Raw genomic sequence first — 247,905 nt, 5'->3', positions numbered from 1 at the left:
AGCACATGCACTCTTATTCACATAACCTCATGCATGCACTGCAACATGACACAAATATAGCTTTCATTATTCACTCACACATGCCTGCAGGGCTGAGGCTTTGTTTGTAATGTAGGAAAGATAGCAAATATTGTCGCTGGAAAAAAAAAAGGGCTTGAAGGTCAATATTTGGCATGGCCACCTTTTTTCTTGAACACTGCCTAAAGTCTCTTAGGCAAGCTTACTTGTAATTTATTTAAGTATTCTTCAGGAATACCTCTCCGGGTTTCTTGAAGGACGTTCCAAAGCCTTATTGGAAGCCCTTTATTCGATTCTCCGTCAAGATGATCCTACACTGCTCCGGTAACGTTAATGTCCGAGCTCCAGGCAGAGCATCTGCTGTGTGCTGTTCTGTCCAGGTATGCATTTACTGCATTGGCAATTGCTATGCTGAAAGCTTTTTCCAATCCAAAGCTCAGATGATGTTGGACACTCGGTGTACATGCTAACAATGATTAGAACTAAAAGCACCTTGTGCCACTGATTTTCAGTCTAGTTCTTAGGCGGGCAGGCTTCATGTCGGGCGCTCCTTTGTTTATGTGTCGTTTTCTGTTTCCTGTGTACGTCTTTTGTTGTGTCTGTGCCTCGTTCCTCTTATCTGTTTCCATGTTCCTCTGCTTGTGCATCGTTCCGTCTCCTCAGTCTGTTTATGTGTTTCCTGTCTGCGTTTTCCATGTCATGTGTTCTCACAGTCTTCATCTCATTATGTTTCCTGTTTTATTTTGACAGTCTCGTGTTTGCATGTTCAGTGGTGTTTAGTTTTGCTTCCCCCGTGGCGTCATGTTCATTTGTGTCATCTGTGTTTCCACTTCCCTTATTACCCCTGCTGTGTCTTCCTTTGTTCAGTGTCAGGTTGTCTGTTGTCTTTTGCGCCATGTCTCCATGCTCCAGGTATCTGTGTGGCCACGTTTATATTTAGCTTTCCCAGTTAAGGTTATTGTTTGTGCATCGCTTTGTATTTCTCCTTCAGCCATAATAAACAGCTGGCTTTCACTTAACATTAAGTTTGTTTCCACGCTTTGTTTTGTCTGCATTTGTCTCCTGTTCTCCACTTTAGGAATCTCTGGAATCACCTTGTTTCTCCAAAAAGTATTGGGTCTTTTTTTTTGATATATTAGCCTTCTTCAGTTTGTCACACAGGTTCTGTATGAGTGATTTCCTTATTTAGCAGTAACAAAGCCTTGGTGTGGTGCAATTACAGTCATCTTAACCCTTTAAGACCTACCATAGAACCAAGTCCGCAGAGCTTATATTAATTTTACATGCTGTGGTGCCATTTTCGGGAGCATTTCAAGTTGCTATACATCAATACAACCATTATAACCCAGATTTTAATAATATGTCTGCATTAAGTGCATAGTAATTACATAAATTGCAAAAAAGTGCAATAAACGACCAAAAAGTTGAAAATCGTTTTTGTTTTTTTAACATATATTTCTAGTTAGAGAAATTTAAGAGGCTTATCTCTCAAAAACTGTAAATACAAAAAAGTTGCACAAACTAGGTTTCCCACCACAGGAATTTATTTTGAGTGTCTTCATAGTTTTATTTTTGAAATACACCAATTTTTATATACTGCAGGAAAAACGAAAATAAATATTATAATGCAAATTTGCAAAAAAAAAAAACAGCATGTGCATCAAAATAAACTATTTCCAGCAGTGCAATATGAGTCCTAAGCATCCCAGAAACGACACAGAAAGTCATAAAGTCAAACATAACTTTTAAAAACACCAGTATAGGCTCATGAGGCCCTGATGGTAAAAAAAAACTACATTTCTGCGAAAATGACGTCACTTCCGGTTTCGGGCAGTTCATGGTGGACATGCGATAGTTCATGCTGATGGACGTAGGAAGTGTTACGAACAGCTGATCGGATCGGCAAAGCGTGTTTCTGGAATATTATGTTTGTGTTGCTGCAAGTGCTTTTTATGCAGTTTTTTCAAAGCTATATGTGGAAGGAAACTGTGACCGAGGACAAGCTGATGGCATAAGATGTAAGTACAACTCCTCCGGTTTCATATGCAAAAATTTTTAGCTTAAGTGGTTGCAGAGCTACCGGGATTTAAAAATAGTTACGCAAAACAGAGCGTGCAGAACACCAGCTACGACCGGCTTTAAAGGGTTAAAAAAACTTGTGATTAATCACAGTCAATCCATAATTTAACACGAGGGCCTTTTTGGCTTTTTCCCTTTTATAAATGAAATCACTTAAAGTTTGCTTGAGCTTATGTCCAGTAACTTCACTGTTGGATATAATGCTCACTATTCTCACGGCATTTTCTTCTTTGTCCAATAAGAAAAAAAAAAACAGCCACAGAAAAGACATTTTATTGGTGGCCCGCTGCCCCCTTTTATGGTGCTCCACCACTTTTCAACTAAAATGACAAGAAAGAAAGAAAAAGCTAGAGAGAAGCGTGTGCACCTTAGTGCACTTAAAGCAGTGCAATAATCATTAACAAATATTTTTTGTGTTTGCTTCAATCCTCTCACAATCTGCAGTTAATGACCACCAGACGTATAAAAGGATCAACCGGCTGAATGCATGAACTGAATGACTGATTCATCGTAAACACATCAATAAGGCTGAGCTGACATGTTGAATAAGTAGACTGTTCAGTCGACAGATTTGCAGGCATATGTTAAAAAAACGTACAGTCTTCAGAACCGCATCCTTCATCTTATCGCTGAGCTCAATTAAGTCTGGCATCCATGGCAACTACAGCACAAAGGAGCTGTCAGATCACACCACACTGGAAATAAAATCAGTTTATCTACTTTGGTTTATTCAGACAGGCACTTTTTTTTTAAAGAATACACAATAATTTAATTGCATTTTAAATTTGATCAAGCGGAGCTGCATGATGGTTTCTAACAGATGATGTCAGAGCTGACCCAGTATGCATTTTTAAATGATATTTCCTGGCACGGAAATAGAAAAGTCAAAGTAAACCTGTCTGCTTAACCAACTCATCTCTAAAAGCTAGTACGATGTGATGGTTCCAGGGTTATATGAGCTCTTGCACCCAATGGGGTAAACCAATTAAGATTTTCCTGCCTGTCATATTTCCTATTTAATTCCCATAGGCTACTGGTGCTGCTACTGGTGCTGCTACTGGTGCTGCTACTGGCTCAGACATATACAGTCCAGTACAGGGTGTATCAACAAGAGCCCATTTTCAAAAGTCTGTATTTTTTCAAGTACTGGACATTTCTGGTGAATTTTAAAATACGTAGCAGGATATTACCTGCAAAGGTTCACAAGTGCTCTGGACACATGAGATATGTCCGTACAATAATCAAACTCTGCCTATATGTTATGAGCAGGTCTGAAGTCACTACAGCCACTGGTGTTGTTATGCTACCAATACCGGCAACCACGTGAACCTCACGAATCCTCTTTCTAGCTACCTGTTTGAGTTATTGGTGATGAATAGCTGTGAATTACAGCACTCTGGAATATGATTATTGTGTTTGATGCACCCTGGGTTTGTACAGAGTGGGCAGAGAAACATACAGTGACATGTAAACACCTCACACAGACACATGCATCACTGTAATTACTGAAAAAAGCCACAAGCAACAGACGCAGCTTCGAGACATTCTCAGCCTTAGAAACCACATCGTGAAAATGTAGCAAAATAAGAGACCAAAACAAACAAAGGCATCCAATTATTTGGTATTTTCTTGACATCAGAGCTCAACAGTGAGACTTTTGACATGATTTCTGACATCAAATGCGCTTTGTTTTGACTGTATTATTCTAACAGGATTTAACTGTGCAGTTTGTCGGGCCTATTATCTCGTTCTGTACAGCCAGTAATGACATGCTGTTGCTTACCAAATGTATACCATTGCATAAGCAACGTCTGTATTAGCAATTCATAACACAAAGTCAACATGAAGTTGTCAACAGCTCAAAACGTCTCTGTGGGAAGCCGTGTGGTGTGGTGTGTGTGTGTGGTGTGTGTGTGTGTGTGTGTGTGTGTGTGTGTGTGTGTGTGTGTGTGTGTGTGTGTCTCCTGTGCCTGGTGACTCATCCATCTTATCCGGGAAGCTCTGTTGGTGATTAAGGTGTTTAGGAGTTTGCTTTTTGTGTTCACAACGTCAGAACAAACACAGTGAGAAGCATCGTGTATTTATTTTACCATTTGTTCTTCTAATCATATAACTTTATATTTTACATTGACTGCATTTCTCCCAGAGGGTCTGTAGGTGTATACCTGCCCAACAGGGACGCACGAGCATCATCAGCACCATGGACAGCGCAACTATGACAGCTGAAAACACATTATGACTCGGAAGAAAACACTTTGCTCGTATGCACTGACACAAGTAAAAGAAACAATAGTCGCTGCTGTTTGTCTTCAGAAAGCAGTGCATCCATTTGTGAAAGTTTGAAACAGCTTAAGTAACCCACTTTTATGTGACATAAATTGAAATGTGTTCACTACAATAAACCATTTAACGCCCAAACAAAACTTGGCAGAACGCACCAAAAGACATTTTGTGCAAAATGTTACCACCTCCGCAAATTATTGCCTATGAATCATGTTCTATATAACCCGTGAAGAAAAAGCAACAATTTTTTAAATCTGAAGTTTCAGCTTTATGCATAGACATCCTGCATTTCTATGCAGGTGGCAGAAGGTGAGCAAAATAGGACTTTTTGAAATCATGTACGTTTGAGCTGCATTTATTTATATTCTGGGCTCGAAGTGCGAAGCTGTCACATTAAAAAAACAACAGTTATAGCAGTGACAGCAGCTCAGAGAACGGGAAAGGAAGCGATGGTGACAAAGTGACAAATACATCTAAGAGAATATCAACATTTACACCAGAAGTCAAAGGTGAAGAGTTTTCATAAAGGCTCTGCCAGCCATGCCTCAAAATGATTTATTTTGAAACACTTGACCGTGAGATGTTCGCAGCAGAGATGGGAAGAGAATTTACTGCAACAGCTGCAAAGTCTATAACAGATGGGACAAGATCACATTTCAAGTAACTACATTTAAAAATATAACAAAAATAATTTACCAAATGACCTGAATAATTATCTTAATTTGCTAGAAACTCTTGTTTGGCTTATGTAGACACATAATGAAAATTCTGATAAAGTAGAGACTAGAGATGGACCGATCCGATATTACGTATCGGTATCGGTCCGATACTGACCTAAATTACTGGATCGGATATCGGAGAAAAATAAAAAATGTAATCCATTAAATATCACGAAAGCACCTCACAAAACTTGCAACACGCCGTAACTCACCTCAGAACGTTAGCACGTCGGAGCAGTATGCATCACGTGATAGAGCGGCTGTGGCATGCGGGACCTGTCGGTGGTCTGGATAGCATTTGGAGCTTCGCTAGCAACCCGGCATTTCATCTCCGACAAAGTTATCCCGAGAGAAGTAAAGCAAGTGTGTAAGTCCATCTCTGAATGTTTGTAAAGCATTCCTGCTTAAGCTTAACGAGCGACTGCCTCTCGCTCTCCGGCTGCTACTTCAATCATGAAACTGCTTAACGATCAGCTGATCGGCTTTTCTGTCGCGAGTCTGTGTCTCTAGTTTGCTTTTGGCCCACTTTGCACCAGAAAGAGGAAACCAGCGGCTGAACAACAGCAGCACGTTTAAGCTTGATCAGCTGTTGTTAGAATTTATTTAATATTACTTTCTACTCGAGGATCTTTTTCTACGCAGCTGACGGCTGTAACTGTGCAGGGGCGGATCTAGCAAAGTTTAGCCAGGGGGCCGATAGGGCATGAACAGGGAAAAGGGGGCACAAAGACATACTTTTCTTTCTTATTCTCATTTAAAATGTCTAGCTTTTAATTATTTAATATTTATCTGAATCTTACACCCAAAGTTTTAATCTGATGTAAAATGTATAGAAGTCCATTACTGCATATAGTAACTGTTAAGTCTAATATATATACCCTAGTAAGCTATAGTACTTTTTCCTTTGGGAAGGTACCATCTGTGCAGTCTGCAATTTTGTTGAAGAAAGATGTTGAATCTATTTAATATTTCTTGAAAAAGAATTGATTTCTGTGCATTTTTTTTCACACTGCATCAAATTAAGGTTGATTACGTCGATTAAGCATCATGAGGTGGAGCGTGAGGGGTGGTTCCCTATTTTTTATTTATTTATTTTTGTTGTTGCTGGGAGTGGGAACCCTATTAGTTAGGTTGCTTAATATTTATGCTAAGTACTCTTTAAAATACCAGAATAGGGAGGATGGTGTAGGTTTAAGTTTATTAGATTGATCAGTATTGCTGAACTATGAAATATTTTTTTTTGCATACAGGTATAACAGAATAGCTTTAGTGTAGTTGTTGTTTTAAACTTGAGTATGAACTTATACAAAATGCAGCAAGATATTTAAAAAACAGTTTTGTTGATTAAAAAACACTATATCGGATTCATATCGGTATCGGCAGATATCCAAATTTATGATATCGGTATCGGTATCGGACATAAAAAAGTGGTATCGTGCCATCTCTAGTAGAGACTAAAGTCACAATATTTGAATTTGCTGTTTAACACTCTCAATACCAGTAATAACACACTACAGAGAGCCTATGCAACCAACAAGATTTCTTTTACTTCAATGTCCTTTATTTGTCTGTCTCTGTTTCCAAGGATACCATTACCCAAAACGTGCCAAACGATGTAAATGTTGTAAAAACAAAACAAAACTCATATCTGTATTGTGATGTGTATAAATATGAACACAACAATACTTGAATTCATACAAACAGTAGCACAGAAGAAGTTCACTGCTTTCACTAATGATATTGGACTTTATGTGATTTTATGATTAAGGTTAGCAATGTGATACTGACTCTGCCACAAACCACACAGCTCAGGACAGAAGTATAAATGTCACCAACACAACCTTTTCTTGCTGCAGATCATAGAACATCTCAAGTGTAACAGCCACACTAGAGTCCCTCAACAGTCACCTACCTGTAGGGGATCCCTCCAGCACCTCTCCTGTGTACCGTGGTTCTTTGAAGATGGGACGGTTGTCATTTTGGTCAATGACATTAATCCTGAATACTTGTGGTCCCTCGATAAGGTTTCCACTGTAGTCTGTGGTCGATACCTCCAGCTGTGTGAAAGAACACAAAGACGAGTTAAAGACATTTTGTTTTCCAGTTGTCGACTAACTTTTATTTAGAGCGTTCTTCATAAAACTGCAGGTAAGCTCAAATGATGTGCTGTTGTCTCACCGCTCTTTAAATACAAAGCCATTTGTCAGTAAAAATGTGTTTTATATTCGTCTATACGTAACAATGATGCTTGGTAGCTGAAAATGACCATAAAATAACTGACACCATAACAGACACAGATAGAACATCCACTAGAAATTTAAAAAAAATATCTAGATAAATAAACAAAAACAAAACATTATCCACTGATTTCCATCTGAGTAAAATAAGCATCTGATCGCCTACAACCCAGAGGAAACCACAGTTTCCCCCAGGAAGAGAAATGCTGATTAGGACACAAATACCATCATCCCCACAATCAATCACAGAGGTGGAAACATTACTTTGGGGCTGTTTACCTACTGAGGGGCCAACGGATTCAGCCATGGACCGTAACATTGAGGATGAGAACCTCCTTCTTTCAGCCAGAACACTTGATTTAGGATTTAGAGAGTTTCTGTCAGGAGCAGTGAGACACGTTTCCTCCTTAGATGAGTGCAAACCTGGTGACCAACTTCAAGACACATCCTGCCCAGTAAATCCATTGGGTATCCTTGTTGGTCTTCAGACAACAATTCTGATGGCTAAAGAACCAAATGGGACAGGCGGAAAAAAAAAAAAAAAAAAAAAAAGACACATCCTGCCCCGTGACAAAGGCTTCTCCATGAATACCAAGTGTTGCTTTATTTGGGGATCAAATACTTATTTCACGTAATGGCTTGCAGTCCACTGTGGCCTCTTTTTTATGACTATATATGTTGTATTCTTTGTGAGCACTCACAAAAATACCTATATAAGACACTGATAACATATAAGACTTATCTTGTACTTATTTAGTTTACCTCCTTTACCTCACTGAGGGATCTTGTATTGGCCTACATTAAATATTAATGTTTGCAGTTTTCCTTATGCTGCAGTACTTCTTGTGATTCAAGTGTAGCACGACATCCCAGTGTACTTCAGACCCAGCAACACACTCAGACAGAAACTGGTTCACCCAAAAGACAAAACTCCTAAAAACAAACTTAACAATGTGGTGTTTGCTGTACAGTGCAGCGAGGAATCCTCAGACCTCTGCATCGGAGAGACCAAACAGCCACTTCACAAGCGCATGGCACAACACAGAAGAGCCACCTCCACAGGACAAGACTCAGCAGTCCATCTGCATCTTAAGGATAAAGGTCACTCTTTCGAGGATGCCAATGTTCACATTTTGGACAGAGAGGACAGATGGTTTGAAAGAGGAGTGAAAGAAGCCATCTATGTCCACTGTGAGCGACCATCTTTGAACAGAGGCGGGGTTTACAACACCAACTGTCTGCCATCTATAATCCAGTTTTGAGATCCTTCCCAGACGACTGAACGCCCACTCACATCCTGGGCCATCTGACCTCAGGAAATCACATGATAGGGTTGGGCCAGGTTTCACAATGAGCTCAACTGAAACTCTGGCTGATTGTGACCCACACCCAGTTTCACACCTTGGCTCAGGCGATTAGAGGATCATCAGGGGGTCCTTTGTCCCTCTTTGGGGGGAAACTCCCACTGGGTTTAAATCTGGGACTCTCCACCATTTGACCTTAGAACTGAAGAAGCTTCTCGGATGAGAGGTGAAACGTCTTCAAGCAACTCAAAGAAGTCCAGACGCTTTTCTTTGCAAGCTCCTTAGACTACGATGACCTGGATGACTGAGAACCTTCACAGACATATGCTAAGAAACATAATTACAATGCTAGCACGTCAGTTTTTAGCAGGTGATAGCATGCTAACATTAATTAGCACTAAATCCAAATGCAGGTGAGGCTTCAGGGCATTTCGTTGACTTTGGCGGTATTTTATCAAAGGTGGATGCCAAACACACGTTGGTGGCTTTTAAGGAAGAGAATAATTACAATCATCAGCTCTGGGGAGCTTGAGTCTTTCCACAAATCCCAAAGTGATCCATCAGAGATTACAGTGTTAGGATCAACAGTACCATGCAAGACAAGTTACTGAAATCATCAATTTATAAAGGTTTGTTTTTTTCATTTAAGTCTTTAGATGAAATGTACTCTGCTAAAACATATACTGAGGTGAAACATGACCATCTATGTTCACTTTACAGAAGTTACATCCTTGTTTGGTTATTTTCAGTTTCATGTACGGAGAAAGTCAACTCAGTTTCACACAAGTCTTTCTTGCACTTAATTGTTATTACTGACTAGAAGTATTTGACTTGGATGAGTAGCTGCACTGATGCCAAAACACATTATGTACAGACTACACTGGAATCTTTCCACTTAATCGGCTACATGTAAAAACACTAAAAGTACCAGCGTCAAATTAATTTGGATGGCTTAGTGTGACGACCATGAAAAAAACCCATAATTAATAAATTATTAATAAAAATGTAGAGGACTCAGTTTTATGCTTTGTTCTTTGTGCTTTTATTTTCCCCTCCCGTCTTACGTGGCACAGGCGCTCGCCGATGTGGAGCATCGGGTATTCGTCCAACTGTGACCCCTCGTTCACCTTTCGGTAGGCGACACATCTTTCTTTACCACAAGAACTACTACGCTGGCCCCAACTCATCTCGTTCTTTAACCAGGCTCAGCTCCACAGTTTTATCATACTTAATCCGCACCAACAACTGGGTGGGTTTTTCGTGCTTGTGAGTGTCGCGACTCCCTCTGTACAAACTGTCCCTAATCAATTCAAAATGTGGGAATGTCTGTGCAGCTACAGGGCACGCAGTTTGACCATCTATTTCAATCACTTAGTCAAAGATTGAGTGTAGCGTGTCATCACGAGTCTGTTCTAGTGGAAAATCTGTGGAGTGGGTTACTGGGACTGACAGCACCTCCAGTAAAGGCCCCACCATCCCCTCCTCCACAGTCATATTCAGACAACCCTGCATCAACGCTGAATGCAGCACCAACTCTGGATGTCCCTACCAATCGTGAACACGCCTCTACACACTGGGTTCATTAATCTACTGAACCCTGGCCAATTCATTCCCAAAATTAAGGGGTGTGTCCACCCCAGGCTAACCCTGGCCTTCAGTTTATGCGTTTTCTCTGATGCTTAATTTCCACTGGCACTAGAGGATACAGTAGAACCCCGACTTACGAATGCCCCATTTAATGAAAAATTCAAGTTACGAAGGCACTTAACGGCAATATTTCTGCCCGTGTTACGGCAAAATGCCCACGTAACGAAATCTGCTGGCTCTGATTGGCTGAGCCCAGAATGCCTACAATGCCCACAATGCCTTCCGAATCATGTGACAACCCCCTTGGCTTTCGTACTTGCGCTTCGCTGTTCCACTTGAACAACGTATTGTTGTTGCAGTTAGCAATTAGCCTATAGCCTATCGTTCACTCAAAAGGCGCGATGGATGCTTCGACCCTCGGGAACGAATTAATTTCGTAAGTCGGGGTTCCGCTGTATTTGTGAAAATCCCCATATAGGCACCTAACCTCCAACCACTCTGCCTAGAAATATGCACCTGGATGAACAAGGGTTTGGTGGACCAGGGTCTGAATGTAGCCCGAGTCCACCAGCCGGTGAGCCCTCCACAAACTGTTCCAGGGCCCCGTTGTTTAGCAGCTGAATCTGCAACCGCCTGGCTGCAGCCGCCCTGCAGAGGTGAAGGGCCGGTCCTACTGCAACATCCGCCCCTTGCCCCCCTTGCTAATGACAACCCCATAGGAGGTCTTCGCCCTGGCATTGTAGGTCTCTCCCAACAGCAATGTCAACAAACAGAGGACCCACTCCTCCTCCAGCCACCGGAAAGGCTCTGCCCTGGCTTCAAAGACCTCTAACAAACCCTGGGGGTCAAGAATCATCTACAGGCGGCGCAACAGTGGTCCCTCGGAGGAACCAGACCAAGCGATGAGGTTTTCCAACACCTCCGTCTGCCACTCAGCTTGGTCCTGCAGCACTTCCAGTTGTTTACGGATGCACTGCCTCCTTCTCCTGTTGCATCACCAGAATCTCAGCCAGTGCCTGAGTCGGCTGCCTGGGTTGGGGCTTCGACATGCAGCCAGACTTCAGGACTACTGTTGAAGGTCTAGCACAACTCTGTTTTATGCTCGTGTTGTTTGTGCTTTTATTTTCCACTCCTGCACAGTCATGATTGCTTTCCAGCAACTTTCTTGCACCCAGTGATTGACAGTCTGCTTTCATTTCTGCTCCTGTTGTTATTCTGTCAGCTGATCCGACTTGTCCTCTTTCTGGCCCCGACGACTACTGAAATAGGGAAGGCGTGATTAGATGATGTTCATAAGCTGTGGTGTTCACGTGGTGTCAACCTTCCCCTAAAACCAGACCCCGAACCCACTGCTCTACTCCTCCTCTGCAGCCGACCCACCAACCACACCCTGCCAGAAAAACCTGAGTAGGCAACTGCTGTCTCTCTTTTTCCTCTTATGAAAGGTTTTCTCAGCAATGTTCTCTTTTGTTTACTGCAGTTAGACAAATTAATGGCTGGGAAACAATGTGGGCCTTTTTTTATCCACTAACTGCATATGTGGCACATTTGAATACAATGAATTGACTAGTAAAACTAATATGTCTACAGCCTGCATCCCAAACTGCACTTCGGGGAGCCTGCGACTCAACATATAATGATATTTCCTTTTAGGATTAGTTGTGATATAATCTAAGCATGCAGTCTTTTTAAATCATGTCGGCAGATGAGCCTGTACCCATGAGGTCTGCAGTTTTTATTCTTTAAAGGTACTATGTATAATTATCTCATTTCAATCTAAATCTCTAAAGAGGCTAAAGAGATCTGTTCACTTCCTGTATTACTGATGCTGGGCTGGAGAGAAAGTGAGTCAAAGACTTTCTCCTCTATCTCTAGCATCACATTATCAGCCTTTCTTCTTCCTATCAGCAATGCATGGCATCACACAACCTCCCTATCAAGGGTCATCCCACTACTCTCTCGCTATCTTATTCCACCGACTTCCTCCTCCTCTGTCCTTCTATCTCTCTATCACCATAATGCCAAGAGCATATATTTTAATGGGCATAAATGCAGCTGAACTAAGTGTTTTAGGTGTAAGGGGCCTAATAGCTTCATATCTTCCTTCTGCTGTGAGAATGTACCATGGGAGGCTTTCCTTGAGAGGGACCATTTCCACCTCTAGCTTCATCATTAGATGAGATTCAGCGCTTTTGCATGATGATCTCCACACATGTGACTTCATCCTATCCATAGAGCGGCTCGCAGAGAGGTTCACACGTACTTAGAGCCAAACTATTTGGCCAAGTTAAGAACTTCGGGACGTACACGGAAAATGAGTTACCTCCGGATGCCAACGAGCAAACTGTATCTCCACGACTTCAGTTACTCACGCAGACACTTAGATACACACATTAATACATGTGCACAGTGTAGGATTTCATCTCAGCGTGTCTGAGCTCTAATGAGAACATAAGCTGTGAGGTGTCTATGCAGAGTTAGATCATTTGAATGTATTATCACACCAACAGCACAGCAATAACCTGTTTAACAGAAGGAGGGAAACGATAATCAAACACATACTGCCACATAAAAAAGGATGTCTTTCAAACAAAGCCAGCCTACAACTGCTGATTTACACAACTTTATTTGATCCACGCAGAAGCTACTGCTTATGCAATGTGCAAATATCTTAACTCTGCTCTGCCACAGCAAACTGTACTTTTTTATGACCAGAGACTAGAAAACTGTATAATGACAGACGCAATGAGGAGATACAGCTTCACAGGAAATTAAAGAAAATATTGAAAAACGTATTTTTTTAAGATTAGTAAAATTGAAATGGAGGAAAAGGCAAATCCAGCTGTACTGTAATTTCTTAAATGATATTAAATGTTCCTCAAAACATTTAACATAAAAGAGAAACATTAGTGAGTGTATATGCAGACAGACAGTAAGTCATTTATATATAAATATTCCCGCTCGCCCCTGCGGGTGGTCCCTCCTTCAAGCTCGGTCCTCTACCAGAGGCCTGGGAGCTTGAGGGTCCTGCGCAGTATCTTATCTGCTCCTAGACAGAGATCTCGGATGTTGTTCCTGGGATCTGCTGGAGCCACTCGATCAGCTCGGGAGTCACTGGGATCACCGTTACCTTCACCCTCCGCGTCTTATCGAGCACTTCTCCGAGTCCTTGGTACTTCTCCAGTTTCTCGTGTTCCTTCTTCCCGATGTTGCTGTCATTCAGTATCGCTACGTCGATCACTACGGCCGTCTTCTTCTGTTTGTCCACCACCATTATGTCCGGTTGGTTAACCATCACTATTTCACCATTTTGTCCGTCTGTATCTGGAAGTCCCACAGGATCTTAGCTCAGTCATTCTCCACCACCCTAGGGGCGTCTCCCATTTTGACCCCGGGACTTCCAGGCCATTCAGCACAGATGTTCCTGTACACTATGCCGGCCACTTGGTTATGGCGTTCCATGTATACCCTGCCTGCTAGCATCTTGCACCCTGCTGTTATGTGCTGGATTGTCTCATCTTTACACAGCCTGCACCTGGGGTCTGCCTGGTGTGATAGACCCCAGCCTCTACGGATCTTGTACTTAGTTCCTGTGCTGCCATGATTAGTGGCTCTGCGCCATCCATCCATCCATCCATCCATCCATCCATCCATCCATCCGTCTAGAATATATATATGTCAACCTTAAAAAATATATTTAAAAATGACTTAACTGAATTACTGTCCATCTGCATATATTTTGACTAACTTCTCTGTTAGCATAAACCAAAAAGGTTAATAAACTGTAGAAACTGTAAACAATGAATATGATGCAGTGCAGGTTGTATATGCTATGGAACTGGGTCAGAGAGAAAAAATAACAGCAGCTCTGTGTTTTGATGCATTGAACCAAAAACACAAAAACAAACCTTTCCTATCTTGCAGGATTGAGTAACAGTAGCATGTGTAGCATTTTCTTTCCACTCATTTTGGCAGTGCTAATACTACTGCTGGGTCACCTCTAAAAGCTATTTCCTTACAATCGCATTAAAAAATCCTCAGTGCTCAAAGTCCTTAATGTCTGGAAGCTTGCGGATCCACTCCTGTGCTGCCTTCCTCTTCCTCTTCACGACTGTGTTTAGAAAGACTGCAGAGAAAATGTGTTTATCATTTTGCTTGACATGTGGGAATCTTTGAAATACTGTAATACTTTTGAGACCCAACCGGCTTCCAGCAAATTGCACATACGAGATATACTGTACACACCGCCATCATCAGTCACTCCTCCCTCCAGGGAACTGGGAATTCCAAACAATAACAGTAAAAAAAGAAATGAAGGTGGTGGTTAAAACTGAACAGGAGACTGCACAATATATACTTATTAAGTACTTGGATGCTTCATTCAGCAACAACAGACTTGTCAGAGTCATTACATCCCTCACACAGATCAACTCTGCCTTCTGCTCAAAAAGCAGATGCTTCTTTGTCCTCTTTCAGCCCAGTATTGAAAATTAACACGTGTGCAAGATGAGATACGTAATTTCATTTACTGCTCAGGGCGAATTAGCAGAGATGGCTCCTGATGCCAGTCAGTAAGGGTACTGATAATAACTTTGTGATGATTGCCTCTGCGCTCGTGACTCTATCAAGTTTGAGATTGTGTCAGAACAAGTCGAACATGACGCAGAGCTGAGATGATTAGCACACAGAAACAACGGCATTTGTCCCCTTGGAGTGGTCTCGATTTGTATGGAGATCAACTAAATGTCTAAATAAAGGTTGCATTTATTTGTTACTCGAGTGTTCGTCATCAAACTATTCACCACAAATATACAGAGGTTTGTTTATCCTAAATTAAAGGGATATTAAAGGAATTTTCTAATCCATGTAAGGGTTTGAAATGTAGCGCCATCCTTTTGAGCGTGGAAAGGACTTTATCGGATGCCATTATTCAACACAGATGAGCGTGATACTGAGTAACCAGAACTCAGCTTGTTTGAAACCAGTGGGATTGATGTGTTAGATTGGACTCTTGCATCAAATCAGTGAATATCTTTTGGATGGAGAGTGTTCACTCCCTCCTGTAGACTTATAGAGGCTTTAAATATGTTCAATATGTCCTTTAGCTTTTACAGAACTGTTAAATCACTTTTGTTGCTTTGCTTTGTTGGTGTTTTGTTGATACGACGGTATCCCCCGCACACATCTGTAACTGGAATATTTAAATGTGCATTTAATTCTGGAATTCTCCGGTTTGTGTGCATGCAAATATCAAATATTCCTTTTCTTTTTACTAAATACTGAGGAGGTCTTTGTGACGTAGTCGTATAGGCTGAGGTGTGAACTAAAGCCCCAGCCAATTTGACACACGGTTTATTGTGGAGGAAGCACAGGAGAAGGTAGATGAGCTGAGGTAGTTTCATCACAACCTTAAACACAGACAAGAATAGGAAGAGTGAAAAGGAAAGTGCTGAAAGGCACCGAGTCATGCATATGGAAGTGCCTCTGCTGACTTCCACTGCCATTGCCTCATTTCACATTCATCTCCTCCTGAGCCATTCAAGTAGCCCTCCCTTTGCTGAGGAGGTGAATTCAAAGGGTCTCTGCCTCGCCTGCCATTTTCTTAAGATCCCAGTGAAACTGCTCTGCGGTAGCTGGAAGATGAATAGCACCCTGCGCCTCCCAAACAGTCCTGTGGCTCAGCCTTCATCAGTGGGCTTCACTCCACCCCGGTCGTGGCCTAACACAGACAGACCGCAGGTGGGAGAACTTTCCCACCCCCACACTTTCCCCATGTTCAGCTTTCAACAAAGCAAACAGGCGTGTTCTGATCACTGAATCTTGCAGAATTTATTAGTGAATGAAATCGAGCACTGCAATGACACACGCCTGGCCTACGAGGGGAAAACACAGCTGGGGCTCGATGGTTGGTGGGTGCTGTCGTCCAGGTGTGCAAACTAAGAGAAGAGATTAAACCTGAGATTTAGTGTGCAGGGTGATAAAAATACGCTGTTTAGTTTAAGGTGTTTATTTCATATTGCTGTTTATTTCTAACTGAACGTCCACATTAAAGTTCTCAAGCTTTAAACTTGATAAACATTAAAGTGGTTTTAGTAACGTGTGACAACAGGTTGCATGAAGAAAAGCAGAAAACTGCAACATAGTTTGCTGCCCCGTTAAACCTGTTTCACAACACAGCCAGGTTTTGTATTTTCTCTTCTTCTCACAAGTTAAAGCTAACCTGTCGCTCCAGTAGCAACGCTACACTTTCAGTTAAGAGAAAAATACGTCGCAATAGATCGCAGTAACAATAAAGTTCATACATGCTTCAGCAAATTGGCCCACTCTCCTCACACACTGGCATTTTTCAAATGGCTCACAAAACAATTTCCTGCGTGTTGAACTTCTGAATCTTCTGGTGAATTTCAAAGACGTTAGATTGTAAAAGAGTCATTATCTATAGGCAGCATTGCTTTGAATGGTGCATCAGGGCAGCTGCTCCAAAGTGCACCAATGTCAGCAGCATTTCTAGAAGGGCAGTACTTGAAGCCTTGCATACTATTGCTTTGCAGAGCTGCTGACAAAGATATGGAATATTTTATTATCTAAATATCAACTGGTACACAATAAATGTTTGATATTTAAAAAAATACATCTCTCTTTGACTGTCATAACAGGATTACCGTAATTGTCGGGCTATAAGCCGCTACTTTTTGCACAAGCTTTGAACCCTGCGGCTTTTAGTCAGGTGCGCTTTGTAGTCCTGGAAATACGGTACATATTTATACAGTTCCTAATAGCCTTAAGGTCATCACGATCTAGTGAGATGAGATGCAGTGTCACACTCGAATAGAAAAATACTTTAAAAATCTTGATGTGACTGATATACGACAGCATTCTCATACCGACGATGTGTCACACATAGTGACGCGAAAGGTACCCCTCCACGTCCTTATGAAACGCTCTGGAACTCTAACCTTAACTATAACCTTAGATTTATAGATTCATTCCAACCCGCTCTCATGCCTCGGAGCGCGTAACATAGCGGCGTTTTGGGACGAGAACATTTTGGATACACGTATCTTTATCACCAAAAAACAAATCAAACGTATAGATGTGGCAGAGACCAGGCAACAACTACATCCAGGTTAGGAGTCCATTAAATCACGCGGACGAGAATGAGCAGAAACATCAGTGATGCAGCAGCTCGTCTGGCTCACGCTGCAAACCAGTTCACATGTGAAACAACAAATGTGACCTTGACTTTGACCTTGAGCACAACGTGGATAAAGACTCACTGAATGATCACTGTGTTTAAATAAATTCTGTCCAATACTGTAGAAGATGGAATGATTCTTGTGATTCTTGAACGGACAACAGACGCCTCAATAAGCCGATCGGCTCGTCTGCTGAGTGACCTAAAAATGTTAAAGTGGTCTCTAGCACTCACATATTCTTTTGGAATATTGGATTGTGTTAGGTGGATTTCTTTTTGCGCTCTCTAATCCCAAAGTCACTGATATGAAATGTTCATCATTACATCAAAAGAACAGAGGCCCTTGGAATGGAAAAGAAGATATAAATAGATGGTCTTTGGAGGGAGGAAAATTGAATGAAAGATGGAAGGTGAAAAAGAGTAGGGGAGTTAAAAGTATAGAGAAGATACAAAATGATAGAAATGATCTTTCATTCAGCTTGCCGTCTGGCAAGATAAAAAATAATCCTGCTTCTGAAAGGCACTGAAAGAGTCACAAAGGCTCTCCCTGGTGTATAGTGGTACAAAACACCCCCCTCGTATAAGGTATAATTCAATCTCCTTTTGTCTGGCACTCAAGGTACTGTTTGAAGAGCCAGTGGAAAACTAGGCTTACCTGTCTTCTACTATGACTATCAGTGTTTTTATAAGGTTTTATAAAATCCTAATAGAAGAGATTTGGGTCACGTGCAGTCAGATCTGATATGAACTACACACAGATGTGTGCAATTAATCAAGAAATTAAAAGTTCAAGAAATTACTTCTTTTTCTTCTTGTATAAATATTTATATGGCCAAATCTTTCTGCCCTAGAAGAAGAACAGCTCAGATGAACACTGTCAGGTTGATATTGCCACCTCATTTATGTCAAACTTGCAACAATTTTATACAAGCAACTCCCTGCATATGAAAAATATGCAAAATATGCTTCTTTAGTACACAGTAAAGAATGTAAAAGAGTGAGATTCTCACATTTTTTCACCTAAAAGTGAGCAAAGAACCAGTGAAAATATGCGACTTGCAGTGCCACCTGACCTCCTAACACAGAGTGTATTCACAATGTAAAGACCAGGAGGAAATCATGTGTTTCAGTATTGCAGGTTTATCACTGTGTGAGATCATATCACTGACATGTGTTTAGTAATTAGCATCACACAAGTTTTAATTCATTTCCCCCAATTTCATGATGCACTGCAAAGCATCATCACTTAGAGTGAGTGAAGAAGAACCTCTGAGTGCAGCATCCTTGGCCTGCTGCAGTATGGAGGGTTCAGGGTCACCCAGCTGATTCTAACTAATATTAATGATGGGATTTAATAACATTTGGCTGTCATGAAGTGAGCAAAGTATTTTAATTTTAGATGCCCTATAATTCTTAGCACTGACTTCTGTATTTACTTTTCTCTCTCCCTCAGGACAGATTTAAATAGCTTTGTGACCCTAATAAGTCGATTTGCATTAAAAAATGGAATATATAGTGTCAGCAATTCGAGTCAATAATACAGAGTGTTTCTGTCTAAAGTATCTACAGATGAAAGCGAAGCTGCCCTGTTACTAAAGTAGAGTGCATTAGGGGTTGTGTCATGTGGCTCAGCAGGCGACAGACAGGCTGAATTAGCCGAGGTAATGCCTGAGGCTCAGCAACAGGCCACTCGATGTTTAATCAGGTTATCTGGGAGAAGGGGCACAGCAGCATGTCTGCAGGGGTTTACGGGGATTTCTGGGTGGACAGCAGGATAGTGACAGAATCCTCAGTGTTGAATGATCCCGACCCGGGGGAATGCTTGGAAACAAGAAAAAATATTGGAAACTTTGAAGAGCGTCTTTCTCGAGCGGTCTGTAAAGAAAAAAGTGCATCAAAGAAGGTTCTTTTTTTTCCATCTTTCTTCTTTTTTTCAGCTTATTTAAAGTTTGCTTCCATTTGAAGCTACATCTTGAAAACTAATTATTAAAAACAACCTTCAAAATGGACCGTTTCCTCTGTTATTTGTGAAATGGGAGGAACATCTTGGAAACGAAGCTAACGAGACAAACATGCATGTGTAAGAACAACTTACAGACCACGGGCATTATCAGCAAAGTGCAACGGTGTGTGAGCCTGTTGCTTGAAAGCTCCGGGGTTATATTTCTTAAAGGTAAGCGCTATTATGGCAGCTAGAGGTTTGTTTGCTCTGAGATGGTTAGAGTGGTGTTAGCAGTGTGTATGTGTGTCCTTTATCGCTTGCCCACATACAGGGACTAAGTGCACATCAGGCCTGTTTTCCTGTGTGCAGGGCAGCGTATCCTGCTCTCCAAAGCCCAGGAAATTACAGTCCAGCCAAGCAGAAAACAGAAGTGGGATTTGGACAACAAGCTTCACCTGTCTCAAACCACAGGCTCATAAACTTACCCTTACTGTAAATGAGAAAGGCATTAGATTTGTATGAAACAGCAGTGTATAGGTCTGTATGTATGTGCATTTTATAGAGTAGAACATGAAGGACTCAGTATGTATTTCTTTATGAACTGAGAAATAGCTGCAGAGACACAGTCAGAGGACAAGCTATGTGAAGGGGCATAAATATATATATTAGGGGTGCAACGATACTCGTATCGATATTGAACCGTTCGATACAGTGCTTTCAGTTCGGTACGCATATGTATCGAACAATACAACATTTTTAAATTTATTTGATCAACTTTTCTTCTGACGATGCTGTCTGTGTTGAGCGCTCAGTGGATCTGCGTTCGACTACTCCGCCTAGGCTGCACTGTCGAGCGCAGATCCACTGAGCGCAGTGCAAGCTAGCAAGACAGAAGCTAAGCTCGTGGCAACATGGCAAATTGAACCTCCCCCACCCTCATTCAGATCTGGCCTTTGGTTTTCATGTGAAGTATGACCCTGAAGGTAAGCGCGTCATGGACAAAAGTAAAACAGTATGTGGGATGTGCCACGCAATGCTCAATTGGTGGGAACTAGTGCGTTAGCGTTAGCGAAGCAGACAAAAACAACAAGCACGCATGCTACAAACTTTACCCGAGTCATTTAGACAGCCGTTAGCACAGGATTCTCCTTATGGGGACCTGATATGTTTAATATGCTGCTGAGAATATAGCCCAGAAGAAGCGTATAGTATAGCTTTTATTTTGGAAAGAGCAATTTCTCTGTAATAAACTCTCTTTTCCAAAGATGAGTGATTTCTCGATCAGATATATTTATTTTTTTATTACTTTGTTGTTTCAGCAACATTAAATTTAAAAAACTGTACTTTTGAGTTAAAATATATATTTATAATTTTAATAAATGACAAATTAAAAAAGCATGAACATTTTTTTGTATCGAAAAAATATCGAACTGTGACACCAAAGTATCGAATCGAACCGTGAATTTTGTGTATCGTTGCACCCCTACTATATATATATACATCTATATCTATCTATCTATAGATAGATAGATAGATATAGATGTATATTCACACACATCCTTTCTACATCCTAACTACATAAAATCTGCAGAGAGGTCCAACATGTATGACCTAATTAAGCATGTCTGTCTTTCATAGCACATCGTGAGCCTTTTTCATTCTAAATCTTTTCATCTTGCTCTTTTTATGGTGGCGTGGTTTACTACATTATTGTGCCTTATTAACAATAATGGATTGGATTTATATAGCGCTTTTCAAGGCACCCAAAGCACTTTACAATTCCACTATTCATTCACTCTCACATTCACACACTGGTGGAGGCAGCTACGGTTGTAGCCACAGCTGCCCTGGGGCAGACTGACAGAAGCGAGGCTGCCATATCGCGCCATCGGCCCCTCTGGCCAACACCAGTAGGCGGTAGGGTAAAGTGTCTTGCCCAAGGACACAACGACCAGGACAGAGAGCCCGGGGATCGAACCGCCGACCTTCCGGTTACAGATACGCTTCCCAACCCCCTGAGCCACGGTCGCCTCATTGACATTTGACAGTGGATCTCGACAGTGCAGCCTAGGCGGATAAGTCGAACGCAGATCCACTGAGCGCTCAACACAAAGTTTTGTATTGTTCGATACATATGCGTACTGCATTTATTGACAAATCACAATTAACATTTGTAGATTCATAGCTGAGCACATTTTTTCTCCACCTTGGAAAATGTTACACAAAAGGAGGCACGTTTCTGTTTGGGTGATTCAGGCATGGCAACCAAGAATTCCTGGTGATTCTTACACAACATGCAAACTGATGACCCCGTTTAATTAGTATGTACAACGAGAGGTATAATCAGTATTTCAAAAATCAATCGAAATAGACAGAAGTGAAAGATTTTATTTAAAGGCATAAGCCAGTCACATAGTAAATAGTAATATAGTAATAGCGGACTGCTCCTTTAAACACACTTCATCTTTTTATGTAAAATTTTAAAAGGTCACAACATTCACTCGACGGTCGGCTTCATTCCTGTCCTATGAACTCTTAAAACACTGACTTGTTTGATTGTAGCTTAGGCTCTGTGTGGTGTCTAATATGTATGAAAGACCATGATGATCGTTGAAGACATACATAAAAAAAGAGAAAAAATATCCAAAATGCATATAACACAGAAAGAAATGTCCACAGAGAGCAGCATTCATATGTAGGAGTACAGAAAAACACGCACCAACACACACAAGGTCAAATGTTTGAGCTTTCACCTAGTCATAGATCGCTCACCTCAGCAACATGCTGAATTAATCAAAGTTTCTCGCTCTCATTCTCACACCTTAGCAGAAGAAAACAGCCCCAGTGAGCAAGTATCAGCCAAAAGAACAGATAGAGAGGGAACCAGTGACTGTAAAATTTGATTAAACAACAAAACCATGTAGACATTCATGTGATCAGCACTTTGTGGTGAGAGGTATGGGGATCAAATCTTGCAAAGTCACTAAATTAGCAAATTGCGGGAATTATGAATGTCTGCAAAAAATGAAAAGCCTTAAGCAATTTACTGCTCACAATGAATTTTAATATCTATCAATGAAAAATGCTTTAACTAGCATCTTTGTGCTGCATGTGTTTCATGTCTGAAGACGGGATTACTGAATGTGTGGAAAACCGGAGGAACGGTGGAACAAGCAGTGGGAAAAGACATGTGAGGAACTTTACGGACTGAGGAGAAAACGGCAAGGTGCCAAGAGACCTTTTATCCCCCCGCCTCGCCACACGCATGTACGGCAATGCTAAGTTCCATGCTAGCGGTGAAATATTCGGCTTCCTGGCACGAGTCATGTGACTGAGTAACTGTTCAGGCCAAAGCGCAAAAACAGTATCAATGAATTTATTTTTGGAGACGCTGTGGCGGTTTTACAATGCCCATGTCATACCCGCTCACCGCCGCCACAGAATCGCCTTCTGGACAAATGTTCTTTCAACTTTGGGAACAGGTGGTAGTCACTGGGTGTGAAGTCCGGACAGTAGGGTGAGTGGGTGATGAAGTTTCCTTGCAGGAAAGCGAAAGTTTGACAGGCGACAGGCGACGTGTGGACCAAAGGGGGTATAGTTGGTTGACTTTCTGCCTGTTGGGACCACAATAAATGCTGACAGTACTGTGAAACACTGGAACAACTCAGAAGGGTATTTCAGAACAGGAGAAGAGGAATACTGAGAAAGGGAGTAAGCATTCTTCACGACACCGCGCGTCCACACGTTGCCCATCAAACTGTCGCAAACAACATTTGTGCAGAAGGCGATTCTGCGGCGGCGGCGAGCAGGTATAACATGGGCATTGTAAAACTGCCAGCGTCTACAAAAATGCACCGACCAAAATGGCAATTATGTAAAAAATAAATAAGTCGCCAAGCTTTAAAATGATGTAAATATTATTGAAAATTTGCTTGTATTTCTAAAGAGAAAAAAGAGACAGTGAGAGTACAGGCACAGGCCACGTACACAGAGCGACGGCGAGGCAGGGAGCTGTAATAAAAAGTGAAGAAATGGGCAAAAACAGAAAAAACCCACAGCATCTGGCTGTTTCCAATTATACTGGTAACTGTAAAGCTGAATGCAGAATTTGTAAAATGAAAATATGAACCTGCAGAGACATCTAAGAACCGCTCATCCATCCGTGCAGCTGGAGGAGAGCGTGCCCTCTCTGCTCCAGCTGCCATCCACTGACCCTGGACAAGTGTCCTGTTTTGAGCAAAGTACTTCTGCTGCAGCATCAACTGACTTGCCAAAAACTGCAGGTATACTGCAGCCTTCTGTAACTCAAACCAAAATAAACACATTACAGAACAAATGACTGCAGCCAAACACAAAGGTGGTGATGATGAAGATGAGAGCCAATGGAGAGCCATTTTCTACTGTGGAGGACAAAACATTTGAAACTTTTGTGCTGGCCTTAAAATCTGTACATGTTCTCCCCTGTAGATGTAGTAAGGGCTTTTATGGAAACACTAGTTGCTTACCGACACACAAACCCTTCATATTTGCCTAATTAGGTGAAAACTGAAAGTAGTGAGTGATACTAAATTAAAAGCAATAAGAGATGTCTTTTCTAAGGAAGCTGAGCCAAAAGAGCAGAGTCTTTGAAGAGAGCCGGACCTCCCATCGCTAGTAGATATTGTTTGAAACGTCTTTGGCTTGAAATTCAAGTACACTGTCTGTAATTTCAATACAATGAAACTTGGCTTTAAACTTTATTTTGTGGTGTGAATGTAATCCAACCTCAATCCAAACCAGGTACCAGATGTGTGTTCCAAGTTTGAGCTAAAACATGTCCCACGGACACGAATGCTTTGGATTCTTGATGTGAGAAGGTACCATGGATGTGCAAAGTTCTGCACGGACCAGCAACCAGCTGTGAAATGGATGGAAATTATCTTTGTTCTCCAATAGTCCAGATCACAGCACCTTCTTCCTGTATTTCCTTATTTGGGCATGCCCCAGACATTTCTGACCAATCAGCAGACTGAACATTGACGCATTCTGGTTTGTTTGGAATTCACTTGGACTTTTTTTTGTGTGAAAGCAAACCAGAGAACAGGAAAAAGCTACAAGTCTGCGACTAATCGTCGGGCTTGGACCAGAGCAAACAGACTATAGGTGCGAAAATGCCCTGAGACTCAGCGAGGGTGTGTTTTGCTGCTACAATACATCATCTTAAACTGGTCATGCGATTTGGACAGGCCAGCATGTCTGTCATGAGAGTTAAGTCACTTCCTTTTTTGGTAGCTTTCTGTCTGCTGTGTGTTGTATTTAGTTTTACTTCCTTTGTCTCGTTGTCTGATTTGTTTCAGCTGTTCTTCATTCCCCACGTTTCCTCTTTCCCTGGTAGCTCTTTTGCATATTTAGCCTTGCTCTTGTGTTCTTTCTCTGACTGTGTATAATCTTCCCATCTGTGTTATCTGCCTGTTTCTGAGAGATTTGGGGTTTGGTTCCCTTTGGTTTCTGGAGCCATTTAATATCTTTCAATATGTTTATTTTGCTTAGGAAGGTTCATAACTTAGTGACGTGTCCTGGAAGTATCCACGTCAGGCCATAATAAGAGCTGTATGAATTCTCCTGATGCTTAGGAGAGGAGATAAAATGCTTCTTGTATTTTATAGGCTAGGATACTCTGGAGCATCCTTCATCACAGGAGAGGAGAAAATGCTGTCGCATTATTCATAGCAATGGTCTGTCTGGTCATTCATGAAAACCAAACTTACAAAGTGCTGCGTATTATGTAAATGTTAATTAGAACTCAATTTTCATGCCATAGCCTGCTAAAATGTTTTGAATTTTCAACAACAGGATGTTAAACATTGCTGAACTTTGAACATCACACAGCTGTAAAAAGCAACAATCTGCTTGTTGCTGAGTTATTGTCTTGAATAAACAACATAGATTTATATAACATTTCTATTTCATTTCTAACATTTTATTTTCTGTATAATTGAGCTGAGGTTATTAATCCAATCCAATTTTATTTATAAAGCACTTTAAAATACCCAGCACAGGAACAAAGTGCTGTACAGAAAATAAGTTAAAACAATAGAATAACAGAAAGCAGCAAAATAAATAAATAAAACACATAAAACGTAAAATTAAAACAGCCCTATATTAAAACAAAAACAAGATAAAACGGCATCGAATCACCTAAAAACAACTGAAATAAAAATAAAAACCAACATCTCACGTGGTGTCAAAGGTCAGGGTAAAGAGGCGGGTTTTCAAGAGTGACTTAAAAACAGATAAGAACTGGCCTGTCTGATCTCTAAAGGAAGCTCGTTCCACAGTTTTCGGATTATGATGAAGTGTGTAGGATAAGTTTTGACCTTGAGTCAGCTTCGGTCACAGAAACATAAATGAGGAATAGTTAAATATAACAGTTAATTGCTGGAAGTTAAATATAAGAAAGTCAAATGTATTGAATTTTATAGATTCTGGGATAGATTTACCGAACAGGGTAAACACTGAACACCTTGTATTATTTATCATCTATGAACTATGACCTTTGAACTATGTTCTTTTAGATGTTTTCTGTCAAAATCGATTCGTTACAGTTACCCATGAGAAAACACCAGCAAATAATAAAACGATGCAAAAGGACACAAAATGTAATGTAAGTTGAAAAAGTGTTTAGTACTCCCGGTGTTTAGTTCTTCGTTGTGCTTTGTGTCTCGTCGGCTCAGTTATGTTTACACGTCTGTTCTTTCCCCGTCTCATCTGTGCCCGTCTGCGTCTCAGCGTATGTTCCCGTTACTTCCTGTTTTACTTTGGTAGTTTCCTGTCGGTGTGTGTTCTGTTTTGCTTCTCCCCTGTGTCGGCTGTGCGATTAGTTTCCCTCCTGAGCTTCATCCCCTCGTCTTGCATTTACTGTCTGTTCGCTGTGTTCTCCCTCATCCCTCGCTGCGTTTCGCCTGTTTTTCTATCTTGTTTACTTTAATGTATATTTCCAGTTTAGTTTTGTATTTCCTAGCTTCCAGCAATAAGGTCGAGAGTTTTGAGTCCATCTTTGCCTCTGCGAGTCTGCATTTGGGCTCCTTGCTACCAGCCACACACAGCAAACCTGACAGTGAGACACACTTAAAAGAAGCAGATGATTCTCTGGTGTTGTGAGGGAGAAACACTGTGTGTTTTACTTCATCTGATACTGTAGATACATGTTTGGTATTAGCCGTTTACTTTGCAGCTTGATGTAATCCTCTGTACTTCAACTGATGAAGGTTTCTCGTTCCTAGACTATGACGCTGATGTGTCTTCTCCACTTGCATGGACACGGCTCTCATACTGACAGTTTAAAGGGGAAAACATACTAAAAGCAATTTCAACACTTGGACTCAGCCTCAGATATGCTGTCTGCTTAATTTATTGTGGAATTACAAGGAAATGTAACTGCTTGGCAGTCAATTATCCAATTATATTGGAGCATCTGAAACTATTAAATGTAGGTATAGACTAAATATAAACATTAAAAAAACGTAAATATTTAATGCAGTAATCTCAGTAAAATCTTTAATAAAAATTGTGTGTCCTTGAAACTTGTTTGATTTGGAGGCAAAATTACAAACATTTGCTCAAATATTAATGATGCTTACGCGTAAGTTCAATGAGGAAGCTCTGTAGTCACATATCTGTCTGCTTCCACATGTTTGGTGGCTAATCTAAGCTTTGCATCACTTCCACTTTCCCACGGTGCCAAACCCACTGGGACATCACTGGTTTAGTCTTCTTCAGGCCAATCAGCCTCCACTCTGTGTACTAGAAATCTCGCTGTTCACCTGTCCTTCTCCTTTGCAAATTCCTTCATGCAACCCACCTCCTCCACATCTCTGCGTCTCCCGTGTTACTCAGGCTTCATCCAAGCCTCCATCTTTATCTCCACTACCAGCGTCTAGACGCCGGGGTCCTTCCCTAGTTCCCATGGCCGCAGTGATTCTGTTCTGCTGTGAAGGGCCACTGGATTTATTAAATTCTGCATATCAGTAAATCATGTTTGGTTCCTTCTAATGAGCTCTCCTTATTGAAATGGACCTACTGTAAAATCTGAAAAGTTTATCAACACTGTACACACAGTTTAGAATAGTTTGCAAAGCGAACTAACACTAAACGAAGAAAATGTGTGGACCCAAAAGCAGACACGGGAGAGAGAAAACTAAGCGAGCTGTTTATTAGGCTGATGGCAAACTGGAGAACAACTAACAACTAACCTGAAACCTAAACTGGGAAAAACTAAAACATGAAAACTGACATGACATAAACAGAACCTGAAGCTTAAGAGTGAAATCTGAGTCGAGACTCATAGAAACTTGTAGCCAGACAAACAGAGGAAGATAGAGGACGTAAATACAAAGAAGAGTAGACGAGGAAAAACCTGGGGAACACAGCTGCCATGAATGAACATGACGCCACAGGGGAAGCAAAACTTAACACACCGAACATGGAAACAAGACTATCAAAAGAAAACAGGAAACGTAATGGAGCGTAGGCTTGACCATTCGAACATGGAGCACGCAGACATTAAATCTCTGAGCGGACATGGAACACAGGAGCTGTGTCCCAAAACGTCGGCTGCATCCTTCGGAGGACCCGGCCCACGTAGACCGCGAAGGCCGGGTCCTCCGAAGACCGAGAAGGCCGGAAGTGCGAGGCTGTGAAATGGGACGGTCTAGCCTTCAGATTTGCGTCACCGCTGTCTCAGTGGAGTTTAATAAACTCGGCCGTCTGCTCCTTGCTATTTAAAATATAACAGGACACTGGCGTAAATTCTCGACCGTCTCACACTTCTGTTTAATCAGTTTTCTGTTTGACGTTTATTCAGCTGTGTGAAAATCCCAGAGGAAACCACCTGATGGATTAATAAAGTTTTATTTAATCTAATAATCTAATAACTTTGATCTCAGCCAAACCGATTTACTCCGGAACAAATAAAACACAGAAAAAGCCAAACAATAACATTTTTAAGTTATTCGAGTGACTTATATCATGTTTAACCTGAGTAGCGAAAAAGCGGGGGTCTGAAAACAACGAAGCCGGGAGTCCGCTGCTCTCGCCGGCTGGAGTGACCATTGAACCCCCTGGCTTGCTATCGAGCTGGTGGGTAACAGACGTCTCCAAAAACGTCAGCGCACTTTTGCAAATATGCGATGTCTTGATAAACCGAGCAGATATTTGAAGTTTACACAGCTACTTTCTCACCTGAAAATATGTTAAAAGTTTATTTTGTGGCCCAGAAAGAATAATAAGAGTAATTTTAAAACTTAGTAGCAGCCGCCATTGTTGGCAGCTGAAATTTGGCTGGGCCGCGCTATGAATTCTGGGATATGGTGTGCCACGAAGGACACACCCGACCCATCCTTCAAATTCGGGGAAATGAAGGACGCATTTGTCGGCCGCATTTGAAGGAGTCGACGAATTGGGACAGCCTTCGTCGCCTGGCTGTGACGTAATCGGCCTTCAAATGCAGCCTCCAAAGGATGCAGCCGACGTTTTGGGACACAGCTACGGAGAGACTAAAGCACTGGCGTGACTGAAAGTAGAACATGGAGGACAGGAAAAGACTCAGGAGACAGAAGAAACATAAACTAGACTAAAACTCAACCAAGACAAACTAATAATAATAGCAGAACTTCACATATTTCAATATAACATAAGAAATCAAAAATACAAAATACACTGAAAATGCTGGGTTGCAGACCCATCCTGACAGAAAAGCAAGACAAAAAGTTAAAAGTGATTTACAGTAAAGTGAGTCACAGCGTAAGGCGACTATCAGCCATTTGCATAAAACTGATCTGCCAAAGAATTTTATGATTCACAGACGTCTTATCTGTGAAATTATGAGTAAATATGGGGGGAAACACTTAGCTTGATTTATACCTGTTGACAATTCCACAAAACTGCTTTGAGACAGCTTTGTAGAGCTTTTGAAAGCTGAGATATTTCTAAATCTAAATTTCAAATTAGCTGTCACCTCAAATCTCAGCCATTCTAGAGTTGAGATGGATCCATACAGCTTCTTCTCAGTAAGCCCCCCTTTGTCACTGTGTTCGCTGCCTTGACAGACACAATATAAGGAGCAAAATGTGGTGGCATTATATGTGCTGTCAGGAGCATACCCCTTTCTACATCACGACACAGGTTGGAGTTCTGAGGCAAACATCCACCCAACAAGTTATTAGCATTTTTTTTATTTGTGTACTTTTTTAAACAATTAGAACCGGCCTTGTGCAGCGAACGCCACTAAACTTTTACATAAATAAATGTGTGCAGCACTACTTTATTTTCGTACTTTAAATTTCAGCTTCTCCAAGGTAAGCACGAAGAAAAGACTCGGCACACTTATTGTTGCAATGACCTGTATTACTGTGGGTCATCCTTCCACCGGTGTAAACAAGACTGTTATTTATCTCTTCACGTTCTCTCCTTCCTCTGTTCTAAGCCAATTAGAGTTCTTACTCGCCGCTATCAACCCGACCCAAGCTTGTCATAATTGCAGCGATAAGCCTCGCACTCCTCCCTCTCTCCCATCCGCTCTGTTTTCCATCTCATTAACATTCATTTTCACCCTAATTGAGCTTAATAAGAAAATAATGTTTGACATTAAATCCTTGTGAACATGTGCCCCAGCTGATCACTGCGTCTGTTTGTTCTTTCACAGCAAATATTTTACTTTGTCAGGGGTTTGTTTGCTTGCCTTGCTCGGCTGTGCGCCTGCTGTAACAGCCTACTTAGAATTCCCACTTTCCATTTGCTTTGCGCTGACCTCTTGCCGTCGTTATGCTGAAGTTAGACTCTACTTTCCTTAAACGTCTTCATCAAGTTTTGCTTAGTTTGGACTTTTGCTTGCAACAGTGGCTGCATCCATAAATTCCCAAGATAAAGCATCCAAAACACTGACCACTGCATTTAGACACTGTGCCAGTCAACTTCATCGATTTTATTTTTCTCAAAGCCTGTGGCAATACTTTTTTGATATACTGTGACCTTGTGGGTGGGTACAGCATTTTTTCCCAAAGTAATCAATGATCATTATACAGCCAAATAGAAAGGAGACTGGGAGAAGGAAGCTGAAGCATGAGGTGTGTTCAATACAACCTTGGTTGTCTGTACAACAAAACATTGATTGTATTCCTTATATCACTAACAATGATGGTTAAATAACAGTTCACACCTCATATATACTGGATAGTTTACCAGAGGGCATGTATTGAACAGCAATAAGCTGCAGAGACATGAGATTGAGATAAAAAGTCATGTATATGAGGAGATTTACTCTGAGGAGAGAAAATCAACCACTTTCCAGACGTAGCTGAATGGAGCTTCATCATGTCTATTGATGGAGAACAGCTTTAGCCTAAATATCACTTCAAAAACTAACAAACAAACAATCAAAACGGCTGATTTACCTTTGAAATTATAGATTTTTTTTGCCACTTGGTGGAAGCAGAACATATACAGTACTGTGCAAAAGTTTTAGGTAGGTGTGGAAAAAATGCTGTAAACAAAGAGAGCTTTCAGAAATATAAACGATTGGTTATTGGCCCCAGATGTATTCTGCAGCAGGACAACGACCCAAACACACAGCCAACGTCATTAAGTGCTATCCTCAGCATAAAGAAGAACAAGAAGTCCTGGAAGTGACGGTACGACCCCCACAGAGCTCTGATCTCAACATCATCGTGTGTCTGGGATCAGAGACAGAAGGATGTGAGCAAGCCGACATCCACAGAAGATCTGTGCTTAGTTCTCCAAGATGTTTGGAACGACCTACCAGCCGAGCTCCTTCAAAAACTGTCTAGAAGAAGGCAAAGAGTGGTCGCACCAAACATTGATGTGATTTCGATTCTCTTTTGATCCTCCTCTGCATTGTTGATTGATGATAATAAACGATTAACACTTCCATTCATGAAAGCTTTCTGTGTTTACAGCATTTTCCCCTCACCTGCCTAAACCTTTGCACAGGGCTATATATGTGTATAGTTTGCAAAGGTTATTTGGGATTTCTAAATTAAAAGTAACTTATATTTGACACTTTCAGTTCAGATCTAGTTCAGGTGTTTAACATGGCCATCATATTACTCCCCGTCGTTCTGTTTGGGTACACATATTAAGAAATATGCTTGTATACTAATCCAAAGCACTGAAAGGTAAAGTGTTAGTCCTGTAGTTGTAACTCCAGGCTAGCAACCCCTTTCAAATAAAATTAATCACGTGAATCATGTGAAGCAACATTAATTCCAACATATTAAAAACAGCAGATATAATATATAGATTCATTTTACATATGAAATGGTTTCCATTTGTTCGCTTTACTTTGCCTATAAAATGTATTTGGAGAAATCGTGATTTTAATCTACCGCTGAATATTTCATGTTTCATTCCCATGAAGCCATTAGCTACAGTGGGAAAGGCGACACCCTTAATGAATGTGACTAGGAGAGACTGTGACAGCCAGCGGGGACTACAAAAGTCTTCAGCACTGGACAAGTGATAATAACACCAGACTGAATTTAATAGCAGACTCTTGTACCGTTTTTTTTTAAAACAAATGTACTTGTTTTAAAATCTCCTCATTACAACAAAATAAATGAAAGCAAGTTATGATGTAGGCTTGGCTGGAAAAACAACAGGAAGAGGAAATGTGTGTGCTCAGGCGCGTGTGCTGATGCCCAGCCTGACTCAGTCTTGGCTTCAGCTATAACAATTATCAAGCTGGAAATAACAATCATTAGTGATGACCCAGATGCAATGAAAGGCAGAATTTATATTAGAGGCTTTTTCACTTCTAGAATTTGAAATAATGACATATTAGACTGGATCAGGTTTTTATTGTCACTAAGATATTAAACCACTGACGGAAGTTTCCAATTAGATTTTTGACCATATTATGACACTACGAATGCAAAGGTAGCGTTTGGTAGGTTGGAAAATATTCATTTGGGTCAGCAGTCAGGTACATACTGTTAGGACGGCTTTAACCACACCTAATGTATTTGGTGTGGTTAAAGCCGTCCTTAATCTGCACTGTGGGTAAGAGCTCTCTGACTCTAAGGGTCTGCAAATTAACCAAGCAGAAACCTCTGAACCGAATGAAGCGCCAAGAACTGCAGTTCTAGAAAGAAAACTTAAAACGATCTGTAAAAATAGTTAAAACAAAAACAAAGTCTCTTTGTTTCCTCCTTTTAATGAACTGCACAGGAATGGGATTTTTGAATATCTGCTTTTTATCATTTTGTTTTATTTTGCTTTGCCGATAACTAAAGATAGGTGTGCACACTCCAGCACTTCAACTTCGTTCCCAAATGTAACAATTTCTGACCAAAAACAAAAGTAAATAAATAAAAAATAACACAACACAACAAAATACTACTGTTGGGACTTCTTCTAGGTGTGGACGCCTGAAACCAGCGGTGACTACAGAGGTCTATAAACCAAAGCCATGACTTGATGATGGTACACCTCCCAATTCAATTGCATAAACAACTAAACAAGACACTCAACTCTGTCGCCTTTAGTGCTGCAGCCTGCAGTTTACTTCAGCTTTGTGCAAGGAGCTTGATGGAGTCGATGGAGTCGGTGGAGTGATAATGAGGTGAGCTGAGGGAATCCTGCTCCTTTCCATCTGTGAGCGCTGTTGTTCGCTGGTGTCGGTGAAACTTTCTTTGAAGCAGATCTAACTTTGTTGGACTTGGACACTTTGCAATGAAATTTATACGATGTGAGAATGTAATCAAACTGCTCGTCAGAGGGAAAGTTTGATTTTTAAGACGTTTAATCATTAACTGGTGTAATGTTAGCTTAGAGAGCAGTGCAGAGGAGGAGGACAGGATGAGAAAGATGATGAGGAAAATGTGCGTGGGCAAATCACGTATGTCATTTGAAAGAGCTATTAGTGATCTTTAAATTAAAAGTAACTTGTAAGTGTTACTATAGCCAAATACATAAACACAGATATGCAGAGCAACGATGTCCATCTCAGCCACTGGTTTCAAGATGGCAGGGTAACAACAACCAGTGTATTTTTAATTTTACGTTTAGAAGAATGAATCAATTTTTTAGAAGAAATCATCACACACTAATCAATAATACGTACAGTATCATTTTTTCTATTAAATAACCTCAAAGATTTACCTTTAAAGCTGCTTTATAAAGTCATGAAGAAGCAGCATCTACGTGAGGCAAGAAAACCACTCAAGGATCAATCAGCTGCTTTTGGAAAAACACTTTCTTAATAACACTAAGATCACAGTTTCCTGCTTAATAAATCAGATTTTCTAATAGCGTGTGAATACTGTCCACAGATAACTTCAGCTCCTCTATTAAAAAGCGACACTAATTATTAAACAGCGTTTGAATGTGGTGCTGACTCCACATCTTCATACTTTAAAAAAATATATCATTATTATTCATGAAAATGTAAGGCCTTCCCATTTCCATACTTTCTGTTACCGTCTCTTCTGAGTCCTTCACATTAGTCACCGTGCCATCACGTGTCTCTGCTGAACGTCTCCATACTGAATACAATACCATTTTCTTTTAATGGAAAATGTCCCTGGATATTTATTCGCTGCTCTGTTTCTTCTTTTCAACACAGTTTCTGTCGTCTTCCACAGAGTTTAACGTACAAACTTTTGTTGGACCCAAAAACTTTATTTCACTGAGCTATTAAATCAAAAACTGTAAGTTAAGAGAGGTTGTTTTAAAGCTGCTGCTTTGTGGGTTTTTGTACAGTGGCACATATTTGGTCATTTTGCCTCTGTACACCACCACTACTATTTAAAAAAAAAAAAAAGTATTGCATTCACTGACTCATATATTTATTCACAGCGCTCAATTACAGTGGAAACCATGTGGAGTGGTAAAGCTAACAATCTGGTATGTTCCTAAATGCATAAATAGAGCAGATACCTCAGCAACACCAGAACACCTGAAAGGCTTGATGGTCGAACGATTTCCCTGAAAACAACTTCATAACATCGAGTCTCAAACATTCCCAAGGAGGAAGCTGCATCGTCGTCACAGTCCACAACAACAAGGCATCAGCATGACTGTCAATAACAGATGCATGCAGGCACAAACCACAGGTTACACTCAAGAACATCTGAAAGACACGAAACCAAGACTTAAATAATGAAAAGTATAGAGAAGGAGAAAAACAGCTCATGATGTGAAACATATCATTACCTGTCAAACATGGTGGAGGAAATGTTGTGGAATAGGCATGGACTCTAAGTCTGTCAGTGGAACCGGGCCACTAGTGTTTAATGATGATGTGACTGCTGAGTGTAAAGGGCTACACGCTCAGATTCAGCCAAACGCTACGAAACTGATCAGACTGGGTGTCACAATGAAAAGAGATAAGGACTCAAAGCTCAGTGCAAAAGAAACTCCAGAGTTTCTCAGTGGCTGGATCAGGCACCTGAAGAAAAACCCGAAGACGCACAAACAAAGAAAGGTGGCACAATGTTTCCAGAGAGAAAACACAGCATTTGGTGATGTCCATGGATTCTGGACTGCAATGGATTTTCATTCAAGCACAAAAAACAACACTAATGTTTAAAATGATGTCAGTTTGTCTAAGCTGGTGAAAGTGGGCTTAAAATCCCCGTTCAAAGACAGATGTTGTGCTGCTTTTCCTCTTTTAAACATCCAGACACATTTGGTCGCATCAGAATAATGCAAATAAAAATAAAACATGCAGGGTCGTCCACTTGACAGTTGCACCCAGACAAAGAGCTTTTTAACCATAAAACCCTTGCAGTGAAGGTAACTGGAGGTCCCTGTGGGATGTGCGCAGGGACAGACAGGGGTAACAAAGGCCCAGGCAGCAGCAGATTTGTGTGTCTTTAGAGACCTGCAAGGAAGCCACAGGGAGCAGTGCAGCGCCAAAGCTGGCAGCTGACTGACACCCCTGTCACACCGCAGTGCCAAAAGCAGACTGGGTGAGAGTCCCTCGGAAATTCTGGAAACAGAGACGGCTACGTGCAAACTTCTCCTTCCACACGGTCGCCTACGGAAACCGTGTTACAACTTGTTGACTTTGTTGGCCAAGGCTCAAGTAAAGTGTGAATATAATATGGGAAAACATGAAAGACGGGGTTGTGGAGGATTTATACGAAAAAAGAAGAGTTCTCAGGGACGGGCTGGAGGCTATCCTCGCTGTCATAGGGTGAGGGATGCCATACACCCTGGGCAGATCCCAGTCTATTCCAGGGCACAAGCAAGAGTTCGATAATGACAACAAATGAGACAGAAAAGTAATCTCATATAAATATAAAAACTGATATCATCATCTTTATCAGCACTAATGTCACCACTAACAAGCAGAGTCAATAACATTGATTATTTTGACACAGCAGCACTTGCCAAAGCGGTAAAATATAGAAAGTAACAAGCAAGCAGCCAGTTCTTGAAATGAACGTGTTGAAAGCAGAAACAATGGACAGAAAACGGCTCAAATCTGGACGGCTAGCAAACGCCAAAAACACAAGTCTCATAAAGTCTTACGGCGATTTAAATCAAACTCTGGTCCATTTTCCCTCCTTGGTGTGATTCGCTTGTGCAGATGTGAACACAGGAGTCGCACTTAGGTGGCTCAGGAGAAAACGTTGGTGGTTTGATTCCTGGCTGCTAATCTGCATGCTAAATATCCCACGTTGCTTGTGGTGCATCAAACCAGTGCAGAACCAACTAGCAGTTGTATCTTACAAGGTTGAGCTAAAAACCTTCCTGTAGCCACGGATACTTTGGATTCTGGGATGCAGCAAGGTGCTATAGATGTGAAGCAGTCTGTACAAGCCAGCAGCTAGCCATGCTCTGCTAAAGTCAGGATGACAGCATCTTCTTCCTGTACTGTTGATCGACCATTTATCATTTATTTGGAATAATTTATACACGAAATACAGAAACTGATATTTTATATACATGTTTTTAAGGAGACTGTTGTAGGGAAGCTAAATCACTGGATGCTCTTGTCAGTAAGCAGATTGCAGCCACTGTGTTTTACTGACCACTACACGCGTAACTGAGCAGTGCAAAAGAAAAAAAATGGTGCATGTCAGCTTGCATGTGATTTTTCATCAGGGTTTCTAATTGTCCTGCTCGCGCCCCCCCCCACATCTGTTGGTATTTACAGAGTGAATTATTTCTGGCTTTTCAAAAAATCCAGTTAGCTTATCAACAGCTTGCACCCAGTTGAACACCCTCACTTATGCCTGATTTCAGAAAACAGGATAAGATCAATTGACTTAAAACGCAGAGCTTCTCTGCCAGTGTCTTCTTTTCCTTTCTAAGGGAGATAGCTTTCGTTAGGCTGAAACCCCCCAGGGCAGAAACACTAGTGGACACCTCAAACAGACTCTAACGTTCTTTTAACATAAAAGAAACCTCAAGCTTCTGACTGATGGCACGAACTGCCTGAATACAAAGACCATCCAAATACCACCAACACTAATAATAATTATTCTGATATTTTTTTATTTTTGTATGTTTCCAGGTGTCAGTGTGACACTAAAGAAACCTTTATTTGAACTATTGAAACGTATTAATAACTTGAGAACAAAAGAGAAATAAAGAAAGTGACAGTTAATGTGTGGAGGAGTCTGTGAATCAGTGAAACAATGAAAAAGTGAAAACCACCAGATCTGAACACGGCTCAAACACATGCTGACCTGGTAGGAGTCTGTGGCCTCACGGTCCACTGAGCGGCTGACTGACACGGCTCCTGAATTCATGTCAATGGTGAAGAGACCTTTGGGATCCTGGTCAGCACCGGGGCCTGTCATTCGGAATATTTGTTCCCTTGGCTCCCCCGTTGAAATCAGCTGCAGACATATGGACACACACACACACACATATTCATTCCAGTAAAAGAAGCTTGCAGAGGCTTCAATGGTGATGCAAATCCCTGATAACTACCAATTAAAATTTTATAACAGACTTTGATTTAATTTCATCAGTTGGTAAATTCATCTCATCTGAAACAAGAAATTTCACATCATTTCCCTGAGCACCGGAGGCCTGCTGCGACCGCTTGCACATGCATCATCAGATTCCAGTGATATAAGTGGAACAGTTCAATAATTCATATAAAAAACAGTTTTTCTTAATAATTAAGTGAAAATGTTATGTTTTGTTGCTTTTATTATTGTTGTTATTTAGGTCACAGGAAAAAGGTTTTGAACTAAACGCTAAATTAAACACTGTGAACAAAGCAGCGATGCTTTTCAGGAATTCTGCCAATCTAGTTGGCTCACGGTTCTTTTTTCTGAGGCGGGAATGATCTGACCCCGGTGCTTTTTGGATAGAGGCACTCACATGAGTCTGTCATAGCCAGCAGCATGAGTGGGTACCCCAGGAACAGGAACAGGCCGGTGCAGAAAAAGAAAAACAGACAGAACAAAGCATTTTAGTAACAAATTTAGCAACAGTTACTAAAGCTCCTGAAAGGGCAAAAAGTGAGAGATTATCTGGATTATACACTATTATAACTAAACACCACCTTCATCGTCAATATATCAAATGAGGAATAAATACAATAAAATATATAATAAAATAAAAAGGAATAAATTAGCATATTTTTCAGACCATAAGGCTTTTATCGAGTGGAAAAAAGTTAGCGTTCATCCTCCAGCTTCACTGTGTTTATGCTAACATAGCTGTCTAGCTAGCGATCACATAGCACATCATTATATAGCAGCTAGCCAAACTTCAGTAACCCTACAAACGTCACTGCTGTTTAGTTTTCTGTCTTCATTTATGTTGGAAGTGATAACAGAGCTGTACGTTTGCATGTTTTCAGAAATCTCTCAGTCAGAACATGCTATATCATCTTTAGGTGGAAGCTAGCGAGCTAACTTCCTGCTAACTTCTAACTCTATTAAACTTCATAAATTCTGTTTTGCTGGATGCCTGGATGTTACACTGTATACTGTTATACTGTACTGTTTTGTTTGTTTGTTAATTAGTTAAGCTTAAATTTCAAAACTTACATTAACTACTGATTTTATCTACTGTTCTGATTTTATCTGTTTTGATTTTATATACTGTTTTGTTTGTTTGTTTGTTTGTTTGTTTGTTAAGTGGGTTTAGAGCTCTGGGTAGCTCCCCAGCTGGGTCTAGACTGGGTCTAGAGAGTATTTTAAATTCAGGGAATTTAAAATAGAAAGTAGCTCGTCCACAGAAGGACTGGTAGCTCCCCTTACGATAAGGGTTCAGATCGCGCGAACAGGTGTGAAATGTGTGTGTTTTAGTTAGTTTTGTTTGCTGTTTTAATCAATTTTAAATCATGCTTTTTATTTGTTTTTGTTTCTAATGTCTCTGTAAAGCACTTTGAATCACCTTGTTGTTGAATTGTGCTATACAAATAAATTTGCCTTGCCTTGCCTTGCCTTACACCTGGTAGAGCAGCCACACTGATCATTTTATTAAAGATGAAAGAATTTAGACAGTTTGTAACTCTCAGTGATGCTGCAGTGTTCGTTTGACTTTGGGACCTGGAATGGACGGAGTTTAGGACCCAGAACATCTTACTATTCATCACTGATTGAAGAAAATAAGAACAACCCCAGGTTTCTCTTCAGCACTGTAGCCAGGCTGACAAACAGTCAGAGTTCTGTTGAGCCAACCATCCCTTTAACACTAACTAGTAATGAATTCATGAACTTCTTCACAAATAAAATGTTAATCATTAGAGAAAAGATTACCAATAATCATCCCATAGATGTAATATTATCTACAGCTACTCTTAGTACCATTGATGTTAAGTTAGACTCTTTTTCTCCAATTGATCTTTCTGAGTTAACTTCAATAATTACTTTCTCCAAACCATCAACATGTCTTTTAGACCCCATTCCTACAAAACTGCTCAAGGAAGTCCTGCCATTAATTAATTCTTCGATCTTAAATATGATCAACCTATCTCTAATGATCAGCTATGTACCACAGGCCTTCAAGCTGGCTGTAGTTAAACCTTTACTCAAAGCATCTCTAGACGCAGCTGTCTTAGCTAATTATAGGCCAATCTCCAACCTTCCTTTCATATCAAACATACTTGAAAGAGTAGTTGTCAAACAGCTAACAGATCATCTGCAGAGGAATGGCTTATTTGAAGAGTTTCATCCTATTAGAGCGATTAGAACATGCTGTAGGTATTACAGGTACTGCACTGCGGTGGTTTGTATCATATCTATCTAATAGACTCCAGTTTGTGCATGTAAATGGAGAGTCCTCTTCACACACTGAGGTTAATTATGGAGTTCCACAGGGTTCAGTGCTAGGACCAATTCTGTTTACATTATACATGCTTCCCTTAGGCAGCATCATCAGAAGACATAGCATACATTTACACTGCTATGCAGATGACACTCAGCTCTATCTGTCCATGAAGCCAGATAACACACACCAATTAGTTAAACTGCAGGAATGTCATAAAGACCTGGATGGCCGCTAACTTTCTGCTTCTTAATTCAGATCAAACTGAGGTTATTGTACTCGGCCTTGAAAAGCTTAGAAATATGGTATCTAAGCAGATTCTTACTCTGGATGGCATTACCTTGGCCTCCAGTAACGCTGTGAGGAACCTTGGAGTCATTTTTGACCAGGACATGTCCTTCAACGCACATATTAAACAAATATGTAAGACTGCTTTCTTCCTGTGTGCAACATCTCTAAAGTTAGAAATATCCTGTCTCACAGTGACGCTGAAAAACTAGTTCATGCATTTATTACTTCCAGGCTGGACGACTGTAATTCATTATTATCAGGATGTCCTAAAAACTCCCTGAAAAGCCTTCAACTAATCCAAAATGCTGCAGCAAGAGTCCTGACAGGGACTAGAAAGAGAGAGCAGGTTCTCCTGTTTGGCTCCCTTCATTGGCTTCCTGTTAAATCCAGAATTCAAAATCCTGCTCCTCACATACAAGGTCTTAAATAATCAGGCCCCATCTGATCTTAATGACCTTGTAGTACCATATCACCCTATTAGAGCACTTCGCTCTCGCTCTGCAGGCCTACTTGTTGTTCCTAGAGTATTTAAAAGTAGAATGGGAGGCAGAGCCTTCAGTTTTCAGGCCCCTCTTCTGTGGAACCAGCTTCCAGTTTGGATTCAGGAGACAGACACTATCTCTACTTTTAAGATTAGGCTTAAAACTTTCCTTTTTGCTAAAGCATATAGTTAGGGCTGGACCAGGTGACCCTGAATCCTCCCTAAGTTATGCTGCAATAGACGTAGGCTGCTGGGGGATTCCCATGATGCATTCAGTTTTTCCTTTCCAGTCACCTTTCTCACTCACTATGTGTTAACAGACCTCTCTGCATTGAATCATATCTGTTATTAACCTCTGTCTCTCTTCCACAGCATGTCTTTATCCTGTCTTCCTTCTCTCACCCCAACCAATCACAGCAGATGGCCCCGCCCCTCCCTGAGCCTGGTTCTACTGGAGGTTTCTTCCTGTTAAAAGGGAGTTTTTCCTTCCCACTGTCGCCAAAGTGCTTGCTCATAGGGGGTCATATGATTGTTGGGTTTTCTCTGTATCTATTATTGTACGATCTACTGTACAATATAAGGCGCCTTGAGGCGACTGTTGTTGTGATTTGGCGCTGTATAAATAAAATTGAATTGAATTGAAATGAATAGATTACCTCCATGAGGCTCCTGAGTACGGCAGCCGTAATGCTCCAACAATCCATCAAGCGGTGCGGCTTCATAGCTTACTAAAGTCGTACTAAAACATTTTTGACAGATTTTTGAGCGCCGTGTAGCACATAATATTGGTTCGAGGTCAGTAAGCACAACCAGAATTCATACGTAAGGCCCACCGGATTATAAGGCGTACTGTCGATTTTTGAGAAAGTTAAAGGATTTTAAGTGCGCCTTATAGTGTGGAAAATACGGTATGTTACATCTTCATATTTCTTATGAATTATGGGGTTACACTGCATATTCACAAATGTCCTGTTCAAAACATTGTGACCCCACACGTACCAGAACCAGGCTGTCAAAACCATGACAACTTTAAAAGCTCTAGAAATCATTACCCCCAAAAGGTAAGGATATAGAATTAGATACTTCTGACCTCATTGGCCAAAATTAATGGGTGATTAGAGATTTGTAGGAATTGAGAATATTTGGCAAGTTTGTATACAGCGACTAAAAAACAGTAAAGATAAGGTGTGTGTGTGTCTGTGTGATTTCATTTGAATCATTCATTTCCTGTCTCGTCTTATGGATCAGTGTAGCTCACGCCTCACGTTGTGTATTTTTTTTAAACTTATCAAAACCACACAAAGTAAACCACACAAAAATGTTCAGAAAACAAAGGAAACCAAAACATCTTGAAATCCATCACTTCTATAAATCTGTTCTTTCTACATGCCACAGAAGCACGCCGAGGGTCATCACCAGTGTCAGCACTCTGGGCCTCAACACTGTCGCTGTGTCAAGGACCTAAATGGTCACCCTGTATGGTGCCTGTGATAAGAGAAATGCCACGAGGCTGCCTTTAATGAGAATACACTTCAATGGGACAGCAGCTAAAATGAAGGCCTTTCTACTCCCACTTGAAAGAGCATGGGACATGAAACTACAGCGTTACAAGCCTGCACCAGATGAAGCTGAAATGCTTATAGCCTCTCCAGAGCTCTCTGCCATTTATCTCTATGTCCTGCTTCATCTTTTCCCTCTGCTCCCTCTCGCTCTAAGGCTCCTTGGTCCCCCGGTTCTTACTCTCTCTAATATGTCCATCCTAGCTCTTCTGTTAAGCATCAATATTTCTTTATATAGTCATCCTTTTCCATTTCCTCTTGTGCTTCTTCTTTTTAAAACATAAAGAAACATCCACATTTTTAAAAAAGCTTAGCAGTAGGCAGCTTTTTATGAATAAGCACCGCATGCTGAGAATATCTCCTCTTTTTCTTTAAAAAAAATGTCAATATTAAAAATTAGAACGGCGTAAAATGTCGTCTTCGTAGGACAGAACGCGAAAACAAAACCCAGCGCTGCACACACTCAAACAGGTGGCACTGCTGTCATTAAAGACAGAGATATTTCTGGTCTGTAATCACAGTGACAGCCAGCACCTGCAGAGAGTGACAAACTGGGTCAGATGAAGAGAAGTGAAAAAGAATGAGGTGCAACATTAGTTGGATTCACAGATGGCTTGGCATCAAACTTTGATAGGCGTGGGGGGGAGTGGAGGGAAAAACAAGAACAGTTGTAGAGGGAGGCAGGATGAGGAGAGAGTAAGTGAGAGAGGCGGATGTAGGGACTGTGGGAGAGGGAGAGATCACTGATAAAGGCACAATAACTTCAGCTGGAGAGTAGCTGAAGTGTCAGGAGAAGTTTAGACTGATTAGACGATGTCTCTGTGGGGCCCCAGCGTGATAATTTACTGTGCACACGACACATACTCTCTGTGATGTACACGCATGCTGGCGAAGAAATGTGCTCCCAGTGGCTTTGTCTCCACTGAGTCTGTCTCCCTGTGTGTGTGTGTGTGTGTGTGTGTGTGTGTGTGTGTGTGTGTGTGTGTGTGTGTGTGTGTGTGTGTGTGTGTGTGTGTGGGAGGACTGATGGGAGAATCTCACCTCTTTCTATCAGATCTCATTACCACCCAAGCATACATGAAAGACTGCGGGGCTTGTGATACTGCAGGAAGATGACAAGAGGTGTGCTGCTGCTCTGCAACACCAAACAGCAGCTTGTTGAAAAAATGAGCGGCAAAACAATAAGACCAACAGCAGAGTGTGTATGTTTATGATTGGTTTTGGTGTGTTAAAACCAGCGTATGCAAAATGTCGGGTGGACGAGGAATAAAACCTTGTATAGGTGTGTGTAGCTGTATACCTGTGATTAGTGATGCGAAACAGGAGTTGAAATACCGAGTACAGCCTTACTGCTTCCGTGGGAATTATACGTAGCAGTAAGCTGCTGCTAATCAAATGCACTTTATTAATGAATCATGAGCAGGTGTGAGCAGCTCTGTAAAAACAGAACTTTGGAAAGTTTGCAGCTCTGGAGCATTCAACTGTGCGTTAACATAATGCCACAATCTACCCAGAAGCGGATGCTGCGACAAATTTACCCCAAAGTCCCCAACGCTCAGATAAACTGCAAATAAAAAATAATAATAATAATAAATTATAAGCCTGGATCAGCATGTTAGATGTCAATCTTTACTACAGAACACGACTAGAAAAAAAGCTGAACAACAACAACAACAAACTTTATTTATACAGCACATTTAAAAACCAGTGGTGTACCAAAGTGCTTAACATGCAAGAGGGTAAGATGAAGTAACAGGGAAGGATGAGGGCTATGGCAAGGTACCAAAACGTGCTAGCAGCTTGAATGGCATTAAAACACACAAAGGCAAAAGAACTGCATATAAAAGCATAAAAGAAGGCTAAGTGTAGAGGATAAAACAGTCAAAACAAATTAAAAATGAAGATAAGAATAAGCGTTAAGCTAACTATCAAGCAAGCGTTAACTGGTAGAAAAGGCGAGGCTAAATAAGCGGGTTTTTAACCGCGATTTGAAGGAATGGATGGAATCAGACTCGCGGACAGCGATGGGGAGGTTATTCCATAAATCGGGTGCAGCCAAGGCAAACGCGCGGTCACCTCTAGTCTTCAGCCGAGATCTCGGCAGTACCAGGAGTGACCGGGAAGATGATCTTAATGCTCTAATAGGGGTGTATGATCTAAGTAGCTCAATGAGGTAGTTTGGCGCTATATTGTTAATAATTCAGAAGGTAAGCAGCAGGATTTTGAATTGAATGCCGCCCACTACCAGTAAGGAGACGAGCAGCTATGGAGGAGAGTAGAGTTAAGACTGAAGTAAAGTGAGTTGCTGGTTTCAAAAGCTGTTTACCAGGAGAAAGCCTCTTGTTTCCTAGAGGAACACTGCAGCACAGCTACAGTTTGCAAAGTTGCATTTGAGCAAACTTATAAGACTTTGGAAACAACGGGTTTTTTTGGTTAAAAAAGGAGATGTCTGGCCATAATGCACCGCACCCTGCTTGGTAAGAAAAACACAGCATGTCAGTACAAACACCCCATTGTGACTGCCCAGTACATTCTGATGGTTTGGGCTTGTTTTGCAGTCATAGGGGAACGCTGCACTCATGGATTTGACTATGAACTCCTTTGTTCATCATCTGATTAGAGTGAGACGTCAGGCTAAAGCTCGGCCGAAACTGGGTCGTACAACAAGACGATGATCGAAAGCACAGCAGCAAAAATCAAGGTGCTGCGTTGGCCCTGCCACGGTCCAGACCTCAGTCTGACTGAAATGCTGTGGCGGGACCTTAAGAGAGCTGTGCACAAACAAATGCCAGCAAACCTCAGAGTGGGCCAAAAATTCTCCCCATCGATGTGAGACACTCGTTAAAGTCAAACAGAAAATAATTTAAACTTCTGCAGGACGCTGAATCATAGGCTATGCACAGGACACGACTGAATGTACAAAGATATCTTCATGAGAAACACATATTTAATATAAAGTTAGTCTAAAGAAAACATGATCAGTCTGAGTCATTAACATGCAAAAGCCTTCCACACACACTACGCATGTCCTTGTACTTTTTAAGGGAGAACGAGGGAGTATTCTGACTCCTGTGTGTGTGTGTGTGTGTGTGTGTGTGTGTGTGTGTGTGTGTGTGTGTGTGTGTGAGAAAGAGAGAGAGAGAGGAAGAGTATCCAGTAGCATCCCTCAGTGATGCTTCTGTTATCCCTGTCAAGGTCACACAGCCAGCTGCGAATGACAATCACCAGCCATAAAAGGACTCCTGGGACCGCGCCAGTGTGTGTGTGCATGTGTACAAGCATGCAAAGCTCGGAACAGCGCTTTGCCTGATTGTCCTGCCACTCCAGCCTGCTAATGAGGGGGACGAGACAGAAAGGCCTAGTGAAGACGCGGACAAACAGAGCAGGGCCAGTCCTCCACGCTGGACGATGGGAAACACAGTTGGGCTAATTAACAGGCTGGTTAGTGAGGGCTCTGCTAATCATTACCCATCAGCCAATACAATCTGAACCAATCACAATGAGCTGAGAGGAGCAACGATCAAGAGGAACCCATGTGGGGAAAAAAGAAGCATGAACACAAGAGTGTTATTAAGCATCAAGACTGTGCTAAGAGGGTCAGCTGGAACTGCTGTAATGGGAAATTCTGCTCTTGAAAACAAACTCTCGTTCACACAGTTTAGCGTGCCCTTGTTACCTTTATAAGTGATTTTTTTCCCCCCATGGCAACAGGTTTGTGACATTCAAGTTCACACACCAACAAATGGAGAGCACAGAAAAAAAAATAGGATTTTTATTTTAAAAAACAGAAATAAATGTAACTGCTAGCGTTCTCGATGGGCTTTGGTTGCCTGCATCGGTTTTTCTCAGGCAGATGGATGACCAATCTTTCCATCTTGCTTAGGCTCACACCTGGACAGCATCTCTCACGTAGTTCACAGCTGACAAATCTGGTTTTTATTGCATCCCCTCATTTTTCTAAGTCCCTCTCATCAAAATGGATTTCACATGGGCTCTGTGTGTCTGGAAGTCCGCGTCAGATAGTTTTAACTCGCTGTCGGCGAACACCAAAACGAGCATGATTGTCATGCTGAACGACAGACGGTGAGATAGAGTCAAGAACTTTGTGGTTTTCATTAGACAATTAAGCAAATCAGATCTGATGAGAGGGCTGAAGGAGGCCTAGTTTTCTGATATTGTAGCTTCTTTATGTAAGAACAGGAAGACAAAGACGGAGACAGTGGTTGGAGAAAAGATGCAAAAGTTTAAAGGAAGAAACACTACAGCTGACAGACACCAGATAGAGGGTGAAAAGACAACAGACGCATACAGACTGACAGGCAGAGCAAATCAGGCTGCGCTCCTCACAGAAACAATGAAACAAAGGTGTCAGAAACATCTACTCGCTGTACTATGTTTGAGGCTGAGGCTACAACCAAACCGGGGCCTCATTCCTCTCACCAGCAGAACTTTATTGGTGCTGTCATGTCGAGTCAGACACGTTGAGTTGATTTGCGAGCTGGACCCAAAGGTAAAGAAGGATAAACACAGGCTGAATAACTGGCAGCTTCAGTACAAAAAGTTAAGATTGCTCTGCTGATTGAAAGGTTTGAGACTCGGTGTTGACACGTCGGAGACTTTGGTGGGTATTTAATGAAGCTTCCTCCTTTTTTTTTCTAGACTATAAATTTGTATTTATTTTACGATTAACCACTCACTCTGATATAAAGGCTTTTTTGAAAATTTAAAGATTTCTATTAGGACTAGAGATGGCACGATACCACTTTTTTATGTCCGATACCGATATCATAAATTTGGATATCGGCCGATACCGATATGAATCCGATATAGTGTGTTTTCAATCAATAAAACAGTTTTTTAAATATCTTGCTGTATTTTGTATACGTTTATACTCAAGTTTAAAAAACATAACAAAAACACTAAAGCTATTCTGTTATACCTGTATGCAAAAAATACACTGCACCCAAAATATTTCATAGTTCAGCAAAACTGATCAATCTAATAAAGTTAAACCTGCTCCATCCTCCCTATTCTGGTATTTTAAAGAGTACTTAGCAGAAACATTAAGCAACCTAACTAATAGGGTTGCAAACTCCCAGCAAAAAAAAAAAAAAAAAAAAAGAAGGGAACCACCCACCCTCCACCTCATGATGCTTAATCGACGTAATCAACCTTAATCTGATCCAGTGTGGAAAAAAAAATGCACAGAAATCAATTATTTTTCAAGAATAATTAAATAGATTCAACATCTTTCTTCAACAGAACTGCACAGATGGTACCTTCCCAAAGGAAAAAGTAGTATAGCTTACTAGGGTATATTAGACTTAATAGTTACTATATACAGTAATGGATTTCTATACATTTTACATCAGATTAAAACTTTGGGTGTAAGAGTCAGATAATTATTTATTAAAAGCTCGACATTTTAAATGAGAATAAGAAAGAAAAGTATGTCTTTGTGCCCCCTTCTCCCTGTTAATGCCCTGTCGGCCCCCCTGGCTAAACTTTGCTAGATCCGCCCCTGCACAGTTACAGCCGTCAGCTGCGTAGAAAAAGATCCTGGTGTAGAAAGTAATATTAAATAAATTCTAACAACAGCTTATCAAGCTTAAACGTGCTGCTGTTGTTCAGCAGCTGGTTTCCTCTTTCTGGTGCAAAGTGGGCCAAAAACAAACAAGAGAGACGGACTCGCAACAGAAAAGCCGATCAGCTGATCATTGATCAGTTTCACGATTGAAGTAGCAGCAGGAGAGAGAGAGAGAGGCAGTCGCTCCATATATCGGTTGTTAAGCTTAACGAGGGAATGCTTTACAAACATTCAGAGATGAACTTACACACTTGCTTTACTTCTCTCTGGGATCACTTCCTCGGAGATGAAATGCTGGTTTGGTAGCGAAGCTCCAAATGCTCAACCAGACCGCCGACAGGTCTGGCACGCCACAGCCGCTCTATCACGTGATGCATACTGCTCGGTTATGAGCCGAGTTACGCCATGTTGCAAGTTTTGTGAGTTACTTGTTTGATATTTAATGGATCGAATTACATTTTTTATTTCTCTCCGATATCCGATCCAGTAATTTAGGTCAGTATCGGACCGATACCGATACGTAATATCGGATCGGTCCATCTCTAATTAGGACCACAAAACTTGCCCAGACTGCTTTCTCGGAGCCTGTCCAAGCAGCTGGGATGCAGACCTGGAGCCAATTAGAAACATATTTTCTGCTTAATTCGCTGTAAGTTTTATCTCTTTTAAAGTGGATGTGAAATACTACATGTATAAAGATGATGGAGCGCTGTTCTCAAAAACAACCATGGATTTAACGCCGTCTGCGAAGCTGGATTTAAGAAATAAGCGTTCCGTTTTAGAGCATCTTAGGTCAGTACAGAACATCACGTCACTGGGTTGGTTGGTTATATATCTGTGGACAGGGCTGGACTGGGACATAACATCAGCAATGATGTACACTGTCTGAACTATCTACAACACATGGTGGAAACCTGAAATTAAGACAGAGAAGACTAGAGGTGAGACATGACCATTAGTGAATATTAACATTGATAAATGACAGATTTAGTGATATTTTCATAAACTATTTATTTGCCACATCAATAAACAGCACGGCAGGGCAAAATATTTTTTCTAACATGGCAACCTTTAAAAAGTGAAAGGAGACAGAAAGACAGGTGAGAAAGAATAAAACTTGATTGACTTTTTGATGGCATTTTACACACAGTACTGGTGCAGAATCTAGAAACTGTGGGAAAATACTGGCATCATATACAGTACTTAGTTACTTCTGAAGAAATTATGATGGGACCCTCAAAAAAATTACTATGTACAATAATGGATTTCTATACATTTTACATCAGATGACAACTTTGGTTGTAAGATTCAGATAATTATTTATTCAAAGTGAGACATTTTAAATGAGAATAAGAAAGAAAAGTATTTCTTTGTGCCCCCCTCTCCCTGTTAATGCCCTGCCTGCTCCCCTGCCATAACTTTGCTAGAGCCGCCCCTGCACAGTTACCAGCTGTCAGCTACTTAGAAAAGGATCCTGGTGTTATTAGTCTCCCAGAAACAGTTCATAACTTCCCTTCAACTCATCCATGTCACCTAAAAGGTAAACCTGTTTCTCCATCACAGCTCTGATGATCCAGTAAGGACATCTCCTGGTTTCATCTTCATGTTTCCCTCTCACCACATAACCAAACCATATCATGACCAGCAGCTTTACAGCTGTGGCTCCAGCAAACATCAGCTGATACTAGAAATTAATATTAAATAAATTCTAACAACAGCTGATCAAGCTTAAACGTGCTGCTGTTGTTTAGCGCGACATCCGCTGGTTTCGTCTTTCTGGCGCAAAGTGAGCGATAAAAAAACGAGAGAGACGATCAGCTGATCATTGATCAGTTTCATGATTGAAGTAGCAACAGGAGAGGGAGGGGAGAGGATGAGAGAAGAAGAAACAGCTGTGCAGCAAAGACACAGAAAAACTCCAGCTTTGTGTCTTTTTTTAATTCTAGCTGAAGTCCGGGACAAACTGTTCCTTTTCACCTCAATACAAAACGCGTAATATTTTCTCTGAATACGGGACGATTCAGCTTTTTACGGGACGGTTGGCAACTCTACTAACTAAAGTTCAATAACATCATAGCACCCACCCAGCTGTATAGAAACTCCGTCATGCTAGCTAGTACCCAGTACGAGTTATTGTAACTGACTGCAAAAAGTCAGCACAACAACAATAAATTATATCTAAACTTGGTTTATATCTGGGTCAGTTCACCTGACACTGGGACCAGCGGCCGCCTCGGGTCTCTCCTCCTCCTGCCTTCCCTTTCCCTCATCCACATGCTGGCCTCCACCACTTGCTAATGTTACTGACTCTGTGGAAGCTCCGCCATAGCCACCACAAAACAACTGAGTTATTTTTACACATCTGCCAGCATCTGGCCAATCCACCACCTCTCATTGTTTTTTCCGTAACGGAAAAGCAACAGATTCCAGTGACAGAAAAAGACAGATGAACTTGAAACGCTGGGTCCAATACAGCTTTGTTGCTTGGTTCTCAATTACATTCTATCCTGTGTTTCCCAGGGTTCAAATTTCAGTTTGTTTTCCTTTGGTCATCACTTGTGATTGGCTCCCAACCAGATTTAATGGGGTCTTATGGCTTTAGGAGAATTGCAATTTGAAACATCCCTTAGATAAAGGGAAAACAGCTCAAAACTGGAGCAGGCTGTTGGCTGGACGATCAAACGAGAGCCAAAAAAAGAGACAGAAACCCAGTAAAAATCCCAACTTTCCAAAAACACAACAATACTTTTTCTGTTTGTTAGTTTTTGTGCAATAAAAAACTGTATTTTCAGTCTTTTACAGGAGGACTTACCAAACTGCCAAAAACTAATACTGCAGCAATCACAATGGCTGAAAAATAAGGAGTTTATGAAAAATAAATAAATAAATCCTTCTGTCTGAAAGAAACAATTTACCTGTTAGGTTTGGAGATGGGGGCACTGAGAAACAGACAGAAGGCAGAGCTGGAGGTGTCAGAGTTGATGAGGCTGGACAAGATTGGATTAGATTAGAGGGACAGGTCGGGTTGAGCAGTTTGGAGACAAAGTTGAAGAGCTAAGGTTGAGTCTGGGCATGTGCAGAGGAGAAATATTAGCTCCCAGGCCCATATACAGTGGCTTGCAAAAGTATTTGGCCCCCATGTGTTAGAATGGCTCAGTCAAAGTCCAGATCGAGAATCTGTGGCAAGATCTGAAAACTGCTGTTCACAAACGCTGTCCATCTAACCTGACTGAGCTGGAGCTGTTTTGCAAAGAAGAATGGGCAAAGATTTCAGTCTGTAGATGTGCAAAGCTGGTAGAGACAGACCCTAAAAGACTGGCAGCTGTAACTGCAGCAAAAGCTGGTTCTACAAAGTATTGACTCAGGGGGCTGAATAATTACGCACACCCCACTTTTCACTTATTTATTTGTAAAAAATGTTTGGAATCATGTATGATTTTCGTTCCACTTCTCATTCATGTTTGTGGCTGTAATGTGACAAAATGTGGGAAAGTTCAAGGGGGCAGAATACTTTTGCAAGCCACTGTATATATATATAGTAGGGGTGCAACGATACACAAAATTTTCGGTTCGATACTTTGGTGTCACGGTTCGATATTTTTTCGATACAAAAAACTGTTCATGCCTTTTTAATTTGTCATTTATTAAAATTATAAATATATATTTTAACTCAAAAGTACAGTTTTTAAATTTAATGTTGCTGAAACAACAAAGTAATAAAATAAATAAATATATCTGATTGAGGAATCACTCATCTTTGGAAAAGAGAGTTTATTACAGAGAAATGGCTCTTTCAAAATAAAAGCTATACTATACGCTTCTTCTGGGCTATATTCTCAGCAGCATATTAAACATATCAGGTCCCCATAAGGAGAATCCTGTGCTAACGGCTGTCTAAATGACTCGGGTAAAGTTTGTAGCATGCGTGCTTGTTGTTTTTGTCTGCTTCCACTTGTCTTTGCACTAGGATGATGTCGGAGTAAATGTGCAGTCATATTCGTTGTGTTCCCACTAGTGCTGTCAGCGTTAATCTGAAATGACGTTAACGCCACAACACGGCAAATCTCCGTTAACGAGCTACTGTGGATCGCCCCGTGCGTGGGGCTGGACGGCGTCAACAAATTAACAAGCTAACTGCGCTAATGCACTAGTTCCCACCAATTGAGCATTGAGTGGCACATCCAACATACTGTTTTACTTTTGTCCATGACGCGCTTACCTTCAGGGTCACACGTCACATGAAAACCAAAATAGTTCCAAAGGCCAGATCTGAATGAGGGTGGGGGAGGTTCAATTTGCCATGTTGCAAGGAGAGCTTAACTTCTGTCTCGCTCAGTGTTGCTAACTCCTCAGTAAGGAAAATCGCTATTGGCTGTCCTAAAAGTCGCTAGAAGTCGCTAAATGATGTCATCGCCTAATTTGCATAATTGATCATGCTAATGTAATTGTAACCTACGTTGTTGGAGAGAGAAATAACATCGTGGAAGAGACATAAAGTGAGTAAAAAAACGTCCTAAATGCATTTAGAATTTATTTAGAACTACAAATTAAATTTCTTTTAGCAATTATTGTTTTTTAATGTCACAATTCCAGCCCTGCTCCTTTACCCGGGCTTGGACCGGCAAAAGTGACCCGAAATAGGCACTCTGGGAGAGTTACTTTGTGTGTGTGTGTGTGTTTATAAGTAGTTTTAAAACTTGTGATCCACAAAACAGCATAACAGTAAAATAAGATCTGACTCCGTTACAGTCAGTGCGGAAGCAGCGGCTTCACTCATGCGTGTTTGGACGCGTTTGGACACCTATGCGTTTGGACACCTATGCGTTTGGACGCACAGGTGTGAACATCTGCTGCCCTGATAGCAGCTGCGGGAGGACTATCCTCCGCCCGTGAGCGCTTTGGCACGGGTGAGGTGCACCGTGCCAAAGCACCGCTGCTTGTTGAGAGTAAGAGCGATATGCGCTTTCACGTCAAAAAGTTGACATAAATAAGTCTCCAATAATACCAGAAAAAGTCGCCAGATTTGTCGCTTTTTAGAAAAAAAGTCGCTAAGAGGGTCTGAAAACTCGCTAAATATAGCGACAAAGTCGCTAAGTTGGCAACACTGGTCTCGCTAGCTTGCGCTGCGCTCAGTGGATCTGCGCTCGACAGTGCAGCCTAGGCGGAGTAGTCGAACGCAGATCCACTGAGCTCTCAACACAGACAGCATCGTCAGAAGAAAAGTTGATGAAATAAATTAAAAATTTTGTATTGTTCGATACATATGCGTACCGAACCGAAAGCACTGTATCGAACGGTTCAGTATTGTTGCGCCCCTAATATTTATAGGTCGAGGAAAACATTTCGCCCTGAAGCTTGAAGTTATTTTATCAGCCTTCTATCCCCACATGACAGGATGACTCACACTTAATCCCAAACAAGAAGGCAACAAATGAAAATAAAAAATTTAAAAGATGAAGCATTTAGACCACATGGGCTTATTTGACTTCCTAAATACAACAGTCTAAAAATGGTCCTATTAGCAGAGACTGAAGTGGCATCTACAAAGAGAAACGTTTAAGCATATCTGTTTCAATGCATGTTCCAGCTGCTGTGTGAGCTGTTTAAGGGCTCCGGAGGGAGGGCAGGGGGGAGACCTCTGTATCAAAACACTTCCACAGCTAGCAGGAGGTGTGACATAAACAACAAGGTTCTTAGCCTTCCCCTGTGAGCCCTGCTGACAGCTGACCCCCCCAAAGTACACACACACATTGCACATGTGCACATATGCACACACTACACATTCAAATTGTATTCCTCTCAGTGCTTCTCGCTGCTTATCTCTCAGAGGGAAGAAGGAAGGATGAAAAATGAATGGCTGCCACATGGAAGTAGTACGGTTGTATAAGAAGAAGAAAAGCTATTGGTGTGGAAAATCAATTCCGCCAAGTCACCAACACATAGCTTCTATTAGGTAAAATAGCCAACATTAGCCTGTCTTCTCATGCAGAGCTGAGGGATGAAGGGGTACCGGCATGAATGTATGGAATGCACAAACAGTGATGAGAAGCAGGAATTGGGAAACTAGAAGGACGGTTAAGGCATCCCAGTGGAAGAAGAGAGTGAGAAAATAATGAATGTCATGTAGGCACAATGCTCCTGTTGCTCGTTTGAATGCGTAAGTACTGCGCAGGGTAAACTGCTCCTCCTGTATCACTGGTTAACGCTCTGCCCAGTCAGGTCCAGAGCATACTGCAGAAATAATGTGTCCCATACAGATTACTCTATTCTGCTGACTCTTATCTTCCTGCTGTTGGCAAGGCAAGAAATTTGCACGACCCCACGGCCAACAGTTGTCCCGCAAAAGTATCACCTGGTGGTCTGGCACACTTGGTCCAGTCCAACCTTGTATCTCCAGGCTTTACAGGGACCATACTGAGCACAGCATTAGTATGAGGGGTAGAGCCGGGCTTTGTGCCGTGGTCATGCTCTCCAGGGCACAATTATCTGTTATGTGCAAGGCTCAGAGAGGGATATCTTTTTTATTTTAGTCTGAGTGAGCATTGAGAGCTGTGGATGATCTCTCAGTGCCCAGCCTTAGAGCAAAGCTCATAAATCAAAGCTTTGTAATACAGATCAATATAAATACCTTACACAGGTGTCCAAGTGTTTGACTTTTGGTTGATCGTTTGTTCTGCGGGGTTCAGGTGACGTGATTTACATGTTGCATGTGAAAAAGTGAAATAAAACACGTCTGAGAGAGAAACTGGAGAGTGTCGAGCAAGTTATTAATGTTTTTAATCTCCCACACAAGTAATCAGCTGCGTCACCTTTGCTTTGTCACCAGGACACACATTTGGTTTCTTTTCTGTGATGAAAGAATCAGACAACATGCTGCGGAGAGAATTTACCAAAAGTCCAAATGTAAGCTTTTTTCTGTAACACACGTTTCACATTTGTGTTTTAATAAATGTGCACATGAAGGTTTAAATTCAGGGATGTTTGCAAATGTTTGCACACTCGACCCATAACTGCAGATTATGTATGTATCAGAGTTTTCTTTGCAAAAAGGGTCCAAAGCTGATCGTTTTGGCTTAAACTGATAAAAGGATGTAAAATAATAAAATTACAGATAAGAAAAACGACTGATCACCAAGAACAGATTATATGAAAATGTGTTGTTATTTTTCTATTCATTAGTTCTATTTATTTGATAGAGATGTGCCGAGTTTGAAAGGTCTTTTATCATACATCAACTTTAACTTTAAAATTGCCATGTTACATTTTTTAAGGTCATAAAACATTATTACACATACTAACACTGTAATATATATAGTTTATAGATACATGTTACGCTGCAACACTTGTACATATATCAAAATAGTTTAGCGCTTTAATCTGAAAAACAAAAAATCTTTAATTTTTTATTATTTTGTCAAGAATTTTGATCTGGCCCAAAACACATGAAAGTCACTCCATGTCAGGATGTTATTGTTAGTTCTTTAATAAACTGAAAATCAGCATTTAAACCGAAATCCGAGAGCGACAAACTATAGATGAAAATGAACATCTGGTTTACCTTCCTCTCCACGTGGCGGCACGTGTCATACTTGATCTCAGAATAAAACGCTCCACCTGCGTCGATCATTTAAAGAACTAACTCGACTTCTTTGACTACGAAGTCATTTCTCAAACAACAACAGCTTTTAAATATAAAACTGTGTCATCCAGTAAACATCTGTTATGAAAGGATATTTTCAAAAGCAGCAAAAACAGCTTTTTGGTGGGTAAACGTTTCCACTTTATGTGGTTACAAGTAACCATATTTATTAAAAAACCATCCATGTCAGTGCAGAATAAACACAAGCGTGTGGCATTGGTGCTCCAAATGTTAACAACAGGCCCCGACATTTAATGCAATTAATATTTTATAAACAGTAATTAAAGAAAGTATTTACACAATTTAATTAATTTTCACACATCAAATCTCCCTCAAAAATGTAACAATAATAATCTGATTAGCATTTTTTAAATCATCATAGCTTGTCAAAATAAAGCAGAAAAGTGGGCAATTAAAAACAGCTCAGTCTGGTAATTACTCTGCTTTTGACTGTGTGCAGGATAAATGACTCCTACATGCGTTGAATATTGGCAAGAACTGTAAAATATGAATATATTGTCTAAAAAAACAACATTATAAAGGTCAATTTATTCCATACATGAAAGTAAATTAATAAGAAAATCTGCCTTAGTGTGTTTTTTTTTTAATGAAAAATACGCTTTTAAAATTGCTATTTGCACTTTAAACAATGGCTGTATCTGGGATGATAGGAGCATGTGTTCCTTACCTGGCCAATGAACTTGGGAAAGGGACCTCGCTCATTCTCACTTATAGATATATTAGGAACCAGCAGGGATCTCTTAGATCTGTACGGCAGCTTTTGACCCACGATATCCTACAAAACACAGAAGAGAAACCATATCATTGAAACTGGCAATAACTGAAATAGCTACATAATGTCTATCAACATTTTTAATTACCCGAAAACCCCACAACAACATCTAAACACACACACATACATAGCGAGTTGTTAAGTGTGCACTGAATGCAATAAAACTGTTAATACAGCTACTCTTAGAGAAATTTCTTTCTTTTCCTTTTTTAAAGGCGAGTTGTATATATATAACATATGATGCAAACAAGCTGAACATCTGCATCTGGCAGTCAGCACCATATGCCTTACACATTTGGAGATAAGGACATAGTCTCTGGGAAAACTCTGCTGCTCTCACTAAATCTTAAATTCTTTATTTATATGTGTTCAGCCCGTATGTTAAATAAGGATGGGAGAGAAAAGTAGAAAGCAAATTCAAAACAAAGCTGACAAGAAATGGTAAAAATGAAGAAATGAGCAAAGGCAAGGTTTTGGTAAAGTAATTGAACTGTTCGAGCAGAAGGAGCCCATCTGAAATGTTGCTTTTGCTCTTGAGAACACAATAGCATAATCTAATTTTATCTTCCACCCTCCTGCTGCTGTAAACAAAGACATGCTTTTTGCTGTGTAATATAGGGAAAAATTCTCCCTTTCCTTTTGAAATCTCGGATGCAGTTCTTTCTGCTCTGATGAAAATAATGCCTAGAAATGACCCCAGGAAGCTGTAACCTAGGCTGCTAGCACACAGTGATGAAATATCACGGCAGGGCAGTTCACCGATTGCCTGAACACCTGGACTTCAGCCGAGGAGCTCACACGTTTGTTTGACGCATTACTTTGATGCAAAACGATGCAGGAAAATGTTCTGTTCTGATGATGTTGGATCTCACATCGGCCTTTGACACCGTTGACCATCACATCCTACGTGAAAGGCTGAAATACTGGGTCGGTGTATCTGGATCTGCCTTAGAGTGGTTCTCTTCATATCTGTATGAACGTTACTTTTTTGTGGCAGTCTCTAAGTACAGGTCATCTTCCACGTCCGTCCTGTCCCGTGGTGTGCCACATGGCTCTGTGCTGGGGCCTTTATTGTTCTTAATATATCTACTTCCCCACCAGCACAGCATTTTGAGCCCCTTTAAAGACATCTGCTACCACTGCTATGCCAACGATATCCAGTTATACATTTCTTTCAAGCCCCAAGATGTTTCTAAGCTGCAGATTTTGAACGAGTGCTAAGAATCCGTTAAAGTTTGGATGGCTGACAACTTCCTCCAACTCAACGAAGGAAAGACTGAAATCCTTGTATGTCCTCCTGACAGACGTGTACCTAAGATGATGAATGCTATTGGTCCTCTTGCAACATTTGTGAAATCGTCTATCAGGAACCTCGGGGTAATCTTCGACCCGGCTCTCACTTTGGATGTTCACGTCAAATCTTTGGTTCGGTTTTATCACTTAAGAAACATTTCCAAAGTAAGCGCGATTGTATCTCGCACTGAACTGGAGATTGTCATTCATGCTTTCATTTCAGCAAGACTGGACTACTGTAATTCACTGTTTACATGTTTAAACTGAAACTCCCTGGAGCGTCTGCAGATTGTTCAAAACGCTGCAGCAAGACTTCTGACCAAAACATCGAAGTACTCACACCGTTGCTAATACAGCTGCACTGGCTCCCCTGTCGAATTCAGAGTCCGCTTCAAGATTCTGGTTCAAGCTCCTGCCTACACCATTGAGCTTCTACAGCCTTATGTTCATAGCAGGCCTCTTAGGTCATGTGACCAGGGTCTACTTTCATTCATCAGACAAAGTTGAGAACTAAGGGAGACAGAGCTTTTGCCACTGTGGCTCCCAGACTGTGGAACTCTGTCCCACTGGGCATAAGATCTCTGGACTCAGTAGCTTCTTTCATAAAACAACTAAAAACACATCTTTTTAGAATTGCATTTTGTTGACTGTTGTCTGTTTTGTTTTACGCTTTGTCATCCTTGTGTGAAGCACTTTGTGATCTTTTATGTGGAAAGGTGCTATATACATAAAGTTTTACTTACTTACAACACACAAAGTGTTGGGAAAGCGAACACGGTTTAGTAAATCTGATTAGTATTAGTAATAAAATATGATGTGATACAGCCAAAATCTCTTAATAGAACGGATATCAGCAAAATGTTGGTTATGTTTGTTTATAAGTTAATAGCTCAACGAACACTTTTGGCTTCGTTTGGTCCTCAGTATGTCATGATCCAACTAAGGGATGTGCATATTTCACTGGTAATGACCCGTTAATCGTGATCTGCATGATGTGGACTTACTTCATGCTCAAAGAATCAACATGCTGCTGTGGCTGTCAGGCGTCAGCTCACATACTACATACCTCCTATAATAATATTTTGGACTTTTTTCTCTTTGAGTCTTTGGCATTGTAACCAAAGTCACTTGAAAAAACTCTCATATAGATTATACGTCTGCTTTGTCAGAGCTTCCCTTCAACCTCTATATTAATCCCTCATAAACCCGTTGGCTCTGTTTCCAGTTCACCTCAGAGCAGTCTAGTACAAAACACACGACCATCTCTTATAACCTAACTAAAATTATTGATATTGTTGTTGCAGTTGCTCACTAAAATACTGAGAAGTTAAACATCCGGGAGAAAAAAGCATTTCCAAACTCCAGCTGGCAGACTAGTAAACTGATTAGCTTGACTAGCTAACTTGTTGATTTAGCTAATTAAACAGCGGCAAAATGAAAAAGTACAACACTGAATTTTAGTCTTTTATCCAGATGGTAATAAGGTTCCTACTATTCAGTATCGCTTTGAACAAAACTTACTATTCCAATGCCAACATCCCACAACAACCAACACCCCCACCTCAGGATTTCATTTTGACTTCGACATTGAACTTTGTTTATAAAAATGACAGAACGATAACAGTCAAAGCAAAGCGCACATACATAAAAACTTCAACTGAGCAAGTGTTAAAATGGTAACACTTTTTCAATATAAAAGTACAAAAACCATACTTGTATTTTTTGTGAGTTCATTTATAATATAAATATCCTATTTATTTATTTGCTTTTGTTCTTTTTTAACCTAGCGTGCACAACTATAATGAGTTCACAAAGATATGGCAGCATATACGCAAATCAGGCATGACATTATGACCACCTGCCAAAAAACAACATATTGCTCATCACCCATTTGCTGCCAGAACAGCCCTGACCCATCGAGGCTTTCACTCTGTTTGAGCCCTGATGTCGTGCTGTGGCACCATGATGTTAGCCAGTGGTGGTCCTAGGCTGTTTGGTGCCCTGGGCGAACACCCCCTAACTAACAAACAACCATCATAATTCATCATACAATGACAATAGGACAAATCGACAACTGACAATGACTAATTAATATTGTGCTGAACACAGTCCAAAAGATTCAGTCAGCTACATCAGTGTCTACTGTTTACTCTCATAGCCAAGTGGCTAACAAACGTAAACAGACGTTTTCACTATCACTACTAATTAATGTTTTCTTGTTGTATCCCTGTTGTGGTCAGTGCTATCCACTATGCTGTTGCATGCTGGGGCAGCAGGTTGAGGGTCACAGATGCCAACAGATTCCATAAATTGATCCACAAGGCCAAGAATGTTGTGAGGATGGAGCTAGACTCCATTAGGGTGGTGTCTGAGAGGCAGATGTTGTCCAAGATAAGGACAATCATGGATTATACCTCCCATCCACTCCATGATGTACTGGTGAGTCACAGGAGCACGTTCAGTGAGAGACTGAGATTACCCACAATGCACCACTGAACGACACAGGAAATCATTCCTGTCTGTGGCCATTTCTCTGTACAACTCCTCCATCTAACACACTGCGAACACTGTAATAGTTTCACCCTTTTTACACACACTCTTTTCTACTCTGGAATAATCATCAATTTTCTTGATATTTATTTATAATCACCCATCCCCCCACCACAACATAACCTAACAGACCTACACTTTAGTTCACAGATTCACTTTGTCGAGGGTTTATTTCTGGGATTTCACACAACCCAGGATTCAGATCATGAATACATGATGGGCTTGGATTTACAACATTATGAATGAAATGTGCTCTATTTGGAAGCAGCCGGCCCCCTTCCTCTTTCGACGGGTTGTGTGTGAGACTTCAAATCATCAAATTGTAAATTATAAATTTGAAACTGTTATTGATCCCTTTATCCCGAGTTCTAAAGTGTATATTTATTTTCTTAATCTTCTTATATATATTGTTTGTTTACTTGCACTGCTGTAACTGGAGCCTCGTCATCTCGATACTGTACTGTATATAGAGGAGATGACAATAAATAGAAAACAGATTGGTGCCTATGCAATGCAGCATGGGTGCGAGCAAAAAAAAAAAAAAAAAGACCACGATGCCGCCCCATGCAACTGCCCGTGTCGCCTGTATCAAAAACCACTACTGATGTTAGCAAAGGATCCTTTAAAGCCAAATCAACACCTCAAACTTCGTGTTGTGCTCTTAAACCATTCCCGTTTTTGCTTTGTGGCTCGGTACATTATCCTGTTGAAAGGAACCACAGCCAATAGTGAATACCATTTCCATGAAAGGTTGTAGATGGTCTGCAACAATGCTTAAGTAGGCGGTACATGTCAAAGTGACATCTACGTGGATAGCAGCACTCGAGGCTTTAGAGCAGAATATTGCCCAAAGCATAACACTGCCTTCGCTGGCTTGCATCCTTTGTCGTGTTCCCTGGAAGCGATGCACATGCACCTGGCCATCCACATGATGTCAAAGAAAATGCGATTCAGCAGTCTTCCATTGGTCCATGCTTTCGGCATTGGACAGGAGTCAACATGGGCACCCTGACTGGTCTTTGGCTATGCAGCCCCCTTAGTAGGGATGGGTACCGGTATCCGGTGCCATCATGGCACCGGTTCTGACATAAACGGTAGTAACCAGACCGAAAAGCAGCGCACATTTCGGTGCTTTATTTTCCTGAGATGTGATACACTTTAGATTCTAGCCTGTCAAAGGAGGTAACACCTCGAATCTGATGAAACACCTGGAGACGCATAGCGTTTTTTTTAAAAGCCGAAAAATGCACCGTATTTGATAGCTTGCTGCGAGACCTCACACCGAGCACATCTACTGCGGGTGTGGTGCCTGTTATCGGACCCGGAGTTAGCAACATCCCCCAAGAACCCGAAGAGGAGAGTCCTGGCCCCTAGCCCTGCCAGTGTAGCAGAAATGATGAGGATGATGATGCAGCAGCAGCCGTTCTTCTCTGCGTGAGTAGCTTAATGTTGTTTGTGTGTAATTTACGTTGAGTAGGCTAACCACGTTATTACATTAATGCATGTAAGGTGAACTAGCAAACATCATCATAGCTACATGCGGCTGTCTTCTTGTTTGATGGCAGATGCTCCCTTCACCCTGGCCAAAAAGGCTAAAATGACCAAAGAAAAAGTGGAAAACAGCTAAACATGAGAGGTTTTTGGACAAAGTTTGTGTTTTTTCCATTGTTTAAGCACTGCTTCCAGCCAAGAGTGATACCATATATGCCCCATAGCTGCAGAAAAGGCTAACATTGTTATCTTTTTACAAAAAAACCAGCTGAATATGAGAGGTTTTTGGACCAATTTTGTGTTCTCCATTCTTTAAGCACCGGTTTGAGCACCGTTTAAGCACCGGCACCGTTTCAAAAGTACCGGTTTGGCACCGGTATCGGATAAAACCTAAACGATCCCCATCCCTACCCCTTAGGCAACAAACTGTGATGGACTGTGTATTCTGTGACCTTTCTATCAGAACTTTTCACATTTTTGGGGGGAAGATTTGAGCTACAGTAGCTCATCTGTCAGATCAGCCCACACAGGACAGCCTTCGATTCCCATGTGCATCCGTCTGCCTTGACTACCTACGACTCTGCCACTGTTTCCCATTGTTCCTTCTTCGGACCGCCACAAACCAGATAAACTCCACTAGATCTGAAGTTGTGTAGCTTCTTTTCTCTTCACTTGCCCCCTAATGTTTCCCACCCATAACAGGTCCCACGATGACGAGAAAATAAATCAGTGTTATTCACATCACCTGTCGCAGTCATAATCCTGTGCCTGATCGCTGAGGTGAGGTCTCTGCACGTTTACACTGCTTCTCAGCTGACAGTAACGATGCTGTTGCTTTCACCTCTGTCAGCATGATGGAAACAGAAGAGGTAAAACTGAGCCACTCGGAGACAATGATTTGGCTTCATCTGCCAAACACTCACATCACTAACCACAACGCCGCTCCACCACCCCAGCTACAAAGTGCAGAAAGCACACAGTGAAACAGTAATCACAAACACAACCCAACCAGAACAAACCAAAGACACAGCGAGTGGTCTCTGAAATGGCCACTCTTATCAAATCCACTGGGGGATGACCTTTGAAATGTCAAAGAGAGAAATCAAAAACCTGACCTAAAACTGTTAAACAGAACATTGCACAAAAGTATGAAGGATTACAGTCAGTCCCTGGTGTGTGTGTGTATATTTATGTGAGCGGTGCACAAGCAAGTTTACGGACTTTTAAGCACTGCGTGTAGAAATCTGGCCGGAGTTCGAAGGCTCGGGATGAACGCATCAATCCCATCGTGCACAGCTGTGTGATATTTGTGAAGATGGGTAAGAGGAGCTGCGAGGCAAAGAGACACCACGAGGTATTTTTAGTGGCAGGTTAGAAGAGTAAAGGCTAAGATAAATCATGCTGTCAAATCCACGCCTTCGCTGAGCTGAGATACAGTGGCTATGAAGAAGGAGCGATGGTGCTTTAAAATGTATCAATGCTCTGCAGGTGGAACGCGAGCAGGATGAGCGGCACATTCACCGAGTTGGGAATGGCTCACCACGGGGTATTCTGGGAAAGAAAACTCGCAGCTCTGCTCTCTTCGCTCGCACCTTTAGACCTGCCACTATGCCCATCTCACTCATTCTTTCCTCTCACTTCACTATAGCTTTTCTTCTCACTTTCTCCTTTTGCTTTCCTGATACATGTGTGATAAATTGTGCTCTTAGAGCGTGGTGATGTGTTCGTAAATTACTGCTCCACCATCAACGCTGATGCAGCCTTAACGCATTTGCATCCCTATCTGCCTTTCACATGATCATTAGGGCATTTCAGCGTGCTGATCTGAAAGAGTCACGACAAGGAAAAATATGCTTGATTAGTCCTCGGCAACAAAGTGTGAGTTTGTGTTCACGTGTACACATATGCTGCACCGTAGTAAGTGTGTGTGTGTGTGTGTGTGTGTGTGTGTGTGAGGGAGAGAAAGACAGAACCTTTGTCATTGTCATCCGAGCCCAGAGTTACTGTGGCAGGAAAGTCGTGTCCTTGTCCATTCTGCCATTTTCACTCTCAGTGCTATATTGAGACGTGTCATTACTCATTGCTGACAATGTGTTGGAGACCTGGTGAGAAATGGATAATATCAAGGCCACCATCAGCCACTGGTGACAGGCAAGAGCTACACTTTTCAGTGTGGAATAAACTCTTGCATACTTTATGCAGGAAAGCCAGACAATTAGTCCGTTCGCCTAATACGCAGATCAGCTAACTTATGTTGGTGTCGGCGGTACGCGTGCATATGCAGAAAATAATAAATCGGCATGCAGGCCCAATTACGCGTCCCTTAAAACACAATGTGTATGACTAATAAACCATAAACACTTTTCCTCTTGCTTAATCAAAATACAGCAAGACACTAACGACTATTGCCTATTTCAGTATTTAATTAGCAGAATTAATTAATGGTGCGAAAGAGAGATGAGTGTGTGTACGAGCTCATCTCCAGATACTTGTATGGAGTGTGTACTATTAAAAATCCACATGTAACTTCATAAATACATTCCAAACTTGGTTCCTTTTACAGAGAAATTAAAGCTAAAGGCAGAAATGTGTGAAACCTAGAGCTGGGCGATAGAACGATAACGATATGTGTTGCGAAATAACTTTTTCTTGATAGAAAAATTAAATTATTGCGATAGACCTTACCTCTCTCTCTTATAAAAAAAATGAATAGCCAATACAAATTAAGCAGCACAGAGCCGAACCAATCACAGCCGCAGCGTCACGTCACGTGACTTGTTGCGTACAGCTCAAGTGCCAAGCCGCACATGTGTATTTGTTTGGGAAGCAGCCAGCCGAAGTGCGGCCGGGTAATGGAGGAAATGAGTGCGCCGACTAGAGAAAAATCAACCGAGAGCTTGGGTGACCGGGTTACCGAAGAGAACACAGATGACGGTTCCAACGCCGGAGAGATTGTCGAAAGGAAAGGCCAGAGAAGTTCCGTAGTGTGGAGGTATTTCGGCTATTTCAAGTCTGACAAAAACAGAGTAACGCGCACTGTAAATTGTGCCGAAAGCATGTTCCCACAAAGTCTGGAAATACAACAAACCTTTTTTATCACCTGAAGCGGTGCCACCCACTAGAGCACGCTCACTCTGACTGAAAGCGCTAATTTGTCGTCGAAAACAACCAGGGGAATCCCTGCGAAGCAGCAACAGTCAATTGAGTCGGCTTTCTCCAGCGTCTTACCATGTGACAAAAAAGCTAAGAGACATAGCAACATAACGAATGCCATAGCTTACTGTCTTGCTAAAGACATGCTACCAATAAACACGGTTGACAATGAAGGATTCAAGCAGCTAATTAAGGTAATGGATCCTCGTTACCAACTCCCTGGACATAAACATTTCTCTCAGACAGCACTTCCAAAGCAATATTAAATAAGTTAGTCAATTTTGTCTCTTCTTCTGTAAAATAAACTAAGATTTATTTTTAAAATTAATATTTTGTTTCTAAGTGGAATTGACAGTTTAGTCTGTTTCGTTTGTTCTATTTTGAAACTTAAACGCTTTAGCGGCTGCCTTTTGTGTAGTTTGTAATATTTGCCTTTATTTTGCCTAAACTGAAGCCTCATTTTAACTACATCTGCCCTGTTGAACTTATTATGGGAAATAAATATTTAAATCAAAACAAGCTGCTGATTATTTCACATTTTACTTGTGAGCAACGGCACATTTAAATCTTACAAATATAGTTATTTGGCTTATATCGTGATATATATCGTTATCGCCTGAAATGAAAAAAGCATATCGTGATATGAAAAAATCTTATATCGCCCAGCTCTAGTGAATCCTATTCAAGATTCGGGCATTTGTGATCCAAATATGAGACCCAATGCAATACTTCCCTCAGTAAAAGCATCAAAGTCCCTGCCACAGCTTAACTTTGGCAGTTTACATGTGTGAAGAATCCTTCTGCTTCCACCGCTGCACGAAGAAAAGTGTCCCGACGTGGAGACAGTTATTTTTATTTTAAATCTAGAAGGGTCAACGACGCTGCCGGCGCTACGACTCTGTATATATTTAGATACATCTTAGAAGAATCCCTGTTCTCACCCTGTATCCTGGATGAAGGTGTACATAGCTACAGATCTCTACTTCTTCTTTTTTGTTTTTTAATCTGGACACATCATCACTGCTGCAGTTTGGCAACAATGTCGCTTAAGGACAACAAAAAGCAACAAAGACGATATTTAGTACAAAAAGCAGTTATTACTCTGATTTACCAAACATAGCTTTTAAGGTTTTATGAATTTTTCCTTCATTATTTTGTTCTTTGCCTACCTCATCTGTGCGTGTGTGGCTTTTATTTAAATGGTGACTCATCTACTGCAAACCACAGCTACATTAGAGTGCAAACAAAGTACTGTTAACCTGAACCTGCATTGCTTTGCTTAGGCTAACTACACTAATGCACACAGGGGCAAAATACGGCCCAGGGGCTAGGAGCATCACATGAACCACTCCATTCTGGACCCCAACGGCCTGAAGGATAAACAAAGCAAAGCCCCAAATCAATAACGCAGCATTATGCTAAAGAATCTCGAGGTTAATGCCTGCAGTGAGTCTGTACAACTATGTAATTTGATGTGCAGCGTTTCATCGGTGAGCTGTGCAAATCAGACAATTAGAAAGTTGTATTTTACACCACTTATACACCACTTTATTAGGCACACGTGTTACTAGTACTGGACTGGACGCCATACTGACTTCAGCTTCAACAAGCTGCTGGAAACATTCGTGATTTTGCTCCATGCTGAAAGGCCAGACAAGGGCTCATATTATTGCAGGTTCCAGTCGTTGCTGATTCATCGACAGCACATCTATGATGAATGAATCTCCTGCTCAGCCACATCACAAAGCTGCTCTATTTGACTGAGATAACTGGTAACTGTGGATGCCATTTGAATGCAGTGAACTGATTGCAATGTTCAATAAACCAGTTTGAGAAGCTCTGAGCTTTCATGCAGAAAGCAGCAGTCACATAACAGGTACAGTGTGGTCATCAATGGACGGTTAACAACCATACCGAGAGAGGCAATGATGCTTCGTACTAAGCAGCTCAAAGCGTGCAAAGAAACCATGATTAAGTTCAGGTAATAAACTCTTTTTAAGAACTAATTAGTTTTGTTATCTGATATCTTGTATACACTATTTTATAACCAACAGCTTTTTATGGGTTTTTAAGGTTTTGGGATTTTTTGTGGTTAAAAAATAAAAATCATAAGTTGAATGTTTAGTAACTCAGTTCTGCATATTCGCCCTTCAATCAGTCCTACATATAAAATAGTTTCAATGTGCAGAAACCAAAATGTTAATCAAAGTGGTGAGATCAGGTAAGAGATGCATGCAAATCAAAACTGGGGAGGATTTTCTGGACACTGCAGAATATAACATGAAAAAAAGAGGATCGAAAAAGAAAACAGATGCCTAATCAGTCATGTGATGATGTTTATGTGATGATGTTTGTAATATCTGATATCTGTGGGATGTCTAGTTTTGGTGCATCAACATTCAATATCTCAAAGATAAACTTAATATTATATTAAAATAGAGATATTCAGCAGATTAAATATTAGGATATCAGATGTATATTTAATTGATGGGAAAATGGATCAATCAGAGATCTGATGCACATTCTTCAGGATGTTGTCCATTTCCGTGGCAACTAGAAAAGTGTTACTACCTCAGATATGACCATATTTACCGTATTTTAGTGATTTTGCTTCTGGTGATATTCCCCGCAGCCTTAGCACCACCCCAGCCTGAAGTGTTGACACCAGGCACGATGAATCCGTGAATGTTGGAGCAGAAGCCAAGACTCATCTGGTCAGGAAACATTTTCTAGTGCTCTGTTCTGAATTTTTAATGAGTCTGTGCAAATTGTAGCCCTAATCTTCCTGTTCTGACAGGATTAGCACCTGGTGTCGTTTCCTGCTGCTGAGTGTTCATAGATTCACTTTGACTAGCTCACTTTAGCTTCCCTTGATGGCCCGAACATGTCAGATCAAGTTACTAATCAGCATGCTTGGACTTTATAAACTCGTCTCAATGTAGAAAAATGTCTAATTTTCTATATTTTTCTTTATACAGCAAGAAAAAATAATAGCTGTTGATTACAGTTTTATACTAGTGTCCTTTCTTTAAACTTTTTGCTAAAAAAAATGTCTTTGTTAATCTTTTCTGAGCTGAAGAAGTCGTCAGTGTGATGATCCATGTTTTGCTGGACTTTATCAAAGGCAGACGTTTCTCTCATCGCAGCCAATCACGAGAGAAAAACACCGTTTACGTTTTTCTAAGAGACCTATGGACATTTTCTTGATCCAATTTTAGCTACTCTGCTTCAGCTGTCACCTAACTTTAGAATTTATTCCACATTTTGTACAATCACCTGCTTATATCCCTGACCTTTATAACTGCTGTATCTCTAATTGGAGACGGGCCATCCAAAGGCAGCTCCAGGCACAAGATTGTTTTAAATATACACCTAATTAGTCTTACTCCTGTGAGAGACATTACAAATTAATTCAAACAAAACATTCTCAGGTGTTTTCAAAACCTTTGATAGCTTGAGACGAAAGCAATGCAACATATCTGTGTTATTTTCTTTCATTTCCAGTCTTTCTTGCTTTCCTTTAATGAATAGTGAATTACTACCGTCGTGATGGAAGAGGAGCTGGACTAAATTGGAAGATAAACCTCACGGGTGGCCTTGAAAATGATTCAATGGTTTGTTTATCTGAAAAATGATCACCAGTTGAAAAATTGTGTGCTTCATAGTTAGCTTGCTTAATTATGATAATCAAAACACCATTAGGCAGCAGGTTTTCAAAAATGTGAACACGAGAGACCGTCTTGCTGTTTTTGTAAATGAATGCTACGTTAGGTTTTCCTCTTCAGCATTCACTCCTACGTATGCAAGCTAACAAAACAAAAAATCTGTAAGTTAGCAGACATATTAAAGCACTTCAGCGGAGATGGAGGGTGAAGAGGAACTAATGCAAAAAGAGACAGAAAACAGACAAAGGCAGTAAACAGAATTAACAAATGACAGCTACTGAACGAGCTGGAGAGAGAGCGTGAGTGGGACGGAAACAGAGAGAGAAGATTATTCGTGTTGTATAATGTGAGCCGTTGTGCTGCGGTTGCAGGATGTCACATCACAGTCGTTCCCAGAAAGCCTAACTGAACACTGGAAGCTTGCTTAGAGAAAATCTATTTGCCATTGCCTGATGAGGATTTTGCACAGGATGCAGTATTACATTTCATTCGGTGCACGAAAAATGGATGAAACATAACAAAGGCAAAATAAATAGGCTTTTGGACTCGGATTATTTTGCCTGTTATCAGTTGTTACATTTGAATGGTGCCTGTTTATGCCCCCTGAAGGCAAGAAAATGGTCCACATAACTGTTGTTCTGCTCAGCATTATGAAAACACCCAGGAATAATACACATAAAAAATAGTCCATATCTCGGAGCGTGCATTTGTTAAATTGAAATGCATTCTTCCATTAATTCACATATTGATCGGCTGCAAAAAAGAGCGGAATAAATTAGTCATTGAATTCAGAAGTTTCGCTCATAATAGGAATCATTCATCAGTTATTTCTTCCCCTCTGGGTCTGCGCTACACCGAGCCAGCGGCCACACTGAGGAATTAAAAAACGATTCTCTACACCTTCGCTCCTAGCACTTATCAATTATCACCAGCCAATATTTTCTGCCACTACGGCGTTTGTTATGCCAATAAATTCACCTAAGAATGCTTCCGCTCTGCTTTAGACAGGAAACAAAGGGAGGTTTGGGCAAATACAGAATCCAACTTCAACGGGAGCATATTTAAGAGATTTCAGAACGGAAATGGACAAAAAGACACCTTCTTTGGTGCAGTAATTGAAAACCGGGAAAGAGGCATCAAGGCAGCTCGACTACCACGAGGATGATTTAAGAACGGCTCGGCATCCAAGTGCACAATGTCGTCAACAGTCGTTTCACAATTCAAACCGCCGGCTCATTGAAACAAGCTTTTAAATTTGCCACGACTTAGTTACAGATTCTTTAGAAGCTGCTACCGCTCAGAACATGTGTTTGATGGGCCACTTGAGACAGGGTGGAAGCACCGGGTGGGGAGTGTGGGGGGACTACAGGATATGGACAGAGAAAGGAACAATAGATTTTCTGATGATACCAGTCCCAGAGCTTGAGGAGCTTCAGCAGATTAATTGATACTGAAATAATGAGAGCTTTTAACCACTCTATCTCACCAGAGACGCCTTCCTCTGCCACGTTTTTTAATCTTTGTTCCTCTCTACCCACTGCTTAATCCATGAACTTTGTAACTATGCCTGCAATTAATAGTTAACTTTAATTTCTGTGTTTATTTTAAGTAAAGTAAAGTATCTATTTCCAGGAAAAGATAAAGGACTTAACTGAAGACACCAAACTTCCTTATTACTATTTAATAGAATTTTACAGCAAACATGAAAGAAAAGTGAACAAAAGCATAAAACTGTTATAATGCACTATATCATTTGTTTAAATTCCTCTTAGATGAAATGTGTTGTTTGGTGAAATTACACTTTTGCAGTCTTTACAAAGATCTTTTCATTGAGACCACCGTGACCCCAGACAAATTACACTTTCTTTACTCTCAGAGTTTGTATTTAGCTAAAGACGTCCTGTGAGACAAACGCTAATGCTAGCATGCTAAATGCTAGCATTAGCTAGCATTTAGCCTGAGGCTAAATGCCTCAGGATGACAGCGCTAACAGGTGTGACATCTGTCACAGTTTACTGTGAGATTTTGTCACAGTCGAGTCCTAAACAAACATATCTGCTGTTCAGATTTGATCTTCATCCTGATCAAACATGTAAAGTTTTAGAAATCTAGCTTGAACAGTTGCGAAACTAGCGTGTTAGCAGTATCCGGTACTATTGATGTCTAAAAACACATTTTGCCACCTACACCTGCCTACAGTGGTGATAGGAGGCCACACATCATGGGCATGAATATCATACATTTTGCCTTGTAATGTTTTTGTTGTGCGTTTCCTTTTTCATGGGGGAAAGATTGTACATCATGCATCTTTAATTACTTTAAAATATAAGAATTGTGTGCACAAGTGTGAAATCATTTTAGATTTGCTCTGAAAATCTGAGAACTATGCTTAAAGCAGGGTATATGCCAGGAAAGAAATATAAATGAACTCTACTAATTCTGCCAAGAAGAGGAAACAAATATTCAGCCAGAAGCTTGTTGATGGCTACCAAAGCGTCTGGTCGAGGTTCAGTTTGCTATGGGACATTTAACCAAGTATTAGTGGGAGTGTAAGTACACTTTTGACTCTATGTGGATTAGAGGAAATCCAAATTCATTTTAAACTTGTGCATCAAGTTCTTGTATTTGTAAAGTCACTAAAATATACGCTGTACAATCAATCCACCCTGCAAAAAGTACAGTTCAAAGAAATAATGGAAAGCCCCAAATTACCATGACATCCCTGTGATGACTGCACGGTGTAGATGCAAACGGTGAAATGCTGTTCCTGCGAGTTTCATTGGAGTGCCTCTCGTGTGGAACATTTTTCAGCCTTTCACGGACGTTTACTGACGACTCCTGAAGGCTTGAATCTTAGAGTGAGGGATATGTTGGCTCTGGTAAAATTTGTACCAGCTGGAGCTTCCTTGCAGTGGTTTTACAGCCATCTTTGACAGGGTACACTGGGAATCTATGTGGAAAGCTGATGGCTCCCCACCGAAGAACATTCTGCAAAGCCACGACAACATGCAAAATGCCATGTCCACATGTGAGATCCAGACTGTCAGTCGAGGCTGTCTTGTCTCCTAATGTCTTTCATATAACAGAAAACTAGATGATTAGCTCAGTCATTGCATCACTGCAGTCCACTTCTGACTCTGCTTATAGGAGGTCTAAATGCAGAATAGCTTCACTTACAGAGCCTTATCAATCAAGTAGACATAGCCTCAGAATATCTTGGCTTATAGATCAGCCCATGTCATTACTCTTGCTGGAGAGGCTCTTGAAGTGGGTGATGTGTTCACTTGCTTTGGGTCTCGGGTACAAAGATTGCCGCTTCTAATTAAGTTGTCCTTGTATCAGAAAGGCAGGTTAAGCTCTTTTAAACCTTCATCAGTGTATGTGGTCTAAACATCTCCCTGTGACCACATATGCAAGTCTGCAGCTCAGTCGCTTAATAAAGTGTATTTCTGTACAGTTCTGAATGTTGAATCCTGATGAAAAAAGACACCGACAAGCTCAAAGTAACGTCACTCTGCTTGACCAGCTTGCAAACACTCGTGATCATCAGTACTGTGCAAGAAACTGTGTTAACTCCTATTCAGCCAAACAGCTGCGATGGTGTTGGTGTGTGAGATGAATAAAGCCTGAGGACTTTGCAAATTGTTATTTGATCCCATTCCAGCCAAACTGAAGTGTCTATACAACGCACCTTAGAAGCAGCGAAAAGATCGAGATTTTAGCCGACCTGCAATCCATCTCGCAACTCTACAAGCATGCAGACGTTCCTTATGACCTGTGCCATCATGCACAGTCGCAGATAAACTACACCACGACCAATAACGTGTAAACTGGCATGTGGCTGCAGCATATTGAGATGCTACATCAAGGATGTTATCACAATCATGGATAATAGAGTAATGAATAATAGTTATAGTTTTAAAAAAATCCACATTATTTGATGTATTTGGACGAAGAACGCAACTATTGTTGTCTGAAACAATAATTTAAAAGAGATCCTGAAACTGAAGAGCACATTCACTCACACAGAACCACACAGTCATACTGTATTAGTCACCAGGAACTTCACTTTCCACAAATAACTTGCCAAGGATTAATTAACTTACTCCCACAATGACTTGCCAAAGTAACACCCGTGGACTACCTAACCAAATAAACGACGGCAGCAGACACAAACAAATGAGAGCCACATCATTCCAAACGGGATGGGGATATTCATTAAGCCCAGTGCTGGAGAAATGGTAACAGCAGGACTCTGAGCACTGCAGGAGAAAGACAGATGATCTCTGGAAAGGCTGCGAAACACCAACTATACCTGCAGTCTGTGGAAAGTTTCCCTAATCAACTTTGCATATTTGGACAAAGGTGGGGGGAGAATTGGGGTCTATGCAGAAATATGAATGAGGGACAATAGTGTGTATTCAGGTGCAGAGAGTTTTGTAAGGCAGTCAATTTGCTCTCAGCAAAAACAAATTTCTCTAGATTACACAAACAAAGGGACACATTTGCAGAGAAACCAAGCTCGGCGTAGGGGTGCAGGCTTACAGGCCAAATTCCAATATAACGGAAACTGGCCAGTGGAATTCTTTGCACTGAAAGTCGGTGCAAAACCGCAGCTGTTTGCTTTGCCTTGCAGAGTGTTTTCATTCCACTCTATTTTGATGTGACCTTGTGCACAAATAATGATTGAAGAACATGAACAGAGATGTATGCACGCATGCATATTCATGAAAGCTTAAACAAACTGACTCAGAACACGTGTGGAGCATGTGTAAAAACTAAAAATATCACTTCTAGTCCTTTTCAGAGCGGATTTATGTTACATATTTTTTATATTCTGGTTGCACAGGGCAGCACAGTGTTCAATTCCACCCTCAGGCCGGGGTCTTTCTGTGTGGAGTTTGCATGTTCTCCCTGTGTTTGTGTGGGTTCTTGCCTCCCACAGTCCAAAGACATGCAGTTAGTGGGGTTAGGTTAATTGGAAACTCTAAATTGCTCACAGGTGTGAATGGTTGTCTGTGTCTATGTGTCAGAACTGCAACCGACTGGCGACCTGTCCAGGGTGTACTCTGCCTCTCACCCTAAGACAGCTGGGATAGACTCCACTTTGTACTTACTAAAAGTAGCATGCATTCGCTTTAAACAGAATAAGGATGTGGGTGTTTTCCTCAACGTTAATGCGTGATGCCTTTGGTGTGGTTTAGGGCCGCCACAAACGATTATTTTGATAGTCGACTAGTCGCCGATTATTTTTGCGATTAGTCGACTAATCAGATCATCATCCATTGGACGTAAAACGTACAGCTTATTGCACCAGCAGCATCTGCTCTTATATAACTATCATTAGCTTACAGCTTTAAGTGTTTAAGGTATGTGCTAACTAAAAATAAAGACAAGATGGTAGTTTATTAAATTTTAATTAAATGTGCAGATTGTTTCGGTGGAGTTTAATAAACTCGGCCGATTTACTCAGGAACAAATAAAATACTAAAAAAAAGCCAAACAATAACATGTTTAAGTTATCTAAGTGACTTATATATCATTTTTAACCTGAGTAGCGAAAGACGGCGGTGGGTTTGAAAACGATTTGCCGGGAGTCCGGTGCTCTCACGGCTCTAGTGACCCTAGCCCCCGGCTCGCTATCGAGCTAGTGGGTAACAGACGTCTCTGAAAACGTCGGAGCGCTTTTGAAAATATGTGGTGTCTTGATAAACTGAGCAGATATTTTAGGTTTACACAGCTACATTCTCGCCTGAAAATATGTTAAACGTTTATTTTGTGACCCAGAAAGAATAATAAGAGTAATATTAAAACTAACTAGCTGCTGCCATTGTTGGAAACTGAGCTGGGCTGCGCTATGAATTCTGGGACACAGCTTCTTCTTCTTCGGGGTTTAACGGCAGCTGGCATCCTTGTACATGCAGTGCTGCCATCTTCTGTTTCAGTCCGTTATTACACTCTTAAATCCCACTAATTATTCCTGCATCTTTTGGGATCTTACAAAGCTTCAAACGAGGCGTCGACTATTAAATCAGTCGTCAACGATTTTGATAGTCGACGTAATCGTGACTAGTCGACTAATCGTAGCAGCCCTAGCGTGGTTGCAATTATGCTAGTTGTTGATAATTAAAGTCGCATGAGGAGGCCTCACATTTACAACTGATTCAAATTCATGATGAATGAAGGATGAATTTAGTTTTTAATGTTTTTACATTTGCAGTTAAGGTCACTAATGTGTGAATGCCTGGGTTTAGATCCCTGTCATGTCTCTGAATAACAGTGTGACACCTCAAAGTGGAACATCAGCAGCTCGAGCTGACTTTGACCTCAGCACAAAGTATTTCAAAATAAAAACAAGACAGTCTCAGTCTTGTTTTGTCATTGTCGTTTTGTTTTTCCTAGAATGTGTTCATAGTGACAAACTGAGGTTTTTCATTGTAACACAAAGAACGTCTGCTGCTTTCCCAGGTTGATTCTGTTATGGTCATTAACTGTCTCATTAATAAAAGTATTGCACGAGCATAATTTATTGCAAGAGCCAGAAGCTACTTACCTTGACTCACAGCAAAAACCTTGCAAAAGGTAAAAGAGCTTGCATAGATTTGCCCAAGGTTAACAAAATCCACCCACTAGTAATTCCAAAGGGTCACCGGTCAACCATTTGTTTATTCCATAGAGCCCGACATGATTATATTACACAAGCTCATCCAACACCACAATGCAGTTCCTGCTAATAATCGAGTTTCCACACAAAATATAGTCAGACTGAGTCGACATCCAGTAACTGCTTTGTTTGTCACACCGCAAACTATTTACCTTCATATTTGTATTTACATGGCATTTGGAGGCTGCTAACATGTCAGTCATTTCAGTATTCAGCACTTGGGACAAAGCATAAAGGCTCATGACAAGTACGCGGCACTGACAACAATACTAGCAGAGGTTTTATGTTACCCAGGGCTGGATTATCTGGACCAAGGGAAAAAATATTGACATTAATAAGAAACAGATGAATTTACTGCATGACAGTTTTTCAAACACTGGTTTGACGCGTCTGAGTGCGTCGTGAAATCAGCCAGACCATAGGAAGCTTTTCATAGAAATGTCACATCATCAACACCCACTTAAACATATCAGTTGTTGAGATATCGCAGTTGTGTACTTAACAACTCAACTGCTAAAGAACCAGATATATTTATGATGTGATAATTACGAGCTTTACTGGTGCTGAAAGATAATTGTTTCTTTCTGTTCCCAGTATCTATGTGGAAAATAAGCCAACCAGCTCCTGGCTGCTATAAATACATGGAAGTGAATCAGTCACCTTTAATGGTTGACAAGAAAGAGAATAGACATGTTCAGGCTCAAATTAAACTTTTCGTTGCTAATGCACACCGAAGTCCTGCAGTGGTACTTCTGAGTAAAAAAACTCATAAAATATGTATGTGGGGTAATCAGGTTGTTAGTGTTTAACTGTTGCAAATCGGCGACGCCTGCCTCGAGAGGGTTAAGGAACACCTTGTTAATCTCCTTATTTTCCCAGGAGCTTTGATATTTGATCACAGTGCCTGCTTTCACTACTTTTCAGTAACATTTTCCAAGTTTAATCAAAAATAACCTTTTCAGATATGATAGCGGATATAGAACATACAAACACACCAGTTCTACTCACCCCGAGTGTCTCTGCTGACCGACCACGTGTTCCTATGATGTCCACCTGCGCTAGGTCGTCTGCACGTGCGCTGAGGCCGCGGATGAAGAGGACCGGCTCGCTGTGCGGAAGATCTCGCAGAGGAACCAGATTCAGATCCCCGTCCACGTGGAAGCCGGGATCCGACACACCAAACGTCACGTCCTCATTCCCCGCACAGTCATCAAACTCAACTGGAAGGAGCACACAGAGAGCCGTATGTATTTTTGCATCAATCCAAACAAATTGCAAACATCATTAATAAGAAGAAAAATCCCCATGAAACTCCGAGTCACTGAGGTATTCCCTCATTGTGCAGAGCTCGAGGAGCCGTCAAACAATGCACAAAAAACAATTGCATTTCTCAGATATAAACATATGCCCTGAAGATAAACAGTTACCCCGAAGAAAGAGTGGGATGTTCTGCAAGGCTCTGTCAGCTAGGCTACAATAAACTCACTGATCTCTTTTCATACGAGCCAGCTGCAATATTTATGACTCACCGCATGCTACGCGTTGCCGACTTATTAATGTTTCTGACTTGCTTTCGTGGTACGCTTTGTTTTATTAAAGAGAATACGGTGGCACGTAGTTGCAGGGCTGAGAAACAAAAGACACGAGACAGAAGAGAAGTGTCACCTCTGCACATGTGGGCTTGCCTTCTCTGACTGAGGGAGTTACTGCCGAGGACTCGGCCGAGCTTTATCCCCTCTGATCATGTTCATCCTCGCTTTATCTCTCTCACACACTCCCCTAGGTGTTGCAACATGATCCCCATGTACTCCCCCACCATCACCCCTGACAATCCTCACCTCCCTCATCCTTCACCTTCTCTTTACCTCAGCCTCCTGTAATGAATCCGACTGTTAGGGAGGATAAGTGAGGGAAGAGGGGCAGGAAGTCTGCATGTGTGGATGCTGTTGTTTGTTAGGAAAGCATTTGGCACATGACTGAACAGAGGACGATGGACGCAAACATGGTAGCTTATTTAAGTCTCATCATCTCTTTTTAAAAAATTCTGTTTGATATCAGGACTGGAGTTGAACTGGAATCATGCGATTCCGAATATTCCGTACGGTTAGCATTATTAATCAAGTCACGTGGTTCTGGACTCACACGTTGTCTGCAAAAACCAGTTAATTCATAATTAAAACAAAGATAAATGTACATGAAAAAGACTTAAAAAGACTTCTCTGGGATGCCGACAGGCAGCGTCCTACGTGATTCAATCCACTGCTTATCTTAACTCATATAAGGAACTCTGTAGTTATTCATGAAGGAAATCTTTCACAAAACACCCAAAAGCCTCACTGCTGTGCGTTCCCCTCACAATGGGGACTCAGAGGCCATCGCTCTGAGGAAGAAACGGCTTCAGATGAGACCGTATTCATCGTGTTTCTCAAAGCAACTTTGAAGATAAAGCTCAGCTTTAGTGCAGAGGCTACAAGCTTTCTCTGTAAAGTTAAACCTAATATTCAACTTTCTCTGTCTGTATGTTAAATGCTGTCTAAATCAGTTTATGTGCAACAACAGTGATTAAATATGTCAGACTGCCAGTCTCTTGTTTATTCCATAGAGACCATGAATAAGTCAACGAAGCAAACTTTTGTTTTACAGCGCTACTTTTCTTTGCGCTGCGTGTTGACCCCGTCTGTTCCTCTGTGCTGCCTCGAAGGTTTCTGGTTGGTGGAACTGATCAATTCAACTGGGAGCACCTGGCCAGTCTCCCTGAAGCATTGAATTGAATGCTTTTTCAAGCTGGAATCTATGCAGACCCTTTGACATAACCTATGCGTGTTGCCGGCATACCTGTGCGGGCTGCGACTGTCGCAGAGAGGTGCGTGTTAGGTTTCGGTGCAGGCAAAGCTACTGTGCAGTGTGGTATAATTCGTCTGCCAGCCTCTGTTCTCGCTCTTCATCCACCCAGCACCAGACTGTTCGTTCGATTGGCTTCAACCACATTGATTTACAATTCAAACCATTTAACAGCTTCTGCCTATCATTGAAACCATCATCTAACTGCTGGATGGATGAGTGTTTCAGCGGTATCATTCACTACCTCACTTCACAAAATTCATTAGCATTAATTAACATTAATTGTGGCTTTTTGTTCTTTGTTGGTTGATGAATTGGTAAATTTGGGTCAAAACTGTGTCTTTCCAAATATGTGTCATCGGTCTTTACCCATTACAATATATTAAATGAAACACAGTCTCCTAGAACCTCTAACTAGGTCGAGTATTTCTTTTTTTTTAATTGAATAAGCAGTGAGGGTATTTAAACTGTAATTTACTGGATACAGCATATATTATTTTAAAAGACAGGGATTCACCAGAAAAGAAGCATTCATGACTGCTGCTAATTTCAGATTCTTACTGACATTCACTGCTTTGTTTTCTAGCACCGTGCTGGAGAGGAATTGTGTTGTAAGTGCAAACCCACCATTCTCTGCAACAGCAAATTAAAGTCTTGCAGGAAGCAATGGAACTAGACGGCACAGCAGCACTGAGCTGTTACATTAAGTGCAATGGACAACAATTTTTCAGCAGGAAAGAAAAAAATATATCAGCGTGCAGTCTCTCAGGCCACAACAGTAAAGGCCAGCTCACAGACTTCTTCAAAACAAATGAATCTGGTTGGTGCTTTTTTGGTTTGGTACCCACAGAACTGGTCCAAGAGTCCTACGGTCACAGATCCAACCACGCGATACAGATACTGCTAAAGCAAGCAGGACTGGACTCTTTATTTAAATTATTATTTTTCATTATTTTAACAGAACTCATCTGTTTTCAGGCTTTTTTGATGCATTGATATAACCATATAGCTAAAATGATGGTTCTGTAATAAGAGTGTAAGAACTTTACAGTACTACTAAAATATTCCCTCTACGTCTTCATTTTATACAAGGTTACGTTGCATTGTTGTCGTATGATAAACACTCGACTAAATGCAGGCACTTAAGTTTCTTGGAAACAGCATCTACCCCTTAATTTTAGAAATGATGTGTTGACTGCGACGCACGAGTCTCACTGCATTTAGTCTAAGTGATCGTTCTAACGCATACAGATTAGCCCGCAGTAGGGGAAAGGCTGCTGTTCAATTCAAGTACAATGGCAACCCACTGCTGTAATTAACACGTATTGTTCCACTGATGAAAGCGCTCAAACTTTTATTACAACAGCAAGGCTCGTATTGTTTTCATCCCGTGTGTGTGTGTACGTGTGTGTGTGTGTGCAGGTGTGTGTGTGTCATCCTCAGATGGTCTCTAATTGTTCATGTTTTCACCATATCATGAAATTCAATGTAATTCAAATAATTTGCTGGAAGACTACATTGTGTATTCCTCTACCTACATTCTACTGTACGGCTATTTTCCATCACACCATGACCAAGTGGACAGAGACAAGTTCCTGTGTGATTTTAAAATCAATAGACTGAGTCTAACAAAGCTCTCAATTAGTACACTTAACCTTTGTGGCTGTGTAGTCTGGTTGCTTTTACCTTTTCTTGCAGACATTTTATAGTCTTTCATTTGGAAAGAATCGTTTTCTGCCCTCTGGACGAAGGAAAGAAGACGAGAGTAGCAGAGTGAAGGATGAACGTAGAGAGAAGAAGGAGAGAAAAGGGAATGGGAAAAGAAAATGCCAGAAACGGCAAGGCTACAATGGACAGCTACGGAGAGCTACAAAGTCAACAACTGACTCTCGAGGGAAACAAGGCTCTGTCTCAATATTCAACTCTCACTTCTAATCCAAAGCATGAAAGATGTGTTCATTTCCATTCCCATTACAAGCCTCAGATTTATTTCAATAACATGGGCGCGCTCGTTAGAGCCCGCAAATTGCAGCGCCAAACAGTGTCAGTGGCATTTCAAAGGCAGCCAGAGAGTGTTTGATGGTATTCTAATGTTGTCAGGTTTTGGGGGGGATTTCAGAAGAGAGCATGGTGAGCTGGCAGCTTTGAAGTCAGGCAACAATGACAGAACGCAACTTACCCCTCTCAGCACCCACACCCCCACACACCCACTTTCTTTCTGGCTCAGGGTTGAATAACTGTGCACAACATGGATTAGGGTCACCAAAGTCCCTCACTGAGGATTCGAGAGGAAAAGCAGGGTGTCACGGGGGTTCGACTTTTTCCTCAAGTTTGACATTCAAGTTCCTTTCAGGCTAAACTCTCCTTTGGAGTAACAAATGTTCCAGAAACCCACTCATCACAGACCAGGGTTACTCTAGGCTTGATTGCCTGTCCGATTAGTGTTCACCAAAACGTCCACATTCTCATTTATTGCAATAGGTGTAGGCTGCTGGGGGATTCCCATGATGCACTGGGTGTTTCTTCTACCCTCCCTATGTGTTAACAGACCTCTCTGCACTGAATCATACCTGTTATTAATCTCTGTCTCTCTTCCACAGCATGTCTTTATCCTGTCTTCCTTCTCTCACCAACCAATCACAGCAGATGGCCCCGCCCCTCCCTGAGCCTGGTTCTGCTGGAGGTTTCTTCCTGTTAAAAGGGAGTTTTTCCTTCCCACTGTCGCCAAAGTGCTGCTCATAGGGGGCTCATATGATTGTTGGGTTTTCTCTATTATTGTAGGGTCTACTTTCCAATATAAAGCACCTTGAGGCAACTGTTGTTGTGATTTGTATAAATGAAATTGAACTGGGTTTATGATGTAAAAAAATGCACTTACCAAGGAAGTCAACTCTAGTATCTAGCTAAGTAAAGAAGAAACAAAAAACTATCAGCGCATTAATATTTTTGGTTTGCAACATGATGTGAAATCCATTAACATCAATTCAAACTGGTTCATTGTTGCAGGGGGAGGTGGAAAAAACTTGGTTTTAATTGTTTTCTATTTTCTTTTTATAGCAAACTGGAAGAAAAGCAGGATGAGACGTGCAGTACGGAGGCTAATGTTGGAACTTGTTGGCATTACATCAAACTATTTGTTGAACTTACTCTGGCTTTTTTCATTTCTTTTGCATTGTGCAAGGATTTAACATGTTTCCATTCTAATATACTTCTGCCATCAAGCGAGATATTTTTCAATAACTAAGCAGACACCTCATATTCAATCATGCCAGTTAGCTTAGGATATTTTAAAAGGACCATCCACACTGATGTCTTCATTTTCATGTCTTTCAACAGTGCTAGGCAGAAACTCATGCTGGATTATTTTGGCATCCCGCATTATATTTTCATTGACTCAGCCACATAATTGGGATCTCCCCCCTCCCCTGTCAGGTACTAAAGTTTTCCTTTGAGGTGTTGTGAAGACAATTTTCTATCTTGTAACTAAATGTCAAGTCTGCATGATGGAAGAGATGGGAATCTGAGAGCTAATCTCAAAGGTGGCAGCACGGGTGTGTTTAAGCTGATAGCTGCCGTGTCTAACCAGAGCGACTATGCTCAGCCCCATAAAAGGCCTCTGGAGAACACTATTCTCAAATAATCACCCCGCATTAGAGAGAGGGAGCTGCTTTTGAAAATGTATTTACGCCCTGAAATGCATTTTACCCCAGAGTTTCCTATCGCTGCGCATTGTGTAAGGCCCATCACTAGGACTCAATAGTAACACGACGTTAGCTTTTCATCTAGCAAGATAACAGTTTGCAGGGATTTAGCTAGCTAGGGGGTCCTGACAGCAGCAGCTTTCACCTTGGCTTTAGCCGACGATTAAGACTCCCCACCTCAACCTTTACTGCCACTCCAACTATCCAGTCATGTCACATGCAGTTTCTAATCATCAAGTGTGAGAGAAATGTGTGTTTTTTGCAAACCAGAGAGTGTGTGTCCTTTTACTCAAACCACTGTATTCTATCAGACGACTGTATCACTCTCATTTGTCAGTGTAAGCATGGTCTGTGCATACTAGCTTTTATGCACAGTGTTCCAGGGCCCTTGATCATACTTTGATGTGTGGCCCTGTCCACTGTGCTGGTGACTAAAGCCAATTAAACTACAGCTACTTTCTGATCTCAAGCAGCATCAAAGAGTTCCCATGTGGACTGTTAAAGGTCAGTCAAGCATGCTAACTACCTGGTTAGATGTTTCTATCATCTCGACACATCTGTGCTACACTTAATGTTATGTTGCCTTGGATACCTTAGCAACATGTATTTTTGTATACGAGTGTTTTCAGACACAAAAGGACTTGATCAAAGCCAGAGAACAAAAACTGCAATAAGTACCGGCTCCTGTTGTGTTCTGGTTGTTTATTTCATCTAACTGGTGCAGGGCTTCATCTTATCCTTGTATACGTGTTTTATCCAAGTTATTTTGACTGGCCCTCACAGTCAAAAAGTCACCAGCCAATAAAAATCAAAAGGTGAGACTACATATCAGAGCGAAGTCAGATCTTTGATCTTGACATCTAGAGGAGGAGAGAGCTCGGGATTAAAGTGGCAGCGAGCATGAATTAGCAGAAGAAGTATTAGAAGAGGAAGAAAACACAACATCCACTTTGATATAGCGCAGCAGTCTAAACAAAGGTATAATTGATTAGATCAGCGGTCCCCAACCTTTTTTGCGCCACGGACCGGTTTGTGCCCGACAATATTTTCACGGACCGGCCTTTAAGGTGTCACGGATAAATACAACAAAATAAAACTAGTACCGGTACCGAAAAAAAGAAGATTTATTCATAACACACGTGAAAAGACCCAGGAAAACCGAGTAAACGATAAAGACGATAACAAAATAACGCTGAAAACAGATAAAAACCCTGAAAAACAGACATTTCACACCTGAGCCTCAACTCTCGCGGCCCGGTACCAAACGACCCACGGACCGGTACCGGTCCGAGGCCCGGGGGTTGGGGACCGCTGGATTAAAGTAATCATAGTTTGGTGTGCCCTACTAAACAGAATGGCATGAACCGAGGCCCTGGCCATAACGGAAGTTATTAATTACACCTGTATTCACACCGTAATGGTAACCAAAATAGCTGCAGCGACTCGTCAGTATAACAGTCAGACTAATTCCTGACGTCCTGGTCACTTGCTTGTCCAACAACACTTAAAACTATTGAAAACATTTATAAAAGAAGTTTAAAACTACTTGACAAAAAACCGACTTCCCACCACCACTGTCATGTGTTAAAAAAACATAAATTACTGAACTTCAATAACTTAGTGAAACTTAAAAGAGTGAGTTTAATATATAAAGTCTTACACTCCCTTGCTCCACCACCACTAAAGCAGTTCATTAGGCATAAAGAAAGCTCAGACAGGACCACTCGAGCTACAATCCGAGGAGACTTGTTTATACCCCACAGACGGACAGCATTTGGGCAGAACGTCCTCTCTGTCCAGGAGGCCATCTGTGGAACAGTCTTCCTCAGCCCATTAGAGAATGCTCTACACTCAATTTGTTTAAGGCAAAGGTTAAAAACTGGTTATGGACAAATCGAGTGTGTGATCATGTATGAGTTGTATAGTTTTAATGTTTTATTTGGGAACAGAATGGTGTGTATGCGTAAGTTTGGTGATGGAGTTTTTATTATGAATGAATGATGAATTTTTATGTCTATTTTTTATGCTTAAGGACAACAGATGGAAATTAGCCTTTGGCTATAATCTGGTATGTTTGCATTCATATAATTTTTTTTTTTACATTTATGTTCATTAACATGCACTCTCCTGAATAAAATAAATAAATCATAAAGTAGGAACAACAAAGTTTGCTTGTAAAGTTGAGAGACTGAACCCTGGAGAGAAAAGGTTTCCCCATCGAAGGCTAATGACAGCAAATTGTATTTTTAACTGTTCCCAAATAAAAGTAGAGAGCAAAGAGACTGAACAGATATGCAATGACAGAAATGTAATTTGATGTAAAATCAAATTAATATATTGTCTTAACAAGCTAAAGATCCCTGCCTCAACACTGAGAGGAGACACAAATCCCTGGGAGGGCTGGGTCAGTGGGCGTCCGGTGTAAAACTGCGGCAACCCCGTGTGAATGAGTTTATCGTGGTTGGGTACCACACATTTCCATTCCACACAAGTCACTTATGAAGACTGGATATTTTATTTTCTACAAAATCTTATTTTCAAATAGGAAATAATGAATTCTGCTGTTTACAAACAGGTCACTCAGGTCTGAGTGGGAAATATCTGCACATGTTTCCCAGGTTGCTTGACCTCACGCAGCTCATAAATCTGACAAAATATAAATGTTTCTGTCACTGATAACATCCTAGTGTATATCAAAAAATTTGAATATTGTTAAAATGTTTGTTTGTTTTATATGTTCCAAATTCATTACATATAAAGTGAAATACGTGAGGTGGAAATCCAGTATTTGAGTTTGAGTAAGTAACTATTCAGACAGTATAAATACTTCTTATCTCACTGTGTCACTGCGTTCATCATGGATAAAGGACTTTCTTACAAACCGGCCCCAGACTGTAAGACTCCGCCCTCATCTCTCCTCCACTCGCACACTGAGCACCGGCCCCCCACACGGCTGTGTGCTGAGCCCCCTCCTGTATTCTCTCTACACCCACGACTGCAGTTCGACCCACAACAACAACCTCATCATCAAGTTTGCTGATGACACCACGGTAGTTGGACTCATCTCAAAGGGAGACGAGGCAGCCTACAGAGAGGAAGTCCTGAGGTTGGCAGCCTGGTGTTCAGAGAACAACCTGACACTGAACACTAAGAAAACCAAAGAGCTCATTGTCGACTTCAGGAGACACAGCACTGACTTAGCCCCCCTTTGCATCAACAGGGAGTGTGTGGAGAGGGTCCACACTAGGGCTGCACGATTAATCGTTAGAAAATCGCGATCTCGATTCATACTTATGTGCGATCTCATTTCCAAATGACAACGATTTAAAAAAAAAAAAAAAAAAAGATGACGATTGTACCGCATTTTGATCCGGGACATAATCTGCATGAAAACAAGCGCTCACGCTTCCTGCTCAACAAATGACAAGGGCGGAGGCTTATACCACGTGATACAGAAGCCATCTGGCAGGGAAAAAACAACGGAGAGCACGTGAAACTGCCCGAGGGGAGAAAACACAATGAGCGCAGAGGAAGCGTTTCCTGATGGCGGTGAGAATGACAACCCCACTGTAAAATTACTTCCAAGAAAAGGTTCTCATTCCTCCGTGTGGAAGTTTTTTTGCCTTCAAAGAAGACGATGAGAGTCAAAAAAATATCATTTGCAAGCTGTGTTTTGCCATAGTAGCAGCACCGCACGGTAACACTACAAATCTGTATAACCACCTCAAACGTCACCATAAAGTGTAATATGATGAAGCTGTAAAGGCCGAGAAAGTGACAGGAGCAAATCCGTCCCGGTCAACCACCCAAACATCAATAACGGGAACCTTATACAGCGCTTCCCTATACCCGTCGACCTCCCGCAGGCACAAAGAAATTACGGAGGCTATTACTTATCACCTGACCAAAGATATGGCTCCCATCAACACTGTGCAAAACGAGGGATTTAGGAGAATGATCAACACCCTAGACAAACGCTACACAGTGCCGTCCCGCAACTATTTTTCTATTGTTGCACTACCTGCTCTGTACATGCAGTGTCGAGCAACGGTGGAGACGGAATTTCAAGCAGTACAACATTTTGCGGCAACAACAAAACGTGAGACATTTGTTGTTTTTATGTTTATTTATTGTTTTTATGTTCAGTCTCAACTGTTACGAAGTTGATGTGCAGTTAATAAGTGCAATAAATATTTATACTGGAAAAGAAAATGGTGAGAGAATCGTGATCTCAATTCTAAGCCAAAAAATCGTGATACTCATTTTATGCAAAATCGTGCAGCCCTAGTCCACAGCTTCCGGTTCCTTGGTGTCCTCATCTCTGCTGACATCTCCTGGACAGACAACATCTCAGCGGTCGTCAAGAAGGCCAAACAGCGGCTGCACTTCCTGAGGGTCCTCAGGAAGTACAAGCTGAACTCCAACCTGCTGCTGACCTTCTACTGCTCGTCCATTGAGAGCCTGCTGACATACTGCATCACGGTATGGTACGGCAGCTGCACCAAGGCAGATAGAGCGAGGCTTCAGAGTGTAGTCAAGACAGCACAAAAGATCATCGGCTGCCCTCTCCCCTCCCTGATGGACATTTATTCCTCCGCTGCCTCAGCAGAGCAGCAAACGTCATGAAGGACAGCTCCCACCCTGGTTTCAACATGTTCAGCCTGCAGACTCAAAAACAGTTTCTTCCCAAAGGGCTAATTAGGAAAAGAAGCAGGCTGCTGTTTCAATTAACAGAAAATTTGCAATTTCATCTGGAAATCACATAAATCCAAAGTGTTTGTGTGAAGGTTTGACAGTCTGTGGTGTTGGTTGGTCCTCTGTGTTTTATCAAGTTCAAACTCATCACAGTCATCACACTTTGTGCTTTCATGGTTTTGTGACCATGCGATGACTGTGCTTGATTGGCAAACCGACTCAGCTGGCGTGAACCTCAGAGAGAATCGACGGCGTATTGTCAAGATGGACATGAGAAGCATTTCAACCCAACAATGCAGACCAGCTGAAGGCAGCTATTAAATCTACCTGGGCTTCAACACCTCTGCAGTGCCACCAGATGATTGCCTCCATGCACGCAGCACTGATGCATCGAATCATAGTAAAAGAGTTGCAGCCAGATTTTACACGCAAAAAATGGAACTTATCAGAAACAGGACTTTTCTGTATTGTAAATCTTTTCTAATATTCGAGATATTGAATGCATGATATTGATAAGCTAAAAGCCACAATGAGAAAAAATGAAAACAATGGAAACATTTAACTTACAGAAGAAAGTTTACCCATTTGAATTCAATGGTGACATTAGATGGACAGTCGTGCCAATGAAGCTGTCAGACAGGTGGTTCTTAAGAGTGTCTGGTTTAAAAAATGAAAAGCCTTCATTTTAAATAATTTAAATGTAATACGCACGTATCCATTGTTGAAAGCAGAAAAGTGGTTTGTTTATCTGCTTATTTCAGAGACACGGTGTCTTATTAGTCGTGTTTGACATTCACTGATTTCTTGAGCTTTTCTCTCTCATACGGTGAAATTCATTCCAGCTAGTGGAAAACAGATAGCTAATTATAACATGATGTGCCCCGTGAGTGTTCTTACAAATAACAGGGCTCTGAAATGTCACTGTCAGCATATGCCCACAGAAAAATAGGCCTATTGTGAGTCTCTTACTTTTTATTTTAAGCTACAACAAACACTGTCAAAACAGTAGAGAAGTTACACTGTGCGGGGCTGACGTTCCTACAATTGTTTACTTGAGGTTCGGAGATGTTGAATCACCAGCTCAGAAATGTGCAAAAGCTGATTATGATAAGCTGGCACTTACAAAATAGATCAGTCATTGAGAGCTTAGCAGTCGAGTTAAAGTCATCCTGCAAACTGTGCGGCGCTGAAGCTCTCTGGAGCCGCAGCAGTCTCATTTGAATCTGAATCGTTATCTTTCAGCATGTACATGAAAGGGGTTTCTGCTAAATACAACAGCTGGACTGGTCTTAATTTGATGTTTGGTTTGTTACACTAATCTGTAGAATCACCATACATCCCACGATACGATATTATTGCAATTTTTAAAAATATTTTGCGATATTCAGATTCTGTACATAAAGGTAAACTTTATCAATATTCATTTTCTCTAATATCAAAGTCTCACACTCAGTCTTTCTCTCATTTCAGTTTTATTGTTGACAAACTGAACGGTTTGTATTACAGTCTAGTCCAACTTAACTGAATGCAACCATCTGGTACAATTATAGCTATTCTGAACTATGCAATTTATGAAAACTATGCATCCCCTTCAGCAACTGAAGAATTTGAAAGTAAATTAAAACAAAATATAATTTTACATTAAATAAAAAAAGTTTTAAACTTAATTAAAATAAAACATGTCTTAAATTAAAATAAGTAAACTGTCATGTCTCTCTGAAGTCAGAGTTCCAGTCCACAAAAACTTTTTTTGTAACAAAATATCGATTTCTGCTGTCCTTGTATCGATACATTGTTAGCAAACAAAATATCACGATACTACACAGTATCGATTTTTTCCCCCACCCCTACTAATCTGTGGGATTTCTTGTTATTGCAGTCAACAGGCAGAAGCGTGCAACTCTGTAGTGATTTTATCTGCTGCACTGATGGGCACTGATGCTCCTGCTTGCTTACCTTTACTACTGTAAATCTGTCAAATCGATACAAAGGAGAGATGAGACAGTGAGTGAGAGAACAGTGAGGTAGACAGTAATTAGGATGAGATAATGAGGGCCGCCTCTCTGTTCGAGTTGCAGATTCTCTATTCTGCTGGGCCATGAATGCCAGAACAATGCCTCCAGGCAATGTTAACACAAACACACACACACACACACACACACTCTGCAACCAGTCAGTCGAGTCACTAAACCGAACCTAATACTAATCTCACACTGTTTTGGACACACAGAGGTCTTCTCAGCCATAATTAAAGCTAAATCACCGCCTGAGTTGCCACCTTTAGTTATTATAAATACGATTCAGTCCTTGATACAGAACAGTTCATCTTTCAGTCCCAAAGCTGGCACACGTTTAGCTTCTCTTCAAACCTAGCTACCCTGTCATGTATCCAGGTACCAGAGGTCATGTGACCAGCATGGTAACGTGACAATTCAGACAATATTTCCCAGATAACAGACAAATGTTGGCCTAGCCTGGGTTTTTGGCACTTACAGCTCAGTTATGGCACTGTCACATGTTGTGTTTGCCAGATGAGACTCAAATATCAACACATTTAACAAAGCATCAGTGTGTCGCCATATCCAGATTCACTGTGACTCAGTGCTGTGAGTTAGGGCCAAATGTATCCCAAAGGAACCTGCAGATGTGGGTCACAAAAGCTCACATGCTAACTTAAAGATATTAGCATTCAGTGTCTCGGGGAGGGACAGTTGATTTGTTGAGGTGTTTTGAGACATTTTGCCATGACATCCAGGTACTTCAATAGTCAGAAAGTTGTGAGAATATTTTCTCTAGGCCATGTTTCATAGACATGACCAGCGACTGACGCTTATAGTCCACTTTAGCTCTAATTTCTCAGTTATTGCCAGATGTTATGACATAAAAATGCAACTGTAGCTGCAGAGGCCATGGTAAAAGGATTTGGATAATTTCTAAAGTGTACATGGATACAGCACTAAGTCAATGCAGTGTCAGTCATCCTTATGAAAGAAGGAGGACAATAGAAAACTCAAATTGACAACCTGTCGATCGATCTGTTATTTTCTCTGAGTTCTATTTATTTTGGATATCTGCAATCAACGTATTCAGCCCTGACAAAGCAGAACAACAAAGAAGCAAAGGCTTGATTTAAACAAGGTTTTCTGAGAATCTTTATCCTGCTATAATTGCACTTGTTATGAGTATAGAGCACTTTTTTTAATAATCACCCACAGCCATCAAGATGCAAAAAACGTCTGAGACTGTTCTCTCAGTGATTCAAAGACTCAAACACAACACAAACTCACAAAATCAACTCCTCATTAATGGCACTTTGAGGAGTTTAAGGCAGATCCTGTAAGGACAGAAAACTGAGCCTTTCAAATGACTGATGGGAAAAGCAGGCGCATCTGCTGCTTTGCATTCCAGCAAACTGGTTTCTCATTAAAGCTAGAAGGAAAGTGAACATAGGCAAACAATGTTCCTGTACATTTATTGAATTAATTCCTGCATTTGTCAATGAGGATGTCAGCTCATGAGTAAAAATATATTCTTCAAGGTTTTGTGCGGTGCATGCATATGTAACACTGACAGCAACAGTAAACATCTCGTGTCTCCGCACAAGCTGGAAATGTTAAGGCCCACAGGCTTGGTCTTTGATGTCGCCTGTTCCAAGGTTACACCTGCTTAAATATGAATTCATTTAAATTCCTTTTTCAAAACAGTTGCGCAGATGCACTCCTCACCCGGGTTTTATGTGAAAATATAAATGAAAGTGTCTCAGCGTCTCTAAGCGATTGAGATCCCCTGAAGTCTAGCTTGACAAGGTTAACCACGGCAGCAGATCTGAAGGGAATGAGTGGGTTTATTCAAGCACCGTAACAAACTTAAATCAGTCTGTGTTTGTTTGTCAGTGGCAGGGCAAAGGGTTTCATCAAAGAGCGCTGGGGCAGGGGCGGACGCCAGCAGTGATAGTAAGGTAGCCTTGCAGAGGGAGGGAAACTAAGCTGCTGCTGCTGCAGTCACAATAAGACACATCGAATGGGAAATCCATCTCAGGGTTATGTGGTAACAGCGCAGCTTCATTAACAGACTAGTAAATTTAGTAAATCGATTGATGATCGGGAGCTGGTCGTGAGGTGTTAATCGCTTCTCGTTACCCCACGTATACTACACGATGCACGATGAAGGCCAAAATCGGGCCGATCACCAAATCGGTCGCACGACTCAAAAATCATCTCAAAATGGGCCAGAAATCGCACAGTGTGAGCCCAGCATTAGAGCAGCAATGTTTGTTCGCTCAGAGAAAGAAAAAAAAGGCTGCAAAAGTACAGGGAGGAATGGGAAAAGGAAAACACCTGGCTGGGAAAGTGCACGATAACACCTTTAAAGCGCACTGCACTGTGTGCCGGCGCACTTTTTCCATAGGCATGCTTCTAGTGGTGGGCACATGAAGAACATGAGGGGCGTGACAGCTCGGGGAACCCTTAACCAATTTCTTGTCCACCAGGCCACGGCAGAAGCAGATATGGTATGTAAACATTGGTTTGTTTTTTTAAACCCTCTGGTTAAGGTTAATATGGGCATGTGCAGTGAATATCAGCACTATGTGGCCAGAAGTGTGATAATATAATTTATTTTGTGTAATAAACAACTGCAAGGATAGATGATTACAACAAATAGATGACTAATACATAAAAGTAATACATAGATGAATAATGATGATGAGTTATGATGCGTAATCATGGCAACAAGCGGGTTTACAAACAGGAGCAGCTGATTAGCTTTAGAAAAGCTGAAATAATACCTCAGCTGAAGCCAATTGTACTAAATGCACTATATGTGCACTGTTACAAGAATGTTTTTGTTCTATTGTTTTCTATTAATTTATATAATTTTAAGTTAAGCAGGACAGAGTTCTTTTAAAGAAAGATTTACTTATATTCTCAAAAGTTAAGCATGACAGGCTTCTGTTTAAGGAAGAGACGTGTTTTACTGTGTTAATGTTGTCATTTTGAGCTAAAAATAAATGGCTAAATGATCATTTGTTTCCCATATGGTCATATCACAAAGAATATGCATCTGCTTAAATCAAATTCAAGTCAAATGGTTAAAAAATAATTTCACACACAAAAAAAGAGCTACCACACTGGGAAGGGTGAAGACAACTGGGATGCCCGGCCCTGGCCACGAGGTGTCCCTTATTTATTTTTCAGGGAGTTGGCAACCCTAAGCACACCTGCGTCACCAAATGACTCAGCGCTACCCCATCAGACTTTTAGTCACCATAAGTAGGGATGGGTACCGGTATCCGGTGCCATGATGGCACCGGTTCTGACATAAACGGTAGTAACCAGACCGAAAAGCAGCGCACATTTCGGTGCTTTATTTTATTTTTTTTCCTGAGCTGTGATACACTTTAGATTCTAGCCAATCATTTTACGTTTCCGAGGATAGTAGGCGGGGCCAGGTACGTACGTCCTTTTAGAGCAGAGCTACAGATTAAAAATGCCCAAGGCGAAGCGGTCAAAAGTCTGGCTGTACTTCACAGCAAAAGATGCAAACTCAGCAGCAACAAGTGCTTTAAGCTGATACTGTGATACTGTCAAAGGAAGTAACTCCTCAAATCCGATGAAACACCTGGCGACGCACAGCGTTTTTTTTAAAAGCCGAGAAATGCGCCGTATTTGATAGCTTGCTGCGAGACCTCACACCGAGCACATCTACTGCGGGTGTGGTGCCTGTTATCAACCCGGAGTTAGCAACATCCCCCAAAAACCCGAAGAGGAGAGTCCTGGCCCCTAGCCCTGCCAGTGTAGCAGAAATGATGAGGATGATGATGCAGCAGCAGCCGTTCTTCTCTGCGTGAGTAGCTTAATGTTGTTCGTGTGTAATTTACGTTGAGTAGGCTAACCACGTTATTACATTAATGCATGTAAGGTGAACTAGCAAACATCATCATAGCTACATGCGGCTGTCTTCTTGTTTGATGGCAGATGCTCCCTTCACCCTGGCCAAAAAGGCTAAAATGACCAAAGAAAAAGTGGAAAACAGTTAAACATGAGAGGTTTTTGGACAAAGTTTGTGTTTTTTCCATTGTTTAAGCACTGCTTCCAGCCAAGAGTGATACCATATATGCCCCATAGCTGCAGAAAAGGCTAACATTGTTATCTTTTTACAAAAAAACAGCTGAACATGAGAGGTTTTTGGACAAAGTGTGTGTTCTCCATTCTTTAAGCACCGGTTTGAGCACCGTTTAAGCACCGGCACCGTTTCAAAAGTACCGGTTTGACACCGGTATCGGATAAAACCTAAACGATCCCTAACCATAAGGAAAATAACTAAACTATTAAAATATCAACAAACATGCAACTACTGGAGCCATCAAATAATCCCACTGGTGGCTTTGACGTTAGACAAATGCCCACTGTGGATAAGGTGGCTCAAAGACGAATGTAAAAAAATGGGAGATTTTTATACTAGTTGAGAATCATCCATTAACTAATCTCAAAGCAGTCATTTCCAAAATAAATGCCCAAATTCCTCCCATTTTTCAGTTTGGCCTCTTTGCCATGTTCCTTGATTCTGGAGCAGTCGTTATGTTGTTGCATTGTTTAAGGGGACGACACTTTGCCTTTCTTATGATATTTGTTCTGCAAAACGGTTAGATGGGTGGTTCTTGTCAAAGCAACATCCACAGAACAAAGTTTCCCCACAGAAAACTGCATTGTAATGCAATAATTCATGTTATTTCACTTCACCTCTCAGTGAGTTTTAATGTTGAGGGTGTCTGGTGTATGATTCCAATTGACCTTTGTAATTGAATAAGGTTCTGAAGAAGCACCGAGGGAAGACACTGACTGTGTCGTGTGTATGGTGCGCTCTTGAATTCTAAACAGAGTGAAACTATAAATATTAGATATTGTTTTTGGCTCTTTCACACTTTGACCACTCTGATGAATATGTAATCTATCACAGTTGTACTCTGCATATTAAAAATATACACATGTCACAGTTCATGCTTTGCCACAGGCGTTAATGATAAGGTGCCCTCACAGTGTTCTCACTTAACGATCTTGACAAGCTTCCTTTGATATGCCAGAGGCTTCATGGCTGTGCCTGTTGTGAAAGCACTAGAGGGATGCTTTGGGGACCTTTCAGCACACTTCTCTAAGTATTCATATTTTGCTCGATGGATTTACTAACATTGTGAAACTGAAAGAAAAAAAACAAGCAAACAAACACTGAGAGCGATCTTGGGAAAACAGATTTAACTGTACAGTCACAGGACAAAGTTAGTACAAAATGATAACCGAACACGTAATATCCGTGATCTTTTGTAAAATACATGGATAACAATAATCTGTTGGATTAAAAGGCTTAAGCAATGTGTGACATTATTACCCATCAATATTGGAAGTATTCAAATATTAATGAAAAATGAAAGCAGCTGGTTAAAGCTGTTGCATTCAGTCATTGTCACAGGAGTTAATCTGAAAGTGCTGAGTTGGTCATCTTGGCTGTTTTATTAGACACAGCTTTGATTGCTAATTTACTGAAGGAAGTACTGACAACTTTTTTCACATGTCATCTTCCCAAGAGGACACTCATCTGTTACAATGATAAATCACTGAAGCTTGTTCCCACACACTGAAAGCAAAGCCAGCAGCAGCTTGCCTCGCACGCTGGTCTCCTATCAGTGTGCTGTGAAAGACCAGAGGTTTATCTGTAATGCACATGCACAGAAGAAAGAGCTGCTGCCCTGCTGAGCTCGAGTCATTAAGATATGCCCGTGAACCAGAGACAGCTACATTTACCTATGAGCATGAAACAAGCAGAGCTTTCAGCAAAAATAGCTAACTGTAATGGTAAATGGCCTGTATTTGTATAGCGCTTTACTAGTCCCTAAGGACCCCAAAGCACTTTACACAACCAGTCAAAAATTAAATGTGAACATCGAAAGTAAAAGCTGCATCAAAAGTCACCCTTAGCCTGCTGATAGCAGATTTAGCAGATGTGGCGCTAGACCTCGAGCACCTGTTTGTAACTCAGGTACAAATCTGTCAGCAGCACAAACCTTTGTGAAACAACAGGCTGAGCTGGAACAGTGAAGATACAGAAATATTATTTCTCACACTACTTTTCTACTTTTCCTACTTTTTAATTGAGTTTCTTTGGTACTTGAAGGACCAGATAACTTTTCAAAATTTGATTTACTTACAAATCTTGAGTCTTCTTCAGTGACCATTTTCACTCACTGTTTTTTAATTATTAGTTATTATTACCTGTGGCTCTGTTGCACAGCGTGTTTTTGTCCTGTCTGCATCCGATCATGGTAGAAGACAACTCCTTTGTTATCCTGTTTCTGCTGGAGGTTTCTTCCTGTTAAAAGAGAATTTTTCCTTCCCACTGTCACAAAGTGCTTGTCTACAGGGGGTGTTGGAGTTTTTTCAGTTAGTTTTCTTTATATCAATGTGGGGTCTTTACAATATAAAGCTCCTTGAGGCATCTGTTGTTCTGGTGCTATACTAAATAAAATTGACCTAAATAACCACAAAAAGCTAATGTGAGGTTCTCTCTACTGTTATGTCCCAACTGGAGGTCTGGACCGGGTCTCCATGAAAAGCTTCAAGTTTCTGGTCCTAAAAGGTATAATCGAAGTAGGTGAGGAGGCATACCTACTTCCTAGGTGAACAATCTTCAAGTGGCACTTCAAGCTTTTTCATTTTTGCTTAATTATAAGTGCACCACAAATGTGCGATATAAATATGCATTAGCACTGCACATCATCTCCATCATCTCCATCATCACCATCATCACAGGGATCATTTAAAATTTGATTTTCCATAATGAGGGAAACATTTGCTTCCAATCCTCCTGAGTTGAACTGACTATTATTGCACTCCTTTTAGAGTTCATTATCATACTGAAAACCATAACATGAGCAAACCCTGAGCAGCTGAAGCATACCAACACTGTAGAAGGCGAAGCACCTAAATCATCAGCATACATCAGATGATTAATAAGGCTCTTCCCCGTCACGTTTTATTGATTGAATACGCTTGGTGATAAATAGCCCCGAAATGTAACCCGTATTTTGCAGTAGCTGCAGCTCAGTAGTATAAAACCGAGTGTGAGGACGAAAAACATCACAAAAACATTTAGCTTTACATTTTCTGCATCTGTAACTGAAAAAAGTAAATTCCACCAACAACGCAACACATGTCCAGACTTCATTTTTTGTCTTTAATAAGGTCCGGCTTATGTTGCATATATAAAGTATATTCTTTGAGCAGAGGATCTAGATCACATTTAAAAAAACTGGTGAAAACAACAAAGCAGCTTCCTGCTGATTTTAGACCAAAACTCTGAGATGTGTTCAGCACAAGTTGCCATGGCGATCTAACCAGGTTAGAGAAAAATTACCTTTCTGCCACTGAAACTCTGACTTTAGGCTCATCGTAGCTCATTAAACCAGCTCTCCTTGTAGTGAGCAAATGAATGAATGAACTTGGTAAAAAGGTAACAACAGTTTTTCCACATGTTCGACTGCCAAAAACCACCAAACCATTAACATCTAATTACCCTTGCACATCAGTCTCCACAGATTTTGCCAGATATACAGTGATTTAGAAAATGTTCTCACATTCTTTGTGCTGCAATTGGAGTCCACCTCCTAAGCTAAATGACCACAAATAAACATTACGATAATTACTATCATTTCCGAGCAAAGACTATATTTAACTGTGCAAAGGTTCAGTGCCTGGAGCATTTAAAATTAAAACTGGCATGTGTTCATGAACAATATGGTGCGATATTACACAAAAAAGCCCTGCCTTGGGCTTTAATTACTGCACTGTGTGTGAAAGCCTCTGTTAGAGAAGACCAGGGGGACTGGTTTAGTTTTTAGCACAAACACAAATGTTTGGGTTTTTTTACAAGGAAGCATGGACCATCACATGTGCATGGTTATGATTTTCACGTTGGGATCTTTAATATCTTCTTGTTCCTGTTTTCATTGTTATTCAAGTAATGTTGAGTGTCTGGTTTCTGTTTTGAGTCCATTAGTTGTTCTAGCCTCTAAAGTGTTTCCCTCTCTGTGTTCCATTGTCTCTGTTTACAGTGTCTCTGTTTCAGGCGCTTTTGTTTTCTGAGCTGCTTTTTTTTTAAATTAATTTTCTCTGGGCCGAGTGCTACAGAGTTCAACACGCCCAAGGTATCACTCCACTATCTGGAGTCACATACCCTAATATTTGCAGTCCGTTTCGGATGAGTCATCTTCATTTTTCAGTTAATTTTCAATTCAATTTTATTTATACAGCACAAAATCACAACAACAGTCGCCTCAAGGTGCTTTATACTGTAAGGTAGACCCTACAATAATACATACAGAGAAAAACCCAACAATCATATGAGCCCCTATGAGCAGCACTTTGGCAACAGCGGGAAGGAAAAACTCCCTTTTAACAGGAAGAAACCTCCAGCAGAACCAGGCTCAGGGAGGGGCGGGGCCATCTGAATCAGAAAGACTTTATTTATCCCCAAGGGACAATTGAGATACAACAGAGCAGCATGACGCTGAAGTCAAGGACAGGGCATAAACAGGCAAAGAATGAGATAATTATTACACAGGATATACAGTTTATACACACTTATACACATCTGCTGCAACACTGGTTGCGTTACGTTGTGAATTGTAACCTTAAACACATTTTGTGATATCTTATTTCTAATAGTCAACACCTTTTCAAATTCAAATTCAAATTTTATTTGTCACGTACACAGTCATACACAGTACGATATGCAGTGAAATGCTTGGACAACTGCTCGTGACCTAAAGAAAACAAAAAAGGAAAAGGCTATGAATAAGATAGGAAATAAATATGAAAAATTAAAAAGGGTAAATTTAACTAGGAAGGAATAAAATATAAATTAAGGTTAAAAATGAAATAACTGTACAACACAAATTAGAATGAAGGGTAAATTTAACTGGGAAGAATAAGAAAATATATAAATTAAAGTTGAAAATAAAATAACTGTACAACAAAATACACAATATAGAACTATATAAGAATGTATGAAGAAATCTAAATATAAATAATATATACACAATAACAGCAGCTGTACAAGTATTAACCGGAAATGAAGAATATAGTGACCAGTGTTGTGCAAAAACAAAGTCCAGAAAGTCCAGTGTGTGTGTAAGAACTGTATGTGTGGGTCAGTACTGTGTGGTGGTGTGATTGAGAGACCGTATCGCCTGCGGGAAGAAGCTCCTCCTCAGTCTCTCTGTGTTGGTCTTCAGGGAGCGGAATCGCTTTCCTGACCTCAGCAGAGAGAACAGTCTGTTGTTGGGATGGCTGAGGTCCTTCACGATCTTCCTGGCCTTGGTCCAGCACCGCCTGCTGTAGATTGAGTGCAGGTCAGGGAGCTCGGAGCGGATGGTGCGCTCAGCTGACCGCACAACCCTCTGTAGAGCTCGTCTGTCCTGCATGGTGCTGTTCCCGAACCAGGTTAAGATGTTTCCCGCCAGGATGCTCTCTATGGTGCACGAGTAAAAGTTCCTGAGCACCTTGGAGGGCAGTTGGAAGTCTCTCAAGCGTCTGAGGTGGTAGAGACGCTGTCGGGCCTTTTTCACCACGGTGTTGATGTGACAGGACCATGACAGGTCCTGCGTGATGTGAACTCCGAGGTATTTGAAGCTGTCCACTCTCTCCACTGGGCACTCGTTGATGACGGGGGTCTGGTAGTTCCTCTCCTGCTTTGTGCTGAAGTCCACTATCAGCTCCTTTGTCTTACTGACGTTTAGAAGGAGGTTGTTCCTCTGGCACCAGTTCTCCAGATTCCTAATCTCCTTCAGGTAGGCCGTCTCGTTGTTATCAGAGATCAGGCCCACCACGACGGTGTCGTCAGCAAACTTGATGATGGTGGTGGAGCTGGTAGTGGCCACACAGTCATATGTGTACAAAGAGTACAGCAGGGGGCTCAGAACACACCCCTGGGGGGCTCCAGTGCTGAGAGTGGTGGAGGCTGAGACATGTCCGCCCATCCTTACTGCCTGTGGTCTGCCAGTTAGGAAGTTGGAGATCCACAGACACATAGATGAGCTGAGTCCCAGATGCTCCAGCTTGGTGGTGAGTGTGGAGGGAATTATGGTGTTAAATGCAGAGCTGTAGTCTATGAAGAGCATTTTAACATAATTCCCCCTTCTAGTGTCCAAGTGAGTGAGTGATGTGTGGAGGAGATGAGAGATGGCATCGTCTGTGGAACGATTTGGACGGTAAGCGAACTGTAGTGGGTCCAGTGTGTCTGGTAGTGAAGAAATGATGAAGTCTCTGACCAGGCGTTCAAAGCACTTCATCACTACTGAGGTGAGGGCTACAGGGCGATAGTCATTGAGAGAAGCAGGGTGGGGTTTCTTCGGGACAGGAACAATGATGGACTCTTTGAAGCATGTGGGGATCACCGACTGAGATAGAGAGATGTTGAATATCTCAGTGAACACAGGAGCTAGCTGGTATGCGCAGTCTCTTAGGATACGACCTGGGATGCCGTCTGGTCCTGCTGCTTTCCTGGTGTTCACTCTCTTGAAGGCTCTCCTTACTTCATGCTCGGAGATGACGAGCACGTTTCCGGTGCTGGCAGCATCTTCCTGTCTGCAGCCGTTAGCGCCGCTAACACTAGCATTGTTGGAGACCTTAGCTGCAGCCTCGAAGCGAGCATAGAAAGTGTTCAGCTCGTCTGCCAGAGTCACGGCCACGTTCGTCATACCGGTTGTTGGTGCTTTATAGTCCGTTATTGTCCTTAGTCCCCGCCACAGGCTCCTAGAGTCACTCTGTTGGAGTTGTGACTCTAGTTTCCTCCCGTAGCGCTGCTTCGCCTCTTTCACCGCCCTCCGCACGTTATATGACGCGGCTTTGTACGGGTCCATGTCCCCCGTCATGAGTCCCGTGTTGTAGGCAGCGGTGCGGGATCTCAGAGCGTCGCGGATGGTTTTATCCACCCACGGCTTCTGGTTGGGAAACGTTGTGATAGTCTTTGTCTCCACGGTATCATCCGCTAGTTTCCCGATGAATCCCACAACCGCTTCCGTAAACACGTTGACGTCATCGTCGGAGCTGTTCCTGAACATGCCCCAGTCTGCGTCATCGAGTGCGTCCTGTAACGCGGCCACCGATTGGTCCGTCCAGCGCGCGACCTTCCTCTGAACCGGAACTTCCTGTTTCAGCCTTTGTTTGTATTTTGGGATGAGGAAAATGGCGGCGTGATCAGATTTGCCAAACGGGGGGCGGGATTGTGCCTTGTAGCCGTCCTTGACCGTAGTGTAGCAGTGGTCCAGTGTCCTTTCACCTCTGGTGGGGCAGGTGATGTGTTGATAAAAGTTCGGCGCTGCACGTTTGAGGTTGGCGCTATTAAAGTCCCCCGTCACAATAAGCGCAGCGTCCCGGTGTTGTGTCTGGTGCTGTGTGAGTGCCTCATGCAGCTCGCATAAGGCGGTGACCGTGTCCGCTTGTGGTGGAATATAAACGGCACTTACAATGACCGATGTAAATTCCCGAGGTAGATAAAAAGGACGACACATGATGGACAGTAGTTCCAGATTTGGTGTGCAGGAGCGTGTGAGAGGAACAACGTTCGCACTGTTGCACCAGTTGTTGTTCACCATTAAACACACGCCGCCTCCCCTTGACTTCCCCGAGTCCCGTGTCCTGTCCATGCGATGAACCGAGAAGAACTCGGCCGGCTGGATGGCGTGGTCCGGCACCGCTGGGTTCAGCCATGTCTCGGTGAAGCAGAGGAGATTGCAGTCCCGAATGTCTCTCTGGAACTTTATCCTGGCCCTGAGGTCGTCAAGCTTGTTCTCCAGTGACTGGACGTTGGCGAGCAGGATGCTAGGCAGAGGTGTGCGGTGTGCACGAGCTCTCAGCCTGTTCCTGACGCCGGCTCGCTTCCCTCTAGGCCGCCGCCGCTTCCCTTTGTTCTCCCTCGAGATCTCACTCGGCCAGCTCGGGTCCGGAGTTAAAAACTTCGAATTGTGAGTACATTGTATACTAATAGAAACAAGAGTGTCACTGTCATACCTAATGTACCCAATGGTGATGGTTTTGCCGATTTAGAAACGCTGAAAACTAACTTAAAAAAACAAAGACAAAGAAAAAGTGGTCGGAGCAGTCGTGACGGCAGCCGACCTCACCGGCGCCATCTTATTAGCTTATTACCTTTTGCCATGAGAGGACATCCTGTGACGCAGTGAGTATATTTAAATTTGTGAGCACATTGATTTTTGAATGAGTATGACAGAGGCTTTATGATGGGCACCGAAGGCAGTCTGTTTACGTCTGTGGAGGCTTAGGCTGGTGGAGTGCATCTGTAAAACGAATGTATAAGACATAAAATACCAGATGGTACAGAGATTACATATGTGATCAAGTATATATATCCTCTGTGGCTTCATACCTCTGATTTTCTACATGCAGAAGCCAGAAGTGAACCTATAGCATATGTGCAAATAAGTCCATGCTTGTTTTCAAAGGTCTCCTCTGGCGAAAGCAAAGGCGAGGATATTTGCCAACCCATTTAACAGCCAAGCTGAAAAAAACGGTGAAAAGTTCTTGCCAACTGCAGCAAACCCAAACCTTTCAATCAAACAGCTCTGTGCTGTGGAAGTACACATATGAAAACACACACAAGCACACACACGGTTCAGCACACACAAGCTATAAGCAGGCGTAATTTCAGACACATCCAGCAACGCACAGGCACCCAGCAATGCATTCAAGCATTCAGGCAGATCGATAGGCTTTCAGGAAGCCAGTATCACGCAGGTTGAGCCCCTGAGGCTTTGGCCGAGTTATTCAGCAGTTTTCCTGGCCACTCAAGAGAGCCCATACTGGGCTCTGGTCCAAGAGTCAAAGATGGGAAAGCGGCACACGGGCGAGAGCGAAACTAGTCACAAGTATTCTAAAAGTACTTCTCTCACTTCTCTGAAGGAAGCCAACGTTATCTCTTCAGTGGATTCCCAGTAAATTTAAAAAGTAGAATTTATTTTGTCGGCCGAAAACAGATCAAGAACTTCAGGGAATGAGCGGTTTGTGCCCCACCTGTCTCACCTGTGCACCTGCATCACAGTGGACACAGAGCGTCAGTGCTCTTAAATGTGTTGTTTGGAAACAAGGTAACAAATGAAATGAAAACAAGCAAAATGAAACACATCTCTCTGATAAGTGTAATCTTTTTAAATGTTGAGTTTTATTTAGATCATTTCCAAATGTATTACTTCAAAAAGATAAAACAATGTATTTCACTCAGAGCGGAAGTTTTGATAAAACACTTTTTTTGTTTAGAATACAAAACATCACTAAATTACAGCAAACACACACAAATAAATACTCAACATATTTTTAAGAGAAAGCAACCTTTTTAACACAACTTCATGAACCATACAATCAATTTAAGATGGAAAACTGGTGATTCACAGAACACCCATTTGAATTGCTGCTGGATGATAAACAAAGATATAAATAGAGCTACATACTGCTTATGTTTAGACCTTTAAGAAAGGATGTCAAACGTAGACTTTACTGTTTGTCTGGATGTTAAGCAAATAAATTTAGGTTCGACCCAAAGGTGAAGGGCATTAAAATTTTAAGTAGACCAGGTAGGTCTTCCAGCTCTGACTGATGCCTGTATTCTCTTTGAAAACATAATACTCAGGTATTGGTTGCGTGCAGATCGTTGTGTCTTTATTAAAGGAAGCAGCATTCCAAAATAGCACGATACAGCTGCTTGCATCTCTTCGCTAAAACTGAATTTCCTCATAATTAGAAGTTTACTTTCTGTAAAGCAGGGATGGATAAAAGCAGGGTTATAAAATAATGAGGTGAAGATTGTGTGAATGATAAATATGTAACTTGTTTCGTGGCTGTCCTCTGCAGCGATGTTTAAAGGAAAGATAGATAAACATACAACAGCACACAACCACATATACATACTAAGATTTATCATTTCAAAAGGGCAAACAAACTCACAGATTCACTGTTTACACAGCAGACAAACACAAAGCCAGAACATGATTGATTTGTATTACTTTGTATTATGTTGTACTAATACTTCAGGGGTTTGCGGCTCCTGAAATGTAAGACAATGCCACCTTTTGTTCAAAGTTAATGGTTTCCTTTGGCATTCCTATTTATATATGACAAAATAGCATCTCAGTACGTAACGCGACCATCAGCCTCGCGTTGAAGACAAAATTAATTGGCCAGTGTCTATAAAATGGAACTATATTTCATCAGCGGGGTTTCTCAAACTGTCACACTAGGAAAGTTCTGCTAATGTAGTATCCAGTTGTTCATGGTTTCAAAATAACTCAGTGAGGCTCAGAAGGCTTCACATTCTCATAACTTGAGGAAATGTTTTTCATCGCAGTGAATCCAGAGTTATATTAAAGTTTCCAAGAGCGAAAGTTATTTCCCTCCAAATGCAAACCTGACTGACCTACAATGACTAAAACTCAACTTGGGTTATGAGAAAACACAGAAGTTGAGCTTATATAGTAAAAAACTGCACATATGGTAAATTCAACAGTGCATATATGATAAAATGTATCGTCACCTGCCGGAGAGAAATAACAGAGGAAAAGTCATGCAGATGGCTTTTGCTTGTTTGCTGAAGAGTCCAGTTCTGCCTAACTTGGATCTATTGACACTGATTACAATAGAAAGAATAAATTAAACAACATCTTAAATGTACAGAAAATAGCGGCACTTGTTTCTGGCGTGCTTGATTGAACTCTTAGCTTCATCCATATATTGGATATGTGTCCATCTACCATGAGCACGTGGGCAGAGGGCATCGAATTCTCTTTGTTCGACTTTAGCTCCGATGATTACCTTTGTCACTTTCATCACAGCTGTTTAGTGCTGAATGAAAATAGTTTTCCTTCCCACTCTCTATAAATCCACCTCACTCAGGTTATTTGCAGACAAAGCAGATGGATGATCACAAGAACCTCCAACAAATGTTCTGTAATAGAAAGTCCCATTTAAAAAAACAAACCTGCAAGATGTTTGCAAGCAGGATCCCAGCTGGTGCAAACCGCTCTGACTGACTGCAATCTCTGATCATTTTACGCTATCACATGCTTTTTGAATCAAGATGTGCCAACGTCTGGTCAGAAGAATGCAATATTAATCCTGACAGTTTATATCTGCCTGCCAAAACCTGTTCTCTAAATCCCCTCAAAGCTGCAATTAAAAACATCATGTTACTAATTGATGAACAGCCTCTTAGTGAGCAGCTCACATTGAATTAAACATGTGGATATTTTTCATTCCATGAGTGCTCTGAAATATATTTGTTAGATCCAAGAGAAGATATACCGCAGTTTACATCAGAAATGTACTTTTTTCCATCACTGTTAAGCGGGTTAGGCAGAATGGACACATGATTATAGGAAGGAAGCCAGAGTGATCTCCATCTCCACGAGAAGAAACGAGTAAGTGAGAGAGACAGAGGCAGACACAGAGGAGACACCGAGAGAGAGAGCGATAGTATATCAGCTGGGTGCCAGTTGCACCATTATTGCAGATGGGGTCTTGGCAGGGCCGTCCCTTTGCCCCTGATGATCTGTGATTGCAGCCTCTCCAACTCCGTCTCAGGGCCACTAATGTCAGTATGTGTTCCAGCAGACGTCCTGTTCGTGGCCTGCTGCATTTGTCAAAGGTGATATATTCATCTAAAAGTCGCACATGTCAAAGATAAAAATGAGCGCCATGAGAACAATCAAAATGCATTTTAGCCTAATTAAAATTCCCCAGAGCAGCACGTAATCTGACCTGGTACCTTGTCATTCTTAACTACACGTGTAATCAATATTTGAATATCAACAGTAGATCAAATCACTCTGTGCTCTTTAGAAAGTGTCAGTGATGCTGACAAGTTCTGGAAAAAATATCACCATTTGCTCATAGCATCGTTTAGCTTATCGTTTTGGGTTTGCAGCTTCATAATGGTATTTTATTTCATTTCATTTTGAACTTCGTATACTTCCTGCACAGAGGTTAGAGACAAAAATAATAAAGAGTCATTTATAAAGTGTTTTATGTGCTTTTATGTGTAATTAGTAAAGTGTCCATGAGCAGCTTTGCACAGTGAATACAGTATAAATAAATAAATAAATAAAGTACCAGTATGAGTATCAGGTCTTGTTCCCATTGCTGCTCAGCTACTGCAGGTTAAGAGGGACACTAGTATTTCTTGCAACATCAATATTGAGGCATTGCAGAGCTCTAACTATGTTACCTTAAAGTGTTTATCATTATCGACATGTAACATTTGTGGCAACAATGTAGGGTCAGTAAGCAAGGCTGTAGTCAGACAGGGCCAGAGACCGAATCCTAACCATGGAAGTGGTGGACTTGTCTACTAACGTGACTGCTACTCTACGAGTTGTGGAGAGATGTGTTGAAACAGGCTGGCCACAGTGTTGAGGCACAAATTTTTGCAAATTCTCCGTGTTCAGTTTAGAGCATACTTTTTTGAGTGTAAGGAGCTTGGAAAGAAAAGCGTCTGGACTTCTTTAAGTTGCTTGAAGACGTTCAGTCTAAGGTCTTCAGTTCTAAGGTCAAATGGTGGAGAGTCCCAGATTTAAACCCAGTGGGAGTTTCCCCCCAAAGAGGAACAAAAGGACCCCCTGATGATCCTCTAATCACCTGAGCCAAGGTGTGAAACTGGGTGTGGGTCCCAATCAGCCAGAGTTTCAGGTGAGCTCATTGTCAAAGCTGGCCCCACCCTATCATGTGATTTCCTGAGGTCAGATAGCCCAGGATGTGAGTGGGCGTTCAGGCGTCTGGGGAGGGAACTCAAAACTGGATTATAGATGGCAGACAGTTGGTGTCGTAAACCCCGCCTCTGTTCAAAGATGGTCGCTCACAGTGGACGTAGATGCTTCTTTCACTCCTCTTTCAAACCATCTGTCCTCTCTGTCCAACATGTGAACATTGGCATCCTGGAAAGAGTGACCTTTATCCTTAAGATGCAGATGGACCGCTGAGTCTTGTCCTGTGGAGGTGGCTCTTCTGTGTTGTGCCATGCGCTTGTGAAGTGGCTGTTTGGTCTCTCTGATGTAGAGGTCTGGGCATTCCTCGCTGCACTGTACAGCAAACACCACATTGTTAAGTTTGTTTTTAGGAGTTTTGTCTTTCGAGTGAACCAGTTTCTGGCTCATGTAAATCTGGGACTCTCCACCATTTGACCTTAGAACTGAAGAAGCTTCTCGGATGAGAGGTGAAACGTCTTCAAGCAACTTAAAGTCCAGACGCTTTTCTTTCCAAGCTCCTTAGACTACGATGACCTGGATGACTAAGAACCTTCACAGACACTTTTTGAGGTTTTTTGGTGCAGCACCTTCTTTGCAACTGATTTTCCAGCAATTACTGCCAACCAGTCAGTAAAAGCATATTTTTCCCCTAGCCACTGGCGGTTGTACCACTTTCAATGGGGTGGAAAATTCTCAAGCAATGTGCTTTATCAATATTTTAATCAGTCTTGTTGAAATGTAGAAGCTGATGGATCCGATTCTCCCAATGTATTTATTTATTTTAAATCAAAGACATAACAAACAAACAAGAAAAGGCCATCCCATTAAAATGGTAAAGTACAAGCACTGGACTGGAAACAAGTGAAAAAGTCGCCAATGTCCAAAGAAAACATTTAACCTGAACAACTATTCCTCAACTTTAAAACTTCATCTCTGGCTCCTTGGAAGAAAAATGTACAAAAATGAATGTGTGGCTCAGGACAACAGCACTGTGCATATAATCAGTCACTAATGTCATCATATAACATTCTTAGTGAAAGTGAACAACATTGATTACATTTTAGTAAAATAGTTTTACTAATATATCTAGTCTCAATGACAACCTGCTATGCTAAAACCCATTTCCCTTTTTCAGGCTGTGCCCGATGGACTAAGGCCTGGCCACCAGACGCTCGCCCTTGGGCAAGCTCCCCGGCTTGTAGCCCTATCCCGGGCAGGGTGAACTATTCCTTTGATGTTTTCCTCATAGGGATCTTCTGAATTGCTCTTTATCTGGTTCCTCACCCAGGACCAATTTGCCATGGCCTACCAGGGGGCAAAAGCCCCTGGACAACATAGCACCTGGGATCCCTGGGACACACTAACCCCTCCACCATGGGGGAGGGGTTAGTGTGCAGTTAGTTAGCAATTCGCAGAGGGGCCTAGAGAGAGCTGAGTGTTAACGCAAAGCTCTCAATTTACCGGTCGGTCTACATCCCTACCCTCACCTATGGTCACGAGCTGTGTGAAGTGACTGAAAGAACAAGATCGCGGATACAAGCAGTGGAAATGAGCTTCTTCTGAAGGGGGACTCCTGGGTGAGGTGTTCCAGGCATGTCCGACCGGAGGAGGCCCCGGGGCCGACCCAGGACACGCTAAATGTCCACAATCATTCCAGCTAAAAGCATCAAAACAACAGTTCCCAAACCAACAGGCGACCCCATGGTGGATACATCCATACAGTTTATAGTCTATGGATGGACCCCTTTACATGATATTATATTATTATAATAACCACATTATTATATTAAGTAATATTGCTACAGATATCACCTTGTACCTTCCTGCCTACAAATGGAGTCTGAAAATGTCAAGAAGACATTTTCCTTGATGACTTGTGATGTGCCATAAAAAAAGCTGCTGTAACTTGAGCTTCACGTTTTGATCTATCGCTTCTCTAAAACCTCCAGCATTCACTCGCCTGTTCCTGCAAATACATTCACCGCCAGCTCCTAAGCTAAAAGAAGCCTCCAGTCACAAGTTGACCCATATAAGGAAGAACTGTGAGCCAGGTCAGTCTGTTTTTCATGAACAATGTCAGCTGTTAAACCCACAGTTCACATGTTGTACATACGATCCTCAAATGCACAAACATGTTTGTGAAACATCCACCCACACACTCACTCCACACACGCAGACGTGCATACACATGCCAGTAATGGCCTTTCCTGTAATTACAGTCATTTGTCAAAAGCACACCTTGATTTATGGTCAAATTAAAAATACACCAGAAAAGAAGCTGCAGGTCCTGGTAACTCTGGATACAGTGAGTGATTAATGCTGCGCCATTACAGGCAAGAGAGTGGCATGATCCGGATATGCACCTTGCCATGCAGCACATAGTAAGTAGAAACATCAATCCCTGCATTCCCAGTCTCTGGTTGACAGAGTGGGTGCACAGCGGGTGGGTGACTGGGGTAACATCGGTCAGGGTGACAGTGGTTTGAGAGTGGTGCAGAGCAGGGCTGCCAAAATTAGTAAGTAGCACAAGAACGTGAGGGGCACAGCTGTTTTATTCCAAAGAAAAGGTAGGCTGCTTATAGCCGTGCACCGACTCCTTACAGGGCATCTTCTTAATAAGGTATTTGCTTTACTTTATGCACACACCAAGAGAAAAACATTTGGCTATGAGCCCAGCGGCATTTTGCTGTGGAATACAAATAAGCTCAGGATTAAAATATGCTTTCACTATAAATACACTCATTGCATTTCTGTTATTCCTCTTTCACTGGAGACAGCTTGATGGCTTTTTGTCTAAAGTAACAGTGGTAAATAACGAGCTACTCGGTCACATTGTGAATATTTGCAAGCAGTGGAAAAGCAATATTTTTAACCGTGGCTGCGGAAGTAAAAATATGAACTAAATAAACCAGAAAATGAATGATAAAGTTCATCTTTCATGTGCAACATGATGGACTACTTGATCACAGATAAATGTCTTTGTGTTCTTGTGTCTGTGGTTTGCAGCGAAACAAATTCCACAGACAACATCTCGAGCCCTGAGAAAGAAGGACGGCAAACTTTATCATCTGAACTTGGACAGCAGAGCCGAGCAGAAGTGAAGCAAACACAAAACAGATGAGCGAGCTGTTCCATTTGTCCAGTTTATCTAAAACTGCTAGGCTATATAAGAATTCAAGTACTTTTAAATTGCCTCATTGATAAAGTCGAAGGGAATACAGGCAAGAAACACGAATTGTGCCGGTGAAGAAATCTTCAGAGCTCAATGCAGTTAATGTGCCTCGGGGCCTGTGCCAGCCAGGAGAGCTCCAAAGACTGTATCTGAACATGAAGTGGAAGGCTTATGGCGAGCAATGCCAAGCCTGAAGAAGACCACCCTCCCTGAGGTAATTTCTTCAGAAATGCTTAGTTAAGGAGCATGAGTAATGCTATGCAAAAAGCTGCCATGTTTTTAGGAATCACATGGGATTGGGGGTGGGATTGTGGAAAGCCTTTACAGAGCTATGGTTTGCTCTGCAGGAAACAGATAAGGTGGCTTTCTACATTTTTCTCCATATTTTATCAGCCGTCCACATGGCGTGCACTCAACTCTGGGTACCCCATAAAATCCACACCATATTTCCTCCTAAAGTTTGCACGTTATCAGTATGTCATGTCTTCCTATGATGCCTCATGGCTATAACTGCTCATGAAGTCCTTTATTTTTACACAGTAACGGGCTCAGTGATGCTCTGCCTGCAAGGTGGTGACAGCAAACTACACGGACTTTAGCGCCGCCTCGTAGTGCAGCATTACTTGTAACGCGTTACTGTAATCTGATTACTTTTTTCAGGTAACGAGTAAAGTAAGGGATTACTATTGCAAAAACGGTAATTAGATTACCGTTACTTTCCCGTATGAACGCTGCGTTACTGCGTTACTAAAACCGTGATTTTTTTGCGAGAATGTCTCATGACAGTGACGTAAGCGAGTGCGACGTTCGTGACAACAGCTGTGTGCAGATCAACAATGGATCATATATCGAGTGCAGAGAGAGTATGAGCGTGCAGCGTTTAAAGCGTGGAAGTACTGACCTTACTTTGAGTTTGATTCCATAAAAAGTGACAAAAACATTAGTGTCCGCTGTGCGTGGGAAGAAAACTTCTTTTTACAGCGAAAAAAACCCCTAAACTTCCAAACAAGCACCGAGTAGCTACGACGTAATGGGAAACTCACAGAGAAACTCGCGGATTCTTCCACTGACCGCGGCACACCTGCACCAGGGTAAACCTCCGCCTACTGCACTCCTGCTTTACAGGTGAAAATAGAGCAACAGGACCGCTGAGTCTTTGACTTTATTTATTTTCTGCTGTGTTTTACTTGCATCTATTTGAAAGACTGAGTGTAAACACAAAAAAAAATATTTTATTTTATTCAAATTCAAATTCAAATTTTATTTGTCACACACACACAACCATACACAGTATGACATGGGGGTGAAATGCTTGTAGCTGTACAATGCCCGACCATTTATGTGCTGGAATGTGCAGAAAATAGGTTTAAATGTTAAACAAATTTCTTCCAGTCAGAGAATGTTGCATATAATTAAATTTTTGCTTGATGCATAAAGTTAAAAGATTAAAACTAATAAAACAAGTTTTAAAAAGAGACTTTTCCATTTGATTACATTTTGTATGATGGATTATGCAGAAAAAGTAGAATTGGGCTGAAAGATCTATCACTTTATCACCTACTCAGGGTGTAAATCGTGTTTTTAAAAAGTAACTAAGTAACTAAGTAACTAATTGCTTTTGAAAATAAGTAATCAGTAAAGTAACGGGATTACTTTTTTGGGGAAGTAATAACTAATTAGTTACTGATTACTTTTTTCAAGTAACTTGACCAACACTGTAGGGCAGTGACGAAACAAACGTGTGCAAAATAAGGCGAGACATAGCACAGTTTCTGTTTGTCAGCGCCGTCTCATAAACCACTGAGAGAACAAACTGAAACTTTTCAGAACAGGACGTCTAATCTTTCTTTCACCACAGAACTAATGCATCCCAGCCCTCTGACAAACACTGCTATTTGAAACACTCAAACAAAATCTGTCAGTTCTTGCTGTAAAACAAATAAGGGTGACATCCACTTTCAAATTCCTCCTTCGATCCAAGGCCGTGGGCTATTCAGCAAACAGCTTGTATTCTGTTCATCTACATAATATTTTCTTGCTGGAAGTGTGAAATGCTTTTTGCTCCTTATATGTTATGTTCAGTTTTCAGTTGCAGTGTAATTAGATTTGGGGTGTTTTCACACCTGTGGTGTTTAGTCCATTCATATTGAACTCTTTCACCTTTGGTGCGGTTCGTTTGTGCGCAGATGAGGGTCCAGACCAAAATAACTGCACTGAGACCCTTTGAGGAGGCGTTCCTGGTGCGTTTCCAGAAAGACTCTAAAGGATATTTGTTTGTGGTGTGAACATGATAACTTCCTAAGCTGCGTATGGTTTGTATTCTTAATGTGGCAGGTGCTACAGATGTGCAAAGGTCTGTACGAGTTACCAATTAGCTGTGAAATGAATGTAAATGATCTGTGTTCTCCAGTAGTGCCGAACATGGCACCTTCTTCCTGTATTTACGCTTGTTGCTCCATCTGGCCAATAAAGGGGCTCCATAACCTGACGTGGTTTGTATGCCTGTGAAGCTTCTCCGTCATCCAGGTCATCGTAGTCTAAGGAGCTTGGAAAGAAAAGCGTCTGGACTTCTTTGAGTTGCTTGAAGACGTTTCACCTCTCATCCGAGAAGCTTCTTCAGTTTAAGATCAGTGGGGGTCCTTGTCCCTCTTGGGGGACACTCCCATACTGCTTAAATCTGGGACCCTCCGTTTGACCTTAGAACTGAAGAAGCTTCTTGAACGAGAGGTTTTCAAGCACCTTAAAGAGGTCCAGACACTTTTCTTCCTGAGCTCCTTAAATGATGGTTTGTAGTGACGCATTTTGGATTTTTCTCTGTGTGAAAAACCAAACTGATGGGAAACATTCACAAACTCATCAACTGATCCAGGCCAGAGTGAACGACCTATAGTGAAAGGTGTAAAAATGCCCGTTTCATGGACGTTGTGGTGGCTGCAGTAAAACTACACAAAATTAAAGAGATGAAATTTAAAGTGATGGATCAATTTCAGTGGAAACAGCTGTTTGATAGATAGCAGGACTTTCTCACTGACTCGAACATCTTTTACGTTAATAAACTCAGCTCCTTGTTAAATGCAGTTTTCAGGCTTTTCTATTAAAGCTTTTATATTTTTAAATGAATTTCTTCTTTGTTCAGAACATTCAGGGTACGTCGATGTTCAGAACGGTTTTTAAAATGAGCTGTAGGCTGCACGAGGTTAATTCAGTCTAGAAAAGCAGATTATTTTTCTCCTTCAGATCATAGTTGCTGCATTCGGGGATGTGAAGTTTGCTGCTGAAGCTTTTACAGTTTCACTATACAAAACGTGACACAGACAATGAGTTTGTGTCTGCATCACATGTAGCTGAAGGGAAAGGACGGAGCACACTGCTTCTCCTCAAGGTTGCATTTCTTACATATGCAGTGTAACAATTTAAAAGCTCTTTACATTTACTATGTCAAAATTGTAATATTTATGATGTCATAAGCAGGGTTTTTTTTTCCAGTCATAATTTTCACATTTCCATGTGCCTACATTTCTATCACATATATTAAATTTAATAACCAGCTGAGTAGGAGCAAAAACAAAAAGGTGCAATAAAACTAGGCTTGGAGTAAAAGCTAGAGGTAGAGCGGAATTACGAGGCAGCGGTGATGGCGTAATAAACAAAGCACCGGCAAAGCCACCGAGAGCTGGAAAGATAGAGAAAGGGTCGCCGTTACTGTATTTCTGTATGCATTTGTTTCTCAGAAATGCCCATTAGCCGAGATGGATGTCCTTGAACCCAGGTCTGCGCCAACAGGTATCTCTCACTAACAGACCGCCCCTCCACTAGTAATTACACAGGGAGGTCTGCAGCAGGTGGCACTGGGCTGAGCAGCATTTACATAAATCTGCATGTGTCACTGAGCCTGGCTGCAGCCTCTGGCACTCTTTATACATCCTGCTCACACTCAGCAGACGGTTTGTTCAAATTTAACAAAAATGGATCGTAGTGAGGTAAAATAGCATCGATCCTCTCAGAGATGTACTCGTAAAGCACTGAGTTTATTTCATGCTAACAAACGGTTTTCCATTTTACTCTGAAATCACACAAACACGCTGCAAAGTATGCACCCGCATTGTTGACATGCTGTTGTTCTGCTTTGATTTTCATCATGATTCTAACATTCTTGCATCTGGTCAATTCAGCGACGTGTTACACAGCTTTCACTAACGTAATGACACAGTCAATACTAATTACACGCGTTTTGTTGAACAAAGAATGCTGAAATCACCTCCCCTATCTGTTTCTTTTTCTAGGTTTCTATATTTCACATGTTCGTCTGGTCTTTTCGCAGCTATTCAGTTTTAGCAGCTATTGAAGTGCAGCGTTTGTAAAAGCGATTAAATCTTTAAGAAACATTTGAAATGATCAAACAAGTATTTAGAGTAGAAGATTTCTGTTGAACGGCTATGAGCGAACAGGCAATCACAGCATGCATCTCAGGTTTTCTTTGTAACAAATGCACAACAAGCCTGAACCCACACTTTTATATGCATGTACGTGTGTGGCCAGTAGCATGCCTATACTTCTGTGAGCAGTGGGACCCCCCACCCCCCAATGGTGAGAGGTGTTTCTGCTGACAGGAGCATATTCAAGGTAATGGAACCACTGTGTTGTCCCAGAGCAGAGCACTAAAGCAGAACTGCGTTCTGTCTCCTACTACACGCACCGCTGAACCTCCAGATGACAAAGTGCCTCACTGGCTGACCAAATCAAATACAATAAAGCTGAAAAAGAAGAAAGAAGATTGAAGGAGAAATTCTTAGATTTGTCATATTTTGCTGTATAGGCAGGAAAGTATGTATTTTCAATTGGAAAAGCTGTCCATCAGGTGAATGCCACACAAAGAAACTCGACAAGCACTAAAAGCACTGTGAGCTCAAAAGAAGTCAGCCTATTACTGCTGTGTATATGGATGCAACACAATATGCGCATGTCAGACAGGCAGGTGATTACATTCTGCTGGTGTTGCTTCTCAGTGCGGAGAAGAATCGTGGGGATGATTAAATAAATAAAGAAGAGGTTGAATAATGAGAGGGGAATGAAAACAAGTTCCACAATAAATGACAGAGTGAATAAGACGCCATAAATTATTCCCATTTCAATTTACATATTTCATTTGTATTTCATCATGTTGTATAAATAAAATAACAAATGAGAGGAAAAATGAATTATTAAGCAAATAAATTGGTGGAAACTCAGCTTTGCAATAAAACTACAGCTAGCTGACTTCACCTTGTCGATTTCTGTGGAAAGACGCCATAACTCACAAGCCCAAAGGAGCAGACTGCTAGCCAGCAGACCTGCTGATCTCTGTAGAGACCACGTGAAGTTGTGTAGATGGGCATTGCCAGAGTGCCCCAAAGGAGCAAAATGGACCGATAAGTTGTGGTTGCAATATGGAGTTGAGATTGGACGTGTGCAGGAGGCTGTGGGGAAACTAACTGGTCACTGCATTAACTTAGGAGCGACAAGACTGACTCACAAGTGGCTCAGAGACAGAACTAAGCCGCCGTGACATGGACTCGTCAGCTGTGAACTCGTCGAACTCTTAAATCTTAAAGGTTTTGATTTTAAACCTGCTGAGATCAAACACAATTTTCTGCATACAGAGGAAAATGCAAGTCAGAGTGTGTTAGGGACCGGAGCTTTGCAGAAAGCTAAGTCAACTCGAGCATGTAACCGTTGAACTGGGACTCAAAAGCTCCAGCAAACACGCTTGCATATGAGCACACAGCACACACAGTTAACTAAGCAGCTCAAAGCTGTCTTCGGGGGAGGAACAAAGAGGGAAAATACTTTTGTAAATATCATTCAAAAAAGGAGAATAATTCATTTGCAGACAAAAATGATGTTGTTATCACTGTGGTGCAAAGAAGCAACCCGTTTTACCCCATGTTTATAATCAAATGAATTTTAATGAACATGCACACACACATAATTCCACCTTAACCTGGTAGGAACCTGCTGCTCTGCCTAGAGCCCCGTGATATGCTGCTGTTCAAATCCTCAAAACCCAGACAGATGAAGGAAAGGATATTTGTGTCGGTACAACTGGATGTTGAATTGTGGTGTGGATATAGAGATTTTAACCAATTTACTGACCTTGAAGAAGGCGTTGTCCTTTTTGGAAAGGACCTCTGTACATCACCTGGTACTTTTTGACCTGGAAGCCAGGCACACAGCCCTCGTGGCCACCATCCCCTTGGCCACCCACATGGGCAACCTGCAACACAGAAAACACCAACAGTCAGAATATTACAGATAAGCACATGGTTCAAACCAGAGGACCAAAGCTGGAATAACAGAAACACATTTTTAAAGATGCAATTCCCCGAAATAAACAGCAAAAGCATAAAGCAGATACATAAATAATCCATGGCAAAGAAAAAGCAGCAATTCTAACACTGTAGGAATTCTCCTGGCATTCCCCCCCACAGTTTCACCTCTGACCCAAACATAAGGCACCGGGAGTCGAGCTGTGTGATGCTAGCAGCTAACGTGTCCTTGGACCACAGACCTCGTACATATCGTTCATATTTCCTAACATCCTTTCTAGTTTTTACAACAAACCTTTTCTGAGTAGTACTACTCAGAAACTGCATATTTACACAGGCACAGTGTTAGAGTGATGCACTTTTACATTACAGTTTAAACCAAATAACAACGACAGTCTTTGTGTGATTCAATGTTTTCTCCTCTGAGTTTGGCTCATCGGTGTTACTGGAGTTAAGACACGAGTATGGTTTTATTTCTTTTTTATTTTTAGTGTTCACAGATTTTTGTCTTTTTCTCAATTGTGCTGCTTTACAATTTAAATTTAAAACTACCCTCCTTGACTTTTTACTGATAAACTGTCTTTCTCAAAAAGAGCAAAAAAAACCTCATTCAGGTTAAAGAAATATTTAAAGTGGAAAAAATACTTCGGCCCCTGTTTTTCAAAGGGGTTTAAAGGGTGGATGTTCCCATGGAAACAGGCTGTAAAATGACTGAAGGGATGTTCAAACCAAACATCCTCTAGGCTGGAGCATATCACAGCAAAACTAATACTTCACATTGATTGAGGATATGCTGTTAAAGAGATAATGATAGGACACCTTTTCTTTCAGGTTATTGTTCTTGTTACCTTTAGTTTTTATGTCCAGCATTAAAAATATGTGTTGTCATTATGATATATAACAAATAGCTTTATAAGCGTGAATTATTTGTTTTGAACAAGTCATGATAGAGTATTTTGTGGAAGATCCAAGGTGGCACCAACACTGTCAGAAATAAGGTTAGAAACATTTTGTAAGATATCAGGTAAATTTTGTATCATTAAAAAAAATCCCACTCGCCCTGTAGGCAGTTTACTAGAGACTGATGAGGTACAACAAATAGTTTAGCACGGTGGAGCCAGGGTGTCATCATCCCCGCATACTGGGGGGTGAACAAAAGGTGCGTTGAATGCATTGAATGGATGCGAGGAACAATGTTAGGATCAGGGGCCAAGATGAAGGCAGCACAGAGGGAAGCTAGTCATCTATCAGAGCTGCAGAATGGTGGAAGTACCACAAGCTGTCCACACAGATACCAAGCAAAGACTCACAGCCTTGGATAACCACTTGAAGGTGTACAAGAGAGTTATAAGCCAGCAACCATCCAAGGTGATTAATATGTGTGAACCAGTTGAAGCTAATGCTAAGAAAATATTGTGGGGTACAATTTCTGATTTCATAGTGATTATAATGATACATTTTCCAATGGTTTCCTGGTGCCCTGCATCTTTAAGGATGACAACGAGTTCATAAACATAAAGTGCTATACAACATTTACCATAAACGTCACAGACTATTCTTAAAAGCCTCGTGTTTTTACTGAGAATAAGAAATAAATAATTTCACGGCTCTGTCTTTCTGGACTGTATCTCTGATAACATTTTTTTAAAACTACCAAAGAAGAAGAACTGCATTAGTTTCATAGATATACTACAGTTACAGCAACTTTGAAACTGAAGGTTGATCAATTGTATCACTTCAAATGATTTCACTACAAAACTGTGTAGTGTTATATTTTCAGAAATAGTTTGTGTGACAGTGTAAAGAAGCAGCCGAGAGATGAAGAGATCAGACACCCACTAATAGAAAAACTCAGAGTATGTCTACATGCTGAACGTAAGTTAAGGGAGGTGATTTTATGCAAATGCAGCAGTCACAATATTTTATTTCCTCTAATGTGAAATTTTATTGTGCTACAGAGTCAATTAACACTTTTTTCCTGCACAAACACAAAGTTTAATCTCTGTGAGTCTGTCATTATACTAACATTATACTTACCTGCCACCTATTAAGCAAGAGGATTGAAAAATAGAAATAGCCAGTCATTCACAAATAACCATATACAGCACATTCACATTTACACTTACATGTTATCAAAATTATTGGCACAGTCTAACCTGCAAAATGGACCATTATGTAGTATGTAATGTGCAACGAAAGTCACGGTAGCACAACATTGACCCAAAGTTGTTGTTTTAGTTGCTTTATTGTCTTATTTCTTCTATTTTATATCTTTTTGCATCATTGTTTTAAAATACAAACAAAATTTCATGCTCAAATATTTATTTCATGATATAATATATGACTTAAAAGACACAAAGCTGTGCTGTAATCGTGTATCAAGATCCAGCTCCATGGTAAACAAGCTTTGTCCACCATAAGGCCATAGAGGTCTTACGTACACCAAAGGTGGCCAAAGTAACGATATTCTTTACTTAAGTAGAAGTACAGATATCTGTGGTTTTTAACAAAATACTCCAGTAACACCTGAAGTACTGAATCTACTTCTTTACTGAAGTAAAATAAAAAAGTACAGTCTCTGAAATGTACTCAGACTAAGAAAGGAAAAGTAACACCTCAAAGAGACATTCTACCAGATATTTCTATGCAAAGACAACTAAACCTTTTGCTATATCAATATAGTAATAAAATATTATAAGTACATGAGAATACAAATGTTATTTGAATGAAATTCTAATGAATGTTTGAATCTGTTATGTAGGACAGTGAAAGAAATTTAATTTAACTGTATTTAGTTGTCTACAATTTGCCTTCACACCCAAACACAAACATGAGGACAGCTCTGTGTTGGTCAAGTTACTTGAAAAAAGTAATCAGTAACTAATTACTTATTACTTCCCCCAAAAAGTAATCCCATTACTTTACTGATTACTTATTTTCAAAAGTAATTAGTTACTTAGTTACTTAGTTACTTTTTAAAAACACGATTTACAACCTGAATAGGTGATAAAGCGATAGATCTTTCAGCCCAATTCTACTTTTTCTACATAATCCATCATACAAAATGTAATCAAATGGAAAAGTCTCTTTTTAAAACTTGTTTTATTAGTTTTAATCTTTTAACTTTATGCATCAAGCAAAAATTTAATTATATGCCTCATTCTCTGACTGGAAGAAATTAGTTTAACATTTAAACCTATTTTCTGCACATTCCAGCACATAAAATAAAATAGTTTTTGTGTTTACACTCAGTCTTTCAAATAGATGCAAGTAAAACACAGCAGAAAATAAATAAAGTCAAAGACTCAGCGGTCCTGTTGCTCTATTTTCACCTGTTTAGCAGGAGTGGGGTAGGCGGAGGTTTACCCTGGTGCAGGTGTGCTGCAGCGGTCAGTGGAAGGATACGGCAGCTTCTCTGTGAGTTTCACATTTCAGTGGCAGCGCACTCGGTGCTTGCTCAGAAGTTTAGGGGATTTTTTTCGCTGTAAAAAGAAGTTTTCTTCCCACGCAGTGAACAACGGACACTAATGTTTTTGTCACTTTTTACGGAATCAAACTCAAAGTAAGGTCAGTACTTCCACGCTTTAAATGCTGCACTCGCTTACATCACTGTCATGAGACATTCTCGCAAAAGAATCACGGTTTTAGTAACGCAGTAACGTAGCGCGCTTACGGGAAAGTAACAGTAATCTAATCTAATCTAACAGCCAAGAACTGGGATTCAGCAGGTTGGGGAAACCTAGGGTCAGTTGTAGTGGCTTGGTGTTGGAAACAGAATCACAACCTGTGATAATCACTAATGTGAGCACCAGTGCAGGCTGTGATCAGCTGACCTGCTGCTCTTTGTGGATTTACAGAACTGAATTCAACAAGATGTCAGCAGATGTTTCATGAGCTGTCCTGGCTGATTTCTATGTCCTACAATGACAGCCCACTCTGTGTTGTCTTTATACTACACTGTATACAGTTGGTATAAGAGTGGAATTCAGGAAATTAATTTATCTCCTATACTTAATGTAACCTGACAGTGACCATGAACACCACAGCTGCTGTGCACCAGTCAAACACAGTATTGCAGGCGAATCTGTTTATCCTGACAAAGTCATTTTTAGATCTGCAGTGTATCAAGTATGACTGACCTTACCTTTAGGTATAACCTGTTTCCCCGTTCCTGTGCTGCCTGTCTTATATCTTTCTCCATCTCTGAGTGAACTTATCCCACATTCCTTTCTCTCCCTACAAATACAGCAGCTGTACCTTTAGCCAGCAACACACTGCACATGAACAGTTTGTATGTTTGCTGATGTTTCTTGAATTAATAGAAATGTTACATTTGAAATTGTAAATTCTACAAACGATACAGGTGAATCGAGAGTAACGAGACTGTTATGAAAATGTAAGGAAAGTGTAGAAAGTACAGATAATTGTGTAAACTGTAGAAGTAAAAGTAGAAAATTAAATACTCTTGACTTTACTAATGAAGTATAGTACAGATACCTGCAAATTCGACCTTGGTACAGTAACGTAGTATTTGTACTTTGTTACTTCCCACCTCTCTCATCACCACACCCCGGGAAGGCGCGCCCAAAGCGTGTCTTTGTCCTTGTCCTGTCTTTATTCCCCATCCTAACCGGTCGCAGCAGATGGCCCCGCCCCTCCCTGAGCCTGGTTCTGTTGGAGGTTTCTTCCTGTTAAAAGGGAGTTTTTCCTTCCCACTGTCACCAAAGTGCTTGCTGTATAATTGTGGGGTCTTACAATATAAAGCGCCTTGAAGTGACTGTTGTGATTTACACGTGATATACTGTAAATAAAACTGAATTGAATTGTTTTCCTTGCTTGTCAAAATATTAATTTATTCTGTCCTGACACCGTTTGTCCCTAAACTCAAGCGTGCTGACTAAGTAGGCTGCAACTCATGTTGGCATGGCAGGAAAACATGGATATACACCACACACCTCCATCAACGCGCATCATGAACACTCATTTCAACGTCCATTAAGGGGAAAATATTACAATCCAGCTCCAGTGCTGAACCAGAGTATTAAGGCAACACTGAGTTAATGGGAGCGGCGGTAGAAACAGGCAGGTGTTATTGTCAGCCACTACCCTCCATCAGGAATCCATTTAGGTCTACTGGATCAGTGAAGGTCGTATCAGCCAGCTGAGAGGTATTATCGTCAATGTCAGTCTTTTTCCTAATAAGTCTTTTTGATGAGAGTATCAGCTAAAAATCTCTTTCAAAGTTATGCAGAGATTGTGTGGCGATAAAAGATTTCGGTGAGATGTTGTGTGTGTGTACATACACCTTTTATTGTTTGTCTGAGCTGTTTTTATGTGTGTTTAAGCTCGCTTGTTGGTTCTTATTTTACATATATGAGAGACTGAACTTAGTAGATTTAAAAAATGGTTTAATGGCATGAGAATCCTCTGGTTATTGTTTTGTTATACAAGTGCAAAATTGAATTAGTTAGAATTAGGGGGACGTGGATATCTGACCTAATTCTTTGCTCAAATGTTCTCGACAATGAAGTTTAGCGAAGCTCCTGCCTGTGTGCGCCAACACAGACATGATGAAAATATAAATGCACATATAGAAAAACTATTAAATGATTCCTCAACTTCACAGTATTTTTATCTGTTGGGTTCAATGAAAGTAATTATTTTTCGTTTGTTTGTTTTTATGCCGGGTCCCTCGTTTCGTTTTGATGTTTCTTTGAGGCTCTCACTGTTCAGCAGTAACTGGCTCTGTATGTGTTTGCCAGAGTGCTACACAGAGGGGTTGCTATGGTCTGGTCTTAGGGAACAAAGAGCCTCGGCTGTATGAAAATACCTCTTCGGCCGGAACAATTATCTTGGTCAAGCAACTGAAAATTGTGTATTATGTAACAGTTTAATGAGATGATGGACACAGAGCCAAGGAGATAAATAGATCAGAAAGCATTTAGCAGGATATGTGGACAACATGACAGAGAGGAGTGGAGTAAACAAGTCATGCAAATGGTAAGTGTCAGACAGCAGGATCATTTGGATCTAATAAAATTCTATTTTCAGCTTGCTGTATCACTTATGACTGTGCTTTACTCTTCAATATTGATTCAGCCAAAAAAGAAATATGATCAGATCTCATTCAAACAAAACAAAAGAAAAAACTCTGACCTTTATCATTTTGCTAAATGTTAAATTATTCACTGTTTCATCTTATTTCTTTTGGTCTTATAATTTAAAAAAGAAAGAAGGAGAAGAAAAAACTAATTCCCATCTATCCGTGCATTTGAGCTGCAGCCTGTCCAAGCTGTCACAAGCTCAGACGCGGGGTACACCCTGCACCGGCCGCCAGTGTTTTGAGGGTTAACGTAGAGAGACGACCTTTTATGCGCACATTCACGGGCAATTTAGGATCAACAACATGCAAGTGTGTGAGGTGAAGGAAGAAGCCAGAGAGGCCACAGAGGTATGCAGAGAACATGCCAAACTTCACATAGAAAAGCTCCAGCAAACCGAGAGCTGAGGTGAGGGGACGGTGCGAACCACCACCAATAGACACGGGAATATTATAACATATCATAATTATTATTAATATTAATAGCAAAAAAGATTAAAATAATACTAAGACACAAGAACATTATGGATTTCTAAACCTAACCAAACAACTAGTGAAACTCAAAAGCAAATAAAAAGTGAAACGCAAATAATATATAGAGCCTCTACACTATATTATCAACAAATTACATTATTAATGAACATATCACTGGTTTAATATCTGAAAAAGAATGAAAAGTATTAATAGACATTTAATTAACCAAGTCAATTATGTTTTCCAACGAGAAAAGAAAAGATAAGAAAAGAAAACATGGAACCTAATCTGAAACCAGCACACATCTGGAGTAATATAAAGCAGAAGTTTGAGCAACACTGAAAACCTGCAGGGCAACTTTTGATAAATGTGTCCAAGATCAATGTAATCTACTTTCAAGGAGATACCTTCATTCATCCAGAATGGGTGAAATACCAAATGTTGGAAAAAATAGAATAAAATATCATCACCAGCAACAACACTATGCTCACTTTTGTTGTTGGTTCTGTTATTGGTGAAACTTGAATACTGTCTGTTAGACGTGTTTATGCATCTGAACAAATACAAATTCTCTGTATTTATTAAACGACTGTTATGCAGCTCAACATTAATCAGTCGTAAAACCAGAAAATCCACAAAAGAGATTTTTTTCTGTTCCTTTTTTTTTTAACTCCACTTTTGACGAACCTTTTCCTAATAAATAAATAATTATGTTTAAAAAGTTGTCGTACGTCTGAAAGAAATGTTTTCTGGTGGTTGGAAGTCATGTTTGTAGAGCTCATAAAAGCCTTATTACATTTTAAATGAGGACAAAATAATAAAATTGCGAAGAAAAAAATTGGGGCTGGATGGGTTTGTATACATAAGAGCTGCCACGATTAGTCGACTAGTCACGATTACGTCGACTATCAGAATCGTCGATGACTGATTTAATAGTCGACGCGTCGTTTGAAGCTTTGTAAGATCCCAAAAGACGCAGGAATAAGTAGCAGGATTTAAGAGTGTAATAACGGACTGAAACAGAAGATGGCAGCACTGCATGCACAAGGATGCCAGCTGCCGTTAAACCCCGAAGAAGAAGAAGTAGCTCTGTCCCAGAATTCATAGCGCAGCCCAGCTCAGTTGCCAACAATGGCGGCAGCTAGTTAGTTTTAATATTACTCTTATTATTCTTTCTGGGTCACAAAATAAACGTTTAACATATTTTCAGGGAGAATGTAACTGTGTAAACCTCAAATATCTGCTCAGTTTATCAAGACACCACATATTTTCAAAAGCGCTCCGACGTTTTCGGAGACGTCTGTTACCCACTAGCTCGATAGCGAGCCGGGGGCAAGGCTCACTAGAGCCGTGAGAACATCTGACTCCCGGCAAATCGTTTTCAAACCCACCGCCGTCTTTCGCTACTCAGGTTAAACATGATATATGAGTCACTTAGATAACTTAAACATGTTATTGTTTGGTTTTTTTTAGTATTTTATTTGTTCCTGAGTAAATCGGTTTGGCTGAGGTTAAAGTTATAGTTTTTACACAGCTGAATAAACGTCAAGCAGACAGCTGATTATCAGAAGTGTGAGATGCTCGAGAATTTACTCCGGTGTCCTGTTATATTTTAGATAGCAAGGAGTTTATTAAACTCCACCGAAACAATCTGCAAATTTCATTAAAATTTAATAAACTATCATCTTGTCTTTATTTTTAGTTAGCACAGACCTTAAACACTTAAAGCTGTAAGCTAATGATAGTTATATAAGAGCAGATGCTGCTGGTGCAATAAGCTGTAGTTTCACGTCCAATGGATGATGATCTGATTAGTCGACTAATCGCAAAAATAATCGGTGACTAGTCGACTATCAAAATAATCGTTTGTGGCAGCCCTAGTATACATTCGCTTCTTGGTGGAGAAATATATATACAGTTATCTATTGACAGCTACTCGGCGTGCATGTCTTTAGGTTGATATTAGCAGACGAGGAATGCTCAATTAGGAACGAAGCATCCATGTGTTTTTTACCTCTAGCATTTAGATCAGGCCGTCGCATCATAAGATCTGTTCACAGCATTAAGGTGAAAAGTGCAAAAATGAACGGGGAATGAAAAGTACACCGTGGTCATCACAAGGTCAGTATTTTATGAGGCAGTAAACAAAGTAAAAAGTGTAAAAGTTGTCTTTACAGAGATGAGCAGATAGTAGTATTGATTAAAATGACAGACGAGGCTGACTAAGGGTGTGAGGGCCGAGTGGCTCAGGTTGCTGTTTTTTGTCGTTGCGGTTATGATGTCAGTCAACTCATATTCATTCGTGAGGAGTAACAGCGGGTCAGCTCATCGCTTGAGAGTTTGACATCTGATTTAGTTCAAGTGTGAAGGACCAGTCAGGTGATTAAGGCAATGACTTGGGAGAGCACACAGTAAATGTCACCTCTGCTGGGAATCAATAGCGCCTCGAGAATTCAGAGTACATCGATAGATAGAGATGGAGACCGCTATACCAGATATTTGCTGAGGAGTGCCGGGCAGGAAGAGGTTGAGAGAAAGGCTGTGATGGCTGTTAGAAGTGATGTGTGAGTATGTGCACATGGACTCTGTGTATGTGAGGCTAAATGCAATCAGACAGTGGAAGAAGGAAGAAGGAAGATTCAGAGAGGCAAAGGAAAATGAAGGGAACAGACTCCTGTCAGTCTGCGTCCTTCATGCATTCTAATGTCTTTATTATCGAGAATTATTTCACCTGGTTTTTTTTTTTTTGTATTGATTCACAAATACAATACAAGTGCTGAGAAACGGTATCTTCCAAAAACTGGACTTTATTTCACTGTCTGTGCTTTTTTTCTTTTGTTTAAGTCAGGGGTGGGGAACCCCAGGGTTCAAGGGCCGGTGTCCTGCAGGTTTTAGATCTCACCCTGGGTCAACACACCTGAATCAAATGATTAGCTCATTACCAGGCCTCTGGAGAACTTCAGGACATGTTGAGGAGGTGATATAACCATTTAAATCAGCTGTGATGGATCAAGGACACATCTAAAACCTGCAGGACACCGGCCCTCGAGGCCTGGAGTTGCCCACCCCTGCTTTAAGGCATTGTTTTCTGTAAGCTGAATAGATCGAGGTACGTTAACTTTGCTTTTGTGTACAGATCTGATATTGATCCAGAATTTGAAACAGCCGTCCCCATGTTAAAGAATGCTCGGCATATTTTACCACCTCCCTGCAATTATGTTGGACAGTTTACACCCAGCTAGCACCGTGACATTTCATCCAGCCACCTTCGTGTCTTACCCGTTCCACATTTCCCCTCAATCTTGCAATGCGTCTGAATCCATCAAGGTAAATGTCAGTGCACACACCTCACTATAGGTCTGGCTGACCCATTCCAGACTGGCTACACATACAGCCCGAGATGAGCCAGAAAGCCAAGCGAGAGAGAGAATCAATCAGGATGGGCCGTAGACACCTGCAGCTGGCAGGTTACCCAGGCATGGAGCACCTGAGTCATGAAACCATCTGGTTCTTGGCCCACACTGCCGAACCCTGGTCACACCTGCTGGGCCTGTAAAACAACACTGGAGCAGTAAACACACAGCCTCACCATAGACCGCGGGCAGCCAAGCAAGCAGGGACAAGAGAAAAAAACAGAAAAAGCACCTTTGCTGTTGGCTGGTTATTGTCACTGTGTGAATGCAAAATCAGGAGGGTAATAAAGGAGAAAGAAGCAGAAGGCAGAAATACAATATAATTATAAAGAAAAAGGCCAGTAGAGGCACACTAGAGGGACGGTACACAATACCAGAATACTGCTGGAAGTCTAAATGCTAAATTCACAAGCTAATTTCTCAAAGTTGATTGTGCCTTACAGTTGGTTGATAAACACTTTGATGGGAATTTGCTGTAATTAGTACGTATTTAATCTACTTGCACAGAGCAACAGGTTTAATTTCTTCATGAGCAACTAGGAATAGTTCAGCAGGCACTTCCTGTCTGATGATATTCCCGTTACACAGACGTGCCCAGCTGTCCTTTACAAAAGGTAGTTTTAGCGAAAACGACCCAAATTGCAAGAGTTACCTAACATCTGGACAGCTGTGTCACATGTTATCTTCTGTTGGTGTATAAAAGCTCACATGTGTCTCAGAGAAGTTGGAAGCTGCCATTTAGGTGGAGGTATGAGAAGTGAGTACTTGGTAAGAGAAGTTAATAGTAATGAAGCAGAAATGACAGAAGAAACTGGTTGTTTGCTAAATCCATTCATTTTATAAGGAATGATAATTATAACTGCATAACGAAAAGCACGTGTGAACATGAAAACGAGAAAATTGCAAAAGATGCGTTGTGACGCAATAACTGGAGATAAAGTATCTGAGTTTCAGCAGCGGGACCACGCTTCCAAACATGCTCCTATATATGTTCCCCCAGTTCTACAAGCTGTTTGTTCTCTTTTACGTGCCCCACCCTGCCTCCCCGTTTCAATTCTTTAACTTCTTCACTTCTATTTCGTACACGGGGATCTGCCAGGCCCACGAGCCGCCGCCAGTCCCCTTTGAGGCCTTCCCCAAACCGCATCTCAATTCACGTTCAAGCCTTTACCACTAAAACTCTGTCAAAACTAAAATGAGGACGTGGGCCCAGCGAGTGAAACAAATTGTTGTGTGATGAAGAGATACCAGATTCTGGTTAGCATACAAGGATTAACAAAAGACATCATCAGATTATTTATTACAGAATGGGCACAACTGGTAAACAGAAAACAGACACACTACAAAATTCTAAAAGAGAAGTTCTGAAACACATTTCAATGATCTTCTATACAAAAATCAAGTATCGTGATGTTCACTGGGGGCCCTATGCTTTGTTTTAGGCATGTTGTTAACGTACTGGTAAAGGTACAGAGCCGTCTAAAACTATCAACATGTGGTTTGACTGTCATTATGGAAAATGCAGTTTCTACCATTGGCTCTGGCCCAAAGACCTTAAAGGAGTTTCCTCAAATTATTTAATATAACAATATTGTTTGATTTTATGCACATGTGTCATTGTTCAGAATAATTCTGTTCATAATTTTTATGGACAGGATTTCTAGGCGCAGCCAAGTGGCGGAGGGCTTTCGCTTTGGTGGCCTCAGAATCTCATCTCTGCTTTTCGCGGATGATGTGGTTCTGTTGGCTTCATCGGGTGATGGCCTCCAGCTCGCACTGGAACAGTTCGCAGCCGAGTGTGAAGCAGCGGGAATGAGGATCAGCACCTCCAAATCTGAGGCCATGGTTCTCAGCCGGAAAAGGGTGGAGTGCCCACTCCGGGTCGGGGATGAGTTCCTGCCCCAAGTGGAGGAGTTCAAGTATCTCGGGGTCTTGTTCATGAGTGATGGAAGAAGGGAGCCGGAGATCGACAGACGGATTGGTGCTGCGGCCGCAGTAATGCGGATGCTGCACCGGTCCATCGTGGTGAAGAGAGAGCTGAGTGTAAAAGCGAAGCTCTCAATTTACCGGTTGATCTACGTCCCTACCCTCACCTATGGCCACGAGCTGTGGGTAGTGACCGAAAGAACGAGATCGCGGATACAAGCGGCAGAAATGAGCTTCCTCCGAAGGGTGGCTGGCCTCTCCCTTAGAGATAGGGTGAGAAGTTCGGCCATCCGGGAGGGGCTCAGAGTAGAGCCGCTGCTGCTCCACATCGAAAGGAGCCAGCTGAGGTGGTTCGGGCATCTGACAAGGATGCCCCCTGGGCGCCTCCTGGGTGAGGTGTTCTAGGCATGTCCCACCGGGAGGAGGCCCCGGGGCAGACCCAGGACACGCTGGAGAGATTATATCTCTCGGCTGGCCTGGGAACGCCTTGGTGTTCCCCCCGATAAGCTGGAGGAGGTGGCTGGGGAGAGGGAGGTCTGGGCCTCTTTGCTTAGGCTGCTGCCCCCGCGACCCGGCCTCGGATAAAGCGGATGAAGATAGATGGATGGAAAAAGAGCACACCATTTTCACATGCTTTTATCAGCCACGTGCACTGACATAAATCAATTCAAATTAAATATTTAAGGAATTTACTATCAATTATTTCATCACTCTGAATATGCTGGTAATATGTAACTGTCTGTGCTATCAAAGAAGCACAGAGTTTAAAATAAATGAACACATTTGCTGCTTGTGTCCAAAGGGATTCAAACTAGGAGTCGGGGAGTAAAACAAGTTGTTTAGTTTTTATTCAGCTCAGCTCACAGCTCCACGGAGCGCACAGAAGGCGTGCTTCCTCTGCACAGCATAATCTCCTGCCTCCAAAAGAGCAAAGGGCGACTGTAAATCGGCCCGGTGACTCATTAAGACTGAAGATGCTGCGACCACTGCCAGCTGGCTACCGGTGTGTGTAACGAGGACTTCTCTTACTCTACGGAAGAAATTTGACTTTGAAACTTTCAGTGGTACGTTGCATTCAAGCAGATGTGCCCTATTGCAATGCAAATCCAACATCCCCGGGGGGGTGTAGAGTTGCGTGGTAAGTGAGCTGGTGTAACCCCGACAGTATCATTTCCTCACTGTCAGTCTGCTCAAATCCCCTTTCTAGTTGGCAAGCTTGTCAATACCTCCACCTCACACACCTCTCACTTCACCGCACAGGAACAGGGAGAGAGGTGTGAAGCGAGGAGCTGAAAAACAACAAGCGCGTCAGCTGCAGGCACCAGCTGCTATCCAGCAGAATTCATTTGAATGCACTTTATTTTTTCCCTGTTGGGATTTGGCATGTCAATCTGAGCACTTTCAGCTTTACCTAGATGGCATGTTCATTCACCTTGAAAGGGGTGCTTTGTGTAATAGCCTCAGTAGGTAAACTTGAAACGGATGGTTTTAAGAGTATATTACTGTCTCCTGTCTTTGTTTGTGTTTATTGTGTCTAAACAACAACCAAAGCAAAGTTTGGCCAAAACCCTGGCGCCCGTGGCTGTGACAGATGGAAACCCAATGCAACAGAAACACTGCTGAACCAAAAACGCTGCCACATCGACAGGGAGGTTACACCTCTTCGGGACCTGACTGGAAGAGCCGAGTTCAAAATGGTGATGCTATCGCAATTTGTTCTCAAAGGCTGCAAATTGCAATGCAATTCAAGTTTGAAAGCTGCTAATCAGCAGCTCGCTGCCAGATACAAAGCTATCAGAGGCAGGCGTCCGTCTGCGACGCACCGGGGTGGACAGGAAGAGATAAAGAATATAAAAGTACATGGATGCAGATTCTCAACTCCTTTGTTATCACGCCGCCCGTGTCTACAGCTTTTATTGAGCGGTTACCCTGCTCGGCTATTTAAGGTAAAGGACTAAGGCCTATGTTTGTCTCTACTTGTGGGATATTTTCCATTATCTGTTTAACTTCCTTCTCTCTAGTTGGCCTCTATTCATTAAAAGTCACAGGGGGCTGCTGATAGCCTGCCAGGAAACACTCCTCCCTACACCCAGACCTGACCTGCACCTTCTGATTATGGATCAGGTGAAACTCGTCCTTTAATGCTTCCTGATAAAACTTGTGTGCCTCAACTTCACAGAGTGTTTCGGTCTTTTACCCAGGCTAATCTGCCATTTTTGGGGGATTAGAGATCTGATCTAGATTATCATATTAAAATTCGGGACACATCGTCAGTAGTGGACCGTGGATTCATCGGGTGTTTCGGCCACTATCACTAGACACCCTCGTCCAAGGAGGCCCTGCCAGGTCATCATCCGTGTTTTCCCCATTCTTTTACGTAACTCACATGTATGTGATTCAGACATCTTACTGATCACAACTATCTTCAACATCCCACCGAGCTTAATCAGCACCTAAAAACAACTTGTTTTGATTCTATTTCACCATCAGCACATCACCTGCCTGCGTCCTCTCAGATGCAGCCATTGTACAAGATTTGCAAATCTTATGAAGCCATATTTTATTCCCAATAGAACAAAGAAAACTACGATGATTTTGAATTCAGGGCCGTGTTTACGGCTGTGTAGCATCCTCTCTTCTTTTGGCCAGAACTGACCCGACCAATGGCAGCAACACTGACTTTTGGGAGAAGAACATCGTCTCATTCTTGTGTGATAGTATTGCAGCTGCAGCTGCTAATGCACCTGCATACCATTAGAGATGCAGCTTTTGAACTGAGTGCTGATAACACGGCTCTCCTCTTTAGTCTAGAGGACGTGCTGCTCATGGTTTCCCAAAAGGATCTCACATTTCTTCTGACCACAGAACCGTTTCCCACTCAGTCTCAGGAGAAGACGATTACAGTTCTGGATCATGTTCACATTTCTTTGTATTATAGAGTTTAAACCTGCGTTTGCACCAATGTCAGCCTGGTCCCTTAAACATATGTTTCTCCAGACTCTCTGAATCTTTTGATGACATTATGCACTATCCATGATGACATATTCAAAGTCTCTGCAATTTTATGTTTGTGAACAATATTCTGAAATGATTCTATGATTTGTAGACGTGTTTTTGCAGATTAGTGAACCTCTCTGGTCATTCTTTAGTACTGAGAATATCTTCCTCTCTAAGATGCTCTTCTTATACCCACTCATGTTACTGACTATTGTGTTAACATAATTAGCTGCAAAATGTTCCTCCACCGTTTCTTTTAGTGCCACTTACTTTTCTAGTCTTTGATGCCCAAATGCTCTGTAACATGTTGCTGTCATCAATAGGGATGGGTATCGAAAACCGGTTCTTGTTGAGAACCGGTTCCCACTGTTTCAGTTCCTTGGAATTGTTTGCCATTTTTGCAAACGATTCCCTTAACGATTCCAGTCGCCCCGAATGACGTCACCACGTTGCGGAGCATCATTTACCTGACAGGAAACACAAGCGGCTCAAACGCTCAAAAGTTTGGTCATACTTTACGAGAATGGATGACAACAGGGCAACTTGCAATACTTGCAAAGTAGATACTTCATTTAAGGGAGGAAACACTACGAATATGCAAAAGCATTTGCTCACAAAACACACGATGACCTTAAATGAATGTCGTGTTTTTAATTCACTCTGGACTCGTGAATCTCAACCCAGCAGCAGCGGTAACGTTTGCACGTCCTCTCCCGTTAATGCGGCAGGTAAATAATCAACAACAGAGCATATTATGTTAGCGCGATCTGCCTTATTACAAAACCATTACTGTGCATTTAGGTGACCATGATGAGAGAGACAGAGAGACAGAGTCTGGCTCAGACGCTGGCAGTTCTTGCTGCAGTCTGCCGGTAGCGTCTCCTTTCAGGCCAGGGTAGACGAACGTCACCGAGCAGTGACTCAGTTTGTGGTCAAAGGCTTGCACCCGTTTGCCACAGCAGGTGATTTTCAGTAAGTGAATGTGTTTAATTGTAGGCAGGGACATTACTGGATATTCTTGTGTAACTGCTACAGAATAATTTATGTTATACTTTGTTATTGCTACAGAAGAATATTTATTTTATTATTTTACATTTACATTTTTTACCTGGGGACCCTGTGACACCCCATTGAAGAGCCGTAGGCTGGATCTCTTAAGATCTCACTGTTGGGTTTGTAAGGCCATGTTACTCCTAAATTTCTATCTTGTTCAAAGAGAAGATATAAAACATAGTTCTAGGCTAATCGACCGTAGTGTTCTCCTTTTTTAAAAAGAATCGATAAAGGATCGAATCATTAAACAGAATCGAAAATGGAATCTGAATCGTGAAAATCTTATCAGTACCCATCCCTACTCATTAAAATCAAAAATGAGCTAACATCATTTTCATGAAACATTCAATTGTCCCAGTTTAAGCATTTCATATCTTTTCTATGTTCTATTGTGAATACAGTGCAGGTTTATTGAATTCAGTGTCTCTGCCTCGTTTAGAATCGGGTTTGTAAAGCCGTTTGCACCGGTGGGAAAAACACATTACGTAGTTCAGCATTTCAGCGGTGCTTAATGATTCGCTCCCTCTTGTTGTTCTTTCTGTGTTTCATGCTCAGCTGTTAACTCTTGTCCTCTTTCTTCCTTCTCTCTACGTTTGTTTCTGTGTGGTTTTGCCCAAAAGTCACTCGGGCCACACTTACTGTCACGCAGAGATAGGGACAGTCTCCGTAACGCTGACAGGCAGAGCTCCCTCTCTATCCCTCAGCAGAGCTCGAATATGTACGCATGCTTCCATGCAGCTAAAAAGCAGCATTGCTGAAATGTTGTGGATACTTTGTCAAGTAGTGTCAGAAGGTCCCACTCGCTTCAGCTTTGTAAACACGAGGCAAACAGATGCAAAGTGACCGACTTACATGGAGTAACAGTGAGCTAGAACAGCAACCAACTCGTGCAGTAGGATCACACTACACGTCGTGGAGGTGTCACTTTATTCTAGGCTGAGAATGGTGTTGCTCCATATAAACACAAATGAATGTGCTCTTAGAAACTAGCGACGCTTCAGTACAAAAATCTATTGTGGGTACAGAATCACTTCACACTGATTAGGACACACACAGCAGATATGTGTGATTCTGTATTTAAGTGTTAGGAAAGCATGTCAGCGATGCAATTTACTGTAACCTGCGTCAATCCAAACTCAAGGAGAGGCACAGTTTTCTAAAAAAACTTCAACCCAGCAGGTTCACGCAGAGTTGAAGGATTATTTTGAGCGAAAACTGTATTTTTTGTGCGTCGTTTGACACAACAGGGACTGAATCCAAAAAAAAGGAAAATGTAAACATGCATATTTACAAATACAGAAATATACACACAGGAAGGATATTCTCTGATTATTGTTTGTTCATGTTTTTGTGTTTCTTTAGTCCTCGGTGATCTTGGTCCCTCAGCCTGTGTTTGTCTCCCAGTCACTGTTCGTCTCTGTGCCTCTCCTGTGTTCCTGCGTCTCTAGTGAAGGTTTCGTTTTCATGTTCTCCTCATTTAGTCTCTGCTTTGTGCGCTTGGTTCTCAGTCCGTCACGTTTCCAGGTCTCTGTGTCAAGTCTGTTTCTGTCTCATACTTCCGGTTTTATTTTGATAGTCCTTGTCCTATCAAACCTATCCCATGTGCTCCTGGTGTTTCCTAGTTCTCTGTTCCCAGTTTAGTTCCCTAGTTTGAGTTTCATGAGTATCAGAGCTGCCATTGTGAGTTTGCTCCCCGTGTACGAGTCCTGCGTTTGGGTCCTACGTCCTGCCCGCCACAGCAAACCTGACAGTACCTGCATCATTTCACATTATACACCAAATATTATCAGCTTTCTGGTCTTGCATCAGCCTAGCTTCATTATCAGCAGTAAATAACAGTTATGCTTTATAAAGTAGATATGGCTAAGACAGCCAATTTGAGCACGAGATTATATTCAGAGTAAAAACTGTAAATGCCCAGGAAGCTTTTTCTCTTTTTAACCCTTTATCAGCCATGTTGTAATTCTGGGTGTAAAATTAACTCATTCCCATATTTCAGGGACCATTTGAATTTGGCACTAAATGGTTGAGGAGTTGCAGGACTGTGACGACTGCAGGTAAAGCTGATTCTCTGTCAGACAGCAGTACCTCGTCAATGCTTTGTGCTACCGCGATGCACCAAATATCCCTGCAAAGCTCATCTTCTCTTCTTTACAAAACTGTTTGACTTCTGTCTCCAGCACAAGTTAACAACTGTGACCATTTAAAGAACACCTGCAAAGTGGGACTGCTGCTGGCTGCTGGTTAAAAAATATGGTTAAAATACATTCAAATGCTCTGGGATTTATACAATAACGGACAACGTGCTTTCAAAAATGTCATTTAACCCTTTAAGACCTACCATAGAACCAAGTCCGCCAGAGCTTATATTATATGTTTACATGCTGTGGAGCCATTTTTGGGAGCATTTCAAGTTGCTATACATCAATACAACCATTATAGCCCAGATTTTAATAATATGTCTGCATTAAGTGCATAGTAATTACATAAATTGCAAAAAAGTGCAATAAACGACCAAAAAAATTGAAAATCGTTTTTGTTTTTTTAACATATATTTCTAGTTAGAGAAATTTAAGAGGCTTATCCCTCAAAACTGTAAATACAAAAAAGTTGCACAAAATAGTTTCCCACCACAGGAAATTTATTTTAAGTGTCTTCATAGTTTTATTTTTGAAATACACCAATTTTTATATACTGCAGGAAAAACGAAAATAAATATTATAATGCAAATTTGCAAAAAAGCAGCATGTGCATCAAAATAAACTATTTCCAGCAGTGCAATATGAGTCCTAAGCATCCCAGAAACGACACAGAAAGTCATAAAGTCAAACATAACTTTTAAAAACACCAGTATAGGCTCATGAGGCCCTGATGGTAAAAAACTACATTTCAGCGAAAATGACGTCACTTTGGGTTTCTGGCAGGTCATGGCGGACATGCGATAGTTCACGCTGATGGACGTAGGAAGTGTTATGAACAGCTGATCGGATCGGCAAAGCCTGTTTCTGGAGTATTATGTTTTATCCTGATTCTTGTGATGAAACGTCAGTGAGGAAGTTCTTACCTGATTTAAGAGAATATAGAAAAACACATTATGAAGCTCAAATGTATACGCAATCCCATTTGCTCCTGTGCACTAAAACAGAGGAATCATATTCCAGGCTCAGCTCTGATGAAGAAAAGCCCATATTATTCTCAATAAGCCAACTATATCTGTCTCCACTACCCTTTTATATATGCTGCACAGGGACTCAAGCAGGTCTATGCATTGGTGTTGACATGACAATTTTCACCCTGTGACAAACACACATATGTGACTCGACACCACGGCCGCTGTGTGCAGGAGGAGGAGAAATATTGTCTGATGTGTACAGTCTGTCTTGCTACAAACAAACTACGCATAAAATCACCATATTAACTAGTCTCTAAATATGTATTTGATATTAATTAATTAATTTTACAATGAGTGTGCATATAGCTGTATAGCATAGCATATAGCATAGCATAGCTGTAGCACAGAATGAGCGTGCGAGCTTTGATGATGTAGGGCCAGCATCATCTTTAACCACTTTACTCTCTGCTCCTTTTCAAAAGCGCAGAGCAAAGCCAGTCCACCCAGTGCTGATTTCATCAGGAAGAGCTGGCAGGTATTGTCACTAATCTGCAGCCATTGATCTCATCCTCAAAGACAACAAGAACTGCTCTTTGTTTCTCCCTCGCTGTGTTTTTGTCTTTCAACTGCGAGTGTATAAGTGATTTGTTCCATTTGACCACACTAACCATGAAAGATCAGCGGCATGACTTTGATTCTGACTTGGGTAAGAAAGGCAACTGATCACAAGCACATCACATGACGTTAAAAAGCTTTTTATTTTATATGACCGTTGCTGTCTTTGGCAAAACAAGAGTAAGATTTCTTTCCTCTCAGCACACAAAGTCTGGAGCTAACAGTGTACAGTGTTGATAACTGATGTTTGTGTGGACTGTTCATATTCTTCCCCTGTCCTGAAATTCCCCCCAAAACAAAGTATTATTCAAATTTAATGTAACTTTCTGAAAGGAAAGGGAATAATAGATGATCAGTTTGATAACAAAGAACAATCAGAAACAAAGTTCATGTAAACATGAGAGACAGACAAAAACAAGCCCCTCGTTTGACTCTGTTTTACACTGATGACTAGCTTTTGTAGCGTAGGCTCCCAGGTGTGACATTTTTAGATGACGCAGCGTTTCACAAAATGCTTTTTAAAATCTTTTTAGGCTCGAGGAGGTTGAGTAAAATAGGTGGTCGATCCACTAACCATCCCAGCCCCTCCCAGCGGTGGTAATCACCATAGCAACCAGTAATTCGTCATTTCAAAGAACGCTTAATGTCCCTTTTTCAGTCTAGTAGTCATCATGGCGTCCATAATGTCCACGATGGCGTCACAGAATACATCAAACGGCAGCGCTGCCACATCCAAGAAAGAAAAAGAAGACACGGGTTTGTAAATGATTAGACTGCAATTTATGTTGTCAAAATATTTTAATAATCTGTGTGATTATGTCACCGTGTCGGCAGCATTTTCCCTCCACCGTAAAGGACACGACCGTTTCTTTTAGTATTCCCACCGGAGCCTGGTACGTGTTTACAGAGCGTGTACTCGCTGCTAAAAGGTTCAGAGGTTTTAAGTGTCCTTCATTTTCTCCTTTTTAATGAATAATCCATAAGTATTTGATTTAATGATAACTCTGAACTTTTCAGGATTTGCCTTCTGCTGATGGCAGGACTGTGCCAATAAATACGGCTAAGCGTTAATGAATGCCACAGTTCTGCAAATTGAACTCCAACAAGAGAGGGGGGAAGCTTCCACGGAGTGTCGCCCACTCATCTTCCAATTTGTCGCTGAATAAGTTGTACCAGCGCAGTATGATGAATGGAAAACCATTTAAATATTCATGTTCAGCATAATATGCTGCGTTACTTTGCCCTTTTGTCCTGATACGCACACAACAAGTACAAATCTTTCTCTATGAATTGAAGATGGTAATGTTTGCGTAATCGTACCTTGTCTGTTTCCAGAGGTCAGCGCAGAAAATTATTATTTTGTCCTTTTTTGTAATCCTTCTTTTCTTTCTTCTGTCGCCGTGTAACGTGCATGATAACCATGACGATCTCACTCTGGACGATCGTGGCTCAAGAGCTGGGAGTTCGAGCCCCGGCTTGGACAGTCTCTGTCGTTGTGTCCTTGGGCGAGACACTTCACCCGTTGCCTACTGGTGGCGCCAGTGTCCGGCAGCCTCGCCTCTGTCAGTGCGCCCCAGGGTGGCTGTGGCTACAATGTAGCTGCCATCACCAGTGGGTGGATGACTGGATGTGTAAAGTGCTTTGGGGTCCTTAGGGACTAGAAAAGCGCTTTACAAATAAAGGCCATTTACCATTTGGACTTCAATTTTAAATGTTTATCTGACTGCACTCCAATAACACTAAAGTATAGTTTTGTGTCTTCAAGTTTTTAGTAAAAGAACAAAGCAATAAATATAAGAGCAGTCCTCTGCCCACTTACACAGTACTAAATATTGAATATTTTAGATATGCTGCAGTGCGCTGCGTTGAAATAATTGCACCAAAGCAGTAAATGTTTCCTCAGCCCGCTCCCACCTCGCTGACCTTCCCAGTGTCTCTGGCCCTGAGATGGGATGTTAATGCCGGTGTCTGGATGGCTGCCATACTGCAGCTTGTGCTCTAATGGATTGATAAAAAAGCTCTGAGCACAGAATCAATCATAATATAAACCTGAAGTGAAGCTTGTTAAACTCTGAGGAAAGTTCCTCTACTCTAATGCCCCTAATCTTCAGCAATTTGCTGTCCAACAGAAGGATTGCAGTTGTTACCTTCCTCCTGCCATGCACTCAGAGGCCACAATCATTTCAGGTGATGGACCTGAGGTGACTCTAAGGGAAATGGGGAATTTGTGCTGAGGTCTCTATGTGTCTGTGGATTTATCTTTGCGTGTCCTCATCTTTCTGCCATCTTGCCTAAACTAAGTCAGTGCGTGGGCACTGGCGAGAACACTAACCATAAAAGCAAAGGAGGTATCTGCACAGCGTCTCGGTAGTTCCTGCACAGCTCTGGTCAGAGACCTCTGATACTGTGCCTGCAATCTGCCGGAGCCACCCTTCCAGTTCGGGGGTTATAGCGCCTAATGCTATTATTAACACTTTTTTCCTTCAGTATTTTTGGATGTTCTGGTTCTCCTTCTTTCTCATGTTGTTCTTTCTGCCATGCCTCCCCCAAAAAAGGGGGGGGGTGGGGGGGTCTTTTCTTTGGGGCAAAATTTTTTTTTTCCCATCATGTCTCCCAACCTTTTGTAGTGCCTGCGAGTATTTCCTAATATCAGCTGCTGGACAGTGCTTTATTTTCTTTCTGCACGCTTCGCTACAATCAGCTGATTTGACTTCATGTGTGAAGAGCGACATGGTAGCGCAGTACAGTGATGCAGCTTTCTCAGGAGTCGAGATATGGACTTTACTCTTAGTTTGTGCAACAGGCACGAGCCGCTGGTCTGAAAATGCACCCCAGACACAACAACCACATGTATTGCCACAGACAGCATGCTAACAGATCGCTACCCCAACCCAGCAGCCAGAACGCCCCCCTCTAAGGACACTGCAAAGTTTTGTTGGTTTTCTCTTTGCATTGTGTTGTCAGTTTTGTGTTCCTAGCAAAAATAAATCATTAAATAAAATAAGAGACATCATATGCAAGTCCAAATATGATTGTAGCAGAGGTGGGACCAAGTCATTGTTTTGCAAGTCTCAAGTAAGTCTCAAGTCTTACCTCACGTTCAGTCCAGTCTAAGTAATGTCAGGCAGTCAGCTCGCGTCTAAGTTACGGTGAAAAGTCCCAAGTCAAGCACAAGTTAGAACATTTTTTAAGTTCAAGTCTACAGTCCTAAAATTAATGACTCGAGTCTGACTCGAGTCCAAGTCATGTGACTCGAGTCCACACCTCTGGATTGTAGGTGGTGTAGAAGGTTTTTTATAGTTACCTGGTAATTTCAGATCATTTTATGGAGTAACAAGAAAGATTGTAACTAGTAGTGCAACACATTACCTACTCTGGCGAGTAATCACGCACTCTGCATTACTTTGAAGAAAAGTAACAAGTAACCTGTTTTTCTGTTGTTCACTGGTTACCACTCAAACACACCCTTCAGAGGCATGATCGAGATTATAGATGATCATCTTATCATTGTTCAACACTTCATGTGCTTTATGAATAGAAATAAAGCACTAACAGTCTGTTTTAGAACACCTATTTAACTCTCTTAAATACTGTTAGAAAACATGCATCCATTTGAAAATGTAATGAGTGAAGAACAGCCACATGGTCATGCTGAGTTAAGACTGATGTAAGCCTTCAGTTTCAGATAGAAGGGGAAGGAAGGGGGAGGGTTAGACATTCGGGAACATTTCCATGGGTCAGACACTATTTTATTGCTCGACAATAAATCTGATTTAATATCTGTTGTGCTGCAGGTCCTGCATGGATGCGAGTCAGTACGGAGGGTGAAAGAGAAAAGAAAATGAGGAAAGGAGGCAGGCACAACTCAGTGATATAAATAAAAAGTGAAAGGAGAGGAAGCAGAATGGATATTGGGGCATTGTTATATTAAATCAGAATAATAAAGCTGTACATTCACAAACAGCATCTAATAGAGACATCCAGGAGCCAAAGAGCCGCACTTCCCGAGCCGATGGTATGGCAGTACTCAGTGATGCTGACACAAGGACACAGCTGCAAAAGCCAGTTTTCATCAACGCAGCCATGTAACCCCGACTCGTGCCGTAAAAAGCCGCTGTGCTTCTGCGGATCCAGATGCCCAAAGTGTCGGTGTGAAATAACAAGCTACTGGTTTACTGCTGTAATGGTGTCAAACACCCTAAAGACGGCTTATCAAAGACACAGTCTGGATGCTGCCCATGCTAATCGATGCCATTCAGTTGGATGATGCTGCTTTAGACCGTGTATCCCGAGCTCTGTAACCCACCGCAGGCCCATAACCTCATTGTGGTTTTCAAGAGATTACGGGGAGACGTTAACAACTGCCATTACTCCTATCGCACAACACAAATACAGTATTATGTCTTAGATCACGGCAGGCGTGTATTAGCACTTTGTCCAAAGTTCAGTGCTTCATCCAACAGTTACAGTTTGTACTGCGTAGATGTTTAACATTGGACCAAATGCACCACTCCTCGTTACACTGACGTTGGAAGCCTAATGATTGATGGCATGCACATTTCTGTCAAACCAATTTGCTACAGAAGGCAAAATATTATTTTTTTAAAGTTACTTTGATATCCTCTAAAGTTTGCATGCAAGCAGGTTATCATTCATTCCTAGAAGTTACTTCTACAGGATTCACAAAGAAATGTGGCCGTGTTTGCTTGGAGCTGGATTTGTGTCTGATATGAGGTTCTGATCTCGGTCAATTTAAGAGTAAATGACCACATTTACTCATAAGTCACATGGGAATATGATCCCAAACTACGTCCTCACACCTCGTTTAGTTGTCCAAATAGATATGTGTATTTGTAGCCAGCTATTTTGCTGATGTCATCTATCGTTTGATAAGCTTTCAGTATTTGGAGAGACTTACAGACTCAGTATTAGGGATGGGTATCGTTTAGGTTTGATCCGATACCAGTACCAAACCGGTACTTTTGAAACGGTGCCGGTGCTTAAACGGTGCTCAAACCGGTGCTTAAAGAATGGAGAACACACACTTTGTCCAAAAACCTCTCATGTTCAGCTGTTTTTTTGTAAAAAGATAACAATGTTAGCCTTTTCTGCAGCTATGGGGCATATATGGTATCACTCTTGGCTGGAAGCAGTGCTTAAACAATGGAAAAAACACAAACTTTGTCCAAAAACCTCTCATGTTTAACTGTTTTCCACTTTTTCTTTGGTCATTTTAGCCTTTTTGGCCAGGGTGAAGGGAGTATCTGCCATCAAACAAGAAGACAGCCGCATGTAGCTATGATGATGTTTGCTAGTTCACCTTACATGCATTAATGTAATAACGTGGTTAGCCTACTCAACGTAAATTACACACGAACAACATTAAGCTACTCACGCAGAGAAGAACGGCTGCTGCTGCATCATCATCCTCATAATTTCTGCTACACTGGCAGGGCTAGGGGCCAGGACGCTCCTCTTCGGGTTTTTGGGGATGTTGCTAACTCCGGGTCCGATAACAGGCACCACACCCACAGTAGATGTGCTCGGTGTGAGGTCTCGCAGCAAGCTATCAAATACGGCGCATTTCTCGGCTTTTAAAAAAAACGCTATGCGTCGCCAGGTGTTTCATCGGATTTGAGGTGTTACCTCCTTTGACAGTATCACAGTATCAGCTTAAAGCACTTGTTGCAGGCAGCTGAGTTTGCATCTTTTGCTGTGAAGTACAGCCAGACTTTGACCGCTTCGCCTTGGGCATTTTTAATCTGTAGCTCTGCTCTAAAAGAACGTACGTACCTGGCCCCGCCTACTATCCTCGGAAATGTAAAATGATTGGCTAGAATCTAAAGTGTATCATTCCATACCAGTTGGTGGCAGTAATGCACCTTTCAGTTGTTTGCCAACCGCCAATACAAATGTAAGGAAGAAGAAAGTGTATCACAGCTCAGGAAAATAAAGCACCGAAATGTGCGCTGCTTTTCGGTCTGGTTACTACCGTTTATGTCAGAACCGGTGCCCATCCCTACTCAGTATTACTGAAGCTTTTCAAGCAGAAGCCTGATTAAGTGGTTTCTTTGCTTGGTTTGGTTGTTTTTGCCCTGCAGAATGTTCCTTGGGGAATATTCTGAGTAATTTTTAGAACCTTGACTACAGCTCTGGCTGAATTTAGCAGTGAAAGAATAGAAATTATATTTAAAAGGCTGACTGTAAAGGTTTAAGTGCTGCTGTGTAATGAAATTCTGTCTGAAACAATTGCTGGAATAAGTTAGCCGTCTAACACAGGCAGTCTCCATAATTAAGCTTATGTGGATGTCGTCAAAGACGTTTAATATTCACTTACTGTCTGAATCTTTTCGAGGTCCTCTGCTTGCTTGTTATAGGAGCAGAGGCCATCCAAGTATGAGCTTTCACTCTAAAACAAACGGCGTACAGCATCGGCGCTTGATAGTGCGCGTTCCGACAGTTGCTATACATCAGGGCTGTGATCAATACTTGAAAGAAAACTTGCCCCCTGCCTCTCCTTTGTATTCCATCGTAGCGTACCACGAGCGCCTGACCACTCGTCTGCCTTTGCTCATTATGGCCACTCAGATGGATACTGTACATCTGCCAGCCCTTGTCATTATGGATAAAAATGTCACTTCCTGAGAAACCTCTCCCCCGCTTCTGTGACAGCAGAGTATCAGTGCTTGACTGCATGTCCCTTTCTCATTATGGCCGCTCATACAGAGTTACATCAGCTGGCCAGCATCCAGCTCGTCAGCTCTATTTGTGATTAAATGACACGTTGCAGATGTGAGGTCAGCGCACAGTCAGATAGCTGCCACTTGTAAATGTCTGTTAGTACACACAGGTCAATTGGTACATTGTCAAGTGTGACTCACTTGATTTATACCAGCAGTTCACTTTGTAAGGTTTATAAATTGAGACTTACAAATGGTGCCAGAGGCTTTTAAATTTGGTTAATACATCTAGAAATGAATCTTGATAGACTCGCCCGTACTAAAGAAGAGCGCCTTGAACACTGAGGGTGGGAATTTCGGTAATCTGCCAATCCATAAGGATTCGATCTATCATACTCGATTCAGTTCAAATTTGATCCTCGGTTCATTTATTCATAAGAAAAATAAGGACACTACGCTTTAAATACCTCAGCTCGCTGTGTTTGTGATGAGGGTCACAAAAAAGCTGAAAATGTATCCAGCTGTTTTGCTTTTTCCAGTGATGGTTTCCTGTTATTTTGTATCACAACTGCAAAATAAAAGTATCGTTTCCTGACAAAATCAGTGGATAAAAGATTTTGGTAAAGAAAAAGAAACAGTAATTGTACTTGAGCAGGTGGTGGGGAGCAGGAGTGGTGGATGCTTCCGTTGCAAATTTTCCATTTTTAATTAAAAACAAGATGCTTGCAGGAATCATGCTAAACTTTGGGCTTCGAGGTGGTTGGGTTCAGTCATGCTGAAGTGCTGTAGTGTGTGTTAGTTCGCTCATTTCCACTGTTGGTGCTGGAGCACAGTTTTTAATCGGTGAAGTAATATGATGTAGTACCAAATATAAGGCTCTGATAAAGCATCATTGTCATTAAACCGGCTGCTGTGTTTAAAGATAAAGATAAGAAATTCTGGTCTTTTGCATTTTCTTTAGCTGAACCTTTTGGACACAGTATTAGAGATGTGTTCAGGTTAATCTAGAAATGAGAGCAAAACGTTCTGAAATATTTGCCACAGGAACAATGCTACATATTCTTTTTTTCTTTGTTTGTCTTTGGAGAAAGCCATGACATCTGAAGAAAGAAAAACGTTCTCCTTGATTCTGTTTTAATCTGCAGGCGGTGGGAAAAGGTGCTATCTAATTATCAGTGTGTCTCCTTATTTACATCTTGGTGCAGTTTTAGAGAAAACAATTACACAGTCAGGTTTACATGTAATAAGACTTGCTAGTACATGCAGTTTATCTCTCCAGCCCTCTCAAAGCTTCCAAATATAGCCTGCGTTGTTTATTCTTGTGCTATTCTGGAGCCTCTGAGCAGCTGACGTTATTACACTCGAGGTTAAATCTCAGACTTCACTGGAATAATTACAGTCAATATGTCAAATTGATCCTGGTCAGCCATGTAGCTCACTTTACAGCACTGTGGAGGAGCTTTTGTGCTCGAGCGCAGTATTGCTTTTCATGCGTGCGTGCGTACGAGAGGTACGGGTCTGTTAGCGCGCTCGCTCGAGCACACAAAGATGCTATGATGTCGTTTGATTTCAGAATCAGTGCGCTGTAATCGAACGAGAAAAGGCTTCGCGCTGCCTGGCTGGAGATAAATGAATAGCATGCAGGACAGTAGCAGAGGTTGAACTGGGGTCAAGCACCACTCAGACTGCACAACCTGTCACAATACAGATACCCCAGAGAAGAACAGCAAGAGACCATGAAAACAAAGGAGGGAGAAAGTCAGCTGGAAAACAGAGAGGAGAGGTCGGGTTCACAGCTTGAATTAGTGAGCAGAGGAAGGAACCCGGCAATACCGACAGAGCCCAGGTATATAGGGACACTTATTCTCTGATATGCTTCCAATGGTTTAAAATTCTTGTTTTATTCATTTTTAACTAGATACCTATTTCAAAAATGACGTCCATTTTTTCCCTGTGACAGGATTCGAGTTTCAGACTTGACCTAGCAAACCTCGTTTTCTCCCATCGTGTATGAAAGGGACCAGATAAAATATTATACAACTGCTATTACTGCGTCTGTTATACTTTTGATGAATATATTCATTGTTTGATTGTGCATAAGAAAAAAGCTTTTCAGGTCCGGTGTGCATAAAGTGGAGTTTAGGTCCCGTGCAGTCCTCCAAGATCCTGACTGCACCTGACTGGAAGCAGGTACTGGAGTACCTGTGGAGTGCTGGAGTTCACCGTGAAGTAACTTCAAAGATAAGAAAATAAAGCATGCGGTGGACACTTTTCAGTGTTTTGTTAATACTCTTTGTATGTTAGAACTTACAGAGCCCATCCCAGGAGTGCAGCGGACAGCGAATGTGCGACCGTAAATTCCTCACACCTCAAACTTTGTAGTAGTTGCTGCATGCATGTTGCAATTCCTGCAGCGCTGGGTGAAAGTTATGCCCAGTACTGCATCCAGCCTCAGCCGAACTACGACGACTGGGGCTAGAGCAATTCATCTGTTTCCTGGAGGTACAGGAAGGAGGACAATAGAGTAACGAGGAGCTAAATTTCGGGTGACTGGGGGACAGTGGGGTAGGCTACCTGAGTGTTCATCCTCTGCCAAGGCCGTAGTCACCGGAGGAGCTGCCCATTAGGAACGATTTATGCTATATCCAAACTGCATGTCCGAGGGTCAGATAGCATCCGAATATTCACCTCCCCGCAGCTTTCCAGCATTAGACAGGCAGCTTCCACCCTGTGTGACGTTTCCAGTCTGACATTCACACTCACTTTGTGTTGTGACTGCAGAGGTGAGAAGGCAGCTACGTATCTTGATCCTTTTTCGTATGAACAACCCAATGCCACATCAGTGTGCGCGCGAAGAAGCAGCCTGCAAAGGTGCACCATTACCCTCCATTATCCCCACTTTGCCCTGATTTTTACCCTGCCTCGTGCTACACCCAGTCAGAACGGCTTACTTCCAGGGTGGTTGGAGAGCACATCTTAAGTGCCTGTCCTGACAGACCATAACTCTGCCCTGAGACAGCGCTTGCGGGGGTGTGCGGCGTGTCACGGGGAAACCTCTGGCACTCGCTCCACTGATAACCGTGTTATTGAAGGGTGGGGACATAATTAGAGGGTGTGCCAGCGAGCACAGAATGTGGAACATCATTAACATGCTCACATTGTTGAAGTGGGGACTGTAATTAAAGGGTTCCCGCCACAGTTGGAGGGGGCTTTGATTGGCGAAGCAGAGGGACAAAGTGATTTTGCTCATTTGCTACTAGCAGCTGTAGTGACCTTCACACCAGTTGGCATCTACTACCAAGTGGTGTGTGGACGGTGTGCGTGTGTTTCTAACTGTGTGCGTGGGAGCATGTGTATCTATTTTGAATGGAAGAAGACAAAAAAAGAGATACTGGGTCAATTAGACACTGGAGCCTGCAACTGAATAGAGAAGAGAAATGGGGGTCAGTGTTGGGACAGCCAATCCACTGTTCTCTATAACAAAAGGCCAGAGGAGAAAATGTCTGATAAAAGAGCAGGAAAGGAAGTTATATTCAAACCCCTCAGGGCTAGAGACAGATCACAAGGCTGAACTGTGAATCATTTGCTTCTCCCTTGAGGAAGCTTTTGTAAGCACTGAATGCATGTTAAGTGATTAATCATAGTTCCTTTCCTTTCTCCTATTATTTTAACTTGTAGCACAGGAATCTGTGGACTCGTTCAGCTTTCCAGGTTAAAAGTCAGCCCAAAATCCTTAGATGGGATTCTTTAGCATGTGAAACAAGGATTTCTGTCCACAGTGGAAGTTTCACTCAAGACTAAAAAGGCAGAAAACAACAAGATGACTCACCCAGCAGACATCCAGGGTCAGAGCTCCAGCTCTGGATGTCTGGCTGAGTTTGTTACTGCCCTGCTGGTAGGAGAGAAGATTTTGTCAAAATACATTACCTGGAGGCATAAATAAAACTTGGAAAGCACTCTCGTGCAATACATCCAGAGCTGAGCAGAGGAGAAAAACAGCAAACAAAGAAAGCCTTTTTCTACATGGACAATGTAGAAACACGGTAATTATAAAGACACTTCAGACCCTTTAAAATTTCATAAAAGCTTTTGCATCCTTTCTTTGAAAACGCTAACAAAAAAATAACGTAAATAGAGCAATTATTTTTAATGTTAGCATCATCCTATTATCCCATTCAGACGCACAATTACATCACTCAGAATTTCACAGCAAATTCCAGCTTCCAGAACAACGTGTCTTTGCACTCATGCTTTTGGGTGAGTGTGTCAAACAATCACAACTCCTGAATAGAATAAAAAAGTATCTCTTTGCATATCTACTGTAATTATAAGATCTGTTATGCACGACTGTTTTTGTTCCTGGTTGTTTACCTGCTTATAGCCTGTGACAGTCCACACGTGTCTGAGCAGGAGTGCTGCAGAGTTGTTTTCATGTTGGACAAAAAAGAATCTGAGAAAGTTTTCAAGCCTCTTAAAGTGCCGATCACAAGTTATCCCTGGAAGGACAGTTGATGGTATCAGTGCCGTGGGTGCCAAACATTCCCAGATGTGCACGGGAGTGAAGGTTGGCCTGTGTGGTTCCACAAACTGCAGCACAAACTGCTGAAAACGTGTCAGAGGACACACAATGCATGCTGCTTGCTTTGTGTGGGAATGTTAAGCACAGTGCAGATTCCATGTTCAAAGCACCTAAACTGGCTCCAGGAGTGTCAGAAGTGCTGCATGGACTAATGGAAGGAAGCGGCTTATGCATCTGGTTTTCTTTTTTAAAAATCTGCGGATGTCGAGGTGCGAGTGCATCGTTGTCTGGGCTGACAGATGGTAAAAGAATGCACGATGGAAAGATGTAGATAACAGTAGGCAGATGGTTTAAAGTTGCGGCTGATCTGTGGAAACCGTGCCGTGCTTTTGTGATGGTTGCTCACCTGCTGCGTTGGGATTTTCAGCATCCACTGCTGATTGTGTGCAAAGCAGGAGCAGGCAGATGTACACAAAGACGTACTGGCTGCACAATGGCCATTCACACAAATGGGCAATCCCAGGTCGACCATCAAAGCTCTTCAGCAAACACTAACACCATTAACACTGCCATTAGAGAGGGACAACTGATTTATTTACCTGCAAAGGAGTTTTAGTTTGTGACAACCACCGCCATCAGGCAGCCACGGGCCATCTGACAGGTGTTCATAGTGCAGTTATTTTTGCACAAAACAAACAAAGAAATCCACACTAAAGCTAATGAACTAATGAGCTAAAAGAAATGTGTGCAATCACTTTATTCTAACTGAAAGACTGATTTAAAAAGGTGTAGTTCATTTTCCTTTAAAAATATGTTTAAAAATAGAGTATTAGAAAAATATATATATCAAGAATGAAAAGAGCAAAAAAAAAAAAACCCAAAAAAAACCTCTTGATTCTTTTGCTTTGATGTAGTTACTTATCTAAGGTGGAAAGTTGTTTTTTCTTGTTTGTTTGTTTGTTTTGTTTTTGCTTTGTTTTATTGTTTGCTTCGAGCCCTGTGTACAGGAGCTGCATGCAAAAAGATCTTTTGTTAAAAGGGTTGGCGTAATAAGCAAATGCTTCAGCCAATACCTTTTGATTAGCCTTGTCTCGTGCTTTCTTGCTTTGTGGTAGATCTTTGTTCTGTCTTCACTGAGATATTTGAATGCTAATCAATAAAATCAAATCAAATCAATCAAATCAAAGAAAAAGATCATTTACAGCAGCCTTGGGTTAAAGACAGCATGTCTGAATAACACAGATATCCACAATTCAAACCAGCCACCTTGGACTGAAAGTGGCAATCGTTGCACAAGCACGTGGAGTAAAAGGTCAGTCCCTACACCTCACTGTATATTCAAGTGTTTGTAGCTACAGTGAGTAACAGGCGACGCATTCGCACATTTAGATGCTTTCTGCAAGCTAAAGTGTATTTTTGTGCACATGTGGAACTAAGAGGAAAGGAAGAGTCATGCTGTCCGTCTATGAACCATCAAAAAAAGAAGTTTCGTACTGCGAGTATTCTTGTGAGACAAGAGTGTGAGAAATGCAATCAGATAGCATCACTGCCTGACACATATAGTACCACCATGCCTGTTCTGGTGTAAGAGCTCAGATGAGCAGAGCGAGATGGGAATTTGAAAAGCATATCTGGACAGCTGCGCCCTGCGCTTGATTGATTAGCCCTCGTGAAGCTATTTTCTCTACTTTCTGTCTTTATATCTACTTTCCCTTCACCGAGCACGCTCAAAGGTCAAACAAGTTTATCTGTTCTGCAGTGAAGGCTGCGGAAATGTACGGCGTTTATTTGCACATCAATGCTTTCTCACTACTTTGCTCATTTCTCAGTCAATGTAACAACTTCGCATTTCCCACCTTGCCTCTGACTCTTATACAAATCTATAAACTGTAATAGACAATTTAAGGCATTTTAGAGACACTGAAATCAATGCACACTCACATACGCACAACTTTGTGTCTTTTCTATAAACAGCAAACATGATGGTGGGGGCTGTGCGCCGGTAGGATGTATTTAGCCCTATGTCACGACATCCTTTCAATAAATGTTATTGTCATCATTACAGAATCGTGTAATCGTGAGCGTCCAAGTCAAGATGAAAGATGACGTACCAGACAGAGACACGGCGTCCTACCTGACTTGGCCCCGTCTTTGTTTTCCATTAGTCAGAGTTAGAGCAGTTATGGCACCCTTTGAGAGCACTTAAAGGTGGTGATAAATACACACAACCACTAAAATAAAGCTGACGGACAATTCAGGGACAACACACACCTACATTGTCTCTGAATCATCCGGTCCATTCCTCCAGAGCACTCTTACTTTATAGAAATGGCCTGTATATCATTTTTAATCTTTACAGAGGCAAAGGGTCGGCCTGAAGGTCCTCACATTAAAAGCAACTATCACGATATGAATGATGAGCAGTGGTTTCATAATTACAGCTGAAGCACCGTGGGACAATCCTGACATCTGGGAAACATCCTTTCTATGATTACACTTCTGTGAAAGTCAGTGAAGCTAAATATATACTCAGTAAACAATACATAGGCCTAATTACTCTTTAAAAAATGTACAAATCATTTTTTGTTTTTGGTTGTTTCTGTCTCAATCCTGCATATTGAGACTTAAATAAGTCAAATACTCAAAGACAGTAGTGGAAAAATACTGGAGACTCTTTCAAAATGACACTAAATGCACTGAAATATTGGACTTTCACTCTCTGTGCGTGGTGTGTCTTCAAAAACTAGGCAATGAACTTTAGTTCAGTGTTGCAAAGCATAGCATTACGTCACAAGACAGTCTTTTGACTCGGACTATAAGTATCAAGACACACAAACAGACAGCAGAAATGCCTTTGACCATATAATCAATCAACCAGAATAAATTAGCTCAGTGGGAATAAAGCAGGAAGCACGAGACGAGAGCTGTGAAACTTAAACGAGGATTGCGGTAGCTACTGGGAAAGGATGAGACAGAGCGAGAGAGACGAGCGTGAGAAGGCTGTTTGTTAATTCTGGAGAAGGAGAATTTAGGTCCCAGCACTTCAGTGAACAAGCAATCAAAACACAGCCTCATTGTTGACATACATCATAATTATACCACAGCCTTACTCTGCATTTCCTGATATAAGAGCAATCGCAATAGAGAAAATTACACATGCACTGTTGTGATGGAGTACTTTATAATCATAGGTTATAACTGATGTTGATCTGAGTGGCTCGTTTTAAGTATATGCGAGGTTAATTTTTGTGTGCTGTGTGTGTAAGTGTGTATTTGTGTGCTGACATCTCTTTTGCTGTGAGAATCAAATACACGGTGTGTACTTATTAATCGAATATTTATTAGCAGTTTAAAGGCAGGCGTATTCTTCCTGAATCTCTCAGTTCATAACATTCGGTCTGGGATAAGCTTTCCTTGGTTCACTAGACCACATGATCCAAATACTTATTGTCAGGGGTCTATTGAGTTATATGCACTGGCACTCCCAGAATAAAAATTATAGAGCCTTAGTTGAGTGCTTTGGCAGCGCACCAGGTGATGCCCATAAGCTACAGCTTGCTATAAAGATGGATAGCAGTATAAGATTTTTATTAAATATGTAGAATTCTCACTGTTAGAATCGGCCTCGGGTTTAAAAATAATTATAAAAAATTTTTTTATGATAATATTTTATTGTTAAAAATAGTCACATGTAATAATTAGGGGTGCAACGATACACAAAATTCACGGTTCGGTTCGATACTTTGGTGTCACGGTTTGATATTTTTTCGAAACAAAAAAAATGTTCATGCCTTTTTAATTTGTCATTTATTAAAATTATAAATATATATTTTAACTCAAAAGTATAGTTTTTAAATTTAATGTTGCTGAAACAACAAAGTAATAAAATAATAAATCTATCTGATCATCTTTGGAAAAGAGAGTTTATTACAGAGAAATGGCTCTTTCCAAAATAAAAGCTATACTATACGCTTCTTCTGGGCTATATTCTCAGCAGCATATTAAACATATCAGGTCCCCATAAGGAGAATCCTGTGCTAACGGCTGTCTAAATGACTCGGGTAAAGTTTGTAGCATGCGTGCTTGTTGTTTTTGTCTGCTTCCACTTGTCTTTGCACTAGGATGATGTCGGCGTAAATGTGCAGTCATATTCGTTGTGTTCCCACTAGTGCTGTCAGCGTTAATCTGAAATGACATTAACGCCACAACACGGCAAATCTCCGTTAACGAGCTACCGCCGATCGCCCCGTGCATGGGGCTGGACGGCGTCAACACGTTAACAAGCTAACTGCGCTAACACACTAGTTCCCACCAATTGAGCATTGCGTGGCACATCCAACATACTGTTTTACTTTAGTCCATGACGCGCTTACCTTCAGGGTCATACGTCACATGAAAACCAAAATAGTTCCAAAGGCCAGATCTGAATGAGGGTGGGGGAGGTTCAATTTGCCATGTTGCAACGAGCTTAGCTTCTGTCTTGCTAGCTTGCGCTGCGCTCAGTGGATCTGCGCTCAACAGTGCAGCCTAGGCGGAGTAGTCGAGCGCAGATCCACTGAGCTCTCACAGATCCACTGAGCTCTCAACACAGACAGCATTGTCAGAAGAAAAGTTGATGAAATAAATTAAAAATGTTGTATTGTTCGATACATATGCGTACCGAACCGAAAGCACTGTATCGAACGGTTCAATATCGATACGAGTATCGTTGCACCCCTGGTAATAATGAACTGTAAAACATCGGAATATGTCAAATGTTTAAAAATCAACAAATCAAAAATCTAATTTCGAGTGTATTATTAAACGTAGTGAAACATATCAGATGACACGTGCTGTAAAAGCACAGATTAGTATCCACTAGATCAGTGTTTCCAACCACTGTGCTGCGGCACACAGGTGTGCTATGACAAATGATCAGGTGTGCCGTGGAAGATTATCTGGTTCCACCTGATTGGTACTCTAAGGCAATGGTTCCCAACCCCTGGGCCACAGACCAGTACCGGTTCGTGAGTCGTTTGGTGCCGGGCCACGAGAGTTGAGGCTCGAGTATGAAACTCATGGTTTTCAGGGTTTCCCTGAGTCTGTGTTATGAATAAATCTTCAGTTTTTTGGTACCAGTACTGGTTTAATTTTGTTGTATTTATCTGCGACACCTTCAAGGCCGATCCATCAAAATATTATCGGACATAAACCGGTCCGTAGTGTAGGGGACTGCTCCTCTAAGCAATTACAACAATTACATTCTCTTCCACTAGAGGGCGGTACAACTAGCTGCTTCAATTAAATGGGTTGCCAACTGCCAGTAAAACACAAGATGAAGAAGCAATTGCAGCATGACTGTTATGAATGCAGGGTAACTGCAACTGATAAATATTTGAACAGAGAAAGTAGTCAGTCTGACCTGGTGTCCTGGAGAAAGATCCGACCCAGACGACGGCCCAGCATGAGTAGTGTTCAGAAGAAAGCAAGAAAGGTATACTGGGGACAAACCGAGCCAATTCTATCCCTGGTGAGCAGGGGAAAATGATCAGTGTGCTTTTTGTGACATTGGTATGTGCCGTGTGATTTTTCTAATGTGAAATTTGCACCATGGCTCCAAAAGGTTGGGAAACACTGTCCTAGACACGTGTGTTTCAAGAGTTACTATGTGTGTCACAAAGTATTTCTTGCATCTGTCCTTTATCCAGAGTAATTTGCTGCTGCAGTCATGCTCATCCATGAAGGCTAACAGTCTGTTCAGTGACCTCTTCTCCACAGGTTCACATGTGTCCACCTTGCAGCCAGTCACCGAGCAGGCCTTACTAATCGGTTTATTCAGCCTGTTGGTGTCACCGGCTCTGATGCTGCTCCTCAGCACACCACAGTAGGAGACACCAGTGAATCCCCATCATTCTGTTGCAAACACTGAAGGATGTCAGCTTCTTTAGGAAAAAGAAAATGAGCCAGCTAACTCCCCTTCTTGTATGCCGAGCTTCCACGTCAGCCTGGTGTCAGCGCGGATGTACCGGTACTCCTGGCCCAGGTTAGACACGGGCCGTGCATCCTTCATCCTGAAAACGATCATCATCCCTCTAATCTGACTGATTCAGAAGCAGACAATTCCTCTCAGTCCACCCTAAAAAACTGCTCCGTACTCCTCCTGCCCAGTGCTTGTACATGAAACCACTGCAGAGTGTTTATGTGGGCAGCAGGACCTGAGCTGTGTTGAAAGTTTGGTCTTGTTATCACGATTATTAGCTTAACTGCTGAACAATGAAACTGGAGTTATCTAACTTTGGGGGTCACCTAGAAATATCATTGTTTGCATTTGGTTGTAATTAAATTGTGAAAGATTTTTAATGTAACATCTACACTGGCTTAGTGAGAGCGCTGCATTATAAGAAAATATTACTGGAGGTTTGCACGGGCACACTGTGCCTCCTAATGCAAGTTTTCTGTGTTAAAAGGCTGATTGATCATTAGCGACGCCCTTTTCTAATTATGTTAGTGCGGCTGAAGACTGTTGTGCTGATTAAGGAGCCGATGCATTTAGCCAGCTGAGTGTCTGTGTTTGATTACGTTCTCAGAGGTCCAGAGAGAACTTTCTCCTGACCCTCATCAATGTATTCTCGTTTCTGCAGGAATTAAACTTCCTCTCCCCCCAAACATGAAGCTGCAAATGAATGTCGCATCTCAAACTGTGAGAAACAGACACAGGTGAGCAAAACAACACACACTCAAAGCAGGATGACTGGGCAAAGTATTATATACAGGGAAATCTAATTTTGAAGTGTATGACTCAGAAGGAAGAGCATTTGTCAAACTGAACAAAATGAAAAGATACAGCTTGATGCTGTGCTTGACCACTCACAGCACGGTGGAAGAAACACGATCGCTTCGAGGTGCATCGGTGGTGGTAAAGCAGCAGATTTTTACAGGATGAAAGGTCTTGAACATGATGGCTGTTATTCTGGTTTGCAGTGACATGCCTTACCTTGTGCATAACCGCCTGACTGAAGTCAATTTCCTCCCACAACAGGACCACAGCCCAAAGCGCAGCTCCAAACTATGCAAGAGCCATTAAGTGAACAAACCATCAGCTGGTATTCTGTCTATAATGGAACAGCCGGCGTAGTCGCCAGATCTCAAATGTACTGAGCTGCTATGGAAACAGCTTGAAAGCACTTTGGCAAGAATGCCACGACATCATTCCCGATTCCTCAACGAACCGATAACAGGAATACCAAAAGTTCTGCAGTGACTGTAGAACACGGACGAGTCTCTGACATCCAAGTTATAAAAACAAGACCTTTTTCTCGTGGCAGCGTTTCAGGGGAAAATCAGTTACTTGCTTCATTTTACTGTATCAATCTTTTTATTTCATTTTTTGTGTTTGTGATCTTTTCATTTCATCTTGAACTCTTTGATCTGTATTCTGTTTCAATATGAACTATATAAATTATTCAATTATTATTCTTCCAGTGTTTACAAATGATTCAAATATGACCGACTGTGGTGCTTAGAGATGAACTGAGTTAGTGTACAGGTGCTGCAAAAAGCTATAGTCAGTGTCACGTAATCGTCTATTCTAATCAGTGGTAGATATCGCAGAAACACAACATGCAATCGCACATCCTTACTTCTGGGATGACACATCCAGTTACACAAGAAGTGACACTTACAGAAACGAACCAGACAAACCTGCAGCTCTGACATGAAGAATTAGTGACAGAAAAGATGCTTCTGTCTTTCTATGCGCATGAATCTCATCTGGATTCATTTCGATTGGCTGGACCAACCAGCGTTATAAAGAATCAAAACAGGATAACAGATGAAGAGAACATAAGTCAGAGCTATGAAAGGATACAGCATACAGGCTATAACCCTTCACTGCGACTGCAAATCACCAGAGACTCAAATCTCTGTCTTTCTGCGTCGCTCAAGCAGATGAGAGGAAGTGAAATTTTCAGACAGCGCTCACTATGTGATATTAGTGTAAAAGGGTCAGCTGCAGAGTCATGTAGTAAAACAAAGTGTGGAAAAGACTGAGCAGTTACGCCGCTGTCACCTCATCACCAGGGGACCATTCATCAGCTCACAGCGAGAGACTAAATGAGAAGGAGTCGGAGCGAGCGAGAGAGGAGGTGCAAGCGAGAAGAAGAAAGAGACGGAAGAGGAGGTGGAGGGACAAGGAGCTGACAGGTTGGCGGGCGGCGGGGGAGTAACAGGCCCAGAAGGTCTGGAAAGCAGTGAGCGTCACTGAGCCGGATACACACACAACTGGACTGCACCCAAAAACACACAGCACATGCACAATAGTGTTGTCAAGCTGTACCCACAATGCAGCTAAGTGCAGCTACGCAGGCTCAACATCACTTTTTTCTTCATCTGTGTGAGTTTGTGGGGCTGTTTCTGCAGAGCACACAGTCAAAGCTACATTTGCTTCTCCTCAGACGCTGGCAGACGAGCGTGTCGTGATGCTGGTTGTGTTTCTCCTTTTGCTGATCTAACTGAGTACTGCACACAAACGTCGCTAAAAGAGGTGACGGAGAATGTCATATTACTCAGATTGCTTCGCATGATCACGAAGAAAAGAGAAAAAGGGGCGAAGGAGTGAGTTAGGATTCAGGCTTTTATTCAGTAATGTTCAATTTTAGAGGAAAAATATTTTCATGGATCCTTCCTGTTTGTTGAACATTTGGACTTATTTTAATAAACCCTTTTCACAAATATAACGACTCATTTTAATTTTATTCAAGAAGAGAAAAAGTGAATCTATTTTGCATGAAACTCAGCAATTGTGGCACCATTTAGCCAAAAATATGACCAATCACGATTAACTCGTGTACTTTACTGAGAATCTTCCTGGAAAGCACAACATAAAGCGTAGTGCTGTGTCTGCTACTGTAGTGACAAGACATGTCGTACAAGAAATGTTGGCACGGACGCAAACTGTCCTCTGTGGTACTGAGAATTGGAGCTGTCATCCTCTCAATGGAGTAGGATTGGAAATATAATACAGAAATCACTCAAAAGCCTTGTAATTACACACACACACAGGCATTTAGGCATGCAAAGACACGCACGCGCACACTGAACGTCTGCTATAGCCATACAGTCGGAAAAATCGACTAAAATTAATGTGGAAGAAAAAGATTCAGGTCAATTCTCTGCTGATTTGCGAGGTCAAATAGTCATTCTGTGCTGTGCATTTGAAGACAAGCTGAGAGGAATTGGATTCAGTTCATGCTAATGGGAGAGCACATCTTCTGCTACATGCAAAAAAAAAAAAAAAAAAAAAAAAGGGATTTTGCATGTAAAGTCACACAGTGAAGCACTCAGTCGTAGACGTTGACGTGCAGCAGCACACGCAGGCCCACAAAGGCTTGATCTTCAGCAGTAATTGGGTTTTTAATTGGACGATACTTTGAATGTCGGTTCAGGTCAAATGCAGCATATTTGTTGACTTTTTTAGAACCGAGAGAAAAAGCACATACGGTAAACCTGCCTTCACTGTGACACTTCAGGCTTTACACACAATGGATTCATTAAACACACGTTTGCTTTGTGTTCTATGAAGTTGAGAAAATACCCCGGGAGCTCGTGGATGTGTCGTTCCCAGCTTAACCGTCACTGCTTTGAAATGCTTTGGTATTAAAGTCACACAAAAAGGTAGATTTTGAGGTTACAATGTTTCCTTATGCTATCTATCAACATCTATCTGCGATTGATGGATGTAATACTGACACATTAGAGAAGGAATATACACTGTGCACACAGCAGGGAGGCCCGTAGGATGGAAATCTGAGCCATGCATCAATACTGGTCTTGTATAACCTCAAGATATCCATGGGGCATTTTCAATTCTTCCTTCACCTCAAAATAAAACTGAGGTTTTGTGTCTTTTCCTCTTGGCTCCATCTCTTGCTGTTTCACTGTTATTCCTGCCAAACACATTTCTGGAACCACGAGCAACAGTGAGAAACCTGAAATTTTAAATTCAGCTGCTGATATTTTTGATCCTACCGTAGATGTTGTGGTAAGAGCTGAAAACAGTCACACACCAAGCTGTTTGAAAAAATGTCACACGGATGGCGACTGGCGGATGTTTTCCCTGACCCTCCATCGAGTGCTTCTCTCACTGCATACGTTTTCATTCATTATGTTTATTTGTTTGTTTATTTCTTTATTGGAACCGAGCTTTCCTGCATAAACAAGAAGGTAAACACATAGCGCGGCGACGGTGACAGAAAAGTTGATTATTTAGACCACAGAACGGCTGCATCGGTGCGTATAAACTGGAACGATGGCGATGATCCCACTCCAGAACTGGACTGTGAAACTAATCCGAGCACAGCCACAGCTAATGTAACGGAGGGAAGGTGATTTTATTTCCAGTGTTTTTAAAGGAGGGAAACCTTCCTCCAAAACGGACAGAGCAGTGGAGCCGCCAAGGGAAAGCACACGAATTAAAGACTGTATAGTTAAAATATAATTTATTATATTTAAATAGTTAAAAATATAAAATGAATTAAAAACAACCCTGGCCAGGGGACAACACAATAAAAATCAATAAAACACAACATTAAAAGTCCAGTGGCCTCCGCCACGGTATAAAAGTCACGAAGAATAAAAAAAAATCCAGTGAGGCGGTGCAGAAGGGAAACCCGGCGGCGTCCTCGCCTTCCTCTCTGCGTTCTGCGCCACGGTGCGCTAAAGAAAGGGAGGCAGCGGCAGTCACTACTCTTTTAGGCAGCTTTCATTCATTAAAAGGGGACAAGTCAAAAGACTTACCCCGGGTGGGCAGAGCTGTCAACTCTGTTTCCTTGTAGCTAACAATCGGCACCAGCCCGTCCGCCGCCTCTAATTTCCCGCAGACGCGTAATCTGGCCTCCTGTTGCTGCAGCAGTCGAACCGCTCACTCCGCGTCGCTGGCGGTGTAGCTTCCCTCCCTGAACACCAAGCTCCACCAGTCCCATGTGCCACTGAGCACTCTCTGTAAATTACCACTCGCTCCTTTCCTCTCAGGTGTGTCCAATTAGTAAAACGGGAAAAAGGCGGAGTCTCTCCAGGACAAATTGACAGATGCAACCAAAACATGCAGTAAAAATAAAACACTCCACAAGATATAACCAAAACATGCAATATAAAAAATAAATAAGCACACTTCACATTAAAACACAGCAAAGTAAAACAACATCCGTCCTTCCCTGGATGATACTAACATGACCTCTGTGTGCCATCTGATCAACACCAGGATCATTAGCAACTCACCCAGTGAGTATGTTTCAGGAAAGGCTTTGTGATTTAAAGTTAGTCTACATGATAATATATGTAGACTTGCAACAGTCCTGCGTGCCCGCTCGTGTCAGCGTCTACACGACAAAGTGTTTGTTGTCAGTGTGAAAAGCTTGTAGAGTCAGATCCAGAAAAACATTACCGATATTGGCGATGTCGAGTTCTGCTCCCGGTATCTCGGTCCAGAGCAGATGGCCTCAGATCCATTGAGCCAAACCCTTAATAGAGCCACAGCTGCTGGCAGACAAAGTGAATCTCCCTCCATATGCACTTCCTTGGAAAACACAACACCGCTCTGTTTGCACCACTGTGGGAGAGCGACACAGTCCACAAGCTGTGACTCACCCATGTTTCTCCGTTCGTATGAGTCCACGTCGGGCAATTCATTCTAATTTAATAAAGGTCGACAGTGGACGGGCATCGCCGTGTCTCCTTTTGACACGCATCTTCTGACTTATCCTCCAGTTATTATTTTCATAATAATAACGTGTGTTTGTATTTCTCTCTGACTCTCCCAATCGCTTGTATCTGTTGTCTCTTAAATCTCCACAAACTTGTTTTGTTCCACAGCTTTAACAATCACAGTGAGGTCAACTGAAAAAGCAGTGAGCTTTTCCTCGACCCTGACGAGGATTAGTGCGGAAAATGAATGAGCAGGCAGGTCAGTTTCTGCAGTTCTCTGTTAGGAGTAAGACGTGTGACCATTGTCACGACACAGGGGATTTTAAAACGTACAGGCAAGATGTTGAGCTGTAGATTAAACATTCAAAGGATGAAAATACTTAAAAATCAGAGTCAGAAAAGAAACCTTTGGGTTAGAAAGAAACTCAACCAAGGAAACAGGAAAAAGAGTTGAAGGCACTGAAACCATCTGAGAAAGGACGACATTTCTAATGAACAATAACGTGTCGGTGGATCAACAAGCCTTCCTGCGAGATCCAAAGCAAACAAAAACTATCCCGAGTTCTCCCTAAAGATCTACAGGGAGAGCTCATTAAACTTACTGCTTTGTATTTTTGGGAATGATCGTAAAAAACAACTTTTTACCAAACTTGTGAAGCATCTCCATCAAAGTCCAAACCATCCATAAAGTGCTAATCCGCTTTGGCACTCAGAAACCACAAACAGGATAACTGCCCACATTTAGTTACTGACACACAAAATCACACAGACTTCAAAGTTTGGTGCTTTAAGTTGTTATCTAGCTTTCCACAGCACACTCATCCCAGGTGCCTCGTGGTGGCTGAGTGTCCACTAATGGCTTCACTCCTTCAAAGCTGCTCCTGTGAGTTCCTGGGAATGTTTGCGTTCAAACAGATGGGAGTGTTAGCAGGGAGGCGAGCAATCTTAGGACGAAATGAAAGGAATAGGGGAGGAAGGAGGAAACAGAAGTGATATGAACGCACAGAGGTAATAGCCAATAGGGAAAAAGGTACATGGCCAATCTAGAAGAGTGGGCAGAAGACTAAGTGCATCTGTATTTGTGTGTGTGTGTGTGTGCATGTGTGTGTGTGTAGGGGTAAGTGTTATATGATTGAAGACCATTACACACCAAGCATGTTGCAAAAAAAGTTACACTAAATTCCAAACGTTTTAGATCAGAACTTAATGCATGCCAGTCTTCATGATGCAGTGATGAGCAGGTCCTGATGTTTCTAACAACAAAAGGAAGAAACAGATTGTGGGTTCATCTAAACCTCAGGAGGAGCCAGCAGCAGGGACGGGTCTGTGGTTTGAGCCAGGATTTGAAGCTGTAGCACGGCTGCTTTTGTACATACATCAGGATGTCAGTGGGGCAGTTTGAGTTCCCGTTGGCAGAGTTGGAACCACATCTGAGGAGGCTGAGAATTGATTTCAATTGACCTAGAGCACCTAGCTGTGTGTCTCTGAGGTAAAATAGTGTTATTTTGCTATTTGTAAATTCCATATTGATGCACATTTTAACAAGCACACTTGTTGCTAAATGCAGTGATCTGATTGGTTATTTGCATTGGAAAAATTGGGATTGGTTTGAAAAGAATCTGTAAATTTGTCCGATGAAATTCCACCATTGCTGTGAACAGTATGCGCATGGATTTTGCACGGCTAGGTGTGAGACAAGAGCTTTTCTGTGTGTAAAGTGAAGGCAGTGTCAGGGAGGAGCAATCATGTGGATGGGTTAACATTTAATCAAGGTCATAAGAGCTGGTTTGGTCGAGTTCGGAGGACATGAACCAAACCGTAGTAAGAGCTGGAGGTGACGATGTGTGGACAGCCAGAGATGGTGGAAAGCAGTTTGAAGATTGGTGGCACAAAGAATAAATAGCGTTAGAAAAAAATCACTTGATGCTAAAAGATTTGAGTAAAAGCATCATCTTAGTGGTGGTGCAGTGGTGCATCGCCAATTCAGCTACAGTATGGACACCCCTGTGATGCCAGTCTGGACAGGCTGCACCATCTGAGCTGCATGGGTAATCTGACTATTCATGCAGGCCTGTTAGAGCAAGCGCAGCCAAGCTCTGTTTTTCAGAAAAAGATAAAGATCAGGACCCATCGTTCAATCAAAGAAACCAAAGCAAACGCAAAAGTAAAACTAGGACAGTCACACTCCTCTGTGTGTCGTTCAGTCACACCTTCAAGTCGCACAACACAGCAGGAGTCGCTGCAGCTCAGTGCTTTTGTGGCAATGATGATTATAAACCTCTGACAGAGAGTTGGGCATCATCAGCGTGCCACTCCATGAAGTGCTTTGGAATGAAACGGTCCTCCAAACAATTATCCCAGCAATTATAACATTGTGCTTTCCAGGTTAATTGCTGAGCTCTGGTAACAAATGTCGATGTCTTCCAGCGATCACATAGAGCAGGTAACACGGGCGGGCAGAGGATAATCCAGATTTTCAAACCTATTATCATAAATTAATGAGCATCCAAATGCCCACTGTAAATGAGCATCATACTGAACAGACAGATTTGACATAACATTTCTCGACTCACTTCAAACTAAACCAAAAACAAGACCCGGCTTGTAACGCGTGAGAGGAGAAGACCGGCAGCCAGAACCTCAGTGAAGATAACGGTCAGCTATCCTTGTCAGCTTCCATCATTACTCAGTGTGCAGGACCTGAGAGTGACATCAGCGTACCTCGGTGAGAAAACCCCCTAAAAGTTCCTCATATACAGCGTGAATCATTTGAGCTTAAAATTGAAATTGAATCATTCTAGAAAAGCTTTCTTAAAGTGTTTTTGCTTGAGTTTTGGAGCTTACACCCTCAAGACCCACAAAATGAAACCGGTATGGGAGCTGTTTATGCCAACTCTTTGGTATGAATCCAGAATCGAAAAGCTATGCGGAGCCTCTACTTTCATCAAATTATCTATCTAACTGCAGGCAACCATGCACAGCCCATCCCTCTAAACAACCCCCTGGGAGGCTTTACCCTCTGATCAAGGTCTCTCACCTGTGAAGCCTCAGAGCATCAGACCGACTGAACTGAATACAGATATGGGTAAATGAAATCATGAATTATGAATGGGTGTCAATCCAAAAAGTGAAAATGCAATAGCTTTTCAAATTAAAATGGATTTTCCAACTATTAGAAAAAGTGATAGCCCTCGTTAACTTTACGCAGATGGTGTAGTCCTGCAGATGGGCAGACATATAGAGACGTAGATGGTCTGTTAGCAACGCTCCAGCATGTGGTGCTGTGTTTGTGACTCTGCTTTTCAAAAACCAAATGTTTCCTAATGACTCTTTTTTTTAAAGTAACTGTTTTAATAAGTGAATGAAGGATTTGAAATGTTTTTGAAGCTGAGCTGAAGCAAATGTTGCTACGCAGGATAAAGGTGGTGCAACAGCTTCACATGCAGTGCAAGCCTGCGGGTGCACGTGTGCGGGAAGCCGGGGGGCAACATGACACACGCACACGCTCAGACACAGCCTAACAATTCTGCTATCTGTCAGAGCTATTCCCATGTAGGGACAGCTGAAGTTGATCTCATTAACTTGCCCTTCATTCAAACAGCTAATTACGCACAGACACACAATCACAGCCCTCACGGCACAACCGAGTCCTGACAGAGGGAGAGAAAGGAAGACAGAGGCGGCTAAGAATGGGAGCAAAAGTCAGCAAGAAGTACAAAGGCAACGTGAGAGTGGAGGACATACCGAGAGAGGAAGAACAACAGCAAAAACAAAGCGAGGCAGGAGAGCGAGCGGAGGCTTCGCTGCTTCTAAGCCTTCCATAAGCTTTATATACTTGAGTGTAAGCTGATTTTCCCTCTCGCGTACAGCAGTGGATTGGCTCCGAGTCAGAATCTTTGTGAAAGCTATTTGTTTCCAATATCCCTAATAAAGGAATTAATGTTATGTTAATGACTTTTAGCCTATTACTGCGCTGCTGATGGATCCTTCTGTACTTGAAAATGTCTTTTCCTCCAGAACCCTGGCACATGATTTTATTATTTCTTTTTTTTTTTTCTTTGTCAGGTAATTTATGTGGAGACATTAAGCCGTTAATACAAAAAAGACGCCAATTTAATGACAGTGCGTAGATGAGCAAACTTGCCATCAATAATGCTGCATAATGAAGCCTGTTGAAGTCCTGTTGGGATGGAAAACAGTGACTGCTGAAGCTTAAAACAGAATACTGAAAGTAGAAGTAAGTGAATGAAGAAACAGGAAAGCAGATGGTAGAAGAGAAGGCTAAACCTGAGCGGGCTGGTGCATTAGCTGCACCTGCCCACTTTTCTCCTGCAGTTAGCATCAAGATTTTCAATAGCAGGTTTCATTTAATTCTGCCCCCCCACCGTCTGGGAAATCCATGAATAGAAGGAATTTTTTAAACTTATATCATGGTTATACAATAAACGAGTTTATAAAAGGTTAAAACAGAAAGCTTTGAACCTATCCTGTGGGTGCAGAGGCTCTACAACGCGCGATTAAAACCGCCCAGAACGCCACCGAGGATCGGTGATGTCAGTGAGATGATATCAGCTGAACTGAAAGACGAGACCCACCCTATCCACCGCCATCTGGCAAGTGATACAAACTCGTCTGCTGCTCAACCATCACAGTTTCTGTCCTCAGGCCGCGCGATTACTGAACTCATCCTCCACACGTCAACAAGAAAGCAGCTTTTTTTAATCATTCATTTTTCTCTGTTTTTGTGGTATTTGTGGCATGAAAGGACTACATGAACAATTTCACTGTGCATTGTTGTGTTGCATCATAATTAACCATCACAATGATTCTGAAACAGGTGACTGAAGTCAAGAAACTATTTATTACTGCAGTCATTTTTCTGATCACCTTCTCCCATCGTCTACATTTTTTTTGCTAATTTGTTTATTTCAAACATGTAAACAACATACATTTAGTAAAGAAAATGACATTTCAATATCGCTGCCGTTCTGATTCATTTACATGTTGAAAGGAAGTGGGAAGAAGTAAACACTTATTTAATCCTAATTAGGATTATATCAGTAAGGAAGCAACTAAATATTATATATATACCCTTTGCCAAGTTATCAGTTAATATTTAGTTGCTTCCTTACTGATATAATCTGTAATAAAAAAATAGTGAACAGATTTCTGATATAATATATACTATATGCTATAATATCACATCATGAATTTTTTTAGATAGAGACATTCACTTAATTTCAATATTTTCCTTTTCTTTATAGTTTGAGAAAATCATATTTTTCTAACTCTTTTTGAACTGTTCTGTGTTTGGACGTTGCTTTAATTCCATATTCAGACTGTTCCACAGTTTCACTCCATGCACAGAAACAAAAGCTTTTTCTTGCAGTACGGACCTTCCCTGTTTTGAAGTTACAAAAGTTAAGTTAAATTATAACTTCCTTCTTTCCAAAAAAAACATTCTCTGAATATTTCCTGGCAGTTCGTTATTTTTTGCTTTGAATAGAATTTGTGCTGTTTGGAATTTTACTAGATCGTCAATTTTCAATATTTCAGTGCAAAAATAGTGAGTTTGTACGATCCTGTAACCTGCACTGTGGATGATTCGAACTGCTTTTTTTTGAACAGTAAAACGTGACTGTAATGTTTTATAGCTGTTGCCCCAGATGTCTGCACATTAGCTTAAGCATGGTGAAACCAGTGAACAGTAGAGAATATGAAGTGATGTTTGTCTAATACCTGCTTTGCCTTGTTTAGTGTTGCAATGCTTTGTGATACTTTGGAATGAATATATCTTACGTGAGCTCTCAGTTTAGTTTTTCATCTGTTATTACCCCCAGAAATTTATTTTCACTGACTCTTTCAATATCAACACCATTTATTTGAATCTCAGCATTTGTATTTAAACTGCTATTTCCAAATAACATAAGTTTAGATTTATTCAAATTTAATGATAATTTGTTTTTATCAAGCCAGAACTTGACTTTACTTATTTCATATCCTCCAATAAATTCTGCAGATCATCACCAGAGCAGAAGATGTTTGTATGGTCAGCAAAGAGAACCATTTTTAATGCTCTGGACACTTTACAGATGTCACTAATGATGTTGAAGAATTTTGGACCCAAAACTGACCCTTGGGGTACACCACAAGCAATGTGCATACATAAGGAGCAACCACCATTTAATTTCACAAACTGCTTCCTGTCACTTGAATAACTCCGGACAGTCCATATATTTCTGTTTCCTACTATATTGCTTTATTGGACAGTTGGTATTGTACAGTAATGTAAATATTCTAAGGAATTCATTATAAGCACTATTAACATCCTGTTCCTGATATACTTCACCCCAGTTCTCTTTCAATAAATCTTTTTTAAATGCATTCATTCTTTCTTCTGTTCTTACTCTTTTTTACTGTCCATTTTATTGATTCCTATCATAGATTGTAAAAATTGGAAGATGGTCACTCATGTCGTTAACCAGGAGTCCACTTACAGTCTTATTTTCAATGTCATTTGTAAAAACGTTGTCTATGAGAGTTACACAATGTGATGTGATCCTGGTGGGTCTAGTTTTTTAGGGAATAGGTTCATACGGTACATTGTGTTAATAAATTCCTCAGTGGTTATAGGTTTATTTGGGTTTAGCAAATCAATATTGAAGTCTCCACAAATGAAAACTTTTTTGTGAGCTAGTTCAATAAATGTTTCTTCTGTCCAGTCTTTAAATGTCTCAATACTACCTGGAGCTCTGTATATACAGCTAATGATCACATTTTTACATTATTCTTTACAAATTTCAACTGTAATACATTCCAGTACATTATCGATCACCATCGTCATCTTTTCCACCACATTAAATTTCGAGGATTTCTCCACGTACAAGGCCACTCCTCCTCCTCCTTTGTTTGGCCTAGTTATACATGTGAATTCATAACCCTCCAGTTCAAAGTCTGTTCCTTTTTCCATATTGATCCAAGTTTCTGATAAGGCAATGACACTAAATGGATGTGAAAACTGGTTAAGATATTCTTTGATATGATTAAAATCAGCATATAGACTTCTACAGTTAAAGTGGATAATTGATCATTTATTCTCAGTTTGAATCCTCTGATTGTAGTCTTCACTTGTATAGTAGCAGCAGCTGTTATTGATAGATGAGACGAAGTTGTTGTCTGAATCTGTCTCAGTCTGCACAAAGTCATGAAACATTTGTCTTTGGTCCAGACAAATCAAGTCAGTTCTGCATCTCCTCCTTTTACCGCTTCATTTTGCGTTCCCATACCGTTATCTCTTTTTCTCCGTCTCTGCATTATTGCTCGTCTTATTTCATTTGGACCGAAGTGCATCTGTGATACTTTGCTCCAAAGGTCACTCGTGGGTTTGTTGTGCTGGCAACACAAACGCAGTACAGGAGCTGTCTATAACATGTATTTGATCAAATGAATAAACCAGTTGTCACTTTTACAAAAAACAGAGTATTTGATCTTTTTCAGATGGAAGCAGCACCTCGCCACCACTCTGCGCCTCCAGCAACACCTGCGACACAAACTGGTTTTACTTCTCGCCTACTCTCTGCTCGATATGTAACATTGTAGCTTCAATGAGTCAAATTCTTCTTACGTGTTCACATCTTTGGCTAGTAAGCCTAATTCTGAACACTATGACAGTGAAAACTGCTTCAACTAGAGAAGATGTAAAACAATGTTTCAGTCAAGCTGCAGAAAAGATCGATGCAATCTTTACAATCAACACTCAAGATTAGTATTACAAATGTATCCGACCAGCTTAGAAATATGGACAAAATCTTGACTTCTATTTCACTGAGTACTGGCCAGAGTTGAGTTGGCCTTTTACACTTTTAGATAAGAAATCTAATTCTTCTTCATCATTTTAAACATTAGCTTTATTTTGTTCAAATTAACATTTGTAAATACATTTTGTTTTGAACTCAACCTTCAGCCAGAAAATCCAGTCAGCTCATTCTGGAGTCCAAGCGTTCATGTGCATGAAGAAGTCCACTCAAGGAATTTCAGAGATATTGCACAGAGTGGAGAGATGTAGGGATGCACAGAAAAACAGACAACCTCCAAAACATAATGCCGATGGGCGCAGCAGACTGAAGCATTAATGTTTCTAAGAGAAAGGCTTTGGCATGAATCCTTGTTTTGACTGATGTTGTTTATCTGTCTGTCAGAAACATTACTCAGAAACCACCAAACTGAATTTCATGAAATCTGATGGAAATGTAGAGCATCTGAAAGAAACAACATTAAAATATGATGCAGAAATGGACCGATAACATTTTATGCTCCAGGTCTTTGCTTACATGTGTAAATGTGAAGGTCAGTAGGTTAAACTAGAAGGATACTCAGAAAGTATGATTAAAGAGGGAGAACTTTTCTGAGAGCTTCCCTGAGATCCATCGCTCGGCTTATTCACAGACATGAACATGTTGTCCATGTTGAATGAAGCTTTTTTTATTAGAATCATTGGGATCCTCGAAAGAGTGACCTTTGTCCATTAGATGCAGATGGACCACCGAGTTTTGTTCCATCTGCATGTAAAGGTCAAAGGTCACTCTTTCGAGGATCCCAACGTTCACACCTTGGACAGAGAAGACAGATGGTTTGAAAGAGGAGTTGTTTGAGATTAAAAGTATAAATTAGTGCACATAGTTTTAAAGGTGAAACATTTGAAAAGCAAAAGTGTTGCAGTGACACGTGAATAAAATTGCATTTTTTCTGTAACAGTCAGTCTCACGTCTTTACACAGAAAGCCCTGCTGGATATCAAACCGTCACACTCAGCAGTAACTGTGTTACTGTGTTATAAGCAATTCAACATCTGCTGCCAGTGGATAAGTGTCCTTAACACAACTTTAAAGGATTTCTGTGGTTTTAACAATTCATTATGGAATTAGACACATTTGCACCGAGGCTTTTTTGTGCTGCCGTCACATGTAATACGTCTCTGCATTTACGTAACAAACAGATAAAAGCCACTCTGAGCAGTTCCTGTACTTCATCCTGCCAGCTGCTTGTTCAAACAGATCTTGAAATCTCTTTTTCTTTCTTTTGAAACTTTTCTTTTCTCTTCCCGCATTACTTGTTTTCTCATCTTCTCTCTGTCCTCATCTCTCAGCTTCTCATTCATCACGTTCGGTGGTGACAAAGATCCTATACGAGCGAACTGGAATAAATGGCCTCCTGCCCTGCCATCGACAGGCTCTACTCAATTGAATTTAATGCTTGGCTGCCCTTGTATTTTCTTCCTCGGTCTCACAAACAAACTCATTTATTCTAATTTCTTGATGTCTCCATTTGCATCTGTGAACTCTAACATCAACTCCACCCTCTGCTGGGCTACGCTTGACTAATGTGGCATCCATTAATTAACCAGTTAATCAGAACCAATTAATGTAATAATGCGTGGCTTAATTAGCAAAATTGCTATAGGCATTTCAAAACAAGGTGTCCGATATCTAACACAAATAGGTTCGGAAATGGCAGGTAATTATTCCTGGCCAAGTTAAGTGAATATCAGTAGAGGCTGCACTGAACTCGAGCAGAAGGAAGCAATTGTAAGTGACACAAAGTGCTGTTTGTGTGGTGTTAACAGAAGATGGAATAAAGGAAAGACAACCGGACTGACCGTCTGAGTGTATGTCACTGAAATCAAGAATGAAAATGTAAAGACAAAGGAGACAGAAAGCTTTGCACACTTCAAATGTTAGAATAGAGGACGAGTATAGATACAGAACAGCTGTCTTTACACATGCTGTGAGAGAGAAACCTTTTTCCCGCTGTAAGGCAAACAATCTTAGCTTTGCCATTTCCTGGACACATACGTAACTGTTTTATAGCTCTGCACACATTCAATGTCAGGACGCACGACACAAGTGCATACACAAAAGTACAGACAGTTATGAAACGCGCACACCAGCCTATTTTGCTCTTAGCGGCGCGTGTTAGCAAACCAGAGTCATTCTCCACCACACCCCCACATCTCTGTACGGGGACACATGCTGACCTGCAGGTGAAGCAGAGAAAGTGTTTTAACAGAGTTACAAGGAGCCTGGACAGACTTAGGCCACCATGAGCTGAATGACTGAGAACCTACACAGACAGAAGAATTATAATTGCTCCAGCCTTTAATAAGATGAAGGATCTGCACCTTTTTAGTTTTACTTTATTTCTCTACAACGTTTTAGTGTATTTAAAATGTATTTGAAATTCTGAGAATGTTTCTAGATTATGGTGGATGTCAGGGTTACATTGTTATATTGGATATCATTTATGCTTAGAAATATTTAACCATATACACTGTTAAAAAAAACATCTTTAAAAAACGGTAATATTCCGGCAGCTGGGGCGCCAAAATACTACCAGAAAATAACAGAAAATAACTTTCTCATAAAAATAGTTATTTTCAGTAATGACAATACAGTTTGTTGCGCTAATTTTACATGGGATTCTGCCTTTCCAAGTGCTTTTAGAAATTAAATTAGGAACATTTTAACGTGATCAAACAATGAAATTACCTATAAACAAGGTTAATGAATGTGGCAATATGAATGATAATACATAAATATACAGTTGGTTTAAATGATAACTGATTGCATGCCCTGGGACAGACAGACAGAGGCGAGGCTGCCATATCGCACCATCGGCCCCTCTGGCCATCACCAGTAGGTGAAGACTCTTGACCACGGACACAACACCGAGAGTGTCCGAGCCGGGGCTCGAACCGGCAACCTTCTGATCACAAGGCGAACTGCCAACTCTTGAGCCACGATCGCCCTAAAGAGCAATGATAATAATACTTATGTGATGTAACACAAGCTTATAGGAATCATGTTATATACTTTTCCATAGCATTACATTTGAATTCAACAGTTCACTCTTTCAAATAACGGACAGATATTTGTGAAATCATGATACATTTGTGAATGTATTTTAATCTAAATATGCATATGTACGGACAGATACATTTAATAATCATGAAAATTATGTTTTATTACATTACAGTGAGTTAACGTTAATTTACATTTGAAATGTGAAATCAGTCTATTTACGTAACTTTGACGATATTCTAGAAGAACAGAACAAAACTGTGAAATGCAGTAAAATACTTTTATATTAGGATTTTTTCCTACAGTGCTGCCATACCCGCGACCTTGTGGTTGTTAGTTCACATTCATTGGCCGATGCTTAGCGTCATGTTATGTGTCCCAACATCCAATGGCATGTCACATTGTTTTCATAGCCACACCCTCACCCCAGGTGCAGAGGCCTATTTCTGTTCAGGAATGTTGTGAATACTTTGAGATTTATATTAATTGCAATTCCTACCTCTACAGTTATTTTTTAAAATATATAATTAGCACAGCGTGCAATGTTTTATATGTTTTTTTTTTAGTTTTTATTCCTATTAATTATATTTTCACTTGTTACCCCTGAATTATTGAATCAGACCTGGATGACATGTAATTTTCAGCACAATTATAATTCAAATACTCCTTTAATTATTGATTATTCTCATTAATTTTCGATCATTTTATATATTTTTCCATAGTATTACATTTGGATTTAACAGACAAATATTTGTGAAATGATGATACATTTCTGACTGTATTTTTACAATCTAAATATGCATATGTACAAAAATATATATTTAAAAAACAAGTAAATTGTGTTTTACTATATTTACAGTGATGTTATGTTATTTTACCTTTGACATGTAAAATCACAGTCTACTTATGTAAATTTCATGATATTCTAGAAAGACAGTACAAAACTGTAAAATATACAGTAAGATACTTTGACATTACTATTTTTGGAACAGTGTATGCTTAGAGGTGTATAATCGATTGCGTAGTGATAGGATGTGTGATCCTTAGTAGTCTGCAAAGACTTTGTGTGCATTCTAGAGTTTTCTGGCAAACACACACAGCTTAAGGTTATGAGAGAGGTTATATCTTCTCTTACTGATATATGGTATCGCAAACACATCTATATCTGTTTTAGTAAAAGTGCCTTTTGGATGGACTTCCAGACCAGCAGGTTTAGGGAACACACACACACACACACACACACACGGTACTCTTTGTTCACATGTGTACCTATGTTAATGACCCTATGCAACCTCAATAAAAGAGCAGTGTTACGAGGAAGCAGACGAGAGCAACCGAGGTCCGGCGAAGCAACGGCGTTTATCCAGTCGGTCTTCCTCGTGCACGAGAAACAAAGAACTTGTGTCTTGTTTTTGCTGTGTAGTCGAATAGGTTTATGCTACAAACCTATCAGTGGAAAACTGAATAATGATCAAAGTGGTAGAGGCAAAGTCAGCCCTTCATCATTTGTTTGCACACAATTTGTTTGTAAAGTATGAACCAATTCCCATAAAACAATATTTGCGTAAAGCTTTCATTTGCACAATTTATGCATTTATTTGCAAGAGCTGTACACACAGTATGGCTTTCCAAGATTTTCACGCACGACTCCCCAGGTTAGTTTTGTAAACGAGTTCTTGTAAAGCACCAGTTACAAGACAAAACCACAAAGCCGACTCCTCACCAACCTCAGTCTCAGTCAAAATCTGGTGCTAAAGTCTGTTTGTTTCTTTGCTTTGCTTGGAGTAATATTTTGCTCCATGTCCAAAGTACGGAATTGCATAAAGGTGGAATACACACAGAAGGGAAAAGCCTTGTGAGAAGGCATCCTTTCAGTCTGGGCACACCTGTGGGCAGTCAGCCCCCCGTATCTGTCGTCTCCCTTTTCTTTGTTCCCTGCAGAGTTCAGCAGTCTGGCACAGAAGATCTACCAAAGATCAATCTGTCGTCATCTGTCCGCCTGGGACACGAGGAAACTGGTTCATACGAATGTAAAAAACACAATCACGCACATGGTCACACAACTCCCACAGAAGGCCAGACGCCCATCCCGACCTCTCCCGTAACGCTGCACTCAATAACGGCAAAAGCAGAGCCGCAGAACTGAGGACAAACGAGCAAAAGAAAATCCCCGAGTCCGAGAGCTCAGCGTGCCGTTACGAATTTTCCGCATTCCTGGATCAATGAATCCGAGCTTTCATCCAGGCAGCTTCAAAACGCACACACAAGAGAATTTGTGCACACAGATGTGACGACACACATGTACAAAACACCTGCAAAGCAGCTGTCAGTCAATCAGCGATGAGCTTGTTCAGATACTCGGAACAAACAGCCTCTCTGAAAAAACTTCAAACTCGTGTTACTATCGCGTCTTCTCACAGGAGCTTCAGGCGCTGAGTTGAAAACTACCCTGGAACATATGAGTTATTGATCAGATCAATCACAGCAGAGGTGCAGACACACAATAACCTCTTATTTTTCCCACAGAGGTGATGGATGGAGGAGGAAAGATGACTGAGATGGTGCTTGTCGTCTTTATATCCGTACACCCACATCAGAAGAGCGAACAGCAGCGATATATATATGATGTTTGTGTTTCTATAAAGAGGTGGGAACACTGGTAAAACTCGTATCACTCTCTTTACTGGTTTCATAGGCGAATAATTGCTGATAACCCGTGAGCTGTTGAAGTTTTCAGTATGTACCTATTATTCTTCCAATGACAAATCTGCAAAATCATAATCTGTTTATTTGACCTCTGCTTATCTTGTTTTGTCTTATTAATTCAAAACCACTCTACTGTGTAATTGTGTCATCTGAGAGACTTGTTAATTTAATCATAAAAAGTGCTTCTTGATTAGCTCTGCATTCCCACAACATTGTAATTTAAAGTCAAATACCCCAAAAATACGACGGCGTTCCTGCGCGGCTCAGACGAGAAGTGGATTATCAGTGTTAAAATACTCCTCTACCACATCAACCATAAAATTAATACACTGGTTACGTTACACGGTGATAATAACGGACCTTTGGAGAAGGAGAACCTCTTGAATGCTTTCTTTTTAACAGCTCATATCTTATCTTATTTCTTTTGTAGTCTTTTAATTTAATTTCTGTTTAAAGAAAAGAACAAAGTTACGAGAACTTGATTAATAGTACCGCATTCAAACTCAGCTGAGAGTCTCACATTTGAAAACAAAAGAATTTTTATTGGAAGGTGAAAAAGGAAAAGAAATCATTTTATCAGAGCAAAGGATAACAGCCCCACACTGACCCCCGTACTGAGAATAAACTTCCCCAGTTCATGGATGCACCCTGACAGTGTCGATCTTCTCCGACACCTGATAGCAGGAACATCATCCTGTGCATTGCTATAGCTGCATGTAAAGCGGATGGGCAGCCCCTCGGCTTTAGTTATGCTGATCCACTGAATGGGAGCTTCATGCAAAGGCAGCTTCATCAATAACTCATGGAACAGCTCATTTCACCTTATTCACAAGCAACTCTGTGCCTTTCAGCAACTTCCTGCAAAGCACGGAGCCGTATGCTTCCAGGAAGGACTAAAATACATCATCTCAAGAGTGGGAGACGGAGAACTTGCTCAAGAATGCACAATCAGATCTGTTTGTCACTGGCGCGTGTGTTCTTGAACACATGTTATCCACCATGATAACCCACTGATTATTTGAGGATCACTAACTGTAATCGACCACCTGCATGTACGCAGACGTTTCAGCAGTTTGCCGGTCTGGAACATTCTGGTGCATGTTAATGCAACGCCAAGGAGGAGAGCCATCAGCACGTCAATCCTGAAAGAGTTATAAAGTCAAACAATTTGAAGTCAATCATTCTACTGTGAGAAAAATGACTCAAAAATGGGAAACATAGCTAGACAGCTGCCAATCTTCCCAGGAGTGGACAGAAAATTAACTCCAATGTCAATGTACTACATTAAATGCTAACTGTCCGTAAGTTTGTGACGTGATAATTAGAAAAGACCAAACAAGCAAGTTTGCACGACTCGCCAGGAGAAAGCTGCTTCTCTACAAAGAACACGAGCTTAGATTTGCCAAATCTTCTACAACCAAAAGAGACCAAAGTGGCGATAACGCATAACAGCATGTCAGCACAGACACCTCACACCAACTGTCGAGCACAGCGGTGTAGGGATTTCGATTTGGGCGATCATTGAGTCGAACACAAACTCCTATTTATACCAAAGTCTTCTAGAGCTAAATGTGAGGCTACCTGTCCATCCTCTTCACACAAATACAGCCCATGCCACAATACTATACATCATCAAAGTGAAAGGTCCAGATAACAATGCAGTTCCTGTCATGTTTCATTCATTCTGATGAAGCGACCAACACACAGGGAGAGAAGCTGACACCCACCAGTGAACCATGTAGGTACACATGCTTCCACTCAACACGTCACCACAGGCCAGCACAACTGGTCTGCTCATAATGCAGAAGCACATATAAGATGTTTGAGTCTGGATGACACACATCCAGCTGTGCTCCTGTAGGCACATGCTGACAAGATATTTCTTATTATATCTCGTCACGGTGGAAGCACGAGAAGGACGCATAGAGGGTAAAAAGAAAAGAGGATTTCTTGCAGATAGCTGAGTGCCTCCCTTTCAAGGATAAATATAGCTGTGGCTGGATGTAGTGAAGAAATGCTGTGAATATTAAGGGATATAAATTATGGGAGAGCACCTCTGCTCTGACAGACACAGCATTAGTCAGTGATGCAGATCACTGAACCATCAATTGGTCCATCTGTTTCTGGTTCTTCCACACTCCTCCCCTCTTTCTTAGCTAATCCCCCTTTCCTACTCCTTTTCTAATTCTAATTTGACTCTCAATCATCTTGTCGCTCAGATTTCTTCACACTTCTTCTGTATCTTAGTCACCGAGGGTAAATGAGATAACCTGGCTTGCCATCTTCAAGCCTAGTTTATTTTCTCTCTGGCTCTGCTTGTCATCAGTACCTGGTGCATGAGACGGTACAGTTATTATTCCCTAAGTGCAGTATATCAGCGTGTTTCCAGTATGCAGCACTCTCTCTGGAGTTGACTCGTATTGTTGCAGACCCACCCGACCTTTTACAAGCAGGTCAGTGCACAATGTGACCTGTGACTCTTTATGTGTGATATAACACCACAACTAGTAACTGTTTAAATAATCTAACTAGATATTACCAAAGAACTATCCAGAACAGCGGCTGCATACTTTACACATTTTTAAGTTTGTTTTGCATCCATACATTGGAAAAGCCAAACTGCGCTGCATACATGTTTGTGTGAGTGAGGATTACATTACTCAGTCTGTCTCCTGTACAGCACCCTTTCATCTCCGTACCCCCTGCATCTAAGCCCCGCAGCGGCCCAGCTTGGCGGTGCCGGTGCTCTCGTTAATCACACAGCGCCGGGCCTTTAATAAGTCCTTGATGGGGGTTTCACCGTGAACGACACTCTTTATCAAAGGTTTACACTGCCAGTGTGTGCTGGAGAATGATTGATCCCACCGTGCTCAGGTCTGCCCTTCGTGCTGAATGACAGATCCACAGGACCAGAGGTGGGCAGTGGTGCTCGAGCATGTGTGTAACTCAACACGCGAGTCTTTGAGTGAATAAGAGCGTGTTAGACAGTTGCTGTAGCAACGGGAATGTTTGAGCTGGATGGATACGTCCGTTTGTTTCATTTTCATTGTTCTCACCTCGCCTGGGTTTTGCTGGACAAGAAACACTTTTTTCAGTTTTTAACTTTTCTGTTTGGCGTAACACTGGCTCTGTAACAGCCGTCATGTTCAGATGGATTAAGGCAAAAAAAAGGGTAATATTGGGAAAGCATACAAAAGAAAACAAACCCATATTAATACTACAACACTGTAACCACATCCATAGTGAGGTAAACAGTGTAGAACTGCTGACAGCTGTGTCACTGCACAAAGACACTGAATCCCAGTTTCACGACATCTGTGAACCTGTCAAATCAGAGAAACTAATTACAGAGGTGATCACTTTTATGTTGGTACAACTGCTTAAAGTTTAACTAGGAATACGTTTACATCCTGTTTGTATGAGACTAACAAAAAAATGAACTCAATTCAACTGATTTTAATGTTCGCTTAGGTTATTTGACCCATTTAGGATCAGTGTTGGTCAAGTTACTTGAAAAAAGTAATCAGTAACTAATTACTGATTACTTCCCCAAAAAAGTAATCCCGTTACTTTACTGATTACTTATTTTCAAAAGTAATTAATTACTTAGTTACTTTTTAAAAACACGATTTACAACCTGAAGAGGTGATAAAGCGATAGATCTTTCAGCCCAATTCTACTTTTTCTGCATAATCCATCATACAAAATGTAATCAAATGGAAAAGTCTCTTTTTAAAACTTGTTTTATTAGTTTTAATCTTTTAACTTTATGCATCAAGCAAAAATTTAATTATATGCAACATTCTCTGACTGGAAGAAATTAGTTTAACATTTAAACCTATTTTCTGCACATTCCAGCACATAAAATAAAATATTTTTGTGTTTACACTCAGTCTTTCAAATAGATGCAAGTAAAACACAGCAGAAAATAAATAAAGTCACAGACTCAGCGGTCCTGTTGCTCTATTTTCACCTGTAAAGCAGGAGTGGGGCAGGCGGAGGTTTACCCTGGTGCAGGTGTGCCGCGGTCAGTGGAAGAATCTGCGAGTTTCTCTGTGAGTTTCCCATTACGTCGTAGCTACTCGGTGCTTGTTCGGAAGTTTAGGGGTTTTTTTTGCTGTAAAAAGAAGTTTTCTTCCCACGCACAGCGGACACTAATGTTTTTGTCACTTTTTATGGAATCAAACTCAAAGTAAGGTCAGTACTTCCACGCTTTAAACGCTGCACGCTCATACTCTCTCTGCACTCGATATATGATCCATTGTTGATCTGCACACAGCTGTTGTCACGAACGTGGCACTCGCTTACGTCACTGTCATGAGACATTCTCGCAAAAAAATCACGGTTTTAGTAACGCAGTAACGCAGCGTTCCTACGGGAAAGTAACGGTAATCTAATTACCGTTTTTGCAATAGTAATCCCTTACTTTACTCGTTACTTGAAAAAAGTAATCAGATTACAGTAACGCGTTACTGCCCATCTCTGTTTAGGATTGATAACATTTAAAAGAGGTATTTTATTTAAATTGCAATAAAAATGATTCAGTAACAAAGGTTGCATTTTATCCTTTGATAAACAGAAAATCACAATCGAGTAAATAAATCTAAGAGTACATTCGATACATTTACTCCACTCAGTTTATCCACTTTTAACAGGTAAGAATGTTACTGAAGTTAGATTGAGAACAGAATTTTTATTTTTATAAGAGACTTAAAGTGCAAACACTGTATCCAATAAAAATACATTTGTTAGACTGGACTGTATCTCTTCATTTGTGAATGTGAACTATGTGTGTACACGACTCTAGTCTCGCGTGTGGAACTTTTCTAGGTGCAAACGTATGCCTGACTTTTCAGCAGACGCTACGAGACAAAACCAAAATCGGGACAAAATAAATAAATGAATACTTTGAGAAACTTGGAGTACCAAGTCTGTGGTATTATTCAGTGACTGTGAACAGAGAAATCACATAATGGTTCAGAATATCAGTGCCAGTTGTACCTGCAGCCCTGTTTGTAAATGGCAGTGATGGAAAATGAATGGCTTGGGGAAGTTCACTGAATAAAATCTAAAGAGAACAATTTGGTATTCTCTGGAAATATGCCGCTGGCAGCTCAGAGATTAGGAAACTGTGAGGGTCTGCTGCCTAAATCTGTACTATTTCTGACCTTTTGCTATGTCGCTCTCTCTCTCTCACACACACACACACACACCCTTCACCATGAGGTGGTAGACACACCATCTGGTGGAATGGGCACGAAGACAAACAGAGAGATTGAGAAGGAGAGACATTAAACAAGTGTGTAATGTTTCAATATTTGCCTGTTCTGTCCATGTGTGGCTGTATTTTGTCATGAGACTCTCTTGGCTGTGAAGTCTTTCCACATTCATGATAATGTCCTGTTCAGTCCCTACAGGTTTCTGTCACTCTGCACAGGTAGCCAAGCTTTTTGTTTTATGGGAAAAAACAGCACCTGTTTACACAGAGCTTTCAGCAAAGGCATGCTTTTATAATCATCACAGTAACAATAGAGAAATGTAGCAATTATTGCTTCCCTGACCGCCGCTGTTGCTGCAGATTCAGAAACAGATATAAATTCAAGACAAGAACAGATAGAAAAAATCTACTAAAAGCAGCAAAATAACAAGCGGAGGTTGTGTGCACACAGATGTACATAATCCACAGTAACATTCGAGTGGAAATGAAACACCGCCTCGTCAGGATTCCTTTTCAGCTAAACAGACGCATAAATTGAGTTCTATTAGATGCAAGCTGGGCCAAACTGAAAATGTAGGAAATCTGATGATATCCAAATATTCATTGTAAAAGTGGAAACAAGTCAGGGCTGCAGCCTGAGAGGAGAGAAGAGGATGCTGTGGATCATAGCGATACGGCCAGATGTAAGATGTTGTTCCACAGAGGATCATCTTTACTCGGAAAAACAAAGAGAGCAAAATGTTATTCACTATTTTGAGGCTCCAGGGTTGCATCGTGGAGTTCTTACATTTGTATCCTTAAGTGTTTAGTGTGTTTGTTGCTGCTTTTGATACTCCACATTTAACTTTTCTGGATATTTTGTTCAACACAAACCAAGCAGATCTGGGAATTGAACACACTGAAACGTCTACTAACTGCATGGAAACCAACAATACCGCCTTAAAATCCAAGGCAATGCTGAGAAACATGAGCGTGTCTGCCCTGAGGGACGCCAGCTACACAATGACAAACGCTCATCTTTAAGGTCACACACACACACAGACATTGAAAGAATTTTCAAACGAAAGAATTTCCTGTTTCCAGCAACAGTTGGTCAAATTCCAAAGTGCCAAAGACAGTGCCTCTATTTTCTGTGGCTGTAGTTGTGATGAATAACCCTGCATATGCGCCTGTGGGCAACTCCAGTCGGGATTCCATCTCATTTTTCTCTGTCCATCTCTCGCACACACAACACTGCACATGCACCCTGGGTTATTGCTCCTCTGTGCTGTTAGGTTGTCATTTGCCAGATAGTTTACATACTGCACTCACTGAAACGCCTCACTCGCGGCGGCTCGTAGGGCCTGTCATCTGTTCTACCTCTGAAAAATATTTGTTATTGAAGTGCGGATCAAATGGGCGACAAAGAATTGGCTTTGGGTGGATGTAGGAATCTGTTAATGCACAACGTTCTGATTGGAGCGGTAAAAATGCAGATGTGCAGTTTTAGCTCAACACATAAAGCATCTCGTTTAGTTCCATTACTTTACCTTTAGCTATTCTGATCTCAGCTAAAAATCCTGAGCACCATCATCGTCGCTACATTTCCTGACTCACAGCCAGTCGCTACCCCACATCTGCTAAAAAGCATCATGTACATATTATTTTCAAGGATAGTATGTAGCCAGGACCTCATCATTACCACCTGCAGCTGTCGACGCATCGTGTCAGCTGCCCGTCACCAACAACAGCTTCAAACTTGTGTTTTGACGGCACCCGTGACAGGAGATGATAATAGCTAATTCATAGCTTTAAGCACCTGTCAAGCGATAAAGATCAATAGCCACATGTCACACAGTTTCAAAGAAATAATAGAAGAGAAGCAGGTTTAACAATCAAAAACCTTCCCCACAACAGAACTCCCTATTGTTAATCTAAGGTTTGACCTAGTCATCAGTTAACTCGTGTATATAGCACCTTGTAATGGATGTTCCTGAGATTCTAGTATGTCAAACGCCAATCGTCCCCAGAGCCGAGGGCTGTCTTACTGCCACATGTCAAAACCCTTGATGTACGAGCCACTTTCCCTCTGCTTTAATGCATTTAAATGGAGCTGTGAGTCCAGCCAGACCAGCGCAATTTCAGAACCGGCGGTAAAGGCTCAATCTCATCTACTGCCCCGGTGGACGGTGCGTGTACATAGGAAATGAAATTGAAAATCCATCAGCCGCACCCACATGTATACACACACACACACACACACCAAGCTTTTTCTTTAAAAGACCCTGTTACACACACCCACAGTCACACAGGGCTGTATCTCACATTTCAAAGTGTTATAATAATAACGGGTGTGTGATGAGCTCCTGTCTGATGTAGGAAGCTAATCCAAGCAAAAAATAGATTTACTTTAGTAATTTAACTACACTCAAAGAATTATGAGGAGGGAAGAGCTCGAGCCTGCACTCACTGTAAAGCTAGACTAACCTTCAATTTAATTAAAATTCTTCTTTTATCCTTAAAGCTCACGCACTTTAACAAGTCTTAAATCACAAAGTCGACCTCGCCTCCTTAACTTAACCCTGTAAAACCCAACCCATCCAAAAATAGCCAGAAAAGTCAGATTTTTTGGAAGTCAGATGTTCATTCAGATGGAAGAGGACTTGGACCACCGGGGAAAACAAGTGAGCACGTCTTTGTTTCTTCTTTTCCAGAATTCTGAGATTAAAGTCAGAATCCTGTTTTACGAGGAGCATATAGAAAAATAAAGGTAAAATATAAGTGGGTGAGATTTGACTGTTTATTGTACCATACTTTGATGAGAGATCACAGCAGGTCTTATATGATACAACTGGGGTGATGGACAATACCAGCAATACATAAGAATGGCATTCATAAGAAACAACAACGAAGAAGAGGAGAATGGTGGCAGAAGGATGAAGAAGAACCGGTGGGAATGAGGAGCCGATCCCTAGGACCGTGCAAGTTTTAAAAACTTCTAAATGCCTGACCCTAACCCCGTAACCCTTCTGTAATTAACCCTTATAACAAAATCCACAAAGGGTTTTTTGCTATATCATGTTGTGTATGATGTATTTTTATTAGATTTTGTTGTATTGCATTTGATACATCGGCCGTTTTTGGCAACTTTTTGTTAACAGCAATGTTAATTTTAGACTAAAAAAAAAAGAGAGTTTTGTCCATAACATTTTGAAATTATGGCAAGTATGATCATGTTGATAAGATAGAGGTCTCAGAAACGCATGTAGCAAATATGATACAAAGGGCATCATAGGGTTAAAAAAGAATTTCTGCTTCTTGCAAATAAAAGTGCAAGTGATTCGGGCAGCTGATATGAAACCCACCTTTGAAGCTGTGCACTAAAAGTGAGAGAAAATGTGTTTTTTATGCAAATCTCCAATTATTTCAGTCCAGCTGAGCCAGTTCTACACTTTAAGTGTTGAATCAAACATAGAAACACAACATTGAGCTTTAAAATATTTGAAGACATTCCAAACTAAATATTCTGCCCTCCCTGTTTTCAGCTGATAACAAATGACAGACAACAAAGCTCGGGGTAAACTCCCCAGACACTGGGCTGCCGTAGTATTTCTGTGTGAGTGCATATGCATGTGACTGCACAGTGAGAACATCTGCTTTCACTGAAAGAGCACAAATATTTGAGGACCCGTCCTCGTCCTGCCAACACCTGCCTTCCCGGGTGAAGCGGCAGACAGATCCACAATGGACATGAAGGAAGTGAGGGGAGACATCAAGAGCCAGCGACACGATGGTTTGGCTCCCTGTCACGGAGCAAATGTCAGCAGACCACACCACTGGTTCCCAGTTAGGCAAATGTCTTTTTGGCAGGGCAATTCTGTGAACGTTTGAATGGTTGGTTGACCTCGCATCTGTAAGCTCTGCCGAAGACTGTAATTTCTGCTGTGGTGCAGTGCTTGGAGGCCAAGGTTAGGGATGATTCAGCTCGGTACATCCCGAGATTTAAATCCAAATGCTTATTTCAACAAAGTCAGTGTGTTTGTGCACGGCTGATTACACATACGCCGAGGGCATCACTTGAGAGTGCAACACAGTACCGGTCATGTTTGTGAAACTAGAACTGCATTTCATGTTGCAGTGTGTCTCAACAGAATAACACACTGCAACATGAAGCCTACATGGGAATTTCAAAGTCTAATAGATGACACTCTAAGTTTCTACTCTTTCTGATTTTTGATTCAACACAAACTTGAAACTGTTACCATTTGACATACGTATCAACTTATGACTGAGAGAAAACAATCTATGGACATTTTGATGCAAAAATCTTAAATCTGATCTTCAGAGTCGAGAATCGAGATTAAAATAACCCCTTTTCCCCCCACAGATATTTTAACGTTGAAAAACAAAGATATATTAATGATGCCTATTGTGAAGGCTGGTGTGCTACAAATGCTCACCGTGACATTTTATGAATCTGAACCTTCATTAACATCAATTATTAACATTTTTTACTTGTTATGACAGATTAAAACCCAAAATGTAAATTGCAATATTTATGAAAATCAATCAATTTGCTGTGCAGTTACACAGACGCCTGCAATGATTGTCGGCTAAAGTCACATTAAGACGTCAGACGTTTTGGCATTGGTGATATAAAAGCACAGGTGTAATTAACGGATGATTAAAGTGTTCTGGCACGTTCACTGCAAACACAGGCCTGATGTTATGGGTATCCGGTTGTTAAGTGATGACGTGACGAATCCTACTTCCGGGCCTAAAGTAGTCTGCGTTTAATGTGGCTTTTGTGTCGTTAACATATTTAATGTTTTGTATTTTCTTCTATTTGATCTCAAAAAGCTCCTAAAACAGTCAGTGATCACTGTTGACCTCCCTCGGCTTTTATTACCGCTAATCATTTATTTAAGCTCAGTTTTTAAAACCTTAGGATGTAACTGCAGCCCAGCCCATGCAGCAGTATATGAATGACTAACCTCGTATTGTGGATGGATTATCTCAGTTGTTCTCCTGGCTGAAGTTTGGTCCTTTTACAGCATCCTGCCATGCGATTACATTTGTTCCTGACCACCGAGAACACTCACGTTAACTTTTATAGAGTGGAAAAAAAGTTAGCTTGTTTATATTATGCTAACATAGCTGTGTCGCTAGCGGTCACGTAGCACATCATTATATACCAGCTAGCCAAACTTCAGTAACCCTACAAACGTCACTGCTGTTTAGTTTTCTGTCTTCATTTATGTTGGAAGTGATAACAGAGCTGTACGTTTTAATTTGTTTCCAAAACCCCGCAGTCAGGACATGCTATATTGTATTTAGATAGAAGCTAGCGAGCTAACTCCCTGCTAACTTCTAACTCCGTTAAATGTCATAAATTCCATTTTCATGGATGCCTGGATGTTAAACTCAGTTGTTACACCTGGTAGAGCAGAACGCTGATCATTTTATTAAAGATGAAAGACTTAAGACAGTTTTTCAACTCTCAGTAATGCCATAGTGATCGTTTGATATATGGACCTGCAGCAGAGTTTAGACCCAGACATGGCTAGTGACGTCAGACTGAACGATCGGATTACTGCCACGCTTTTTCTTCTAAACCAAGTAAAACTTTGCAGTCATATGAATTTCTCTCACAGACACACATGTATCACGTCTGTAGCAACGTGTAGTCACACCAGGGAGGACATAATAAAAATGATTGCAACCACGTGCTGTGACCTTGCCATCATGTTGCCTTCAATCCTGATCTTGGTTGCTTCAGAGACCGGGACCAGGTCTGCAAACACCTGCACTTAAATGAAGTCTTCAAAGCAACTTTGGTACGTCAGGATGGCGTTAAAACAGCAGAAAGACGTAGTCAGTCTGCTATCAGTTTGTGATTGAATGGGGTCAAGTTGGCAATTACATGCAGTCGGTCAAAATCTTAACTTTGCTAAATCAGCAAAAGTTTTCAATTCTGTTGCCATCTAAAATCTAAAATCAACAGTTAATGTGAAATGTGTACAGGACGTACACATTTCACATTAACTGTTGATTTTCAGAGTTCATCCAGACCCTCATCGAGGTGAAGTTCCTCTATAAATAGTGACATACAGTATGCAACAGCTGCAGGACAATGTTCATGGCAATGTTCATTTTTTTATAGGAATATACAGTATCCCTGCAAAACCTGTGAAAGACACGTTTCATGCTTTGCCTCTCCAAAAGATGAAATGGACATGCATGCAGAAGATGCATTGCTGCATGCAGAAATTGCATTACCAGCAGGTGGACATCGAATATTTAAAGCCACGAACTCGGTAGTGAGGAAAAAAAAAGTATGAAATACAGGGTCCTTAATTCCAGGAGACAATTAAGCTAGGAGGCTATTATGCATATACGTGTAAATATGTTAATAATGTCTGTTTAAATCATGTCCTGTTATTATTTTCACGTTGGCTTGAAATACAACATTTCCATTTGCTGTTACTGCAACTTACTGCACGCATGTATATTCCACGTTTTGGATCGGGAAAGCGTGAAATTGACAAGGTGGACCGGCGTGTGTTACCGCTGTGCTGAAATATAACCAGAATACAACTAGTTGGCAACAGATTTAATCCAACAATATTCAATGTAATGCTTGATTTAAAAGTTAAACTGCTAAATATAAAACAAATCAAAGTCTTGTTAAATTACCAGACTAGGAAAATAAATTAAGATTTATAGTTTTTTGGTTATTTGATGATAACTTTAATTTCTGTGAAGTCGTGAACAGTCGTGCTCGCAATTTTCTTTCAGCACTATCTCGAGACAAAGAGTTAATTAATTTCTTATTTTAAGATAAAACTTGTGTCTTGTCTCACGGTGCAGTCTTTAATTATCTCATCATCTCAAGAAAACCACAGGCAGTTTCTATATATATTTAAAAAGAATCATCATCAGTGCGGCAAGAGTTTGGGTTTCTAACGTTTAAACAATCATTTTGGAAACTTCTATAGCCGTGAAGATGACTTGATCCAGTCTTCTGGCCACTGATGCAGTTAATTTCCGCAACATGACCGATGGTGGTTCTCTCTTTAAATCAACTTTTATGTTTTATCTCATCAGAAAGACAAAATTCAAATGTTAGACTTTGACTGAAGACGGTACAAAGTAGTGCTTTAGCCAATAACGATAACTCCTGATGTGCAGACAATAATTGCAGACAAGTTGCCATCTATGAATCCATACAGTGTATAAAATACTGTTATGTTTATCCTGCTCATTTTGTCATTATTTGGTGTCAGAATTCATACGTGCAGTATTCATAGAGAACTAGATTTAGGCTCTATTCTTATTCCTATAAATAAAAATATGAATCACAGCAATAATAAAAATCCAAAGCAGATAAAAGCAGCCACTACTACTGTGTAATAGTAGTTTAGTGCTGATAAAAAGATACAATGTCACTTCTCCTCCATCCTGTTTGAACATAAGTACATCTTTGTCTCAGTAGCTCCTACTTTCACTAACAGTTTCAAGCACAGCATGAACAGAACGCATGTCGGCATCTTTATTAAAGTGAATTACTGATGAATCGCCCTCGTGCATAAATCATGGCATCGTTAACGGCCTCATTTTATGCACGAGCCATTATGATGAAGCAACAGAAAAGTAGAAATGCACCGCAAAAAGATAAATTGTCAATATTTTAAAGTCTCCTCAAAACTTTTACATGTTTCCTGTTTTGTTTTAGCAGAAACTCCTTCCTGTCTTCTCTCCTTTGTAACTGGAGGCCCCGCCCTAATAAGTCCCACCTGTGTATACATACCTTTAGCTGTTTACTTTATCTGCTTGCCAGATTGTCTCGTTCATTCTACAGTCAAGTCATTCAAGACTTTAATGTATCTCTCTGCTTGCTTCTTTGTGTATGACCACGTGCACTGTAAAATCTCATATTGTGTTTAATTAAAAATATTAAATAGGCTGAACTCAATTTTTATCAATTTGTTATTATAACTCAGTTTAAGTAAGTTACCAGTACTTTTTATGCAAAAACGCTGATAAACTCAATTTATTTGAGTTGTCTTAACTTAGAAAAACTAAGTAAGCTGGAAGTTTACATTAAGTAGATATTTGAGCATTACACAGCTACATTCTCGCCTGAAAATATCTTAAAAGGTTATTTTGTGACCCAGAAAGGGTAGTCTGGGGAAAAGGAGGATTGCATTTGTGGCCCGCGGTTGTCGGAGCCTGTGCGTACTTGTGTGTACTTGTAAGCGCTGCAATGGCGGAGGAGCACGGCTAAAAAACTTCTAAATATTATTTTTCTGGGTCACAAAATAAACTTTAAAGATATTTTCAGGCGACAATATCAAGACATCACATATTTGCAAAAATGCTCCGACGTTTTCGGAGAGCTTTTGAACATCTGTGGCATCTATTAATGTCAAATCCAGCCTGTATTTAACAACATAAGCAAACTGCTTTTATATTGAACCACTTTTCTGTTTAATTACATTTTAAATAATAATAATAATAACAATTGTATTTATTTTGTTAAAAAATGTGTTTAAAAACAAGTTTTGTTGTGAAAGCTATAATCCAGATTAGTGGCCTGTTAAATGGTTAAAGTCTAGGTTGGCTTCATACTTGAGAATAAAGTAATATAGCTTTTCCTTCTAAAGAATTAAGTTAAATTCCACAGTTGTATCACAGTTGTGTTTTATTGTTCGATTTGTTTGCTTCCTGCCTTCGTGACCATGTGGATTTACTGCCTCCTGTGTGTCATGTTTTTGAGTCCTCTTCCTCCGTGACTGTTACAAAACAAACACGTGTTAGCTTGTAACTTGTCATTATCCAGTTGCCCTCTTACTGAGCCAAAATATCTCCTCGCCATCATTTGAGCCTTATAACACCTACCTTTGTGAACTGCATCGACTTCAACAAACTGTCTCTGACTGATTATTTTAAGCTTTGACTTGTTTGTTGTGTGCGCTCACACACAACTGTGAAAAGCAATGTTTTCTTATTTTTTCCTGCAAAAATGTGCAAGAACAGAAGACTTAAGGTAAACAACGAGGACATACTGTATATATCACTGTGACATTGCGTTCCATCAGACCTTTAGTTCAGCGCTTCCTATTCAAGTTGCCTCAGATTCCTCAGGCTACAATGATCCTTCGAAAAAGCTCTTAACGGAGTGCAGATGTCCATCAAGGTCTGCCTGCTTCTCCAAGTTCTTATTGCTCTCACAGTTCTCGACGCACCAAGTGACTGAAAGACAATGTTACCAAAGTCTACAGACTGTACTGGTTTTTAATAGCTTTCATAATTGATGTTTGATCTAACAAAGGCCCTCTGGGAAACTAGGGATATGTTAATATGGCATATGTTGAGCTGTACTGTTGAATATTAAGTTGTGTATAATCAGTTTTTAGTTGAGACTGTCTGTAGAAAACATGGAAGGAAAAAGCTACTGCAAGAAATCTATGATGTGAACTCCTTTGAGTTCATGCTGATATATTTTCTTTAATTGAACTGTAATTTACACAGACTGCACTGATGCATAAAGGCTTCAATATTGAGTTCAGTTCAGTTTTATTTTTTTGTGCAGCACCAACTCGGTGCTCTTAGTGTAGGGTAGGAGTATTAACCCTTTAAAGCCGGTCGGAGCCGGTGTTCTGCACGCTCCGTTTTGCGTAACTATTTTTAAATCCCGGTAGCACTGCAACCACGTAAGCTAGCGCAATAATTTTTTTTGCATATGAAACCGGAGGAGTTGTACTTGCATCTTATGCCATCAGCTTGTCCTCGGTCACAGTTTCCTTCCACATATAGCTTTGCAAAAACTGCATAAAAAGCGCTTGCAGCAACAAAAACAAAATATTCCAGAAACTCGCTTTGCCGATCCGATCAGCTGTTCGTAACACTTCCTACGTCTATCAGCGCGAACTCTCGCATGTCCTCCATGACCTGCCCGAAACCAGAAGTGACGTCATTTTGCAGAAATTTAGTTTTTTTTTTACCATCATAGCCTCATGAGCCTATACTGGTGTTTTTAAAAGTTATGTTTGACTTTATGACTTTCTGTATCGTTTCTGGGATGCTTAGGACTCATATTGCACTGCTGGAAATAGTTTATTTTGATGCACATGCTGCTTTTTTTGCAAATTTGCATGATAATATTTATTTTCGTTTTTCCTGCAGTATATAAAAATTGGTGTATTTCAAAAATAAAACTATGAAGACACTTAAAATAAATTTCCTGTGGTGGGAAACTATTTTGTGCAACTTTTTTGTATTTACAGTTTTGAGGGATAAGCCTCTTAAATTTCTCTAACTAGAAATATATGTTAAAAAACAAAAACAATTTTCAATTTTTTTAGTTTAGTTAGTTTATTGCACTTTTTTTGCAATTTATGTAATTACTATGCACTTAATGCAGACATATTATTAAAATTTGGGCTGTAATGGTTGTATTGATGTATATAAACTTGAAATGCTCCCAAAAATGGCACCACAGCATGTAAAAATATAATATAAGCTCTGGCGGACTTGGTTCTATGGTAGGTCTTAAAGGGTTAAAAAGAAAACCCCAACAGTTGGTTGGACACGAGCAAACACTTGGCGACAGTGAGAAGAAAAACTCCCATTTAACAGGAAAAAAGCCTCCAGCAGAGGTTCGGGAGCCACGATCTGCTGCAAATATCTGGGCATTATAAAAAAATACCTCGTGTTTCTTTCTCTTTGATTCTTAATTCATTAAAATTCTAATAACCAATCAAGAGGAATTTTGGACCTTTGTTTTCCAGGCATAAATCTTATCAGATCTTAGCCACTCAGTTCATAACAAGCTGATTTCTACAACAAGCGAGTAAATAAAACAAAACAATTAATAACATAAGACCATAAAAGTGATTTAAAAAAAGCTGAAATGAAAAAATAAATGAAATATGAAATAAAACCAGATAAGACCCATGAACCAAAATCAGTAAATGCTTACATTATAATTAAGCCTCGCAAAATAGACTATTGAAAGGCACAGCTAATAACAATCGCATTAAGCACATCTAATTTGATTGGGTATAAAACCAGGGTGGGTAAAAGCTGCTTGGGGATTATTGGTGGAGATGTGTGGAATAACCTGAAAACTCATGTAAGCTCAGGGCTTCCTGATACTTCCTGAGAAGCACAAACGAAAATATTCCAACTCAGCTTTTTACTTTTTATAAATGTCATAATGCAAACACTCAAGTTTAGAGAAGCGTTTCATTATAATCAAGCATCATCTACAGAAACACTTGATTTGATCATATTCAGGCATAAAAATCACGTATCGACCACACAATGAGTGCCGGGAGTGCGACCGAGGAATCAGACTGGCCATTCAAGTGCTTGACCTCAGGCCTGAAGGGATCTGCTATCTGTTCACCAAGCTGCAGCTGTGGGCCACTGACCGAAGCTGACAAGACCATTCCTCTTTGAGGGCTCTAAACTTTCCTCAGAGAGCATGCCTCTGCTTCTTAAACAGGCTAAATTGAATTAGGACATTTCAGCAGCTGGCAAGTGTGAAATTGAGTCGAAGTGTACCCCGAGGTAAGGCGTGTGAGATGCCGGATTTAAACACCCCAACAGAACAGAGCAGGATCAAGCTTTGTCTGCAAGCGGAATTCTAAACAAGCAACAAGAAGAAAGATAAGGGACAGCTTCGGCTCGCTCGGTTAGGGCAGTAAGGAGGTTTATGTTTGTGGGTGGGTGCGCATGCACGAGTGCAAGCGAGCGTTCGAGTGTGCGCGTGTTTGTCGATGTGCGCTGGGATTATATCACCACAGGGACAATAAAGTCAGTCGAGTGATATGCAAGCTATCTGGGGAGGATTTCCCAGCAGAAGCCTTAATCTCATTCCCGTTGAAGCTTATAGTGCCTAAAACACAAAATCTCAGTCTCAGCTGTTAAGAAAAAATACAAACATGGAGCGAAACGATAACGTGCTGTGTTGGTCTATGTTTGTCGTAACAAACGGGCAGACCATTCATCTGTCAGTCACAGCTAATGCTTCTTATTTGTTCAATTCAGCTTGTCGGTTTTATTCAAGCCACGCTACACGCATGCACAAATCTGGACTCCTCGAGGTGCAATGACGGGAAAATGCTGCAGCAAATCTATAAGAATACTAATAATACACAAATAACACGGAGGATTGTTTAATTCTTCCTCATTAGGCTCTACCTGCTGCGTTGCTGTTGGCTACACAGAACCATAAAAACACATTTGCGGGTTTGCCTTTAATGTTTCTCCTCAGTCTGCATTTTACTGAACATTTCCTTCGTGCTGCTTTCTATTGGAATAAGGTGCAGAAGAGACTTTCACACACCCATCGAGTGTGTATTCCAAGTGAATCTCATACAACATCAATATCCATCACAGCATTGTAGTGGCCTTCCTCTGTAAATCATAAGAGCGCATCAATGACCTCCAAGGTTCTACATTGTCTCCTCTTCTTGTTTTCAAACTTTTCTCCTCTTTGATACATTTTCCCAGTTTTTTCCCAACATCAAACCCTCTTGCTCCGCTCTTCCCCTTTGACCCTGCAGCCAGCGCTCGGTGGCTCCATCTCTTACGTTATTTTCAGCCTTGATGCCAAGTGTTTGCCTTATCAATCACATTTTCGCATCTATTCTTTCCCTCTAGCAAAGGACTATTCCATCAGTCACTGCTCAACACCCACATTCACCTCCTCTCACCCCATCGTTGTGATGGTTAATTCCATCAGTCATACACCCTCACCAAGCCCAGCCAATTCCATCACAACATTAATCCATTTAAGAGAAGGCAGCTTCCTGCTTGGTTGGTGTGACTGAGAGGTGAGACCAGAGAAAGATAAAAAAAAATAGGATGCTTCATCTCTATAAATAGTTAATACAAAATAACTAGACAGTAATGACTGTTTCGTTGTAATGTGAGGCATCTATGAGTTGGAATCGAGCCTAAAAGCAGCTTTTGCTTTGAAAACAGGATAGAGGCGGAGCTGGAAGCACAATGTTTGCGAGAACTCAAAGCTCTTGGGTAAAGTAAGGTTGGTTGTGCCAAGAAAGAAAAAGGCACACTTTGAGGTTGTTACAATCGCCTTACACGTGCAAAAATGACTCCTTTGTTTACTTTATTTAAAAAAGGAAATACATTTCTATAATAGGCTCTAAATCTCAGCAGATGTTGTGTCATGCTGGTGAAAGGGGAATGAACAGAGAGGAAGACGACAGCATCGCTCAGATTGGTGCTAATTAATTCCTAATGCCTGACAACATCGGGGGATGCTCAAAATGAGATGATCAGTAGTGTCCTGAAGGATCTCCTCCTACATCTGGACAAGGGCATCACTGAGCTCCTGAGCAGTCTTAGGCGCAGCCTGGCGGCGTCAAACATAATGTTCCCTAGTTGTTCTATTGGATTTAGGTCAGTGTGTGGGCCAGGCGGTGGTGTCAGTTCCTTCATCCTCCAGGAGGTGTCTGCATATTTCAGCTGCATGAGCTCGGGCATTGTCATGCACCGTTGGAAGCCCACTGCACCGGTGCAGTGTCTGACGCTGGATCTTGCCCTCCATAGTCTCCCCATGCCAAACAGTGTTACAGGCAACATGACAAGGCTTCTCCAGGTCCTGTACAAGCAGATATCAGTGCTGCTCATGGGTTAGGGACTTATGGCCCTGCCCAGCTCTCTTCTGTGCTCTTGGGAGTGCGCTGGGAGACACAGCAAACCTGACAATGAGAAACTGGACCACCTGTGCAACCTCTGTAGGGTCTAGGTATCTCCTCGTGGCACGGTCAGAAAAGATGTGATCTGTATAACGATTCCAATTTTGGGGGTTTTCTCATTGTTGCCCCTGAAGTGCACCTGTTGCTATTTTCATTGACACCAAAGCAGCTGAAACTGATTAACAACACCTTTTCCACTAAACTGAATGAATCAATATCAAGTTTAGTTTTAGCAAAGTTCATTCCAAATATCCTCTCATGTCCTTGCTGGAAGTTGATGGTAGTGAATCAATGTAAAGTCCCTGCAGAAGAAACTTTTGTTGTTCCTACAAACTTTGGTATGAAGGATATTATATTCTCTATGTTCTGCAATCAGCACATCTTCAGTTATGCAGCGCAGCACTCTCAACCCCTAATTCTAGCAACACATTCATGAAAAATATCCCAAAATGATAACTGAAAGTCTAATACAAAGCACCCGTTGGTAAACAGGCGTGTCTGAATACTGATGTGTACAAATATTGGAATCAGATCCAGCAGAATAAACCTGAGTGAGAGTGCTGCGAAACCACTGCAGGAGCCAGCTGCAGATACGGCACGCTGCTGCTGCTGCTGCTGCAAAAAGAAAGGAGTAATGAATGTAAGCTATACTAGAAAGCTGTGATTGTGTGGAGCTCTGCAATACATCCTGGTTGGAGGGTTCATCCAGACTTGCTGTAATTTTCTACCTTTCTGTGTGCTCAGGGAAACTTCCACAGCATCACACACAGGAGTCTCATCGTCCCAGAGGACTCCTGTGAAAAGAGGAAATGCACAGCAGGCTCTGCGGCTCGGGATTCAAAACTGGAAAATTACAGTTATAATGGAGAGATGGTGCTGAAGTGGGGTGAAAAGGGATGAAACGGAAGACCAGAGATAATGAACGGGGGAGGGAGCGAGAGCCTTTTTTCATTAGCTAAAAAACATGTAAGAGTTATTTGTCATCATTTCATTTCGAGCTGTCATCATCTCTGATGCAGTGCAGTCATTTCGTTTTAATTCCACTTTAATCTGATCAGCAGCTGCTCTGCTGTTGTTCTCTCTTTACTTCATTACAGGCTTACAATGCTCTGATTATGTTGCCTGTAGATTTGCTTCTTTGTTATTGTGAGTTTGTGAGGTGATGTTATATGCATAATAAGGTATTCTCTTTCACGTATTTAATATACACTTGCCTTTGCCTTTTTGCTTCTTGATTTCTCTTGATTTTCTGACAGCATCCGTCTCGTTTTATTTTTCTCTCAGTCTCTCAAAGTCAGACTTGAACAGTTGAACTCTGAAGCAACCTTAAGTTTTAATCATTTCTCCCTCTCTCAATTTTTTTTCCACACCGACCCATTTCATGACATTTTTAATCATCTCATCTTCACTTCACTCCTACCATTATTCCCTGCTCTTCCTCTCTCCTCCACCTCAGCTCTTCCCCTTTGTCACCCACAGAAGTGCAGAGACATCAGGCGCAGTGATACCGAGTTCCCTCTCGCCCCCTTTCATTGTTGCTCAGCATTCTTCTCGTGTACATAAAATCGCATCACTGATCTCAGTGCAAGTGTGTATATCTGTGCAATTTCCATAAGTTGAAAGTTAGTCTCAAGTGGCGGCCTCAGGGCTGATGATCAGTGGCACTTCCATCTTCCCTCTGTTGCCAGCCTCCAGGGGACCACACAAGCACACATGTGCATAGAGGCAATTTCACACACACACGCCTGCATGCTCACAGTCACACTCAGACACAGAAAGATGCATGCACATCGCCACTCTAGGGATCGACGGTGCCTGAGGCTTGTCTTTGTCTCAGTCGGCCTCTTCACAAACTAAATTTCTCTTTCTAGCACTTCATTCTGACATCATGCAGTCTGAGAAAAGCCGAGAGACAAAGTCTAGCCGCTCAATGACAACATATGAGGTACAGTGGCTAAACAATAATCAAAAGGTGTATTTTCTTAGAACAAGTGTGGCTACTGAGACAAAACAGTAATTCCTCAATCATTTAGACGTCTCTGCTGCTCTGGATAGACCTCAAAACGTGAATGGGGACACATCTGCACCACAACGAAGCTTTGCTCTGGTTTTTTGCTTCATTCCCCAACCGTGAGCCATTTCTTTCCACTTTCTGAATGCTCCATCAACCTCCCTCCCTCCTCCCTTCTTTCTCCTCTCTCCTCCTCCTCTGTCTCAGAGATGCTGCTGTAAAACAAGTGTGATTTGTTATTCCCAGTGGAGTGGCCTGTTATCAGACAACCCCTGTTGTTGTGATAAAACGTGGAGCGCAGGGAACAATATCAAGGGATAAGCTGGATGGGCTATCAAAAGACACCGCACAACTATAATCTCTCGCCTTCCAAACAGACTAATAATAAATAAAAAAAGTCTGTCTTTCCTTCTCCATATATTTCTAATGAAAAAAATCATTAGATTTGACGGGTTATATGTTGTTGCTGTATCGTGGCCTGGAAAGACCTGGGTAAGAGCTATAAGAGATACTGCCTCGCATTTCACATATGCTACTTGTTTTTGTTTTATCGCTTCAGTTCAAGCAAGAGTCGATTGATTATTATCGATTATTTTGTCTGCAAAATGGTACATTTTCAACCACGCCCACCAAAGTTCCCACGGTCCACGAGGACGCCCTCAATAGTCTGTTTTGTCTGATGAACAGTCCAAAATGCCATTTCATTTGTATTATATTGTGAAAAATATACAATGACTTAAAATTAAAATATCAAAATTTTATCATTCGTTATCGTTAACCCTAAAATTCCCATTAGTGGGCTACTCTTTAAGTAATAATAATAATAATGATAATAATAATATAGCGCTTTTCGGGGCCCTCAAAGCGCTGTACAATTCCACTATTCATTCACTCTCACATTCACACACTGGTGGAGGCAGCTACAGCTGTTATGCACGCAAACTCTATCCGATTATTAAGTGATGACGTGACGAATCCTACTTCCGGGCCTAAAGTAGTTTAATATGGCTTTTGTGTTGTTAACATGTTTAATGTTTTGTATTTTCTTCTATTTAATCTCAAAAAGCTCCTAAAACAGTCAGTGATCACTGTTGACCTCCCTCGGCTTTTATTACCACTAATCATTAATTTAAGCTCAGTTTTTAAAACCTTAGGATGTAACTACAGCCCAGCCCATGCAGCAGTATATGAATGACTAACCTCGTATTGTGGATGGATTATCTCAGTTGTTCTCCTGGCTGAAGTTTGGTCCTTTTACAGCATCCTGCCATGCGATTACATTTGTTCCTGACCACCGAGAACACTCACGTTAACTTTTATCGAGTGGAAAAAAAGTTAGCTTGTTTATATTATGCTAACATAGCTGTGTCGCTAGCGGTCACGTAGCACATCATTATATAGCAGCTAGCCCAACTTCAGTAACCCTACAAACGTCACTGCTGTTTAGTTTTCTGTCTTCATTTATGCTGGAAGTGATATCAGAGCTGTACGTTTTAATTTGTTTCCAAAACCCCGCAGTCAGGACATGCTATATTGTATTTAGATAGAAGCTAGCGAGCTAACTCCCTGCTAACTTCTAACTCCGTTAAATGTCATAAATTCCGTTTTCATGGATGTCTGGATGTTAAACTCAATTGTTACACCTGGTAGAGCAGAACGCTGATCATTTTATTAAAGATGAAAGACTTTAGACAGTTTTTCAACTCTCAGTAATGCCATAGTGATCGTTTGATATATGGACCTGCAGCGGAGTTTAGGCCCAGACACGGCTAGTGACGTCAGACTGAACGATCGGTTAGTCAAAGTCTGGCTGTGTCTCCTTCAACACGTGAGAATATCATTCTTAGAACACGACGATTTTCTGATCAGATTCTAGTTGTTCACAGCAGAACAACGATCAGTGACAGTGGTCGACTCCAGTAAATATTCGGTCCTGTAACCAAATATAAAATTGATCTTTAAGTTCATGTAGCTCTACATTGCACAGTTAAAGAAGTTATAGCTTCAGTGTAGAGTAAAGTGGGGTGACAGGGATTGACTCACTTCAGGAGCCACCTCAACTGAGCGCTTGAGGAACTGGTTTCTGGGCACTTTTCTGTTAGCGTCACACTTCCGTCCGATGACAACAAGTATGTTACTCTGCACTGCTAAAACCTTCATTAGCTGATAAAGTATTTTCAAATTGTATTAAGGGATCGTAAAAGAACACGAGGGCAAAGGTTACACAGTATTTAGTGAGAAAAATAGGTACAGTTTAAAAAAAGAGTAGATGTTGTTTCTAGCAGTGAGCACTCTGTGCATAAAGAGCCAAGGTGAGAGAAAAGGTGCCCTGGAAAAGCTCCTGAATGATGTTTGATGGTAGCACTTAATCTCTCCCTCTTTCTCCTGCTGCACACACCTACACACCTACACACACACCAGACTCAACCTGTTCCCCAGTTGTCTGCTATTGCCAGCGACCAAAGGCAGGCCTTAATTCCCTCCAATCACAAGTACAAAGCCCAATCTCTCCACCCAGAGAGAGATTCAGCAGGATAAAAAAAGATTGCCTCAGACCATTCTCTCTCCACACTCACCACTCACCATAATAGCGCACATATAGCTACGTGTAAAATCCCTGAGCACTAGCCAACCAAAAAATGAGAAATAGAAGCCCGCCCACGCCTGCAACAACACATACGCACGGCCATTTATTGTTTGTCACTTTTCATATCCTTCCTTATTTACCCTGCCTGTAATACAACGAAGTGAAAATTAAATCATGGAAAACAAGCCTGCACTTTATTTGTTATTTCTCTCTTCTGCTTTAAAGTTATTGAAAACTTGCTGTTGTCACCATTGTTTAGCACTCAGCCTAAGCGGGAAAAACACCATCCGGGGGTCTGTCTTCCAAATCCATTTTCCTCTTCCTGTCTCTTGTAGGCCAAGAAATCAGGTAGCTCGTGTGCAGGAAATGCAGGCGATGGAGCATTAGTTCCTCTAAGTGTATTGATAAAACTATCAAATGTCTTAAAATAATAAGTGGAAGATTCCGGCTGATGGTTCTGATTCAGCAGACATATTATTCTTTAAGCAGCTATTTCCTTGTGCAAAACATCATCAATCTGTTTTTTAACAAGCTGCAACTATCATTGGTCTGCATAAAGTACATGCAAGTAAAAAAAATAAATAAATAAAAACAATTGATACCAAAGATTGACGTTAAAAATGACCGTATAAAAATCAGAGTCAAAGAAGGCATCAAAATAATGAGCTCAGTCTCAACTTTTCAACTGGGCCCTGTTCAGTCAGCTTGCAGTGCCCTGGCTAACGCCTGCATGCAGACAGATGATCTCGCCTGAATCCAAATCTCCTTCCAAATCTCTGCAGTCATAGCTGTAATATGATAATAAAAGGGCTGTTGAGAGAACACAATGGCTTCTATGAGAGCACGGCTGAGACTGTGATAATGATCGAGGAAAATGTTTGAAATCCTGCACGAGAGCCACATTCGTACACCGACGTTGTGTGCGGGAGATTTCGATTCTGGCATTTAGAGGTTTATGCTTGCCCGTATGAAGCCATAAAGGACAAGTCTGGCTCTGTAAACAAGGCCATTTCATTTCGTGCTATGGGAGCTCTCCCATATTGGGTAATGGAGGGTTGCTGGGAAATCGAGGATCCCTGTTAGTCTGTGCAGATATGAAAAGATATAAAAGTAAAACATTGACTTGAAGCAGAAACTACACAAACCATTGGAATCAATCGAAATCATAAAAAAGGGCCACTTCCTGTCATTTCGGGTGATTCGTAAGTGGATAAAAGACATGCAAAAGATTAATTTGACACTTAGTTTTATGGCCTGAAAGTTTAATGTTGCAAATCAATTCATGGTTTTCTATCATACACCAAACATTAAACAGACATAATCAACACGTAGTTAGAGAAGAGACGAGATAAGCAAAATTGAAGGCTCCATGGATAAACATGAGTTTATGAATGAAAAAGTACGTGAATAAAGAGAACAGACATATTTAAAGCATCTGACTGTGTGCATGTATACATCTTATACATGTGTCCATGTGGCAGAGCAGTTTGTGCTATACTGTCTCCTGTACAGTGACTCATATGTTGGTGTGTCGATGTGCATGAAATTGAAAATTGCTTTACATCCTTTTCATTTTTCTAGCTTTAAACACTTTTCATTTTCTTCCCCCCAAAATCCATCACTCGGCTCTCATCTTCGTGTTTTTTTAATTCTACTGAAATATGATATCTCCTTTAATACATTTGTCATGCAAACATTTTACAGCAAAGATGTCTCAATAAAGTCGAATGTATTTGGACTCTGTGTATGGAAATAATACCAACACGCCAATCATTCAGTCATGCGTGTGATTGATTTTGTGTGATTTCTAGACCCTCACAGCAAGTCCTGGTTTTTCGGGTTGTTTGGTTATGAGTGAGTGTTGTCCAAATGCTCCAGACACAAACAAGAGAGTAAAAAATATGATCTGATTAGACGAGAAACAGTCACAGGTGGAACGAGCTGAGGAATAAACAGGACAGAATATAGGTAGTTGCTTTGGAGACTACGATTTGTCATTCTATGCAGCAGCCTGTGAACACTCTCACCAAATAAATATTCATGACAAGTGGAAAGGGTCGTTCAGTCTCGTCCTCCCACTTCTGGAAAAAGCCTGGGTAAATCTCCACGTGAGAAATGACTCTGTCAGGACCCATTTCAAAGCCACAACTCAGCGACCCCGTCCACCCACAGTCCACACATGAACGCTGCCAAACAGGCTCCGTCTTCCATAATTCCTCTATATCTTTTTTTTTTTTTACTTCAAACCTTTCTCGACATTCACCACCTGCCTCGCCTTACCATCCACCATCATTACCTGCACTCTCTAGTCTCTCTAAGTCTCCTTCTCTCAGCTCCGCTCTTTATCTGTCTTTTCCACTTTGCATCTTTAACCACATTAAGGATAAAGAAGCTGGACAGACGGGTAATTTTGTGTGATGAATGTAAAGCAGCTCAATTGTGTTTATTTTTATTTCTTGTGTTTTTTGCACAGATGGGAATAAATTTTGTAACCAGAGAAAAATAATAAGAGAATATGAGAAAAGACCAGGCAAAGAAATCTGGAGCAACAACAGATGCAACATTTTTTAGAGAACTGGTGAAAGGTGGCCAAAAGTAAGTGTTTTCCCAGTAAGTATTGATAATATAAAGTCCAAAGTCAGAGACGATCAGAGCTTAAACATGGATGATCTTTAACTGATATCTCCGTCCCATCTCAACCCCAACCATTTGATGGCCGCCCCCCCTGAGCCTGATCCTCCCAGAGGTTTCTTCCTGTTAAAACTGAGCTTTTCCTTCCCACTGTCACCAAGTCCTGGCTCATAAAGGCTGATTGTTGTAGGGGTGGGTTTTGATCATCGATTAAAATCGATTCTAGCTTGGATAACATGATATCGGTTCATTAAAATCCTGAATCGATTTTTAAATATAAATTTATTTTTGCCCAAAATGCCAGAATCTCAGGTTAAACCTCACAAAATTTCTACAACCACCAAACAGCTAAAACAGTAAATGAGAGCAGGTACACGAAACCCAGCGCACCCAGATCAGCGAGCTGTCACCTTTCAGCCCCGACGGCACGTACGCAGACACGCCATCGGGGCTGAAAGCTGACAGCTCGCTGATTTTAAAGCATCAGCGGGTGATTTCCTCTGACTTTTGCTGTTTTGCTTCCACCACGATAAAAATCACACTTCATGTAGAGCTCTCTCTCTCTCTCTCTCTCTCTCTCTCGCTCTCTAAATCGATGATCAAACCCCACCCCTACTTATTACCAGTGTTGGGTAAGTTACTAGTAACTTAGTTACATTACTAGTTACTTCTATCAAAAGTAACTCAGTTACTTCAAGTTACTTGTTACTTTCAAAGTAACTAGTTACTAGGAAAAGTAACTTTGGTTTTACTCAGAATTGTGTTTTTAATATTGTGTTGCTTCCATAACTGGATACCAGCCAGTCTTCTAGCTTGCTTACTGGCCACAACTGCTCTGTGCCACCTACCAACAGAGAGGAAAAATAATGTGCATATTTCCACGAGAGAAATCCCACGCCTGGACCGTCGTTGACCGCCGCCATGATTCTAGCCTACGTCACAGCGTCATGTGCGCTTTTTACATCCAACACGAAAACTGCAGTCGTGGTGCTTTGATTGTACTCAGAACTCGGAACTTCTGCCTTCCAAACAGGAAGATGAAGGTAACACTGCAGATGAGCTGCTTACAGGGTCATCTGCTATAAAAACCCAGACCAGGAAAACCACCTTCATGTTTTTCTGTTTTATCCTCAGTTACTTTGACACAAAGGAATCTGCTGTGACGCTCACACCTTTGATAAAGTCTCACAAATGTCAGCTTTCTTTTTATAGAAAGGAAAATATAGATATGTACTGATAAGTGATCAGAATTATAATATTTCTCACTGTCTGAGGCAAAATTTCTCCGATTGAATCGTGGATCGCAGCCCTAGATTGTTGGGTCTTCACCTCACAATATAAAGTGCCTTGAGGTGACTCGTGTTGTAGTTTGATGCTATATAAATAACATTCAGCTGAACTGGCAGTGAAATTAAGAGGCTGTACCTCGAGAGTGTTTTCTGTGAGATACAGAGTAACACAACGAGTGATATAGAGTAGCAACATCTACCACAGTGAGAACAATAATGAATGAAACAAGTTGATGGTGATGAGTCTGTAAATATCTGTATTCTTCACTGCTCCAGAAAAAGTTACCCTATTCTAGTTGTTCAACCAATTTCTTCGTCTTGCTTCTGGTGTGGCGTCAAATGCTTGAATCTACCTGATGTGTAAAAGAAATAAAATAAGTGTCCACTCCAGCTGCCAGTTCCCAGAACACCACACAGGGAAACACTCGTCCAGAGACACTTATCAGCACATCCTACAGAAGTTAGCCAACGTGTACACATGTGAATGTAGTCTACAACTCTTAACAAAATCATCTGGAATAAGTTCCAAATGTGGAATAAGTTTTGTTGGGTTTTTTCCTCTGATGGGAAAAAGAAAGGATTTCATGTGTGACCCACATGCATGTGATACAAAGTCCTACGGATGCCCTTAGGCCTCTGTGAGGGCAATTAAAATCATGATGGATCCAGAGTCTAACAAAGACACGTACAGTGGGGCATAAATCAAAGATGTAGTGTTTCGGGGTGGAACAGAAAACTGGTCTGCATGCTTCGGAGGCCATTGCCAGCATCAGCCTGCATTGTAACATGAAAGTGTTCATTCTGTAGTTTATAGCCAATTACTTTTGGTCAGCACATCACAGAAAATAAAATAAAATACGATATAGTGTCTCAATTTGGCAACTGCATGTTAATGTCTGCTCTCCCACACACTTATTACCACTTCTTAGTTAAGTCGAGTTACTTTCCAAGTTGAGCACGCAGCAGCAGGAGGAGAGTCCACCCACCCACCGCCAAAGCAAAGTGCTAATGCCTCTTCACATTCAGACGACGAGAGAGAATAAATTGTCTGAGCTTTTGATGTTGAGAGTTATCAAGGAGCACCTGTGGTGGAGTCAAACACTTGACATGTGCATTCGGTTTCTGGAATGTGTTTGATTGATTGTTTAGAAATAAAATGTTGTAATTATGAGCAATAAATATGATTGTGATGGCCAACACCTCTGTCTACGAGCTGCACGGTTATACAAAATCAAAGACATGTTTGAATTGATTTGTTTTGCAGGATAGTTTCTGATGAGCACATATTGGAGTGAAAAGGTGAATGTCGAGAGTTTCAGTTAAAGAATCAGAAATGATTTTCTGTCGATAGCATTCGAGTCTTCTCTGTTTCTCAATTGCAGCTGCTTCATTTCACTGATAGCTGACATCCAAATTAAAAGCTCAAAATGTAGCCTGCTGACTACAGTAAGTGGCCGGTGGTCACTGCTGCCTTCCAACATATATCTGTCAAGTGGGAGATGTTTTGGAGAAGCCTGCGACTTTTCCTTGCACATCGTGGAAAAGGCGAGAGGACTGAGACACTAAGGTAAATATAATTCTACTTACAGGTTTTCATTAGCCTTCGGTAAAAACACTGAGAACCAGAGAATAATGCTGATCAAGATCACAAGCAACTCTACCAAATCTCCAAGGTTGCTATTAATATTTCAGCTTTTGTTAATCACTTAATATTAAACTTATAGATATTTTTAAGAGAAGAAAATCCAACCTTCCCAAAATAATAATAATACAGGGTGGGCCATTTATATGGATACACCGCAATAACATGGGAATGGTTGGTGACATTAAAGTCCTGTTTGTGGCACATTAGTATATGTGAGGGGGCAAACTCCTCAAGATGGGTGGTGACCATGGTGGCCATTTAGAAGTCGGCCATCTTGGATACAACTTTTGTTTTTCCAACAGGAAGAGGGCCATGTGACACATCAGACTTATTGGTAATGTCACAAGAAAAACAACGGTGTGCTTGGAGACTTTTTCATTTGATTCAATTTTATATGATGGATTATGCAGGAAAAATAGAATTGGGCTGAAAGGTCTATCGCTTTATTACCTATTCAGGTTGTGTATCATGTTTTTTAAAAGTACTTTTGACAATAAGCAGTAAAGTAACAGGATTACTTTCTTGGAGAAGTAATCAGTAATTAATAAGTACTTACTATTTTCAAGTAACTTCACCAACACAGCAACTATTTAAACTACATGAGTGTCTTGAAGACATAAAGACCTGGATGATCTCTAATTTCCACCTAAATTCAGATAAAACTGAACCCCTAAAAATCTTAGAAATGTGCTGTCTAAGCAGATACTTGGTCTGGATGACCTGCAGTAACACTGTGAGGAACCTTGGAGATGTCCTTCAGTGTGCATATTAAGCATATATGTAGGACTGCTTCTTGAAGTTACATTATCTCTGAAATTAGAAACATCCTGATTCAGGGTGATGCTGGACAACTAGTTTATGCATTTATTGCTTCCAGGCTGGAATATTATTATTCAGTGTTATTAGATTCTCCTACAAACTCTTTGAAAAGCCTTCAGTTGATCCAAAATGCTGCAGCGAGAGTCCTGACAGAGACTGGAAAGACTAAGCATATTGACTTCTATTCATTGGCTCCTTTTTAAATCCATATCAAATTTAATATCCTTCTCACATAGAAGATCTTGAATAATCAGGTCCCATCTTATCTTAAAGCCCTCATAGTACCATATCACCCCAACAGAGCACTTTTCTCTCATACTGCTGGCTTGTCTGTGGTTTCTAAGGTAGTTGAAAGTAGAAATGGGAGGCTTCCAGGCCCCTCTTCTGTGGAACCAGCTCCCAGTTTGGATTCAGGAGACACGCAGCCTCTCTACTTTTAAGATTAGGCTTAAAACTGTCTTTGTCAATAAAACTAATAATTAGGGCTGGATCAGGTGACCGTGAATCCTCCTTTAATTTTGTTGCAATAGACCTGGGCTGCTGAGGGTTTCCCATTACACGCTGACCGTCCTGTCTCGCTCCCTTCACCCCAAAAAGGATCGTTGCGGATGCTGCCTCTCCCTGAGCCTGGTCCTGTAGGAGGTTTCTTCCCACTGCCACCAAGTGCATGCTCATTGTTGTGGTTTTTCTTTACCTTCTCCTTGATGGGACTGTTATTGTGATTTAGGGCCAATAAAAAAAACTGAAATAAAGCTGAGCTGAACTTAGAAAAGTTTAAATACTGGAGGCACCATAGCACAGTCAACCAAAATGATCAATTTGTTGTATACTGCAGTAAATGTGTCTCTCACTGAACATCTTTATATGTGTTATGTACATGTTTCTGTCAGTGAGCAAGACTATGCAGAAGAATATCATCAAACAGTGCTATGTTAATTCAAGCCAATTTACAAGTCAAATCCAGGCATTTGTTTGAATCTATTTTCATACAAATTAGGTCAAATTGTATAAACAATCTGATCACTGATACAAAAATAAATCTCACATAATACAACACTGGAAAAAAAACTTGTATTCACATTATAAAATAAACTAAAACCTTCCCTCTGAGATTTCAGGCCACGCTGACTTGACAGCCTCACACAGTTCATGCAGATTTGTCAGTCGTACATCCTGTTGCACCACATCCCAGACGCACTCTGATTGTGGAGCTCATTATCATGTTGTCATGATCATCTCAAACTGGTAAAGAAATCTGTTTTTTAGATGGTTTATTCAGCTGAAAGTAGCCATTAGCAGATGGGTGCACTGTGGTCATATAAGAGAGGTCTCGGTCAGCGACAGTACTGAGGTAGGCTGCGGCATTTAAACGATGACAAACGTCGCCTAATATCGGCGAGCCCATGGAAGTCGAGGCGTGCCACGTCGTGTGGTCTCCTTCAAGTTTTGACATGTTGTGTGTTCAGGAATGTGCTTGTGCATTTCTTGGTTGTAGTAATTCGTTATCTGAGATACCGCTGCCCTCCTATCAGCTAAAACAGCCATTCAACTCTGAGCTCTGAGATCAAACACGGTATTTCAATCCTCACTGTATATTTTTACTTTTAGAGAACTCTCTAGAAGCCCTCGAGATTGTTATGTGGGAAAATCCCAGTAGATCAGCAGTTTCTGCAATACTCAGACCCACCTGGCACCAACAACTATGTCATGTTCACAGTTACTTAAATAACTTTTTCCTCATTGTGAAGCGGGAATCTAAACTGAGATAAATCATGATCTCTGTCCAAAACTATAAACAATACAATATAGACAAACTTGCATGTGTATACTGAGAATTCAAATTTTTGAGTTAAAACTTTAAACTTTGAAATCTGTCTCTGAAATTGTGCTGAATGATTCCTGTTTAACTCCACCGAAAATGTTGAGATTGTTTTTCAGAGTATATACTTCAGTTATTGCTGTAAGCACTCGGAGTAGGTTACTTTGAAGTACTGCTCTGGAATTACAGATAATGGTTACATTGTTGCCATTTTCAGAGGCACAGAATTCATTGATAAACTGTTTAATGGTCAGGTGCAGTCTGTTCTCTGTCTCACCATCTAAATCGAGATGTTTTCGCTGTAATTTTAGTAACTTTTGATTCTCTTTAGGAATATGAGGCTAACGGCTTCACAGGGCTGAAAAATAAATAAATGAATCAATTTGAGAAATCAGAAAAACTTTAGGTGTGGCCAAATTTGCAATGCTATGTTGGGGTTCAAGTATAGAGCTGAACCATTGTGCGATCTTCCTAAATTCTGCTACATAATTATTATAGGTTTGGATTTTAATGCATAATATTATTATTTTATTTAAACAAATGTGCATCTGTCATTTCTTGTTTTTAGGATTTCGACGTTACTTTAAAATGTGATGTTTCCTACAGTATCAGATAGAACAGCGAGTTTTAACAACAGCCATGTTTCTTATCTCTCAAAAACACAAATAAAAAAAATACTCCAGTTGCCATGTGTGGACACATTCTAGCTTCGCTAAAAAGGACACTCTCCTCCCTACTGTGGCTCCATTAGAAATAATTATCCCCAATCGATCTGCCAGTCCCTCTGTGGAGCAGGAACATGAGCTTGTCTCAGCTTTAACAGCCTTCAAATGTCTGTCAACTGTGTGCGTGTGCATTAGTATATGCTCGCCCAATCCTGCTCTATGCAGAGCTTTGTTTGACTTGTGACAGCTTCCTCCAGGTTCTCTAATTCTGCAGGTAGCTTGTCCCAGTGCTGCAGCAGAGCATGTCTCCTAGTGGGAGTCTAGGAAAGGTAGAAAAGCCCTTTCTGAGCAGGTCAACCACAGGGGGGACTGTAATAGTAAATGCGCTGATAACCGACCACCTGGTGTGACTCTACTGCGGCGTGAAAAACCAAGCCGTCACTACGAGGGCCACCGCAGCGGAAAATTGTGTCCAGTAAAGCGTACGAGGTGGGGAGAGGATGTGACAGTGAAGACATGCAATCCTAATGAAAATCAAATCCAGTCAGCTCGCTCGTGGCAGAAAGCCTATAGCACACACTGCATCTCCCCTATAGTTGATAAGAGGGGTGAAGCTGCGATAATGAAAGGGGCGGCAGCCAACCCCGCGTCATATCACTGTTGTCAGGTGAAAACTTTGGATCTCAAGACTGTAATCCTTCCCTGTGGTGAAAAACAGTCAGCTTTAATGAGAAGCGTGCAGTTTGCAGTTGTTTGAATTAGTTACAGCGTGAGTGTGAAGAGGTGGAAACGGTATCTGGATGGAAATCTCTGCACTCGCCTCGCCAGACCGCAGCCAAAGCCACAGTTTCATCTTTACCTTCATTACTGCTGCCTCAGCCATCCCATGAGGATCACAGCACAGCCGACAACACCAAAAGCCCTTAAGTGTACTTGCGAATAGCTATCTATGCACTTATGCAGATGGATCGCTCCTTGTCCTAAACTCTATGTTTTAATTACTTTGGGTCTGGAAGACAAACTCCTGCATGGATCTCCCCAAACAAGAACTGGCTGAGGCGGTCTGAGATCACCTTGAAAGAGTCTCTTCAGATCATAAAACATGGGCGATAAGTATCACTAAAGCAAATAATCGCTTCAAAATTAGGGTGATAGGTCAGGAAGTAGTGGGAACACTGATTCTAGCATCAGTACAAGGAAAGAAGGTTCACGCTAGAGTAAAGTTTTAGGTTTCTGATTGCTACGGCATCGTGTTAAAAAGGACCTTATGAACTGAGAATCCTTTGAGATGAAGAAAGCTTTGTGAAGATGTAAATCTGCAGTGCACTGAAAGTGTCACATAGAGCAGCTTGCAGCATTTCCTGGCGTACATATTGTGCAAACTTTGAATTTTGATAGATCACAAGGACAAACCTTAAAGGGAGATCACATATCTTCAAAATATAATAAAACCAGAACCTAATGTTGTGACGAACACGGGTTGTTACCAGTCCACTGGCACTCCTCTTTCCTTTTCTTTCCACTCGATTCTTTTTGCCCCATCATTTAATTCATTTGTAAGCTCAAAGCCTTGGACCTGCCTGCATTAATACGAGATAAACCTGTGAATAGAGCGCGACATTAATTGTGTCTAAAGGAATTCAACTGAGGTGGCAGCCCCCTCTGTCAGTGGCAGGCAAAAGTTGGCTCTCTCTCGTTCCCCCACATGCTGACATCAAAAGCAATAAGTGGGAAGAGCTATTCTAATTGCCTTGAAGCGACCTGCCTGCGTAGGCACCAATATAGTGCTTTGTGTGCTCACTTCAAATGAGTCCTCGAATCCCCGTCTTTTTCTTGACAGGCAAGTTCAGGGGTTTAAATGGCCTCTCTACCTTTGCAAAAAGCACTCTTACCATACCAGCATCCATCTATAGGAAAACATCTCACAAAAACAAATGTACACACCTACACGGTCACACCTGCAGTTTAAACACTAAGTGGATCTAAGTGGCAATTACCCCTGACGTTTGTTCGAAGGATATCTGGCATTTTGTTGCCATCTAGGCAGCAGGGGTGGTACTGCATGCGTCAGACCCACCTGATGCCTCCTGAATCACTGAGTTAGGGATAAAACAGCGTGAGGGCCAACAGACGATGCAAAAACCATCCTGGTGTCTACATACCAAGTGAAAAGGAGACTAGAGATATTTTCAGAACAGAAAAACGGGGAGCAGCATAGGTGCAAGTGGGATGATGAACAAAAGAAATCTACCTATTTTTGTTCGCAGCAAAGCCAAAAAAAGGATAAAGCGAATAAGCTGCAGTGATTTCTCGTAAAAGTCAAGAAAACCTTCTTAGCTATCATTTCCGTTTAACAGCAGAGAGGGATTTGATTACTTCAAAGACCTTTGCTGAACACAGAACGAAGTGAAAACCCAGAGTCGTGTTGGGAGAGAATGAAAAAGTAGGGCTGATGCCTTCAAACAATCTCATCGTGCTCCAAGTGGAGCATTAGAGAGTCAGTCTCCACTGCTGCTTTAAGAACAATGTTAAAGTCAAGGTGATAATACATCCTGTACTATTATCCAGCTTTAACACCACGTACAGCCTTTTTGGCTGCTTTGATCAAATCAACACAAAAATTACTCTTTCAAAATGTGTCTGCAAAGAGTCGAATTATATTTGAGACAATCAGAGCAGATAAAACAGTAAAAAGTCAACGAGACCAAGCTCATCTCATTGCACTCTCAAGGTGATCTCTTTACGTGTGCACGGACGCAGATATTTATTCACGTGTCTGTTTATTTACTTTTGCACAGACACTGTCCTCTAACTGGATTCATCATCCAGACAACCAGGAGAAGTATGACTGTACAGGACACAGCCAGGGAGAGCCTCACCGATCATAACGTCATGAACAATATTATAATGAATCAGGACCAACACAAATCAATCAGTTCTGTCTTATTACTGCATCACCAGACTGTGTTTAAATATAGTGTCAAAGCTGGGACCACTTCACTAACTCATCTCACATATATACACGTACAGGCACGCTGCAATGCAAAGGTGATGAGCCAATCAACACCTCTTTATCCCTGTGAACTCTATACTGGTTCACATGAGAGTTCAGAGCTCTCCTTCTCTGCTATTGCACCATGCTGCTAATTCTGCTCTGCTGTAGTTGTCAGTTGTACAAATTATGAATGTTGCTTTAATATCTAAGCAGATATTAAAAGACATGTCAAAGTTTAAGTGAGCTTTTTAAAAAAAATCTGCTCATTATCAGCAAGGAAATAATCTGCATCATTTTTGCCAGCAGACGAATCCATAGGGGACAGTGCAAGGTAAGCATATGGTAGGCTGTGCATCGCATACTTATGAACGCCTGTTCATCTATTTTTAAAGACCTCCTTAAAATTTAGTTTAAAAAAAATATCTATAAATCTTGCTAAAGGCAAGAACTGGTGCTCATCTCATTTCTGATCATTTCAAACAAATATGGGAGCGAGATAACTAAAATCTGCTTTTGTTTTGAAAATGCAAACAGGAACACCAAGAGTTGTGTGTCCTGAACCATTTTAGCTAACTGGTGACTCGCGACACACTGTTGTAGCTGGAAACTCCACCTACAGAAACATCAGCAGGGAGCAGCTCACCTAAAAGATCAAGTGCAGTTGGCTAACCTCAATCACCACTTTGACCCTGTGGCTGTGACTAACGACGCAGTCAGTGATGAAAAGCCAGCTTTTTAATGACCTGTGGCCTCGTGTTGCACATGACTCGTGAATGGTCTGCAACGCGTCTCTTAGTTGAACTAAATAAAAAGTGCATGGCAGCAGCAAAGGCTAATGCAACTCACTGTATCATCATCTGCTACTATTATCTGTAAAACTACTCTTGTGGAAGAAACAGGACCCCGCTGTACCAGCCTCTTACATGAATACACCCACTGTGCTGCTGGCAGCTTCACACACTTTGAGAGGAGTCATCGCAATCATGCTGAAAAAAGAAACTCGCTCTCCTTGCCAAACATAGACCCATGCTTGTGCTTTTGTGTGTGTGTGTGTGTGTGTGTGTGTGTGTGTGTGTGTGTGTGTGTGTGAGTGAGAGAGAGAGAGAGAAAGCAGAACAACATATCTGGATGTTTTGGAAAAGAGACAAACGGAGCTCCTGAATATCTGTAACGTGTTGCACAGAGTTTGCTAAAGCGTGGGGGGCGTGGCATGACCATCTCACTTTCTCTGACACTTGAGATTTTGAATGTGGCGTCAGGGGCACGGCTGCTTTGCTCTCATCAGTTATCTGGACCTGGGTATCTGTATAGCTCTTTGTCTGTCAGCCACTTTATCTTCGTGCTTGTTCATCTGCTTGTCTGACAGGGGAGAACAAACTGTGATGGAAGCTTGATCAACTGGAGGGACGGCGTTAAACTGCACCGCTATGTCCTTCACACATGGTTACTGAGGCCTTTTGTGCATGTGTGTATGTTTGTGTTAGTCTTTTGCTTGACTCACAAACGCACCATTAATCCTCTGTCCTAGAACGCGACATTTTCCTTTTTTTCTCTCCCACTTGGCACATTTCGTGATTACACTACACAACGTCCATTGGCGTTTTGCATAATTAGGCCACTTATATCAAATGCAGGCAGATTCTAATGGAGCGCTAAGGGGACATATTTACTTTAATTACTACCCTCGCTATCTCTGCACTTCATCCTCCCTTGCTTCGACCTCCTCTAACCCACTCCCTTCCTCCGGCGAGTGCAGTGGCAACGTCGAGGGAAAGAAGATTGAAGAAGACTGTTTTTCCCTCAAAGGTCACACTCTCTCCTCATTGGAGTTAAGATAGCATTTGACCTTACGGCCCATTACAGAGCATGTTGCTCGACCACAGTCTCAAGGGAACAAACGGAATAAACGGATAAATAAAAACTCGGAGTCTCCCATTACAAGGAAAGAGTGTGAACAGGTGTGTGTTTGGAGTTGTGCGATTGTGGGTCAGGTGTACGGGCACATGTGAGTGTTTTATTTACAGGAAGCTTTTAGAGTTTTCTGTCAATAACAGCAGAGTCTGAAAAAAATCTCCAAAGAGCACTCTAACACCACAGACCACGCTTGGCTGCGTGCTTCCACCCAGGAAAGAGCATAGATAAGTACAATGTGAAGGAGAATGAAACCTCAAAGCCCCACACTAGAAAGCCTATTTACCAGCTGATTGTTAGAACCACAGTAACACCAGGGTACATTTAGACAGCAGAGTCTAGATTGCTATTGGACTGCTTTCACTTGAACCATTTCATGCTCCTTTTATTCGGGCTGTTTGTCTGCCTCTGTAGGCTGCTAAGATTGCAAACTTCTCTGCAATTTTTCTTAACTCTAACCCTTTATTTTGGCAGCACGGCTGTGGGAGATGAAACCCGACGGCGCCGTGAGAAGAGATGAGGGAAGAATGAGAAGAGAGCAGGGAAGTGTGAGGAAGGGCGAAGACCACGAAATGAAAAGAAAGAAACCACCCTGCCTTAATGACTGGCATCATTAGACTTTGTGACTTGTCATCCTTCCGTTCTTTAACTAGACTCCATCATAAAAAGTCCATCACTGAAACAGCACTTAGTAGCAGAGGGGTGCCAGGTCTGAAAAGACACTCCACATAAGAAACCTTGAGTGAGGAAAGAGATCTTAGCTGGAGGTCTGCTTTTGAAAGGATAATTGATTGTAACCAGTGATGGACGTGACGGGCTCCATCTGTACAGTCCATAAAGAGGAAAGCACACTAAAGTGCACAGGCGACACGTAGTGCAGACTGAGCATCTTTCACTAGCCACTGCATATTTAATCCCTGGATAACTGAAAACTAACCCTGGTGTTGTATATGATTAAAAAGGACTCGAGCTAGAAACAGAAACATTCTAGAAATGAAAATACTGCGACGTGATGCACACCTGCTGCTGCGCTCCTGAATTATAAATCGCACCAGCATACCAGAAATGGCAGTGGCCTCTATTTTTGATCATGCTAGATCAATGACCCGCCTCCAAGCCTGAGTGTCTGCGAGAGACGGAAGAGATAAAAGAATAAAATGCGAGCGTGTGTGTCAACTCTCCCAGTGTGTATGTGTGTGTTTGTATGTGTCACAGTGAAGGTCAGCCCCATCTATGAGTAACAGGAGACCGTGGCAAGCCGCTGCCTTCAGCTGCACACTTTAAACATTTTTACTGGGGACCGTGACCTCCCCCTTTCCTCTCCGTCTCTCTCAGTGCCGGCGGCAGCTTAAACAGGAGCGTTAACAGTCCGTTGGTCACCGCAGCCGTAAACGTCCACGACAGCAAATCTTCGCGCAGACGTGCCCAGGTGCCAACCCAGGAATTTAAACTGTAGTAAAACCGTCTTCATCTACGGGTGAGAGGCGAGAAAACAGCACACGGCAGTTTGAGAAAATAAATGGTGGATAAAGTTTGGTTAATCAGCTAGTTTGATGGGGTGGGGAGGGCATTCGATGGAGGAAGACAAGGAGGAGAAATCAAAGTGGGAATGGGCGGGGGATCGTTGCACCTGCACCTCCCAGCTGTGCTGCGCCTATTCTGAATCACTGCTCCACCGGGAGAGACTGCTTAGCGTTCGATCTGGAAAACAGGGATTTATTACCAAAGAGGGGGCTACTAGTGCAACGTGTGCGTATATCTGCATATCTGTGTGAGGGGGTGGTGGGTGGGTGCAGCAGCTTACTGTGGAGATGAGTTTGGCTCCCACCTGTCTGACAATCTCTAAAAAGAAAAGCTAGTTTGAGCCTACACGCTGCAATACGTGTTATTCTGCAAGACAGAAAGGGAAGTTTGTGAATATATATTTATTCATCTGGATGATGAGTCAAGTAGAACGACTGTGTAACTCACATTTTGCATAAAAATCTGTTTGGTTTGTTTTTGGCCAGACTGGGAAGAAAATCGCTGGAGGCGACAGTACTGTCATATGTTTTTGTTTTCACTGGTTTGCATTAGTCAGTGTGGATTCACACCTTGAATGATTTATATTTTGGGAATTCCAAGTGCATGTATACCTTAGCTGTCAGTGATGACAGGACAGCCACAGCACAAAGATTTGGATTTTAACATAAATATTTGTCCATCAGCTGCAGAGGCTAAAGGAAAGCCCAAAGCACGTTTAAAGGTTTTTGGAAACACAAATTTTAAAAATTACTCAGTACTGAAGACATTTTATAAGACTCTCCATGATGTTTTCCAGGGCGAGTAAGTGAATCTACGCCTTCTCACAAAGATGAAAAACATATGCGTGTGAATAAGACGCAGCACACACGTGCAAGAGAGGCCAGGTCCTAATCAATAAAACAGGGAGTTAAATCATTTCTCTGTCGACACTATTAACCTGAATCTCAGCAGATAAGCAAATTCAATGTAGAAATGGCTTATCCAATTAAAAGGGAATATAATGCACAGCAGGAAGTGTGCACTAAACCTGCACGGGTCAAACAAGAAATACCACAAGAGCTGTGCTGCCTCTCAATACTGAGATGAGGGCGAGCAAGAGACACACAGGATGAGAGGAGCGAGAGAAGCAGCACAGCACAGTTTCCCAAATGAGCTGTTTGCCTGGCACGCTTCGGGGCTCTCGCATTGTTGCTGTGTTTAGAAATAGTCTCAGCTAGGATGCTTTAAAATTTAGCTGCCGCTTAAACCTTTGCAGCATGCCACACGAATAGAGCCTGACATCACACAGTGACTATTTCAAAGGAAACTTGTTATGATCTTCAAGAGGGATGTATGAATATGCATCAGCAAGAGAAGGTCAGAGATCAAGGCTGGAAAGAGGCGTTTGTGCACCTGGATCCGTTCTTGCTCGAGTTCACAAAGGTGGATGAAAATACGGCGAAAGTGACATAAAAGGAAGGTTCGGCATCCTTGGTGCTGAAATCCTGCTCTAAAGATTTGACTGGTATTAACAGCTGTTCCGAGTTACCGCTCCCTCTCTTCATATTAAAGTCAGATCAAACGGACGAGTGGCTCTATCACAGTGGGAATTAAGGCTTTATTAAATATCTCAAGGGAGCCCACGTCTGCAGAGACCAGTGGACTTGAGTAAAAATACCCAACACAGCAGAGCGGCCAAGTTAGTTCACTGCCCCTCTTTCTGTGTCTCTGACACCCCCCGCTGCCTTTCCCTCTTTTCGCTCCTCTCCTCTTCTCCATGCTCCTGTGTGTGCTTCTCGCTCACGCACTCACACCCTCACAAGCCCAAAGAAACGCTCAAGTTGGTGGCTGAGCGGAATATAGATGCGACTGGAGACAAGAGCTGGTGCCGTGATTTGCACATAGACAGAGGATACACACCCTGCGCTCTGCTTCAGTCTTCTTCCATCTTCAGTTTCTCTCCTTCCCCTGTTTTCTCTTTCTCTGGACAAAATGTGAAAGGCATTGCTAAAGTGAACGAACCCCGCGCACACTGCCAGACCCTCGATATCTTCTGCCCCAAACTCGGAGCCCTAAATGACAGTCAGACGCGCGCAAGAAGGACTAAACGGGAATAAACTTGCACGGATGGAGCTGGCTGTGCAGGTGATGTATCGTGTGCCATTTCCAGACCCGGGACAAACTTGACAACACATATGTTTGCGCCATTAACACACAAGGGTAGCCCGGGTGAGACCAGGCGGAAGAGCAGAATAAAAAGAGCGTGGGATCGCTCCCAGTCTCAGCGAAATAGTCCCCAAATCCCTCACACACGCGCACACATCTCGTCTGTCTTACCTGGTGGAGGAGAAAAGCCAAGAGAACGCAGACTCCAATCTCCATGGTCGGCAAAATTTCTCTGGGTGCGAAACACAAACAGCTTCAAGACAGGGCGATAGAGACTCTGTGAGCTGTGTTCATAATTCCACTGTCCAACCGCCGGAGAGAGAGGAAAGCCTTTCGCCGTGAGCCGCCAGCTGCCAACTTCCTCCAAATATAACTGCAGTCTGATCAGCACAGTGCTGGATAGTGAAGGCGAGACCACGACCAATAGATTTATGAGCAGGACAGAGACGGGGGGAGGCGGAGAGGGGAGTGGTGGGGGATGAGGCGGGGAGTTCGTCGCGATCCAAGCAGCGGGTCAGCGTCGACACCCGGTTCGTTTGTGGAGTTTTCGGCAGGTGCAGCCGCAGGTTTCGAGGATTCATCAACATGACGCGTATCGCGCCGTTTCAGTTTTCACGCGCGACAGGTTTATGGCCCCGATAGTGTCTGTAATTCACCCTCTTTTCAAGATTATTTACGGTGTCTGTCATCAGTGTCAGTGGCGCACGGGAAGCCTCTATTACCCACGAAACCGCACCACTGCGATGATGCCTGAGAGAAAAACTTCAGTAATGAAACATTTTAAACCCAAACTAGAAACACGAGCCGCGACCAAAGAAGCTGCGGCTTAAACATGAATCATTCACTCGGCCTTTAATAGCTTACTTTAGAGCTGCATTCGTGTCAGCGTGTTTCCTTGCTTCTAGCTAAATGATCAATTGTTAATTTGTGCGGGGAATGAATTTTTGCAGTTCTCTTTTCAGCATGTGCACCGCAGCCAAGTTGAGTTCGAATTTTCTTTTACTGTATGTTTATTATAAATGTAAAAAACCGACCTTTGCATATGTAGGTGACGAATTTATTGTCACTGCTTTTTACGTTACTTTCAGTGCAGCTTCTCCTTCTTCTTTTTTAGCTCTATGTTCTAAACTAAAAACACTGAAAAGCGCATTTCTGTTCTATTCTTAAGCCAGGGTAACCTCTTTAGCCTTTCTTTGTCCTCTTGGAAGCATTTGTGTGAAAACGAAGCCCACACCTGATAAAAGTCTCCAACAACAACACCTCCTGTTGGAGAAGCATTCGTTTGAAAAAACATGGTGCTTGAAATTGAAGAAGTCCTTGAAGTAAAAGAAAGAACGAAAGAAGCCCTACTTACATTTTCAGATAGAACAAGAGGGCTTGTAGCTGAGAGCCACAGAGAAGGGAGGCTTCACTCCATCTCCAGCCTTTTACTTTAAAACACAAGATCCTTGCTCAGGTGTCCTTGGGGGGGGGGGGCACTCAGTAGCTAAAGTCATGCCGTTGTGTAACTGACTGTGACCTCTGAGTTTGCAGGTGGGAATAATCAATTAATTACTGCACAATTATTAAAGAGGAGGATGGCTCATTAGAATTCAACCCTGCTGCTGATTAGCCCTAATAACATAAAATATAGTGTAGGGAGATTGCCTTTGGTTCTTCCAGGGATGATGTAGAACAAAGCATGTCGGGCACTAGCTTAAGCCTGCAGTTTCAGTATCCTGCCATTTAGTTGACTATCAGCAGAAAAAAAATCCTAATACGGAAAAAAAATGTTGTTGTGAAAAATGTTCAGGATTCAGATATCTGCCAGTCTACCTCGTCACTGCTCGCCTCAGTGACGTGTTCCTCACTGAACCTTTTTTCATGGCCCAAAGGTCAGATGTCTGTAAACCAGCCCATCAGTCTTTCTTAAGGGGCAGAATTGTCACAAAGCACACTTAATCTTCATGCAAAGTACCCCGAACCTCCAACACAGAGACAAGTCGTAGAGGCTGAGACAGATGGATGGGTCTGCTGTTCAAAGCAACTGAACTCTGAGATAATGGAAACATTTAGAGCTCTTTACTCTCCCTTTCTATTCTATCCATCTGTCCATTTCTTACACCTAAACAATCGTAACATGGGACACATTTCTGCATACAGCCATCATGATTTGAGAAAAGGAAAAGGTTAGCCCCACACAAAAGTCAGTTGTGGGTCATTGTGAGTGTCTCTCAGTGCAGCAGTCAAATTCCTCCCTTCAGTTTCTCAATGGATGTGAAAAATGAGGGCAAGAATTGTTGTGACGCCTGAGGAATTGCTTTTCCAAGACAATATTTCTGCCATATTCATTTATCAGTAAGTAAAAGCATAGGGATTGTATCACTGCTGTCTGCTCAGTTCAGAGCACACACATTCAGCTGCGGACCGCAGGAAGATGGCTGGTATAATCAGTTAAAATGACACAGCTGAATGAAGAATAAAATGTCAAACAGTGTGTAACATTCCCTGTCACATATGTCATGATCATCACTACATATTGTAGATTATGGGAATGACACAAAGAGCGTCATATTCGGTTTTGTAAGCCGTGGCTAAGTGGAATCAACAAATCATGACTGAAGTGTGTGTTCGGTGGGTTTAGCTCAGTCAGTTCTACGGTTCAGTTTCATTACTCTCAAATACTCCAGACTCGATTTTGTAACCTCAGAAATATAATTTCTACTTGTTATATTTGTGGCTATTGAACATTTTTTAGTAATTATGTTTCTATAATTCAGATTTGATACCTAAAAACGTGGCTGGTGACTGATTTAACTGCTTTTTCAGTCTCTTCTCAGCAACTTGGTGGAAAATTATAGCTCCACAACAACAGTAGAAGTTAATGTTGGACCAGTTGTCTGAAATAGGAGGATAATATGCAGCCAGTGAAAGAGGATGTGGCAACGCTGACTGACTTTGACTGTTGTCTGTCTGAGGTTGCATTTACTCCATCTGACATCGGAAAAGACTAGTAAGGTATTAAAACCAAGGACACGGATGTTTGTGTTCATGTCCCACATAAAGAAAAGAAAAAAATATAGTCCTCTGAAAATAATTATGTCTTTCAAGAAATAAATTGTGTATTATTAGTAGTGTTTATCTTCTTTTTTCTGTTTTCATAGAATAAAATAATACTTTTGACATGTGAGAGGAAAGACCAACAATGTTAAGAGACAAACGAGTCAAGAATGGAAAATATAAATACGACATTTCTCGTGTATATCCTCATGTATGTACAGTAGCAAGTTATCCATCCTGTATTTATTCCTTAATGTTTTGCAACATCCTCACACTCTGCATCACTGCACATAAATATGCGACATGTGTTGCTTTTGTCTGTTTCATGTTGCTATTGTCACCATTATAGGCTCCATTCATGTAAACAGTCAGTAAAGCTGATTCTGATTCAGAGTCATATTACTAATTTCAACGGGATCTTCCACTAGAAAAAGCAAAGACAGTAAAGTAGGATCCCTGCCACGGTCTCTGTCAGCTGCTGTTTCCAACTGATATCAAATACATGGAGCAACCTACACTTCTAACAACGCCTAAAAGCATAACAACTGCGCCTCTCCAACCACAGGAAGGTATGGTAATCAGTTCAAGAGCCCAGACACAGAACTGTGTCAGGAACCTTTCGATCAACGAGGAAAAGCAGCGAGCACTTTTCCAGAAACGCAACCTTGAGTTACACCTCACTTCAGAACAGAGACGCAAGCAGAAAGAAAATATATAATCATCTTTGTGGCTTCTTTTTCTTGACCTTCAAAATACAAAATATGAGTAACTATTCAGTTACAGTTACTGTTTAAATAGGTGATAATTAGAATACAGTTACTTTGTTGAAATACATGGATTACATGGCAGTATTTTCCCGTTTCATATGTTAGGCTACCCCCTCTCTAATTTTGTGTAATGGAGACCAGGGGTTCCATTACCCTTACTTGTATTTTTATTAACTGATTGACTGATTGGGAATTAAAACAATATAATAAAGAAAAACACACATTTGTTCTTCTGGATTCTGTGGCGTGGGTGTGGTCTCTGGCCGGCTGCAGAGGAGGGGTGACGCAGGGGCGGGGTGAACAGGTGTGCTGAGAAGTGAAGGTGATTGTCACTCTTTATATGTCCGCAGTGACAGTCAGAGGAGTACTGAAAACCACAGTATTAATAACAGTATTGCTGTCCTCACACCTGTGTCCCGTGGATGCTTTACAGGACAAACGTTACAGATTCTTTATTAGGTTTATTTGATTTAGGATTTAAGTAACAGCTTGTAAAGGTGAAAAGACAATCCACACATCCTACCTGTGTCAGAAAAGAGCCAAAGTTTGAGCTGTTCACATTTAATCATTTGTCTGTAACCTAAACTTTTGGTATGTGTAAAAAGAGAAGTGTTAGCAGTACTCATCCTTCCTGGTTGCTTCTTGCAGGATGTGGAACAAAAGAGTAAAAGCAGCTCAATCACCTGCTGGTGAGCTGCTGGAGCAGACCAGTGTGCCAGGTTAGATAGAAATGGTTGAAGAGTATGTTATTGATTTGTTTATAGTATGTGTTGGAAATATGTATATGCTTGTTATGTGTTCTAATGTTATTGTATGTTTGTTTGTGTGGAGGGTTATGTTTTCATTTTGATTGGTTAACCTGGGCTAGTCCAGATGCTCAGCTGAAACAGTGAGAGTATAAAAGGAAGCCAGATGCTTTTTAGAGGGCTTGGTGTTTGTGCCGTATCAGTGTCCCTTCTTCAATAAAGTCTTCTAGTCCATGGATACATTTTATTCCAGTTTCGCGTCATATTATTAGAAGGAACCTATGACCGCTGGCCAAAACTGACATTTTGTTAATTCCACACATTGTCGGAAACTTAAACTTGCATTAAGAGGCTCTAATGTAAGCATCCTGTTAATGTTGGTGTCCTCAGTTACACAATGGACCCAGAGCCAGCACAACAGAGGCAGCACAACAGAGGCAGCAGTGCACGGGCAGGAATGCATTTCTTACGTGGAAATTCTGACTCCACTTCACATTTAAAGAAGAAAGGGATCAAATCTGAGCGTACAATGCAGACTCTGTCTGTCAGCAACCAAGCTGCTCTCAGCATCAAAAGACTCCAACCTAAAGAAACATCTGGAAGTAAGTTGCTCCACCACCACTAAAGCAATTCATTAGGCATAAAGAAAGCTCAGACAGAGCCACTCGAGCTACAATCCGAGGAGACTTGTTTATACCTCACAGACGGACAGCATTTGGGCAGAACGTCCTCTCTGTTAAGGGTGGCCATCTGTGGAACAGTCTTCCTCAACCCATTAGGTTGGAGGAAGTCCGAGCTGCAGCCTGTCAGCATCAACGGGGAGTGCGTGGAAAGGGTCTCCAGTTTCAAGTTTCTGGGTGTGCACATAGACACAGACCTCCAGTGGAGCTCTAACACCTCTGCGGTCTTAAAGAAGGCCCAACAGCGTCTCCACTTTCTGAGAATCCTCAGAAAAATGGACCTGAAGAAGGAGCTGCTGACCGTCTTCTACCGCTGCTCCATTGAAAGTGTGCTGACATATTGCATCGGTTTGTGGTTCTCCAGCTGCACCACAGCACACAGAAAGGCTCTCCAGAGGGTCATCAATATGGCCCAAAAAATCATTGGACATCCTCTTCCCTCCCTGAAGGACCTGTACAGCACTCGCTGTCTCAAGAGGGCACGCAGCATCCTACAGGACTGCACACACCCAGGACACCGGGTGTTTAAGCTGCTGCCGTCTGGCAGGAGGTTCAGGCTGCTGAGGTCCAGAACAAACAGACTCAAGGACAGCTTTTACAACAGGACAACAGCCCTGATCAATGTAAATAGCTGACCTGACTGGCTACCTCCCTGGACTTTTTTAGGGGGGAGGTAACAATGTTTAAAACAATAACAATATTTATATTTATAACAAGGTGCAATAATAATTAATGTGCAATAATAACAGTGTGCAATACACATACACTTATTCTTCTTTTTTATACTAAGTTAATATACTGTGTTGTGTTGTTTGTTGCGTTGTGATGTGTCGTATCGTGTCGTGTCATGTTGTGTTATATGTAGTGTCGACGTAGGACAGTTTTCCAATTTCATTGTACTACTGTACTATGTATGACTGTGCAATGACAATAAAGAGTTATCTTATCTTATCTTATCTTATATTAGAGAATGCTCGACACTCAATTTGTTTAAGGCAAAGGTTAAAAACTGGTTATGGACAAATCAAGTGTGTGATCATGTATGAGTTGTATAGTTTTAATGTTTTATTTGGGAACAGAATGGTGTGTATGTGTAAGTTTGGTGATGGAGTTTTTGTTATGAATGAATGATGAATTTTTATGAATTATTATGTCTATTTTTTATGTTTAAGGACAACAGATGGAAATTAGCCTTTGGCTATAATCTGGCATGTTTACATTCATGTAATTTAATTTTTACATTTATGTTCATTAACATGCACTGTCCTGAATAAATAAAATTAAAATTAAAAATTAAAATTAAGTTCTTTTTAAAAAGAACTTAACTTCAGTAATAGTACATCGTCGATGTACTATTACTGAAGGCTCCTCACTACCGAGCTAACAATGTTAGCTGGCGTTAGCTGAGGTTAGTTCATAGACTGCAGACTGTTAGACTTGATGAATAGCGTTAGCAACCTGCTAACTGCAAATAATCATAGGCAGTTCTGAAAGCAGTCTATGAGCTAACCTCAGCTAACGCCAGCTAACATTGTTAGCTCAGTGGTGAGTAACCTTCAGTAATAGTAATAAGTCACAGCAATATTCATGTAGTTGTAAAAATGTGACAATATATCAAGTAATCCAAAGTATTCAGAATACGTTACTTTGAGTAACATAATGGAATACTTTATAAACTACATTTTGGGGCACGTATTCTGTAATCTGTAGTGGAATATATTTTAAAAGTAACCTTCCCAACACTGCTTATTACTTTTATTCTTGTTTTAAGTTGATTCTAATCCTCAGTATATGCATGTATGTGTATTTAAAAATCGGGTCGTATTAAAATTAACGGCTCTTAAGACAAACTTGGGATATTTGTTGTCATGTAAAATATTTTATGGAACTTTTGGTTCTTTGGTGTAACAACAGCTACATGATCTCACCCAGCAATCTCCAGCAGCTGACGCACCCATGACTCTGCCTCAGCACCTGGCTTAGACACATATAGGTAGTAACCAACCGTCGCCTGTGTTAACTCGATTGTTGGGACATTAGACTGACATCTTTGTTGAAATTCAATTCCAAATTCACTGACACATTCCTCAGTTGCTTTTGAAAGGCCTGCTTATTCGCATGTCTTCACATGTCGCTTATTTTCTCCTAAAGTTCTGGTTTTACGGTTATTTGCTTGTATAGTTTATACAAAGTGACTTTGTTGTGTCTTTGTTGTAGACTGGAAATAATTATTTTACAAATCGAGACACGTCCTTTGTTTTTTAATTTACCACTCAGTCTCTAACTTTTATCAGATGTGTTGTTATCTTAGTTAAAATTACATTTGCTCCCAACTTAATGTTGCTTACTTTAAGTTACTTATAAATACAACACTTTATTCTCCTAAGCTTTTTGCTAATATTTAAGCCAATTTCTCAACATATATGCACAAAGCAGTCACTTCATTTTGTTCACATGATAAACTTTCGTTAATGCAAATATTTAATTAGTCGAACAATGTGCTGAAGTTAAAAATAAAAAGGGGAAGAAATGTAGTTTAAGTGACTTTGAATGTGGCAAAGTTGTTGGTTCCAGGGAATCTGCCATTTCAGAAACTACAAACTACAACTATTCCAGTGTTTGCAGAGAATAGTCCAAAAAACAGAAAATATCCAGTGAGCAGTAATTCTCTGGTTGAAAATACCTCGATTCCAGATGTCAGAGTGAAATGTCCCAGCTTTTTCAAGCTGGCAGGAAGACAAAACTAACCCAAATAACCACTCATTAGAAAGATATGGAAGAGCACCTTTGAATGAACATGTGAAACCTTGAGTTTGATGGGCTACAGCAGCAGAATACCACAGCAGGTGTCAGTCTTGTCAACTAATGACAGTAAACTGAAACTATAATTTGCAGTGACTCACCAAAATTGGACAATAGATGACGGGGAAAACATCACGTGGTCTGATGAGTCTTGATTTCAGTTGCAACATTCAGACGGTAGCGTTAGAAATTGGCCTGAACAAAATGAAAGCACGGGCCTGTCTCACATTGTATCAACATTTCAGAGCGGTGGTGTTGGTGTAACAACGTGGAGGATATTTTTGTGGCACACTTTGCTCCCCTTGGTGCCAATTTAGCATCATTTAAATGCCACAGTCAGCGAGTATTGTTGCTGAACATGTCGATCCCGTTATGATCACAGTGTACCCACAGCGTACTCTTTAAACAGCTGCTCCCAGCAATGCACCATGTCACAAAGATAAAAAAAAGACATCTCAAACTAGTTTCTTGAACATAACAAATCAAATAGCCTCCAGTTACCAGATCTCAATCCAAGGGATGTCAGAGGGATGTTTCCTCGTTGAGTCTGTTCTTAAAAAAACTAAAATCCAATTCTGTGGTCGCCAACTTTGTGCAGTCAATCACTACAGAACTCTTAAGTTCATGTGACTTTCAGATGAGCTTAAGAGCAGTGACTAGAGAGCATAATTGAATGGGTTTCTATGGCTGAGCAACTGCAACCAAGAGTTGCGTCACCAAGTGCAATGCAAAGCACTGGATACAGTGGTGTACATCAGCGGTCCCCAACCTTTTTTGCGCCACGGACCGGTTTACGCCCGACAATATTTTCATGGACCGGCCTTTAAGGTGTCGCGGATAAATACAACAAAATAAAACTAGTACCGGTACCGAAAAAAGAAGATTTATTCATAACACACGTGAAAAGACCCAGGAAAACAGAGTTAACGATAAAAGCGATAACAAAAAATAACACTGAAAACCGATAAAAACCCTGAAAACCACACATTTCACACCTGAGCCTCAACTCTCCCGGTACCAAATGACTCACGGACCGGTACCGGTCCGAGGCCCGGGGGTTGGGGACCGCTGGTGTACATCACATCATTCCTGGGCTCTAGAGCAGCAGAGATGTGTTCTCCAGAATGACAAAATAAGTTTCTCCATCTGACAGCTCGACGGATGAGTCTGGGTTTGGCGATCACAAGGAGAACAGTATTCGTCTGACTGCTCTGAGCCAAGTTTGGTGGAAGGACGATTATGGTGCGGGGTCGTTTTTTAGGAGTTCAGGCTCAGCCCCTTGGTTCCCGTGGAAGGAACTCTTAATACACGAGGATACCAAGACATTTTGGACAATTTCAGGCCAACTTTGTGGGACCAAAGTGGGAACTCTGGGTAAACTCTTCCTGTTGGTGTACCAGTGCACAAAGCAAGGTCCACAAAGACATGGGAAACAAATAACAAAGAGTTTAGTGTTAAAAACACTTGACTGGGGAAACAAACTAAACATAAAGCAGGTTAGCTGTGCCCATTTTACCTTTTTATGTCCAACAAACAGGTAGAACAAAAAGACTTTATGTAGCTCTGCAGGAGGAATATGGGACAAAGTTTGGCACATGTGTCTTCTGATATGTCTGTATTAAACTTGGCATGAATTATATTAAAGTTTTTATTATAAGAGCACTTTTGTTATACTTGATGTGCTGTTCAGAGCACAGTGAGTGACTAGACATTCCTACTTCCTCCTCTAAACAATATAAATCCTCAATGGCCCTGAAACCTTGAACTGCAACACAATATAACCATGTATACATGTTTCCAATTATTCACATTCATTGAACTAATCATCCGTAACAACAACATGAACACAGGGGACACAGCGAAGCAATTACCTCTATTTATCTGATTTAAGTCACAAAATGCTCTCTCTCTCCCTCTGCCCGCCCCCCTCCCAACTGAATGGAAAAAAAAACAGCTTCACTGTCATTACATCATTTATTGATTATAACTGGATGTGTGGATCAGTGATCCAGTCTTTTATATTTATATATAATCATATATTTTTGGCCTTATACAAACAAGCTATCAGCAGGTGTCTGTAATTTAGATTTAGCTCTGAAGTGGAGGTGTCTCTAAGTAAAAGTAGAATGAGTGACTGATATTAATAAAACAATAAAAATGTTTTTAAAATATAATATCACGTGAAGTCTCACTGGTCTGACCAACTGTCAGACAGTATATAATGTACAGTATATGTCAAATTACTCACACCCTCAGATTTATTGCCACTAGATGGGGGAAAAGTGTCCGTATCAAAATAACTTTTTTCTTTTTACCTGGAACATGAAAAGCAAACTTTAAGCTGCAGATTCCTGTTGTAGCAGGTTCTACTTATGCTTTGTTTTTTACTCTTTTTTCGTGTGTAATAATAGAGACGCAGGCTTGAGCTCATCTCTCTCATAAAACACCCAAAACCCACCATCTCGCCTGCCGATGGAATTAGAGATCTGAGGATACTCACATCCTTCTTTTTAGACCTGAGTGACAAAAGGAAGCAGAGCACAGATCCCTGAGAGAAAGAAGACTGGATCACTGAACCAGACATCCGCTTCTAATCAGTTTGTGCTGAAACACAACAATATCAGAACCTTAGGGCCACACACGCGCGCACACACACACACACTCAAATTGTGTAATTTCATCTCATGTATTGATTGTAACTGGATGTCTGGTTCAGTAGCCACCCTTTGATTCCTGCTTTGCTCACTCTTGGCCTTCTCTCCATGAGCTTCATCAGGTCGTCTCCTGAAATGGTTTCCAACAGTCTTGAAGGAGTTCACAGAGATGCTGAGCACTTGTTGGTCCTTTGCCTTCACTCTGCGCTCCATCTCATCCCAAACCATCTCCACTGGGTTTAGGTGACTGTGGAGGCCAGGCCATCTGACACATCACTGCATCTCTCTCCTTCTTAGTCAAATAGCCCAGACACAGCCTGGAGGTGTGTTTGGGGTCATTGCTCTGTTAAAAATAAATGATGGGATGGCATGTTGCTGCAGGATGCTGTGGTAGCCATGCTGGCTCAGCGTGCCTTCAGTTTTGAATAAATCCCCAACAGTGTCACCAGCAAAGCCCCCCCACACCATCACACCTCCTCCATTCCACAGCGGGTGGAACCAAAGATCTCAAATTTGGACTCATCAGGCCAAGCACAGATGGTCTAATGTCCACTCCTTGTGTTTCTCAGACCAAACAAATCTCTTCTGCTTGTTGCTTTTCCTTAGTCGTGGTTTGTTAGCAGCATTAAGGCCCGTACAGTCTGGGGTGGCTGGAGCTCAGGAGGTAAGCGGGTCATCTGCTGCTTGGAAGGTTAATGGTTTGATCCCTGGTTCCTTCAGTCTGCATGCCAAGTATCCTTGGGCAAGATACTAACCCCAAGTTGTTTGAATGTTAGCTAGGAAGCACTAAAAGCTTTCAAGAACGTGGCATGTTGTATAGAGCACTATAGCGCTATACAAGAATCAGTGCAATTACCATTTAGTAAAAATAAAGAAAAACTATTAAATGAGAAGTCCAAATGTCCAGACTTTTATCTGGTAGCCTTATTTAAACAGGCTAACAGCAGGTGGCTGTGATGTAGGCTGAGCTCTGAAGTGGAGGTGTCATTAAGTAAAACAAGGAAAGGCTTTTTCAGTAATATCTGACTAAATGTATTAAACACATTCCAATTAATTACGCTTTATACTGATCTCTGGATGCTGCCAGACCATGATGAAATGTACCGATGCTACTGTCTGCACCAAGAGTAGTACATGATATCTCAGAGCTGTAAGATATGATCTGTGTTTAAACCTAGAGAGTATGAAATAATGTAAAATATATGATAATCATGTTATTTTACAGTCTTTACCTAAAGCTGAGGTAACTGTTGCACTATATAAATATAACTTATTTTTTTAATTTGATAAATGTCAAATTGTCAAGTTATTGTATTTGGTTAAGTGGAGGACACCACTGTCCCCAAACCTGCTGCCTTGCCTCCATGACTGAAAGCTTTACACAAACACAAACAACACACACACCAAAAAGGAGTCCTATCATTTCTATGGCTGCATTGCTTGTTTTGCCCTTAAGATGGCAAAAACAAATTAGTAGCATCTAAACCATATTTCTGAGAGACAGGGCTGGACAGCTCTGAGCTTAACCCGTCCAACACTCGTAAGAAATGGAAATGAAATGGATCTCCAGCTGTGAGTCAGCCTTTTAACTCAACATCAGTATTTGATCTCATTTGCACAGGAGACCAGCAGCAGATTGTTTAACGCGCATCCTGCATGGCCACAAATATTCAGCCATAACTGTTCCTGGCTATGTAAATAAAGCTCATTAAAATGTTTCACTAACAATGAATTAAACATGAATTTGATTATTTTTACTGCCAGTGTATTTTCTAAATCAAATCAAAGAACTGCCACATCACGCTCATTCAAACAGTGGATTTTCCGCACGATTGTCAGCGGCTAAAACCATTATCATCTGCAAATTATGCCAACAGTCACAGCAAAGACATGAAGCACTTTTGAAATATGGGGGAAGCCAAAAACTGCGCTTCCTCCACTTCCGTAACATTGATTCACTAATGTTGAATTCTCTGGCAGCTGCTCTATTCCCATGTTGTTGCAGTATATGAATGACTAACCTCGTATTGTGGATGAATGATCTCAGTTGTTCTCCTGACTGAAGTTTGGCCCGTGTACAGCATCCTGCTATGCGATTACATTTGTCCCTGACCACCAGAATCCCTCACGTTAACTTTTATCGAGTGGCGAAAAAGTTGGCGTTCATCCTCCACCTTCACTGTGCTAATGTTATGCTAACATAGCTGTGTCGCTAGCAATCACGTAGCACATCATTATATACCAGCTAGCCCAACTTCAGTAACCCTGCAAACGTCACTGCTGTTTAGTTTTCTGTCTTCATTTATGTTGGAAGTGACAGCAGAGCTGTACGTTTGAATTAGTTTCAAAAATCTCTCAGTCAGAACATGGTATGAAATGTTTAGGTGTAAACTAGCGAGCTAACTTCCTGTTAACTTCTAACTCCGTTAAATTTAATAAATTCTGTTTTCATGGATGCCTGGATGTTAAACTTAATTGTTACACCTGATAAAGCAGCAACGCTGATGATTTAATTAAAGATGAAAGAATTTAGACCGTTTTTAACTCTTAGTGTTCGTTTGACTTTGGGACCTGAAGCGGACGGAGTTTTGGACCCAGATTACTCCGCGAAGCTCCTGACTACGGCAGCCGTAATGCTCTGACAATCCATCAAGCAGTGCGGCTTACCAAAGTTGTACTAAAACATTTTTTAACAGATAACTGCAGCCAAAATCGGTTTGAGGTCAGTAAGCACAACCAGAATTCATACATAAGGCACACTCTCGATTTTTGAGAAAATTAAAGGATTTTAAGTGTGCCTTATAGTGTAGAAAATACGTTATACAGAAGAAAAGAATATATCGTGATATATATCGTTACCGCACATGCTTCAAATTATATCGCGATATGAATTTTAGGCCATATCGCCCAGCCCTACCTTGTGGTATTACAAGTGAACCAGTACTGTGTGCAAGAAACTAAACATCTACAATATGCAAACACACCTTTTATTGCTCAGGAACATTGGAATAATTTAATAGATTCAAATTAAGCAAATAGACTTTTCTTTCACTGCAGGCTTTATAAAACACATTTACAACCATCGATCCTGAACTGGCTCTTGGAGCTGGAGCAGATGGTAAGTAGCCAGCAAGGGACTGAGCAGAGCCCTGTTCCAATAAACTATTGTTATAGTCCAGAATAATTTAGGTTTATTATCACGAGTCTGTGACGATTAGACACCCATTCATAAAATCTGTGTCGATTTCCAGATGAATGAGTGCAACTCTCGAGTTTTGCGTCACATATTTCACAGCTTCCCTCACATCATTTTGCATTCTTTTTCAGACCTCTAATGAAGTGTTCTGTGGTTTGCTACTCATTTTATTTCTGTTCATCTTAAGGATTGGTCATTTACTCTCATAAGGAAAACAAATTATACCTGAAAGTGGGTCAAAATCTTATACTGCTCCACTAAAACAGTGGGCTGCATTGGCATTTGACAGATGTGAAAGTATTAATTACTCAGTTATATACTCATATATAACTGCTTGTTATCAGGTATTTGCCAGAACTGCACCATGTATTTAAATCTGTGGAGGAGCTAGCTTATAATTTTGCTTCCTGCTAATAAAAGAATTTGAAGTGGCACTTTGAGGCAGCCGGAAACCAGCGTTTATTATCTGATGAAAGAGCAGATGAATTGAGCACATCATTAGCTTCTCCTGTAGTGTACAGCTGTTAGCAATGACAACTCCACTTGCTTTTAATGTCGTTTTGAATTACATCTCCTTGTTCTTCTCCTTGATTGAGTGAACTGAATACATGAAAGCTAACTCATTGCCAGGTAAAGGACTTGGTTTTGTATCGTTTCCTCGTTATCATGACTCCCAGCTGTTTTTTTTAACACTCCTCTCCACCTCCACCGACATATCACCATGATCAAATATATCACAAAAGTACATCTGTGGGAATGTCTGTAGCTGCTCTTATTTATCAACATATTCCCATTTTATTTTTATTGTTACCTTCAGATTTTGTGCATATTGCATAGATGAAATATAACACAGGTATGCAAAAACAAATTCAGCTGCATGGGATATTTTTTTTATTAAATTTGATGTTTTTTAGGGTGTTGAATCCAAAAATCATCTCTATTCCCTCCATCACATAGTTGTTGTTTTTTTGCAAAACATGAGGAATTTACATTAAAAAAGCACAACAGTGATGAAAAAAATCTATATTTTATTACAATTAACTATGCATAATTTTTCTGAGATTCTTACCTTTTGCTATGAACAAAATAAACCTGTTGGGACACGATCACCTGAGCTCCTCACACCACCAAACCCACCGTACCCCTCCCACCCACCCACCTCCCCTCAGTTCCTCGCATATGTATTTCTCTTGAGTCTCGCTCTTAGAAATATTACATTAATGTAAGAAGTAGAGATGGCACGATACCACTTTTTTATGTCCGATACCGATATCATAAATTTGGATATCGGCCGATACTGATATGAATCCGATAGTGTTTTTTAATCAATAAAACAGTTTTTTTTAATATCTTGCTGCATTTTTGTATAAGTTCATACTCAAGTTTAAAAAAACAAAAACACTAAAGCTATTCTGTTATACCTGTATGCAAAAAAAATATTTCATAGTTCAGAAATACTGATCAATCTAATCAACTTAAACCTACACCAACTCCTAGCAAAAAACAAAAAAAACCAACAATAGGGAACCACCCTCCACCTCATGATGCTTAATCGACATAATCAACCTTAATTTGATCCAGTGTGAAAAAAAATGCACAGAAATCAATTATTTTTCAAGAATAATTAAATAGATTCAACGTCTTTCTTCAACAGAACTGCACAGATGGAAAAAGTACTATAGCTTACTAGGGTATATTAGACTTAATAGTTACTATATACAGTAATGGACTTCTATTCGTTTTACATCAGATTAAAACTTTGGGTGTAAGATTCGGATAATTATTGATTAAAAGCTCGACATTTTAAATGAGAATAAGAAAGAAAAGTATGTCTTTGTGCCCCCTTTTCCCTGTTCATGCCCTATCGGCCCCCCTGGCTAAACTTTGCTAGATCCGCCCCTGCACAGTTACAGCCGTCAGCTGCGTAGAAAAAGATCCTGGTGTAGAAAGTAATATTAAATAAATTCTAACAACAGCTTATCAAGCTTAAACGTGCTGCTGTTGTTCAGCTGCTGGTTTCCTCTTTCTGGTGCAAAGTGGGCCAAAAACAAACAAGAGAGACGGACTCACGACAGAAAAGCCGATCAGCTGATCATTGATCAGTTTCATGATTGAAGTAGCAGCAGGAGAGGGAGAGAGAGAGAGAGAGGCAGTCGCTCCATATATCGGTTGTTAAGCTTAACGAGGGAACGCTTTACAAACATTCAGAGATGAACTTACACACTTGCTTTACTTCTCTCTGGGATCACTTCCTCGGAGATGAAATGCTGATTTGGTAGCGAGGCTCCAAATACTCAACCAGACCGCAGACAGGTCTCACACTCCACAACCGCTCTATCAGGTGATGCATACTGCTCCAAAGTGCTACGGTTATGAGGCGAGTTACGCCGTGTTGCAAGTTTTGTGAGGTACTTTCGTGATATTTAATGGATCGGATTATTTTTTTCATTTCTCTCCGATATCCGATCCAGTAATTTAGGTCAGTATCGGACTGATACGTAAAATCGGATCGGTCCATCTCTAGTAAGAAGTCATCATTGCACATGGTTTTTTGACTCAAGTATAGGATAAAGAAATTGTACGCCTAATTAAACTAAAAACACGAGTTTTACAAGAAAACCTGACGAGATGAAATGTTTAAAATATTTTTCCCAGTTTCAGTAAAAATCTGTAAGAAACAGTCAAAAAATCTTACGCAGGTTTTCGGTTGCAGACCTGTGAAATCAGAACTTAAGAAAGGACATAAAATATTGAAGAACTTGTTAAAGAAGGACATGTTATATAAGTGGCTTTCTAAAATGTGAAAACCACATGAAGTTATGTGATGTTATGTCGTATTAGGAATCGTTCTGCGTTCTGTCAAACCTCTCGAGGTGTCATCCCTCAGCTACAGCTTTCAGTCTGACAAAACTGACAAATGTAAGAGTACAACAAAATTTATGTGAAATAATAACGGCTGTAAGATATACAATATGCTACGTCTTTGTTGAGCTCTTGTTGTATTGTTCTCCGCTTCTTCATCGGCAGGATTGATGTCGCCCAGAGTAACAGAGTCGTCAGCTTGGGAGGGAGGATCTTTTGGTGCTTTATTTTGATAGTAAACAGTAAATGAACAGATAAAAACTGCAGGATGAGAAAAGGAGGAGGTATGACATGCAGTAAAAAACAGCTCCGAGAAACTCTCGAGTCCTGTAACACTTGTAGACTCTGAGCACGCGGCTGTGATGATGCCGTCTGTTTTAGATGTTGATGATATTCAGAGACATAAATGTTGGAGGGCAATAGTACAATACAAATCTTTCACTGAGGTTGAAAAGTACATAATAGCCTTGGTAAGGCTCCAGGAGTAGCATTATTATCAGTTCTTTGGTACAACACCTTTGTATTGTGTGATCTGAATAACTGTCATAGTAGTGTGGTTTCCACTTTTAGTTGTGTTCCAATATATCCAGTTCTGAGGACTGTCTAAATTATGTACAGTTAATGAAGGTGCTGGAAAGAGGTCCAGAAGGGCATCAATCTGTTTCCATCCCACTCATTAAGATTCATTAAGGTTACTTCTAGATTCATTTATACTATACAGCACTTGCTGCAGTAATGTTTTCACTTGGAGTGAGCGGAATAAAGTAAAATGCTGTGCACAAAAATGATTCTCACACAAATTCAGAGTCTCTGAGACATTAATTTAGGCATAAATATAAATATATAAACTTTTAAAAAATCTATAATGTCAACATTCACAATAATGTGGCTCATGAATAAATGAAGGAGTCTCTGTGTATGTGTCTGTTCTTCATGGGTTACAGCAGCTACTTCACACTGGTGTGTGGACCAGTAGAAGGTCACTGCTGACACATTTAGATGAGCTGTTCTCCAACAACCATGGGGTATTTGTTCAATCTGTGACCCCAGAATGTTGTTTCCAGTTCAGCTCACGCTGTTCATAAATAAATCTACAAAAGCAATTTTTGAATGAGCTGTGATTCGGTACCCTTAAATAGAAAAAATACAAAAAGAAGGAAGAAAGAAAAGCATTAAATGAACATTTCTTGTTGTTTTGCTTTGCTTGTTTGTTTTGTTTGTTTGTTTGTTTATTGTGTTTTAGTTTCAGTTAGCTTTAGTAAATAAAACAAACATAGTTTCAGTTCAAATCCACCACAGTGGAACGTGAAGCCACGTCCAAAGTCTAGCTCGTTGTGTCTCATCATGTCAATATGACTTCTTTCACATCATATTGACAGCAGTAACTGTATAGATATGAAAATCCTTCCTGTCCTGTGCATCCTCACACTGAGACACCACAGAAACGAAGCTAATGAGCTGTTCTGAAACACCCCTGCATCAGCATCTGTTGTTCTCCTGCTCTGCAGCCAATCAGTGGCTAAGTAACTTGACATTTCCCCACGACTGATTATTGGTCCAATGTTAGACTGCAGAGGACAGCCCAACAGGAAGCCACACGTGAAAGACTTACATTACTTTAAAAAGACTAAATTGGGCTTTAACACGACTGTACCTCTCAGACGTCCTTCTTGGCATCAACCAAATATAAAAAACATTTTTTTTAAATACAATTTGAATTTTAGAAAATTGCAGTTTTGTATTTTAATTGGTTTTCATGTATTTTCATATTCAGTTTGCATGTTTAAGTTCAGAATCCTTTTAAAGCTGACGTGTATATATGACAGGTTAACCTGTCAAAGTCAAACCATGTCGTCTAGGTAACAGGGAATTTATTTTGAAAAACAGTGTAGTTTGAGCTTTGACATATTTGACATATTGATTTTTTATGGGTGATGTTACTGAGAAAGGTATAACAGTCTGTGCAGGTCAAGTCTGCCAATGTTGCACTTTATTTGTTCATGTTCACTCTTTTTTCTTCTTTGGATGCAGTTGGACACAAAGTTTAGTATTCAGTTAAAATGTGAAACAACCAAAGGTGAAAAATTTCACATTTTAATTGGGTTGGACTTTGTATTTAATTAGGTGGGTGAGCAGGAACGTTACAACTGTTTCATCACCTCTGTGGACGCTCGTCATTTGAATAAAAGCCCAAATCACTCAAAATAAAATGAACATAGTCTGAGCGGCATTAAATGCCAAGCAAGTGAAGTGATGACTTAAACGACGTGGTTTCCCTTGTGATCGAACTCGTGCTGTTAGAACAGCTCTGACCCACACAGACTTTACTAAACATGTCATATCTGGCACTGAGATTCAAGAAGAAAATCCTGTAAACTACAAACTGCAGATCAGAGCAGCACAAGCAAGATCTCACTGAGATGCTGGAAATTTGGAGGCCACATCAGCACCTTGAACCTCAGTACAGACTTTTTTCACTTTTAATGAGTTTTAGAAGTTTTTCACCACACCTCGTAGCGTTGTATACAATCCAAACACATCTCAATCACATAACTTTGTATTTTTCCAACAGCTACAGTTCCCTTAATTTCACAAAGATTTTTGAAATAGTGATGTTACATCATCTTAAAGAAATGTGTTTTTTAAGCTTCCACGTCTACCACATCAAAGCCCAGGCTCAAGGCAAAAGCGTGTATTTGTTCCTCTGAAATGGACGAGATTTTTCCTGCTAGAATCAGGCTGATTATAAAACCAAGAAAACCTTTGAACAGGGTCTGAAAGGTGGCGACCGCTGCATGTTAACCCAAACTGTTATTAGCTCATCCAAATCAAGGTCGGTGCCTCAGCTTGACCAAACAATTAATGAACAAACAACTTCTCTGCCGTTATATTGGAGCAACCAGTTAAGGTAAAACTTTGAGCAAAATGTTCCACAGAAGTGCTCGTTTGAAAAATAAGATTCATTATTTTTCAAGGCATCTTTCCACCTCTGATAGTTCCTGCTGTGCAAATATTGATAAGGTGAACACACAAACTATTTGGGGTATTTTCAATTATCTGTGTTTATTTGAGTCCTCTGATAAAGACTCATTTTCCATACAGGTTTAGTTTGTTTGTTTTATTCCCTCATGAAATATAACCACAAATTACATATTTAAACAGTTTCAAAAGCAATTTTATTTTTAAAAATGTAATTCCATCTATCAACTCTGATCTACTGCTATTATAAGTATTATTTTATTGGTCATTTCTAGCCTGTCGTGTGGCTGTAACCTTAGATAGAAGAAGGAAAAAAGAGATGACATTTTGTTGTTGTTGTTAATTTATTTCAAACATGTAAACAATATACAGGTACATGTAGTAAAGAAAATAAGAGAGAGAAAAGAAATACTATACAAGAGTCAAGACGTTTCAATATCGCTGCCGTTCTGATTCATTTACATGTTGAAAGGAAGTGGGAAGAAGTACACACTTATTTAATAATAATAATAATAATAATAGTAATTATAATCAATAATAATAATTTATATAGCGCTTTTCAAGGCACCCAAAGCGCTTTACAATGCCACTATTCATTCACTCTCACATTCACACACTGGTGGAGGCAGCTACAGTTGTAGCCACAGCTGCCCTGGGGCAGACTGACAGAAGCGAGGCTGCCATATCGCGCCATCGGCCCCTTTGGCCACCACCAGTAGGCAAGTAGGGTAAAGTGTCTTGCCCAAGGACACAACGACCAGGACAGAGAGCCCAGGGATCGAACCGGCGACCTTCCAGTTACAGATGCGATTCCCATCCCCCTGAGCCACGGTCGGCCAAGTTATCAGTTAATATTTAGTTGCTTCCTTACTGATATAATCTGTAATAAAATTAGTGAACAGATTTCTGATATAATATCATGAAATTTTAAAAATAGAGACATTCACTTAATTTCAATATTTTCCTTTTCTTTATAGTTTGAGAAGATCATATTTTTATAACTCCTTTTGAACAGTTTTGTGTTTGGACGTTGCTTTAATTCCATATTCAGACTGTTCCACAGTTTCACTCCATGCACAGAAAAACAAAAGCTTTTTCTTGCAGTACAAAAGTTACAAAAAGCGTTTTTACAGATCGTTTCCAGTCGTTTCTGAACAGCTGTTCATCCACACTGAGGCTACGTCCACACGTACCCGGGTATTTTTGAAAACGCAGATTTTTCTATGCGTTTGCACCTTTCGTCCACATGTAAACGGCGTTTTTGGATTTTTAAAAAATCCGGCCAGGGTGGAGATTTTTGAAAACTCCGTTTTTGCATTTACGCCTGGACGAGAAAAACAGAGAAAACGCAGCATCAAAGGTGTGCGCCTTTTTTGACGTCACACTGTGCGCCACGTTATTGTTTCGGTGAAATGAATTTCTACAATACTGTTACTGTTACTTGTTCTCTCTGCAGTGTTTAAATGCTTACATATGCACACAGTTACTGTCCCTCCACACATACGACTCGGTTCTGCTTCTATGCCCCAGCTTTGTTTACTTTTTCCCGCCGAGGCTTCTAGACTTCTGATTGGCCAACATTTCTACACGGTTAGGAATCTAGCGCCACCTGCTGCTTTGGCATGTTCATAGCAGCGTTTTCTTTCATTTCTGCCTTTATGTGTGGACGGGATTATTTTTTCTCAGCTGCATTTGAATAAAGCACCAAATCCACACTTTTAAGCTTAAATTTCAAAACTAATATTTTAACTACTGATTTTATCTGTTTTGATTTTATATACTGTTTTGTTTGTTTGTTTGTTAATTAGTTAGTTTGTTTGTTTGCTTGCTTGTTTTAATCAATTTTAAATCATGCTTTTTATTTGTTTTTGTTTCTAATGTCTCTGTAAAGCACTTTGAATCACCTTGTTGTTGAATTGTGCTATACAAATAAACTTGCCTTGCCTTTTAAAACGAAAACGGAAAATCTCCGTTTTCAAAAATACCCGTGTACGTGTGGACGTAGCCTGAAACGACTTAAAACGCTTCTTGTATTGCACATGCGTGAAACATAAGACGATTCGACCTGCCTCGCGGCAGAATGTCGAGGAAAAGCACCGAGTTTGTTAAATGGACTCACAATGAGGTGGAGTTGTTGCTGCGAGTAACACAAAAGTACAAAGTTGCAAAAGCGAGTGAGAGTTAAAGAATTTGAAGAAAAGTTATCTGGAGCACGTGCAGACTGATAGTAATCTTTCAAAATTGAGAGCAAACAACTGCTGCACGATGCCGTCCACCATCTAGGTTGAATTGGTCACATGACTGCATCACTGGCGACAGGCAGGATGATACTTGGCTTTTACTTTTGATGCCGGGCTTTCATGAATGAGGACATTTGTTTTGCGAGCATGTCGGTTTATCCCCAAGTACATATGAGTGAATCTTTGGAGGCCCAGGTTTCCCTTTCAGATATGCAAATGTCATCATGCGTGTTAACCAGCATGCTTTGTTCTTTGTGACATTTCTGATCTCGCAGCATAAAAGCAACCTGACGAGTACACACAGAGGCAGAGAAGGAGAGCACAGGTGGAGAACTCCAGCAACCACTTGTCAGTCTGCTTCAACCACAGTGACAAGACTATTAGGTCAAAAAATAAAGAAATAAATGAAGCCCCGAACAGAACAGCGTAGCAAAAGATCGCACAAATGTCTGTCAAGAGCCCCTTCATCTCTTCAGTGTTTTCTTCTCCGACTTGTCACCACATCTTCTAGCTGTAAACAGTTTAGTTAGTGAGCGAGCGCCCACACCGTTGAGACAGTGTTTAAAATTATGATAGTAGAGAAAAGAAAGAACAGAGCGAACCAACCTGCATATCCTGAAATAATGACTTCAAAAGCCGACATTATCTCTTTTCCCTGAATTTATCTTTGTCCTGTGTCAGTCTGCAGCCCGGCTCAGCCTGTATGAGATGGCAGCAGAGACTCTCCTGCTGCTGCGTGAGGATGAAAATGAACCAAACAGAAAGACACGTGTGACTAACAAACATAAACAGAAATACTTCCCAGTACGACACGAAAGCCCATTAAGGTCTCCTCACTTAATTCATTAGGCTTTGAAATGGCGTTGCTTACTATTAATGACTTTATTATAGCAAAATGAATAAAAGAATTGTTGGAAAAACAGAATTGTTACCTCGCTGAGAGGAAAATTATATCCTTGTGAGCGTTAAACAATCACCGTAGCAACATGTGATGCCAATATGTAAGTGGCATTTTTCAATTAATGGTCACATGTGATTAGTTCTCTTTAAGCTAATTGCCGTCTATTTTTAGTGTTATTCAAACTGTGCTAGTGTGTGCAGAGAGGGGAAGATGTTTAACCAGGCAAAGTGGGTCAGTCTCTCTGTTCTTGTTCAGCATTAGGGTAGTAACCAGACCGAAAAGCAGCGCACATTTCGGTGCTTTATTTCGGTGCTTTTTTTTCCTGAGCTGTGATACACTTTAGATTCTAGCCAATCATTTTACGTTTCCGAGGATAGTAGGCGGGTCCAGGTACGTACGTTCTTTTAGAGCAGAGCTACAGATTAAAAATGCCCAAAGCGAAGCGGTCAAAAGTCTGGCTGTACTTCACAGCAAAATATGCAAACTCAGCAGCCTGCAACAAGTGCTTTAAGCTGATACTGTGATGCTGTCAAAGGAGGTAACTCCTCAAATCCGATGAAACACCTGGCGATGCATAGCGTTTTTTTTTTAAAGCCGAGAAATGCGCCGTATTTGATAGCTTGCTGCGAGACCTCACACCGAGCACATCTACTGCGGGTGTGGTGCCTGTTATCAGACCCGGAGTTAGCAACATCCCCCAAAAACCCGAAGAGGAGAGTCCTGGCCCCTAGCCCTGCCAGTGTAGCAGAACTGATGATGATGATGATGCAGCAGCAGCCGTTCTTCTCTGCGTGAGTAGCTTAATGTTGTTCGTGTGTAATTTACGTTGAGTAGGCTAACCACGTTATTACATTAATGCAGGTAAGGTGAACTAGCAAACATCATCACAGCTACATGCGGCTGTCTTCTTGTTTGATGGCAGATACTCCCTTCACCCTGGCCAAAAAGGCTAAAATGACCAAAGAAGAAGTGGAAAACAGTTAAACATGAGAGGTTTTTGGACAAAGTTTGTGTTTTTTCCATTGTTTAAGCACTGCTTCCAGCCAAGAGTGATACCATATATGCCCCATAGCTGCAGAAAAGGCTAACATTGTTATCTTTTTACAAAAAAACAGCTGAACATGAGAGGTTTTTGGACCAATTTTGTGTTCTCCATTCTTTAAGCACCGGTTTGAGCACCGTTTAAGCACCGGCACCGTTTCAAAAGTACCGGTTTGGCACCGGTATTGGATAAAACCTAAACGATACCCATCCCTATTCAGCATATTACAAATAATGGAAATACAACAAAGTTACACATAAGATGACAGAAGTGACGATGAATGAAGGGTCGCACTAATAGAAAGAGTGATGCAGAAATGTTCTGACACCAGTGAGGACCAAAAATGGGAAAGATAAATGTGCTTTAAAGTTATTACTGGGGTTACGATCACAACCTTTGATTTGCCATCACGCTAGTTCAAGAATAATGATGAAGAAATAAATAAACGTTGGAAAATGTGATCAGACACCTGCTGAGAGAGCAGGAGCACGCCCTCTGTGTACACTGGTGATCAGGCTGGATGGATGAAAAGATCGTTATCTTGTGTGGAGCAACATCATCCGCTTATTTACAAATGTGCTATTTAAACACGGAGGTGGCGGCAGAGTTTTATTTAGTGACTGACATTTTCATTTGTTTGATCTTTGAGGTTTTTCATCAGGTGAACGCTACATCACATTTCATGCAGGTTTTCTGTTTGTCGCTATGTTTTGCAGGTCTCTGCACGACATGGATGAAAATGCGCCGCTAACTAAGATGAAAAAAGAATCAGTAAAGGGGTCGTACGTGTGGCAAACGCGTGCATATCGTTAAAAGTGTCACCATGTTTTTGTTTCCTGGGAACAGCGTGAGCACAGCAGCTTGTTTAGGTACAGACTTCTCGCTTATATGGAGACAAAAACAAGTTTAAATTGAACTTCTCCAACTGCAGAGATGAACGTTCCTGTTTCTGCACTGTCTGTTTGTTTTATTAAGGGGAAGGGTCCTGGCTAGACCCCCCATGCTAAAACCAAGCCCTGGAATGGCGCGGCTACGTCTGCAGCCTGTCTGCAGCAGAATTTCACTACACGTTGTACTCTGTATAATTGTGTATGTGACAATTAAAGGTTGTTTGTTTTGTTTTTATTGCGTCAGTGGCCCTGCGTTAAACTGTAAACATGGTATTTTGTGGGAAAGTTCAATTAACTTGCTTAAGAATAGCAATAGAAGCTGCATTCACTACTGCAACCACCTCTGAATTGCACAGTTAACCTGATAATGGCATGGGGTGACTTAATATTTAATGGCCAAACAGGAAGAGAGGGAAAAAAGGAATGATAAGAAGTGTATCCTTATCTTAAAGACTTTGCCTGAATGGATAAACACAAAGCACCCACAAGCAGAGTTCAATAATTAGATCAATTAAGCCAGTGGGTAATCAGATGCAGGAGGAACTGATTCACAAAAGCTTCTTTTCACCGTGTGAAATGAAGGACCAAGTGAACCTGCAGTTGGCATTGTGCTGATCGAAGGGCAGCTTAATATGGAATTATTTGCGTGTGGGTAATGCACACACATTAACATACTGTCTCAGAACCTGGGAAGTACTTAGCAGGAGACAAGTAAAACCTTGTTTGTCTGGTGAGAAAATTTCAGCTAAAAGCCTTGACAAGACATTAGGCTCTATGCACTGATTATCACCCTCTGAGAAAGTCAATCAAGCCTTTCATTTACACCCATTTCCTGCTCTTACCAAGGTAGCAAAGCCTATCGCTGTAATAACACAGCCGTCCGTCTCTCGCGCTGTATCCATCTCTATCCATTTGGCCTCTGTGGCTGAATTTTCTCTCTTTATAGCCACATTAAACAGACATGTCGTCTGATTTTAGGGATACACGCACACTTAAGGAGACATAAGCGCACCGAGGCCTCATTAAGGTATTTAAGAAAAAGAAATGTCTGTCTGTGAGCACCTTGAGGCTGATACGGAGCTGTCTACCAGGACGAGGGCTGAATAACAGTCGGTACTGTTCCAGACAATAACCTAACCGGGTTTTCTTTTTAAATCTCCTCGTGACACTTACATAAGTATGACAACACTTTTCTTTTGGAAACAAGATACCCACTTACACAAAGTGTGACTTATATAATATGCTGTTTGTTATGACTGGGTGTTATTCCATGGCATCTTCCACTTACAGGCATTCTGTTGCCTTTTGATCTCTCTGAAGATTGAAAGAATGAGCTGAGCGGGATCTCTCCATGGTACTGAACTATTTCCAGCTGAACAGCTGCCCTCAGGCCATGACAACCAAAGCTATGCATCAACCATATGAGACAGTACTATCCATGCCACAGTAATATTGGCTGGACCAAGAGAGCACAGTCTGAGTAGATTCTTACAAATGTACATTTTAAGACAATGAACAAGTTTTTGGGGTTTTTTTCATATTTTGCTGCGATATATTTGAAAAATGATTGTTGAAATCTCAAATTAATCAACAGTTTTTTAAATAAAAACTTTTGACTAGGGAGCATGTTTTGATTTATTGATTTATTTGCCTGTTTGGTTTTTGCTTTTGTTGCATTACAGCTCTAATTTTGCAATTTGTTAAAGCGCAGCTGAAAACTGTTTCTTAATTCTGTGTCTCGACTATGACATCAGCCAAGTTTATTCCAACCTCAGAATGCAGGACTGAAGATGACAGACACGTCATTCACTGACTTTAATAATAAATAATAAATAAATACATTTTTATTTATATAGCACCTTTCAAGACAGAATCACAAAGTGCTGCACATAAGATTACAAGTCATAAAAAGATTTAAAAAGAGAAAATAAAACAGACCAGGATCTTAAAATTGACTCTAAATTTAACAGGAAGCCAGTGTAGCTGAGATAACAACGGTGTCACATGTGAGTACTTGCAGGATTTAGTCAACAGCGTAGCTGCAGCGTTTTGCACAACCTGCAGACGATCCAGAGAACCTTTGCTTAGACACATAAACAGCGAATTACAATAATCCAAGCGTGAAGAAATAAATGCATGTATAGCAATCTCCAGTTCAGAGCGAGATAACATCGGGCTTAGCTTAGCCACATTTCTGAAATGATAAAAACAAGACCGAACCAGAGATTTCACATTGAATGTGAGAGTCGGGTCAAAGGTGACACCTAAATTCCTGATAGAGGATTTAACACAGAGTGAGAGAGGACCGAGGGCTTTCACTATCTGCGATAGAAACCTATCAGGGGCGCATACGAGGACTTCGGTTTTCCCCTCGTTGAGTTGGAGGAAATTTGCAGCCATCCAACGTTTGATCGAATCTAAGCAATCATTCAGACACTGAAGCTTAGATGAATCCTCGGGCTTAAAAGAAACGTACAACTGAATATCATCAGCATAACAGTGATAAGAAATGTCCTCAGAAGAGCCCGTTATATGCTGGAGGGGGAGAAGACATATTAAAAACAATAAAGGCCCCAAAACTGACCCTTGAGGGACACCATAAGGTAAGGGAGGTAGAGGATGACCTAAAATCGGAGACTGCCACAGAAAAGGATCGGTGATGGAGATAAGAGGAGAACCACTCTAATGCAGTTCCAGATACACCAACACAATTTTTCAGCCTTTCGATGAGGACGTGATGGTCAGCTGTGTCGGAAGCTGATGTGAGGTCCAACATGAGAAGAACAGAGCATTTTCCTGCATCATCATTCATCAAGATATCACTTGAGACCCTAAGAAGAGCTGTCTCCGTGGAGTGAAATCGACGAAAACCGGACTGAAACTTATCGTAAATGCCGTGTTTATCAGGAGCTGCCATAAGCTGCTGAGCCACAACCTTTTCTAGAAGCTTAGTAATTAACGGTAACTTAGAGATAGGTCTGTAGCTGCTCCAAAGAGAGGGGTCAAGCTGAGGTTGTTTTAAAAGTGGGAGAATAGCAGCGTTTTTAAAATAAACCAGAACTATACCAGATGCCAGTGAAGAGTTGATTAAAGTGAGCACACATGGGCCAATAGACTGGAAGACATTTTTGAATAATGATGCAGGTACAATGTCAAGTGAACAGGAGGATGCTTTTACTGAATTCACTAATTTTACCAGCTCAGGTAGTGAAACAGGAGAGAAAGTATCCAAGATAGCGGGTCAACATGGGGTAGAGATCGAGATAACAGGTGCTGAGTGTGTAAAATTCATTCTCACGTTATGAATCTTTGCAAGCAGAAAAGAGAGAAAATTTTCACAGTCGTTAGAAAAAATCGGGGCCGCAGGCAGAGCAGGAGTAACAATGTCACCAATGACATTAACCTCCTAGGACCTGGCGTCCACATATGTGGACATCACATTTTGGGTTGTCCAGACCAAAATACTCATTTTTGCTCTACAAGGACCTGATATCCACTTACGAGGACGTTATGCTGCCATATGTGGATCTCATTTTTCTCAGAAAAACAATCAGGTAAAAAAAATAAGTCTGGTAATTCTTTGTTTTTATATTCATCGGGTCCCAATCAGCCGAAATATCAAAGAGAAATTAAAAATGCTGCTGTGGAAGAATTCGGGTCTTAGGAGGTTAAACTGAAACTTTTTATTCAAACCATTACGAGAATCACGCTGCACGAGAGCTTCAGCTTCCATTTCTGTCTCCTTTGCTCACACAGTGTAATGCAGAGGTAGAGCTGAGTCCCTACAAGCCTGTTTAGATTTGGCACAGTTTACACACAGCTTTTGTTTTTTAGTGAAGTTGAGCATAACCATGTATGCAACTGTGAAACTGAAAATAAACTGAGACTATACAGATTGGCTCATTGGTTTCAGTGTGGGGTTAATGAAGGTTTAGAAGGAAGAATCCCACTGACACCCGATTTTAGCATCGTGTCTCTGCTGCAGCTCACATGCAGCGAATATCTCCAACCACTTTTAGCAATGTCAGTTTATTTTTTATTGCACACAAATAGTGTAAATATATTACATGCACATTGGAAGTTCATACGCTGTGCAAAGTAATCAGAGTTTACATTTCATGAAGACTTCTCAGTTCTTACTTTTCACCAACATTATTGCATGTTTTTATTACAAGACCATTTATACACATGCAAAGATAAAAAATGGAGTTCCTTTGCATGCTGCATAGTAGTTTTGTGTTAACGAGGATTTTTGTAAGATACTCCCACTGTTGTGCTCTAGATGTTTACAAAAGTTTGATTTTAGCAAAGACTCCGACGCCCCATCTAGACGTTCTAATCAACACACATTTGCTTAGTGGGATATTAGTTACATAATAACATTATGGCAGTATTAGACATGCAAACTAAACTTATTTGTAGGGGCAGAAACAGTACAGTTACACAAAATGTTGAAGCATGTAGACAGGAAAAACCCACAGCAGTACTTGTTTTTCAGCTGACATGATCCACATCCACAGTGGGAGGCCAGTTTCATTTCACACTGAATTAGGAGGAGGAGCGCACAAGAGTCCAAGCCTCTGTCCATGTGTGTCTGTGCACCAGCACGTGTTCATGTGCGTCTGAGAGTTTGAAACAAAGTGTGTGACGCAGTGAGGACAACTCAGAGTGCTGGCAGGAATTTTTAACCACAATGTTTAATTGCAAAACCATTAGAAAGTCTACATGCTCCATCCTGTCAGGCATCCTTCCACCCCCTTTCGTTTTAATCAAAGGCATATTATCACAATGTATGCTTCATTTCATAATTAGACCGCCTGCATAATAACCCTATCTCAATCATTTTCTAAGAAATATCCCCAAAATAGACATTCAGCAGTATGTTTAGCTTCACACTGCTCAAAACCGCGTCGACTTAAATTAGAAGAGAAATTAATCTCATGGAAAAGCATAGCACATGAATATCGACGTAATTATGATCGTGGAAAAGTGTATAAAGTGAGCGCTCTTAAATTTGTTTCGTTATATAATTAAAGTTAATATTACATGATAACGCATTTCATCTTTTCACAGAAAAAAAAACACACCCACGTTGGCATTTTAGGCAAGACTTGCAGAACTGGTGTATCATTATATTATTGAGGCTAAACCGAGTTTCAGTGAAATTAGAAAGAGCTGCACTTGATAAAAAATGGAATTAGAGCACAAATGGGTAAAATAACAAGTTCTACTGTGAAGAATGAGCTAGAACATGTGACATTAAAGGAGAATGAAACACAGTCAGAAGTGATCTCTGTGTAAAACTCCATCAACTATAATCAACGGTAAAGAAAACACATAAAAACAATATTTAATATTTTACCTAAAAAATGTTATGATGCCCTCTCATATTGACTATTTCAAGTCGGTTTCACTCAACAGTGATGTTATGTGGCAATAACCGTACAATGAAGTGCACTTCTCCGTCACTGAAACAAGACAACACCAATGAGTGCCTCAGAAACAGGAATTTCCACTAATGGAGTGTTTTCATTTTCATCAAGAACCGTATTCGTGAAGCACTTCTTTGATTTTCACCCTGAGCGTTAACTGCTACAGCAATGGCTTCCACAAGTTGTTCCACTCTCCCCTTTTCGGTCTGCCACTCCTACCTTTCGAGCTTTTCTTGTCTGGGCAGGTTTTCTTGGAATTTGCTTTACTCGTCTTTCCCAGATTTTACAATGTTGAACAAAAAATAGTGTAGTTAATACATGAAATCCAAATAAACTTATATATACACTGGTGTAAAGACTCTCTGGACAGATGGATGGATGGATGGATGGATGGATGGATGGATGGATGGATGGAAGTATGGATGAAGATTGGATGGATGGATGGAAGTATGGATGAAGATTGGATGGATGGATGGATGGATGGATGGATGGATGGAAGTATGGATGGATGGATGGATGGATGGATGGAAGTATGGATGAAGATTGGATGGATGGATGAAGATTGGATGGATGAAGGATGGATGGATGGAAGGATGGATGGAAGTATGGATGAAGATGGATGGATGGATGGGGATGGATGGATGGATGAAGATTGGATGGATGGATGGAAGTATGGATGAAGATTGGATGGATGGATGACAGATGGATGGGTGGATGGATGGATGGTGTGAAGATTGGATGGATGGATGGATGGAAGTATGGATGGATGGATGAAGATTGGATGGATGGATGGATGGAAGTATGGATGAAGATTGGATGATGGATGGATGGATGGATGGGTGGATGGATGGATGGTGAGAGATGGATGGATGGATGGATGGATGGACAGTGATGGATGGCGATGGATTGGAAGATATGGATGGATGGATGGATGAAGGTGGATGGATGGATGGATTGGATGGATGGATGGATGGATGATGGATGGATGGATGAAGATTGGATGGATGGATGGAGTGGATGGATGGATGGATGGATGGATGGATGAAGATTGGATGGATGGATGGATGGAAGTATGGATGAAGATTGGATGGATGGATGGATGGATGGATGAAGATTGGATGGATGGATGGAAGTATGGATGGATGGATGAAGATTGGATGGATGGATGGATGGATGGAAGTATGGATGAAGATTGGATAGATGGATGGATGGAAGTATGGATGGATGGATGGAAGTATGGATGAAGATTGGATGGATAGATGGATGGATGGATGGATGAAGATTGGATGGATGGATGGAAGTATGGATGAAGATTGGATGGATGGATGACAGATGGATGGGTGGATGGATGGATGAAGATTGGATGGATGGATGGATGGATGGAAGTATGGATGGATGGATGAAGATGGATGGATGGATGGATGGAGGAATGGATGGATGGATGGATGGATGGAAGTATGGATGGATTGATGGAAGGATGGATGGATGATAGACAGAAGGATGGATGGATGGATGGATGGACAAGAATCCACACAGCTGTTTTGTTATATGTATGCTGCTCATAATGTATGAAGGAAACTAATGACTAGTATTTATCTCTGTTAGAAACAGTTATATTTATTTTTATCATTATCAGGGCCCATTAAGCCACAAAAAAAGGGAAAAAAGGAAGAAAGGCCTGGAGTTTCTCTTGTGGTTTCTTCCTTTCAGAAGGGTGGGAAGTGTTGAAAGCAGCTCAGCATTCAGACCTTTTTCAAATCCAGGAGGCAGGATGATTGGATAAGTATTCACTGCACATCGTTATCCCTGAATGGCCTCATCTACCTTTGCTCTCAGTACTCTGTGCTCACTTACCAGTCTCCATGCACAGAGTCTCTAATGGATGCAGGAGACTCAGTGAAGAGAAGGAGTAGCTCATGTGGGTGAGGACAGTTTTGAAATTGGACCTAAATGAATGTTAAATATAGCCATATGTTACAGCCCACTGTCACACACTGGCATGATGGCACAAAGATTCCCGGGAAACATTCCAGCTCTCATTTCCCTCTATCATTCTCTTGGTTTCGCTTGTCCCTGCTGCATCACTTTTCACACAGACATCCATTTAACTGATGCACAGTGCAACAGGGAAATAAATTAACTGCTCAAAAATCACCAGAAATAATACGCAGATTTAGTTATGCAGAACTAGTGAAAATAAAATGAAGATGAGTTATTGGAGACACGGATGGAGAGATCAAAGACAAAGAAGAAAGGACAAGTGTGCATGTGTGTGTTTGTGGGGGCATGTGACTATGTGTGAGAGAATAGATTTGGGGGCCATATGGACTGTGACTTCCGCAGAGCCCAGCCGGAGGTGTCCATGGAGCTGTCTAGCAGTGCGTTAATCTGGCAGGTTTTAATGGCAGAGGCAGGCAACAAGCAACAGCTCCGCACTCCCACATCAGTGCAGGCCTCTCCAGCAGCTAAATGGACCGTGGCTATGAGCTAGAAGAGCCTCTGTGTTTGTGTGCATTTGTTTTTGTTCATGTATTCCTTTACTTACAGTATAAACACCCCCCCTTAACCCCCAAATAATAAGGCGAGGAGAATGTTATGCAGTGAAATCATTTTGCCGATCCCTGCGAAAGCCTCTCTTTTTCACGGGGCTGCTTTGTAGGTCAAGATTTGTTGTTACCGTCACGGTTAGAATTGATGGTTTTAGTTAGAATAATCATTAGGTTGGCTGTGGCTGCTCCTCGGTTTCCCTGCAAGTGACAATAAAATAAACAACACGGGACTCTGATGTTTCAGTGTTCCCACTGGCCGTGCAGAATCATAAACTTCCTATTGCCCTAACTAAGTCATAAAGTCACTAACTCTTTGATGCCACAGATAAAATAATAATAGACTCAAAATAAACTCTCTGCTCCTCTTGATGGAGTAGATGAATAGCCTTGCACAAAAACAACTATTATCCAGAAAGTTTGGGCAATTTGAATGGCTATAATGGAAAATGGATTCTTTTTCTGGGCCTATAGCATCAGTTCCCTTTGTTTATGTGCACATATGTGAAAATGTTGGAGTCGTGTTTTTATGGAAAACAATACATTGGACCCTATTAGTTGATCACCTCTGCTATAATTTAGGGTGAAAAGGGTTTTGGGTAAAATATAAAATGAGGATCGTGATGAATAAAGGTCCTTAAGAGCAGGTGTACATGTGTACGCCACTTCCAAACCCACTTAAAGGAATAGGAAATATGAAGAGGTACTTATATTATCACTTCTGTGACATGTGCATGCACACACACAGATACACTCACCAGCGCAAACACCCAGCAGACTTTAAGTGCTTCCATTATTTCTGAGAAAAGTTCCATTTCGAGCTAACCTGCTGAGGTAATCATAACTACAATGAAAAACAATATTAAGAATGTGCAAGAACAGTGCAAAGCAAAAACATTTTTTCAATTACAGAGCTTATCACCCCTCTGTGGAGTAGGGCCACTGCCAAGCAGAGACAATAGCCATACAATGCATTTTCATTCACAGCCGTTTGCCTCCAGAGCACACCTTCTCCAAACAACAGGCTGCCATTGATGGAAAACATTCTCTAATTAGTGTTTCCCTAATTTCCCTTTGTTCATTGATTGGCCATTGTACTTAATACAATGGTGGAAATTATACGTGTCCACAGTCAGTGTCAAACAGCTTCCATTAATTTTTGTGTCAATCCACATAATCTTGTTTTCCGTCTATGTTTATGATAGCATTACCGATTAATGTGTTCCTCGTGTTTCCAAGTTCTTCCTAACGATGCATTTGCATCCTTCTAAATATATTGTAAGTGTGTACTATATTGGACTCCATATATATAGTTTTATGTCTTCAATGCATTGTCTTTGGGATTTTTAACAGTAACAGCATAGCTGGGGAATCAACATCAATCAAATGTTTCTACAGGAAAATCATCTGACGAATCCCATCTGATACTCTCAAAACATATTTAATTAGTCTGACACTAAATGTGCTAAATATTTGCAGGTAAAGAATCCTCGCTGCAAAAGTTTCTTTCTAATCTAATCAGTAGACTTGTGTAATGGCTTTAGTCGGTTTGTCTTGCTCTGTTTTCTGTGCCCAGAAATGTCCTTATCAAACTTGACTGAAGGGTTCAGTTTCTGTGCTCCAGAAGGTCTTTGATCAGCCTGATTGGATGCATTTCAGTGATGTACGAAATACTCAGACCCAGAGGAATATGCATCACATGTCACTGGAGCCATTTACAAGTATGCAGATGATGTTGTGATCACAAAAATGATACTGTCCAAACAGTTTCCCTGGCTTAATAATAATGGGCTTAATGCAAAGCCACACGTTAGCACTTTGGACCAAGAGGAGGTCGGGATAACCTTTTCAACTGCATCGAGGCAACTAAAGGTCTGTCTTTGAAAATTGCCACCAAAGATAATAATAATAATAATGGATTGGATTTATATAGCGCTTTTCAAGGCACCCAAAGCGCTTTACAATACCACTATTCATTCACTCTCACATTCATACACTGGTGGAGGCAAGCTACAGTTGTAGCCACAGCTGCCCTGGGGCAGACTGACAGAAGATGATGATGTATGTGGTAGACATGTTCATCACCAGTAAATCAGAATTATTTATTATACACTCAAGGCAAAGAACAGTATGTGAGCCAACTGTCCAAATGTCACGGGATAAAATCATAGGTCTAAATTGTGAAGGTGGATTTCCTCTGATACTCCTACAATGAAATTGCCTTTATTGCTAGAAAACATTAAATTTAAACTCGAGGCCCTTTCAAGAAATATGTGAAAGAGCAGTGAGGGCGGTTTCCACAGGTCTTCATTTAGACGATACTAACTGAGGCCTCTGCTGCAGGTTTGTGCTCAGTCATAGCCAGGTTTCACAGTCCTGTTTAGCATTTCTGCTTCAAGCAGGAAGGTTCTGGTGCTGGTTGTGAAACCTGCGCAGAGCATTAAAAGAGCTAGTCAAGCTGACATCGGAGGGATCCGAGCATCACTCTTTCTTTCGGCTTCACTTCTTACAGCAGTACAACCGTATGTCTACAGAAGCATTTCTGCCAGCTGGAAATGCCAGGCACTTTTCTGAAGTGGGAGAACTGTTCTTTCAGTTCTTCTCATGTGGAATATCCACACCACCTGACTCTGCCTGACGCCGGCTTATCTGGTACACTCAGAGTCTCTTGTTAATAATAATAATAATAATAATAATAATAATGGAGACACTCTCCTATGTGGCAAACCTAACTGTCTTGGGTTACTTGGGTTTCACTGACGATCATCAATAAGAGATGCTGACTTTTAGCGGAGGGGATTTTATTCCTTTAAATAAATTTCCTCCTTCTGGCTCGAAGTCATTTCAGCGCCTCGGTTCTTAGAGACAGTACCGAGAGGTCTCAGATCATCAACACTTTTTTTTTCTACACAAGCCACCAGCAGTGAAAATCTGTGAAATTACTGAAAGCACTACTCATGTCCATTACTATATGATAATAATAGTAATAATTCATGACTAAGATTTTAAAGCACAGAGCACTTTAATAAATCTATCACTTCCCGCCAGAGTTAGATGTCACCACAAAGTGCATTATTTCATAATTAATGGGAAGAAGAAAGCATTAGAGAAATTATTATATCGCACACTTATCTGTCCAAATATTGTGGCTCTTGTCTAAATGCTAACGCTACATAGGTCTGTGTTTGTTTCCTGGATCTTTGAACAACAGTTTGCTGTAATGACAGGAACCTTGTCCTTACGTAACAATATTGTTTCATTTCTTTTTTCCATTTTTCAACTACTACAATGAACAAAATATGGATTTTAGGTTTACGCTGTGATCAGACTTTTTAATAATAGCACTATAAAATGACTCTCTGCCTGTGCAATAGAATTAATGATAATGTCTTTGGAGACTGGATGTAGAATAAAAGCATGAGAAATCAAAAGGACAGATTTTTTAAAGAATAAATTGTGGAAAACGTAGAACATATTAGGAAATAAAGGAAACACAAGCTAAAGAGCCTATATTGGAGCCGTGTGACAGGACACACACACACACACACACACACACACACACACACGAGTATCTCCAGTATGAAGAGTTGGACAGCACCAGGCCCCGACATGATTCAGGCCTACTGGCTGAAGAAGCTGACTGCCCTCCACGAGCACCTGGCAGTACAAATAAACCAGCTGCTAGTTGACGAGAGACACCCAGAATGGCTAACCAAAGGCGGGACAGTCCTGATCCTCAAGGACCCCCAGA

General features: G+C 41.1%; 1 protein-coding gene across 1 annotated transcript; it reads right to left on the bottom strand.

The window, feature by feature from the left end:
* Positions 1-6,787: 6,787 nt before the first annotated feature.
* Positions 6,788-211,846, bottom strand: LOC120729426 (cadherin-13-like). Its single transcript, XM_040024968.1, has 7 exons — positions 211,550-211,846; positions 114,106-114,226; positions 75,774-75,985; positions 55,845-55,952; positions 37,704-37,709; positions 37,058-37,210; positions 6,788-7,156 (listed from the first exon to the last, which is right to left on the bottom strand). The coding sequence occupies exons 1-7, from the start codon at positions 211,592-211,594 to the stop codon at positions 7,004-7,006; spliced, it is 798 nt and encodes a 265-aa protein (XP_039880902.1). The 5' UTR covers positions 211,595-211,846; the 3' UTR covers positions 6,788-7,003.
* Positions 211,847-247,905: the final 36,059 nt, after the last annotated feature.

This window comes from Simochromis diagramma, unplaced genomic scaffold (assembly GCF_900408965.1).
Source record: "Simochromis diagramma unplaced genomic scaffold, fSimDia1.1 OVJJ01000293.1, whole genome shotgun sequence".
Taxonomy (NCBI): domain Eukaryota; kingdom Metazoa; phylum Chordata; class Actinopteri; order Cichliformes; family Cichlidae; genus Simochromis; species Simochromis diagramma.
This window is presented reverse-complemented; position numbering and strand designations above follow the sequence as displayed.

What these genes read in the sequence shown, in the direction of transcription:
- LOC120729426 (XM_040024968.1), bottom strand. Translation starts at nt 211,594, where the DNA reads ATGGAGATTGGAGTCTGCGTTCTCTTGGCTTTTCTCCTCCACCAG. An exon ending in AGGACAACGCCTTCTTCAAG is followed by an intron (nt 75,986 to 114,105) that starts GTCAGTAAATTG and finishes TGCTCCTTCCAG; the next exon opens with TTGAGTTTGATGACTGTGCG. An exon ending in AGGCCACAGACTCCTACCAG is followed by an intron (nt 7,157 to 37,057) that starts GTCAGCATGTGT and finishes TCTTTCACACAG; the next exon opens with CTGGAGGTATCGACCACAGA.